The sequence below is a fragment of the Excalfactoria chinensis genome, chromosome 6, assembly GCF_039878825.1.
Source record: "Excalfactoria chinensis isolate bCotChi1 chromosome 6, bCotChi1.hap2, whole genome shotgun sequence".
Taxonomy (NCBI): domain Eukaryota; kingdom Metazoa; phylum Chordata; class Aves; order Galliformes; family Phasianidae; genus Excalfactoria; species Excalfactoria chinensis.
The window spans coordinates 10,261,292-10,500,376 of record NC_092830.1 but is presented as its reverse complement, the minus strand read 5'-3'; the positions used below and the strand labels follow the sequence as shown (position 1 = coordinate 10,500,376).

The window sequence follows — 239,085 nt, the reverse complement described above, 5'->3', positions numbered from 1 at the left end:
AATGAATCCTGCTAGAATATGTCCATACAGATCTTTGAGAAAGGATACAGCTTAAGAAAGCAACATATTTTAACAGTTTCATGGGCAGGAGTTAGGCTAATCAATGTGATAGACTAAGATCTGATCAGTCTTGAATACTGTATATTCATAAAGACAGGAAATAGATGTTGTTGCATAACCCGTTACTACCAACAAGATGCATTTTGAGAACAGAATAATCTGAATGTCTTCTAACTAAATTAAGAGTACTTAGATAATAAAATAAACTTTTAATTCATGCTGTTTTTGAACACATTTCTCTGTATATGAATTCACCGGTCCCTGTAAGTATGCCTGGAATTATTCGGTCTGCAGATCTAGGTAATGCCTAAATTTACTGTGCGCTGCTGTAGCTTAAATAGATGTGTTTTTCTTCTCCCTTGCAGATTTTCTGTACCATGCTTTGAACAAGAATAGTGCCCCTGCATGTATTTAATCAACAGCATGTGTTTAGCAACAAGTTCTATGGACAATCATAGTGTCAGTTTGCACAGTCCAGTTTGCACAGTCCAGTTTGCACAGTCCAGTTTGCACAGTCCAGTTTGCACAGTCCAGTTTGCACAGTCCAGTTTGCACAGTCCAGTTTGCACAGTCCAGTTTGCACAGTCCAGTTTGCACAGTCCAGTTTGCACAGTCCAGTTTGCACAGTCCAGTTTGCACAGTCCAGTTTGCACAGTCCAGTTTGCACAGTCCAGTTTGCACAGTCCAGTTTGCACAGTCCAGTTTGCACAGTCCAGTTTGCACAGTCCAGTTTGCACAGTCCAGTTTGCACAGTCCAGTTTGCACAGTCCAGTTTGCACAGTCCAGTTTGCACAGTCCAGTTTGCACAGTCCAGTTTGCACAGTCCAGTTTGCACAGTCCAGTTTGCACAGTCCAGTTTGCACAGTCCAGTTTGCACAGTCCAGTTTGCACAGTCCAGTTTGCACAGTCCAGTTTGCACAGTCCAGTTTGCACAGTCCAGTTTGCACAGTCCAGTTTGCACAGTCCAGTTTGCACAGTCCAGTTTGCACAGTCCAGTTTGCACAGTCCAGTTTGCACAGTCCAGTTTGCACAGTCCAGTTGGCACAGTCCAGTTGGCACAGTCCAGTTGGCACAGTCCAGTTGGCACAGTCCAGTTGGCACAGTCCAGTTGGCACAGTCCAGTTGGCACAGTCCAGTTGGCACAGTCCAGTTGGCACAGTCCCTGTATTTTGCTATGTGTTTTAATAAAAAGCATCTCTTTATATGTTCATTGTATGTGGGTTTCACATATTGCTAGTTGGTTTTTATATCCTCTTGGGAGGACTTACATAGGTTGATTGAAAAACTTACATTTTGCAGTTTGCAGACAAGAAGTCAGGATCGTGACGGTAACTGGGCATAAAGGATACTGATGTATCAACACAAGATTGTTTCCAAAGCTTTTTACTATAACAATCAATAGAGTTTATCTCGTTGCTACAATGAAAGCGAATGTAGCTAAAAGCAGAATGAAAGGCGTTCGGCTTTCCGTTACCTGGCTGCTGAGAGTCGTTCCTGCCACTGGGGGGCGGGGGTGAAGCCGAGCTCTGTGGCTCCAGGGGTGTCGTCCACCCGCCTGTAATCAGGTCCTGGGTGCGTGAGCGTTTGTGCTTTGCTGGCAGCCTGCGTGGGGTGACCGCCCCGTTAGCGGGCTGCGTTTCTGGGTGCCCCGGACTGGTGGGAGAAGGAGCCTCCCTCGGCCGTAGGGACGGGGGCTGCTCTGTAAGCCAGGGAGAAGCTGCCCCGGGGTCCCAGGCCCTTTGCAACGGAGGCGTTGGCTGGGGGTCCCCTGTAAGCAGGGAAGCTGTCTTTTGGCCGCTGCTTTTTGTGTGCCCGGCACCATTTGCCCGGTCTGCCCGCCTCTGCGATCCCCCGCAGCACCGGCTGGAAGTCCGCAGTGAGTCAGTGAGGTGAGAAAAGCCGCTCAAAGCGGGTTTTGCCGGGGTGAATTGGGTTGAGGGACGCAATGAGGGGGGAATGCAAGGCCTTCCTTGGCTGGGTGGTTGCGTGACCCGTTCGTTTTTTGACGTCGGGTTTCCCTTTTTTTTCTGTTGTTGGGACTTGCCCCTCCGCGGGTCTGACGGTGTCGCCGCTGATGGTTCGGGAGCTGCTGCGGAAGAAAGAAGAAGCGGCGCGGAGGACCTGGCCGGCAGGAGCGAGCACGAAGCGATTGCTGTCGATTATCGGTCTCCTTGACTTACCTTTTGTTCTTGGAAGCCTCGGTTCAAGTAAGTGTTCTGCTCTTTTTAGCTCCTTATTGCCACCATATACCTTTGAGAATAGAATTTATTTTCATGTTTTCTTCCAGTGACAGTTGCTTTTAATCTCTGGCGTGCACTGAGTTTTAGTTTTAAATGATGTTTCTGGTTCTTTGAAACATCTTTCCTACTGTTTGAATTGTCAGCTACCCATTAGTTTCTTTTCCGCACCCGTAAGGAAAATCCTTTTATTGGAGCTGTGGGTTATGCTGGTCTGTTTTTCAGTTCGTAGTCATGACTGATATGGCACAGCTCTTCCCTTAATCTCTCCCACGTCCTCTGTCAGGCAGGGTCTGCTTTAGATTTTCAGTGAAGTAAGTTGCCTCACTTCCAGCTACCCTTTTACTGAGCTTTTCTTCCGTTGCAGTTTGTCAGCACTGTCTGCCAAAGCTAGATATTTATTTGAATTTATGGGATGAATTGGGTACTCGGGGGTAATTATATTTGCCTGGTTCCCCATCTACTGTTTGTGTCGTTTTCTCTTCTGATGCTTTATCCTTCCTTTCTTTGAATGTGATTTTATTGGACTTTATGCATTAACGTGGCCCTGATCAGTGGGCCTGTGTGTTTGCGTGACTGTTTCAGAAATGAGTCCCGTTGTCTGACTCAGTTCTCCCTGGCGTGTCGAGTCACCGGAAGGCTTGCTTTGTAGGGCCCGGGACAGTATTTTGGGCAGTAGCCACGTGCACGGGGTCTTTTTCCAGCGATCCAGTGGTTGTAAGCATGTGGTGTTTAGGTGGCCAACGGCTATAATCTTTTCACACATCTCATAGCTCGTTTAATGCTAGGAGTTGGACTATTTCTTTCTCCACCCAATTTTGTGTGACATTGCACCTCCTTTGTCTTATCTTACAAGCTCTCCTTGTTAAACGTTCAGGCTTTTTAAGGCGTTTTTTCTTTTGGCTTATAGGTGACAACAGTTACAGGCACTTGTTGTTTGGTTGAATTGTGAGACTTACAGTGACTGGAGTGACCGCAAGGCTAGTTGTGAGCTTTGTGGCAATGTCTGCGCCCTTTAGGAGGGTTGCAGTACCCACAGGTCCATCACATGGCTTGAAGCAACCGCGAGGCCTGTCATAGGGAGCGGAGCAGCTGCAGGACTTGTCGCAAGGCTTGGAGCAGCAACAGGGCTTGTCACAGGAGCCAGAGCAACCCCAGGGCTGTAAATGCTGCAACCTGGCTGTTCTTCAACGTTGGGTAATCCTGCTTTGTTTTCAGTTTTTGGAACTGCGATTAAATTCACAGCTGCAGAAATCTAGATAGCAGTACTCAGTGCTTGTGTCTGTTGCCTAATGTACTCAATATTTTTAGAAAGAAGGAGGAAAAAAAAAAAAAAGAAAAAGAAAAAAAAAGAAAAAAGGTTGCCAAATACATAAAAAAAGAAATCAAGTTCCAAACTAGGGATGTCAGATGGGCCCTAGTTAGTTTCCATTTATCTCATGTATTTATGGAACAGATACATCTTCTAAATGAAGCTTATTAAGCAGTCTTTCAGTGTTGTTGTACTTGACATGTATCGTCTCAAACGCTTTATAGACAGTGCTTGTCAAAAGCCAGAAAGAACTTTCTCTTACATCCTCCTGTCCCTCTGATAAAAGATGAGGGAAGAGGGAAAAAAGTGTGCAGTTCCTTGTGTGTCTGAGGTATGTTGCACCGGGAGTTGGGAAGGCAAAGTCCTTGCTGATGTCCTCCTGTATATGTTTACAAAGCCATAATGGATCATTAAATTAGAGCTAGTGATAGGTTTTTAATTCCAGGTGGGAATGGTTTTGTTCATTTAATCGGATGTTATGTATATCAGAGATCAGGGATCTCTGGTATTTTTTGGGGAATCTTAATAATTGCCACAGCACTGAGGCTTCTCTTCAGCATGTAGCAGTATGGGCTTTCTGTTTTGCCTTTTTTGTTTTGTTTTGTTTTGTTTGTTTTTTAGTTTTAAAGTATTAGGTTTTCTATTTGTTCAGCACATAGACAAGATTAATGTTGTCATTTTTCTGTTCATGTGGAAATTATGACCTGGAAGTGACCAAAACCTCACGCAGATGACAAATTCCCTGCAGTTACAAAGTAACCACATGAACTGATTTGGTGTTGTGATTTAGATTCAGTCATTATCTATCTCCATCTGCTTTAGTATTTTTAATCCTTTTAAACACTTGGCCTAGGTTATTCCGTGCAATAAATAAATAAATAAATAAATATTCCAAAAACCCATCAGGTTTATGCTGATAACCACTTTGTTTTACTATTGTTCTCAGTTAGTTCCATCAGATGTACTCTTCTGCAGTTCTGAACTTTAGAACTGAAATGCTAAAACTAAGCAAAAGTCGTAGAGCAGTTTGAAAAGCTGTGAACTTCTCTAAGACCTCTTAGATGCCATCTGTTAAAGGGCAGTTATTCTGCCTGGCTATTCTTACTGGTTCTTATCATTTAGGAATCTATTTCTACTTTTGCTATGACCAAGTCCGCTTATCTTATCCATCCTATGTGTTTTCACGCAGGAAAGTCCGCGATAGTTCTTCAAACAGCACCTTTTGAAAGGTTTTGCCTGCTCCACCCAGTGTTCCGAAACACAGTTTTCTGTGTAGTAAAAGTCACCGTTCATTCCTCCATAGCAATGAATCCATCTCAGTCCTGAGGTATGTCTATTTCAGCACGTAAGTTAATTTTTATTAACACAGGATCTAAAACAGAGTATTAGTCTGGTAAGGAACTGCCATTATATTCTATGTATGTATGCATAGTCTGTAAAGCATTATATTCTAGTATGTGAAGTCCACCGTTTTTCTTTCCTTAGCAATTTTCTTTCCTCTTGTGCTTTTTCTGCTTTTATAAGCAGGGTACTATTTTTCTGAAGAACTTGACAGCAGGCGTTATTCAGCGCTCATGGAGAGCCTTCAGTTAACAGGCTTTAGCAGGGGGGTTGGAGCTTGATGGTCCTCAAGGTCCCATCCAACCCAAACTATCCTACGATTCAGTGTTATTATCTTATTATCAGATCATACTTTTCCTTACTGGCTTTTGGAGTTATTTATTTACATGTCAAATTATGTCTCCAATACAGACAGTAACAGTGAAATAACTCAGTGATGACTGTGTGGTAGAGCTATATTTTAAGGAAATAGTTTTGTTTACCTTATGTAGTACTAAAGTCTTGAATTTAGTAGTCAGATAATTATATTTGAACGTAATACAGCAGACGATTTTGCAGCCTGATTTGCCATCTCTTCCAAGGAAAAAGCACATACTGGGAAGCGAGGGTTGTGAATTCAGCTTGTTTCAGAATAATCTGTTTTTTCAGCATTGCTAACTAGCGTTTTATAATGTGTACCAATCATCAGAAATCCACTTAATACAAGATTATTTCTGGCTCCTTAATGTCCTTCTGTTTTTTGTTGTTGTTGTTGTTGTTGTTGTTTTGTTTGGTTGGTTGTTTTTGTTTTTTTGTGGGTTTTTTTGTTTGTTTGTTTTGTTTTGTTTTTGTTTTGTTTTGTTTTTTCATCTCTCTTATCATGATGCAGTGGAAGTGTCTGCTAAATCAGCTGTCTCGAGCATGTTTACCCTCCCCGTCAAACTCACGATGTCACTCAGATGTCCAAATAATCCACTCTAGACCGTGATTTTCAAGGAGGAAGACACTTGCCAAAGATTGCAGTAGTACTCACCCCTATGCTTTAGTGTTTTAATAGTGCATTCCTATTTAATCTTAATACATTCAGTCAGTAGCTTTTCTTTTCTCATCATTTCAGTAGTTTTTTTCTTCTCCTTTTTCCTATAGGATATATTTTTTCCCACTTGGTGAGTTGATGCCAGTGGAAACATTGTTGGAGTTCAAACGGAAGAGATTGTTTGGCTAAAATCTATCAGTACATTGTAAGTAATCCTGCATCACAAATACATTTGATTATGGTTAGGAGAAATAGCAGCAAAATAGTTGAGTTTTATCAGTGTTGAAAAATGTGTACACTTGTCTATTCTTGGTGCTATTTCAGAGAGAAGTCTTTCTTTAATGTCAGTTTATTTTTATGTGCTTTGACCCATAAGCCAGCTTCTCTGATATTTGAGGTGCGACTGCGCATGATTGTGATGGATGTAAAAACACGGTATGGCCGATGTCAGAAGATATTTCCAGAGGACCTCGAGCAGGACCCCCTATCTCAAGCCCCCCAGGGTCACATCCGGGCTGCTTTTGAAGATCTCCTTGTTAGGGAACTACACCCTGTGACAGTGTTCTGACACCCATGCATTAAAGAAGGGTTTCCTGATGTTAAGGGGAAACTGCCTGCATTGCAGCTCATGCCCCTTGCCTCTTGTCCTGTGCTATGTGCTATTAGTGTTACTTCTCTGCGTGACTAGTTAGAGGGACATGCTTATGAGAATACTTAATTTCACTCTCCATTCCTTTTTTCTTTTTATCTTTGACTGAACTGGAATATAGAGGTAATCACTTGGAAGCAGAGCTGCAGCGAAACCACAGGGATAAATTTGACTGATTCTGCTTTCTGAAGTTGTTTTCACATACTGTAACTTAAGAGCTCTGAAGAGGTAACTGTGCTTAATCTTAGGGGCTGCTTTATGCTCGCTAGGGTTTACGTGACTGATATGCAGCGCTGGCAGATGAGCAGGGTGGTACAAGGAATCTGAAAAGGAGGAGAAGCCGACGGTTTGCACCCTACTCAGGACAGGATGAGGTGGTGCGTTTGCGAATTCAGGCTGCTAGTTAAACTCCGGGAAAAACCAAGCTACAGATGAGGAACAACATGAAGGTGATGACAGGCTTGCTGGGTTAGGTTTGTCTCAGGGCTGTGCACCTACCCGGGCTCCTTCCCTCTTTATTTTTATGGACAGAATTGAAAGTCTGCACACCGATGAATTCTTTTCTTTGGAAATGATCTGCTTTCCCTCCGCTTTTAATCTGTTTGAGCAAGTTTCTTCTTTTAAGAGGTAGAGAAGGCATTCCGTGAGTCTGCATCAAAAAGGCAAAGTTTAAAGGCAGACTCCTCCTGAGAAGAAGCCTGACAGCGCTTCACTCACGTAGGCGGGAATCCTATTATTGAAGACTGAAAAATGCGAATGGGCCTCGGAGAAGCGAACTGAGCAAACACAGCATTTTATAAAGAGAGAGAAGGGAAAAGCTGAGAAGCCCTAAGCCCATATTAAATTTGCCAAACAAACTGCAGGACAGACTACAATGCAGTATAAATAACAAGTATAGTTTTCCTAGTGTCACGCATTCTGGTTGGCTTTTGAATATTTCTGATGTTACAGTTTATGGATAAATAAAATAATTTGTACAGCAATAAAATGAAAGAGTATTTGTGACTAAAACTGGATTATAACTCTGTCAGATTTTCCCCACTTAGCACATCTCTGCCAGACACAGTGCTCTATGCAGAAGATCACCATTTGCTTTTGAGTGCTAATGTACATATGTGACTTTAAATCTCATTTTTACTTGTGTTCACTTGAGGTATTTGAACAAAGGACACAAATTAAAAGCAGATCTGTAACACAAGAGATTATTTGTAGAATCATGCAGAATTCTGAACGGCTCTCTGTGTAACAAAAAGCATGCCTTACCCTATTTGTATTCATCTTTCTAACCCTCAGCTTCATGCGGTTTCATTGCATTATTTGTCTCCTTTCTCAGCATCAAGTAATAAACACTAAGCTGTTTAAAGCTGCTTTTACTGAATGTGTTGCTTTCTTAAGTGATAAAGATTTGGTCAGACAGCTTTTATTCACAAATAAATGTGCTTTTTTTTTTTTTTTTTTTTTTTTTTTTTTTTTTTTTTTTTTTTAATCCTTAATCTTTTTGTTTTGGTTATGTGATATCCCTTTCTGCTATTTGTGGTGACTCAGCACATGTCATTTGCATCACGCTCAAAGTGCAATCTGTCACTGGAAAATGGGCTCTCAGTTTGTGAGGCTGGCAAAAACGGTGGCCTAAAAAGGCCTCGCAACCCTTTGATAATGTTACAATAGGTGTTCCACAAAGAGATTTACTTTTTGTTCTGTGCTCCAGCGTGTCCAATTATTATAATGGAAAAAGACTTCCCTAAGCATGCTGAGAAAAGCATACTCATCTCTAGTATCAGCTTCACAAGGCACAGCTTGAAATGTTTGTTTGTTTGTTTGTTTCCATTTAAGACTGTATAATAATATGTATAACTGCATAATATAATACACTTTTTTTTTTTTTTTTTTTTTTTTTTTTTTCTTTTTTTCCCCGTGTGTTACAAGGTTCATTTTCTCTATCAGATGATCACAAATGACAACTGACATCCTTTGGTATTTATGGAAAAAGAAGTCATATAAATGAAAGTGTGAAGAAGGGCTGTACAGTCCCATCGTTCCTATGTGCGCTATGGGTAAATGAGCTGAGTATCCAAACAACCTGACAGAAGGGCTTTGGTAACTGGAAGTCAAACGTTTCCTTCTCAATGCTTGAACTGATTTTACATCTGCAACGTCAACCAAAAATCAGAGCTCACCGGTGGTTCTCGAGAGTCTTTTTTATGTGATTTTGAGTGAAACTCTTAAGGAAGTTCCTGGCCTTCGCTTGCGGACCTGATAATTAATATATTGAAGTCTTGTTTCCTGATTTCTTCCTGTACATCTGCTACAAAATGACTATACATAGAGATGTAAGGACATATTAAAATTGGAACTCTGATTTCACAATGATTTTTCACTTAGAATATTTTGAAATAAAGGTATCTTAGTCCTCATTTTCTCGGTAATGAATGTGTAATGTGTTGCCAGTCTTCTCGGAGGTACTTCCAGCAGAAAAAGGCATCTGGCAATTAGAAAAGCATATCAGATAACAGCAGTTGTTGTAAATACCTAGAACCTAAGCAAGTTTTTCATCTGGCAGGTTTCCATGCAGGTCGGCTGTCGTCCTTTCATTCATCTTAATATTAGGGCTTCTGCCTGTTAAGTGTCCGCTTAGGTACCGATAGCTGCAAAAGGCTGGACACTTCCTGTCAGAGAGCCGCTGGGGGACACACACTTATCTTACAGCATCAGAGCCTTTGGATAGTTTCTACATTTCCTGGGCACTATCTTTGATAGGTATTTGAGGGCAATAGGAATTCCCAGCTCTGCCTATTAAGAGTCAGAGTGCAATTGAAAATTAGAAAGATGAAAGATGACTTTGTGTCCTGCGACAGGGCATTACGATGGACCTGAAGTTTCATTTAGAGTCTGGTTTCGAGCAGAAACCCTTGAGGAGATAATGAATTCTATTATTAAATGCAAACATGTTTCACATGGGCTCAAATGCACCCTGCTACGGGCGAGCATCCAGATTTTGCAGTTGAACGTGGCAGGGTCTGAAACAGCGCCCTTCATTTGAGATCTCTATCATCCTCAAGGAAAAAAAAAAAAACAAAAAAAAAAACAAAAAAAAAAACCAAACAAACAAACAAACAAAAAAAACCCCACACAATAAATGTTAATTAAATAGTTAAATTAAAAAAATAAAGAGTTAATAAATAAATAGTTAATTAAATAAATAGTTAAATAAATGTTAACTGAATTAATAACTTTTCTATACCAGGTGAAGTCTGTAATATTTTTTTTCCAACTTCTTTTAGCACACGTTCAGTGAAAGCAACATGTTTCACACAAGACAGTTCAACTGGAAAGCGAATATATTATATTGGCACATGAGAGTCATTATGGAAACTATTTACAGTAGACTGAAAGTGATAATGTTGCTGTTAGTGTTCTCTTTAGAAGTTTACAGTTCAAGACATTGAAGATAATTTCACACAAATTCCATTTTAAGAATAGTTTTTAATGCTAAAAATACTGAGTCATTATGTATGATCATCCTGCGAGAGTAAACCAAAATCAAAATCTAACATGACTTTCAGGCGTATGTAAGGAGCTCTTTAAAGAAGGGGTAACTCTGGAGTCAGTCTGGGATCTTCTGTACTGCTGAACAGCTCCAATTGTCATTAAATTCTTCTTTGAGGCCTTTCGAGTTAATATTAATGTCCTGCTTTACACAGTATATTGCTAAAAAAAAAAAAAAAAAAAAAAAAAAAAAAAAAAAAAAAAAAAAAACAAAATAACTCATCTCATTTTAAATGGAAGAGACAGGAATCACACCAATATTTCACAAAGAACTTTCGCAACATTAATTGAAAATGAAAGAACCAGAGTTGAAGCACGTGCAAACGGAGTCTCAGTTCCCCAAGAGCGCTTCGTTTCTCTGCAATAAATCTCTTCTGGCTCTGCTTTGTGCAGTAAAATCCTCTGTGGAAATTCTGATGTCGGTTGTGCGTTTTCTTATGAATGTTAAAAATCATTTTGAAATATTGGCTCAGCGTCCATTTCTTTGACAGAGCGGCTCGGGTGGCAACAGAGCTTAAGAATCACGCCGTCGGAACACCTCCGCTACAGGCAGGGCCGCCACCCGCTCGGCGGAGCCGCCCGGAGCCCCGTCCGACCGGGTGCGGAACGCCTCCGGACGCGGGGCCGTCACGGCTCCTCCGCGCGTCCCGCGCCAGCGCCTCGCCGCCCCGAGTAAGACATTCCTGCCTCCTAAGATGTCACCTAAATGTCCACTGTGTTAGTTTATAGCCGTTCTGCCTTATCATGTCTCTTTCAGGCTGTAACAGAGATGACAAGTCACAGCTGGAAGCGATGACGGAGCACGTGGCGAGAAGGGGCCGGGCCGACCCGGGAGAGCTCAGGTGCGGGCGCCGCAGCGTAAGGGGCGGAGCCGGGATCCACCCCTTCGCAGCCCTCATTTAAGACTCGGCGGCGGAGGTGAGAGCATCTTGCCCGAGTTCTGTGAGTAGTAGAGAGATCTTTAGAAGGTGAGGCGTTTTTCTTTTCTTTGGTGCTGCTTCTGCGGCAGTTGCTGCGTTCGGGCTTGTCTTAGGTTGCCGCAGCCTAGCGCTTTGCCACCCTCCTGTTATTGCTGTATTTCACGTCAGTACAACAGTATCACACAGACCGCATAACAGGTCAGCGTCTGTCCTGTTTATGAGCTCGCTTCGTGTGCTAGTAGGCTGTAATGAGGCCTTTGTCCCTTGTGATAAACAGACCCAAATCCCTCAATGTTTCTCGTTGGAAGAAGTATTGTAGCCCTTTGCTCCCTTTGTGGCCTTCCCCCGGAGCCACTCCAGCAGTATTTCTCCCCCCGAGGCCCGGGCGCGGGACTCCAGCCGGGGCCCTTCGGGGCAGAGCGGAGGGGGACCGTCACCTCCCTCTTCCCGACGCCCTTTCTCTTCTGTCGCGGCCCAAGATGCCGCCGGCCTTCTGGGCCGCAAGGGGGTGCCGTTGTGCTCACGTTCAGCTTTTAGTCCGCTAGAACCCTGACCCAAGCGGGACTCCGGGCTTCTTTGAACCTCGTAGTGTTCACGTGGGCTTGCTTCTCATATTTGTCTAGATCACTTTGGATGATATCCCTCCCTTCTATTGTATCAGCAGCACCACCGAGCTCGGTGCCATCAGTGATCATGTCTAGGGTGCGCGCGATTTCTATATTTGCGTCATCGGGTACGAGGTTGAAGAGCACTGCTCCATAGAGCGGGCCTTAGGGGATGCTATTCGTCCCCGTGGGGTAAAGAAAACTGAGACTTGTGTGAGCAGAGTATGTACTGCAGGGTTAATGATTTGAGATGCAAAGAAAGGATGATTTCATCTTTTGTTGTTGTTGTTGCTGTTGTTGTTGTTGATAGTGGTGTTGTGTGTTTGGTTTTTTTCCCCTGGTAAAATAATTGGAATACTTGGAGTATTGGCATTGCAAACAAGATGGGTTGGAAACCTGTGAGCTTTTGAACATATGACTGTGAGGTTTCTTTGAATTAAACAATTGCCCCTTCTGGGAATTGAGCAAATTCTGCCAGTGGCTTCTCTCTGAGAAATGTCAGATTTGATCTTCTACCTCAGCACAAGTAGTGGAGATGAGGGTTCAGCAAGTCAGACAGCGACTTGAGTCATGAGCTTTCTTGTTTGATCATCTCACTTGATCAGAGTTCCATTTAAAACAGAACAGTAGAAAAGCCTGTCAGTCAGACAGTCTCCGCAGTTTTCTTTCCTCATGTGCTGAGCTCAGTCAGAGTCCTTGGAGTTCTGGGGAGCTTTCGCTAAGCTCTTGCCAAGCTTTTGCTAAGGTGGCGAAGTTTGGGGGATCCCATCTTTCGGGAAAGGCTTTGAGAAGGATAAGCGGTTCAGCCTGACTTATCCGAGGCTAGTGTGTCTAGGTACTGGAGTATACCAGTATATATATATAATATATATAATATATAAAATATACGTATATACACACACATATATATATAGTATGCATATATATAGATTGTATCTTAAGCAGTAAGATTTGCAAGACTGTCAGGGAACTTCAGAATCCACGTCCGAATCACTGGATCCGGCATCTGGGCGAGGAGACCGGGTCTGTCTCGGGAGCACAGGCGGAGGGAGCACAGGCGGAGGGGCAGAACCAGGTTCTGCCCCTCTCAGACCTCACTCGAGGGCCTTTTGCCAGCGAGGAAGGATCTCTCACTCGAGATCCCTGCTTTGTGGAATTTTTCAGTGAGCCTAGATCTTCAGAGACAGGTAAGCCTTGTTCTTTTTGTTACGTGATCTCACGGCAGTGGTTCCGGTGCTGTTACAAAGATAATAGCTGTAGCCTTTCCTTTGTAGCCTTAATATTTCTATTTATATGGCTGGATTTTGACGTGTGAAGTAATTAAGAACTTAGAAACTGCTGAGAAGGGTTATATCAGAGAAAGGAATTTAAATGATCTCCTACTGTCATTGTAGGTTTGATTTCTCTTTAATTGGGAAAAAAATCCCCTTACTTTGACATTTATTGCACGGTTTTGAGGGCAGGGATTTATCTTGTCAGCTTGAAAAGTCAAATTGATGCAGAAGGGCTATTACTGTAGATGAGTTTTCCCCACGTGAGCGTAGATCCTAGAGAATGTGGGAGCTCCCACACGGCGTGACAAGGGAGGGCGTTTTTCAGTCTAGGGGATCAAGAGAGGGGCGTGTTTGGCTGTTTGAGTCTTCATAGCTACAGAACTTACTTTCTGATCAGCCCTTCTGGGTATTGGTGGTAGAACACACTAATACTGATTCTATGCAGACAATATGTTTAGTGGAATGTCTTGGATTTTAGCAGTTGAAAGTCTTTGATGCTGCGTGGGAGGCAATCTGTACTTGTTAGCTATATCTGTATTACTGATTCTGACCTGTTTGCCATTTTGCATGAAGGGGATAGGGTCATTAACTGCAACGATTTAAGCAATTCTGATTCAGTAATTAATTGCTATAAGTTTGCCTTTTTTTTTTTTTTTCGTTTCTAACATCAGCTCGCTCCACTGAGCGCACGCATAACAAAAGAGAGGTGTCTGTGCAGTGTTCTAGTTCTGTATTATCTGAGCATGTAAGGAAGATGCTTGTCGGGCAGGGGGATGCAGAAAGTCAGTCTTATCTCAGCAGACAGCCCTTCCTCCTTGTACCTCTTATATATAATAAAAATAAAAGCTAAGCACTGACTCAGACCCCCTACAAAGGAGACTGCAAGCGTTTGTTAGGATAAATGACGAGAGGAGAGGCTGGCAAAGCACGTGCAGTTTGGCAAGAGCAATTCTGCTCTTTATTTGTATATATATATAAATACTTTTTTTTTTTTTTTTTTTTTTTTTTTTCCTGATTTGGAATCAGTATCCCAAGAGGTGTTCAAGGAAAGGGTAGGTAACGCACCAAGTTTCATACTTTATTAGTGTGGCTGTGACTGGTTATCTGTTAGCTGGTTTAGATCTTACATAGACAGCGAGGGTGCAGGAGACTGACCTGTTATAACCCCCTTGCCGAAGCATTTGGACCGGACTCTCAGCAATAGCCGGGGCAGTCAACAGACTGACAGTGAGCAGCAAGGAGCAATAGGGTGTTTTCTTTTTGTATTTACTAGAAAAATCAGACTTGTAATTGTGATGAGCTTGTTGTTTCTTATAAGCATTTATTAGCGCAGTTAAAGAGACTTCAAGCATTCCTCAGGAAAACGATCCATCATTATGCTTGTTGTGATGATCATTTGCCTTTTAACGTGTTCTTGAACTATTAATTAGAAATATCTACTAACGTAGTGCTGTGCTGTTCATATCAATAGGAAAGCAGAATAATTTTTAAGTGAGCTCTGCAAACAGTCATGAATTATCTAACAACTGTTGCACTTCAATGGTAGCAGAAACAGATCATTTATTAAACATGTAGCATTTATTAAACATAATTGCAGACTACAGCAGAAAAGATTCAATCTGTTTACTTTTATTATACAGAGGCAGAAGGGAATGCAGTTTCTTTTATTTCAGTCAGAACAATGTGATACAATACCACCCCACCCTTTTGTATTAGAGTTAAGTCTCAGTTCGGGACCAAGGCTCACAGAAAATCACCAAGTTTCAAGGCAAAGGCTTTCAAAGAGAAGCAGCAGCTAGAGAGTTTCCTAGGGAAAAACCAAGTAAATTGTCAGCAAACTTAACTGTAACACAGAAAGAAGTGTTTTCTCAAGAGCTCAAGGCTTTACTGAATTAAAGGAATACTTCTATCCATATGCTCAACTGCAGCAATAAGACCACTGGTATCATACTCTGCAGTTTTACTTGTCGCATAAAGCATATCTGATATGTTATAGTTCTGCATTAGCTTCATTTGAATTTAAGTGTCAATTTCTGTTTCTACAGGCTACAAAACACAGCAAGTGGGCTTGCTTACAAGGGATCATCTTTGTCACCTTTTACCTTAATCATGATAAACAGCCTAACACCCCCACCAAAGGAACAAGGCTCAAGTCCAGAAGTAGCCAGCACATCTTTTATTGAGGTAAGTGACATTTTACAGTGGAGTTTATCTTTGTTTTATTCAGAGACAGACAGGCATCCTCTGTACAAAGTGTTGAGCATGGCTTCTCTTTCCCTCCATTGCATAAGACATCCCACTCACTTCTGACAACACACAGCACTCACTCTGAGAGACACAACAGCTTTATTGAAAACCATTTTGAGCCTTTATTTTATTTGTCTTCAAACAAGACAGACATCATAACCTGCTTCTCACGTCACAGAAGCGAGCTTAGAGATATGCCAGTGGTACACGCTGAAATGAGAACAGAGTTATATCCTGATGCTGCCCTCTACAGCTGGGCTTAAGTAATAAATAATAAAGTAGTAATAAATAAAGTATTAATTATTACTTTAATTATTATTAATTTACTTTAATTATTATTAAAGTAGTAATACAAAGTAGAAGATTTCTCTTACAAAGCAAGTCCTAGTTCATATTTTATTTTTGAAATTTAAGTTGTCTGCCTACAGATTGCAATCAGCACACATTTAGGGAGGCACACTTACTTAGAAATACTAAGTTAAACCTCAGTAATGCAAAAAGAGTTTATTTAATGTTATACAAATGTAGAAAAGCAGTGGAGTCAGCCTTTGACTTGGCACAAGAAGAACCATCAGGACCATCTTCTTTATTCTTCTGCTTAACTGACTTGCTTTCCTAGAAGAGAACACAAAACACTTAGAGAGCAAAGTGGCAACTTAACTCCTTCTCAGGTATCTCAAACTATTTCAATCAATACTATAAAACACCCACAGCATACCAGATACATACACAGCAGGCACACTTACCCTCCAGCCACTTATCCAAACCCTTTTAGAGGGCAACTCCCTCTGCTTCTCAATTGCTATTTAGTGACTACACAGAGAAAAGCTATTTAATCATTCTGGTTTGCCCAAACACTTCAATTCATTTTTCTTCTTTTGCAGGACATAGAGCCCAGCTCCTCCAAGCCTCTTCCTTTACAGCCCAGGAGCCCTACCACAAAACCACCATCACCACATGGGAAACAGTCAAGCACACAGGGAAGACAACATCAGCAGAAGCCGCCCCCCACTCAGGGAAAGCCCCTATAGGAAGAAGGGGCCTTCCCTCACACCCCCACTCAGGGGAAGCCCCTTCTATAGGGGCTTCCCCCCACACCCCCACTCAGGGGGCCCCTATGCCAGGTGGGGCCCCCTCCTCACCCCCACTCAGGGGGCCCCTATACCAGGTGGGGCCCCCCTCACACCCCCACTCAGGGGGGGCCTCCACAGGTCCCCCCACCGGCAAAAAGACCGACATGAACCCACCGTCCCGCCCAAAAATAAAAAAAATATATCTCTTTAGAGATAGTGCAAAACCCGGTGTCTAGCCCCATGACAAAGGGGGAACTCTGGCTACTCACTCCAAGAGTGAGTAGCCAGAGTTTCCCCCTTACATTCCAAATCATGCAAGACAAAAGCAAAGTTCAAAACAACACTTAACAGCCAAGAAAAAAAAGACTCAAATACCTACCAAAAAGCTAAAGTCCTTACAAACAAACACAAAAAAACCAACAGCCAAGTACTAACAAAGCATCTAACTTCTCAAAAAAGAAGTTTAAACTACCAAAGAACAAAACTCTGAAAAAAAAACACCAGCCAAAAACTAAGACAACTAAACAAGCCAAGACCTAACAAACACACCTCAAACATCCAACTCCAACCAAATTTAAACAAAAGAAGAAAACACTGCATGTTCAAACACTAACTCCGCAAAAAAACAGCCTAAACTAAAAGACAACTCAACACCACAAAATACTAAACAAGCCAACTCCTAACAGACCAATCACAGAAAAAGAAACTCAAGCAACTACACTTGCCCCACAAAAAAAGCCAAGTCCTAACAAACACACTAACATCTAACTCTTCAACAACATTTAACCAACAACCAAAGCAAACTCTGCATGCTCAAACAACACACTGAATCTGCAAAAAAACACCAAACTCAACACTACAGAAACAAACCGAGTCCTGACACACCACAACCGCGACTACTCTACGAGGAAAATTCAACGACCGCTGACAAAAGCCGAAAACTCTGCACGCTCACCGACACGAAGATTTTCCCTCAAAAAACAGCAGCCAAAACTCAGAAAACTCGGTGCCGCAAAAAACAGAAACCAGCCAAGTCCTAACAAGACACAAACAACCAACTACTCACCGAGAAACATTAACTGACCTTCAACAAAACCAACTGCTGACCGAGGCAAATGCAACAAAGAAGCCACCGCATGCGCTAACCTGACGGTGCCAACAATAACACGATCGAGCTAACCCCCGACGGCTCCGTCCCCTAATGAAGCACAAACAACACTACATACTCTAGCCTCCGAACCACACAAAAAACATACATACACCAAAAACTGCACAAGTTGCCGATGCTACACGCCTCAACCGAGCTTCCCTGCCTTCCGGACATCAGGCTCCGCGCTAACAGAAACAGCACAAAAGAACACAACGCCAACCTATGCGAGCCCCTAAACCTGATCCAAACGAGCCGTCTGACTCGCCCCCTGCCACCGTGCCGATTCCAACTCCCTGCGGCAACATGAACAAACATTCCACCATAACCACTAACTATGGCCAAACGGCAACAGAAAAACAACCCCCTCACCGCAGTGCTAACCTCCAACAGACCGTCTGCTGAACCCCAAAAAACAGCCCGCTAGACACTCTAGCACGACCTTTCTCCTGCCTTTGCCCGCCAGCCACGGCATCGACAGACGAACCAGCTGCACTAGAACCTGACAAAACTAAACAGCTCTAAGACATAGCACCTCACACTACAAAACCCTTACAGGACCAACACACCAATATTTCTCAACCCTCTCTCCATTAACCCTAATCCTCTAACAACTCGCACGACTGAAACCGCTCCACCTTCCTCCAAAAAAAGAGTAGAAAAAACACAGCCCCTACCTGGTGACGCCGTATCCTCATCCCGACGGGCTTCCGGGTGGCCGACCTTCTCGTCTGACGGCTCGCTCCCCTCCGTCCTCCCTGTCGAAGCCGATGCTCCGCTACAGAACGCGATGTGAAAAAAATCCTGCTGTTCGGCTCCCTTGCCGATGTGAACAGAAAATATTGCTGTTCATCTCCCTTGCCGATGTGAAAGAAAATCCTGCTGTTCATCTCCTTGCCGATGTGAAAGAAAATCCTGCTGTTCATCTCCCTTGCTTCCGTGGCTTTGTGATGGTTATTCCATTGCGAATGCTGCGGGCCCAACTTAAGTATCCCGGGACCACACGACTCCACAACCTGTCTGGAGAGTGAAAACCTGTAGTTCTGCCGGCCGTCCTTCTCACGTTTCCCAAAAGCTGCGCCGATCGTCTTTACCCTGCAGTCCTCCAGTCCCTTGCAAAAATAAAATGATTCATTGAGTAAAAAACTACCTGCAAATCACTCACCCCAGCTCCCTTTGTTCAGGTTACTCCCGTCACTTACTCGCAATTGAAGACGAGCTCCGGAGGCCTCGCGCTCCTCCCGGTCTCCTGTCACCTGCACAAAAATTTTAGTCTTAGACTCGCTGACCGAACCTCCTGCAAAGCTACATTTCACTTTCCTGACAACTAGCAGGGACGTACAAACCTACAGCTAGAACAAACGACTGAAGTTGAGAAGCTCCTTTTGGATGCGTGCACGCCCATTTCCACGCTTCTCGGTCCCGGCCTGCGACGGACGCCCCCGGCAATGAAACCCACATGGACCGGCCGCTCGAGCCCCGCTCCTCGGCGCTCCCCTCGTTTCCGCGTCCCTCGAGGAACTCTCGCCACAACACCGACTCCGCCGCCTCGTCCCCGGAACGTATTCCTGTAAAATCTGTGAGCCCTCCACGGCAGCGTTCCTGTCCAGCCGTGTCTCCGTGTGGAGAATGAGACGACTCTCCTGAAACTACACAGAAAAGAAAAGGAGAGAACACACGATCCCGTCCCCCTCGCCGAAAGCGGGACGGACCGAAGCGCCCGAAAACGCCGGCCGAATGGGCGAAGACGCCCCGGGGTCCCTCTCCGCCCGGGCCCGTCCGGCGGCAGTACCGCGCCGGCCAATCCGAAACGCCGGGTCGGAATCCGACCGCCGCGCCTAACTGAAGGCGAGGAAATAGAAGCGGTCGAACGGCGGACCTGCGAGATTACTACAAAAACAAAACAAAAAAGACATACCTGTTAGCCTCTAAAGGCTCAAGGCTTCCACCGCCTCAGCAATTCCGGCATAAAGGAGTCTCCGCCGCGACCCTCGGTCGATCTGCGAAAAAGATTCCGTTTAAGCGGCTCTCGCCGTCGCTTCTTACTCCCGGCGGCACCGAGGCCGCAGGAACACGGCCCCGTCCCGCTCGCTCCGGCTCGACAAAAAGGAAGGATGCGAGAAAGCCGCTGAAAAACTCGGGGTGGACCGAGAACGCGGCGGGGCTGCGCTGCGACTCGGAAAACCGAGCGGCGGCTCCCTCCGAAAACGTGACGGCGGCCGGACCGCGACGCCGCGCCGGCTCCCAGAAGCACAGCAGGGACCCCGCGTCTGCCCCGAACGGAGCGCGGCGAAAGCCCGGCGGTCTCCCACCGGGGAAGCCGGACGTCTCCGCGGCTCCGGTTCTAATAGAACGACTCACCGGTCAGGGCCGATCCTCGACGCGAAAGGTCCGGCAGCAGCCTGAAACGAAACAACAAAAAACATCACAACCAAGCCCAAAAACACGCGTAAAAAAACAGCCCCACCTACCGCCTTTCGGCCTCACCGACGCGACGACCGGACGAAGAAACGCCACCCGCTCCGGCTCCTCGTAATGCTGATTCCGGTCTGATCCCTCGTGGCCACCGGCGGCCTCAGGCGGAGCTTAAGAGGCGTCAGCGCGGTTCCGCCCCCGGGCTGCCGACGAACCGCAGCCGCTCCCGGGCCGCCGCAGCTGCGCCGGAGCGGTCGCGGCCCCGCCTGACGCTCGCCGCCTCGTTAGCGCAGCTGGGGCTCGTTACGGTCGGCCCGGGGACGTGACAGTTTGACACGTGAACCCGAGATCTGAATTAGGGGCTGAGATGACGTTTCTGTAAATGACAGCTTAGTACGCGCTTCCCCTTCTCGCCTCTTTGATGGATTCATAAATCAATTAAATAATTGTGTCAAACTGGAACGGATCGCTTTGCGTCTCACGAGACACCCTTCCTAAGAACGTCCCCGGCATTAACGGTCTCCAGAGTCCCCTGCTGTCCGCTTTCTGTCTCTGCCACGCTTTCTCTTGGCCCTCATCCAAAGAAAAAAAAAAGGAGGAAAAAAAAAAAAAAAACAACTACAAAAACCAAACCAACAACAACAACAAAAAACAACCAAAGAACAAAACCAAAAAAGATTGTTAAATATGTAACAACTTTGTACCTGACTGAAGAAGAAAAACTAAAGGTGGAGGTGGAAATATGGGAGCAGGGATGTGGCAAACACCCGCAGGGGTTAATGATGTGCCTGACAGAATAGCTGGTGAAGGACATTTGCAGCACAGCTTTATGAACGGCTCTGTACGGTGCTGCTTGGGGTTACGTTGATGTGACGCATACATGGGTAGGAACGCTTTCGAAAAGAGTTCGGTCATCTCCAAGGTACTGTGTAAAGACTTCAGTGATCAAACTCGCTTTGCTTAGCAGTCTTGGTCTTAATTGGAAATCTGGATGTTTTGGGGACAGCGGGAGGAAACCTTTGCCTGCTGGTTTTCTGGCAAAGCCATCCAGTTAATGTAGTTGTGAACTACAGCGATCGGGTACTGGCACATACAACTCCTTGGCTTGTAAATGTATGAATACATCTCTCGCTTTCCGGACCGACTGCCTGCAAATGGGTGCGTGTGCTCAAAGCGAACGCGTCCTGGGGGAGGCCCAAAGCGGACTTCCCTCCAGATGTTCCATCACTGTTTCTGGCTGCCATTTAGCATTTTCTGTACAGCCTGATAGTGACAGGACAAAGCAGAATAGCTTTAAATTACAAGGGGAGAGATTTAGGTCGGTTATTAAGAGGCAGGGATTTTTTACTCAGGTTGGTGAGGCACTGGCACGGGATGCCCGGAGAAGTCGTGATGGCCCCATCTCCGGAGGCATTCGAGCCTGGGTTGGATGGGGGGTGACTGAGGGGGTGGCAGCCCTGCCCGTGACAGAGATCGCTCCTGCTGCTCCCCTCCCTCTCAAAATCTTGTCACAGAAACCCAATACAGATACCAATGTCTGTTACTAAAGGAGGGGGAAAAAAACCCACACCTATTCTTGTCTGGATTTCCTTCAAAAAATAACAAAATAGTGCGACTTTGATGTGATACTAGAAAGAAAGAGTGCAGTTTAATACGGGTTGAGAACATGAATAACAAGGTAGATGGGAGGTTTAGATCTCAGAAGCCTCGAGAAGTGATCGCTAGCTGTGAGAATACTTTCCCTGGGTCACAGGCTGTAAATCTGTGCTATTCCTAATTCATGAATGATGAAATGGTTTTTTTTTTTTCTGCTCAGAATCAACGCACAACGTTCAGACTCTGATTGCAGTTGGAGTCTGCAGGTCACCGGAGGGAATCCTGATACTAAGATACACTTGGGAAGGTAGAAGAAAAGAAGCAAAACCAACAACACCTCCCACATATAGAAACAAACAAACTAACTAAAAAACAAAGAACAAGGAAGAGAGAAAAGGAAAAAAAAAACTCTTGCTGTGAAGCTGTCATGTATTCCAGTGAGAAAGTGTACGAGCAAATTAGTTCCCTCAGCTTCTTCCAGTCACGAGATTAGAACCTCATTTCTCGTAACTGAGATCTTGTGAATAGAAATGAATTCCAGCCTCTGCCCTTTATCCTCTACAAAGAAGGCTGTGAAACTGTTTTATCCTGTTCAACTCATCAAAGGTTCGGTGAGAATATTTGACTAAATCTGCCAACAAACCCAGTTCTGTAATAAAATATCAATCTGGATACATTGCAACAAGGGATCGGCAGCCTTCAAAGGAAAATCATTAGGCTGCCTGATGAAAAGTCAAACGCTTCTGGTGAGAGAAACCAAAACTCTGACTGTAACCGAGAACAAACCAGGTTTTCTCATCACTGTAATTGTTCATGTTAACCAGCAGACAAATTTGGGTAAGACAAAGTATTGCTGCCAGCTTTACTGCAAGGAAAATAGATATTTTTCCTAACAGATGGATAATACAAAGTTCATCTCCATCTGAATATTTTAATGTGTGGGAAATTGGTAATCACAGCCTGAAGCTCTGATTGATCAGCTGAGGCAAGTGTCGGGTTTGTTGTGGGAGCATAGGTGAGAGTAATTCTGCTGTGCTCCTGGAAGGAGTGGAGCTTGACTCCACCTCCTCTAGACCTCATTTAAGGGCTGACCATAACTAAGGCAGCTTTCCTTGGTGAGTGCTTCCTGGTGGAGATTGCCTCAGCATTTCCCAACATAGGCATCCATATTGGTGAGTTTTTCCCTTATAAATTATCTTTTGAATATCTGTTACCATCTTTGTGTCATTCTTCCTTACAATTCACGTGTGACAAAGCACGTGAAATCACTGTGTTTTAGAAGCTCATCCGAGTGCTGATTGTCTTTCCATAGATTTCAAAAGCAACAGACTTCACAAAAATAACTCAGGGATTTTTCATCTGCTCACTGTTACTGAGCGCAGAGCCCTCTGTCCCCCTAAGCTTTATCAGCTTTGTCAGCTCCATGTGAGTATTACTTAATGGTAACCTCTGTTATTTTAATGCTGACTGAGGTACAAATGTCCATTCGGGTAACCGAGTGATGAAGGGGAGTCTTTGTTTTGTCAGTTCGCCATGCTTTGCTTTTGTTATGCACCGTGATTTAAATGTAAGGTGGACAAAAGTGAATCAGATTCCCTTAAAAACAGGAAAGCGTTTATGTCACATACGAACATCTTGGAAAATATCTCAAAATTAACAGAAAAAAAAAAATGCACTGGTACCCTAACCCTAATTTGGAGATGTCAGGATCTGTTGCTTTTCATTCTGAGCGATATTAAACACAAGTTTCCTGCACTCTCACCCATAGCAGAATGCATTTTAATCAAGGTAAAACATGTTTATGTTTAATGACATAATTCATTATCTCCTCAAGATTCTTTGCTAGAATTCAGAATCCAAATGAAGCTTTGGGTCCCTCATATTGCTCTGTCATAGGCCACAATGTCATCTCTCACCATCACAGTTTTCAGTTACATCAGAACTTCTAATACGATGAGTTGGAAATTCATATTGCCCTGGAATAACTATTAAAAGATAGTTCCCGGGAAAAGGGGAAGCTTTCCAAACTCTCCAGTGTTGTGGGATATACATCCCCGTGTGACTCTCCATTCCCAGCTTCCAGGCTCGTGTGGCAATAAAGTACATAAGTGGCCGCTTAACAGGCAGAAGCCTAATACTAAAATAAGGGAATGGGCAGCAGCTGACCGGCATGGAAGAGTGCGAGATGAATATCTTCATTACTTTCTAGGTCTGCGCTGGGCGGTTGTTGTCTGATACACTTTTCAAATTGAGGCTGGCAGTATGTTAAGATATTATCCCTAAGGAAATGAGAAGGAATAGGATACCTTTATTTCAAAAAATGAAAATTAAGCGAAGAATCAGAAGCCCAATTTTAAGATGTCCTTACACCACAACGTATGGTCATTTTGTAATGTATGTATACACACAGGAAGAAACAAGAAATCAAACATTCACTGTATTAATTATCTGGTGTGTGAATGAATGCCAGCAATTCATCTTACAATTTTGCTTAAAGCCACATAAAAGGGACCATTGAGAATTATCAGCAAGATTGCATTTCTGGCTGACATGCTGACATCACAGTCACAAAATAAGTTCACATGCTGCGCACGAAACATCTGATTTCCAGTTACTAAAGCCCTCCTGTTGTGCTGTGAGGATATTTAGCTTATTATCTGTAGCGCACACAGGAACGCCGGGACAGTTCAGCCCTTATTACTTTTATTAACATTCCTTTAATTCTATACATAGCAAAAATGCCAGTCATCATTTGCAACCATCTGATAGAGGAAATTAACTTTGTAATATAATGAAAACAATCTATATAATGCATAATATAATTGCATTTTCAATGTGAAAATATGCTTCCAAGCATATTGAAGCCATTATTAGAGATGAGCAGGCATTTCTGAGCATGCCTAACATCTCTTTCCATTATATTAGTTTTATGGTTCACAGTAGAATGCAAACAGAAATCCTCACTGTGGAGCATCCATCGTAACATTTTGAAAGGGCTCTGATGCCTTTTTAGACCACGGCTTTTGCCAACCAAACAAATTCAGAGCCCACTTCTCAGTTACGGATTGCGCTTCCAGCGTGATGAAAATGACAAGTGTGGAGTCACTTGAAATGACAGAAAGGAATATCACAGCAAAAAGTGGAAAGAAATGCTTAGAGATCTTATACTGCTTAACAAAATAAAATCTTAATTCATATAAGAAAGCAGAATGTTCTGTCATAGCACCTTTAAACAGCTTAGTATTGATTACTGGATGGTGAGACAGGAGAAAAATCATTCAAAGAAAGCATACAAGACAGAGGATCCAGAAGAAAAGAATAAGGGATGTTTCATATTACAGAGAATCATTTAGAAGTTGGTGTGATTCTGCAAAGATTCCCGTATGCTATTCAGCTGCTTGCAGTCAGGTTATTCCGTCAAATCCCACAGATGAACACAAGTAAATAACTGGATTCAAAGTCATGCATGCACATCGGCACTCCAGAGCAAACTATGATCTTCTACGCAGAGCACCGCGTCCAGCAGAGATGCACTGAGACAGGGAACAACTGAAAGAATTAATCTTCAGTTTTAATCAAAAATTATCTTTCACTTTAACAATGTACAAATTAAGTTGTTTATCCATAAACTTAACATGCAAAACAATAGAAGCCCAATCAGAATACATGACACTAGGAAATTATTAATTTATACTATACTGTGGTCTGTTCAGAAATTCACTCAGATTAAAAGCAGAGGGAAACAAGCTCAGTCTCAAGGAAAAAAAGACATCAGCACGCAGACTTTCTGATTTACATGCATAACAGTAAAATTAAAAATTAAAAATCTTGTTGAGCGTGGAGTGGATGGAAAGACTTCAACCAGTCTTCCTAATGAAAGATCATTTTATAAGCAGAAAAAAAAATGCATTTAGAAGTGAATTAGCAGTTCTACTTGTGTATTAAACTGTCCTTTTCTGATCCCCTTCTTTTCAGCATCTCTTTAAAAGAGTATTAAATGGTTTCATCGCTGCTTGGGAGGTGTTGAGATGAACCAAGCGTTTCCACTTGTGCAAAACTCAGGATCCCACAAAAATGTCACCAGCGTGTTGCTGTAGGTCAGCCGTGCCGACCAGTGCTGAGTTTTCTTATCCGGAATCCAAGTGAAACAGGCTCAAATACCTGTCTGAAGTAGGCTGATTTTGGGTGGCACTTTTTCTTCATTTAGATGAGAATTTATGTATTGGATGAAGGAAAGGTTACCAGAGAAAGTCATTTGAAAACATCCATTTTTACAAGTTGAAAACAAAGAAGAGAAAGGAAGGAAATGTTTTTAGTGGAACATTCTTCAGCAATGGTCCTTTGTGGAAACATTTCCAACAATCTGCAGTCTAAAGTTCGCTGTCTAAACCTCACGTTACAAGACCAAGATTCTGCTGGCTTTGGGTGCATCTCTGAAGCCACGTAAAGCCTACAGACACAGCGTCACGGTGAGAGGGACAACTGCTGAACTTCATTTCCCTCTTACTTACACCGGTGAAATTCAGGAACTACTTTTTGGCAGAAAATGTTACCACATCTTTAATTACATTTGCACAATTCATACAGTAATCACATTTCCCACATATATACATTATAAAAAACAATGTGAACTTCTTTCCCCTCTTCCCCCCCCCCCAAAAAAAAAAAAAAAAAGGATAATTAGACCCTGGAAGCAGATGGTCAGCCAAATATCTTTCAACTGACTGGAAAGTTTATTACTGCCTTCAAGAATCTGGAGTTAAGTTCAGAAACAGCAGGAGCTGTGGGACAGAGTACGTAGGATTTCAAGGATTAAAGGTTATTGTGAAGCACATGAGGGACACAAATATTATTCCTCTGAGCTGTGGATAGACAACCTCTATTAACTGGTACAAAAATGATTGTGAAATTTGTGCATCCCTTCCAAAACACCTTCTTCAAAATGCTGGAACAATCAAAACCTAAGAGCAATAATGCTGACAAATGCACACCTTTGTCTCATCCACCTGGCAGCATATCTAAAACGCACACTGATTCTCATTCGTACAGCCTATTCTCTTCAGCATCTTAAAACATCATTCTTCTGTTTATCATGTTTTCCCTTTTCAGCAAAGTTCAGAGTCCTTAGAAGGACTGTGAAGATCAGTTGCCTTGATTTTATTCCTGGTGACAGTCATCTATTTTACTGCTTCTTTAATACTATGCAATTTAAAAGAACTGTGGAATGAACGCTCTCTCTCAGAACAGGATACATTTTGCTATTTTTACTCTTCTGAAAACACGGGTATGGGATATTTCTGAAAAACAACTTACTTAGCCCCTACAAAAAAAATACTAAACAAATACATTTTACAAAAGCCAGTCCACTGTGAACTTTGTTCTCAGTTTCTAACCATACAAGTAATATATATATATATATATATACACATACATATGTGATATATATATATATGTGATATCTACTTATGTGTGTTTATGTGTAACAATGCATAAAATATGACATTAATGGAAAGGCCCCTAAGCTACCAGAAAGAAAATGTGTCCCATGATGTTGGAAATCACTGGAGGCTTCCCCAGTTCTGCATAGATATGTTAGAGTGCTTCACTTGAGACATTTTAATTCTGTCATCTTTATTCTTATAGGCAAATTGAGATGTACTGTGTACATGCATATCACTCTAAGGCCAAGTGGAAGACAGGTGAACTGGACTACATATCACGTTTCACAATGAAGTTTTGTATTTTATGAAATAGGCTGAATATTGTTCTACCATTTTCTCAGCCTCCAGCAGGAAGTTACTTCTTCAGTGAAAACACTACTTTCAGGATTTTACTCCAACAACAGCATCAAAAAAAGAAAGAAGGAATACAACATTATTGTGGGTCATCAAATATATGGACTTAATTTGCTAAATCTTTCCTTTGATTATCCCCATTCTCACTCAGTTTCACATTAAACTTCCCTTGTGACAATTAACTTCGCATTTGTTTCACTAAAAGAAAAAAGTTAGGGACCTAAAGTTGAAGCAGCATCACCTGTTAGTCTACCAAGGCTGAAATTCCCTTACACATCAGCTGACCTCCAGTAAAGTCTCATCGCTTAATCAAGAAACAGACAGAATAGATTCCTGTGCTTCCCCACTGCATTTTAAAATACAAGACACCTATGAACAACTCCAGCTACATAACAAGCGATATCTGGACGGTTCTGCATTTTGGCCTCAAACCACAGCTTTGCAGGAACCCTTTCTGCTTCTGTGAACATTTCACCAGAATACACTCTGTCAATGTGCCTTTTTACATCATCCTCACCACAGAGCTGTTTGAAGAACTTTAAAAGAATACCTCCAACTTCAATACACCAGAGAAATACATACATACATTACATTGCATGCTAACACCCTTTCATTACCACTGACCTCACAGCCACTTCAGCATCAAAAATATGCTTCATGAAATACTCAGGTAAAAATAATATCAGTACAGCCTCCTTAAAAATACAGGCGAGTCCTCCTAACTTTAGCCTCATCCATTTAACAGAAAGCAGAGTTAAACACTTCAGCCGGGACAAGCAAAGGGAAGCTTGTCAATTCTCCGCTCCAGCAATTATGTCACAGCAAACTGTGGACAGCAGTATAGGCTGCTTAGCAGTCCTTTGGTAGAAAGAACACCTAAACGTATCGGTTTCCTTGGAGATGTCCTGGTGGCTCGGTTGTGAGAAATCCTACAAGTAGACAAAGTACCAGCTTGGTTCTCAAAAACTGTCCTCTCCATATTTTATTCTTATCCTCTCAAAAGCTCGGATGACCTTGCTAAAACTACACAACAATACAAAAGCTGTGAATTAAATGGGTGGAATGAAGCTACCGCCTGTACATCTTACAGCGTCAAGAGTCCTGACCTGATCTTTCATCTTTTACACACAGTTTGCTGCCATCAGCAATTCACACGTTCTCCAACTCTTTGCATGGAAAGATGGCTCTCTTTTAAGAGATCATTCCAGCGTGTAAAAATGGGCAAATTCTAGTACACAGTAATGGGATTCCCTCAAAGCTTCCTGAAAAACTTTCTTCAACCACTGCATTGGGTCAAGCTTCCCATGGTAGAGCTGCATCAGTCAAAGTTCGCATCTTGGTACACTTCTGACTTACCTTCTATTTTATTTTAAAAGTTCAGATCACTCGACCACAGCTGTGACAACAACATTAACCGCCTCCTGATATAATAGTGGTAGTATTTACGTACCTACAGCTGGAGACACACTGAAGATTTCACGGTGGATTTGAGATCAGTAAAACATTCAAGTCCCTTTCTTGTTTTAAAGCTAAGAAGATACATCCATGGGATTCATTTCTTCCACTGAACTCAGTGACGCTGAATGACCTAAAGCTTTAAAAAGGAAAATGGTGTAAAAATCAAATACTGGATGATAATAAATAATACACATAAAAGCATAAAACAACATCATATCTTCTCTTGGCCAGCCAAAACATTAATTTTCTGCCTTGATACTCACTGCAGAGGGTAGCTCAGGCTCACCCACTTCTTCTCTTTCTTCTCAGGACTACTGCCGTATCCTCAGAGATTTACATAAACTCTTCTCAGTTCTCTGTTTCCGATTTTAAATCATCAGAGAAGGTGGTTGGTGCTGAGAGGACGCCTAAAGGAGAAACTAAACAGAAACCCAACTTTCCACACATTTGAGTACCTCATCTCTATTTAAAGAGTACAAGCAATCGTTAAGGGATAAAACACATCTCATTCTTTTGCCCAAATGTCCTTTCAGATAACTAATACCGGAAATATTTTCTATAGTTTTAAAAAGCCTCCAAAAATAGTGAAGCATTTTTTCCCTCTCAAAAAACAAGGTTTCTAGTGAGCACTTTGTGCTGTGAATTCCCCTTCTGCATCAACCAAACACAAGAATGAAAGAATCTACTGGAGGGAAAGAATATACGGAGACTACTCTCCCACCACCTGCCCTGCCATAGAGACAGCTGTCAAAACACCTTCACTGAAGTATTCCATTGCACAGACAAAACATTTTTTAATGTTCGTTTGAGAACAGAATGGGAGAGATCAGAGAGGTTCTGCTGCTGCTCCAGCCCATGCAACACATCCTGCAGCTACTCCAATCCCTGCAACAGGCCCTGCAATTGCTTCAGTGCTTGTGATGAACCTGTGGGTACTGTAACCCTTCTAAAGGCTCCTGCAGCTGCCATGAGCCTCACAACTAGCCCTGTGGTCACTCCAATTCCTATAATAAGTCCAGCAATTCAACCAAAGAACTAATCAGTGCCCTTAACTGTTGACCCCTATAAGCAAGATGAAAAAGATGTCTATAAAAGCCAAAACATTTAACAAGGAGAGAAGCCCCTTAGTCAAGATTAAGGTTGAGCAAAGCCATTACTAAAATGTGAGGGGAAGAAAGACAAAGAAGCTCTCTGACTCCTAACATTAAGTAAACTTTGAGATGTGCAAAAGGATTACAGCTGCTGGCCAACCAAGCACCATGTGCTTCCAGTGGTGGAAGCAACCACCAGGTGGCTGGAAACAGACCCCATGCTCATTTGCAACTGCCCAAATTACTGTCCAGGGCCCTGAAAATCAAGCCTTCTGGTGACATGGCAACCCAGAAAGAACTGAGTCAGACTACAGGACTCAGTCCTGAAACAATCTTAGTATCACCTGGGCAAAAGAACACAGCACTGAGTTCCTATATCACATCCCCTACAATACACTGCATCTGGAAAAATCAGATTATACATTGGAATCATGGAATCACCACAGCTGGATCACCCAGTCCAGCCATCCACACATCACCAATAGCTCTCAATAAACAGTCTACCTCAACACAACGTCAAATCATTCATTGAACACCTCCAGGGTCTGTGACTCCAGCACCTCCCTGGGCAGCCCATACCACTACCTGACCGCTCCTTCAGAGAAATAATATTTCCTAACGTCCAGCCTGAACGCTACCGATGCTTGGGGACTGGCTGAGCATCAGTCAGTGGTGGCTGGGCAATTGTGTGGTTAACAGTTGCTACTCATAAATAAATGAGTGTACGTACCATAGCCATAATCGAGTTTTCCCTTTCTTTTTTGTACATTAGTAAATTCTTTTTATCTTTAATTCAATATTTCTACCTGTTCCTCCTCTCATCCCAGTCTCAACTGTTACCCCGTGGGAAGCAGGGGAGGAAGCCAAAAACTGCATAGGACTAAACCACCTGCAAAATTAAACCACAGCACTTCAGAAAAACAAAATCACCAGCCATGTTGATTAGGGCCATGTAAGTGCAGAATGTGCAGTAAGACTGCACTGAAAGAAAGAGAAGGGATAAAGCATCAGCAGAAAGAGCAGCATTAACCGCTGAAAAACTGCAAAGGAAGAAGTCAGAAAAGTGTTCCTAAAAGAAAGGCAACTTAATTGGCTGAAAAACAAAACCACAGCCTGCTTGACAAAGGACATGGGCAGAATAAGGGAAGAGCTGTGCCATATCAGTCACCACTACAACCCAAAGAAAGGACACTAAAATCAGCAGCTCAGATAAAAGGATCTTCCATATAGGTGAAGGAAAGAAACAAATGGCATGAAAGTAAACCACCCAGTAAGTAAAAGCTTCGTGCTAACAGAGGTGTAATTCAAAAGAAAAATTCTAAGGAGGACAGAGATAAAAGCCAGATATCATTGTAAAAAAAAAACAACAAAAAACAAACAAAAAAACCAACATAAACATTTATTCTCAGAGCAGAAAGATAACAATAAGGAGCAAGCAAGAGTAATTCATACATTTCAACAGAGGTACTAAAAGGGAAAAGCAAACTGAATGAGAATGAGAGTTAACAGAATCAATTTCTTCCCAGTTCCTGCCTGGCAGGTCCTCCACACCGCTTCTTCTTTCTTCTGCAGCAGCTCCTGAAACATCAGCGGGGACACCATTAGACCTGCAGAGCGGCAAGCCCCCCTCCCGGAGGAAAAGGGAATCTTGACATCGCAAAGGAACTCGGCACGCAGCCACCCAGCCAAGGAAGGCCTTGCACACACCCCCTCCCGATTCACCCTGGCAAAAGCTGCTTTGAGCAGCTTTTCTCACCTCACAGACTCAGGATGGACTTCAAGCCGGCTCTGCAGAGGATTACAGACTTGGCAAGTATCATTTTTATCTGGAAATTGAAAAAACAGCAGCCAAGTGTCAGCTTCCCTGATTACAGGAAACCCCCTTGCACTGTTTTTATTAGAAAGACAACAACTGGCGTTTTCCCAGACAAAGAGCCACCGTACCACATTGGCTCATTTGAACTGTGACTGTGTCTTATTTGACAAGGAGAGGCCTCACGTTCCTCTCCTTATCTGTTTGATTTGAGATTAAGATTTCCATCAATCTTCTTCAATCTTCTCATTGCAATATGCTGGCATGAAGTTACAAGGGAGATTTCTCACTTGTAACACCTATTACCACGGCTTGTCCTGAAGTGGAATACAAAATGTGACATTCAATTTTATTTTTTTCTCTGAGCATCCACTGTTTCTCTCCTAAAGTGCTTTAAAAAATAATAATAATAATAAAATAAAATATGTTCTTAAACAGGGATCTCTATTTTTGTGCTTCTCCCTTTTTAATCATCTGTGCACCACTTGTCTCTCCCGCCATTCCCACCACTTTATTAATGAGAAGAAAAAAAAAAAACAAACAAACCCACAAAGCTGTATGGCTCGACACTGTGATTGCACTTGCTATTGTTTTATTATTGCTTATTTCCTTTCATTCTGTCCTTTGCTACTTTCTTCCTCGTTGTAGCAATGGTACAAAATACGGCTATGGTAGGAGACACAGTGATGATTACAGAGTATATGCTGCTCCCACCAATGGGCTATGCCCGTTGCACGCCCCTTCTATGCATCAGAAGCACAAATAACTGAGCTGTGAGGAGAAGGTTCCTTTTAGGCAATTATCTTTCACCTGGGATGTAACCCAGGCAGATGGATTGCCCTGGAGAAAGGAACCCAGGACCTGAGGGAACAGGCTGTGGTACAAACGGTGTATCGCACCAGCGTCCAACCTGTCTTGGCTGAATTGAATGAAGACAAATTCTCGTGGGCCACCGTTTTACCCCAGGTTAGCCAGAGCATTTGTCAGGAACTGAGTAGTAAGATGAGCAATGCAGTAGAATCATCATCTCAGAAACCCAAGTGGCAGCAGAATATCCAGTTTGTATTCACTCAAGAATCATCAGGCTCAGTCATCATTAGGAGGGTTTAAGTTTTACTGACCCTTCTAATAGTTCCAGTCTAGACTGTATTTGGTAACAAACTGACTGGTATCTTTGATATACGATAGATGTTATTATCTGCTATCAAAATATATTTTTTCTGTCGATTGTTACTGTAAAAACTTTCAAAACATCTGTAGGTCAAGATTTTCAGAAGTACCTCAGCATCTTAAAAGCCTGAGTTCTTCTTAGGCACTTAGAAATAATCTTAGCTTTTATACAAAGAAAGAAAACACATTATCACCCCCAGAAAATGGACACAATGAAAAACAGCTCCCATTTTAGAGCACATATCAACCCTCCTTGATTTCAGTTATCAGCTTAGCAGAGGATGACTCAAAATTTTGGATGTGTTTCTAAGTGATTCAAAGACTTAAACATCTTCCCTGCCTTACTATGAAGAATCATAGGAACTGGTACATACTCTGGATCCCGTATCAGATGATACCCAGTACAGTCACTTTCATCCTTCATTTCTGCAGATATTATCTGACACCATCATCTACTAGAGAAGTTACGTCTTGTCTGAAAGGTGTTGTGAACTGAGGTGTAATCTGTCAGAAAGCTGTGCTCTTTTAGTAGAGACTCCACCAACAAGTGGATGGGCAACTCTGTTTTCACTGGTAGCTCACTCATTTCTGAAAGGAAACAAGGAACAATATTTTCCAGTAATTTTTAACATCCTCAATGAATCACTAAGTGGATGCAATCAAAAATATAGTGAATCTCTACACCAAATGCAGGACATTGTCTCTAGCACATACAACTAAAACTAAACAGCTGTGCAATCGAAACAACTAATCCTGCTTGCTGGAGCACACTCGTCCCTTGGGAAGAAAGAAAAGAAACAGCAGATGACCATATGAAGTGTTGCACAACTAAGAGATGCTCTGGTACTGGAAGGAGAAGTGAGATTTCAAAAAATCATCTTCTTACTGTTTTATTCGTTTTTCAGAACTATCAATTACATTAATGGGTAAACACTGAGTCTTCTACAGCGCGGGTGTAAAAACATGATATGGGCACTGCCCCTAGAGCTTCCCACAGTTACACTGCATTCTGCACATTTGAATACTCTAATATAAAAAATTAATACTTAAATATTTTTAATAAAGGAATAAAACATGTAATTCACTAAACATCAAGAAGTCAGCCAAGTGAACCCTTGCCTTGACATCAGGAGTCAAGAGAAATTCCTGATCAAAGGCAACAAGAAAAGGATAGAGTATGCAAACACCTTCACCCCGAATGGAAAGGCTGGCAAATACAGATGTGTTCTAAGGCTGATAGGAAGTTACCTGTTAAATATCCCACTCTGTGTATCAGCCTTTTCAGTAAGCTTACAAACAGGCAATATAATAGCTATTCATATTGTGCTCATGTCTCAATTAACAGAAATAAAAAAAGAAAAAAGTAACCCAAAAAGCAACATAGGTGTTGCTAATAAATAAGTAGTATGACAATTCAAAAAGGAGAGGCTAGGACTGGTGCAGTAAAGCCTACTCATCTAGACTGTGCTCTGCCTGCCAAGATAATTCAGTTAGTAGGAGATGGGGAACATGGCCTTTCTGAAAATAAAACAAAACAAAACACAGTAATAAATACAAAAACAGATTCAGACAAAAAAGAAGGGTTACATGTATGATTGAAATCAGTTGGTCTTATCACTATGGAGGAGCTAAATCTGTTTATATGCCAGACTGCTCTGTATGCAGAGAAGGCATGAACTTCCTTGCTATCAGCCTAACATTTCTCAAGATTAAAGAATCTTATGAAGGGGTAGAACTCTTGCAGCACTGACAACTTCAAATGAAGACATAGAAATATGAAACAAATTTTTGATCTGGTGCTCTTTACCTTGCTCTATAGGACATTTACCTCAGCTTCTACTATAAAGTCACAGTAATTATGGAGCAGGTTAGAAAAAAATAAACTTTTCCTTAACTCTCTGGCAGCCAATACCCAATGCATCTGCTTGAAGTTTCTCACATTTCTCTAGTTCACAAAGCACGTAATTGAAAATTCAACAGGTAAATCAAGTATTTAGTCAACAAACTGTTGGACACTCACTTTTCAAGCTGCTCATCTTCCCTACAGCTCAGAACATCAAGGCTATGATTCATTTATTTACACCGAAAAACACTGAATATTCCTTTTGCAGACTCATCCTCGTACTTGTGCATAATCAGCAGGTATTTTTGTAAGCTGAATCACAACAGGCAAGGCAATATTTTGAGAGACTGGAATCCTCATTAAACTAGGATGAGGTAATATGCAACTAGAAATAATATTAACCCAAACTTCAACCGAATTAATTTTTTATTAGCAGCAGATGGAAGAAATAAAGATAACCAGAAATTACCTAGAGCCATTCTCCCACTCTGATGACAAATTAAAATATCCAAGTTGTGTTTTTGGAGTTCAGAATACTTCAGCATTGTCACAGCTTCTCAATTTTCAAAATCCTATGCTCCTTACATCCATCCAGTTATCTTTTATAGCACACAGTACTAATTTGAAGAAGTACAGAGTCAACTAAAAACAAAAAAACAACGAACCACAATGAGAATTAATGCTATCAAAAGTCATTGAAATTTGAATCAACACTTGGAGCACACAGAACTCAAACTCTATTAGATATCTGTGTATTAAATAGGGTTTGTCATCAACTATGCTTGCCCTATGAACTAGTTTTGAGGTTGCAAAGCTCCAATGAATTCCTTTTTCTGCGTTCTTCACAATAGCCACTCATAAATGACTTGGCATGTTTTTCCTCATCTACTTAAAGCCTTGATGACTGAAGATTGCATAGAAAGTTATCCAACTGAAAACATTCACAGCTTGAGGCAAGAATGTATATACATAACAGCTAAATGCCATTTTGTGTTTGTGGCATAAATTCTAAAGGATGCTTGCAACAGACAGCATTTTACTAGAACAAGATCACTGTGCATAAAGAAATAAGGAACCGGAGCTCACTTTTTCTCTTCCCTGTTTACTGCTGTTGAGATCATTTCCAGAGGTCAGACTTGCAAAGTAAAAAGCTGAGTGGAAAAAGGATTCAGTACCTCAGCCTTTCCTCTGTTCTGTGTCACAAGGTCCCCACCTCAATTAGTAACAGTCACATTTCACCTGGCCTTTAGGTCCCAGATTCTTCCCTGACAGGGACACCCACTCTGACAGCTGCTGAACAACTAGCATGAGCTGTGACAAAGTGCTGCTGAATAAGGGCCAAGCCGCACTAAAAGCTGCAGGCACCCTGGCAATGGTAGCTAACCAAACTGGTAGAAGCTCCTAGAGATTCCTTTGGCCCAAACCCTTTTGGTTCCCCCTTACCTTGATCTTATCTAGCATAAAGATCAAAAAATTATACAGACTTCCCTGATAATTTATGCAAAGCTTACCTGTTTACAGAATATATGTTCTGTATGCCCCATTTAAAATTATATATGTATATGTATATAAGGCCCCTTGCCTTAAGCAAACTGTTTTTCTTCCTTTAAACAGAGTGCACCTCCATAGCACTGAGCATGATTTCAAAAGTGATAATTATTAAAAAAAACAAATCCGTGGGAATCTGTGGTACCAAAGCCACGTACAGATCTGTATAAACAACCCGAGGCTGGAAAGTACTGGTAGGTGTTTCCTAAATGGTAGCATGTAATCCTATCCCCTAAGAGACAGCAAATTGTGCAGAAACACCTCCAGATTTGATGCTTACTAAGGCGTGAACTAATCAAGGTGAATGATGTTATCCAACTTAAGATGAAGGACGCTGTGCATTTCTAAAGCAAAACATATGGCTGTTCTTATACTGTTCTAAAGACAATATCATGTGAATACATCAGCATCTTTAATGCTCATTTAACACCACCCTCCTTTCGTTTTATCTCCAGATCACAGAACTGAACAGTTTTTCCATTAACACCAATTCCCAAAAAACAATATATTAAAAAAATAATATATCACAGAATCACCAACTGTTAATGCCTTCACTGCTAAGGGGCATTACAAACCAAAGTAAAACACAGGGCTGGCAAAATCACGGTACTCCACAGAGAGTGGAGCAGAATCCACTTGTGCAGCATGAAATTCAAAAGCCTTTTGTCAGGCTGGAACATTGTGCACTGGCTGGCACCTGTTTGGAAAGATACTAAAATGAAACTCTTTGGTAAACACTGTCAGGATACAAAGTGACAGTCAGTTGGATGAACAGGAGAATATAGGAAAACACCCGGAAGTAACAGACTCAGGGCAGCGCAGCTGGGTTTGGATTAGGCACAGAAAGAAAGTGCAGATAATATTTATACCTACATTTAATATTCAAATTAATTTGCATGGAAACACTTCGTTAAGGTGAGCTGTCATAAGTGATTTCATTTCCATTTATATTCCATCCTGTATTTGAAGTATGTTTCAAGAGGTACTGCACTATGTTTCAATACTTTAATCACTGTCCTGTCCAATTCAACAATATACACAATTTCACTACTCTTGTTAGAGGCATGGTCCAGAGAAAACAGCAGAGGAGAAGAACAGCATTTCTATTTCAGCTGCTGAAGTACCCAATAACTTTGGGTGTCACCTAAATCTTCACACAAAATCATTCCAGGCATACTTACAAGGATCAGTAAGTAGTCCTATTGCTAATATGGGGCAAGTACTCCAAAGATTATATACAGAGGAATGTATTCTAATACAGCATGCATGAAAAGTTGATTTTAATACTCTTTCAGTACAGTTCTTTACGTTTAGAAGAAATACACATTACTCTGTTCTTAAAGCGGTTCGTGTTGGTACCAGCAGGTTATCCAACAAGGTCTGTTTTCACTCTGCATGAATACACAATACTCAGGGGTGTTCTTGTCTTTAACTGCCACATAGATTAGCTTAACTTCAGCCCACAGAAATCTTAGAACATGTTACTACTGTAACCTGTAACCTAGTTCTTAAAGGTTTGTTTGGCCATATTCTAGTAGTATTCATTGCCTACTTACCACAGAGATACTCCCCATGAAGGACATGCCCCAGCCTTATTTCCTCTTCAAAACAGAGAAACCAATCTTGGAGCTGTATTACCAGTACTTCGCTCCAATGACCCTTACCTGAGCTTAGATAAAAGAGATTCATGGGAGAAAACAAACAAACAAACAAACAACCAAACAGGAGAAGACTGTACTATACTAACCCCTTTTCACCTACAGTTTTATACTCGAGAACAGAGCTGTTTTCTCCTTCTCGTGTCTCTCTAGCACTTTTTCTGTTTGTTTCTTGCTCTCCTCTAGATATCTGAACTCTGGAAAAGTAGAAAAATAGAACCAACAGAACATGGCTGTTACTCTGGAGAATGATTATCTATGCTGATTACACCATAAGAAATAACATAGGGAAGACAAATGTGCCAGTGCCCCCACCACCCTTATTTTAAAAAAACACCTTTCTCCTATAGCCAATCTATATCTCCCTTCTGAACTATTTCCCCTTCTCCTATCACAGAAGACACTGCTAAAGAGTCCATATCCCTTATTTGTCATCACCCCACTTTAGATACTGAAAGGCTGCTATCAGATCACCTTGGAGCTTTCTCTTCCCCAGGCTTAACAGCCCCAACTCTGTCAGCCTGTCCTTGTTGTAGAAATGTTCCATTCCTTGGATTTTTTCTGTGGCCCTTCTCTGGATGTGCTTCAACAGGTTCGTACCTCTCCTGTACAGAGGATTCCACATCTGGATGCAGAACTCCAAGTGAGATCTCACAAGTGAAGAGCAGAGGGGCAGGACCACCTCCCTCACCCTGCTGATCGTGCTTCTTTTGATGCAGTCCTGGATGCAGTTGGCTTTCTGGGCTGTAAGAGCACATCGCTGGCTCACATTCAACTTGCTGTGCAGCAGAACCCCAAATCCTTTTCCTCAGGGCTGTGCACAATCCTTTTCTCCCCAGGCATGTAATGACAGCAAAAATAGGCATGACCATAGTGCAAAACTTGGCACTTGACTTGGTTGAACCTCAAGAAGTTCACCCAGTCCCACTGCTCAAGCCAATATATGACCTGAAATAGAGTTGTTGGGTTACTCTCCTTTTAAGAGGTTTTCAGTAAAAACAAAATATCTCAGCTTGTGCTCCTTCTAAGACCTCTTAAATCACCGGCAAGAAGAACAGACATTTCAAAACCACTATTATCTGCTGTGCAACACAAGTATATCTTCAGGTGAATCTTCAGGGAATTATTAAGTCTGCAGCTAGAGATAGTATATATACCCATAAGCATATCAAAGATCAACTTAGAAAAATGATATAATTCTTTTCTATCTCTTCCTTGTCCCTTTTCTGTAAACTATCTGGCTTGCAAGACTCAACAAGTAATGAAGGTAACGTAATCAGGCTTCTCATATTCTGCAGTGAGCTTTCACATTGGAATCAATGCAGAATAAAGAGTCTGTCTAGAGACAGTTCATAGCTTCTAGCAGTGAAGATTCCACATACCTGGTGGGAAAAACTTGCTGATGTTTTCCTAACACTTGGAGTCTAAAGTCACATAAGAGTTGCATTTCCTTCGTTCTTACAACTAAATGAACAACAGAAAATAGATGACAAACTGAATTGCATAGCTATCACCCCTGATAGGATGATCACAGGTTGAGACAGAAGGTCAGTTTTACCCAATTGTTCCCAAGACCTTGCATCCAGTTCAATCTTTGATATTTTTAAGAAACAACAACATTCTAATGATTATTGAACTAATGATTAGTTTCAGAGCTCCAGCAATGTCTTTTGGTCAATATCTATTCTCAACTGTACAAGTGTCTTTTTGTTGTAGCTGTTTAGTTTTTGTTTTTCAGTTCTGCTAAGCATTACTGTTAAAATCTTAAAATGCAACATCTATTATTATTATTTTTATTCCAACGTTAACTGATTCACCCCAAGAGGTGCTCTTCTAGTTTAATTTCTTCCTAAAGGAATCCAATTCCAGTTATACTAACCAAAGCACAATATCTAGCATAAATTAAGTAATATGCCTGTTATTTTCTATCCAGCAAGAAATGTATTTAAGGTTTACCCATACAAGGAAGCTTCACACAATTTCTACAGATGTTAATTCTGTCACATAACTCTTAGCATTCATGCAACTTAAAAAATAGTTTACAGCAGCAACAAACAATACAATAAGAAATGTCACTGATTTCTATTATTTATCAGATAAGTCTAAAGGACTTTATGAAATAATCACAGTGATTGAATAAAGTATCTATATGCATCAGCATGACAGTGACTCATCTGCTGCATTTCAAGAGCATTGCGGGGCACCGAGCTGCATTTCAAGAAGTAATACTGCCCAGGAATTCTTTGGCAGGCCACTAAGTTTAAACAACCTGTACCAAACCAATATTCTCTCTTAACACCACTGCTTTAAGGGCATTCCTCTCTGAGAAGATCTGAATGATTCTTAGGATGAAAGGTGCTGTAAGGATATATTCAGCACACTATGTGGACTCAAAATATAGATACTGTGTCTTTAAAGTCATTTGTATGCTGACCTCAGGGCATATTGAGATAAATTACTTCTATTTCAAGACTAATTTGCAAAGAAAAAAGCTGCACAATACACAGAATGAGCAAATTACCTATAATGAATATCAGGTCCAAGTCTCCAAGTAAAAATCCCCCTTGTTTAACAATCGTGTAGGTCCATAACTACCACAGCACATGTGAAGGCAACATAGAGGAAATGCCAAAATTCCATCATGCCCCAAACAGCATACAGTCCTATCAAAACACAGAAAGACAAAACCTTCACTGTATAGAGATCATTTGTACTACTACGTGGTCCTCTGCTTAGCATTCAAAGTCACATTTGTCAAGACAAATGCTACATGGTCCAGCACATCTCAGTCTTACGCATTTGAATAGTGGCAGTTTCAGCACAGCTTCAGCAAGCAGTGGTGTCAGTCACTGACAGGCATCCACTACAAACCAGTTCTCAACCAGTATAATAATTCATAATGACATGAACTGGTTGGTAAGGACTGCAATGCAGAGAAGTCTTCTAAGCTTCAGCACTAGTACTTCAACAGGAAGCAGATATTGTTAAGCAGCCCTATGTCAGGCTTAGTATAGACAGATTTACTTCAAGCTGATAATGATTGATTACAAGTATAGGAGTCTGCTTAAGATTATTCAAGTGCATGAAGACTTTATTAACAGAGGCACGTGGAAACGTGATGTAAATTATTGGATACATAGGATACTTCTATTGCAAAAACCAAAATGATCTCAATTTGGTCTCAAACTTTAAACATACCCAGGGAGAAAGCCTTACACCTTCACACATGTCACTGTCTTACCTGATGCCTGCAGTCACAGAATCATAGGCATTGGAAGGGACCTCTTAGAGTTCATAGAGTCCAAACCCCTTGCCAAAGCAGGCTTCCTACAGCAGGCCACACAGGCACACCTCCAGAGGAGACACCACAGTCTCTCTGGTTAGCCCGTTCCAGTGCTCCATCACCCTCCATCTTTCACTTACTGGCACAGAACTTCCTGTGCTCCAGTTAACAGCCATTTCCCCATCTCCTGTTCCCACAGACCACTCAAAAGAGACTGGCCACGTCCCTTTGTCTCCTACAATTAAGATATTTATAAACATTAATCAGATGCCCTCTCAGTCATCTTTTGTCAAGGGTGAACAGACTCACTCACAAGGGAGGTGAACTTCTACCTTCACTTCTACCTTCATCCAGACTCTTTCCAGGAGACCCCTGTCTGTTTTGTACTGGGAAACCCAGATCTGGATGCAGTACTCCAGGTGAGGCCCCCAGGGCAGAGTAGAGGGGAAGGATCACCTCTCAACTGGCTGGCCCTGCTCCTTTTAATGTACCGCAGGATTCCATTGGCACTCTTGGCCACAAAGACATACTGCTGGCTCGTGGCCAGCCTTTCATCCACCAGGACCCCTAGTTCCTTCTGCACACAGCTCCTCTCCAGCAGGTCATGCAGCAACCAGTACCAATACTTGAAACTGTTTCTTCCCAGGTGCAAGACTCCACGCTTGCTTCTGTTAAACCTCATCTGGTTTCTCGCTGCCCAGCCCTCCAGCCTGTCCAGGTCTTCCTGAACAGCATCACAGCCATCAGGTGTGTCAGCCACTCCTCCCAGCTTTGTATCATTGCTATTCTTGTGAGAGTGGACACTAACTCCTCATCAAGGTCATCAATGAAGATATTGAACAAGAACAGAGCCATCTCTGACCCCCGGGAGAACACTGCTAGTTACAAGCCTCCAGCTGGACTCCGCGCCACTGATCACAGAATGGCCCAGGTTGGAAGGGACCTCAGGGATCATGAAGCCCCAACCCTCCTGCCTTGCAGGGACACCAAACTTCCACAAATACTAGATCAGGTTGCCCAGGGCCCCATCCAACCTGGCCTTCAACTTCTCCAGGGACAGGGCATCCACAAACTCCCTGGGCAGCCTGTTCCAGTACCTCACCACTCTTCTAGTAAATAACTTCCCCCAAACACCCAACCTAAATCTTCCCTCTTTCAACTTAAAACCATTTTCCCTTGTCCTAATATTATCTGCCCTTTCAAAGAGCTTACTCCCCTTCTGATTATTGGTACCCTTCAGGTACTGAAAGGCTGCAATGAGGTCACCCCACAGTCTTCTTTTCTTCAAGCTGAACAAGCCCAGCTCCCTCAGCCTGTTTTCATAGGGGAGGTGCTCCAGCCCCTGATCATCTTCGTGGCCCATCTTCGATCACCAGCCTCTGAGCTCAGCCACTTATCAGCCCACCTCACTGTCCACTCATCTATCCCACACTTTCACAGCTTCATTATCAAGATGACATGGGAGACTGTACCAAAAGCCTTGCTGTGTTCAACATAGACAATACCCACTGCTCTCCCCCATCTACCAAGCCAGAGAAACCATCATAGAAGTCTATGAGGTCAGTTGAGCTTGACTTCCCCGTGGTGAATCCATGCTGACTATTCCTGATAACCTTCTCTTCCAATCACTTGGAGACGCATCCTGAACAAGCTGTTCTGTCACATTCCCAGAAACAGAGGTACAACCGATTGGCCTCTGGTTCCCCAGATCCTCCTTATTGCCCTTCCTGTAGTGACACTGGCCATTCTTCAGTCTTCAGGCTTTTCTTCTGTTCTCCAAGACCTGTCAAAGATGACAGAGAGCACCTTCAGCAAACATCTGTCAGCTCCCTCAGCACACATGGACATACCTGCACCCATGACAGCCCTCTCCTCCCTCAGCACCCAAGGGGAACTCCAGATATCAGAGCTCCCCAAAGTCAACATTACGGACTGCACCTTCCACTACCCCCCCTCCTCTAGGATGTCCACCCAGGTGCCCACATGAGCCCAGAGAGCCTGCATCTCCTTGGTCTGGCTTGCTGCCTCAGATTAGCTGCTGTAACTGATGCCCACCATGGTAATTATAAGGGGCAGCAGCACCCCAAAGTTCTCAAAAGAGGAGAGAGGAGAGGACCCTCCCTGCTCCCTGACAAGTGCCAGAGCATCCATCTAACAAGCATTTCCTATTCGCAAGTTGTGCTCACACTGCACCTGCATTGCTGTGCTCCTAAAGGGGAGCTGCTTTTATACAGAAAGGAGGTTGGCTGCCATCACTCCCAGCTCCACTCACACCACAGCAGCACAAGCACAGCTCCTGCCTGATCAGAGGACGAAAGGTGGGGGGGGAGGGGGGTGGGAGGGAATTTGTCTGGGGGCTGCCACACTGACCAAATGTCACAGTTCTGGGGGTAGGTTCTGTTTACCTCTCTGCCATGATCCCTTGTTGCAGTCTATCCATGTGGGTATGTAAGGTCCTCACTAATACAGCCATTACCTTGCTGTTACTTTTGGGGCAACCCTCAAAGTTTCACAGTTCATGTGTAGATTGCCAGACAGAAGCAACACATCTTTAAAAAAAAGCTATGAAAAGGAAAGGCACAAGGAGATGGAAACACTTACATAAACAATAGCTGCTGTTCATCTCCTTCCAGTATTTACAGACTGCAATAAACTCCAAACAATTACTACTTGCTTTTATTATTATTTTGGAGCCTTTTGTGTTGTTTTTGTTCCAGACACATGGTCAGTTGCTTTGTTTCCCCCTATTAAACCACAGCCTACAGACTCCAGAAACACTGTATTCTAACAGTCGCAGGACTTCAGCTTGGGCCCTTAAACTAGACTAAAAAAAAAAAAGTTTGTATATGCTGTCCTGCAAATTATAGGTGGGTAGATGTCCAGGAGAAAGTTATCAGGGTTACAGGGATAAGGAGAAGAAATAAGTCAAGAAGTGCTTGTAGATTGAGAATGGGAGTTCTATAATACAGAATACTGCACTGTCTTTAAAATAAATAAATTCGAAGAACTGTTCCTTTCAACAGTACAATTGTATTAAGGATTATACCTTTTCAACCAGATTTTATTATATGGAGTCAAGAAGCATTTGCTGCTCTATACAAACAAGTAGTTCAAAATAGCTATACTCATATCCAAACCACAACACCACACACCAACTCAAACATACACCCACACAATATACACCTTCTATCGCCCCCTCAAACAAAACCACACTAACACCAGCACAACAAAACACCACATGAAACAAAAACCTACCTGGAGACTCTGCAGCTCCTGACCCAGGGAGGAGACTTCACTCCACAGTGCTGCATCACACCAGATGAAACATGCTCCACTCCTGCAGGCATCACCTCTCCCAACTCCATTCCTCCTGCACACCCTCAGCCTGAACAAGAAAACCCACATACCATCACCCTCAAACAAAATGAATGGGCCTCTGACACCAAGGGACAGCATGCACCAGCCAAGAACACAACACAATTCACCTCCCTCCACAGAGGCTCTGCAGTCACACCAGATGCCTGCTCTGTCCTTGAAACTGCTGGAAGAGCTCCTCAGATCGCTTCTGAAGGGCCACCAGGGTGCACAGGCTGACCTTCTCACCCTTTCTGAACACTGCAGGGACTCGGGCTGTCCTTTGGTCCTCAGACACCCTTCCTGTAGAAAAGAACAGAAAGAACAGGATAGGGAGCTCTTCAGTTCTCACTTCTGCCAGTTCCTTCAGCACACACAGGCATGTCCAATTAGGGTCTGGGAATATGCAGGCCTCCTTTTTGCCTAAATCACCGTTGACCAGCTCCACCACGCTTGAGACAAACTCCTCCTTCCTCAAAGCCTCTCTCGTCTCACGCCCCCAAGGAGCAGTCACAGCAGCCACCAGAGGGCGTTGGGCACCTCCGCCTGCTTACATCCCGTTTCACCAGCTGGTCCCACGCAGCAGGCCCACGCACTCCCTCATCTCTACTTTGCCTTTGGCAAACTTGACAACTTCTGTTAAGTTTCCATTAACTTCTGTAACCAAAACCCCCGGTGATGTTACCCACCTTTACTGCCTCTTGAGCCTCACCCGCCGGCTCTCCTAGGTCTTCCTTCATCCGGAGGCACGGCACGGGGAGTTCTGGTTCTCTCCACGGTCCCTTACCCTGAAAACAACACAGCCATCCCAAACGCGTTCCGGTCGGGCAAGCTGTCCCGCCGCGTCTCCGGGGTGGGAACGACATCGCGCTTCTGAACTTACAAAAAAGGGGCGGCGAGTGGAATAGGTGGTCCCACCCTGCTCGCTCCCACCGCTGGAAAGCGGAAGGGGCCGAAGAACCCGAAAAACCCTTCTCCGGTGGTTCGGCCGCGGCCCCCAGCTTATCTAGCTGCTCTCAGATGCTCACCGCTCCCACCGTCTCGCTGGTTCGGGCTGACGACAGGCTCCGCTGCAGCCTTCGCTCAGCCTGAAACAGAACAAAACTTGCTTCAGCAGCCCTTTGCTTTGCTTCCTATTCCCAGCAGCACCGATAACGGAGGAATATGGCCCCACTCCGTTCGCTTCTACCGGAGAGATCGGGAGGACCTGACGGCGCCGCTAAAAAGCCCTGAGGGGCTGAGAGCGCCCCGGGGCTGCGCTGGGACTCGGGGAACAGAGCGGCAGCACCCTCCGAAAACGCGACGGCAGCGGGACGGCGATGTTACCCCGCCTCCGAGAAGCCGGAGGAGCCCGGCGAGAGCCCCGCGTCGGCCCCGAACGGAGCGCGGAGGGAGCCCGGCGTCCTCCCGCTGCGGGCGGACGGCACCGAACGGCTCCCGGGAGCTCGCCGCCTCCACGGTCCCGGCACTACCTGATCGGCTCACCGGTCCGGGCTGATCTGCATCGGGAGACGTCTCACTGCAACCTGAAACAAAACAGCACAACACGCAGAGAACGTGACATAGAATCCCAAGGTCCCGTATTAAAAGCAGCCCCCCGCGGTACTTACCAGCCCCAGCTGCACTACGACCGGACACAGCAGCAGAACCCGCTCCGGCTCCCTCGACTGATGAATCCCAGAAGCTCCTCTCGTGGCTCCCGACGGCTTCTGGAGGAGCTCAAGAGGCGTAGGGGGCGGAACATCCCCGGGCTGCCGACGAGCAGCAGCTGCGCCCGGGTGGCCGCGGCCCCGCGGCACCTGACAGTCGTGGCCTCGTTAGCGCCGGCCGAGGGCCCTGACAGCTGAATCATCCTTCCAAAGAGCGACCCCAGCCTTAACGGTTTCCAGCGGCCCCTGCTGTGTGCTGTTTCTGCTTCCACTTCCCTCTCCCTTTGTTCAAAAACAAAACAAAACAAAACAAACAAAAAAACAAAAACAAAAACAAACAAACAACAACAACAATAACAAAAGTTTGTTACACATGTACAATAATTGTACCTGATGGAGAAAACATGACTGAAGGCAGCAGTGAAAACATGGGAGCAATGATGTGACTGATTCCCCAGTGGGTTAATGATGCACTCGAAAAAATTGCTGACGTGAAATCTGAAGCATAGCTATACAAATGGTTCTGTATGGTGTTGCTTGGGATTACGCTCACATGTCACTTAAGGTAGAAATGCTTTTGGTGAGATTTCAGTTATCTCCAGATATGAACACAGGTACTCTGTAAAGACTTCAGTGATGAAAATTCACTTTACATAGCAGTTTTGTTCTTAATTTTAAATCCTGACAGTTGTACTACACTCATTTACATTTCTTATGATGGTAGAACTGTGAATGTTTGTATCGCATGCTGTTATGGATATATCGGTCACAGACATCAGTGGCATCAGACAGAAAAAGAAGGGAGATCTGAAAATGCAGAGTGAGGTGAGAGGTCCTTCTGAGGGTGTGCAATAAGTTGCAGCGTTCTCCGGGAGAAGAAGCGGTTTGGTGATGGCTCCTCTCACAGCCAAGCAAAATCCTTACATTTACTTAAACGCTGTAAGGGAAGTTTTCTGGGAGACAAGGAGAGTCATATCGCACAGCTTATAACTATTAGTGTGAGCTGTTGCTACTTTCTGTTTCTTTGAGTGAGCACTTCACCGGACTCTCTGAAAATGCCTGACGTCTCTTATCTGATCACCTGATGAGTTCAAGATAGGAGGAACTGAGCTTTGAGTTACTATCAGCTTTATGCAAAGGATGAGCTGAAGAATCTCTCTGACTCTGCAGGTGGAATGAGAACGCCTTGCAGGATATGTGGCTGTTAAATACTCTTAAGAGCTATAGCCCAAAACCTCCTTTAAACTTGGCCCAGGTGGCCAAGAAGGCCAATGGAATCCTGGCTTGGATCAGGAACGGTGTGGTGAGCAGGACTAAGAAAGTAATCCCACGCTTGCACTCAGAATTGGTGAGACCTCACCTAGAGTAATGTGTTCGGTTTTGACACCTCAAAGGACGGGCATTTTAAACCTAAATTTGATCGTGCTAGCGGTCGTTCTGTGTTTCATTCATTTGAAGAGGTAATATTTCTACAGTACAGAGCTGCTTTAAGTGAGCTCTGTGGACTGGATCCCTGGTTGTCGCATGTCACTGACATTTTGCAGGTTGAAATGTTCCAACCTAAGGGTGGTATTTGGTGAAAAAATGAGTTACATCTCAAGTGATCAGCCCCACAGTTAGGTTGGATGGGAATGTGAAGTGTTTAAATCTGCTTTGAAGAGCAGTTCATTGGGCTGTGTAAATATTTGGTCTTTTCAAAGGCTGGAGACTAAGTCACAGGGAACTCAAATTTCTTGTTTCTGTGCATTAAGCCAGTAGTTGACCTGCTTCAAAATTCAAACCTCTTCATCCCAAATGTATATACTGCTGACTATTCTGCTCTTTCATAATGCAATGCAAGGCAGAAGAGTCGTATTGTAGATTTCTGTTTGGAACATAAGTTGCCTAAAATAGCAATCATAAATTTTAAAAAAACCTTGTCCTTCAGTTCTCTCAGAACTTGACTAGTGGGATCATTGCAAAACAGTGATAGAGAGGCAATAAATATCGATACCTATTTGGCTTCTCATACTTGAGACATTCAGATGCATCTTAGCAAGGCAGATGCTGGAAGCCCATTTGAAATTAATATTTCTCTAAACAAAAGACTTCAAATGCGTTGTTTATTCCTCACCAGTTTTGTGCGTGGTCCCAAAGAGAGTGTACTTTAATGAGTGTCTGTCAATTTTTTGCTTTTACAAACGAAGTAATACTGATGGACTGCATCTGCTCTGTTACTTTCATTCTACCCGACCGACTGAATATTTGGCATTGCTTTCATGCCTCGCAGCTGTTTGCTCAGGATAGAGAAGTCTTTTGGCATTTGGCAGAGTGGCATTTGAGAGTAAGGAACTAGGCCTTTTGAGAAAGATCCAGTTTTGTCTTTACCAGGGACACATCAGTTTCTGTTGTCACTGTGAGGCACTAATATTTCAGGTTCTGGGGGGCTGTGGGTTTGTTTGCATGCAGCTTAATGTTGGTATTTACTCCAGAGTTCATGAAAGCATTTATTGTACCCACTGTAGATGGTTTATGGGCTCCTCTGGCTCAGTTCCGTGACTAATGAGGCAGGGGTCCCACGGATCCACACCCCGGGAGAAGGGAAAAAAGAGAAAGGGTAGGGAGATGGGTCTAAAAACAAAACAGCAGCAACAGCCTGAGGAGCATAACTTATTTACTAAATACAAAATATCACAATGCAAGATAACACAATACAGAGTCACAATGCAGAGAATTGTAGAGGCCAGAAGGAACCACTAGAGATCATCAAGTTCAGCCCCCCTGCAGAGCAGATCTGATACAGAAGGCGATACAATACAACATAATTGGAATTGAAGCCAATAAATCAAATAAAATGAGAGTGTCCAAAACCAAAGGCCTTACATGGCTAGGAAGCACGCTCAGCAGAGATGAGCGGAAGGGAAAAAGGGGATGTCTGTGCACAATTTTATCTTTAACCTCTCAATGGAAAACAGAAACAGAACAGTGAACAGTCCTCTGGGATGTGTAGTCCTCCTTCTCTTCTGAGACAGGTGTGCCAGGAAGTATTGATGATCCACGGATCTGGAGCATTTAACGCCTTAACTCCCAGAATGTTGTCCATCACATTTAAATTCACACGTGTTAGACATGCTATCACAATGAGTTTAGAAATGCATATAACATAAAATTACTGAAACAAGCTGAAGTTCACTTAACTGGTATATTTTTTATTCATCAAGCTCAGGACTTATGTTTGCCAGGTTGTTGTGCCTGATCAGTTCCCAGATAAGATGTTTTAACTGTTCAACTCTGCACTGGACTCACTTGCTCAAGTATTTACTAAGATGTAGGGGAAAAAAAATGAGAAGCTTTGCAGCGAGACAGCTTAGCATTTCATTAAGATCTGCAGATCTAATACCACAGATAGTATAAACCATATAAAACAGCTTATTTCTACTGCCCCATAGACAACAGCAGCGTTAGAGCAAAATATAAGAGCTAATTAAAAGTTTTTGCTGAATTATCTTACTGTAGCAGGTAGGAAAAAAGAAAGAAAGAAAAAGTAAAGAACAAACCAAGCCTATTAGCTTTGAACACTGTATCTGCAACAGAAATATATCCACTATCTCAACCTTAACTTTAAATTACAGTACTTTCAAGCTCATAATCTGCTTTAGGATCAGCATTGTCACAACAGAACACATTGAATTAGATAACAGAGTAAATCAGAAGCACAGCGTCAGAAACAATGATTGACCTGCGTCTCTGGGGTTTCGGTTCATTAAACCTGGGCAAACTCAATCTGCTATCCCACGTGCAAGAGTTCCTGTGCAGAAGATCAGGAGCAGGGAAATTATTTCCTCAGGTTTTGAGAACATGAACCTGTGAAAACATGCCTTGAAGTTCCTTTTAACTGTATCTGCTAGTAAAGTTTAATAGGTTATCAAAACCAAACTAATTGAAGGTGTAATACAAAACTACTATGCGTGTAAGTAGCAAAGCAATTGTTTTCTCTGCTGTGATTATGAAAAGTGGAAAAGCATCCAGCCTGATCCTGCTCAGCAGGATGCAGACATTATTTGCTGACTCAAAATTCCTATACTTCTGCTACCTTTATGCTGTGCTTAGATTACCACAGCCATCAGCATTCTTGCCAATATTTAAGTAACTGAGTTATTGTCACAGATCAGTGCTGCATGCTAGTATGCCGCAAGCAGCAATCCTACCTTCAGCTCCTCAGTATTCCTTCCCTATCATTACAAAATGCTCTCCTTGGACTCTTTTAACTCCATCACACGTATTATATAGCCCATTTCTTAGACATTAGCAGCTGCCAGCAGTTTTCCCCACATGGTTTTCCAATAGGTCTCCCATGACAATGACTTTCAGAAGCTGGCCTACTCATTCAGAACCTTCAGACTGCTTAACATGTCCCAATAGTTCTGAACTATGTGATTTCACTGGCCTTAGGGGAACTATACTGTAAAAAAAAATAGCATAATTAGCATATAATGAAATCATAGTATACATTGTGTATAACAACAGCATTATAGCATGTAGCATTTTCATTGGTACTTTGTTCTCCAGAACTATTCAAGTAATAGCGTTCTCAAGCAATACGTTATTAATACAAACATAAAACACAAACCTTCTATGCTACCAAGGGAATTAAAACAGAATGAAACTAAACACAGCACTTACAGCTTCTAAGAACAAACAAAAAAACCTCAGTGCAAATAGTTTGGCAATTCCCAGAAATATAATCCACCAAAAACTAGAAACCAGGGAACAGATTTGCGGTCTTGTGATTTCAAAGAAACAGAAATGTTACAGTACAAGAGGCTTTGAAAAGATTCTAGGGAGCATCACTTATGTCCAGCTCCTTTTCAAGCTTGCAGTCGGTACTTGATGTTTTCAGAACTGAAGCAATATAGGCCTGTAGTAAAGAAGGAGCTTAAATATTAGTGTTTTTTAGCAACAGCATTTCTGAAGACCAAGCAGTGGATGTGAGCACAGAGAGGCTGTGGGTGCTGCATTTCAGCAGTGGTGACAGCGGGTCACATCTACTGGTGCAGATTTGTAGGCGTATGGCATGCAGGCTCTTGTTCGTAGCTGGTGAAAATTCATAGCTTCTGGTGGTGATTGCGCTGAAAAAGAGTGCTTTGTAGCTGACAATTTTCTGTCTCAAACAGTGTTATTGTGTTCTTTGTATCCGTTGTAATTTCCACTGAGATAAATGGGAGTGACCTGTGTATATATAAGGATCATGTAGCAGTGTCTAGAACTATTATTTTGCTATGAATGGAAAAGCTGCAGAAGGGTGAGCTGAGGACACAACTCCCAACTTCAATTAAATTATTAATGAGTTGATACCAAAGAAGGAAGTAATTCTTCTCTTTTCCACTACAGTTTTTTTTTCTTCCTCTCAGTTAATATGAGAACCATACTGAGGACCACACAGGGACAGCAGCAGCCCTTCAACTGCAAATAACCATATCCTATTTTGAAGAGTTTCTTTCCTTTTCCAGAGTGCCTGCAGAAATGCCAAGCTTCCCAAAAGAGACAGCTTTGTAACAATACCAAAAAAAACCTGCTGTGCTCTTCTGCACGTAAAGACTTGATATTTTTTCTTTTATCTTCATAAAGAAGGAAAATTTCATAGGCCTGGTTTTGCTACATATATTAGAAGCAAATTTTTACAAGGACTGACACTGACATGGATCTAGACTTAGATTTCATCTGCCTGTGCTCTCTCTGGTTAGAAGCCACAGCAACATTGCTACCAAATCCGTATAAGGAATAAGCAACAAGGGGAAAAAAGAAGTCAGCAGTGCTGCTGCTGGTTACTCACTGCACACATATCCAGACAGAAATTTTCTTTTAGCCTACAAACCCGCCTGCAACTGCAAATTTGCTAGAAGTATTTTTATTCTACAGCTTACAAGAATAGAAGAATGTTTTCTCTATAACACACAAATGACTCGGCAGCCAAAAAGAAAGGAACACAGAGCTCACTGATTATCTAGAACATACCAGCTTGCTGTTCCGTCAGCAGCAGCTTTCATGAGTTGCTCAACTTCTTACACAGTCTGTGCCTATTGATTGCAAAAGATAATGATGCACATACAGCTTGTGTGCATTGTTCTATAGTCCATTTAATATTAATCTCAAACACAGTTTTATCTTTCTCTTCCCCCTACAACCCAGCCACCATTCTGTTTAAGCATAGAAAGAGTTATGGAATATAATTACAAAATATAATTACAAAATTGCAAAACCATGACATATGATTAGCAAAATAGCTAAGAATTTGCTTAGATGAAACTTCAAAGACATGAAAGGAAGAGCTGAAAGAAAAGTAAAGCAGCCAAGGAAATACTTTGTTCATCCATCCATAATTCCTTGCAATTAAGTGGCAGTTTGCTTGCTATACTTTCCTCGTGAAAATATGCAAAAGGGAAACATTTTTAGAAGCATTCTATAGCTTTGAGTTACAGTGTGCTGCATATAACCAAACTCAGCTGACTGTTTAGTATTGCGGCATAGCCCTCTTGTATAGAATGGTCAAAAAGATCAGGTAGCTCCAAGCATCACGAGTTGGATTTGATCTCCTTCCAACTTAGGATATTCTGTGACTCTGTGAAAGCCATCCGCATAATCCTGTGATTTGAAAAAATAAACATAAAAAAGCATTTAAAAGCTAACAACTTAAATCATATAAAAGAAAGTTCTAAAATCATAGTTTCTTCCCTTGTTCCTCTGATCTTTGGCACAACTTTTTGAAGATCCTAAAACTATCACTGCGGGTTCCTTTTTCTTTTATTCCCCATTTTTATTTTAGTTATCTGTTTATTTTTGTAATAGTACTAGATCTCTTAATTCCAGCGCATAATGATGGGAAAAAAATAATACACAAAAATCCTAAAGAATCTAGGATATCATTCGTTCTCCTCTACTTGTACCCCCAATACTTAACTTCCGTAGCTCAGCTCTGTCACAGTTCATCCTGGCTTGGCCTGGTTCCATGACGAAGAGGCAAATCCATGAGCTCCCAAAACAAGGATGCTGGCAGAGGGCTCTCCGAAAGCAATTGAAACCTGAGCTCCTAACTCTGCTTTTGTGTGCAGCCAGCCACACCAGCAACTCCCAGGCGAAGCTCCAGTCACGTACTGGAAGCAATGCTGCCTCGTGCTGCAGCAGCCTCTCAACAAGTATTTCCCTGGTCTCCTACAGTTTACAAAAAACATGCATTACTGAGCAGCACCCTTTAACACAGTCATCCCACAGCACAGTCTTGCCACTTGTGAGAACAGTGTAAGGCATACAGTATTAAGGACTCTATCCAGTAAGGAAAGGTATGCTCATCTGAGGCCCCATGGGAACAGAACTACACCAAATTTAAGGGGCTGGAAGGTGAAAATTCAAAGGTCGGAAAAAAGGTTGTTGACAGAACCTTGGCTTCAAGTGTCTAAATTTCCATATCTGTGCAAGTCAACTCACACGGGCAAAGCCAAACTGCAGTAATGTTTGTTTAAATTAAAAGAAGGCCTCAGAAATGACTAGAAATGCATCTAGCAAAAAAGCACATAAGGAGATGATGTGTTTGTTCTTACCATAACTTTCTGAAACGTCCATTTTTCTCTAACATTCCTACAGCTAGTCACTACTTTTTTCCTTTTTCTCTCACCTTTTTCCATACATCTTTTCCATTTTTTTCTCCAAGAAAATGAAGATCTATCAGTGAATCCGGTCAACTCAAACTGAATTTTTCTAGCCTCGACCCCTGGGAAATGGGAGAAGCACATATCTGAGCCAAACATTTCATCTGGTTTTTTTTATATTTTAAGCTCAGCTGCATTTGTGTCTGATCATCAGTATTCCACATCATCACATCCTTGTAAGCACATTTCACCCCTTTTCTTTTTCATAGCAAAATAAAAAGGCACCCAGTATTTAGTTTGATAGCTCTGGAAACTATTTAACAGCAATGCTGACTCATGAATACACATTCCTATTTTCACTTGATGCAAAGAAATTAAATACCACAGAGACTGCTCTACAGCAAAAATCCAAATAAGCTGGGAGAGAGTGAAACTGCACTAGGCCATAACACACTGATACACTTACAAGATTCAGCCAAGCTTTTCTTCTTTCAACCGTGATAAGTGCTGGCATATTCTTCTGGCAAACTGATGTTAAGTACTTCAGCATGTCTGCATACTTGCTAGGGTAGACGAAAAACTCATTACAGAAGAAAACAGAGGTCTAAGAATTCAGGGCGGATGGGAGGGAGCCACTGCAATCAGAAAACAGTTATTAAATTGAGTGCTGCATAGCAGAAAGCCCAACTTCCCTATGAAAACTACAGAAAAATGAGAAACAGGACCTTTTTTCTTCTTTCCTAACAGCAGATATTTTAATGTTTTTATTTTACATTTCTTGCCTGCTTCTCTGAAAACATCTCCCTTTCCCAACCCTAACATAATATAAACTGAAAAGCCACAAAGAGTTTTAAAGAAATGTCAGTGGCTATAATAATAGCATATAATAATAACAAGACAAGTAAAAGAGTGAAATGTTTTGATGCTTGCATATCACAAGTCTTTCAATAGGAATACTTCTAATGTCCCAAGGCAGGAGTTTCCTATCAAAGACTTCACTCCGGTTGTTTTCTCAGAGCATCCCGATCATCAGCCTATATGGAACAAATCAAGTTGCTCATGTTCACCAAAGAAAATGATCACAAAAGCAATAACAGACTTTATAAATGGTCTTGCAGAGTTTAAGAAGGCTTCGTGAACATAAAATCAAAAAGGGTTGCGTTTCACAGCGGTTTGGAGGTGAGTTCGTACCCTTCCTTCATGCTTCTCTGACATTGGTAATTATCTGAGGAAGGAACAGGATGGTCTGCTGACATGTTATAAAAATAGAAATTTAATACTTTTAAGATAGATGCTCAGGACATGTTAGAGGGTTATGTTCAATTCAAATACAGCTCAGGAGCCAAGGGAGAACAATGCTGACACCAAGTGGAAGAGAACGTTGCTGCAAACTTGGGATGGATCTCAGAGCCACAAGTCTTCCACTGAGGTGTAAAAAACGTCAGATGAAGGCCACATAGATCCTCTGAAGGTAGAACTTAGTGTTATCCTAACATGTACACTAGATTAATTATGACTCTCTCCCCTCTGTTGTAGCTGGCCTTAATAAGTAACACAACCACCTGCCACTCTAAACACATCAGACACTTCTCCCCTTTGTGAACTGCAAATAACACTCCTCAATTTGTAATCAACATACGGCCTGCGAGTCTGGCTGTGGTAGGAGCTTTCAAGCTGCTCTGCTCACAGCAAAACTGAAAACAGGCATTCACAGACTGAGAAGTAACAAAAGTGAGTCTCCACTACTGCTTAGTTTGTTTCTGTACAGCGTATCGCCTCACAGTGTTTTTCCAATCTGGTAAAGGCATCTGTCATCAATCAATTTTAGAAAGATCTTTCCCACTCACATTTTTTATGCCATCACTGAATGGCTGATGGTGATCAGCGTCGTCAGCTTGTGCAATCACTTGAGCACTATTTCTGAATTACTCATTTCATTAAAGAATCGTAGGACATCAATTTAACCAGGTTCCCTCTTCATGTTCAAGTCACTTTGTGAAGTAAAACACAGCTGAGAGCGTGCTTCAAAGCTTACAGAGTACGCCTCCTGCCTCCCCTATTCTTTCCAAGCACAACTTTCATCAGCCAAAGGAAAATACAAGTAACATTGTCCAGATGTCACAGGGAGCAGGGAGGTAGTGGCAAAATCCACAGATTCATAGGAAGGATTTAAGTGTGACAGCATTCATACAGTAAGGCAGGAGAAAGTCCCAACAATGCTGGAGCAAACATTAAATGTGTCACATTGACTGGATCAGTGGATCTCATCATTTGCTAAAAACAGATCAGGCATATTTGTCATTTCAGAGTTACAGACCTCCAGCATAAAGGCAGGCCTGCTGAAGACCTCAGACACAGCTCAGAAATAACATCACACATCACCAGACCACATCCCTTGTGCTCTTCACCCATCAATGGAAAGGCTTTGCTGTTGAAAACCTAGAATGAGTAATGAATATTCCAGCCACCTCCAGTTTGATAGGCTTTTAAAGTCACAACTGCCTAATACGGTGCTCTTTATCAAATCCTTATGTCTGCAGTCAGTAAATTATTCTTCTCTGTTTATCCAGAAGAAGAAGAAAAAAAATACATTTTCACAATATATTACCCATAATCTTTGTGGAGATCCAAGTCCAGCTCTGATTCTCAATGTGCGGCATTTTTAATCCAGTCTTCTGGTTTGGACGGCTCCCAAACACAAACTTAAAACTTAATGTTTAATGAGCCCATGATTTTACAGAATTTACAAAGGTCAGGAAAAATACTTTTTTGTGTGTGTGTGGAATGGGAAGTAATACAAAGAAACCTTTCCATAACATAACAGCAAAGCCTACAGAAGCACTGACAAATCTCTTGGCAGTTCAAGTGCTACACGCAGGACTCGTTATGCTCACGTCTAAACTCAACTAAAAGTTATCTTTGCTTTGCTATGCAAAGATATGTGAAAGAAAACAATCCGGATCTGTACCAGTTTAAAGTTAGGAAATTATGCTAAACCCACAAATATGAATCAGGACTATGAGAGTCTATCCATGAAAAATTACACTGACTGGACCCTTTAGTCTAACCTGGAAGCCTGAGTTTCATATATCATAAGATCACATTTGCTTCATTTTTGAAAGGTTTCAACTAATTTCAAAAGCATTATCATGAGATTAGCAAAGGAAAACATCATTTAAATTGCTGCTTAAATTGAGGACAGTCCATTCATCAGACTGCAAATCCTTTTTCATGGCAACTTCAAATGAAAGTGAAGCACCAATTTTTTCTTTCTTTCTTTTTTAAACAAATTGGTTGATGTGGAAACACTCCCCTCTTTGAAGAATGCTGAAAACCTGACACTAACAAAACTCCCTAAGCCACAAAGAGCCATCTCAATAAAACCATAATTCAAATAGATGAAGTCTCCATAAAATATTTAGGTGCAGTAGGCCGACCAACTCAAACCACACTGTACAGTTTCAGAAATCCATTCTGAGGTGTCTGCGGTCTTTCTGAAGGGCTGCAATAGTGTTTAGCTCCCCTCTCCCAGCCACTGGCTCTGCAATCCCTTTAGGGCTCCACTATTGCAGAGAATAACTACAGAGTCTCTGCAGCCTTTCTGATAAAAAGAGAAGCATACATAAAGGGCATGGGAAGAAGAGAAAACAAGAAATGAGAGTTATTTCCTCAGGGCATTAGCTTTTCTTCTGACTGAAGGACGGGATGCAGTGGTATGCACACACCCCAAAAGTTGTGCTTCTGTTTGCTTAATTCAGGAAGGATTTATCTATCATGCTTCAGTACAGAGATATGAAAAAGCACTCTAGAACTTGATAAAAAATAAAATAAAATAAAAGTCCAGTCATTTCTTAATCCAGAACATAAGATTTGGAAACAATGATGACAAAGAGCATGACAAATCACTACTGGAAAAGTTTGATTTATAATTCAATTAGCTTCTATGGTGTAATCTTCTACAAAAAGCACACCCCAACAACAATAAAAAGATCCCTCATATTAAATAGCTGAAAATGCAAACACCAGTGTAATTGCTTCAAGTTGCTTCAAGAGAAACAGCCAATAAAAGCAAGTTTCATTTCCAGGAAGCAACAAGGGATCTGAGCCACATTTGCCATTTCACTTTTTGCTTGCTTTGCTGGAACTGGTTCATGCACACTGAATATGTTTACTTTGTAGACCTAACTTTGATGTTTCTCGTTTAGTGGACTTTCAGCAATTGTTATATTATGAAAGATGGAGGGTACCTATCCAATATGCTGGATTTCCTGCCAGAAATTACAAAAACAAGATCAACCACAGAATTCTGAATTCCCTCCTCACCACAGATGGGATTTCTTTCATAAGCTTACCTCAGAGCAGGAGTGTGCCTCACGGCTATGCTTCGTCTGGGCTTTTATTAAAGAACTTGAAAGGATTTTTCCAGAAAAATTCTTTCCCACATCACCACAAGCCCAGACAGACTGTGACATTTTGCAGAAATACAGGGAGTGAAGTTCCTTCTAAAACAAAGTCATTGAAATAGAATGCCAAGTCTCTTGGCTTTTCCAATGCCTTTCCAATTTCCTCTTGCTACTGTAAGAACACATAGTTACTGTGAGCAGAAGCAGATACAGATGGATGGTCTTGCACACTCATTTGAGTACGTGTTTCAGGGATTCTCAAAGCAGAGTTGACATAGGAGAGTATAGTGGAAGGTAGAAGTGTGTGCTTCGATGCTGTCTGCATGAATTGACTAGGATTTTAGATCTGGAATCATTTCATAAACATCCTTGCACTTGTGTCTTCTGTTCTCTGTACTTACGATTATACAGAATTTTTCAGGTTTTTTTTGTTTTTAAATACGGAGAGGTTTTCCAAGAACGACAGTCTCAGTATTCTCCTTGCAGAACATGCTCTGCATATGAATCATGACTTAGCATTATAGAAGTCTGCTGATTTTTCCTTAACACAGGCAATTAAGAAAGAAGCCAAAAAGAAAGGAATCAAAAACATGAGAGTCATGAGCTTCAATTACATACAATTTAAATCTATTCAATAATACTCTACATGATCTGTTACCCTTCCAGTCATCTAGGAGTGACCTGCAAGGATGCGTGGTAACTTCATGATGTAGTCTGAGACCGCGGGCCTTACTACTACATGCCCCTCAAGTCATTTCCTAATAAAAACCAATTTCTAATTAAGTGGTAATGATACATAACATCACAAACTGAAAACAAAACTTACATTGACCCTCTCCCTAAAGCAACATTAGTCTATCAAGGTTCTTCCACCAGGAGATTTTTGATCAATGAGGCTAACAAGAAATCCAAGCGCTAGCATTCTTTCAAAGAAGAACATGTCACCCAAAGAGAATCTGAGACAAATTCAGCAACATATGGAAAGATGAAATGGCTTTCACCCTCCCGTATTTGCTCCCCTGAATCACCAACATACAGCAACACAATATAAAGAGTTTCAGTAGAGAAAAAAATCAGTGGCTTTAATCTAACGAAGTTCTACACTGAGATATTTAACATGGAAGAAGTTGGAACTCTATTCTTGTCTCTGTTCTTATACAATTACATCAGCATTTTTTTTTCAAAAATCAGAATTTTAACTTCTGGTTCTCCTCTAGCTTATGCTTATGCTGAATACTTATAGTACCGGCAAGTAGCTGTGATCAGTACTTAAACTACATATAAAGTAATTTATTTCCACTTGTAGCTTACAACTCAGTGAAGCACTTCTGATTCCTTGCTGAATCAGTTGATGTAACTTTCTTACCTGGAGGCCATCTGCTTGTCTTGCTGAGAAACAAGGGTTCACATCGACAAAAAGCATCTCATAATGCTGAAGCAAATACAGCAGGAGGCCATTGTAAAGTCTTTGTTCTTCACAAGCCAATGGACTGACAGGAATCCTAAGGGCAGAACAGATAGATAAAGTTTCAGAGCTCTGAGATCAGGGTCTAATGATAAGTCATGAACGGAGCACCCCTAATGCCCCGAACAATTCAGAGTGCAGCCTGTTAGACAGTTGGATATAACAAGTGTTCCAGCCCCGTTCCTAATACATGATTGCTGGGACAGGAGTCATCTTCATCTGGTGGGGGTCACGATACCGCAAAACTCACAGTGATGGAGTCTCAGTGTGCTACAGCTACTCACATCACATCAAATCTTTGACGCAGCAGAACAAGATAGCTAGAGCCTGACAGTTTCTCAGCTGTGAAGTTCATAATATCAAGGATGAAGAGGACAAAAAAAGAAGCCACAAAAATCTGCCACTACTCAAAGGTACAAGGGCTGAAAGAGCTGTTTTGCTGTTTCAGCTTCTGAAGGTGAATTTTGATGACATAAATATTAAAAGAACAGTCTGTGTGTGTGTGGGGGGAATAATAAAAATTCTAAGATAGTGTTTCAATAGAATAATTTGTGATTTCATAGACCTTGGTTACATGAAGCAGAATTTCCAGGTGCTCCCAATAACAGATTGTCCATAATGGGATTTTTTGTTATTATTAAACAAGCAGTAGTTAAACTTGTTCTATCCATGCAAGTAAACTAAATTGGAATCATTTAATTTAAATCTGGGGATTCATTATGTGACATTGTAATCTCATTCCCTTAAGGGACTGCGTATTCCCATAGTGAGCTATCTGGAGGCTTGAGGAACATTACATATAAATTTGTTGCCCGATCCAGCTTCCCTGTTTATGCTGCAGCAACTCAATTCTACACAGCATGATATTAATATTTAAACAAGAAATTCATAAACTAAGGAGACTAAGGAAGAGAAATACACACACCATTCTTCCGCTTGCCAAATTAGTACCTTTGCTATTCATTTGCAATTTTGAAGTACAAATATATGCACAGGGTCCAGTTCAAGCAGTTTCATTCACATATAATTTTTGTAAATATACAGTTGTTTCTGTAAGAGCTTGGGCTCCTTTTAAAGGAGAATGTATTAAGCAGAGTTATAGGCAGATATAACTTAGATGTACTGGACAAACCACCTCGATCATCACTTCTTCCTTCAGGGCTGGCTAACAATTCTCCCTCTTGGATTCCTCTTTTTCTCAAAACTTGTCCATTTCTCACATGACAAAGCAAAGCAAAAAGAAAAATCTTTTTAAGGCTGATTAGCAGAGCACACAGGAACCCCAACCAAACTCTTTTCTCCATTAGCATGGAATACTCCACAAGCCGTCCAAAGACAAACAGCTCTCTCCATATTTAGTGGGGCTCACGTTCACATAGTACTTCTGAGTGCTCCATTCTCAAGTCAGCATCAGACAAACCAAAGCTATACTCAGAATGTGATGCTACAGCTGACTCCAAATATCAGACATCTGCAGATATTCACAGGTGGCAACACATGAGGATTCCAAATATAGAAAGAACATTTTTAGCTTTCTCTGCAGCCACATTCCACATTCAGTTTCAATTAGTTCTGCAAAACAAGCACTTCCTGCCACTTCAGACACTTCTGCTTCTAGCAGAAACCAATCATCAGGCTGACAATAGAGAAGCTGCGTTCACACCACACTGGCCAGGAATACGTTCTTAGGAAGGGCATAGCTACTGAAGTACATTCTGCACTTCACCTCAAAAACTCTTTTGTAGTACAAATCCAACAACAAAAAAACCCAAAACACTAAAAATAAGAAATAGAACTTGATCATCAGGAATCAACTAGTGTTTTCCTTGAGAAAACCTAAGCCTTTTAAAGTTGCTTTGCCACAAAGCACAAACTAGAAAATTCATACACGCTTTGCCTTGGTTTTGTTCAGGAGACCTGCCAAGGTTCCTTGCTGGCAGAAGCTTATTTGTAAGACTTGCTGTAAATTTACAGAAAGAATGAGTCAAAGTGAGTAGATGCAAACAGATAGTTGGCTAGCACCCTTATGCACGCATCCAAGAACTGCTAACTGCAGTTAGCAGAAATCTCTTTACCAAGACAAGGCATAGCAAAGTGCACACAAAAAATCTAAGTAACACAGGTCAAATCTCTGATAAAAGAAAAGCAGCGTTCTCTCGGCACTTGTGCAGGCAAACAGGGCGTGAAGCAGCTCACAAGAAGCATGAATAGCAATAGAAGTGAATAGTTCAGAGGATGAGCAGTAAGAATTCTCCAGTGGGTCCCAGCAAAGAAAATCTAGGGAGTAACCAGCATAACTCTTGACCTATGAGCTATGTTTTTGGCTCCCTCACCTACAAGGAGGTGAGGACATGACAGCAGCATCACGCAGATATTAACACTGAAATTTCAAAAAGCAAGAAACACGTGCCAGGGTAAAAATCTAAGAGAACAGTGCCACAGGAAAAGGAGATCAAAGCTGGTTTATGAAGACTAAAGTAAAATCAGAGCATTTTACTCAATTATAGTTTTTTTCTGATATATACCTACTTTTTTATTGACACTTTTGGTCCTATCACACAGAACAGGCACAAGAAGTGTATGTGCCACTAATATAGTAGCAGAACAATTCCAGTATGAAGATATTTTCAGTCAAATATTCAAAATATGCAGGGTTAAGGTAAGGGGTTGCAACAGATTAAAAACAGAGAAGTGACATTTAATACCCAGTTTTCATATGGTGACATTTTTTAGCCTTTAAAATTAAAGGTAATAAGTTCTCTGTGATCCTGTAACTAGACTTCCAATGTAACACCTGTGCTAAAGCATATAATTTCTATGTCGAGATTAACGTACTTAATAACTGTTCAGTATACACAGTTTAGTTTAGTAAGGAATAATTAGCAACACGTTTTATGTTCCAATTTTGTGTCCCAATGTCCACAGCTACTCCACGGTCCAACTGCGGAAATACCAAACTCTGACACCTTAGCAAAGCATATGGGATCTGCTGAGTCCTGACCTGAAACACTGATTGAGTACTTGGGCAAAGGACTCAGGCCACCCTGAGAGCACAGATGAAAATAATTCAGCTGCATGGCTGGAATGGGTGGATCCTGACTGCACCTCTCTTAGACTTCATATAAGGTCTGACTGCCAGTGGGGAAGGGTTTGTTCCTGAAGATCCCTCCTTGGTGGAGCTTTCCCCCTGCGGATCTGGAATCTTCTGATATGGGTAAGCAATTGTTTTCCCCTCCCTTATAGCACCTTTCTATCTTACCCGTCCCCCCATCATACCGATCTGCCCAATTGCTACAGTAATCTATGAATGTGAAAGGTCTCAACAATAAAATTGTCAATATATTGAGACAGATAATAATCATAGATTGAATTTATGCTTGAACATCAACAGAATAAAAATTAAAGCAGAATGGTTTAATAAACAACCCAAAGTGAAAGCAGGAAGACATAACTGTACCAGAAATGCAGAGTACCAGTATGCGTGAAGAACAGTGAACACATGAAACCAATTAATGTTACAAATGTAGTTAGCGTTACATGCAGAAAGTTATTTCCAACAATAGCATGGGGTATACGTTTCTGTAGATTAGATTTAAAATCGTATTTTCTACAACTATCTGAAGCAGAACTCTACTCAAACTATGGCAAGGAGTACTCAATGTGTCTTACTTTCCTGTTAATCCTGGGTGCCAAATGTTTAACAATGTTGCAGCTAATTGTGTAAAGTCTTGCTCTGAGAGACATAATGGAAATGCATGGCTTTATTCCCCATACCATGCTTGACTACCTAGAAATTCATCTTGTACAGGGAAACGCAGCAGTTTATTCTGAATCTTGGAGGCCTCGGGCCACTCAGTGGGAAGCAGTCCAGCAATCTTACTGAAAGAAAACGCCAGTTGCAAGGCTCTACTCCCCACCCAATTACCAGAAAGGTGATTTTTTCATAATTCTAGAAGGCAGCTCTCAAGGACAGCAGCAGTTACACACTTCACAAAAAAGAAAATGACCTACTGGTTTCCCTCTCCCAGAGCTGGTGAGATCAGAATGACTATAAAAAGCATTCACATTCATTGGGCAGATATACTTCTATTTACGGTAGCTGTGCTGTCTTGACAAATCACTCTGGCAGGGAAGCTTGAAGCTGATCATTTCTAAGGCTTCTCACACAGATCACTGCCACAAACGTTTAGTTTAGCACTAAGTGAACGCTAAAAAAAAACAAAAACCCAAACAAATGGGCATGCTTGGAACTGGCTTGAGAAACTCCCAGAATAGACTAGGATGCTTAAAAACTGGAGGGGCTCATCACTTAAAAAGGGAACCTGCTTAGTTCTTCTGCAGAGATACAGAAAACAGTGGGCATACATTCAAAGAATTTGGGAAGAGAGTAATAAGGCATTATTACGTGTACGTGCACATAAGCTCAATGGGATGGTAAAGGTGCCTTAAGACACAAGTGTGACAGTCAGTGCAGTCCTTGTTGAGTTAGCGTGGGGGTGAGGTCTGGATTTTTGATGAAGGTTTTTGAGCATCAACCTTTTTTTACCTACTGTAAGTATCGTGCAACTAACCCAGACACTGGGAGCAAAACTCATTTGCCTACACTTATTAACTACTTTCAGTACACAGGTCTTAAGGGGTTTTGCTGTACAACTGCTTTGTTCCACAGTTGAATATCCTCCATGGTGAAGCCTGCTTTCATAAGAGTGAATGCTATAAGCCTTGTCACAGTACACTCTGCTAGATAAGTCTATCCAGCTGTTTTTTTTGTAAGTTCCTTTTATTAACATCACCTGCAAGGGCTATAAACTGTTACACAGTTTATAAGCTCACAGAGCAGAGAAACAGACATTGACCCACTGAAACAAAGGTGTACAAACTTTGAGACAAGTATAAACACTTCATCACTTTCCTGCATCAATGTGAAGGATAGGATGATGTGCTGATATTTCTGTTTCTCTGGAAAACCCAGTACTGTCAGACCATTCCAGGCCGCTGCTTCTCACCATCTTGACTGGCCTGACATATGCTCTCCTACCTTTCTTTTTTAGCATCCAGTTAAGTGTCTGGCCTCTACTATTCCAAATGCAGCTTCAGCACCTACTGCTTGCATTTTAGTGGCACCAATATATCCAAAACTCTCTCTGCAAAGGATACAATGAATTACTTTTGCATCTTGGAGAGGCTCCCTTTGCTGATGTTACACTAGCCCATAATATTCTGTGTAGACATTTAACTTTCAAAATGCTGCACTTCCTATTGGAGATACTGTTACTACAAAAAGCTTCATTTTCTAGTGTGATCACGTAGCACTGTTTAAAATGGGTGAATAGACACAGAGTACTTACTTGAAAAGAGCAGGTCCAAACACAATGGCCAAATTTTCCAGAGTCATGCAATTCACTGCACTGTATGTTGCTACCTTTAACAGGAAGGCAGACAGGAACTGGAGAAGGTTTTGATGTGCTTTGGGAAGGCAGCTAATTAACTGTCTCAGATTCTTTATGCATTCTGTTGTGTCAATTCTGTGCTCTGTATTTAAAAATAAAGAGGTTATTACACAGATATTCCTGGTAACAACAATCTCACCAGAGACACTGAAATATATTCTTTACTCTTAGTATGTATTCCAAATGACACATTTCTACACTAAGTTTTGATAACTATTTTCATAGATTTTCCAGATTACAAGTTTTATAAGCGCTCTTCATGCTATTTTTCCTGCTAGGGCAGAAGAAGCCAGTACTTGCTGCTTTTTTTTTTTGTAGAGCTGGTAACAGGCAGTAATAATGTATATGAACACTTAAGGCTACCTTTAAGGACATTATAAGATTATTGGCCTTGATTTTCCCCAGAGATCTTATACATTTGCCTCTCATTAAGAGGTGTAAGGAACTGTACCCCTTCAGCCCCAAATCATCTCAGTTTCCTGACTAATTCATAGCTCTCCATCTCAAAACATTTTTGCTCTATAAAAACACAACTGCAGTTACACAAGAGATGCTCAGAAAAACTAAGTTGTGGATGCTTAGCGTTTCCTTGATTCTCATTCTTCAAAGGAGTGTTACAAGGCAAAAATCATCTCTGTTTGATCAGCAATTCAGAATTAGTGTGATAAAGTCTCCTGGTATTAGAACTGAAATGGCGATGCTGCTCAGTAACTGGCAGCTGATGCTCAAATTTGCCACAGATCTCCAGGATGCATCTGTGTAGCTTCAATATTGTGAACAGCAAATCACATCCTTTAGGGCAATTCTAACCCTAGAAAATACATTCCATAAAGATTAAGACCAATGTTGCCCAACACATTAATGAAAAGGGGTTGGAATGGAGGAGGAGAAAAGAACGAACAGCAAGATTATTCAGGCTAGCCAAAGCAAGGTGACTGCAAGAATCTGCAGAAACCAAAAGGTCTTTCAGCACAGTCTTTTGGAGTTGATGAAAGTGATTTTGTGTACTTCTTTTTGTCATCATTTTTAGTTGGATTCTTGTTTGTTTTCTTTTTTATAAGCGTTTACATAACTTGGAATTCAGCAGATGAAGTTTGAACAAGAGCAACGTGCAGTAAAACACACTTATTTGTACAGAAATGCTTGAATTAGTTATCACTGGGAAGCACTTGTTGTAATTGCCTGAAAGCATTAGCTATCATCCATGGTAGAGTTGTATTTGATTGTACACTATTAAGAACTATCAACGTGAAAAGGGAACTAGACAGTACTGCTGTAAGCAACTCCTTCTGGCTTTGCAATTGAAATACTTCACACCATTCCGTGCCACTTGCTGCTGCTAGACAGTAAGAAAACTGGTAAAAAGTACTAAATCAGAACGTGGAATAAAAAGGCTGCTGCGCAAGGAAACGTGAAATAAAGAAGATTTAGCTTTGGAAAGAGAGATGCGAGGCAGTAGAAATATAAATGTAATACTATGGTGATTAGATTCAAAAATGGCATCTCAGCAAGTAGTAATGCACTGAGCATTTCAGAGAAGGAAGTTTAGAAGTGACCACTCTGTACCTTGGAAAGTTTTTATCATGCCAGTACAGATGTTGTCTGGAAGAACAGCCACTGGCAGCTCATTTAGAAACAGTTTCAGAAGGCTGGCCACAGAATCAACATCTCCATGATTAATGAGGTCTACATTTTCTCCCTGATTGTACTTCTGCTTCAGCTCCTTGATTTTATTCACTGAGCCACTGATTCGAAATATACCAACACGCTGCAGACCTGCTCAAGAAGAAATATGAAGCAGTATACAATAGTTGTATATCATTATATTTTTGAACATATACAATTACACGCACACACACACACACACGTATATATATAGGATGGCTGCATGGTATAGCTCCTCTGAACAAACGTGAAGGTATCAATAAAATACCCCCTCTATATTTTAATATTACCAGACCTTTGTCAAAACTGTAACACAAGTGCATGTTTTTTTGTTATGCAGTGACACAGTATTTCCCAGGGTCAGAACTGGCATGCTTCATGAAGAGGTGAGGTACAGACACTTTCTGGGGTGTGACTACTGACTCTTCCAGGTACTAGCCAGGCATGATACCACTTGAAAGCAGCCAAAGAGAAGGGAGAGGCAGGGTGATGGTGGTTACCATCATAGAGCCTCAGTGTCTCTGGTGGCCCACATGCCAGAATTTTTGTTGCATAGCCATGGCACCCAAGGACTAGAATACACCAGAGAGTTTTCATGATATTCCATGAAATTATCACAAGACTCAGGTGTTCTTTCAGACCAAAATAAGTGACCATTGTATTAGTGAAATAAAATGAATTTTAGACATTGCTCTCATCACTGAATTTGTCAAAATTCTCTTCCTGTGTTGTCTACTAACTAGATACTGTACAATTCAGTGAATACTGTACAGTTCTGTGATTGGTCTCAAATGGCAAAACAAAGAAAGAGCAACAAAAAGAAAGAAATGAATGGATGCTTCTCAGAGTGAAGCATGCTAAATAATAGTTTTATTTATTTTGTAATGTTGCTGAAAGCAGAAGGGGCTTGGACTGAAAAAGATGATCTAGATAGGGAAATCACAACAGGAGATCAAGAGGTTCTTGGTAGAAGCATAGACTGGAGTGTAGTGCAGGCAGAAGAATGTGCCTTTCCCAGTGCAGAGCAAAGAAAGAAATCGCAGGACTGACATAAAGGTACACTGATTGGTAAGTTGCTGCAAATAACAGTACTTTTCAATTCCCATTTTACTACCATGCTGATATGAAAGATTTAATTACTGTGTCTTCTTATGCTGGCATTTATTTTCAGTGTTATTTTAGCCACAGTTGCATTATTGTTCTGCATAAGTCTGGGAAAGCAGAGAAGTAACAGTTGGCCTGCCCATTTAACTTGAAGGAAACGAATGGTTGGACTGGATGATCTTTTAGGTCTTTTCGAACCTTGGTGTTTCTGTGATTCTATGAAATGTCTGGATTCTTGAACTGTTATGTGTTCAAGGTCTTCTACTTCATTGGTCATATATATTTCTTAAACAGTAGTGGTGTTGAATCCAAAGGGCTCATCTACCTCAGGCTCATCTGCCTCAGGGTCATCCAGAAAATGTAAGTTGTTAGTTGTACTCCCTGGAACAGGAGGTTGTTGCTTTGCTGGAACATATGTCATTAACAGATGTGCATGTTTCATTCAACGTCATTGTTTACTGATGGACCATGTAACCATATGAGTGCAAGTACCATATAATGCTGTTGTGCCATATAACCCATTGACTGCAATTGAAGGCTTTTCAAGGTTTTTCACAGAGCCTTACTTCACTGTAAAATTACATTTTAGGAAGGAAACCCAACACTAATCTATTAGTTTGGTCTTTTCTAAATTAAGTCATTCCCAGAATGTTGTGTTCTTTGTCAGACTTAGCTACAGATAACTCATTACTGTACAAAGAAAAGCGTTGGCTTTCTTCTGTACATACCATTTTGCCATTGCTTTTTCTTCTGCAGCATTCTAGTGCCACTTGATGCTTCTGCGATCAGCTGGAACTAGAAATTGTTTCTTATTGTAACACTGCATAGGGACTGACACCTCACTTTTGTATCTGTTCATTTAATTATCTTATGTGAATGGACAGGCTCTCCTTTTTGGTAATTATAGCTATATTTTCTTCCATACTTCTTGAGATAATTGCAAGTCTGGCCTCCCAGATATTTATATCCCCTTCCACATTACTGTCAAGTGCATTTACTGAGGGGAGTACAGTGAGCAGTAAGCCATTCAGCTTTGCTGGGAGGCAGAAGATTGTGATGGTGGAGCCTTTGAATATGAAGTTAGAGTGCAAGTTAAAGCTAAGGATTAAGGGAATATTTCTTATAATTGCTTTCCAGAGTGAAATCGCAGTGTAAAAGAAAAAAGAAAATAATGCCTCATAGTGATGCCTGTTAGTCCTTGGAGTTAGTTTAGACAGTGCACCGGCATAGATGAAGGGACTGCGGACATACCGTTCATCGTGGCTCAGGGCAAGAAAGATTAGACTGTGTGACTTAGGTCTTTCTGTCACTGTTTTCCTTGGTGTTACAGCAGTTAACAGATTCTAAGCTTGTTCTTTTGTTTATATTTTTCAAGAGACCTTTCTGTGAAGCTTTTTCTCTTCCATGACTTTGTTGAGATGCTCTCAACTGATTTCATTTATACTAACACCAATTAAACTCCTAGTTAGACACAGCTAGACTTCACACTCTAATTATTTATGGGCTACTCCCAGTCTCCTCAATGGATAGAACAATTGATTTAAGTGATCCAATAACAATCCATCACTACCTTGGGGGCATATAATTGCTCATAAATACAGTAATTTGTGTCTCATCTTTGTTTTCATAGTCCTAAATGTCTTATAAACTTAGCTAATACAGCTTTAGTGCTTGTAAATAGTAACATGTGAGGAAATAAATAGATCTTCCACACAATAAATCAAATAATGGCATTCATAGTCCAGTATAAGTTCTGAATCCATTAAAAAAAAGGGGGGGAAAGACAGGCCAATTTAGAAATAAAAAATAATGAGCACCACAACCAAGAAATCAGAATTTCTCTCATAGAAGAGAGAAAAAAGATGGAAAACTTTGTAAAGGACAAAATTTATACTGCCACTGACCTGCAGATGGTTTATGGTGTTGTCTTACTGCAACTCCCTCAGGAGGTATATTTTTTCATTTTCTCATTGCAATGCTTGGAACAGCCACAGGATCCATAGCAGAACAACCACAGGGCTCATCATGAGGGCTAGAGAGCCATCAGGGTCTCTCATAATGCTTGGAGCAGCTGCAGAGCCTTTTGCGGGAACTGGAGCTGCTACAGGACCTACTGATGAAGGGTCCTACTGATGTCTTTTGCATTGCCACCAGATCCAGAGGTACTTTTCTTCTCCTTGACGGTGCTTATTAGTGTTAAACAATACTTGGTAGGCACATGTCAAGCCCCAGCATGCTGCAGTGATTTGTGTTGCCATCATTGTCTTTTTTACTGAATATGTAACCATATACAATAATGTTTTAGAGTAAATGAGTTGTTTTGTTTTTTTTACTACAAATCTTTCACAAAAGCTGAAATGCAGAGGTGAATTTAGCATGGGTTCGTACTTGATAAGTGCAAGGTAAAATAAATGTTGCTTCGTTAGCTTAAGTACTTCAAAGTTGAAGAAGGCTGAAAGTGGTTTCTAGACAAACTGTTCAGAGGAACTTGATGTTGAATTGTCCTGAATACTATGTAGCATCTTCAGATACAGTGTATCCAAGTTTTGAGTGGTGTTTGTTAGTTTTCATAGCATTCCTGTTCATGAATCATTTGTGCTTACATACACCGATTTCATAAAACAACCTGAGTTTCCTGACCAAACATCCACAGAGTCTCTGAATTCATCAGTCTGATAAACTTTCTTATTTGTATCTACTAGAGAATACTTCACTAGATAATACCTAATAGGAAACTGCTGGAAGGGAAAGGAACACAAACATTGTATAACTGTAGGGTAATTACAGCAAGCAGCAGAAGTGGTCTCTGTACTAAAACCTTCACTATTCCCTCAGAATTATCTATTTGTGACATATTGGAACTGGGCTTAAAAATCCATGTTCTTAGGATTTAGCATGGATTGCACATGCAGGATGAAAATAACGTTGGCATTTTTCTGGTACTTCTGTATCCAGCTGATGCCAAGCAGTGCAAATCTGTGGAACATGAAAACAAAACACTTGGAAGTGGGGATTTAATTAATGTTGCTTCTGTATAGACCAATGTTTAGTTGTTTTTTTCTAATTCAGTTGAGTTCTTCTGTGCCTAATCTGCATGGCTATGATTTATTCTCAGTTTTGAATAATGTAATAAAGTCTGTGTTTCATTTGAAGGGGTAGAGGACCATTGAAGAACACATCTGATGTAATTAATGCAGCAAAAATGATTTCAGAGTCAGGATCAAGGATGGACGTCCTAGCACGGCTGATTGCCAATCAGGTAGGTTATTTATGTAGCAATGCATTAACCTTTGTCACAACTTAACCTGTGCACAGAAGTTCCAACACCTGTGAAGATCACCTACAGAAATACAGAACTAATAGTTAGGACATTTTTAGACCTGATTTTCCTTTTTTTTTCCCCTCCCAATTTCTGGAAATGATGGATATATCGATCATGTCTTGTGTAGGTGGATTCTCTTCCTCATACTATTTAAATACCTGTCTATATATATTTAGGTACATATGCAAATGTATATGCACATATACCTATTTATTATATACCTGTATATTTAAGAGTCTGTTAAAATTCTGCTTTACAATGTGAGTTCAACATTGTAGTTCCTCCTTTGCTTTCTCGGTTAAATCACTCAGAAAAACAATGAAGCAAATCACCTTAGATGTGGAAACTCACCAGCACCATAGTTTTTCCAAGCAGTGTTACCAGTTGCAAGGTCTCAGCTCAGTGCTTAGGTTACTTTTCTTCTTTGTCTTCAAATTACTTGTTTTACAGCACATTATATGTATTTTCTAGAATGTTTGCTTTCAGCTGTATCTAAGTTCTCTTTCAGACATCTTTTCCCTCCTAGTATAGGCCTCTTCTTTGGTATTTTTATGTCTAATTGCTTTCAATTTAAATACTCTTCTTGACAGATAGAAAACTGCCATCTGCATACCTTATGTCTGGAGGTAATTTCTTACCATTGAAAAAAAAAAAAATTATCATCATAAAATGCTTTACAGCTATGGGTTTCTTTATTTCCAAAAGCTTCTCCTGGCTAAATAAGCTAAATAACAGAAAACTAAAATAAATGAATAAATAAATCAAACCCAAACCCACTCCTCCAGCCAAAAATCAAAGCAGGATCCATGTAAATGTGCAGGTATGGTTAGCACAACAGCACTGTAGCTTAGTACATTCATTCAAGAAACTCATGTAGGTAAGGTCAACAGGGCCTTACAAAACCAGGCCAGAGAAGAACAATCCAGTGAAATTTTAGTCAGCAAGTATTAAAGCCATTTACTTTCCTAGCCTTTTTGGTCCAGAGTAGCAGGGTATATTTGCTGTTTTCCACATCCTCATGTACTTTCTCTCTACCCCTCGCTTTTGATTTTCACCTGCTTAATATTTATGAAGCAGCAACAGTCTGTGTGGGGTTTTTTCTTTCATGCCTCTCTCAGATGGTGATGCCATAGAATTTTGGTAACTGGTCTATACAGTTGTGATTTGTGGAGAAAGAAGCGAGGTAGAACACCCCTGTTTCTGATCTTGATAAGTGTTCTTCCAGCACGTCTCTTTTCAAATGAACTGGATCCTTCATCATTTTCTTTCATCAATTAAAAATTAAAATTGAAAACTGTAATCATTACTGATATAGTGCAGAGAAAAGTGTCATAACCTTTTACTCCATTTTGAATAAAAATTGAGTCTTTCTTAGAGAACTGTTCATTCCCTTATGTTTTCTTTCTGTATTTTTACAGTAACTCCAGACTAGAAATGTGAACAAATCGGTGAGGGCAAATTGGACATAAATTGTTAGTGCTGATAACCAGTGTGCTGATAATGCAGATAAGCATTAGTGCTGATAACCAGTGTGTTTCCTAAGTTGCTGGGAAATATGACTCCATTTTAGTTAACTCTTTTACTAAATTCACTCAGTTTCTATTTGTCCTAAGAGCCTGCACAAAGTTGATAAGCCTTGATTCACCTTTCTCATCTGACATGTACCTAAAACACACTAGTCAGTTTATATGTAATTTCTTCTCATAAGCATTTGAAGCAAATAAGCTTCTAATAAGTATAACAGATAGTGTATGTGCATATATATATATATATAACAGATTAGTGGAAAACATGCTTCAAAGACATAGGACTGAGTCAGATGTCTTCATCAGTAAGTTCAATAACACTGCAGTGAATATAACTACAATCACAGCTAGATAGGCATCTGACTTAGTAAAAAGGGGAATCTCGCTCTTACTCCTACCCTCAGATGAATAATATGATCCTATCATTCCTCTGGTGACTAGAAATCTTTTAATCTTTATTCCCAAGCAAAACCACCCTTTGCCGTACAAAGTATTTTTCTCAGTGTGTTTTTCTTTAGTCTGCATGGTATTTGTAAAGACTAATAGTTGTTATTTTAACATGTTTCTTCTGCTTTGCTCTCTTTAAGAATTTTTTCATTCTGTTAACCACCTAATTGCTGTTCAATGAATTTGGTTCAAACTGAAGGAACCTTCAAGAATTTGGTGTCCAGTCTGGAACATGAATTTTGATAAGGTTTTGTGAACGCTCTTCTCAGTGGCATAAACCAGTTATTTCAGTAAATATTTCACACGTTCTCTTTCAGTAAAAAGTAAATTATATGTGTAACTTAGAATTGCATGTAAAAATGGATTTCTATTATTTACTTCAAAAGAGAAAACCGATGGCTGTACATCATACCGTCAGGTATGTGTTTTAAGGTAAAAGTCCATGCATTCTTTATGTATGTGATTTTCTTCACCACTTCTTCTGCTATTGAGCTTACCCTGCATCACTTCAATTATTCATTATCATTTCTAATATTGTCATTTAGTTGGGCCACATGAGTTTCATCTTCACAGTCAACTCAGGACTCAGATATTACTCTCGACTATGTCTTTGCTGTTATCAGGACCACAGTAACATATGATGAGCATTTTCAGTATTTGAAGAGACATGTGAGGGGAAAAAAGCAAAAATTCCTCTTTTTCCTCTATCTAGATGGAAACCTGAGAAAAAACCTGAAAAAGCCATCACTGTGTAATGAGGAATCGTTGTATCTTCGATATGACATGACATAAAACATTTCCAAATGAATGACTTTTGTTCATTCTCCTTGTAATGTCAGAGAATCAAAATTGAGAACTGTGGAATTACATATCGTGTAAAGCTTTTGTGTGAGAAAAAGCACACAACACCAAAGAACTGAAACTCTATTTGCAGTATTCTATGATCACTCACAACAGCATCTCTGTTATGTTGTGCTTCTATTCTAATTTTTGTAACATTTCCATGTACTGGAAAGAAAGGGTTTCTATGTGCTAGAATCAGCAGGATTCAGTCCATATTCACAGCACTTAAAGATGACTTGGAGTTAACAACTGCAAACATAGCCACACTGCATCAACTTAGGCAATCACAAGTGTATTGCTGATAAATTTAAGTAAGATTATTTCAAATTCATTGTCAAATTTGTACCTGAAATCCCAAAAAACATTAAGGTAGTGCGTCTTGTTTTTAGTGGCATGTGGTGTAGATTAAGGTCTTTACTACAAAATTCTTCAATAAGTGTTTCAGCAGATGCTGGTCAGGAGATGCTGGTCCATTATGATCCATTATGATCCTGGTAAAATAGGCACTTGGACTGTGAGGTAAAAATGCTGTTCATCAGAGTAAGGAAGTAATAGTGAAAGCAACTGTATGTCCCCTTCATCTCGTAGGAACCCAATGTGGTGCAGCATCAAATGGGCCTTCTACCTAAGCACAGCATTCTGGAGAGACCCTGTCCATTCAGTAGATATTCTCATAGATATATAGATATAATAACGATATCTATAGATATAGTGTGTGTATATATATACACATACATACACACACACACACACACATATATATAATATGAATACTTATATATATGTTATATAAATATAATATATATAATATATATATTATATATAATATAAATATAGAAATATTTATAAATTATATATATATGTGTGTGTATATATATATATATAGTTTATTATATATATGTTATGTGGGCCAACATAAGATGAAGGCATTTCCTTTGGAGCAGCACTTGTATATCAAAAAGAAGCCCTCAGAATTTGCCAGGAATTCTACCTAAGAACTTGTTTCTCTGTGCTAGGCTTTGAAAAGGTAACCCTTTGAAAAGGTAACCATCGATGGGCTGTGGAATGATTAATCTCAGTATTTTTAAATTATTTTCAGTTGCAGCTGAAAGTTTTCTCACTAGTAAGCACATGTTGCTTGTACCAGATGTTTATGAGGATTCCTTATGGAATATCCTATTCACAGAGTACAATTCTTTCTAACATATTTTTCTGGTTGATTGGGATACGCTGTAAGGTATGAGACTTTAATGTTCTTCATTGTACTTTTATCTTACCTAAGCTAACATAAAATGTTACCTTTATTCCTAGAAATGCCTTATATCTCATAAAGTTTTGCGGGTAAAGTACATAAAAATGGGCACAGTGTGTCAGACCAAAGGTTTCTTTAGGTCAATAGTGAACATACACAGGACTCAGTAAGATGACAGCATGTATTTCATGATACTTCCTTACCTTCGCCAGGTTAAGTAAAGCTTTGCTTTAATAAAGCTGCATTTCAGTAAAGCTGTGTCTATCCTGCAGGTTTATGAAATTTATTTATGCCTTTTTCCAGCAGTGCCTTACACTTGCTTTTCTAAATGCTGCTGAGCCCTAGACCAGTGTTTTGATAGAACTGGTTTAACCTCAAGGTCTCAGGGGAGGTTATGTTTTCCCTATCTTTGGAGCATACCATCTTCAGCATTTCTTAAGTGTTATGCATTTCTTCCTTAAGTGTTTGCAAGGAAGACAGTAAATGTGATGAACTTGCAAATGTTATATAATAGTATTATGTAAGAAATTAAAATAGCGTTGTCTCTGAGTTTCTATAATTGATGCTGTCACAACTTGAAGTTGATGAGATGCTGTATTAGCAGCCTGTCTGTCTATCTGCTGAGGTATTCCAGTGGGGAAAAGTAAATCACAGAGAAATGGAAAAGCAAGCACCTTATTCTAGGAAATAGACTTCTAGTGTAGTTGTGATGCTCAAGGAGTTAATGCTGCACTTGGACAGAAGGGCAGATATTTTTTTTAAGCATTAGTTTAACAAGTAAGCAAGTGTTCAAGTTTTCTCAGCAGTCATTGAGATCTGAATACTGGTAACACTTCAAAAATGGTGCATGTTGAGAGGATGTTGAGAAACGCCGTTCTGTTTTTCTTTTAAACTACGCTGAAATACAGAGAGCACTTCAGTAATGGATCTACCTGAACACAAGGGGAGGACTAATGTTTCATTCATATTAACAATTTTTCAGATTCATTTGCTACATTCTTTGCTGCCTCTTCTGAAAGTCCAAAACATAAACCTTTTAGTTTACTACTGCAGAGCCATGAAGAATACAGAATCATCACACTTGAAATAAACACATCCCATTTTAAACAACTATTAGGTTTCTTCAGTAAAGCCAGTTGTTTACATGTAAAGTATTTCTTAAATTAAGTACAATTATCGCTTTTTCAGGCTTTTAACCCATTATAGATTTATTTAAATCAGTACTTCCCCTCTAAGTATTGTGGGAGCTCACAGAAGTGAAGGTGGAAAGATGTTATTTTTTAAGTATTGAAATAAGTGAATTAGCCACAAGCTGTTCTTATTTTCCTGTTCCCACTGAAACAGCACATCTGACAGAAAATGGATAAAACCTTGTTTTTTTTTTTTAAAAAGCAGATCGATATTAGGAGATAAAGCGTAACTTTTATAAATGTTAACATTCTTCTTGCATTTGTGCTTACATTTGCCATTTAACTATTACTTCTAGATACCTTAGAAAGAAAGCCTCTTAGGAATTGAATGAAGAGCAGTCATTCTGTACATTAAATAACTTGGTTAGCAGTGTTGCTGAAGCAGGCCCTGCAGTGTAAAAGAAAAACTAAGTACAAGGACGTTGGTCTGAGTGATTTGAATGCTCCTCAGTTAAGTACTTAATATGATGTCTGAGATGAAATGTATGTGCTTTACTATTCTTTTCTTAATTCTCAGTGTCCAGACCAGTCATGTAAACAGGATTTGTTGGCTTACCTAGAACAGATCAAGCTGTACTCCCATCAGCTCAAAATCTGCAGTCAAGTTAGAGCAGAAATCCAGAACCTAGGTGGAGAGCTCATCATGTCTGCTGTAAGTAGAAAAATGTAATGAATTACAGTCAATACACAATAAAATATCTTCAGTTTAAATTGTCCTTTCCTGTGCTTGTGATGTGTTCTAGTACAGGCCTGAATTTCTTTTATTCTCTTTTTTTTCCCCTTCTTTTTTTTTGTCACTTACTTTAGGAAGAGACTAAGAAAGTGAAGCATGAATTGCAATCACTTGTGAATCTGTTTTTCTTTATAGAGTCTTAAAAAGGTATTAATTTATTGCTGTTATTCTGGATTAATTAGTTTTTAAGAAACAATAGTCTTTTAATGTATATAAAGTATGCACAACTGTAAGGATGTATGCACAACAACTGGCACTCATAGTTGTACTTCCAGTTGAGAACAAAGCACTGAAGGCCAATCTTTAAAGTCCATACGAGGGCTTGCTTCGTAGTTTGATCATGAATTAGCTGCTTGCATTGGAAAAAATAGATTAAAAAGTCATTTGTGTATGGAAGTACAGAAGCTGTCCGTGTGTGTCTGTCCATCTCTCTCATGCAGAAAAAGATCTGGGAGCCTATACGTAAGTACGATGCTGTAGAAAATCTGCAGATGGAACATCTGTGCTCTATCTACAGATCATCTGTTGGACAGCTGCATTTCAGCTTTCTGTCTAGTTTTTTATTGGCATATGCAACACTGCAGAATCTTGAGATTCTCTTCACATAAAAACAGTAGCATAGGTTTTATTATTTTTTTTAATGGAGTCTGAAATGTAGCTGAGTAGAACTGTATTCTTCCCAGTATTGATCTTCTCTCATCTGGTTATGTTATTAAAAAGCAACAACCAGAAAGGGAGATGTCAGGCATGATTAAGCAAAAAGAGGACATGCTCTTGCAGATTAAAAAGAAAACAACAAAACATATCATTGTCTATCAAGTACTGAAACGATGACTCTTGAAATATATGTATATGAAACTATATCCTTCTGCATGATGAAGATCTGGCACAGGAAAACTGCTAACATAGTAATGTTCAGAACTCGACTTCTGTGACAAAAACCAGGATGATATGCAAATGAAGAAGTATACTGTAATCCACAAACACAGCTCTCAGTTGTTCATTCTCTACTGAGAATGAAAACTTCTTTTACCTGTTTTTTATCAGTGCCCTATCACCTTGTTCTTGTCTGTAACTCCTGTGATAATGTCCTTTGGAGTGTGTCTCATCAGAGATTAATACCCTCCCCTTGCTGTGGGCTGAAGGGGCTGACTGTCCTGGGGAAGTTAGAATGCTTGGGGCTGTCCTGCTGATAGTCCTCCTAACTGCCCTCCTCGTTCAGGCCATAAAAACTTACTATACCTTACTGCTTTCAGTTCTGTGGACAGCAGCCTCTCCAGTACATTCACACCTGACAGCGGCTCAGTAGATGGTCAAAGTCCTGCTTGCAAGGAGTATGTACAGAGAAACTGAAGAGCTGTTCATTCAGTTCTGCTTTTTTATCCATTAAACATTCCTGGGTTGTGTTTAGTCTTTCATACTCACATAAAATACTGAGTTTTTTTAATGAATCAATCGGTGCCAGTTTGTATACTCCACAAGTGAAGATGGTAAGGATTCTCTTAAGTTTTCACAAGGTGTGATTAAGCAGGAAATAAATATACTTTCTGTTAATTAAATTCAAATTTATGTCTCTTCAGGCACAAAATAATGGGGTAACATTTGTGGTACACAGATGGACAGTAATTGCATTTGTATAAATAATCTGATACTTTTTTTAACAAGCACTGCACATCGACAGGCCCAGCATGCTGAGAGTAAGCTTGTTTCAACAGTGAGTTAAAAAAAAAATAAGAATTGTATCACACCATTAACTTACGTGAGCATCTCCCTCTGTGACTCCTGACAAGCACATAAGTGTTTTTTGTGTTACTTACAGTCAGTCTCTTCTTGTGTTTCATCTTCAAATGTTGTGTTTGGCAAGAGGAAGTCTCTTTTGACCCTAAAATTAAAAAAAACAACAAATCTCAGAGGTGCATTATCACACAATTTGCTAAGTAGCAAAGAAAGAATTTCTCGTGTTAGCCAGCCATACCTGTACATTGAAGGCTGCTTCGCTGATTTTTCTGCAAATGCCTCCTTTATCTTTGAATTTTATTCTTGTCCTCTCAAAAACCAGACTTAAACACTTACATTAGTCTATTTCTGTGTCAAATGCAGATGCTTTAATGTTTCTGACTTCTTGCTTAAAAGTTCAATTTAATTTAAATGTGTCTCCCTCACTGAGTTACCATGCTAGTTACATCAGAAATTACATGCAAGATATTTCTATGAACATTTCAGATTTGATGGTAATAATGCAACGAGTTAGAAGCATATGCTAGCATGTTGCAAAGTGGAAGGTATCCTTGGACAACTATGCGCCAGGAAAGTCACATCCATTAAGGCTCCAGGTCTGTGGCAGATGGCAGGTTGCTCAATGCCTTTGTTACAGTTGGAGGTTTTCCGTTGCTGCAAGAGAGAAGCTATACAGCAAGAGCTGCTTCTTTGGCAGAGGAAGAGATGAGTAGCAATGCATTGCAGTTGCTCTTAGGTCTTTTGTGTGGCTTGTTTCTTTCTCCTAAAAATAAAGAAGTGAAGATGGGCAGAATGCCTCCCTGCGAGAGTTAAGAATGGGCACAGAGGGCTCAGCAGCAAGTTGGCAGTCTCCTGAGATACTGGCTAGTGAAATAGCGCACTTCATTTATTGTGGGTGGGCAGTTTGCTCCACTGACTATGGTAGTGCTGTCCTGCGTGTACTGCTGAGTGACCTTTGCTAAGTCCAAGGCTGTGTTCTGACAAAGCAGCTCCTTGGTGAGCCAGTTTGTTTCTCTTTGCTATTACTTTTTTCCACATCATGGGGAACTGATACTTGTTTGTTTGACAAACTCATGGTGGAGAGCTACTTGCAGTACCTTAGCCCACGCATAATATCATCACAGCATTTGGAATCTAACAATAATAAACCACTGCTTTACTAAATCTCTACTTTAAACACGAGGAGATGGAACATTGTTTAAAATTTTACTTCACTGAGGGCTGCCCAAAAAGTCTAATTTTTTTTTTTTTTTTTTTTTTTAAATGACACTACATCCTCCACTGCGTGTGCTTTATATATACTTGTAACTAAGTGTGTACATGGCCTTTGGAGGAATGGAAGGGGATACGGTTTTCAATTATCTAGGGACAGCTCTGTTACTGTTGCTATCTAAAAATGCACCCAACTAACTAGAAGCGTGGGGTTTTTTTGTTGTTTTTTGTTGTTTTTTTTACAAAGTAAGGATGTAGCAGTACTTTACATATTGCTAATGTATGCCACAGAACAGGTAGCTTTTTTAAATATCACAACTGGCAAAATCAAGGGATTCAGCTGACTGCCCCCAAGCATATGTTCTGTTACAGCCTTTCAGTCTTCCACTACTTACGTAAGTAAGTTGTTTATCATGTACCTTGTACACAGGATCTGGTCTAATTATGGGACTTGAGTCCAGCTTGAAGCAAATTCAAGTAATAACAGTGGTTTTCTTGATTGGAGTCAATTTCCCTGCCTGAAAAATGGGTAAAAAGCAGAACAAACTCCAGATATACTTGAGGGAATGTTAATGATAGACAGATAGACACAGATAACCAATGGAATAACCACATTTTTTTAAAGAAATTTCAGCTCACAGATAAATATACAGCCCTGGTTTAGCCACCCACCCACACCATGAAGCAGATTTCCTCAACCGAGTTGCACAAATCTGGATGAAATCTTTGCTGTTCCAAGGGGACAGCACAGTAAAGGAAAGGTGACCAGAAAAGAGGCTTATTAAGGCAGAGAAAACCATTCTCAGTAAAGGGAAAGAAAATTCACAATGGAAAGTCTTTGGATTATTTTATATTAATATATCATGTATGAGGTCTTGAGTCCACGATAGGTTTGTATGTCATCTAGCAGCTACATGAAGAAAAATGGTAATTAATCAAGTACGTCCAACCTTTAACTTTTACCTGTGCTTTCTCAAATACCCATCTTATTTCTGTGCAACTGTTACACCAAGATCTTATTGTTTCTAGTAAGAAAAATGAAATTATTACTATTTCGTGTGTAGAAAAGCCAAGAATGTAAATATCCTCAGTTCAGAAAACAAGGTAACTGCTGTTAAACCCGGAACCTGACAAAGGGAAATTCCAGTCTTCAGTGGTCGGGGTTTAATTCTTAACAGAGTACTTATTCTGATTGAGGTATTTACATTTAGACTGATTATCCTGCTGCTTTTAAGAGATGGTATCCTGCAATTCAATCACATTAACAGTGATTAAATCACTTGATTTTATTTTTTTTTAACAGCAGCATTACTGAAAACCTTAAAAAATACGCAGAAAAGCCTCATAAATAAAAAGGATGAAAAATTAAAAGCACAGCATAAGCATTCTTACCTTACATGCTTAGCAAGTCATCTTTCTGCAATAAAATGCAGACTTTGTGCTCTTAGAAGAAGTCAAATCAAGTCTGTTATTCTTTGATTAGTATTACTGTAACAAAAACTTTGCTTCTCAGTGTGTATTCATACATTTAAACCCAGCAGTTTTAATGCAGATACATTTTTAATAGCTGACCTTGTTTCCAAGATATTTTTATATTCAGAAATCCAACACTGAGTAAGTTGTATGTTTGATACTCAATTCTAAGTTATCATTTTCAACTGTGTTAAAAATGGAAGTCTAGATGAACTGTAAACGGGACTTGGGAGATTGCGAGCAGCCTTTTGTAAATCTGTGCTCAAAATCTAAAACTTAAATTCAAAAATATATATATATTTATATACCTATATCTATCTATTTATTTATATGTATTTGTATATATTTATATATATATATCTGTATATATATGTATTTGTATATGCATAGTTTAGAGGAGATCAATAAGTTGTATCCCTACCTGACATACACGCATGTTATGAAGAAATGTTTTGTATTGTTTTCCCCTGGCTGCCACTTCCTTATGTCAGTGAGACAGGATCTGCAAATCTACACAGGGAATACGAGAAGAGTGACTTATTTAGATGCTTTAAGAAGAAAGAAATTCTGTATTTATGTAATTAACTGCAACAACACATGACAAGGCAAGCATCACTTTCTTAGTAAACAGAAGATACATACAAGAAAAATTTTGTATAAATTCTCAGTCATCAGTCTCTTTTGCACTATCAAACAATGAAAATAATTAAGTGTATTTGTTATTACAATACACTTCTTAATGGATTACTACTACTCCCAAGACATTATTATAGAAAACGCGTGTAAACATTTTTTAAAGAGAAGCTTCAAAATTAAGTTTTTTTTTCCTCAACTCCACTATTTCTGGCTTTGTTACTTAATGGAGAGTTTGCCTAGATGAATTCTGGCTATTGGGTGTGCTTGTATGCCATGCCACTATTGTGGGAAAAGGGGGCAAAACTTGGGAACAGTTGGGCAAGGACTTCCGTATATTTATATATGAGTTACTAGTTGAAGAATCATTCCATATTTTCATTGTCACTGGACAGTGTTCATAGGAGAGATGGCATATTTGGATGAGAGAGGGTATGATAGAGGGTATCGTTTCAGAAACTCCTGTTATGACTGACACAGTCTAATCTCCAAAATACAGGAAGTACAGAAAAAGAGAAAGTGGGAGTCAGGCAAAAGAGCCTTTGTTTTTGCAATGAATTCTTATATACCACTTCCTATGGACTGAAGAATTTACAGCGACAAGTCCCTAAATAAAATGAACTTAACTTAAATGCTCAATGAGTTTTGTTTTTTTTTTAATCAGTCTTTCATTTATGCCAAGTTTCATTTCATCCATCTTCTTAGATAGGCGACCTTGAAGAACCTACTGAATATTTATTTGAGATAAAAGTATCCAAGTGAAGATAATCCTCAACTACATCAGGTTTATAAAAGAACAATGGATTTACACCGAACTCTATTATATTAATGTCACTCAGCTATGAAAACAGCTGCTCTCTAAAGAGGAAAAAAAAAAGATACCACCTGATTGTTATCATCTGTAGCTCCAGGAACGGCTCCTATAAAAGCTTCTCTGAAATTCTTAGTATGGTTAAGAAATAACTGTATGTTTTTGCTTCACAGTGTCAGCATAAGACCAGCATAAGATTCATCCAGAAAACTTATGGGGAACAGGTAGATGGATCTAAGATGGATTCTAAGACAGTGCAAATAAATAAATAAATAACATGGATACTGATGGCATTAAGTGAGCAGTTTTTTCCTGTATTTCACTGCCTATCCAGAGACACCAAGAGCATCATAAATGGAGATTTGTGCCCATGCTGATGTACCACAAACTCCATCCCAGCCACACATGCTACAGGAAGTGCAGCAAAAAACCAAATGCAAACATCCTTATTGGTATTCAATTTATTATTATTATTTTTTTAACCATGTTGCTGCATCAGACCTGATTTTCCTAGTTTTATTTTGCGTATCTGCTTCTACAAGCCTACATGCATCCCAGGATAGGCAGCCTGGTTCCTTAAAATCTACAAATGATGGTCCCCAAATACACGTCTTATTGGTTTAAACTGCTGTCATGCAAAGATTACACAACCATTATAAACTGGGAATTCTTTCTAAAAAACACATTTGCTGTAGCAAGGAATGAACTTTCAAGGCCATGCCAAATTTTACATGTTTTCATGGATTATATACATTTGGTCCTCCAAATTTTAACCACCCATGAAACATCAAACAGGGCATTGGCTTTTTTCCTAGCACTTCTGGAGGAATGTTCAGTATTAACTGAAGATCTTTCAGTTCATATTTAATTCCAAAAATGCAAATCCCATCATTTCCTATCTATCTATTACTGTTTTTTGCCTTACATACATTCCTGTGTTTAAAGTGTTACAAAAGCAACAAGTATACAGACAGTAATGCATTCTCCTCACCTCATCAATTCATTCACAAATTCATTTGACCTGGCTTATGGGAGGCCACCATTGCTAACACATCAGCATTATATACACAAGTGCAAATTTTGCTAAACATGCTGTGTGCATTGTACATGAAGTATTTCTGTCTATACCTTTACACATACAAATGCATGTTCAAGAAATAGAAAGCACAACATCTCTCCTTTGAGAGGTGCAAATTGATACAAATTTTACCTGATTTTTTTAATTGGTGCTCTTCCTTGCTTTGACAAGAACATCAGAGGTGGATATTGGTGGTATGGAAGTACAAAGTTGAACCTTCTCAGCAGTATTCCCTTGCATTTTGTTGCCAAGTGGCATATGGCAGCAGAGGGGCAGCCTGACACAATGGCATCTGCAGTGAAGGAGCATCATTAAATTCCTGCATGGGGAAGAAATAGTGCCCATTAATATTCGTTCACACTGAAAGTTTATAGAGACCAACCAGGGGATGCAAGCACAGTGTGGCAGTGGGTCCTGTCTTCCAGCAGTGGTGATGACAGCAGTGTGAAAGACAAGCTGCATTCTAAACAGCCACGTACAGCTGTCAGACATCACAAAATGCAGAGTGACTTGATCAGCTCATCTGCTCCAATCAGCTACTGGTGGTGACTATGTTGAGAAGCAGCGTTTTGTACCTGAGAATCTGCTCTATCAAATAGCTTTATTGTGCTATTTGCATTTGTTGTAGTTTCCCTGGAAATTACTAAGAGGCATTACCTTAGGACCAACCTCTATATTTACAACACATATAAGCAATAAATGTTAATAACTGAGATTTAAATAAATAATTACTAGCTATTTCTAAAGGACTTTCTTCAAGCTATTCAGAATGGAGATGCCTTCACAACTGACATTGTCAGCCTTATAATAAAATACAGCACGGTGTATTTGAATAAAAAACTACTAGCCAAGATGTTTTTTTATACCATATATATGTTCCTCTAGCATTTCCTGGGAACACTATCAAAACACAAACAGTACTGTAAAGCAAAGGGGGAACACAGCATTCATTACAAACAAATTGTGAGCAAATGTGAGCCCTGTGCTTAATGTGAACTATGGCATCATTTAGCCATGATCCACACATGTCAAAAAACAAACAAAAAACCCCAACACCTTCCCAAAGAAAAGAATCAAAACATAGCCTACTTTCTTCCTGTTTGAGTACAACAGATGTGTGTATACCTTCTCAGTGCTCAAGGGTGGCATGCAGTGGCCTAACATCAGACAATGCTGTAAGAAAAAAGACCAAACAATCCTCTGCAGCTGGATTTTGAGACCAGGAGACATAGTCCGACACCCTGCACACATCAGTTCCTCTCCCTCTGTGATATTAGCCCTATTCTGGAAGGATGTCCCTGAGCCTTATCAGTCTGTATTCAAGAAACTTGCAAAATGAGAAGGCGACCTCATTTTCAAATGTTTTAAGTAACAATGATGGCCAATTATACAATCAATTTTTTTTGCCAGTGTTGGCCTATATAAAATCCTTGCTCTTACTTTTAGCTTTTATCAAGACACAGCCTGCAACTTAGGCTCTTCCCAGTATAGCAGTAATTCTTCTGCATACAGCCTGCTAGATATCACCATCTAAAGTGTGTCAGACCAGAACTGTGCCTCTGACTGTTGTGGTTTAACCCAGCAGGGGGCTGAGCACCGCACAGTCATTTGCTCATTTCCCCCTATTCCCAGTGGGATAGGGGAAAGAATAAAAAAAAACCAAAGTAGAACTCACAGGTTGAGATATTTACCAAGATAGAGAAAAAGAAAATAATTATGACTAGAGATATATAAACATATATAGCAAATGATGCACAAGTAATTGTTTACCAGCCCTGACTGATGCTTAACTACTACCCCAAGCACTGAGAGAGATGAACTCCCACCTCCTTCCAAACCTCTTCTGCTTGATGTTCTATGGTACAGAATATCCCTTTGGCCGGTTTAAGTCAGCTGTCCACATTCTGTTCCCTCCTAGCTCCTTCTGCCCATCACTGAGAATGACCTTGGCTCTGTACAGCACTGCTTAGCAGCAGCTATAAACATCAGTGTGTTATCAGCATTGTTTTTCCCCTAGAACCAAAACACAGCATCTTACCAGACACTCTGAAGAAAACAATTCCATCCATCTCAAATTAAAACATGAGAGTTTGAGAATCACTGTGTCAGAATAAAATGCCTTTACTCAGCACATGCCACAGGTCTGTGTTGGCCTTTCACACAACTGTACTGTGCAACACAGATAAATCTGTCTCTGTCCAAGCTGCCAAAGCCACTGGGTGTAAGGAGAGAACTAAGAAAGTAAAGTGGCCCCAGCACTGTCTGCTTTCAGTCCCTACACACCATGCAAGCCTTAGGTGAGAAGGGAACAGTATACTCAGGTTTTGTATTCCACTACAGAGCAGCACAGCAAAGATAACAGTAGTTAAAACTGCATTTTTTTTTCTCCCCACTCAAGTCAGCCAATTTTCAGTTGGAATCAATATATACTACTTTCTATTTCCAGAAATATCTATAGAAAATACCTTTACTTTAACACTTGCTTGGCTGCGTAGCATGCTGTTAAATACAGTACCATGTGACACAGAGGTTTGTTTTGCATTCTGCCTCTCAAGGTTCTCATTCCTGAAGGGGAAAAAAAAAAAAAAAAAAAAAAAAAAAGAAAGAAAGAAAAAAACCCAAGGCCACACAGTCACTGCAGTTTGTGTACAACAGCACACACTTATTAGCTTTAAAAATTCTAGCCATTGAGACTATATTCAGCAGCTACTAATTCAGCCACTTCACAGTATCCCTGCAATGCTCAGAAGCACGTGAGAAAGCCTGGAATGTGAAGGGAGCAGCTGGAGAATTTGCCTATTGCTGATGCTAAGAAAATAACGGGTAACATTTTTATAGCTCTTCTTTGAGGTGGTTTTATTACCAGTCAGTAGTAATCGCAGTGATGCCCTGCAGACAAGAATCATGAGTTCACACTTAAAGGCAAGCAACATACATCTCAATAAGCCATTATACTTCACCAGCACAGATTCCTGTGTGTCACTTTAATACTGACCAGTGGAACATGAATATAACCATCAAGCACACCAAGAGAAAGCAAACAAATTACGCTTTCCTATTTTAGTCTTAGGTTTTAATCATTGTTTAATCCTGAGCATATCATGATTAAAAGCGGACTGCTTGCCAAGACTAATGTTTCTGTTTCTTATTACAGTTGGATAGTGTCACCTCACTAATTCAGGCTGCCAAAAATTTAATGAACGCTGTGGTACAGACAGTGAAGATGTCCTACATTGCATCCACAAAGATTATCAAGATTCAGAGTCCTACTGGCCCACGACATCCTGTTGTGATGTGGAGGATGAAAGCTCCAGAGAAGAAGCCTCTAATTAAAAGAGAGAAGCCAGAAGAAATCTATGCTGCTGTCAGAAAAGGTTCCGCAAAGAAGAGAATCCATCCTGTCCAAGTCATGAGTGAATTCAAAGGCAGGGAAATAGTCTAATATTCTGTCTGTCACTTTTTATGTTCCTTTCTTCAAATTCTGATGATTTTTCACTTTTCCCCCTACTTACTCAATAACTGTACATTAGCGTTTTGCTTTTCTACAAATCTGTAAGTTCACATTTGCTTAAATCACTTGAAAATGATGTTGGATTATTTAACTGCACGCAGATGAAAAGTACTCATTTTGCAGTGTCAAACCATCGTGCCTTCTTACTGGCAGGTTTCAACAGGGCATTTCTGAGCGATACGCCATGGCACTGTGTCACAGCTGGTGAAAAGCAGAACGCAGGGTGCCAAACTGTGCCCCAAGTCCTTCTGCATTTATTAGTCAGGTATTGCTTCACCACTAATACTCAACTGCATGTAGTTTAGGACATAGAGAATTTTTAAGTGCTGTGTTTGTTGGGATACTTAATCAGGATCATTACACTATGACTGAAACAGCCAGACTGATGCTAGTTGAGGGTCTGGGCCTTTAGCTTTAATCTAGATTGAAAGATCTGAAGATCAACCCCCTCCAAGGCCTATCAAAATAGGGGTGGATACGAAAGCTTGAAAAATTTTGATGAAACAGTGTTATAGCAACAGGGATTTAAGAATGTAATAAAAAAGCAATGATTGCAACACAGCAATAATAGCTCTTTAAAAGGATTTAATTAATTAATTAATGTCTCCTAGTGAATTCACAAGCCCTTTCTAGTCATTCACAAGCCCTACTGCATCACACTGATAACCTATTCTAATAACAATAGAAGCTTTTCTAATCACAGCACAAAAGAACAAGTATGGATTATATGATTATACTGATATTAGTGTGTAAAAAAAGTACACATACATCTCGAATCTGAACAATGTAATGACTGCTTATGACAGTTTAGTCTCAAATGCAGGACTGTTCTGTCTAGCAGCTTGTTAAATCACTACATTATGTTTCAACATATGTAACAAAGTGCTATTAGTCAGTGATTACCACCAGGCCTTGGTACAGTACCTCTGGAAAGAACGTTTTTACTAGATCTGTTTCAATCCTGAATCCACTTGGATTGATTTTTTAAAAGAAGCAAGCTTGTCTTACCTGCCCTGTTTGTTTTCCCAGACTTCACTCCTTACTTGTCTTTGCTTTGCAAGTAGATCCTTTTTTGCTACGACTTCTATATTAGCTCAGGTGAAAGGGCTCCCTCAAATGCCAGAGCATTCAGGTTGACAAATGTCAACCATTCAGGACAGTACAGCAGTATAATTTTTAGATTGTTGATAAATAAATCCCAACAAAACCTGCACTGATCATTCATTATAGATTTTACACATCAGGATTCCACTTTCACCAAAATGACATTTTGTCAAATGGAACAAAATTAAGGAAGGATTTGGAAAAAATATACTTATTTTCCAACACAGATCACCTCCAGTACAGTTGCATTAAGATCTTAGTCACATATATAGGTTTTTGTTAGTCCCCTAAGAACATGGAGTGGGAAGCAGCTAACAGTTAAGCACAGCAGGTAGAGGCAATATATAGCCAGTTGTTCCATCTACTTTCAGTAGGTCTGCTAGCAGACTAGTAAGACCTGAGATAAAGATTCTGTGTGGTATATTGTACAGAAGAGTATACATTTCTTAAAGCCAGTATCTCCAAGTATTATCTCAGGTTCTTGCCAACCCCCTAAGTCTACGTGATCCTCCAGCAATGCTGAGGTTCAAAAGGCAACAAGTGAGGTAACAAGTTCTGTTCCGTTAGGAGTGTTACTCTTAAAGAATCCTCATGTCTGTGGAATTCCTTCGGTATCAGTCACACATCTGATGTTTGCAACAAATGTCTTGTTTTCACATTATTAATAAAAAGCATGCACACCACTGAGGAGGCTTGTCTTTCAGTACTGTGGGTTTCATTTGGATATGTGTCTCCTTACTAGTCTGGCTGTAACAAATACCCTGGTAAAAAGCCTGTCAAGGCTTTCTCATTCCAATAAGCAGGGAGTACCTGCTTGTCCAGCACACTGTGTGTGCTCTTATTAGCCTGCTTTAGATTAGAACTTTTCTTAGCATTCTTATCACTAAAGCACAGTTTATTGCTTAATGCAGTGTACTTTACTGCAATAGCGGTCACTGTTCTCATAGCCTGGCCATTCTCAATAAGCAATTAAATCTCAGCTTCTGATACCATTCCTATTACATGGAACTTCATTAACAGAGGAAAAAAAAGAAAACAAAACAAAAAACAGCCCACCTCTCAGAAAGAACAAAGAAATCAAAAGCCCCAGCTGCCTTCCAAGAAGAGTCATAAGAATGATGGGTTAGTTATATCAGGACTTCAACTTCTTGGCTTAAGTTCAAACACAATAGAAAAGTAACAAGGTAAAGTTTATTCCTAGCTAAGGTGGTAGAGGGAGAAGAAACAAGTCCTGGAGTTGTACAATGTTCATTGTATTAGCTCACTACCTCCCTCAGCAGACCTGCAAAGCAAGGAACCACCACTGCTCTGCCACTGTTGATAATGCTGATGGGTGATGAGCTGCTGAAAACATTTTACTCAGTTTGTCCCAATTGCTCTGTTTTCACCTGGAGTTGGCAGCCATTCCTGCTAAGTAACACAAGCCTCTAGTTCCTCAGCTCCTCAGAAAAATGGAAGAACTTGCATCTCTGTCCACCCCTACAGCCTTGTCCTTCCGTAGAAAAAACAAACACTAAACTCTTCTGAAGCTACTAATTGACTTTGGTTTTGGAAGGGAAAAATGGGGGGGAAGTGGGAGACGTGATAACCCGCTTCCATGGTTTGCTGCACTTAGGCCATTAACCTGGAATAACAAGGGAAGATCTATGGCTGCATCTTCAGCAAAGATGACAAAGCATGGTGACATCACACAGGTCTAGTGTTCCAGATGGTTTCAAAAGGTTTTGGATCTTTTGAAGGCAGATTGAGTTACTGTGAAGGACAGATCTGGTTTTCTTTTGTTGTCTCAAAGCTTGCTTCGTGAGGTTTTTCTGATGATAAGACTCTGACTGGCGACTGCTAGCTATCTAGGAGGGTGAATGGTGGTTACTATTGTGCCATCTCTGCTTATGATTGCAAAGATAAGCAGAGACAGGACAAGCAGTCTTTTTCAGGGGTGCTGCTTGAAGGAGCTGACCACTGCAGAAGGCGATAATGCTTGTGTCTGGTAAACAGAGGCACCACCAACCCCTGCTGGCTTATCTGTGGGCCAGGAATGTCACAAAAGCTGGTTTAAAACCATTTTACAAAGAGTGTTTGCCTTCAGAAGATGCTTGTTTAGACATTCAGTGTTTGTTCGAGATATCCTCAAACTTCAAAGAAGAAGAAAAACAACCCCACCGAAATGGGGGATAAAAGGCCCTCGCTAAACTGGGGATTTTTGGAGACGATCTTGGAGACGATCTCTGGAGATGAACTTCGGAGACATCTCCCAAAGACACCTTTGACGGAGAATTCCCTGAGGGAAAAACCTCTTCGGAAGGCCGGCTTGCTGCAGTGCTTCCTGACTTTCTCCCATCCCCCGCGGTGATCAGACGAGTTCCTGAAATCTACGGACTTACGGTGTACCTCGCTGGACCCACGGTGGTGACTATCTCTCTTGCTCTCTACAGACTCCTTGCTTATTTTTCCTACTTTTCCTATCGCCCACCTTCCCTTCCCCATTTCCCTAAAACGTCTAGGACTTTAATAAACTGATTGGACCAACATTTGAACCGTTGCTTCTTAATCTCACGCCGGGTATACACATATCAAAGAACCTTGCCTCCCTCCTACAAATTGGAGCGAGACAGTTACTTTCTGTAAATCTGCATTTAAGCATTCATGAAAAACAGCCTTGTACAGCAGGTTTAAATGGACTCTTATTAGCTTCAGTTTTGAAGAAAACATTTCCAAGTTTTCACCAGTAACAGACAGTAAAATTCTATGTGGCCGTACCTGTTATTTGTGCCTCCAACTAATTCTTATCCCTTATGTACCATTCTTGGTTACACTTGGGGGATGTTTAGCCTGTATATTTTTCTCACTAAGTACATAAATAAAAGCCCACTCCCTTTGGTTAGAAAGCATTAGCTGCATACGGATTGTTTGCTGTGCACTGAAAGTGCCACTGCTGTAATGACAAATAACCACCTTTCAATTAATAAACCTTAGTTTATAAGAAAAATTCCTAAAATAAAAAAGAAACAAAATGTATCCAAAGCAGAAATGGCTTAACAGTGATGGCAAACTAAACAGAAATAATGCTTCTAAACCCATCGACCATCAGCAAAAGGAAAAAAAAGCAGAAGGGCTTACTTTTGACTCCAGCATACAAGACTTGTTTAAGATATAAGTCAGCACTGCAAGATATGGATCTAGCAATTTTAAGTAGCTCTTTACAGGTAGGCAGCGTACTTTCTACTTCCTGATGTTTAAAATAGCTGCTTTTTAGCAGGCTGGAGACTAGAGATGTCTGGTCATGCAGGATCATGTTTCCTCTGGACTATCCATCTTCTATGAGTCGGGCTATTTTAGAGCTATTGGCTTTGTATTGGACTTCTCAATTATTTTTATACAAGACAGAAAATGATTTAAAAGCAGCTGAAAATAGTCATGCAGCTCATTAGCTAGCTATGGGGCAGATTGTGCCTTCTGGCACTTAGCACTTCCACAGAAGCAGGGGGACAGGACATTAAGGGAGCTGGTGTGAACCACTCCAGCCAGCCTGCTGGTAGGCATTTTGTCTGCTTAGTTACTGAGTTCCATACTGGGTAGAAACATGACAGGAAATAATTGCTCCCACAGTCTGAAAACATGAACAGAGCACCAAGGCCTGTTTGCCCAACTATACAGCATGGCTGATGTTAAAGGAGACAGAGAGAAAACTAATTTTTATTTTTAAAGCTTCTTTGGTCAAGAAAACCATCTTTCAAAGAAAGGACTTCTCCAAGAAAGCAGAATATTCCTGGAGTTAAGGCCTTACAAAGATCAAGGAGATAACAGCAAAAAACTACGGAGCTGTAACTACATCATCATAAAACAAGAAGGGGAAAGGTGTATCCACAGCTTACTGCATTTCGTTCTTTGCAGGAATGGACTTGCTTGGACTACCACCTTGTAGTACTATCTGATACATCATCATCACAACCAGTGGCCTCTGTGTGCTGCAGAGGATCCACAATTCATCTGAAGTTCAAGAATTTGATTAGGATTGGGTCCTCTATGGCTCCCCAGGGAGACTTAGCATGTTTATTTCTAAGGCTGGCCAGAGCAAGGTAAGGAATCACTGAATCCCCCTTTCACAGCTTCCTCGCATTATCTGCAGGCAGCAACCAAGTAACCCACCTGCCTTTTCTGATCCACCCTTTGATTTCCATATATCATACTTTCTACAATCTTTATATTTGTGTTCTCCCTTCAGCATTAGCTTCCTGTCTTATGTCCTACACTTTCCGCCTTCAAGCAAAAAGACAGTATAAAAGTTTTCAACACCCTCACCCCACTTCCCAAGGTCTTGTTTCACCTTATCTTGTTCTCAAAACATTACCACAAGTACAACAAAATGAACAAATTAACCTGGGTATGTGACGAGCTCAGCAGCCAGGATAGATCAGCACAGCTACTCTGAATCCAGTGGTAAAATATCCCCTCGACAGCAGTTACTGCCATCCTTCCTCTATAGCAGCTCTCTAAAAATGTTATCCCCCACCATGGCTGGCTAAGCCTGATAAGTCACCTTCAGGTTTGCTTTTGTGTAGGTAGAAAGCATGCCACCAGTAAAGAGATATGCTCCCCAAAAGAAAATACGTCTTCCTTGCCCTTTCCTCCTGGTGCATTTCAAATAACTTGTCTTTATTTAGGTGTGTTGAAGCCAACAGTAAAATACCACAATACAAAATATTAAGGTTATTAATTCAGCAATCCAAAGGGTGAAGAGCTTATTGGTAGTATGAGCTATTGAGTCTCGTGGGTGGTGATGGCACATCCTTGAGCACTCTATTATCACAACGCCTGAGCTGAAGACTCCATTAATTTTCTGCATTATCAAAAGCTAAGGACCAAAGCTGACAGCCAATAACACATAAGTCCAGTGTAAGCAAAATGCATGTACAAATAAGCCTTCTCAACACTTAAAATATAAAAGCAGAATAGGACAGTTCAGAAAATACGTGGTAAAAGAAAGAATACAAAGAAAACTGTTCCCAAGTAAAAGAGCCCTTACAGTACTGCTTTTCAGAAACACATTCAGCTCCCAAGCATCCCCGTACTTATCTTTTCTCAAAGTGAATTCGGATGTCTCAAGCGTGCTAAAATTACATTTTGATTTTTCAAGGTATGAAAGGAGAGAAGAGCCACTCTTCCTATATTTTTGCCCAAGGTATCCATTGGACAGAATGCCTCCCCCACCAGTAACTTATGCAGTAAGAAATAGGTGTCACTCCAGGAAGAGACTTCAGTGAATTAATTTTGTTTGTTCTACTTCTCAGATAGAACACTATCCTTTCTTTCTTAACAAAAGCATGTTCAGCCTCATCTCACATGAACTAATGAGTTATTTTTTATCTTGTTTTTAAACAAGCCCTTTTTTCTGGGCCAATCCTACTTCCTTTTCCAGAAACTTGGTGCATTACTATTGCATTCTCTTTTTCCTTAACTGAGGTATCATCTCAGAATCATACTCTGGCACAGAAACAGCAGTGAAGTGCTTACATCTTGTTACTATGTGTATCAGACTTAACCAAAACTTGAGCATACAATATGCTACTTAAACAATGGGCACAGACTTACTCGAACCAGGCATAATGCCAAGCTATTTGATAACATATGCAAGACTTCTCACTTGTTTTCTGGTTTGTTATTTTCGACAGATTTATGTACTTAGTTCATATAGTAATGAAAAATAGAACTACTCACTTCAGATGTTGTATACCATATACTATGCAAATGTGGACAAAACACTGAGTGTGTGTAAGGGGAAACATTGGCTGAAATACTTTTGGTTTAAACACAGTAATGTAAACTTTAGTACAGCCACTGAATTAACACCGGCTGTTATTTGGTCAGACTACAGTAATGCTTTACCTTCTGACCCTTACTGCTAGAACAACCTCAATACATTCCAGCATGGTGGGTGTAAACAGTGACTTATACTATAAAGAATTCTCATGGAACTGCCAACATTGCAACCAGTATAGCTAAAAACATGCTTAAATGATCTCTTCAGTGGATCTGGTACTCAGACTGTAGGTATGTGCTTTGCAAAAGCAACGCCATACTGCTGGCGTGTTTAGGTAACAACTCCATTATCACCAAAATACAAACACTTAAAGAAACATTTCTTACCCAAAATCTACATAGATTGTTACAGAAGGTATAAATGTGAAAACACAGTAGCTTCTGCCTGACATTTTATTCCTTGCAAACTCTCACCATATTTTACCCTTCAGGAAAGCTCCACTCCTTCCCATATGGAGCGCATGCATGCCACAAATGCCATGAAGAAATACAGCAAAAACAAATGCAACAAAGCTACACACATCCTCCACAAACTATCTGCCCCTAATCTGACTGTCCTAACACTTAGCTGATTTGTGCCATAGCCTGACATGAAAGTAACTCCGCCTGCTTTCATCAAACTAGAACTGTTAGCATTTACAGCCAGTGTGATTAGAAGCACAGGAAGGTACAGCATTAGTGAGGTACATCCTTTCCATATTCAGCTTCGTCCTTCCTTTTGAAGAAATCACACTGACAAAATCTATCAGCTGTAGCTCATGGTGAAAGTACAGCAATTGCATCAAGCCAGTTGGAAAGTAAACTGGAGCCTAAAATCTTGATTAAAAATTGAGCACTGAATACATCTGCCCATAGACCTTCCGAAAACTGACCAGGGTATTTGTGTTTGATAAAGTAAAACAAATAAACAGTAAAAAAGCACTTCAGCTTTTGGAGTAACAATGATCTCTATTTTCACCAAACTCTTCGTCTAGTTGCAAGAAGAAGCCAAAATTATTTCAAGTGAGTGAGATCACTTTGCCCTGCCTCCTAATCCCACATGTCTTTCCTCACAAAATAACACGTTCTCAAGGCTGGTTAAAGGAATGTAGCACGTACAAATACACCAGCATTTCTAACATTTCAGCAAGTGTATCCACCTGAGAAATCTCACCTGAAACAGTTACTGTAAATTAAACCCATCTTCTCGGCTAAAAATAGTACTCACTGCGTAGGCAACCCTATAATTCAAATGAAATTCAGGACTCAGAACTATTGTGTACTCATCCCTCTTGACCTAGCCTCTACTGTATTCTATTTTGCTGAAGCTATTTTTTAGCTAGTATGTAAGACACTGCCTGCTACTGGGTACTACTAGATAGAGGTTGCATAAGGTAATGCTTTCAACTGTGACCTAAACTAAGGTTTCATTTTTTGTAAATGTAGTAAAAAACCAGACTATGTTACAGTATCCTGGAGATGGGGATCTAACAAACCCAAGCTTTAAGTGACCAGCCTCATCTTCCCCTCAAGTACTTCCAATAATGCCAATAATTCCTCAGCCAGGCCCACTGTCACAGTCACTGCTTTGTTCACAACAGTCTCTGAAGTTCCAGTGCTGGTCACACACTGCCTCCTCTCAGGTTCTTCCTTGTCCCTGGAGATAGGTCTTTTTCCCTCTTGATGTCCACACAATCCTACCCTACTCACATCTTCCTGCTCCTCTAACCTAGCAGATGGTAACGGATATAAAACCACGATGCTCTTCACAGCCACCATGCTACCTCCTCCCACCCCAAATTATTATTTTTCTCTTATTGACTGTAATTACCTACTGTAATGTGCAAAGATTCTGATGTCTGAAAGGAAATAAAGGAGGAACTAATAGTAAAATACTAAACAATTAACATAGCACGTACAGAAAAGGCTTCAAAAAACACAAAACTGCACACAGCACAGCTTACACTTGTGAAATCAACAAACTTACTGCACTGCCTAGAGGCTTTTCCCCTTCATTTCACCAAAACTAGTGCAATTTCTCAACAGCAATACTATTTCCCGCTTTAGAAAAAGGTTACTTTCCTTTCTTAAAACTCCCATCTTTAAGCTTGTTTGATCTATAAACAGATGGAAAACCATATGTCATAGAACAAAATTAGAATTTCAGGGGGAAAAAAAAGAAGAGAGGGAGCAGGGGCGTGTTTCTCCTTTACATTTTACATTAGACTCCTGAAGTCACTGCACTGCAATTCCTTGTTGCATAAGCTTGTTATTGCGCACCCCAAAGTAACTTCGTCACACAGGAACAGAATAATTGAATGGGAATTGGACAGCTGCAAACACTTCATTGCAGGAAACTAACATACAGACTACAACAAGGACTCATACTAAAGGCACGGCAACAAAACAAAGTTGGATTTTCTGTACTCTGTTTTATAGCTGAAACAATTTTGTTTCATAATTTCCGGGGCCATCCAAGCAGCATATCATGTCCTGCTTCCTGAGCAGTATGGTAGGACTGCATCAGTCAAACAGAGAAACTGATGAGGAACAGCCAGATTGAAAGTATATGACATCAGTAAAAGCTCCTGCAAACATTCAATTATTGTGTTCTGGTAGCAATTACATTAGTTCAGCATGAATTTCTACTACATCCTAAAAACTACTTCTTGTCTGTAGAAGTCTTTAGCATGTAAGAATTTATGTGCACTGACTATATGATCTTCCATAATTTGGTTATATTTTATTGAAGAAAACTGAAACATGTGAAGACTCAAATAAATTAATTATTAAACCCACGTGAGCATTCTTCTTCCAATTATTGGCCATACTGAGAGTGTATTTTGTAATAGAATTGGATATAATGAAATTTGCAAAATGAGGAACTGAAATGAACTTAAAGAATTGATTTTGCTTCCAACAATGCATTTTCTCTTGACATTGTTCATATTTTCCTCACTGTCTCTAGCGGATCGCTAAGTGCCAAATCAAACGGCACCAGGCATGAGCAAAGAGATTGATTTTTATGCTAGTGAGGCAGTGGTAGCAAAACTGCCATTTTTATTCACCCTGTTCTATATAATACAGTTAGAAGAAGATTATACTTGAATGAGTGGTGCTGACTGGCCAGAAGCGGTGTTCTCAGGGGTCAGTACTATGGTCCATCCTGTTTAATATCTTTATGGATCTAGATGATGGCACTGAGTACACCCTCAGCAGATGACTCCAAACAGGAAGTGTCCATCTGCCTGGAGCGTAGAAAGGCTCTATAGAGGGATCTGGACAGGCTGGAACACTGGGCTGAGGACAACAGGTTGAAGTTCAACAAGACCGAGTGTTGGGCCCTGAACTTTGACTAAAACATCATGCATTGCTACAAGCTTGGGGCAGAATGGCTGAAAGACTGTGGAAGTAAAGGACCTGGGTATGTTGGTCGCTGCTTGTGCCCAGCAATGTGCCCAGGCAGTCAAGGTGGCCAATGGCATCCTGGCTTTTAGCACAAACAGTGCAGCCAGCAGGAGCAGAAGGTGATCATCTCCCTGTACTCAGCTCTGATGAGGCCAGATCTAGAGGACTGCATTCAGTTTTGGGCTCCTCACTACAAGAAAGACATTGAGTGTGTCCAGAGAAAGGCAACTAAGCTGGTGAGGGGTGTGGAGCACAAGTCTTAGGAGGAGTAGTTTAATATGGAGAAGAGAAAGCTCAGGGGAGACTTTGTAGCTTTCTACTACTACCTGAAAGGAGGCTGTAGCAAGGTGGGCATCGGTCTCTTCTGCATAACTAGCAATAGGATGAGAAGGTACGGCCTCAAGCTGTACTAGGGAGGATCAGATTGGATATTGGAAAAAATCTCCGAAAGAGTGGTCAGGTGCTGAAATGGGCTGCCCAGGGAGGTGGATGGTGAAGTCACTATCCCTGATGCGTTGAAGAAAAGTTTAGAAGTTCTAGTAAGGACACTAATTGAACTAGATAATCTTGGAGATCATTTCCAACCTTGGTGAGCATATCTGTGTTCTGTCCACATGCATATCTTTTCATGTTAATACAGATAGATGAAGAATAAATATGTCTATGGCAGATTTTATGCATAATTTTTACTGTACGCTCATTTCAGACATTTCACTCTGTAGTACGGCTTTGCACTGTAGCCCTTTATTTTATGTCCAGAATAGAGTAGGTAACTTGAGAATCTTTTCTCAGTATGACTGAAGGAAAGTCACTTGGCCTGAGTAGCATTATAAAGTAACACTAATGATATAGTTATAAAATGAATGTAATTAACTTCTGTAAAAGCAATTCAAATCAAATGTCTTCCATAAACATTGAAACTATAGTAGTGAAGGCATGCACATTCTTCTGCAGTATGAAGTGCAGAAATAAGTACATGATTTATCTAATTTAATCTACAAATACCCACAGCTATGTGTCACTAGGCAATGGCTGTGAGTGTAACAGACTGCTCTGTCATCATAAACATAAGCACGTTAGGCCAGACAACACCTTAAAGAATCACGCAGACACCAGGACTATGCCTGCACACAGAGGACACACAGCAACACCAAAGGCATTCATGCTGTTCCAATTCTAGGCATTTAAATTAGCAGACCATGCAAAATAACCAGGTCTACACTTGAAATTTAAACTCCTCCTGTATGAACAATTAAGAACACACTTCAAATTGTATTGGGGCATTGCTCCCACATCTTTCTACTGATTTCTAGCTAGCAGAGATACCAAATTGGAAAGGTCTTCACTCCTTGTATTCAGCACACATGATGCTGAGAATTGCTGCTGACTGACAGGCTTGGCCTCTATCTTGCCCTACCATTGTCCTTGTCTGCATCTGGTGCCCTGCCTGCAACAGGGTACAGCTGGACAAATGGTGCAGAAGACTGTGCTATGCTTGATCTGAATGCAAGCTGGTCCAAATCCACTTAATGCCGAGCGTGAAGCAAAAACTGATCATAGCAAACTGAAAATCTGTTACTAGAACTAGCACACCTTAGGTAATTGAAAGAATGCTCCTGACACTTTGAACCTATTAATTTACTCAAACTCTAAGGAGAAAGAAGTCGCTACAGAAAATAATTACAAGATTACTGTCACAGACAAATTATTTTTTGAAAGCTGAGGGGAAAAAAAGTCCCTTGTTTTTCATTAGCATTTATGTTCCAAAAAAGATGCTTGCACTGTAAACAACAAAAAGTTAGCTGAAAGTTCTCGTGAGGGTGCTCTGCTATTCAGTTAGACACAGAAATCTAAGTACTGAAACAGAAATCCCAGAGGTCAGAACAGCAGTTAGACCTACATTTATCTAAGAAGAAAGGAAAGGGAGAAAGGAATGGTTCAACTTCTGTGTTTTCCTCTCTTTGACTGACCTCGAGGTGATTAAGGAGCTGTTTTTCCTTTATGAGTGAAAGGAAAATTAAAAAACTGCATCACCTATAGAGTCAGTAAGCAGAGGAGCTGAATGGCACTGTATGGACTGTACAAAGTAGATAATGCTTCATCTGCAGGGACAATACTTGTCACTGGCCTTTGTCTGTATTGTGCTGCTGCTTTTTTTAATTAAGTGTGACAGAGCCATTTTCTTCTCCCAGTCACTCCCCAAACTGCAATGAGCTTCTGCCTGGGCTGTCTCCATTTGTACAGCTATGATGCCACACTGTCTGTACTGCTCTCTCGTCCATTTTAATGTATTAAGCCATCTGCCAAAAACAGAACACGAATAATAATCCATCTCTAATATGAGTGTAGCGTTCTCCCATGCCATTTCCACTCACTTGATTAGCTTTCCTTCAATTACAGTTCAGGATAGTAAAAAAGGCTGTTTTTCCTTTCCTACTTTCTGCCAATACAAACACATTACAAAATTCTGTCTAATCTAGGTGTAGCCTGTTTTATTTACTTCAGCCAGTAAGACACATGAAAGGCTGTGTCACCTACAGAAAAGCAAAGTGGGACATATTTTTCTTAACTGGAAGTTACAAGTAGCTGTATAACCTTCACTGGAGGTACAGGGCTCCTGTACTAAGTGCACCTTGCAAGTTCATATTCCAGGGCCTGACTATTGCCTGTTATTCCCACCTAAACTACAGGAAGAGCTGAACAATGCTCACCAGGAGAAATACATTGAATGACTGAGTCGGTTTACAGTACAGTTACAGAAAGGAACCCAGGAAAGACAATTCCATGCAAACATCACCAGCCATCTGGTATTTCACCGTGTTTTAATAATAAACAATCCCTAATCTGCCTATACAGGTTTAGGACCTACAGGTGCTACTAATAGCACCTATAAGGAAATGCCAGAGGTGACACTTTCAGGCACTGAGCAGAAATTCCAGCCCAAGGGACTGGGTACTTCTGGCAAGAAGATTTTGCAAGCCGCTGTCCTGGAATTTCCTTGCAAGTGAAGACATCTGTTCAGAAACCACAGTAATTATACACTTTTGGCCATTTTCTCCATTTTCAGCTTTTCCTAAACCATCTGGCATACAATATCCAGGACCAGTATCTGACGTGATTTTATTTTACTATCTCAAGTATCTCAAACATTTCTCTGATCTTCCTTGAAGATTCATAAGCCTTGCTGAAAAATCTGATTCCTCTTCACTCTATTGTCCTCTTGACAGTGGAAAGAGAATGAATTACACCTTAATTCACGGAATAGCTCTTTGGACTCTCAGAGCACCTTACAGGTATCTTAGTATGAGCAAGAACCTCTGAAGACATTTCTGTTATAAATTCTACTGAAAATCTGTTTTCTGCTGTCCTAACTCCTTCTACACATTTTCACATACTCTGCTCCTTGTATGTCAGGACTGTCTAGAGTGAATATGAGACATACATAGGCTTCTTCACAGTAAAGAAAACTTAATTTTCTGCTTCAGAAAACAGAACTATTGGTTCAAAAGGTCATCAAACGCTAATCTCCTCTATAGGGAGAAAATACTGGAAGATAGTCTTGTAAAGGAAAAGTCTCATATAGATCTGAATTTTTGGTGACATGTATGAGAAGATGGAGAAAATACAGAAGACAGATATGTAACTCTGTAGAAGGACTAGTGCTGTTGGGTGTTTTTTGTTGTTGTTGTTTTTTGTAAATACTTATGTATTTACTCTGTCCTGCCTTGATGCAGTAGTTGCAGCTGAGAATCCTTCCCTGACACTGCAAGACTGACTGTGAGAAATATTTAATATGGCTACTTATATATGTTGAAGTGAAAGTGAAAGACATTGTATTCCATTATCAACAGTCGAAGCTATTTAGCATCCAGACTAACAACATAATAAAACCACAGTATTTCATCAGAATTGTACACACACAGTATTGGCCATTATTCTGGCTTCCTGATAAAAGATCCCAATTAAATATTTTGCTCGTACTAAAACTGTTGCTTAATTGCTCAGAAATCAAGTTACATTAACACTACCATTAGCTTCTGTAAATTGGCACAAACACCATCAACAGATGAAGCATCCTTTAAATTAAATGCTTGTTTTTGTTTCCCCTACCAGTGCACAGGAAATGGGTACATCCATTTTAAAAGACAGTAAATATTTTTTTTACCACCACAGGAGGGATTCATTGTAATGCAGGGTATGCACTGTAGTTATTTTTAGGCAAATGCATGTGAAAGAAATTAGACGGAACATGTAAATGTTAATTATACTGAGGGTTGTTCTTCTGCTTTTTGTTGTTGTTTCTTTCTTATTCTATTCTTTTAATTATTATTTTTAAATCTTAAATAACCTCTTCAGAGGGAAAACTAAAATTTATTCTCAAAACTGGTTGCTTGAGACTTTTTCCTGCAGGGATACCATAACACTTCAATGTTCTCTTCCATGTTTATAGAACATCAAGACACTGTGAAAGAGCTAAAGGTGAACTTGCAAGGAGACAGGTATGATTACAATCTGCCTCCTGCTGTTCTATCAAAGACACATAATGTGTTTATAAAATAGGAAATTATTTGTTTTTATCAGTCTGACAATGTGATCTAGATTGAACTTTCAACAAAATAATGACAAAAGACATTCAGACCATATGGGAGCCTTCCAACAAACTGGTTTTGTATAATATAGTTACAGTAATGCCTCCTATTTTATTTTACTGGCCTGGAACATCAGAGGGGGATGTTGGAGGTATGACAGTGGAGATGCCAGTATTTAGCTACATTTTTTTATGTGACAGATGGCAGTAGAGAAGCTTTCGAACAAAATGTCAGACATAGAAGTGTGTATGAAAGGTATGGAAATGAATTCCTCCACATGAAAAAACGGCACCCATTGACAATGCTTGCTAAATATCTATGGAGACCAAACAGCGGATGTAAGCACAGGGTGGGACAGGTGGTGCATTTCAGCAATGGCAATATGAAAGAGAAGCCATGTACTGGAAAGCTATGCACAACTGTCATGCTGCAAAATGAAGAGCATCTCAACCAGCTCACCTGCACAAATCAGCAAACAGTGGTGACTATGTTGAGAAGTTGTATTTTGGAGCTGAGAATTTGCTCTATCAAACATTGGAATTGTGCTCACTGGACTCAATGTCATATTGATGAAAATAAATAGGAGGCATTACTTTTAGAGGAAGCTACATACATCTGCTGGATTCCACATGTTAATTGTTCTAAGTAATTTAACTTTGGTCTCCTTGTCACACAAAATTAGTGTAAGCAAACAGTACAATGAGTATATGTAATATCACCTGACACACTTCGAAACATGAAAAAAAAACACAAAAAAACAGAAAGCCAGAACATTGTTTTTCTTCTTCACTAAGTATGCCCTCACTGCAAGAACTGGCTTCCTTATTTTCTACATAAGTATGTAGCATCTAATTCCATACAATTCTTTTACAACCAATTTAAAATTTTCTAGGTATTTTACTGCTGAAGGATAAGGCCAAAAATGTATTTTGTAAGTTAACACAGATTTCAGAACAGCTCCTAGTAACGTGCTAATATTCCTAATTAATGTACTGTAATGCCCAAGTCCCTAGTGAACCAATAATGCAAGATACAATCAAAGTGCGATTAAAACAGGGAAGAGAAACCACATTAGAAATGTTCTTGTCTGGAATTCAGCGGAAAAGGAGCAGATTAGATCTCTACTGAGGCAGGGATTCAACATGTTAGCTTGCACAAGTCAAGACATGAGAGAACATAACTGCTTCAAAGATCAGGACTTAGGCAACAAGACACTCGACATGCACAGGCTGAAGCTCTGCTTCAGTGAAGGATTAATCTTAGCTTCTCAGTTTCTGCACCAAACCTCTTTCCTATCCACCCTGAAAACTACCCAGGGATCAGGCCAGAGCTCGGGATGGGGTTATACCACTTATTTCATAACTTCAGGCATCAGTATTAACTGTGAATAGTTATATTTATGCCATCATTGCTGATTCTGACTAGTTTTTGTATTCCTTCTGATGTCTTAGTTTGAGATATTACTATATAACTGAGTCTTAAGCTCAAGCTTTGCAGGAGGCTGACATTAAATGGTTTAAGCTATGCTGGTCAGCAGAAAGCACTGAAATCAGGGCTCTGGGATTCATATGTAGCCATATTTACTGGGATAGTAGTTTTGCAAGACATAAAGCAAACCGAATAGATTTTCCAAAACCACAACAAAAATAACCAATAAGCACTGATTACTTTTTAAAATCACTTCTTATAAATGTGTTTCAGCACCCAAAACTGAACAGAACAATATACCTCATAAGATGCTTCGCCCTCTTCAATAAGCAAACCACCAGTTCCCAGCTGTAATTCATTCACATAGCTTACTCTATAAACAACTCTATTTTCATCAGTTTTACCAGACAATATGACAGGCTATGCAAAAACCTGAGAGCAGTCTTGGAAATAAAGAGTTGAAAGTTATCCTACGAGTTCTTATAGGAGCTGGTCACATATGTAAGGAAATACAGACATTTTGGAAGTGGATTAAGTTCACGTCACGTACAATGGAAAAGACAGTACTCAGAATCAGAAATGAAACTGGATTATCCAGAAATACTTGTGGGTTGGGTTGTTTTTTTTTTTTCCTATGAAGAGGATGATCAAGCTGCAGTTGTAAGCATCCTACAAATTGAGACAAACTGATCTCTTCTTTTGAAAGAAGTGATCACAGACAAAAGCTGCTACTCCAAACATCAGTTTTCACATAAAAACGTTCTTCACATAAAAACGTGCTTTGTGAAATATGTCATTTTCACGCTTAATTTATTTCTGGTTTGGACAGTTTCTGAGAATACTTTCTTATAAACATGGCTGCTGGTTCATCAATAGTCTGCTCTGGTGAAACATTTTCTACTTAAGCATTGCTTTATTATTTGAAACAAAACCCACTTAAGCAGATATACTGGTCTGTGGAGTCAATATTTTCAACAAGAATAGGCTAAAAAGGATTTCACTTCACCACCACCCATTTCTATTGCAATGCCATTTTCTAATAAGTACAAGTAGTTTATAGCTAAAACCAAAATCATTTGAGAGAATTAGTCACAAGAGATAGCAGCAAGAACACAGAAGCATACGTTGGCAAAAAGCTAACTAGTTCATTAAAATCCAAAACGCGTTCAGAAACCTTTGAAATATTTCATGCATTGCTGAATGCACCTAATACATCGTGACATTAAAGCTAAAAAAAAAAGGTCATTCAAAAGGGAAAGAGCAGAAATACCCAGAATGGTAAAACAAAAAGAGGTACGTGCCGGTCTTAAAATCAGTGCATTTCAAGCTGCATTTCTTTGGTTTTTCATGGTTTGTTTGTAATCATAAAATACTCTTGAAGCAGAAATCAGTGAACGCTCTTCACTACAAACTGATCTAACTTTAGCCAGTTAGGTAAGTCTCTGTTTATAAACATTTTTTCTGTGAATCTTGACGAAAGGACTAGTGCCTGCATCAGAAAACTGAGCTTAACAGACTAACAATTTGCGTTATGTTATGTGCTTATCATCTTCAGACCACCCCTACCAATTTATTTATGTCTTCAGAAGTCTTTCAAAAGTGTCTTTTTTCCTTCTACTACGTTTACTTGATCATGCTAAGCTGGTTTAACATGCATGGTTAAATTCATTTTCATGCAGAAATTAATCTTAGAACATTTAATCTGGTACAGGCAACAGGGTGGTCTTGCTACATCACCTGCACAACCTTTGGGAGCTTTGCTGTATATAAACACTGCAAAACTTTGTTGGTGAGATTTGTACCATTGTCCATGATACACAGGAAAACTCACTAAAAAATATAAGGTGTCATTTAGATTTCTCCTATGCAATACAGGGGAACTAAGATGAGATTAGATGAACGATCACTGGGACGACATGAAAAACTGAGAGCCTGCCTTATAAGACATACAGAAGGATAATAAACTATAATATAAATAATCATGATGGGGCTTAGCCCCGAGGAGATGGAACAGCCATTTACATTGATGGACCACCCATTTCTTATAGGGAACATTTTGTTCATTCATCCTATGAGCACATGAAAGGCTGAATCAATCAAGCCTAAGCAGAGCTGTATTATTGATCAAACCTTGCTTATGTGCAGAACTCAGCCTGAAGAAATCTGCATGCTTAATGAAGTCTTGCCATAATCCTCCCTAAACAATATTAAAGCCTTATTCTCCTTATTTTTTTAATTGAGTTGTACATGTGAAATAATCACAAATGCAGCCTGATGCTCCCCTTGTAACAAATTGTACAACTCTAGGCATCTACTTGAGCTGGAATTCTACTACTTCAAATCCAAACAGGGAAGCGTCCTGCAAGATTCATTAACAGCTATGTGATCACTGAATTATTGCTGGAGGGAAAAAAATGTGACTAATTGTTCTGCAAGACTTCAGATGACTTCCTCTCTCCAAGCTACCTCAGTCCGAAATTAAGTGAGCAGCTATTCTACCATTACACCCTATTTCCCATAATGCTATAACATTTCTGCAAATTATTAGGTGAGCAGATACCTAAAATACAGTAATGGATTTGTTTTCTCTGTGACAGCAAAGCCGTGTAATCTAAGGACACTTACTATGTCCTGACTCAGCAAAGCTTGTCTTCAAAGTAGCATTAATTTTAGTAGCATTGCAAGTGTGAAACATTTTATAAATGAATTAAAAAAGACTCATTTCTCAACTAGTTTGTGGAAGGTATCTAAATTGCCTGTCTCTGACCAAAAGGAACCGAGCTTGGTATTTCTTTCAGTTTGGTATTTCTGTGAGTTATGCATTTCAGCAGCAGTACATACACAGTCATTTCCTATAATTACTTCATCTGAAACTGATACTAATCCAATTGAAGTCAATGGAATTATTTCCATTGACTCCTGCTGACATTCATCTTTAAAAACCAGAGATGGACTTTTTCTGTAGCACTGCATGAACAGATTCAAAGAGTAAAATAATCTGCTTTCAGTATGCATTATATTAACAATTTGGCTATGGCTTTGCTCAATGGATTAAAAGCAAATCACTAAACTGCCATAAGACCTAAGAGTACTATGTCATGAAGAACCCAAAACAGGATGCAATTTAAGAGACTTCTTCCCCCATAACATTTAGCAAGACTTTTTCTAAGCTCAGGCATTCACATACAACCAGCGTGGCTCCTACAGATAACTGGCGGGGGTGGGGAGGAGGTCATCCTGAGAGGGTAACAAAGAAAGGGCAAGAATTACTGGTAGGACAGTGTGTTAAAAGTTAACAGAACTAGTGGGTGTCAATCAAGTGTTCATTTTGGAAGAAAACATTACAGTCTTGCAACAAAACACAGAAAACAAATGAGCGTATGGGGAATTAAGATCAGAGCTGTGGATATTGGGAACAGCCCTAGTGTCTGATAGCAGATGAGAAAGCCTGGCTTCTCACATCCCAGGAACTTGTTCCCAAAAGGGCTGTTAAGTACAGAGAAAGAGGAACGATGGGTAATAACACATCTGATGGAGAAGACATAAGACAAAATGAAGATCATCTCCTTCCTACACTTACAGAACTCACTGCTCTATCAACCTTACTGGCGAAAGTTACTTAAAATGCAAATGCCTTCCTCCCAACTTTCCCAGCTCAGAAGATTCAAATAAAGATTCATCCAGTCCCAGAGCTGAAAAATGAGCCCATCAGATAAAAGAGCTGCATGTGCACAGTCATGAACAATCACTGTGAAAGAAAACATCACTGTACAGAATAATTTTTCACAGAAGGTTTTGTTGCTTTGTATAAAAGAGTAATATGTTAGTAATGTGGGGCAAGAAAAGGTTATCCTAAAGAAAGCATTATTTTCTTAATTACTCAGATTCTGCAAGGAAAAGATGTAAGAGATGGAAAACAAAAGAAAATCCATATCATCAGAAGAACAGAGATGTCCCTGGACTTCTAAAGCACTCTGCTAGAATCCAGAGAGACAGAGGCAAGGAGGAGGCAGATAAAGTCATATCCACAGTCCTGAAGTGAGAGGCCTTTTATCACCACTTTCTGCATAAAACAACGATGAGAGAAAGCTGAAATGCTCCTACACCCAGGATAAAAATGTACACTGTCTGGATTTTTCACATAATCTGACTTGCAAATTGCCCAGAAAAAAATACAAGCTGGATATTCAATTCCTAAGTTAAATCCAACAAAATGGGTATCTGGGATTGGTTCGTTTTTCTCATTTGCATTCAGTTCTACTGCCATAATGAAGTGGAAGAGATAAAGCAATAATGCAAGGAACAAAAATTGTTTTCTGCAGCAATTCTGCAGAGTATTTTCTTTTCTATTCCCTCCTGAAATAACATAACGCGTGTGACATACGTAGAATCCTTGTAGGAGCACTTTGGTCTGAATAAATTTGGCTTTTGTAAGAAGGGTAACATCAACACCAATGAAAAGTAGCAGGACCTACTAAAACATCTCCACGGACAAAGACTGTACCCCAAAAAAACAAATGTTCACAACTACAAAGTAAAAATTTTGTCTTTTAGAAAATTACACACTATTTTCTGATTGTTGTGAAGGACAGGATGGTACAAATAAGCAAACAGCCTGACTGAATTCTTTATACCCCTACCTACATTGGCAAATAATTCCTGGTTTGTGGACTGCATGTCAGCCATTCATTATTCAGAAGCATCTGGGGTTCAAATATCAGCCTTTTCTAAACATTTCCAAGCTCAAGAATCACACAATCTGTTTCTGGACTTTCATTTGCAGGGTAACATCTCTGCATCAGATTCCTTGTATGAATAATTGTGCTTATTAATTAAAATTCTTTGATAATAATTTTGTTTGAATGTTTGCTAAACTTATGCTTCCACAGACATCCATTGGTACTGACCAAACACTGATCCAAAACATTTAAGAAGAGCTATTGCAGAAACAAGTCAGTGAAGTGAAAAGCAATACCATAGTGCAGTTCAAGTGAATATTCATGGGAAAATCTTAGCAGGATTGGCTATTTCATTTAAAGCCTCGATCCTGCAAGATTAAAGGTAATGGGATCTTTGTCATTGACTTTCAATGAACAATGGAATGAGCCCCAAGGTAGCACCTATCAGAAAGGGCAGCTGCTTAAAAATTTTATAGCACTTCTACTTGAGAGCAATAAGAACAAAGCACAAGTTACATACATAGACATACAGAGATGCAGATGTACGTGTATGCACTCATAGCTTTAATTTTCTCAGACTTCTGTAGTTTCTGCTATCTATAAATTCAACCATTTGTTTAGGAAGCACACCTAGAATTCTGAACTAGTAAACTGTCAACATCAAGAAGTGCTGTTTTGGTGCTAGTGATGCCCAAGACACAAAGAGCACAATAACACTATTTGATAGAGCAAATTCTCAGCCATAAAACTCTGTTTATCAACACAGTCACCATCATTAGCTATATATTTTCCCCGTCCATTAAAAGAGCATACATGCCATGCTCACATGGAGGTGACCCAATGCTGACACATACAACCCATTGCTTCACCATGCTCACATCCGTTGGTTGGTCACCCTCAGTGTTCAATAGGAATCAGTTAATGTCAATAGGTGTCATTTTTTATTTTTTACACAGAGGAACTCAGTTCCACATCTTTGCTTCATACACACCTCCATGTCAGACACCATCTGTCAGACTGCCCCTTTTCTGCCATCTGTCACATGGCAACCAAACATAATGGAATACTGGCAGGAAGATTCAACCCCTATTGCCATACCACCAACATCTACCTGTGATGCCACAGGCCAACATAATAAAATCAGAGGTCATACTTTTGGAGCAGTCCTCATACATTCCTACTTCGTCAGTGTCATCAGGAAGGCAACTCACTTTGCGCTTGTGCAAGAGAGCAGCATGTGGTATTAAGATTTATGCAGTGAAACTTGTAACAGCCTAATTCAAGCAGTATTTGTGTAAGTAGGTAGATGAGGAAAGAATGCAGAAAAGTAAGTCACTGTAAAACCTCCAGCCCCTCTACAAAACTGATTTTTCTGAGATTGGTTTTACTGTGACAGAACATGAATTAAGTGCAAGGTGCCTCATAGCAAAGAGGCTACTTAGTTCTGGGAGGGCTACAGAGTTAAACTGAGCTGAAATGCACAGAATGAGGCATTTCAGACACCATTCTCAGCACATGTGACCATCAGTTCACCTAACACAGTGCTAAAAATATATCAGTGTACAACTGTGACACATCAAGAGTGGAAAAATATTGGCTGTAGTTTATTTGGATACTATTCAGTATAATTTAGGTTTTGTAACAGCACAAGTCAATTTAACAAGGTCAGCAGATTTGGAAAATGACCTTGAAGATGACATAAACCAGTCCTTCAACTTTCAGGACTGTGTTAGTCTCATTCTTCCTCAGATTTAACTGATAAACGTACCCTTACATTTAGTGCTTTCCTAAGAAGGTACAGAAAAAAACGTATTAACCTTTGAACACTGGTGGTTTCTTAACAGAGTATAATATCTCCTCTAAAAAGTTACGTCCACTGTTTTATAAAAAGGATCTTGAAATATTAAGACATTTGTCATCATCCACTACTGTATTGACAAGGTAAGTCTGGAACAGAGGAAGATGTCGCCCAATAAATCCTGATGAAGTTTGTAATTCTTGAATAACTGCTACTGCCTATGCACCAAATCATATTAAAACTGCTAGAATTATTTCAGAGACTAATCTGTAATGTCTAAACTAATTGTTATACTTTCATTGATACTTTAAGGCTTTAGTTACTGTAAAGTAGAATGGCAGCAGTAAATACTCAGTGAGTTAACTCATCACTCCCACTGGACTGACTCATCCTAAAAAGTAACCAGGTAAGATTTTATGTTTTCTGCTTTATAATTGAAAAAAAGTAATCAAGGATGGTCTTTGTCAGCAGTAAGAACATTTTAAGCATTGTCCTCTAAAGTTATTAACCTCTATTTCTATCCTTTTCCAGCTTCCTAGCTAACATTTCCACATGATGGGTCAACCAGTCTTCCACATTCTGTTTTAAAGGCGTCAACGTGTATGTCACACAGTTTTTCTTAAGTTTCAGGTTTATAGTGCTTAACCTTATCTCAGTGTCTTCTCCAATTCTAATCAGGGACCTCCCTCCCTCATGCAGTCTTTGCCCCAAAAAGCATATGGTTTCATGATGCTACCACAGATAAAGTCTTAAAGAGAACAGTGAAAGATATACCTGCATTTTGCAAAATATCTGCTGATCACATCTCAGCTGGGAGTTCCTCAGTACCAGGGAGTCTTCTGACACGCACGGAGGAAAAAAGCTCTACAGTTATTCTACAGATACAACTTCAGGCAAAGCTGGGAAGCAGATCTGAGAAAAATAAGAACAAAATGGTGAAGAATTCACTAAGGCAGGTAAAAGTACAAATACGTATGTATGCGTACATACCAAATAAGATACAGATTCCCATTTCTAGAAAATGACAAGGCTTCTGAGCAGGGTGACATGGTCTGCTCAGAACAAGAACTAATCTGACAGCGACATATTCTGTATAAGAACATAATTTGTACATTCCATGCCTGCACAACAATAATTTACAGTAAGAGTTATATATCGAGATTTTGTGATCATGATCAAGATAGGGAATTGCAACAGCAACCTCTGCTAGGACAGTCCAAACACAGCATCCATTATCAAACCAGTAGGAACTCATTATAAATAAAATTGGAAATACCTTCTGAGTTTTAACATTAAAAAAACAACAACAAAAACAACAACAACAAAAACACCACCATTAAAAGTGGTGGTGCAAAAGCTAAAGTTACTAAAAGCAACTGATCCAAAGATGGAAAAAATAATTCATTACATACATCAATAAATAATTAAAATCAGAAATTATAACAGAAAGAAAAAATATACTGTGTCATACTTCAGACTGCTTTACAGTGGTTGGGGATTTCACCAGTTCTTATTTCATAACATATTTTGAAATTCATTTTATGTTCTTTATAATGAATTTTTAAATGAGCAATACTTTTTCCATAATTTAGCCCACAGACATCTGAATCACAGACTTCCACTAATATATTTGCATATAAACAGTTCTCTTAAAATTCATCTGCTTTAATTACTTCTTTCTTACCTGAAGTCACAAAGTTCCATATGGGATCTATAAATTTTTCTACTGCCCGAGGCCATGTTAAGGGGCACAGGTACATGTTCTTGCTCTGCCCAAGAGATTCAGCTGTGGAATGGGTATGGAAAAAGCTGCAAGAGAAAAACAGGAGTTAGCATTAGTATCTGCAGAAAATGAAGAAAAAAATGGACGTAAAAAATAGCACATATGTGTTGTCAGGAAAGGACAGAAATAGGTAAGAAAAAGGAGAAACCAGAGTTTTGGAATAATTAAGTTTCAAGTAAAGGCTGTTTTCTCCAAAGTCACGGGACGATAACATCTAATAGCATTTGCAATTGCAGACAAAGCCACTGGGGTACAAAGAAACATGGACCCCAGAGCTGAGTGGGCATTCAGCAAAACAGTTCGGCACCTTAATCTGTTATCCCACCAGAGTGATCCTGGTGTTCATGCTGAAAGCATCTCACTTCCCAGTGCCGGTGTAGCTGCCATGAATACTATGAAAGGAGGCTGAAAATTTGCAGCAGTGTTTAGCTGCAGAAACACAAACACACACAGTGTTGCAGTTTGAGCTGTGACACAGAAGCTTCACAGATGATTGGAAAGATGATTCCACAGACTGAAAAAGCATCATTTGGGGATTACAAGCAACAATCTGAAATATCTTACCGAATATCAGGCAACAAGTCAAAATTGCAATGAGTTTCTCTCTTAGCCATCAAGCAAAAATTACACCAGAATTATATCACCTTGATGTATGGGGCACAAGCTCGTTTGTGCTCCGCCACATTACTTGCTCTTTAAGTGAAGAAAACTGATTATAAATATCAATACATTGACTTATTAAAAAAAGTTTTTAATTTAGCCAGTAATCAAAAAAGAAGTATCCAACAGTACAGTAATTTTATTTACACATTTAACACATAATGTATTTACATGTTGTAACAACATTCTGCCTTCTGCAACTTTGTCCAGTACAGGGGAAGAGCTTTTTATGCTTTTTTTCATTAACCTTTTTCTACACGATTGTTTCATTCCTTTTACTAGAGTGGCACTAGACTGTCATAATTCTAATATATTCATAGTTTAGATCATTTAAGCTGAATTTATCATATAATGTGAACTTAAAAAAAGTCATGGACCGTATGACAAATCTTCAAATAATAATAGTATTCTGGCCTAAACCACACACTCCTACAGACTGAAAAAGCATATTACTGTAAGCTCTACTCATCCTCACACACATTATTTACTCTCTGATCGGTAAACAAAGATATCTTTTGAATCAATGATTGTCTCATTATTTTCAGAGGTTTATATCAGCATAAACAACTTTTTCAGAACATTGCCAATACTTCAGAATATTTTAAAGTATCCATCTATATGACTGGAGCTATGTGCTGTAAATCAAGACAATGTGAATTCAACAAGGCAGCTTGTATGAACCTCATTTTCCTTATTAATAATTCCATTAAAAAGCTTGGTTCAGCTTCCATTACTGTCAGTGAAATAACATATGAAATGTCTGTGACTTCTATATTTAGTCTCTTTGATTTAGTCTCAAGTTTCCAATCACCGATGTTATGACAGCATTCTGATCTATACCCACTGCCATGCAAAACCGAAGAAAAATTGTTTTCTCGCAGCACTGTATGTATACAACAGTATCTTACAAAACCAGTGATGATTGGACAAAGCTACTCAGAACACAGACAAATGCTGGAGCACAGAACAAAAAATAGAGAGCTAATTATAATGACCTCATACAAATCAAAAGCTTTCTTTCAAGAACACTAAAGCTGAAGCATCAGAGGTCCAAGAGGAAGACAATGAGCATTGCTTGGGAATTGGAGATTTTCATAAGAACAAAAATTAAGTAGACTGAAGTTCACATTGATGATTAACTAATTTAGGATATGCCAGGAGAACCCAAGACAATAAAGTATATAGGGAGGGTAGATCAAGTGTGCTCTCATGATATAAAGAAGAACATGCTGTTAATGAAATCACAAATGCTACATTTAAGTACATTAAAAATTAATTTACAGGGTATTTTAATACAACATAAAATTATCCAGAACAATTCATCACCGGAGAAGAGTTAAGAAATTAATTTGACTAAGACTGGATTATACATTCCAGTGATTGCACTCACATTCATAAAACTTGTGTGATTTTAAGATTGAAGCAGAAGTCAGACGCTGCTTAACACAAATGGGGATTTTTTTGCCTTCCAAGCTATTCACTGCTCAGAGAGAACTAAGACCTAGAACAGTCCCTTTGACAGGGAAAACTCCGGAAAACTGGCCAGCTTACTGTGCTGCAAACATTACTCTGTGGCAAGAGTGTTGTAGTAATTGTCCATGTCTGCTTGGAGTCCACATCAAATCCCAAGCAGTTAGAGTTGGCTTAGCTGCTATTTCATGAAGAACAGTGAAAACAACAATTAAGTACCAACTAAACACAACAGTTAAAACTAACTTTGGTGATGTCAAAAGTCAGCTCTGCTTGGCTGATGCATGGTAACTTAGTAACGGAGTGTTCAGAGACAAATTCAGGAAGTATTTATGTCAGCGGAATGGCTCTATAAAATTGCAAGAGCTGTGAAGGGAAAATTACCTGATTGAGGTCTAAGTAAAGTCTGAGACATATGTTGTGGGCAATGGATTTGCCTGCTCCATGCAGTCTGAGAAGGATTAACTCTTATCCACTGCAAATAAGAGCATAAATACTGACAAAAACATGACCCTGAAATTTCTAGGTTCCATTTGTAGGTGACTGGTCACAGCTCAAAGGCCTTTTCCTTTGCTTTTTCAAGCTCTTCAGTAGCTCTAGCAGGCTTTAAGAGGGACCTTCCTAGAATCAGTGAAGAGTCAGTTTGCAGTGTTAATCAAGCCTTTATGAGTAGTTGCTTGTTACAGCAAGAAAATTCCAATATGCTGTCTTGACCCTGGTTTTTGCCCTCCTGATAGAAGTAAAAGACAGAATGTTTACTACTGCTATTGCTCCAGGATCAGATCCTTCCTGTTTTTTTAAGGTAAAGCTAACATGACAGAAGCAGCAGCTAATACCAGCTGGTAAATCCACGTTCAGACTTTAAGTCAAGAAACTCCAGAGAACAGTCCTACAAGCCCTGGTATGTAGGCCTCTACAGAAGAATAACGTAATATCAGCCCCAGGCAGATAACACATGAGGAAACTTTGATATCAATCATGAAATAAATATATTTCCCTTGGCAAAACTGGGAGATACCTATGTCAGAACAGATATAATATCAAAATGATAGCATTCCCAATGGATTTTTGAAGGTAAAAAATGTACAGTGCTACTGCTCAACAGATGGAGACGACGTACACAAAGGTTAGAAGCAGCTTCTTCAGACTGAACCTCGATTTTCTCAAATGCCTCTCAAAGTTCAGCTGAAAGGCATCCAAGTCAAGTGGAAATGCCTGGCTTTAGCAAGGCGAAGTTTTGATCCTTCTAATCTTACAGATTTTATAAAACCAGTATCAGGACAAAGGCACCTTATTCCAGCCACTCCGGCTCACAGCTGTAATCTGGCCAAGAGTAGAACACAGTCCGGATTATTGAATTCTGTGACTCCAGTGACTCTCACAAAGTCTTAGCCTACTAATATTGGCTACAGTATTCAAGGAATGAAAAGTAAAACTAACTGTAAGGACTTTTGAAATAAAAGTTGTACTCATGTATTTCTTTTCCTCACTCAATATTGTGAATAGAAATGTTAAATAGGAATGTGAAGACCTTTTTCTTCAAATCGTGATTGCCATAAGCAATGGAAACCATCTTCAGTCTACACTGATTTCTTCTATCTCACAGGAAACAGAACAAAGTCAAGATCACTGGGGCATAGCACAAAATATTTATGTCTTACAACCTAGACAATCTAGAAATGCAGAAAACAAAATGGCTGTCATCTCACAGGAATCTGAAAACATGAAAGATGCCCTTTCCAGAACAATCAGTCAGAAGAATCATGTTTCATCTTTATCTGTTCCACAACAAACCTGAGTACTTTTTGTTTCATAAAGTATTTATTTAAACTAAATGACTTTCTCTGTAATCTTCTGCATTTTGCTAACCCTGAGTAACCCACAAACTTCCTCGTTTGATTTTACTTTTCCCAGACCAGACAACAATGTCACTGACGGCACTGTTTATGACACGGAATGTCAACTTTATTGATACCTGTTTTTATCTTTCTCCAGCAGAATGCACCCTTTTGGAAACAGGTCTGTCTTCTTTCTCTCTCTGCATGAAACTAGTCACTGTCACAGTTTTTCTACAGGCACTTCTGAGTCAGCATTCCTAAATCTTTACTAGTTCACTTTGAGGCACTTGATTTCACCTGACCTTTTCCCCAGGATCCCATCACAGTACGGAATTATTGCGGCCCCAAATCAGCAAACAGCAAAGCATTATTTATCCCTCAGAAAGATATAGATCAAATGAAATTAAAACAAAAAATATTGTAGAGGAAGACGGGGGCATGGAAATACCACTCAATCTTTCCCTGGTGGTTTCAGCCCATTCAACATACAAGCCTATTAGTCTGATCTCAAAGGTCTGCAGAGCTTTTACACAAGTTGTGATGGAAACTTGATTGAAGGATTTTAGGGAAAAAAAATAAATTTTCACATGAAATACACAGCTAAATAGTGCAATGTTAACCTTGTATTTTGCTTTGGCATCAAAATAGCAATAGGGCTGCAATAGATACAAGTTACTCTGGTAGGCTCCAGGGAGACCTCAGAGTGGCCTTTCAGTTTCTAAAGGGAGACTGTAAGAAAGAAAGGGACAGACTGTCCCCTTACTGTCAGCAAGTGCTTCCATGGCTTTTTTGAACTTGGACTTAGTTATTACCAGTAAATGTGTGTATCTCACCTGGGAATATTAGTCTTGCCATAAGAAAAGACAGTGCCATCTAACAGCCTCCTCACTGCTTTTGCTAAATAGGGAATTTTGTGTCCTGTGCCCATTGCTCTCCAGCCACTGCTTGCTCTTGCCGTGCACTTCCAGTATGCAGCCTTTTCTGAGGTAATGCTTTCCAGGCAGGTCATACAAACATACTGAATTCAATACTAACAAAAGTAAGACACCTACTCTTCTCTCCACAATACAGATTCTACTTTATTTTGGAAGTTTGTGTTGTTTCAAAGTAGTTCTATTCTGTGTTAATTTTAAATTTGAAAAAGCATCTCATGCTCAAGGACCTTGAAGCACTGAACTTCTGCCAGAACAATGACAAACTTCTCACTTGTGGTGTTGCCCAAAAAGTATTATTTTTCTGCCCAGTCAAGTATGCTCTTAGGGCAAACATCTGAATATCTTAAGTAAATCTAAAACTCTAATGCAAAACATGCAACGTACCAAAGAAAGACTGGCTTCTTCTCCATTTTAATTAAAGCATTTATTTACTGTGCTCAGAGGTTGAGACTTTGCCTTATTACACTGGCGAGAATAAATCCTCCTTGTTCTGTAATTTGTAATGGAATGCATTCAGTAATCAATAGGGGCCAATATTTAGTTTTCTGAATTAACTCTAATAATGCAGCTGGTTTAAGCAATATATCTATAATTTCATTTAATGTTCATATAAATTTCCTCTATTTTATTGATGGATTTGAACTTCAATTCTACATTTTATAACAGTCATATCAGCACATACACTTTTTCCTTGTTCTATTTGCTGTTCTTGTTAAATATGGAGCTTTATGAATCTGAGATCAAAAGACTTAGTCCTCTTGCCTATTGAAATATTTCTGAGAGTTAATGTTAATAATAGAAAAGAGACCAAAGAGTTTGAAATTAGGCCAACACTCTCATATTTCTGAACTGACTTTATCTGTAGTTGTTACTCAATTTAGCATGTTTCCTTCTCTTTCAAACTACTGTGCGATATAAATCTGGGAGTTTTTAGAATGTTATAAAGCAAAACTCAGCAATAAGTTGTGAGTTAACAGCAAAGGGTGAAAGTGGTGGGAGTCCTCAAAAGAAGCTACGGTAAACAAACTCTTCAGGACCTCAGATTCTATTTCAATATCCATCCTTTCCATCTACACAAGTGAACCAAAGCTTTCTTTTGTCCTAAATTAGACACAAGATATACTGCTTTTTAAATGGTTGCTAGAGAATGCAAATTATGTTTACACAGAAGTGAAAAAAGAGGTTACTTTGCATCTCTCTGCTGCTCTCCGCTTTTCTGTTTGGGGAATGAAAAATCATAAACAGTTTGATTCACTTCAGAAATTCAACAGCTATAGGTAATTTTAACCTTGTTATGAGAAGAGGAAAGCAACATCTGCTTCACGCTTCACCTGTGCAAGCATTATACTACAAGTAGTAAAAGTTGCCTAAGTTTCATTAGCTACTCTATCTCATGTACACACTCATTTCAAACAGACCCTAGTGAGCCAAAAATAGGAACACATAATGGAAATTGTTGCAAAATAATTTCAGAAAATCAAACCAGCAGAACTTCTTAAAGAAGCTCTCAATCATATCAAATAATTGCCACACAGAGAAAATAAGCAACTTTTTGTATCGAGTTTTCCTCAGGACATAAGTAAAAGATGCCTGTCAACTGTATCACAAATAATTAAAAAATATCTTGTCCACTTCACTGGACAGGACAAAGAACAGAAATATCCCAGCCTTACAGGAAAAGTGGGACTGAAGTATGCTAACCAGAACAGTACAGTCTGTAAGCAAAACAAATATTTTCCAATTAATTGCTCTGTGAGCTTTGCCCAAGATAAAGAACTTGAGAGCTACTGAAATAGTTGGAAACTGCCACAGATCCTTTCTGTACTACCCTACTTGTTCTATGACCTCTTCACTAGTCATGAAGACCTTTGGAACTGTTCGAAAGATCATTCTCAAATAGATGATAAAGTCTAAATCCCACATTACAACCTTTGATTTGATGAAAAAAAAGAGACCATCCCAACCCAGTGAAATTTTATGTCAGGCAAAAATTCTCTATAAACTCAAAATTAGGGTGTATGTCTTCCCTCTGCTTATTCTGTAGTAGAATATTTCCATTTATATGTTGCATTCTGCTTAATAAATCAGGGCAATTTAAATCTACAGTACAATATAATCTCCCTGTATCAATGTGCATACCAAAAAATAGGATTTTAGTTATGGGTTGTACATATAGTTTTAGGGGTCTAAGCTATTGTTACATTTATTAGCAGCTTTAACTTCAAGATAAAGAGGTGTAAGCAATTGCAAGGCCCTGTGTAAGCATGAGGAAATTCTTAGCAGGCAGATGAGATCAGCATTCAGATTTTACATTAAATCTTTCAAAACATTTTTCTGCAGCTTGTGTAGATCTCGTCTTATATCTTTCACTAACACAGTCATTTGATGGTTGAGATTGCACGTGTATTGTTCATTACTGCTGTTGATAACTGTAAATGAAGACAATAAGAGCAGGCCCTGGGTTCACAGTCTTCCTTATCTGCATGAAAAAGCATCATTTGATAACCCTACCGTTAGAAGTTCCTCCCTTGCAGTTTAATCCCATATAAGTACTGAAAAGCAAAAATCTCATAAACCTGTCAGTTCATTATCAAAGCACTGATGAAATACAGTAAATGTAGAAAAAAGTACATCTGAGCTGAAATATTTGGCTTATATACATATACGTTTACATCCTACCACTTTTAACATTTCCAGGTGTTCTTTATCCTGCCAAGACACATTATAAGACTTCAAACCAGGATAACAGTCATCTGAAAAGGATTCAGATCCTGAATAATAATTCTTTCAAATGTATTCAGCTGAGTTCCTTCACCAGATATCTAGTCAACAAACAGAATGTTTAAGACATTCTTGTCTGGAAAGCTGTCTTTCATTCCAAAGGGCTCATGCCCTCTCAGAAACAATTTCTTGAAAAATAATTCTCAATATGTGGGATTAATCATAGCCCAAAGTTTGCTTCTGACATATGATTAGCTATTTCTACCTGACTTAAAGGACACAGGGAAAAGCATTTCAGTATTTCTGCTCTTAACTTGAGCATTGTGCCTAAAGATCTTCAGTGCGGAGAAAGAAGTAAATCATTTATAACACATTAAAAAAAAAAAGGAAGAAAAAAAAAAAAAAGTAAAAGTGAGGATTTGTATGCAATGCTTTGATTTGTTTCACTTAAGAGTCAAGAATCAAATTTCCCTGAATTTTCCATCTCTGAAGAATGTACTAATTTATACAACGTACCAGTTGCTATGACAAGGTTTCTCAAATCATAAACACAAATTACAATGCACGTCATGCGTGATATGCATCTCTAACAATTTTACTTGATGAAAACTATCTTCATGCCTTTTAGCAATGAAGCATGTTAATGAGTTCCCCCAAAAGATTAGTGAGAAGCCTAATAGACCAAAAAACTATTTAAACAATCATTTTACACTATTTCAGCGAAGAACTGCATCTATGTGATCCTTCCCTTAATAACCCAGGAACAAACACATCCTCAAATACAACTAGGGAATTTTAACAAATGTATCAATTTATATTTCTACAAAGAATTTTAATAGGAGGGGAATTTTCCTTAAAAAATATGTATATTTAAAAAATATGTATATGTATATTTCACTTGGTTCTACTTAGCAGTAAATGCTCCTAGCCCTGCTTTGCCAGAAGTCCTTTCATCAGCCATTAAAATGTACAGACAGAAAAGATATCATTACCCTACAAAAAAATCATTCACCTGCTCCATGTGAGAAAGGAAGCTGGTTGCAAGGACACTGTTCTGTCTGCCCAGACTCCTGACCTGCAGAACTGCATGAAGCCACTCACACTCCTTTGCTTCTGGTTTTAGCCTAGGGAACTCCTTAATAACGAGCTGTGCTTTCTAAGGTCAGTTTCTGTGTTCAGTAACTTTTCTTCTCATGCCCGGACAAACAAAGAAAAAACACAACCACAAAAAAACATTAAGTTAAATGAGATTTCTAAACCCGAACTTAGTGCATAAACTATTTCTGTTCTCCCTCCCAGGAACTTCATCTGCTTTTTCTAATAACCGAATTGCTTTCTTATGAATACGCTATTCACCATAAGAGTTCTTCTGCCCTTGTCTTTACTGCTGTCAAACTATTTCAGTCTTCACACTTCCTTTCCTCTGTAATAATCTTTCAAGTGCTTCGGTATGCTTGTGTTCTGCTTTAGAGATCAAATTACAAATTAGTTTTATCATACAAAATGAGCTACTGCCGCAAACCCAACATTATGTTTCCTTCCCCAGTTAATTTCTAATTCTTTAGTCCTGTAACTTCCCTAAACTATTATCTTGAATTGGCATAGTTGGCAAAAAAAAAAACAACAACAACAAAAAACCAAACAAACAACAACAACAACAAAAAAAAAAAAACAACTAAAAAACCACAGATTTTGTTACTGCACGATTTCCAATATACAAGCTTTGCTACATTCAATTTAACACAGTTTGCTTGAGCAAAGTCACACCAGCACTTTCATATGTTTCTTACATCAGTGGGTGTGATCAAATAGAAAATACAAATCACTGCATTGTTGAGTCTTAACTATAAAGAGACTAATAGGCCATTTTCTATTAAGTTTCCCCATGTGCAGTAGGGCTATTTGCCCACAATCAGATCTGAAAGATATTGCAGAGTTTAGATTACGCTGAAGGATTTTTCTTGCTGACTCACTTGTATTTTGCTTCTAGATGAAAATAATCTAGAAGGAGCTCGTATCCAAGGAGTACTTTATGATCAGCCTTAAAACTATTCAGTGAAGAAGCCCTTGCAACCCTCCTGCTGTGTGCTGCTTCTGGAGGTCACTACAGAGTTTAAGAGCCTTACCACCGAGGGGAATTGCAGTGGTGTTTTGTCATCACTGCAACCCATTCATGCAATTTTGGATGTGATTACTGTCACAGAAATATGAAAGGGAAGATTTCCAGTCTATCCTGACAAAATAATAACTAACAAAGAGGTAAAAAAAAATCAAAGAGAAACCACTATTTCTACATGTAGCAGAGGAGATAAGAAAAAAAGTGTCTATAGATATTATGCTAAAGTGTCATCTAAAACCTGGGAAAATTTAAGGACATGGGCTACAGTGCAACTTTCAGACAGGTCTCAAGGCACGGCGTTGCAGTAAATCTCCCTTTCAAAGGCAATGATGGCAGCTTGCCCACTACTGGCAGTTTTTTTCACACTGTTGTTTAAGGATTTATTTCCTCTGTTTTGCAAGACTTCATGTATTTGTACAAATACTTCCTTTGTTGAACTTTACGGCAGTCCTGTTAACCCATTTCTCCCCCAGAATGATGGCACATCCACTCCTCCCAGTGTTTCACTATCTGCAAGCTTGTCAATGGGTCACTGTCTTACCACCGATGTCATTTATGAAGATATATTATAGTATTGATCCCAGTATCTGGAGTCATACAAAACTATTGTGACGCACTATATGAAGTCACAAAATTAAAAAGAACGCTACCTTCAGGACAGCATTTCAGAGAGGCACTTATAACTCATTAAACAGTAAATGACTAAGGAAAAAAGTTACTTCCAGATCTAGGCTCTGGGCAACTTGATTTGGTGCCTCATTTAGTGGCTAGCAAACCTGCCCAAGGCAGGTGTTGGAAAGAGATGATTTTTAAGATCCCTTCCAACCCAAGACATTCCATGAGTCATACTGAAAAGTGACCATTCAGCTAACAATCTATTACTAAAAAAGGGAATGTGAACCAGTCTTCTTCCTTAACTGGAACACTGGTTCATTCTGGAACGTTTACACCAGACACAAATTAGTTGTACATTCTTTCCTCAACACCACTTGACAGATTTTCTCAAGGTATGCACTAAGACTTAGGGTCTAAAGGTAACTGATATCCCACAGTAGTTTAAAAGGTAAAATAGTCCTTCATATAAGATCAATTCCTTTCCAGCTATGTAGCCCTGCCTGCAAAATATCACAAAGTCACTCAGACAGCAGCCGTATGAAAACAATGTTTTGTTATTTAGATTGTTGCATGAGGAAAGGCTGAGAGGATGATGCCACTGAAGAAAATGGTGCTGCTCTTAAAATCTAGTCCAGAAAAGTGAGTTAAATTGACACTGATTTTTCTTACATTTCCCTTGCTCCCTTCAATCAAATTATGGCAGAAACATCTGTCAGATTAAAGGATGAAAAGAGAATCTGATATTATTCAACTATTAGTAAAAACTGACCTCTGCTATAACGGACATGCATACATGAATAATGTCACAGAAACATAAGCAGAGACCACAGAAATACTCTGAGCATTACTATAATCTAAATATGAAGAGGAATTAATAATATGAGCAAATTCTTCTGAGTTTTTTTTCAGATTTTATGCCTCTGGAAACATGGTCTGCAAAGAACCAATAAAGGCAGCCTTTTCAAGCAAAGATGTGAGCAGAGATCATGTTTATGTCACAGAGTGATGTAAATAATTATGTTTGGCAGTTAAAATTGTGCTGAACGTGCCCAAACTAAATTGATTCTTGTATGATCTGACATTTCCTGCCTTTTGTGAGACCAAATAAAATATATTTATGAATCAGACAGATGTATTCAATGTTTCAGTCCTGTCTCTCTGTAACTAGATATTTCATATTATAATACATATTTTGTTCAGGGGGTTACCATTCATGTTACACTCCAAAGGAGCAGAAGAATGGCCATTTAAAGTGTACTGGTGGCAACAGAATAGTCATCTTATTAAGCACAATTTGAACAGTACTGACTTTTGATAAAACTGGATCAAAATTGGTAGTAAAAACACTGCATCTTGTTTCTGTTCCTTATGGAAAAGTCTTGACCAAAGAGATTCCACGTATTGTTTCAATGAGACCAAATCATCAACATTAATAGCTGCCAGGTTAATCAAGTTATTTTGTCATGCAATATCATTTTACCATTTACCACTCATTAATTAGAAGTTTGAATGGCTCTGTTTAATTTTAAGCTCTCTGTAGGCTGTTAGAACACTAAAAGGATTAGGTTCTGAAGCAACAATTAGATCTTGATTTCACCAATGCTATTCTCTCTAAAAGAAAAATAAAAAAAACAATGCCTCTGTTCACTTGCAGAGATCTCCAATGAGATCTAACGTGGATTCTTTATCTAATAGATGAGAAACTTACATATAGAATGCAACATAGAATGGAAATTATCCTCTAGCTTTCCTGGTACTATCAGATTTGATTACAGAAACAGTAACTATTTCTCTTTTTTCCCCTCATGCAACTTGTACCAGTAAAATAATACAGTAAAATAATGAAAATGAAGAAACCTGTTGAACTATAGGTTTATCTGATATGAACTGATGTTGATTCAATTACCAAAGTTCATAGGAAATATTTTTGCATATTGCCTAGCAATTACTGAAGTTCATGGAAAAGAAATAAAAAAAAAAAGACTGAATGCAGGCTAAACTAATGATACTGTGTAACATGATTGTGACAACAAGCAGCAGTTGTCCTGTTACACAAACAAATATTGACTCAGGCTACTGATGCAGCTGTGACTCTGGCTGATATACCCAGCAAACAGGAGCTTTGCACAAAGGGTTAGCAGATGAAGTTCAAAGATGTCTTATGGGTATATGTCAGCTTGGGAAACAGGAAGGACCTAAAATGATGTTGACTCCTTTATATTCTAGAGGAACTGATGAGTATTCTTGCAGCCTTCCAATACAGAGGAAATACTTGCAAGCATTAGTTCATTTATCAGATCTGGATTGAAAGTCAGATGGTCTTAGAAAGCTTCAATCAACTTTCTGGCAACATGTGAACTGCTTTGGTACAGTTCACTTGAGTACACAGCATTAGTTATGCATTTGTCTTGGTCGTCAAGTTGTTGTTCATTTTATTTCTATGGCCACACTGTATAACTTTTAGAAACTTCTGAATATCTCAGACAAATACTAATTTAGAAGAATTATAATACACAAAGATTTCAAAAGAAATTAAACTTTTCATAGGTCATGTTTATTTTCTATTTACAGGAGAATATTCATTAAATGCTTGTGTTCATTAATCCTCTCTTTAATACTGGACCAGCTTTAATTTAGTTTCCTTTTGTTTTTCTCCCTTTAAAGATTGTTGTTTACGGGTTTGTTTAATGTAGCTTTCTTTACTATTCCACTAAATCCCTGAAAGCTGCAGTCTTGATAATGAGTACTATGTGGATATTAATAGCAACTGATATCAAAGCCAGTAGGTCAAATGAATGCTTACTTAAGATAGCACTGTTTGTCACCAAGACAAAATGCCTTGTTAATATTATGCATAAAAATAAATTGATTTCAATTTTCTGGCATCTGTTTCAGTTCTCATCACTTATTAGTGACTCACATTCATGGCTCTAAGGGAAAGTTGCTGAGAAAAAGATTTGCTTCATCTCCAGCTAAAGGTGGGCAGCTGGTGAAATTTTCTGAAGGGCAGTGGTTGTTAAAAAAAAAATACAAACTGATAAGACAAATCTAGGAAAGGCTCTGGAAACCTATATGACATGGGAATCATACAGTTTAAAGAATCTCATATTCTAAAACATACATTATAAAGAACCAGTGCTATTCAAAATGCCTAGAAATACTCACTAATTTTCCCTCGAATCCACAAAACTGCAGTAGATGGTGTCCTGGTGAACTTGCTGCAATGGCAGCATTTCAGTGACAGATTTGGCACCAAGCAAAGAAACCATTCCACACAGACCTGCAACATCCAAGCTTCATTTGAGCAACTGTGCTCTGCCAGAACCATCCTGAATGAGCTGATGCTGAGATGAAATATTCTGAGACACAAAATGATCAGGCTGTATTTTCAAGTAATGTAAAAACTGACAACTGTATGAGACGGATGATGGAGAGAATATCACATAAGGTAAAACAGATGACGTACAAAGTACAAATGCCAGCTATGCTGATAGTTGAAACAAAATCTACAGTCATAGCCCAACCGGATTCTTTCTAGAGGTTTTTTATGTGTTATTAGCAGTACTCTTAAATAAATATCTTTCCATCTAATACTAAATAATGAAAACACACAGCTAAATCTACACAAGCAGGATATGTGGAAGACAAATCACACTAGAACAACATTGACAAAATAATTGTTAGTTTCAGGCTAAAAGGCAGACACAGTCGATCAGCAAGTACTCATTCTGCCATGGAAGTCAGATGCCAGAAGTACAGAAAGAAAAAACATGAAAAAAAATCGCCTAGATGATAACCTGATAAAGCATTATTTACAACAGACAAACAGTACAGAAATAAATGGCAAAGTTCAGAGGCAATACATAGAATCATAAAACAGCCTGGGTTGAAAGGGACCACAATGATCATCTTGTTTCATCTCCCCTGCGATGTGCAGGGTCACCAACCACCAGACCAGGCTGCCCAGAGCCACATCCACAGCCTGGCCTTGAATGCCTCCAGGAATGGGGCATCCACAACTTCTCCAGGCAACCTGTTTCAGCACGTCACCACCCTCTGACTGAAGTTACAGATAAAGTAACTATGGTGACCCCAACTACACATGAAAAGAATCTGAATAAATTATTAATGTTTGGACCTTTGTACACTGTGAGTAGGCAATATGTATGTTGCCTCCAATATACCTTTAAGTTTTCCCCTGGACTTGGAAACAGATTGCTCTCTTTAATAACACCACACACAAATCTGAAGTTAGAAGAATAAACCAAAGAGAATGGCAAAGTCTACAACAAATGATGGAAAGAAAGGGGTAGTTCTAAGTGAGTAAAGTAATAAATAGTAAATGGATTTTTTTTTCCAGAAGCAAATTACTTTTGTATTTTCAGGTTTCAACTGATGTTAAGATGTACAGAGACTGTAAAAGTTAAAATGATTTAGAGAATAAATACATACAGAATGTACAGAAATGAGAACACAATTGGTTATTGAGGTATGCTTTATAAAGACTGCTGTGAAGTCATCGCTTTCCCATTAAGAGAGTACTGTGAAATTCAAAGCGAGACTTGCACTTAAGACTGTATTAAACTACTTGTTCCAAAGGCACACATAGAGCAGCCAGGTATGGTTTGCTCAGGGGAGTTACTAGCTGTGCTTTCCATGCAGTGAGCCAGAAATAACAGACCTAAGGGATAAGAATAGGAGAGGACTTAAAAACATCCTTCCTGTAAAAGGATGAATAGGATCACCGGCAGCTGAAAAGACACCTGATGGTTCCAGCAGTGTCCTGGGTAAATTGTGTAGTTAGAGATCAAACAAAACTCAGTTAACCAGTGCTTGGTAAGAAGAACCCTAATGTTTGATGTGTTCCAGAACAGAAAGCACTACTGAGAGAAGGAGTAAATGTTCTTATTTACATACAACTCCTCCTTTTTTTAAAGTATTCCTGTACCTCTTACACTCTTACTTTGTAGTAAAACCACTGCTTTTATTGTCTACTGCTTCTTCAGAAATTTTACGCAAGACAAAATTGCATCAATAGATCTAATACATTTTAGAGCCAGAAATTATGTTTTTCCAGATGCAACTGAAATCTGTATCTCTGATGATTTAATTATTGATATATCAGTGATAAATGAATACGACCATTTTTTTAAATTGTCATTTAAAATAAAAACAGATACCCAGGCAGGGGCAAAGTTGATCCATTCCATCAGTCATTATCCACACAAATGTAAGAAAAAAGAATTACAGGAACAGACCTGAGATTAGACCAGATCACACCATTCCAATACACAATACTTTTACAGTTTCATCAGCAGTTTACACAATTCAGTATCTTATTAAAGTCAGCTATTTGAAAGCTGTTGATTCCCTGGTTCAGCAATTCAGAGAATCCTGAGAGTACAGTTTTGTAACAGTGTCTGCTGTGTGAAGGGTACACAGTTGTTTACCAAACCAAACCTCAAGTAATGGAAAAGCTTTTTATTTTTCAAAACCTGATTTTGTCTCTTAAATTATTGCTTTTTCAAGCAGAAATATCACTGTAAATTTCTTTTTTTTCTTTTTAGTCTGACACCTCCTTCTATATACAAAAGTTTATGACTTCTTTCTCTGCTATGCTGTTTCCCATGGTGTAAAACACCTAGGAAGAGGGAAGAGCTACACAGTATTTTTCTCCTATTGTATCCAAAGTTTTGAACATAATCATTGGTTCAATAAATAATTGGGAATTACTGTCATAATTCCTATGAAAGAAATCACTGAAGAGATTTCTCTCTGAAGACTGCTGAATTTCTACACAAAATGCCAGACTTGCCAAGAGCTCGTGAAAGCAGGGGAGATGCAGGTATGCATGTTGCACAAATGAAGCAGATACTCTCTAGAAACAATAATTCCCAGGACTGATACCAGGGAGCATGGAAGAACGTATGAAGCAAAGGAGTGGAACTGAATTCTTTCAGTGCAGAAAAAAATGGCACCTATTTGCATTAAATGATGCTTGCTGAATGTTTATGGTGACTAAACAGTGGATATGAGCACAGAGAGGCAGTGGGTGGTGTGCCTCAGCAGTGATGACAGCAACAGTGGTTTGCCTCCTTCGGTGCAGATTTTGATGAGTGTGGTATGCAGTTCTTGTTCATGGCTGGTGAAAATGCATCACTAATGGTGATTACTATGTTGAAAAATAGTGTTCTGTATGTGAAAATTTACTCTATCAAATAGTGTTATTGTGCTATTTGTATCTGTTGCAATTTCCATGGAAATAACGAGGAGGTATTATTTTCAGAGCGACCTGCATAATACCTATGTGTATTAACATCCATGTCAGACCTGAAATCCTCCCCATCCTATTAAAAACAGATCTTAGCAAGCCTTCAAACCTTAACTCTAAAGCTAGTCTGTAATAAACACAACAGAATTTAACATGGATCTATGAAGGAAAAACCTCACCCAGACTCTTCAGTTTTGCAAATTTTTATCCTCAAAATCATACTGATTGAATCAAACTAACATTCTAGGTTAAAAGCACTGTCTTTGTGTGCATTTTCCTGCAAAAATGTCTCTCTTGAAAAGAGAACAAGAAAAGCTACTTCAAAAACAGCATCAAGAAAAAAAAAAAAAAAGCAGTAGATGGTCTGGAGTCAACGTACCCATCCGTATGTAATTTGAATGATTTTATTGACAGAACTTTCTGCATCCCTCTCACTAAACTATCAACTTAATTATCTTATGTCCTTCCCAGGTTTCTTATTTCTCGGATTAAGTGAACCTTAGACACCCTGTATCTGTAAGCAACTTCAAGGAATGCAGAAGAAAGAAAACACTTGTGACATTGAATATACTCGTAATTCACAAAAACAGTTGCCTAGACAATAATTAAAAGTTAAAGCAGTGATTTGCAATGACTATCAGAGGAGATTTGTTTAAAATAAATCTTTGCAATCAATGCGCAAAAGAGTCCCTTAGAAGCAATAGCTTAGGTTGGTAATACAAACAAATGCTCTAGGCTGCAACAGGCATTAATTTAGGACCAAACTCCACCATGCTTATTCATACCAGTTATTGCACTTTCTGGTAGGTCCCACTGAAACACCTGAGTCTCTGCAACATAAAGTGTCTGCACCTCCCTGGAAATCAGGCTGATGATGCTACAATTAAAACTCGCCTCCTTTGCAGCAATTTAATTGCAACTAAGCAACTGTAACTGATAAGATGTAACTAAGAATTTGGAGCCTTAACAAAAGCAAGAAAAACTGCCTCTAAAGCTCTAAGAAATATTTGTGAAAAGCCGTCAAATATTTGTTTCTGATAAATGATCCGTTCCATGATGCCATCTCTCTTCTAAGCTCTTGTCATTTCCTGCTCTTCTGCACTGTATTTGATAACTTCACAGTTTCCTCCATACTCGACATTCTATGTTCAATGAGCCTTTAGTTCACAGTTCTTACATTTACGTAGAAAAAAAAAAACAAAAATACACAACTGCAGTTGGTAATGGCTCACCCTCTGAATAAATAACTGCTTCTTCTACTAAGAATAGACTTTTTAATTCAGGAGCCAGTGGGTGTCACTTTGCTAACAGTCACACCGATGCCGATCACATTCAAAGAGCGTAAAGAAGAAAATTTGTCTCAATACTTATATAATTGTGACTAGTCTGAGAAAAGTATAAACCCTAAAAATAAAACTTTCCATTTGGTTATTCTATTGTGAACGAAGCCAAAAGCAACAGAAAAAAAGAAACTAACAAAAAACAAACCAAGACAAACAAACAAAAAAACTAGCAAGGAACGTAAGATACTCCAAGCTGTTAGCACATTTCTAACTGGTGAAGTTAACTCACATTGTGTGGTGGGAGCAGAATTTCTCCATGCGAACATGACCTTTCTTTTTCCCCAGGTCTCAGAAAGATGAAAACACAGGATTGCCTACAGAAAATGTTCTGACTTACTGTCAGTGACTAAGAATACCAAGTAGCCTTGATGTATGCTATTCAGTATAATCAGTGTTCTGGCAAAGAGTAGTGTAATTTTCAAAACCTGTTCTAGTTGGCATCTTAGGAAAAAAAATACTCACCTGTCCAGATGTCTGACCTGAAAATAACCAATCTTAATACAAGCTTTCAAAAATATTGTTATTGATGTACATATGGGTCAGAAAATTGAAGGCAAATGGGAACCCAAGAAAGATTGCTACAAATTCTGTCACTGCATTCACGTTCCAGCAAAGGAAGAATCCCAGTATCTCAAAATAGATGACTTAAAGTGACTTGAAGGCATTTTAACATAGGTAAAACAGAGTGTGTATAACCTTAACAGAATTTCCAGGATAAGAAATTATTTCATTATCTTCCATCATAGCTTCTCACAATCATGAAAAATTAAACTTGACCATGACATTTACAAGTCCCAAGTGCATTTTCATTGCTCCTTACATGCATAAAGGTCACAGAGGAGCATTAAGTGAGGGTAATTATCAGGACATAAACACCGCTCTGCTGGAATACAGTTTATGAAGGAATACATTTATTAAGAAATACACTTAGAGATTATAAATTGATGACTACAAGATTAGACACTGCGGTGTTTTTTTTTATAAAACGCTTGCTGAAGATATGTCACAAACCACTGACTGGGTGCAGATTGTGTGAACAGCTGCATGTCTCATGGTAGAAGATAATGATATATATGAAAGAACATTAATTTAATATTAAGCTGATATAACTTGACTTCCTGATGTTCAACACAGTATTTTTAGTCTAAGGAATACCTCTGCTTAGTTACTGAAGCAGTAAAGCTTCCATCTCTACTTAAGCACTCCAACTTCAGCAGTATGATGTTGTGTTCCTTTCAGCTTTGGCTCTTAAGTTACGCTAGCAGTCCAAACTGTAACAGCAAGCACTTAACACTGAAATAGTAGAAAATCGATAGATGAACTAAGTTATTTGAGGCGCTACTAGAAGCACCATGCTTCTACAGAAGACAACAGTTATAATCTCACAAAGATTACACTATCACACAGCCAGCAAAGCAATGATCCAGATCTTTAGATGGCAGTATGGAAAGATACAACTTTACGAGCAGAGGTCTCAAAGTTGAAAGAATGTCACCTTCTGAACCTAGAAGAGATGCAGCTACAAAGGGAAAAAAAAATAAAATAAAAAAAATAAAAAAAAATCAGGCTCACCCCACTGCCATGTTTACTTCATATTTGAGCCAACACACACAATGATGCGAAGGCTTTTTCCCACTCCAATTAGCCTTTTGGAAAAGACATGATTAGGATTGGTTCACAACTGAGAATGATGAATCTGGATCTTGATTACTTACTTAGCTCACAGTCACCCTGTGCTGGTGACAAACTGCCACAGTTCTGTCTGTGCTGCCGAAAGCTCTCAGCAAGGAAAATCAGTAGCAGAGATACCACAATCTTTCCCACAGTAGCAGGAAGGAAGCTTTCCTGTCATTCCACCGTAGCCCTGCTACGTCTGCTCTGATTTGGGTTTGAGAATCACAAGCATATTTGGTGCAGTCTTTTCCTGAGGCATCTTTTTGCCAAACCTTCCCAAACATCAAACAAATAACACGTTAATTAGACTTCAATCCCGCCTTGGCTGAATTCAAAATTATACTATTCAAATGCATGTTTTAGAAATATAAGAAAGGCAAAGATACTGTGTGAATACTTCATTACCTTTCTAAACTTGCCAAGATTGTCGTTTGGGTTACACTGAAAAAAAGAAAGCAGTTAACTTTGAACAACAGACTTCAGTAACAACCTATATGTTAGCCGTCACTTAAATTTTCTCTTCCTACAGCCAAGCTCTTTAGCCAAGACTTATGCAGCATACCACCTCATTTATTTATTTTTTAAAGTAGCATGCTATTACTCTCTAACTCAATTTATCAGTGAGCTGTCTGTCATTCTGTTAAGGATCAGCATCTCCTCCTCCCAGAACTGTACCCAAATCCAAGTATTGCGTCTTCCTAGGAGTCCCCATCTCCCAGGTACCTCTCAAGCCACTGAAGCATCCAGTTCTCCTGCTACCAGTACTTCTGGGTTAAAATCAGTGATTTCATTCCCTTAAAACTTTGTTCAAGTGGCTGTGAATTCCCAAAGAAACAGGTTGCCTCATAGACTTTGTCAAACTACCCAAAATTTCTTTCCCTGGACTTCTGTTTATGTCCTTCTCCTGCTAAAAATCTTGCTCTCCCTGAAGAACAAACTCACCTGCCCTTGGCCAAGACTGGAGACATCCCTTTCAACCCAAGCCATTCCATGATTCTTTTCCTTCAGTAGCTACTTTTCTCTCTTGCACAGATTCACTGTATGAGCCCTGAACTTCCATCTTTTCCATCAGCAGAAACAGCTGAAGCAGATGTAACTCTCATCAGCCAATTCCCCTGAAGATTACATGTAGCCCTATAGCCACATGTAAAAAACGCTTCACTGTTAATTCAACAGAGAACATGGCTTCTCCTTTAGGTGAAATCTGATGAGGTTAATGCTGAATCTAATACGAACAGAAACTATAGCTGAAATACCCTGGACAAAACTCACATGTGGAAAGGAATCCTGACACATCCCTAATCTGTTAATTACAATTCTAATTAGCGGCTTTAGCAACTTCTGTTTCATTGCTGTTGCATGTTTCAGAGAGACCACTGGGAGCAAGAAATCTGCAGTTGGAAAGGGATGCTGGGGCAGTCGATTGTTCCACTAATTCACACAGATCATATGGGGAAGAAATTAAACACAGTCTGGCACTTTGTTCACTTTGCATGCCATACTGTAGAACCCCCTCCAAAATTACTAAGGATGTGCTCCAGAGAAGAAGTCCTAGCAATGCGTTCGCACCACCAGCTGTCATATATACTGTAATATATTTACCACTTGGCTATTTTGGTGGTGGTGGTGGGTTGTTTTGTTGTTTTTTTTTGTTTGTTTGTTTTTTTTTTTTTTTTTTTTTTTTGCTTGGATGGGATGTTTTTTATTTATTTACTAAATATGATACCATAATCCAGGTTTACAGAACCCTTCCAGCTCCAGTACATCTCAACATTCACTTCCAAAAGCAGTAATCTCTGGGAAGGGCAATGAAAGAAATTTCCCTCAACCCAGAAAAGCCTCATATCTACCTTAATTACCTACTACAACAGCAATAGGTTAAGAACATTCAGAATTGTAGGGTGTCACCCACAAACCTTGCACAGTTGATTTTGCATTTGTAACATCAATATTCAGCCTAAGAATCACAGTCTACCCCACTTACACCAGCATCTCCTTTTAGCCCTTCCTTCAGACTGACAGAACAATAGTTCAGAGCAAAACAATTCACAGTAAATACAGGTATTCAGGAAGGTAAAAAAAAAAAAAAATCAAATTGTACTGTAAAAACTGGTAATAAAAAAACAAGAGGCATTAAATACAGATTTTCTTACTACAACGGACATGTGAATTAGCCTAACATAATATTTCATCTTCAAGACTGTTTCTTATCAGAGAAGTAACCTAAAGCCTATGGAAGCCTTGAGAAAAATGAATCTGAACATCTACCATATGGAAGGGTTCTGAAATTGTATTCCTGACTGACAGAGCTGTGAAAGAAAACAGGCGTAAGCGTAACACAACCTTGTCTTTCTGCTGAACAACAAAAGCTGTCTTTGTGCTTGCTGGCAACCATTTTTTCATCTGTGTTCATTTAAGGTCACACTGAGATGCCCCTACTCAAAATGAGACAGGTGTTATTCTCAAGAACAGTAATGTGGCAGGTAAGACAAAATTATTTCACCCTGGTAAATGATTTTAATTTTCAAAGCCCAAGATGTACAAGATGTACTTTGTACCTTCAAATTCAGAGGGGTAATGCTGAGTCCATTCACCAGCTCGACAGATTCCAGAGGAAAGGTAGGTAGACATGTGTACAATAAACGTAAGAAGCTTTGCAGTTTTACAGCAAATGAGGTCTCAACCCAGAGGGAGTTAAATGACTCAGGTGCAGATACAAAATGAGTGGTCAGCAGACATACAGATCTTGATTGCTGCCTGGCTCGGCCCATTTTGTTCCCTTGTAATTTCCCCGGAGCACACTGGCAGAGATCTGTTATTCAGTAAAGCCCTCTATTTCTGCAGTTAATTTTCTTTCATTTCCCCTTTGCCTTAAATGAGAAAGTGGCATCCAACCCTACATGGCAGAAACACATATATGTCGCTCTTAAGTTCAGTCACGGACATGAATATTTGGAAATAAAAGCAGGAAATAGTTGAAATGTTGTAATGCTGAAGTCGAAGGTGCAATAAAAAGAAAGAGGGACTGAACCAGCTGTGATCTCATTGTGACTAGCACAACTGTTAGTTAAACCTTCTGCTTGTTAGTCCTGGTTGAACCTTCATAAGTGACAATCCCTCTTGCTCCTGTTGTAGTCTGGCAGAATGAACAAGCAAAGATGATAGGAACTCAGCATGCTAATGAAAGGACCAGATGTTTTGAGTAAATTTCTGCTAGCCTGAAATAATTCCTTCTGCAGCTATGGATATGCACTTTGATGTTTGGCCAGTCCCTACGAGTTTGATTTCAGTAACATTTTTCATGAATAATGAGAACATCCTCAGGATTTACTTTCTGACTTTTTTCCTCCCTTTTAAATGAGAAAGAACACTTCTTTCTCCAAATAAAATTAGCCTGGTATAATGCTTCCTGTTAGTAATCCTATGACACACCCCACCTGAACTGAAGGGGAAGTTTAGAAAAGTTTCAGTTGAGCTGAAGTACAAAACTAAGACAAAACATATTTTTCCATTAAAATAATCTGATTTCCACAATCAAATTTTGTCAACCAAAATCACTGTGATACAGAGGAAAACTCAGAAGCATGATAGACTAGACACCTGACCTCATACCATCTCTCATAGCAGTGAAATGCTTTTAATGAAGCTGCAAGTTTTTTTAGGATAAATCTGTTATCTCAACTCCCTACAGATTCAATCTGCCATGAAAATGCTTTAGCATCAAGATGCAAGACCTGATGGTGGTTGCTGCCTTCCTGTGGGGATCTCCACTGCCCCAGCCCCTCACACACCTCAGCCTACTACTCAGAGAAGTAGTGACATCTGCAGGCAAGAGTCAGCTCCCTCACTGCACTCTCCTGATTCCCTCCAATCAACTGCAGAAGTTGTCACTCTGCTTCAAAAACATTGGAATTTAGCAAAGCCTTATCAGGAGGCTTACTTAATTGCTGCTTCTAGGATTCTCCTGCCAGAGGGATCTTTGTTGTTTTCAGGTAGTCAGCCCCTAGAGGAAGTGCAGCTCCAGTCCTGAATAGGTAAAAACTAGGTATCAGTTATTTTTCACAGCATACTGGCACTGAACCGCATGGCAAATTAGAGAAATGCTGAAGGCAAATCATTTGCGAATTGACAGGAAAATTATGTAGCACCTCCACAGAAAAGCAGCTTCTATTTTCAGCAGTGGCTGGAAGGCCATGCCTTTTAAGACCTCTTTAATAACAATCAGATTTTTCCACACTGCCACAAGGAAGCTCTGCTTGAAACTGGACACAGAAAGTCCATGGACTAACCACTCTGGTAGCAGTACAGGTGGGGTCATCCTTCATCCCTAGGGTGGCAGGGAAAGATGCAGAGAGGATCATAAAACCCATCTGATAAATACATGGCTGAAAGCCATTGCAGGAATTTTGGCTTTTTCAACCCTGAGGCAGTGTACTCAGCACCTGGCCTGATGGCTATGGATGGGTCTCACCTGTCTCAAAGGGGAAAGGATTTTACTAGCCCACAAGCTGGCAGGGCTCCTTGAGAGAGCTTTGAAGTAGGTATGAAGGGAGAAGGGGATAAAACAAAGGCTCGCTAGAGATGAGCCATGGGGGATAATGCTGGGGTTAGGGTGGTGAGGACAATGGCTCAGCTGAAGTGCATCTACACCAATGCACAAAGCATGAGCAACAAGTAGGAGAAACAGGAAGCCACTGTGTGGCAGGCAAGCTATGATTCCGTTGCCATTACTGAAACATGGTGGGATGAATCCCACAACTGGAGTGCTGCAACAGAGCAGCTTTCCGTTGTACTCCAAGCCAAACTGATGTGAACTAAGAACCCTAAACATATTAACAACCTACTGCAGACATCTCATGTAGAACTGCATGCTACAAGTTAGGCTTGGCCTTCTGATGAACTGAACTGCAAACTACAAACCATGGCTTAGCTGAGGGTTTTCCTGGAAAGAACATGCATTTAACTGAGCTGAGTGAAGATAAGTAAATTAAAAACAAACTAAGCAGTCCAAAACCATTAAAATATGCAACCTCAACCAGCAGGTGTGACCAGACTTTTTTAATTTATATTTTAAGCCAAGCTACAACATAACATGCACCTTGCACAGATTTGTGACTTGGGTTCACTTATGCTTTCCAGTTCACTACATGGTTTCTATGGCAAGCATCTCTTGCTTTGAACAGCCCATCACTAACACCCCCCACTTTTTATTTCAAAGAGAGACAGAATAAAAAGGCCTATCAGTTCAACCCAGACCCAGGTTTGTTAGGGCCAGAATTAGGTGAGCTCTGCTACAATGCCCATATTACTAAACACTACTGATCATAAACATAGCAATGGTTATTGATATAACTTGGGTTCTGGGCTTGCAGACGTGTTAAATATATTTAAGTATTTATGTGCAGTGAAAGACAGAATAGAAAGAAAAATAAAGCCAGTGGTAGAAGAGAAAGCTAGCTAGTGTGTCTTGCTTTCCCAACCTTGCAAGACTTACTAGGGTAAGAAAGTGTTATTGAGAATATGTGCATTAGATAAATATGAGGACAAAGTACAGGAACAGAGAAGAAATAATTCTAAAGACAAACAAGGTTTAAATTATCATGTATGCATCAAGACTGCTGGAGAGAATAAAATTTCAGCTATTCCACCATTGGAGTCTTGGGGCACATTTTCTACACACTTACAGGTGTGCAGAAAAAAAATCCAGATTGCATTGTACTGTCATGATGGAGCAGAGAACTGTAATTAATGAGAGGTTAGTATTTTCCAATCCCCTTTTCTTATTGTCTCCGATGATGAAAGAATTTATTTATCCTGTATACACAAAGATTTCTGTGACTACAAAGGACATGAACGTGAAGGACCTCACAACAAAGCAAAGATGATGGCAACCTCCATGTCCACCACCATAGTCAGTAGTCAGAATATCAAACAAACACAATCTCCAAAGCTAATCCTTTGCTGCATCAACAGCAATATAATACAATTTCAAAAACTTATTAAAATTGCCTAGATGGTAGAATATTTCGAACTAGAGACTTGGCCTCAATAACCTTTCAGCTAATTTGAAATGGCAAAGGAATGAAAGCAAAGTATCAGTATGAAGATTTCCCTTTAGCATCCTGAGTATTTGTTAAACACCAGCATACTAATTATCTGCATGGTTAAGACTTCTTACATTCTGGGTGTCCCTGCGTCAAATTAGAACTGGAAAGGAGGTAGTGAGATCTGGAACATATTTTTTTGCTAATACACAGCATTTGAGTTTCACTTGGTGTTACATCCTGCATTATTTGTTTTGTTTAAGCTAAAGCATGATTTTCCTGATGAAATTACTATAGCTTCCAATAAATGAGATTTTAGAATGTTTATATATATATATATATATAAACATATTTTTATACTGAAAATTTTTTGTGCAAGGGCATACTTTGATATGTAATCCTAAAAAGCAGCTTATTCAGAACCACTTGCCTTATACTTCCATTCATCTAGCTAACAAGTGATAAATTGAATATTTCTATTTTCAGGATGTTTGGCAGACAGAGGGTTAGTTAAAACAATATTCAAAAAGTAAAATCCTGAATAAAGATAATATCTAAAAATCAGGCAGCACAACAAATATTCACAGACTTGAGAGCATTTCCTGGGACAGCTTTTAGTCCCTGAACAGTGGCATATTTTTCACATTTTTATGACTGCAAACATTTTGCCATTGAAATTTTATTGCTTCACTTGTGAGCGGTAAAGATTTATAGTTGGTCCCAGAAGTATGACTAACACGAGGGTATTTTTCTCAAAGTCACTGAGAAGTCGTAGATTAGAAAAACATTTGCAGTGACCATTTTTGTGATTTTAGCCTTTGCTAAGATGTTGAATAGAATTTGTCTTCATAATTAGCCCTTTAGTTGCAATAAATTAGAATCTTTTGTGTTGAATGATAAACTCCATCCAGCTGAGAAACAGTAAAAGAGATGTATAATAATTAAACATAACACTCTATTTCTTCAAAGAAATTAGTCTTTTACTTTGTACCTGTCATTTATTTAAGAGGCCTCACCTTCAGTACCAATACTATGATTTCCATGGAGAACATTAGTAACACTACACACTTCAAAATACCAGCCACTCCCTCGCACTCTGGCATTCCAAAAAATGTCCCTTAACCCAGAATGACCGAAACCCTGGTGCAGCTGCTTTTCAACCCCAGAGAAGCTTTAATTCACAATAGGATTTCTAACTGGAGTGCTGTGGGGACTTCTTCAGCTCTGGCTCATGACAGTGCATGGGAGCTGGGTTTACCACATGCCTCACCATCCCATGAAGTTTAAAAATCCTATCTGCCATCCCTAAGGGAAGCTTCTTACCTGGCAAGTGATATTCTGGAGATGACCATGGGACAGCCATACCAACTTCTCTTGGAGCGCTGTGATCTAAAGATAAGAGACAAGGGTCATAAATACATCATTTAATAAGGAGACAAGCTCTGCAGCCTTTGCCTTATTAGCCACCTGGAGCTGTCAAGCTGCTGCAAGGCAAAATTTTGAATATAAATGAATGCTGCATGTGATTGTCCCAGATTCATCATCGTTTCTCTTCAACTTCCATTTACCTCCTCTCCAACTTGACAAGAACAAAAGACAAAACCTAAATATGGGGGAAAATGAAAAGATTTCGGCTGCTCATAGTTTCCACAACACCAGAGCTCTAATGCTACCAACACCTGAGATAACAACACCTCAGGGAAATCCCCCTTGGTAATGCAGCCACTGTTATTTCAGGTAATACAGATAATATTTAGGTATTAAAAAACTGCTAGGTGCTCTGAGCAACTGGTGGTGAAAGAATAACTTCTTTTCTCTCAATTTGATGTGATTCTTACAGAAGAGTGATATTTTATACTGTCATTATTTTTACTGCTGATTCTTTCCAATAAATGTCCAAGATTAGGAACAAGGCCAAGAGCCAAATTTCACATGCTAAGGGTTAGGAAAAACTCAGTAACATTTGATTTTCCTCATCACTGCTTCTTTTGTATCCCAATAATCCATTTTTGGGACAGATTCTAATTTCAGGCGCAGTGTGGGCATCCCATGGTACTTAAGTAAAATCTGTTACTGTGCAACATGCATGACAGTCAAGTCTGGCCCTTCTATTGTACATGGAACATTTGCATCAAGTTATTTCCATGGCTTTTGATAATGACTACACTTTCTTATATATATATATATACATATATAATTTATTTATTTATTTTTGCCTAATTTTTATTTATTTTTGCCTAAATTGCTTTTCATTCCACAGATGGCAATTACAAAAAGCCCTACCATATTGAACTTCCAAAAATAAACTTGTCTAAGGTTACATACAAATGCACCACAAAACAGAGCACTATCACAGTCCCTATTCTGAAGACTTGGGCCCTGCCTTCCTTGCTGTCCCAGCAATGAAGGGAACTAGTGATGTCAGAATCTAGGTCAGACCCAAGAGCAGAGGACCTGTGACACTTTTCCTTAACTCCACAAAGCCTGCTGTCATGCCAGCTCTTGGCTTGCACAGAGCAGAGCCACCGGGATGAGGCCAGTTAGTAAAAACAACCTGGGTTTGCTCTTGACCAGTGCTGTTTCTTTAAATATCTTCAAAGCAACTTTTAGCATCTTCACAAAGACAAAATCAATTGTTTGCCAAAGTCTTCTCTTAAAGAAATTGATTATCTCAATTTGTCCCAAACTCCAATTGCTTTGTTTTCAAAGGGCCAATCTAACCTCTGTATGGTATGTACATGGTTTTTTATTAAATCCAGAGGCAAAGCACCATGTCCTCTTATTTTATATCACCAGCACTTCCCTTAGTCACAGTTTTACTTTAATGTAGTCCCCCAGTCAAAACAATATTTTGCTCATAGCTAAGGAATCCCTAGAAATACACCATTTCCTTTTTTTCTTTCCATGCACCTAAGATAAATGTAACTTCCTGTTTTATTTAATGGCATTCAGTTTCAAAATGTTAAGTGCTGGATAAATGTAGGTTGTTTTGTCTCACTTGGATGTTCACAGCACTTTCATTTTGACTTTTCTCCTACTACTAACTAGAATGTCATCCTACACTGCCTTTAAGATCTACGCCTATATTTATGTAATGGTTTCTAGTGTTTCAGATCCAGCTCCAAGATCTATTTATTTCATCTTTTATTTTAAATTCTTCTTTTGGTTGTTTCTCTGAGGAGTCAGTTTTGGCTTCTTGGTTTACTTATGAGTGGTCATTATATTCTTTTGTTTATTTGTTGCATTTTATACAAAATTTCTCTGAAAGCTAAAATACATATTATTATTATTATTACAAGGGTATTAGTAACCTGGTGCTTGTATTCTTGCTTTTCAATTCAGTTGTCTGACTCACGTAATACTTATCTGAGAAAAATATATATTTTAAAAGCTGACTTCGAAAGCTGCACTGGTATAAATCTGCAGAACTTCCTTGCAAGCAGCAGCACTCTGACAGTCTCTTAAATCTACAGCAGGTCACGATTTGGCCTAAAGGTATTAACCCTTCTACTTGCCTTTAGCACACAGCTCATTAAAAAGAAAAAAAAAAAAAGATGAAGTCTTTCCTAGACACTTTATTCTCCCAAATAACCACCAGAAAATTAAAATTTCCTTCTTTGTTTCTGGCTGCTGCTATAATGATTCTTTTCTTTCCTAGCAGCACTAAGAATGCCTCATTTACCCTTATCTGGCCACAGGTAAAGACACTCACCACAAGCTTGTTGTCCTGCAGCATTTCTGTTCTACTTACTCAACATCCCTTTGCACCTTTAAACCATCTCCACCCCCACTGGAGGCTACCAGCTTCTGATATTCTACTGCTGTTCTCATCAAGTGCAACAAGAGTCTTCAAATCTCTAAGCCAACTACGTTTGTTTCAATAAATCAGGAGATAATAACACTTGGTCTAATTTACATCAATGAAATCCTACATTTTAAGTGCACAGTACACAAAACAGCAAACAGCAATTCACTATTTGTTTGCCATTACCCCTTCAACTTCTTTCCACACATCACAATAGCTTTAATGCTGCTGGAACACTAACAGCTTTGTTTGCCATCCTGTCCTCTCAAACTGTTCAACATCAAAGCTATCTCAACAGCTGCTTTGATTCCTGTACACCTAAGCCACTTTGCTCTCAGCACTTTATTAAGCTAACAATAATTAAGAGTAGTTTGATTTTCAAGTAAACATAAAATTCAACACAACAAACTTGAACTGAAAGAGCCATCAAACTATATCAACCCATCTCAAAGAAAACCATCAATATATGAAAGAAGTTCCAGTAAGGCAGGCAGTCCTATTTTGCAAATGAGTACCAAAATATTTCTTCCAATGGCTGTGTTATGTATCAGCGTGAGTTAACCATAAGATAGTGCTCGTAGTTTGAATGGCATCTATTCTACTAGCTAGGTTTTCCATGCATCCAGGTGGCAGTTCTCAGTTCGCATAACCTGGGGAGAATTTAAATTGGAGGCCTTTGAAGACATACCTACGCATGGTAGCAGTAGCCCAAGGCTGTACAGAGAAAGGTGCACATCATAACATTATCATGAAGAACATTTTAAAAGAGACTGTAAACACTCATGAGTAGGGGCCATGTTTTACTTTGCTCCTACATGAACAGTGAGGAACAACAGAATTTTGGTAGTGCCTTGACTCTCCAGTTGCGCATCATTAGATGCTGTCACAACACTGTTTTAAACAAATGTCTTCATGAAGTGTGAAGACCTCCCATCTAGATGAAAATTCTGTGGGTTTTTTTGTTTGTTTGTTTTTATTTCTATCTGGATAGAAAAACAATTCAAATGGTAATAAAGATTACAGAAAGGAGGAGAAGTGAAAAAAGCAAAAAGGCAAAGAGGGGTAGCAGATGTAACTCTCTGTTGAATCTGAAATAAAAAAATAAATGCTTGCTAGACATATTGGTAGTATCAGAAGCACAGGAAGATCAGATGCTGACACCCATATTTGAGCTGATAACTACCTGCATATTTAAGCCAAAATCACACTGTCCTCAGGAACATCCAGCCTTCCTGTAACCACTGAAAAGATGTTTCTGTACAAATTATTGCAAGTTAAAAGGCCATCAACCCATTTCTTCAATAGTTCCTATTTCAATCAGCTATTATAAGTGAGATAACATTAATATTAATTTTCTTAATGACTGATAAATTAAATGATTTCTTGTTAAATGACGTGCTATTATTTCAGCAACATTGTTACTGATTACACCTCCACAACTTCCTTTATCAATGCAGCAGCAAGGGTCTGACTGGTAGGATGCTTCTGAAGTTATTCATATCATGGGCAGTTCTAGTAAGATTCCTCACTAGGTTTTTACAACTGCAGTAGTTCCTAGTATGATTCTGTCATCACACATTTATGAGTTCAGTTTCACAGTACAGGCACTATCCTAATTCTTCCATAAGAATGTGGGCTGCGCATGCAGCTTGCTGTTTATCTGAAAGCGAAGTGCACAGTTTTACTGCACAACATAGTTTAAACAAGGTCAGGGTGTCAGCTTTCTACAGGATGCTGTGGTGAAATGGACTGTAAAATGCTCCTGCTATGTCAGAGAGGGAAGAAAAGAATATTCTAATAACCACACTCAACAGAAGGTAGAACCAGAATTTTAAACACATGATGAGGATTGTATTTCTCCCTTGGAATTCAGCATAACTGTTACTTAATACATGAGGAAGATCAATTACTAAAGCTTTATTTTCCTGTACAGAGTAAATAGTTTCAGGGTTTCTTCCTTAAGTCTCAAGATTATTTCTAGCTACTCAATGTCCAAATGGGAAGATATGTACCGAAAAAACCCACTCATCATCTCAATAGCTGCACTATGAACCACCTGTCCATACTAAGCCATCTATTTACAAGTTCTAGCCTCAATGGCAATGGATTGATACCAAGGAACTGAAGCTACAGTTGACTGAAGTAGTTAAAATATATTATAATTATATATGCTCATATTAAAATAAGCATATGACAATAAAAGAGTCAGAACAAATTAGAGAAGCTCCGCTTTCTCTTGCCATCTACACCACCAACTATTCCAGCTACATTCGAGGCTGCACATACACCATTCATATTTCATGCTACACGCACTGGTAGAGTTTGTTTTTTTTCCAGTTATTGCTGTAACACATTAATGTTTTTTACTAATGTCGTGATACTACTGGTCTTCATCAAAGCAAAGGACTATTCAAAACAGCACAGTATCTCTGACAATCATTAGCTTAATATAAAAACATAGCAAGCCTTCACTGTGAGTTCCCTAGCAAATCTTCAAACTACCAGAACCAGATACTCAATATTTAAATTTTACAGCCTCTTCTAAAACTTACACCAATGGACCCACCTTTATAATACTGTGTTGAAACCAGTCAATTTTATTTATTTATTTTTTAACTGATAATCTTCTGCAGCAGCATTCCACAACTTATGAAAGTTGGGAAAAAAGACTGCTTCTTTCTAGCTTTTAGTCTATTTCCAAATACTCTCCCCTTATGGAAGAAACATTTAATATCCCCTTCCTACTTCACTGAATGTTTCCTACTCATTATTTTACAGATTCCCTTCTTTGCATCCTTTCAGTTATCTTTTCTCCAGCACAAAGACTTCTTGTCTCCTTTATCACTCATGGTCCAAACAGTTTGAAAAATGTGGCAAGCCTTGTTCATCTCCTTGTGTAGTTTTTCAACGTTCTGCTTTAACTTTTCTGCATGGTTTGCAACGGCAGCAGAATTCCATCTAACAATTAAGATGTGGACACCAAGCAAACTGACCCATTATCAGAATTGCCTAAAATAGCTTAGAAGTGATAACAACCTGTTCTGCACCCTACATGTTACATGTACATCAACACTGGGTTACATATACACAAGGTAGATAGAAAAAAAGAACCCTACTTCATTAGTCACCTTACAGAAAACACAACTGTAACGTTAAAAATAATCTGCAGTTCACCTCAGAAACATTACAGGTTGCAAACATTTTTCCATAGAGTGCGATTAAGTTCAGTGCAATGAATATTTACCTATATTGTCAACTGAGAACTGGTGGGATGCTTGTATAGGGAATAATTTATTTCCTTGAAAGCCTGTAAATAAATCCTCCCTCAGAATCAGCTTTCCTTTATTATTTCCCTTCAGTCCCAATAAATACCCTTTAAAACCTCTCACAACAGGAGAGGCCACAATGCAGAATTTAAATGGTAGTCACAGCTTCTAGGAACTCTCCAAGCAATAACTTCTTTTTTTTTTTTTTTTTTTTTTTTTTTGCAAGGAATGAACACTATACAAAAGTACTGAAAAACGTGAGAAAAATATCCTCGAGCTCTCTTGAAAAACAAAGTGTTTTCTACTTAAAAAAAGCAAACAAACTACATGCAGCCTTATAAGAAAGGAAAGGAGGAAAAAAAATAGCAACCTGAAGGGGTAAAACACAGAAGGCACAACAATGCTCCAATTAATCAGGTATAGGCAACAATAAAAGATGGAAATGCTATCTAAAATGCCCTCGTGGTCAATAAGAACCAGTTTCCAGACACAGATAAGAGAGCTGGGATATTAACTGTGCCAACAGTGCCCTGCTTGCTATGCCAACAGAATAACAAAAATGGAAATAATGTCTGATTGAACTGCTCATGACTTTCCATGAGATATCAACTGTACTAACTGCAAAAATTCCAATGGATTCTCTGAAACTTTGCTTTGTAACTAGCTGGTGTTTTATTTTTTCATCATTTTAGAGCTGCAATGTGGGGATGGAAGTAGAATTTACAGCCTTGCTTTATTCTAGTTTGTGTTTCAGAGACTGTGGTACTGGGGTACAATGCAGGGTATTGAAATCAAATCAATGAAAGCCTCATGAAATAATTGACAATGTTTGACTTTAAATTACGTAAATGCTGAAAAAAAATATCTGAATTTGGACTTTTTAGCTTCAGAATACATTTTGAATATAATATTTCAGAATGTTGCTCCAAAAGTAACGTTTCCTGTTTTATTTTGTCACACCACTATGTTAGAGTTGCCTGTTGAAGGTATGGCAGTAGAGGATGAACCTTGCCACCAGTATCTCACTAAATACAGTTGCCATGTGACAGATGGTAGCAGAAGGGCAGTCTAACAAATGGTGTCTGACAAAAAAGTGTGTAGCAAGAGCGTGTTATTGAATTCCTCCATCCAGAAAAATTTGCACCCACCCACATTCATTGATTCACTGCTGAACTGTTTGGCTGGAATTAGCTGGATGGTCACACTCAGATCTGTGGTTAGCATCTCAGTATCCAAAAGGTGACCAGAAACAAGCGGCATTTCTCAAGGACTGCTGAAGGGACTGGTGCTATTTAACATCTTTGTGGGCAATCTGGATAGTGGGATTGAGTGCACCCTCAGCAAGCTTGCAGACAACACCAGGCTGAGCAGTGCAGTTGACACACTAGAGAAAGTGGATGGCATTCAGAGGGACCTAAACAGTCTTGAGGGGTGGGCCCATACCAACCTCACTAAGCTCAATAAGGCCAAGTGCAAGGTCCTGCAACTGGGTTGGGCAATCCCAAGCACAAATAGAGGCTGGGTAGAGAACTGCTTAAAAGGAGCCCAGAGAAGATTATTTGGGGATGTCAGCTGATGAAAGATTCACCAAGAGATGGCAATGTACACTTGCAGCCCAGGAAGCCAACTGTATCCTGGGCTGCATCAAGAGAAACATGACCAGCAGGTCAAGGGAGGCAATTCTGCCCCTGTACTCTGCTCTTGTGAAACCCCACCTGGAGTACTGCGTCCAGTTCTGGGGCCCCCAACACAAGTAGGACATGGAGCTGTGGGCCTAAAGAGCAGCCCCGAAGATGACCAGAGGGGTGCTGAACTAGATCTTAAAGGTTGCTTCCAACCCAAACCATTCTATAATTCTATGACTGTACTCATGGAGACCAAACCAGTAGACATGAGCACAGAAAGGTCGGACGTAGTGTGTTTTAAGCAATGGCAACAGAACTGTGAATGAGAAGTCATGTTCTGGACAGCCACATGTGACTGTCACATCACAAAATGAAGACTACCTTAATCAGCTGGAACACTTGAATCAGCAGATTACAAACAGCAAACTGTATAAAGAGCTGAATGTTGGCTTAAATGCACTGGAAATGATGATGGCAATACTGGTGTATCATGGAGTTTGTACCAGGAAGGCACCTATGAATGCTCAAATGGCAACAGAAAGAGTCCTGCATGCAAGTTAGTCTGGACCTACTGAACAAGCTTGAGGCTGAAGATGACAGTTTCTCGGATCTCATAATTACTGGTGATGAGACTTGGTGCTACCACTGCAAGCCAGATTCAAATCAGTATGTCCATGGAGGGGCAACGTGTGAATTCCTGATCAAAGAAGAAGCTCAAGACACAGCCCTAGGTAGGCAAAGTGACGTGCACTGTCTTCTAGACAGGACAGGGGGTGATCCTACTGGATTTCCTGTAACTTGGACAAGCTACCAACTCTGATCATTGCACTGCAGCACTAAGCTGAAGGCTCAAACTTCCAGAATCAGGTCAGAGAAGACAATCTTTCTCTTGCAACATGATAAGGCCAGGCCCCATCCCTATTTGAAGATCATACTAATCTTGACTGGGCTATCCCACTACACTCACCATACAGTCTGGATTTGGTGCCTTTTGACTTCCATCTGATCAGGCTGATGAAAGATGAACTGCATAGGCAACATTTTCCCAAAAACAACTCTGTCATAGCGGCTGTGAAACAGTGGGTCACCTGTGCTGGTAAACATTGGATAAGCATGGCATGCAGACTCTTGCTTATCACTGGCAAAAATGCATAGCTAATGGTGATGACTACAATGAAAAGTATTATTTTTTAGCTGAGATTTTCCTCTGTCAAATAGTGTTACTGTGCTCTTTTTATCTGTTGTGGTTTCCATGTAAATAAACAGGAGGCATTACTTTTGGAGTGACTTGCATATTAGTCTATAGAGTAATCCAACACGGAAGGTAGACTTTATTGAGCTGGGCTGTAGATGGGTCAACAGCCAGAGCTCTATAACACGCTGAAGGTCCACATTCCTGTATCATAAGTGGTGCTCCCAGGTGTTCTTTGGAATTACAGGACAACAGTCCTAAAACAACAAAGCAGCAGTTGCTCTGATACTAGTTGCCAGGGCTATGAAAGCCAATAAGTAATTTCTTCTAAAATATACAGAATCCCAGGCAGCATGCCGTTACCAGTGCTACTATAAAGCAATACAATATATGCATTTATCCAGCTATCAGCCAAGTGAGATGGCAGATCATGACACATTTTTTACCATTAAAATGCTGGGAAGCTACTTAAATATCAATGCACTCATTATGAAAACATCTTTTTGGCATTTGCTTCCAATTATGGCTTCTGCTTTAGCATGACCAGTTTTCTTCGCTGTATTCAAATGTGATGGCTATCTGAATGACTGAACACGATTATGGAAATGCTGGCTCACATCTCCCAAAATGGGTATTTGTGAAGAGGCTGTCAATTGGAAATATTTATAAATCTATCAGGAGATAAAGCACATTTTAAAAGGACATCTGTGTACAAGATGCAGTCAAAATAAACAGTACTATCATGCAGGCTCATTGGATGATGCAGAAGAGGTGCAGTTGGCAAGCGTTATGTTGCTTTAACAGTATATGGTTCAGTTGTATAATGCCACTGCCAGTCCAAACTGTATCATTATATGATTCTATGAAATATGAACTTATTAAAATAGACATTAATTTCTTTTCAGAAACCAAAAAGCTAAACCCAAGACCTATTATCAAAGAATTTTTGCAGTATGAAAACAAAAGCTTTCTTGGCACAGACACAATAGAAATCATAATCACGTCTATCATCCAAATGGTTTCTTTTAAAAATGAATTTCATAAATTTTGAAACAGTTGTGCAGAATTTAACTTCACAGAACTATTAACACAAAATAAAGCATTAACACCTACTACTCTGGCTTTTTTTAAGCTATTTGCTGGTTTTATTCTAATTGCTGCACTTTAATTTTATTTTGAGGGAATCATCCTCATTAAACAGGTGTATTACAAATATTTCATTGCAAAAGGACAGAAGGCTTCCTAATATATTTTAGGCAGCACTCACCACTGATAATCACTGGAATCATTTAAATTGCAATGCCAGCTAATTTACACATGCTAAATCAAACACTGTAACTAGAGGTTCTGTAGCAGTGAAAGTTTATTTGCCTGGAGTTTTCTCTCTGATGCACTCCAGTACATGGGGTAGAGATATCCTATCTGATTCTCAGCAGCACAAAGAATATCTCCTCTTCTTCTATTGTAAAACTGTAAGACAACACCAAATTCCCTCCCAAATCTATCTGTCTATATACAATATTAGACATTGTTACCTGGCAAAAATACTTGAAATCTGAATCTAAAGCTTTCAAGATTTGTGACTATCAGGAAAGAGAGACAATGAAATCAAATAACCAAAATTCTAAACCCATTTCTGCAATACTGAAAAATGCAACTGTTTTTTTTATCAGTTTAAACAAAGAATCTTGGAATTTACAACTGCGTAGTTCATGCAGTCAAAAGCACAGCTAAAAGCTAGGTCTATTAGACCATGTTTCAGAGTTATGCTAATTTTGTACACAAAAGGTTAATACTTTTCATTATTTCTCCTAAGACAAGAATTCTACATTCACCATTTGGTTGGTAAATGATAAAGTCTATGAGATTACATTTTTCTCATAAAGCCTAAATAATTCAAGAGAATTAGAAAACCAAACTGATTTGTATAGACAGCCAAAGAATGAGACTTGGAGTATTTGAGGCCAACAAAAGTATTACTTCCAGATGCTCAACTATCATATACTATTTTAGAAATGCACATAAAACTGAATGTGCATTAATGGCTCAGTGTTTGAAAGAGTAAAAATTAAAATCATTGGCTTTTTCATAGAAAAAGTCCTTCCTAGTCCTTGGCAGATCAGTAGAAATTAGAAAGGACAACGGTAAAAAACACAGACCATGTTCGCAATAACTAACTAGTAGCAAATTAAAATGTGAAACCTGTCTGCACTTGTTTCAGCTACCAACAAAAGAGAGGCACTAGCGCTGAATTACATTTTGTGCAAATCATGCAGTTTTCTTTTTAAACACAAGATGATTCTGAATTAACCACACTAGATGTTTTTGGCTGACTGGGGATCAAGTTGCCCTCTTTTTAATGACAGTGTGACAGAGTAAGAGAGGTAGGTGTTCAAGCTACAACACTGAAACAGGTGTGCCCACAAGATGCGCTCCCCTACATGTTTCTATGAACAACCCACTTAGGCAAACAAGAGGGCACTGAGGTGGTAATCACAGTGATCCCAAGCTGAAGTTTATGCTAATAAACTAAACAAGCTATGTTATACTGGATTTCCTTACTTCTCATCAGGACCAATGTAGAGAAGTGACTTCTTCCATCTGATTGCTGCACAATTCTTATGGACAATGCCTTTGGCACTCTATGGAATGAATACCTCTTCCATAATATTTTTCCTTCAAGTAGAGCAACCCCTAACGTACTGAATCGCGACTAACAACAACTGTTCAGTACATCTAACCCCTGTTCCCTCACCTCACATGGTTTTATCCAGAACCACACAGGTTCTGCCACCAAGAGAGTTTCAGAATTAAATTATTCAGCCCCACAGCATGGGGAAAGGCACTGGAGCGTCTTACTCCAGGTGTCTTTTTAGCTAAGAGTGACACTACCCAGAATGACTATCGAAGGCAAGACTTCACCAAACTTCACCATGTTTTCAGGGAGTTTTGCCTGGGATTCTTTCACCCAGGATCTGCAATGAGAATTAGCGATATTTTGTGGAAACTCAGTCTACAGGATTCATGGTTTTAGGCTGCAAATCAGCTGACTGAGGTACTCTGCTACCATGGTCAACCTGAGTTACAATAAGGAAACAATGGGCAGCTAATTAACTATCACGAACGGGATGCATTGAGAAAGGCAGCCCACCTAACTGGGAAACTGAAAAATCAGAAGGAGCACGGAATAGATTGTGCTGAATAACACATACAACCATTAGCAGCTCCCTGGGGTGGATGTGTCACGGCACTGTGACATGAAGCATGATGTAGTGACATGTCAACACAATGAAAAACCTTCCTTGAATTAAACACAAGCTTAGAAGCCCCTGTCTCATAGAAAGAGAGTCATGAACCCAAGCTAGAAATGATCACCAAGAGAAATCTTACTCCCAGGAGGTAAATATACCATTAGGGTCATGAACCTTAGCTGCAAGTTTCTGGCTATGGTGTTTGGTAATTTACCTCCCAGGAACACAGCCAGGTTTCTGACTCAGGGCAAGAGCACGCAAATGTATTTCATAATGGTACACTCAAAACTGCACACAGAACAAGGCAGAAAGACAAGTCTTGATGTGCAGCTGAGTAAGTGATTTAAAGAAAAGAGGATACAAGATTTATCAGAAAAGGTGGCAATTGTAAATACAGAGCTACCCCCCTGGGACCAACAGGTATCATCTGGACATAAAAGGAACGAGTCTGCTAACATTCAACACGTGACCAGAAAAAAAAAACCAAAAATGGAAAGTAAAACAACACTGATGGATGAAGAAAAGCTCTTCTCTGAGGGAAGAGAACTAAGAAATAAAGTGTATAGTGGAAGTTAGAAATAATGAAAAAGTAAATGGTTATGAACAGCAACTTCTACATTAAGAGTACAGAGTAGTGAAAACAAAGTTTATGTGGGTTTTTTACACTTTTGGTGGGAAACTGACTCTGAATGTGACAAGACCAGCTACACATTTAACTGGTAATATCAAATATGGACACAGTAATCATGGAGGAACTCTAGTGGAAAGAAAGCACTCAGAAAAGGACAGTATAATAACAAAGGTCAAGGCATATGTGAAAAATGGATTAAAGTTCAAAGGAGTATCGTGTTAAAGAGCAGTTTGAAACTAATTAGCAGAGCACTCTAGACAGGTCAGTAAGGTGTGGTCCTAGGGAAGTGACATTCTGGGCAAAAAAAGAAAAAGAAGAAATACATTACTAGCACTATATTACCAACTAGGCAACAACAGTGGTGACAGTAACTGCAACACAAGAAGGGAGAAAGGAGATAAGTCACAGAAAGAATAGAAAACTTTCACATCCAGATGAAGGATCCAGAGAAGACAGTGAACGCTATTAAGTAATAATATATGTGTAGCAAACTAAAACAATAGCATATGAAGAGCAATTTTTAAAAGGGATTAATAAAACGAGAGAAAGAATTTAGGGTCAATAAATGATGAAGCTATTAAGGAAGTGCCTAGAGAAGATAAAGACAGAGCAAAGAAACAAACAAAAAAAAGCAATTTCTTGCATGCGTTTTTGGTAGAGAAGACTAGAAAGATTCCAATGCTGGAATCCAGCTCTATGCTGGTGAATGAGAGACCCTATCTCAAATCAAAATTCATTATAGAAGATACTGGAAAAGGCTTTCCAGGAGCAAATAAGCGTTAACAATTACAGGTCAGTGAGATAGGCATATTGGTGGAAACCATTTTTAAGAACAGAATGAGTAGACGAAAAGAAAAATGGATTTATTGGCAAAGAGAGAAACAAATTTTATCAAGGCAGTTGTATCTAATTACCTAGCAAAATATTTTCCAAAGACACCATCATTGTGTCTAGCGACAACAGAAATCCAGATAATACTTATAAATACAAAGGCATTCAACAGATCCTTAGCCAAAACATCTGAAAGAAAGAGGTGACAGAACACAAATAGAGAAAGAACTGCTGGAAACTAGTGAAGAGAAATATGTTTTCCTAGCAGAAGTAGGTGAACAAGGTGACAGGTAAGATTTAATAGGCAAAACAGATCAGCAGGGGAAAAGAGAGAGAGAGAGGTGACACAGTTTGCTTTAATCATCTTCAGGGTCACAGACAGACTGACCTCTGTACAGAGCCATCCAATGCCCCGTTTAGTAGGGCACATTGTCAAGAGTAAAGAAATATATCCATACAGACAGCATCCCCCTTTCATCTCCAAAGGCAACCTATGTACATATGCTTGAATTTATGTTTCATTAAAAAAATAATATAATAAAATAATGATAATAAAAGATTTAAATAATCAATGACCAATGATTATATATATATATATATATATATATACACAGTCACAGGGAAATATATTTTTAAGCCACAAAGATTGGTTTAGTACCTTCTGTTCAAAAGATCTGGTTTGATGAAACTGAAATATTAAAGGAATTGATTTCATGTTTTAGTTCAACTAATATCTTAATTTTATCATGTGCATTTTAATTAAAATGACAAAGGTCACCTCTCCAACCACAAGAAGATGCTCAGTATTTAAGCCTTAGTGACCTTTCAGATCATCCACAGCTAATATTTACACAAGACTTCGAAAAATCTAGCCTAGGAGGAGAAATCCAAACCTTTTTGATTTTTCTTACTCTGCTTACCTATCCCTTCTCCATTCTAATTAGCATTTCCTTCATTATCAAACCTGTTCTTCATTTATCCCCAGATCTCAGATACCCTCACAGATGCTGTGTTGAGACTTATCTATCTTCAGTCCTCTGACAGTGCTCAGAACAAAAGTTGAGTAGGTGCAGGAGAAGGTTGAGGACATAGATGCTGCCAAATTTGATAGCCTTTTCTGCCCACACGTTGCAGTCAGGCTGAGCCAAATAGCAGAGGATTGGCTGGTGTCAGTCCACAGGTTATCCTCTGCCATAAAACTAACATTTAGAACTGGCAGCACTGAAACAAATGAGGTTTTATTTCCTTCTATCCTTGAAATGGCAAAATTCAATTAAAACTCTATTGCTGAAAAGTCTCAAGATTTCACTTCTGAAGAAAACAGAAAAAAAAAAAAAAAAATGATTGATATCAGGTCAAATGTAGTGCACCCTAAAAGGAGAGCGGTGCATCCTAGTTATATCTCCATAAAACCAGTAACTGCTCCTTTGTTCTCCTGCAGACCAGTAGTACACTAGCTCAAGAAGGCATCCCACTGAGCAGCAAAATACCAAACAGAATATTTGCCTGTCTCCCCTGACTTCCTCCCTCAACTCCCTTCTTCAGCCTGACTCTCCTCACAAAGCCCTGCACAGGAAGACAATGAACAACAGTACTGATCACACTCTGGCTAAAATAGGTTTACAGACACAAATCTGCCTCCAACTAGAGACTGAAAGAACTAGTAGCAGACCTCCAGTTCAACAGCTGAGGACTAATTGAGCATATGCCTAAAAGAAGACCTATGACTATGAGACAAGGGGGCCCAAGAGCCTCCTTTGATCCCTCCTGCACAGCAGTGGGCTGCTCGATGTTATCCCCCCTTGAGCAGTGATGCCTGCACAGGCATCCTTACACCTTGATGTCTTGATGCTTTGCTGATATAGATACTCGATAAGCAACTAGTGGTTTGGTTCATATTTTGTTAGCCTCACTAAGATCACACCTTTGATTATAAGCTTCATTAACCTCACTAAGGTTATATCTTAGATCTACTGTGTACACACAATCCCTTAGACACTAAACCACTGACCAAGACTGGGACAAAGAGGATTCAGCTGCACCTAGGCTCCTTATCGCCACAGTTAAAGGAGTTTAGAAAGCAAGAGAATCCACTCTGAACCTCATGACTCAATGGGAGGACCCCCTGTATGTGCATGTTTAACCCAGTCCTCTATGCAGTAAATAATCGAGCGTATCCAGCTACCTCAAACCTTGCTAAACGTCTGCCTTAGTTACAATTTAAGCTTTGTTAAACCACTATACTGTATCCACATTATGTCAGCAAATATATTCTGGCTTCTCTCCCACCAGTTCAACAGAGTGCAGTTCTTTTCCACCCATGACACTAAGCCCAGAAAATATTGAGGAACAATAAATTTATCCACTCTGTCCATAACAAGGGTGCTGGAAGTAGATGACCTTTAAGGTACCTTCCAACCCAAGCTATTCCATAGCTCTAAAACAAATCGCATTATATATATTACATACACTAAATTCAGAGAGGTTTTCCTTCAGTTCTGTCAGCGCAAATCAACTCTATATCCAACAGAAACTACTACGAAGTTAAAAGAAAAAACAAAGATCAACAAGAAATTTTATAGTAATATAAAGGAAATCTCTAGTACACAAAACTAAAAGAAATCAATTTGAAGTACACATTTTTTCCAGTGAAAACTTAAAGGCTATAAATACTTTGCATTAGCAAAACAGATGCAGCACTTACATTTTTAAAATAGCATAAAGCCATGCATTTGTTCCTTCTTCCTATTCATCTGACACTTGTCTTTACTGTGCATTAAACATGTGATAAATATTATTTTAATGTGACAGTGGCTGAAAAGATGCCTAGGGATCCTATATCAATGTGCTTCATAAAATAAAAAATAAGAAGCACTGTTAGAAAAGATACAAAGATTAACACAGTAGTCCAAGCTACACCATTTCTTTCAGATGTTAACACAGCAAACTTCATGATGAAAATCACTACAACAAAGTAATTAATTAATCCTAGATGCTATAGAAAGATTCTAACTAATTTCAGTGGCGCTGTTAGTAGGCGTTAACTATAATGTCAATTTGTGTCCAGTTGTATTATTTGAGTAACAAATAAAGTCAGAAAAATGCCTACAAGATATTTCCTGGGTATGTAAATCAATACTTCTCACTGCTAGAAAGCTAGCAGTACATTGGCAGTAAACCAGCAAATTCAAGGCATCCCAAATCCCCAATGGTATGGGGGAAGTTGCTTTGTTTTCACATGCTATTCTAACAACTAAGTTATATATTTACAACTTTCATGGGAATTATTGATGGGCACAGGGAAGATAACACATGCCTGTATGTATCTACCAGGAAGAAATAAAGAATTCTCCAGTTTTGGTAGATGGCAATGAGGAAGTGCAGAGGCAGTAGATGTAGCCATGGAAAGAGAGGAACCAGGCCTTTACTCACTTAATGGACTGCAACAACTGGCTATCTGAAACTGAGGGTGATTAGTGAGAATCATGGTTCAGCTCTAAGGACATTTGGTACATGTGATATGAAGAAGCCGTACTCATGTCATCAACTTTTTAGAAGCTCAAACTCAGCACCACTTTTTTGTCAATGCTGATTTTACAACTGTTTCAGTTTTCAAATTAGGAAATATGAAGTATTTCTGTGACATCCCCTTTAAATACTGAAGAGTTTTGAATCAAGTTTGTCTTCCTGTGAGACCTCATCAGACTTCTAAAAGCCTGCATAATTCACAGCTTGCCGCAGCTTTAATTCAAATGCAACTTTTACATAGTGTAAACTCTCCAATCAGACAAAACCATTCAAAACATTCTCATAGTTATATCAGCACAAGATGACAGCACTACCATTCAACTAATTCCCACACCCTTGGAGACTGCTCCTTCTGCTCTATTAGTTTACACAGCCACACAATATACCTTCTTCAATAGATTCTTTTAATAGGTACCTGAAATATCACTTCTCTAGCTACCCATCAATTCTTGAGAAGCCTGACTGCTATAATCCCTTGAACTATGTTTTATCATGGGGAAACAAGCCTTTTCATGCAATATAACATCTGCAGCATTAAGCTTAACATTAAGCTTGTCTTAAGCTGACAGCAATAGACTTGTGAGGACAAACACTTCTCACTACCATATTGTACCTCATTTCATCAAAAGCTTTTAAGATGACTGGAGAGCACAAATGCAATTAAACTATTTACATAAACTTTTAATCTGAGCCCCTATTGTGGGACATTAAGTTCATCTCTTAAGCTGAATCTAGAGCATCTGTACAAGGCATGTGTGCTTTCAAAGAGTTCAGAGAACAAACTGCCACCTTGTTTTGCAACTATTATATACATGTGATACATGTTATCTCACTGAAAACATCAAAGATACCTATGTTAACTGTTAAGGTTGAGGCTTCTATTTCCCCTTTTCTTTTTTCCTCTATTTTTTTCCTTTTCTTTTCCTATTTTTTTTTTTCCTAATAAAGAGGAGGCAGTACTTTGTACTTTGGAGAAAGCAATTTCAAGATACTTCCTAGTCCCTGCAGTCTGAGTGAGCTTAATTCACACAACTATCCAATGTGTTCACCACTACTGGCGTTAACAAAGAAAAATGTATCACTGAAGCTAGAAATGTCACTTGGGAGCTCTCTGCTGTGAAAGTTTCAGTCTAGTAAAACTGAAATGCTGATCTCAGAGGCCCTAAAAGAAATAGAGATACACTCCAGAGAATGTTGTGACTTAATAACGTTTCTGACAGGTTTGATGAGATTATCTGAAATACCAGAATTTTCATCAAATATTTCTCTGTTGCTAATCATACCTTATTGGATGAATATTACTAAAGATTAGGAATTTCTCTAAAGCATTAGCAAGACATAACAATAACTGAGACAGCAATGCAGAGTTTATCTAAGATGAAAATATTAAGTGCGAGGAAATACACTGTCACATTATGCTATAAAAGAAGTGGAAAAGCACAATCAATCCATAGATATTTAAAAACCAGTAAGTACCAGAAGTAATCACTAACACATATATGAAGAACAAGGAACAAGAATGATTTCTTCCCATGCTTACTTGCTACTTGCCCCCCCTAATTATTCAGCATACATGGAGGTTTGCCAATCTGCACATACAGTGTAAATCTCATTCTTTTAGCTGAAATAAAAGCAGCAACAAGCACAGCAGTAGTACATACAGCTTTTCTTACAGTTCAAAGAAGTACAGAAGGTATGATAACTGATATCCTTCCTATAAATCTGAATTGCATTTAAGGAAGAGATAGGTTAGAACTCTATCATAGATTACTGAAGATAAACAGAAAATAGGGAGGTAGTTAGATTCTAAAATACAAACATGTTAGTGTTCTGAAAGGTTGCAAAAAACATATACACCTAAGTAGAAAACAGGTCAATACATTAATAAATCAATTCTTACAGCATCATAAATAAGAAGAGGCATATGGGCAAAGTAGGTGTGCTTATATTTAAGCAATAAGAGAAGGAATTTATAGCTACGCAAATCAAAGCACAGCACAACTGTATTACAGCATCACAGATAACACCACAAGCAGTTCCCACGCAGAAATAATTTCATTACCCAGAATTCTTAGCATCCATAATTTCCACTTTGCAGGCAGAAAGAACAGAGAAATGATTTATCTGTTATGTTATGAGCCAGGAACCGATTACACTGAACTCACTTTCCTAACACCATTTAATATACATCCACCTGAGCTAACAGCCTTGCAGGGTCAGGATGCAGCAGAGCTGAACTTGAAAGGACTGCACTATTTCTTGATAGAAAGTAAATGATGTATTCTCCTCTATTGCCTTTGCAGGTCATGTCTGGAAAATGAGCGTGTGTTCACAAGCAGAGGATCAGGCACACAGATACCACCATACTGTTGCAGAGCAATTTCAACCACCTTTTCAGTTTTCAGCTTTTTCCAGAATTATTTAGTCCACTTCAACACAGGCCTTGTACTGTGTGTAACAAAGTATTACAAGGGATTACAAAGGCAGTACATGGTGGAACCTTAGATTCTCTGAGAGAAGAAGCAATGCTACAGCTATCTGGATAGTTTTCACTTTGCTAACCTTGTGAATGTTTGATAGGACAGCTTATGGATTTACTATGTTACCCTTCTCTGCTGTTTCTAATACTTACAGTTACATGACTATGCCCATATAGTCTGCACAATCTTTAAAACCTATTTAAAGCAGACACAATTCATCATTAAGTGCTTCACACTTTGAGCCTAGTATTTAGACAACATTCAACACTTTTTCTTTGCTTTAATTAATTTCCCTTGCTCTCACTTACCAGCGCTGTGTTTCACCACATATGTGAAAGATGAAGTTCTAGAATAGAACAGTTCAGTCTGAAGGAACCTTGCGAAGCCATCCAGTCCAACTGCCTGAGCACTTCAGAGCTAACTGAAAGTTAAAGTGTGTTACCAAGGGCAGTAGCTAAATCCCTTCTCAGCACAGACAAGTTTGGCGCAGCAACCACCCTTGTAGGAAGCCTCTTCCAGTGTTTGACCACCCTCACAGCAAAATGAGTTTGCTTAAAGCCCAGTCTGACCCTACCCCGACACAGCTGAGATAAGGAATACAAAAGTCTTGATCATGCTAGAGAAACATGCTTGATCAAGTTGGGCACAAATAGTTGCTACTGTTTTAAAAGGTATTGTCATTCACATGCAGTGAATTAGGTTTAGAATATGTGTCTAAGTGCTGCAGAAAGCAGTTTCAGCAAAGCTCCTTACAAATTAATTTGGAGCCTAAAATAGGTGGCTGTATGCTAAGTGGTAGATGTGGCAGCTGGTACATCTTAAGGTTCACTGTAGGATCTCTCGGGGTAAATAGTTTATTTGTCTCACAAAACTTCACTAAGACATTTTATTTTTTTTTAATTCATAATTCATCATCCTGTCACCCAGGAAAATATGCTGACATTAAGTGGTGTTTAGATAACATTCAACAATTTAGTGCTCCATTGGCAAACTCGTCCTTTTACATGCATGAAAAACAGAAAAAAACAACCATCTTGCTTAATCTCCGACTTTCCAGCACAAAATGTTGGATGAATACTCTAAGTATAGGGAAGGCAAACTGAAAAGGACCAAACAACTACTAGACAAACTCTAATCATATAAATAAGACTAATTATACAGAAGGAAAATCTTTTCAATTGAGTAAAATTACTGAGATGTTAAAACATTCCTCCTATTCAATGAAGAAAAACCTTCATACCATGCAAATAAACAACTGCATGGATACCAATGATCTAATCAAGCTGATTTTTCTATAAATAACTCCCTTTCCCTGTCAAAGAAGAGAAAATGTTAATTCCGTTTCTGTATATTCGAGACCCACACAGATGCTGTTACAGCTTGGGCCTATGCCTTGTAATGAAGTACACAGGAGAAGAATAAGAGAGAAATTGCAAACTGAAACTGTACTCCAGGTGTAGTTTGTTAAGCAGCAAGAAGAGGCAGCAAATAAGATTGGTAGGCTACATTTAAAGCCATAGTTGCTGCACAGAACTAAGTATATCAGCAAGGCTGGGAGTAAATGTGTACTCCAAATTACTTCTAGCAAAGGTCCCAAAACAAGAGTTTATGTTCCTTTATATGGAGGATGTGTCACAGACATGATTCAGGTCCTCCACACTCCAACAGCTGACCATCCTCCATAAATAATTCCCCACAGCACATCATCACCAAGCAGCAGGCTTCTTACACTGTCAGATTTTTCTGTTCACCTACTCACAGTGTACATAAAAAAAGACTGTTCCTTGTGATAATTTGTTTGGCTGTGGGACCCTACCTGCATTAGTTCAAAATAGCTACTGGGTAATCAGGGTGAAATTTGACTGGTAAGAATATTATTCCAATGGTACATTTAGATATTACAAATTCCATAAGGAAATGCCTGCTAATATTATTTGAAATCTCATTCTCATAATATTTGCACTGTAAGTGAAAAACCTCTCCTGCATTCCTATCTGTTATGTAGCTTCCATTATAATAAGCTAGAAATGCTGATCAGTAAGGCAGTCGGGTGTAATTTATGAGATCTGAATGCTTATTAAATTCTAGCATTTGTATTTAAGAAGAAGAGAGAAGTCCACACCCACAAAAGAAAATCTTAACACTGGGAACATAGTAGCCTTGAGAATCCCAACTCCTATCTACACATTTTAAGGCTTATCTTTTTTTTCCCCAAAAAACTGGCAGCTACCAAAGTGCTATAAAACAGTGTAAACCACACTAGATTTCTAGATAGCCATTTCTGTCAGCCACTGGAGTTACTGAGAGCTGTCACTGACTTGCGACACAGTTGCTGCCACAGCTGGAGGGTAGGCAGAGGTGCACTGGAAGTCAGTCTGCACAGCATGGAAAACAGAATGAGGTTTCACAAAGTAAGATACATGCATAACATAATCACTGGTAACAGAAAAAGTTGTTTTCACCAGGTTGTCAAATGAGTAGAGCATACAATACATTCACCTCCCAAACTTCCTAAATTTTGGCAGCCTACCACCCCAACCACTCATACCAAATGCTCCTATGGACTCAATACTTCATAAGAAAGAATGAAATAGGCAACAACTGAAACACGTGCTGTCAGTAATGCTACATCCTTGCTTACAGTTTAAGTAAAACACCAGATAGATACCATAGGATGTGGCAAACCTTGAAAATTGCCCTGAAAATGGACAGCTATTCCTAGACAGCTAATAAGATGAATGCACGCATAAAGCAACATTACTGGCAGCACAAGAGTCTCTTGAGAGCAAGAATCACTGTGGAAGTACACATTTTTTTGGTGACCACTGTGGAGAGCTCCTGCTCTCTGTGTTACCTTCTGACCACAACTGGTGCAACAGGAGGGAAAGCAGAAGTAAATTTATCTGCTCTGGTTCCTCCTGTTATATTTTTCCTTCCTCAAACAAGCACAGGACAAAAATTAGAACCCTCATATCAGGCTTCACTGAAATCTTGGAAACTAACAACAGAAAAAAAGGAATTGCTTGTAGACATACAATATTTTTGGATATGAGGAAAACTTCTTTACAGAAAGGGCTGTTAAAGCACTGGAATAAGCTCCCCAGGGAGGCGGTTGAGTCACCATCCCTAGATGTGTTTAAAAACTGTTTGGATGTGGTGCTCAGGGACCCTCAGAATGAGAGTAGTATGGTTACGTTGTGGTTGAACTGGTTGATCTTTAACGTCTTTTCCAACCTCAGCAATTCTATGATTCTAGATTAAGAACAAAAAAGCAGTGTTTCATTTTTCTTGAGCATGAAACATGTCAATGAGATGCACTGAGGCAGCCCTTCACTGACACAGCATGAACAGCAATATTAGAACAGTGTAGATATCCCTCTACTGCCTGCACATGGTTAATCACCACAGACTCCTTCACTCTGTACTGAGTCTGACAGAAATCACTGCCTTAGACAGATCCAGATTCCCGGGGAAAGCCATGTGGAATCAGTGTGAGCAAATGTGACCAAAGAGTTATTTCTGTCTCAGCAGGAACTCATCTGATTGCTTATGGGGCTGAAAAGATTAATGATATGGGGTTATCCAGCACCGAAGAGTCAAGGCTAATTCAAAAGATTTTCCACTTGACATAGCAGTGCTTTTTCAATCTACTTTCTCCAAGCAATAATTCTAAACTATAAAATGAACCACTTTAGAGCTCCTAACAGGTGAAAAACATGCAATATATTGCAGAAGTCAAAATACTTATCCAGTATAAACTTATGTTGAGATTGTGTGTGAATTTTGTTGGCTTTTTTTTTTTGTTTGTTTGAAGACTTTGCTTCAAACCATGGAATTTCTCTTAGCAAATCAGTGCCTCATTTAACCTTCCCGCTGCATCATCATGCTTGACTTGGTGACATTGTTCTACAGTTCACAAATGAATTTAAAACCGCTTCAGACATTGGTTAGAGCACTGTGGGTGACACCAAACATTTTTACCACTGTACTGCATGTCAGACCAGACTGTAGCGTTATGTTGTAGGTACACTGATACAGCATGGTAATATTGGAAGCACAGGGTGCTTTCAGCACCTCTTGCAGCGTTGTCTTGACACATGGAAGAGATGGTTGCTTTCAAATTACAGACACGTCTACTTATTATGTACAAAGCCTTGAACCTGGCTGTACGCTAGATCACAGAGCGGACAGAAACAGCTTTGCTAAAGCATGCTGACAATTTACCAGGGATATTGCAGAGATGACTAATGATTACCTCCAACTTGTTGATGCTTCCTTAGCCACACAATTAGCTCACCCAGCTGCTTCTATAGAAAACGACAGGATTTTGCTGGGCACTAGCAAGTAGCTGGCAGAACGTCTGGTCTATTATGTACTGTTCTTGAGTAGTTTAATTTATGGGGCTATTTTAGGTCAGTGCCACTTAGAGACACAAAGGAAACTGTCAGCAGCTTTTACCTGTGCTTTTGTAAAAATCGGTTTTCACTTATGAGATTTGTCTTGTATTGGTTATAATGATATTCCCTCCCACCCTCTCATCCCAGCATCCATCTACTACTTTTTTATTATGATAAATATCACATATTCCTAGGTTTGAGGTGACTGATTTTTTAACTAGATTGCAACCAGCATAAAGTACGTTCCTACATGCAAGTTTCTGCTGGCACATCTGAAGGCCCATATTTTAACTGAAATTTAAATTCCACTTTGATGACTAGGAAATGTAAAGACCACAGGGAAGCATACAATACATCATGTCCAAAAAGAAAAAAAGAAACCTGAAAATACTGGCACAATCATAAGCTTCCACAGATGGAGTTTAATGGAAACTTCTTAAAAGGTTAACTGTCACCCCAGACCATATATAACATAAATGAAAAAAGATGTTCATGTAGCCAACACCTGATACGTTTACAACAAGTAAACGGCTACACCCCTAACTCAGTAAAACACCATTTCAAGGGTTTTATTTTTTTCTTGAAATGGAAATCTGAAAAAAAAATTTTAAAAAGCCATAGTCCACAGAACCAGCTGGTCTAATAGCTAATAGGACACCAGTGCTGAACATGAGAGGATGGCACAGTAGAAATTCCTCTCCTTTCCACAAGAGAATTCTGTAGCCCCTAGGGTGAGCCAGCAGATACATGCTTTAAACTGCACATATGAAAACCTATAATCGTAGAATCACTGAAGTTCGAAAAGACCCTTAAGGGTCATCCAGTCCAACTCCCCACTGTTAACAGGGGCACCTACAGCTATAGATCAGGTTGCTTGTAGCCCAATCCAGCCTGACCTTGAATGTGTTCAGTGAAGGGGCATCCACCACATCTCTGGGCAAGCTGTGCCAGCACCTAACCACTCCTACTGAGAAACTTCCTTCCTTATAAACAATTTTTAGCTCCCCTCTTTCAGTTTAAAACCATTTTCCCTTGTCCTGTCAGAACAGAACCCACTAAAAAAAACTGTCCCCTTCCTTTTTACAGCCTCCACTGAAGACACTGTAAGGCCACTCCTCATTCTCCCCAGAGACTTCTCTTCTCCAGGATGAACATCCCCAGCTCTCAGCCTGTCCTCCTAGGGGAAATGTTCCATCCCTTGGGTGATTTTTCTGGTCCTCTTCTGGATGTGCTCCAACAGGTTCACATCTCTCCTGTACTGAGAACTCCACACCTGGACTCAGTATTCCAGGCAAGGTCTTACAGCACAGAGCAAAAGGGCAGAATCATATCCCTTACCCTGCTGACCATGCTGTTTTTGATGTAGCCCAGGATACAGTTGGTTTTCTGATCTATATATGGCTGGGTTTCTTGGCTCACATCCATTTGTACCCCCAAGTCCCTTTGATAGGGCTGCACTCTATCCCAACATTACCTCAGCTTTTACCAATAGTGGGGGCTGCCATGACCCAGGTACAAGACCTTGCACTTAAGATTTGTTCAACATCATGAATTTTTCCTCGTTCCACTTCTCAAGCCTCTCTAGGTTACTGAATGGCATCCAACCCTTCAGGCACACAGACCACACCACACAGTTTGGTGTCATCCACAAACATGCTGAGGATGCACTTGATCCTACCATTAATGTCACTAATGAAGATGTTAAAGAGCTCTGGTCCCAGTACCCCAATATGAGGGACACCACTTGTCACTGATCTCCATCCAGACACTGAGCCATTACATGACTTTTTGTTTAGCAGCATAGATGAATACTGTACAATACTGTAGAACAAGCTTCTAAAACCCGAATCTAGTTATGTCACACTGCTGATATCAAAAAGAGAATGCCACTCAGAAGACAGAACACCATGCTAATAAGCTTCACGCAAAGAAGGGAAAAAAAAATAAAAAGGTTCTAGGCAATTTTTGCAAGAGGTATTTAGAGAATAATTCTGAGCAGCGGCGATGATCAGAGACAGTTACATTCCATCTCTGATTAGTATCAATGTAGAAAAGAAATACTAATCCAGTAAGCAATTTTATACAAATACTTATTTACTTATTTGTACCTGTTGCTTTTAGTTCCAGTTATCTGAAGATGGAGCATAAACAGGTTCCTTCCTAACACTGCCTGCAAACAATGTTGTGCCCCAAAGAAGAGATGAATGCATGAATGCATTAAATGAAATTGGTTTCCTTTCATTTCTACAGTCATTATGTCCTTGTGTTCCCTTCATAACATTGCAGACACACAGACTTTTTTTTTTAATCTCGAAAAACTTGCTAACACACTGATAATGAAGCACACCATCAACCTGGTATTCCTACATAAAATGAAGATTCAGGGCTCTTTTGCAATGAAAGAAAGAAAAATGTTAGCAGTATGCTAGGACTGTATTCCCAAACTGTCACTTTTAACACTTTCTTGTCAATGTTTACCAGCTACATCAGTACCAAGCATTTCATTGCACATGTATATATTCTTGCAAGGTAACCAAGAAGGCAAATCACCACAGAATTTATCCTGGCTACAGTCCTCAGGAATAAAGATGACAAAAGTGATGTGCTAATAGTCCTTTCAGCATTCTTCATTCCTCAGAAGTGAATTCCTCACAAGCTGAATCCCACCACATAAAGCATCTTATGCTAATGTTAGTCTGTCTTGTGCAGTCCAGCAAAGAGGGAGAGGAATTAATCTCTGTATCCAAATTACTGGGTCAGGTACTTCAGGCAGAAAATGGCCACTCAGTGCCCAGACTGCTATGAATATCCCCAGCACTAATATGATTGAAATGAGAATGGTGTAAAAAAGAAAACTGTTCTATGCTATACAGCATAGAACTGAATAAATACCAGCCATCTGTTTGTACTGAAGATTTCCTACCAGTTTAGAGACAGCTACTCGCTGGCAATATGTTCAACAATTTGGGATGCTCCATAAGTGTTCTGTCTTTTATTCTTTATGATTTCACTGAAAAGAGCCAAGTAGTGCCATTTCTACTTTTGGAAGAAGCAAAGGGTGCTGGGATGCTTATGCCAACAATGAAACTTTTTAGGATGCTGTAAAAGCTTTGTTTTTTTTCCAATGTGAGCAACAGGTAAGGTTCACTGGGGGGTTTACGTATGGTCCCTATGAGCTCTAACTCAACTCTTTTGTCACAGAACAACAGCATTTCATCTAGCACAGCATTTGTGAATCTTTTTTAGTTGATCTAAAATTGTTTTAATTTTCTCAGAGTCTTCCAAGTCTTGTGGTTCTTGATCTTTTGCTAAGGAACAATGTTGAAATGAGAAGAGAAAGAAACTCTGTGCATTCTCTAGTCAACACAGTATAGCACCAATGCCTTGTGAGAATGCATATTTGTAAATTATACTAATAACTTGCTGAAGTTTGGCTTGAGTTCTATTTAGACTACAAGAAATGCTGTACTTCTGTTTCAAAATATTGTTACGTATTTTGCATGGAACTCCTACAGTCACCGGGTCTAAAACCTCACTGCTCCAGATCTGTACAGCACTTAGAAGAGCAATTTCCTCAGTCATCTAAACAGTAATAAAAACATAATCATCCCTGTTCTAATACTGGATATGCTAGTGCTACTCACAAGATGAACTTCCATACTGACTTGGTCGATTGCTTTCCCCCACCCTCCTCCCCTTTTCCCCATTTAATCCAAGAGAGAATAAAACCACCCGGATTTCAGGCCAACCTGAATACTGTGATCAAAGATGGTGGAGGAGAGAGTAAAGTTACAGTTTTCATCCTTCACTGAAGGTGAAGAGAAAATGCTGACTTCAACTTAACAGCTGCAATTCATCCAACTGCTACAATTTCTTCTTGTGTATCTATTTCTGAGGTGGAAATGAGTTGTTAAAAAGGTCAGTGAAAGCATCAGTTTATCACTAGGGAAAAAAAAAAAAATAGAGTAAGAATTCATAGTGAAGACTACCAGTTTTCATCTCTGATGTTGCTTTAAAGAGATTCTTTTCTTTGCCCTATAGACAAGAAGTAACAAATTTTCCAGAATATCCAAGATCCCACTCTTTCATGCAGCTTGTGAAACCATACTTGACTGGATTGGTATTGTAAATGTTGCTGTCACATTATTTGGTCAGAGGTTCTTTGGGGAGTTATACTTCCTGTTGTCCCTACTGCAAGCTCCAGTAGAGATGCCTGCTGCAATGGCTCAGGGAACAGAAAACTCTCATTTCAGTCACTGTTTTCTGACATTTCCCCTTAGCTCAGATCTTCCTCATTTTGTACTTATACCCTTTCAGCATTCCTCTCAACTTTACTTCCAGAAGTCACAATCTCTGAACCTTCTATCTTATTTGCAAAATAAACTTTTACATCATTAAAAGGTAAGCGCTATCCTGAAAGAAACTTCTATTTAATTACATTGGTCCACAACAACAGAAGCAGATGTTGGTGATCTGGCAGTAGGGGTTGAGCCTTCTCACCAATATGCCATTATATTTTGTTGCTACATGACAGATGGAGCAGAGGGGCAGTCTGACACAGTGGCATTTAATGTAGAAATATATATGAAGCAAAGGAGTAGAACTGAACTCCTCCACAAAGAAAAAGACACTGACATTCAGTGATGCTTACTGAATATTTGTGGAAACCAAACAATGAACACAAATAGAGTGAAAGTTGGACTGCAAGGGCAACATTTTCATAGTACCAACATTATCATAGCAGCTGTGAAGCCATGGCTCACCTCCACTGGTGCACATTTTTAGGAGCACAGCACACAGGCCTCTTGTTCATTGCTGTTGAAAACACACTACTAATGACAGTGAATACTTCAAAAAATTTGTTTTGTAGCTTATACCTTGCACTATCAAATAGTGTTGCTGTAACCTTTGATGCAGTTTCCATGGAAATAAGTAGGAAGAATTACATTCAGAGTAACCTACATCTTGCAATAAAATGGTAAATATTAAAATAACTGTGCCTTTTACTAATGTTGAGATGCAGCACGTGCTAACAAACACACACAAGCAGTACCAAAAAGCCTTGTGGCTGAATTTACTTCAATAACCACAGTGAAGAGATTTGACTCTTCTAAAAACAAAAACAAAACAAAAGAACACGAAAAATGTGTGGAAATGAGAACACCTTCAAATTTCTTTTAAGAGAAAGGTGTTATTAATGTTACACTAACACCTTGATTAGTTGTCCTTATTCAAAACAACAAAAAAAAGTTTTATGGATGATTACTACTAAACACAAGCCAATATCAAATAGGAATAAAGATCTTAATGTACTCAGAAGGTATATATGGCAGTGGATGTGTACTCAATGTTTTATGATTTCTAAGTCTTAAATCTGTTAAATTATAGAATTTGGTATTGCACTTCTCCAATTAACTGGAACACTGCTGTGACTTCACTGAATTAAGGCTTCAGGAAGAAAAGTTCCTGTTTGGGAGCATTAAACCACAGGCGGCACTGGAATATTCTCATTTTTAACAAACTATAAAAAGCTGATCACAGCCCATGTCCACAGTAACAGCTCTTGTGGCTGGTTTGTTTTCAAATAGGTGCAGAAGTTTCCTTATCATCCATTTTCAATTACATCTACAGGTCTCTGATTTAACCTTTGTATTATCACTTGAGCATACAAAACCCAGAAAACGTTGGCTACTTAAGTTGCTCAACCAACCAGAAATATTATTTTTGTTGGTTTTATTTTGGTTTATAGTGAGCTGTTTTTGTGGGGAGTTTTTTTGGTTGCCTTTTTTGGTGGTTTTTTATTTTGCCAATGTTTACTAACCCCCAGAATAAATAAATAAGGACCACAGAGAGAGTATGCTAAAATGTTAAACATACAGTAAAATATAAATTCTGCACAATATTTTCCTATACTTCCAATTTGTACCTGGCATACCTAGCAGACTAGACTATTTACTGCTCATTTCACTGTCTGTATCATGCCAAACCACTACATCTAATGTATACTACCCTTTGAATTAACTATGACAAGTGAACTAAGTTCCATTCTCTGTTCCTATCCCAGATTCCACCACATTCCAATTCTCAGTTGCATGCTCAAGTTTCTCTATGTTTTTCCTGAGTCTTTTCCATAGGTTATATGTTGGTGCCAAGTTTCCATAGAGATTAGAAATAAAATCTATACTGATATGGAGGGAACTGCTGCACAAGGATTCCCTGAAAATAAGCTTTGTGGACCAAGAGAGTCCAGAATCATCTCACTGTGCAGGCAAACACAGGCCAACAAAGTCTTTCAGACTCCATCCCATGCCTCACTTCTAGTCCTCAGCTGCTCTGGAGAGCTGTCTGTTCATATACATGGGATAGTGATGCTACCACCTTCCATAAATGAAGGAAAAATAGAAACATGAATGCATTAAAGCATAGAAGTAGTATTCAGTGGTTCAATGTCCAGGTGGTAACCAGTGACAAGCAGTGTTCCTTGGGGGGGCTGTACCACGACCAGCACTAATTGATGTTGACATAGTGGAATTCAGGGCACTTTCAGCAAGCTTACTGATGACATCTGAGTGGTGCAGGCAACACACTGGAGGAAAGGAACATTATCCAGAGAGATCCTGACAGGATTCAGAGCCACCTCTGAATACAGCTCTTTGAGTGTAATGTATTTCCAGTGTTATTTTTTTAAATCTGAAAATGTAAAATGCCCAGCATAAAGACATGGACCTCCTGGTGCACGTTCACAGGAGTCCATGATGATGACTAGAGGGTAGCAGCACCTCTCCTGACAGGCTGAGAGAACCAGACTTGTTAAGACTGGAGAAGATAGTGGTAATAGGACAACAGGTAATGACTATAAAATGAGAGCTATCATAGATATTAGAAGTAAATTCTTTACTCAGAACGTGATGAGGCTGCCCAGAGAAGCTGTAGGTGCCTTGTCTCTAGATGTATTCAAGACAAGGTTGGATGGGGCTCTGTGCAAACTGATCTAGAATGGAAGGTGACCTTATCCATGTCAGGGAGGCTGGAACTGGATGGTCTTCCAACCCAAACTATCTGATGATTCTGGGATTCTACAAAAAAAAAAAAAAAAACAAAAAAAAAAAAAAACAAAACAAAAAAAAAAAAAAAAACATGCAGAGGCTTAAGCATTTCACTATTTCACTTCACGGAATATTTTCAAGTTCCAGGCTGACACAGGGAGATGCAGTGTTAAATAATGGCATGAAAAAGCCCTTGGACAAGAGTGCATTGTCCTCACAACAAATCAAATATCCATGTAGACAGATGCTGAAGAGAAGGTGAAGTGTAAGAGTCCTAGTCATCATATGGGTCATTTTCCCTGTCAAATCAAGTACACTTCCAGATTCTCAATCCAAGAGTACTCACTAGAAAGCATAGAAGCTTGTTTGTTTATAAAGCATAACTTTCTACTGCAAACAACCCTACTTCTTACAGAAAGCTCAGATTCATTCCTGCATTAAGACTTACAAAGGAAAACATTGCCTCCATTAAGCTTTTGGGTAGTTCCCTTTTCAGACAATTTGCCTGTTAATTAAACTGCCAGGCTATGTTTCTCTGTGTAGCACAAAGGCCCTTCAAAAACTGACTTCACTCCTTCTTGTAATCATCAGAAATATACACAAAGAGGCTGCAAATCAAATCACAGTCTGAACATCTAAAGAGCGGTATGTCTACAAGGAGGCAGAAATGCTACAATTCCTAATGACACTGGAATGAAATGGATCAAAAGGAAGCCATTTAAACTTAATTTACATAAAAGGTGGAACTGAACAGAGGGGAAATACTACAAAGGAGCACGTGGGAAAGCAAATGGACAACCTCAGCACTGCAAGCTTTGCATAACATTATAATAACAGAAAATTAGGAAAGCAATTGTTTTTTTCACACTCATGCATGGAACATGAGTAAACCTTGTGTATATATACACACATTTATGAGTACACAGGCTCCAAGAGAAAAAAGAGCACGTTAGACACAAGTGAGCAAAGAAGCTATCATTTCTGTAAGATGATTAAATGAAAAACAATGTGGGGGAAAAAAAACAACACTAGAGACTCTCTTTGAGACACTCTGCTTTCTCTAATCTCAAAGCTGAGTTATAAAAATACACAACTAGCTGTGGCAGCACTGATGTTTTAGCAGTCCATCTCAACACCAAGATTATCATTTTATCATTATAAAAAAAAAAAAAAATTTAGAGTAAAAATACCTCAAGGTCCAACCTTTATTGTTCAGTGTCTTCCTAACAAAACAGTGAGCACTGCACAGAATTATGAAGTGAAGAAATGTACTTTGGTCTCAGCAGGGGGAAAGATTTATAGGAACTTAAGGTCAGATTCTTACCTCAAGTCAAATAAATTTACAGTATCTCAAAGATGTTCAGGTGTAACCAGAAGAGCATATAGTACAGATACACAATACACAATACTCCTGCAGCCTTGCTGAGTGATGTTATCAGTCATGAACTTAAGCCTGATAATCAAGTGAAAATCTCCTTTGCTTCAGTGACAGTTATGCACAGTGAGGCTAAAGAATGACTGCTAGTTTTGGAACAGATCTTTACACTTACTAAATATTCTAAATAGCCTGGATAGTAGACATGGAAGCAAGATGAGTTATATATATACATATATATATATATATATAAAGATATATATAATCTTCTGCCAATCCAGCTACCAAATCTTTATCTTTGCTCCCACAACCATAGAAGATCATTAAGATCATCTAGTTCCAACCCCCTTCTGTAGGGCAGGGCCACCTCCCTCTAGACCAGCTTGCACATACAAAGACCTGTTCCACCACAGAAGCTAGAAGTGTGGGAGCAACCATAAATATACTGAATGCAGTAAAGAAAAACCCAGACCTGAAGTAATACACTGAAGTGTATTACTAGTTATTTATTAACACCTGTGTTAATAACACATTAGAGACAGACATCTTCACTTAAACTGTACAGCTGCATGCTATCTGTTCTGTTGTGGATTTCAGTAATTGTGATCAATCTTATTACAAATTAGCTATGGTACTATTCCCATTAACAACTGGCTACATTTAGGAGAGGGCTGCAGAGCTCAAACCTTCTTCCTTGGCAAGGAAATATCAAAAATAGTACTTCCAGCTCCAAAATATCCCAAGCACTAAGAAGCATAAAAAAAGCTTCTATCACTTAAAGATGAAATAAGCATAACAAAGCATAATAACCAAAAACAATCATAAATAAAGATCACTAATGTCAACTGCAACAATGGCTGTCAGTAGATCTGTGCTTCCAGAAAGCAGCAGGATGGCACATCTCTCCTCCCTGCAGCTATACAGCCTCTTCTGTACTCAGAATTTAAAACATGCTTCTGACCATGGGGTACCATAGCATGCACAATTTAAACCTATATGTAATAATGTAAAAACACAACAACAGCCTATTGACCAATGGCTGTTGGAAAATTACAGCCTAACGAGTACTATAAGCCCAGGAACATAGCAAATCTTTCACAAGTACATGCAGTTTCCCCCCTCTCCAGGAGACGTGCTTAAAAAACTACAGGCAAAATGTAGTCTTACTGTTCCTATTGATCCTCAAACACAGAAGTCTGCATATATAGGAAGTTTGAATAGATTATTACAGTACTTCACCTCAAAAATAAATTAACTGCTCTGCACCCTTGGTTTTCTGTCTCCAAGGTTACCAGTTGTGTTTTTTATGAATGCTCGTGTTTACTTCTTGCATTTCATTCTTGTTTTCTTGTTTTGCATATATAAAAAGAGAGAAACTGGAAAAATATGCATTACAGATAGTTGCCATTTATAAATGGGGACAGAAGGTTATGTGCTAGAGACAAATTTGCCAAGTACTTTCCTTCTCAGCACAATCTGTGACAAAAGCTCAGAAATCTACATGGCACGTAACAGCTGATGCTCATGACTAATTAAAGCCCTGGATCACAAAGCCCTGCCAATGCCAGCTTTTCCATACAGAACCTGGAGGAACAAAAGGTTGCAAGAAATACTTGGGGAAAGCAAAAAGGTGGGAAGATTCTTTCAATTAGAAAAATATTAAATGCACAAATAAAGCAGTGCCACAAGGTTTGGCATGAAGTGAGAGGCAGGGTAGCCTAATCATTTTTCTAGGTCCTTGGGGCTCTGTCCATCTTTGTGAGAAATGAACTTGCAAGAAAGACTTCAGTCTCATAACTGAAACTACTTGGGGCCATCACACAGCTGTTTCTCTATGAATTCATAGCATGAGGAAAAAGTTAGAATCTGCACTGATAGTACCTTAAGCTTTTCAAACTGTGTTATCATCCCTCTGGCTTGGAGAAAAAAAAAAACACAATATACATTTAAAAAGCATTAAGAGCCACAGAAATCTTTTGCAGTAATAGCTTCTGTGTCTCTGGACTAGACAGACAACCAAGCATGCACTCTGCCCATGTTTAGGGTCAGTGATACAACTAAAGAGGTTTGCAATTCCATGGATTTCAACTGCAAGGTTTTAGGGTTGTTTTTCTTTTGTTCTTCATTTGCTGCTTTGAAATAGCTCCTGAAGGTCTAGCCACTTGGCACAACAAATAATGACAGGTTTATAAACTTCAAGATACACCCAGCCACTTAAGACAGCATCCTATAGGACAACATGAGCTTTTGAAACAGTAAATGCTGGGTTCAAAGGTGGTTTAAAAAAAAAAAAAAAAAAAAAAAAAAAGCAAAAACAAACAAAAAATAATTCTTCTGTCCACATTAATAATTTGTCAGTCAAATTTATCTAGCAGAGCAACTGAATGAACATAAGGCTATGATTGTTCTCCACATTTCCTGAAAAACAGAAGAAGTAACTAAAGAGTAATTTCTCATTAAACACAACTTGATTTACCCTTCTATCTCCTCAAGTATTTTCAACTTGTGACTTAAAATCTCCAAGGAGCCATAAAGTAAACATTTAAATAACCCAACAAAAAACAGTGCACACACACTACTCAGCTACGTGCCACCACAGGCAGGGTCCCCCAATTCTTGGGAGCCTGGATGTGTTTCCTACTGAACTGAATCCATAGGAGAGCTGGTGCTGGCACACGCCAGGACTCCAGATGAATTGTGTCCTAGGGATAAGGCAGAGTCCTAAGGAGGAGGGAAAGCCAGCCAAGGAACAGCTTGACCCTATTCATGACTAAGCTGTTATACCCTATAGTGGCAGTGTCTCAGCTCCTTAACTGATCTTGTGAAAGAAAGAGGGTGTAACCAAGCTGAACATTCATATTGATTACAATCCTCACTCTGACGCTTACCACACAGATGTTGCAGAATTTTTCCTTTCCCTACTGCAGAATAATTTTCAGTATCCAATACCATAAATAACAAACTTTGTAATTTATCTATTATACCAAGCACCAGAAAAAAGCTTTGCAGAAAGGAAAGCAGAAATCTGGTATAGCTATTCAGAAAGAAAAATGACAAAGATGGATAATTTAGGGAAAAAGATGAATAAGGAATTCCATTTCTCTGCAAGTACATAGAAGTCTCTGGATATAGTACCTTTCTTACTCCACGCAAACATTAATCCTTCAGGAATATGCAGAAAACATTATAATCACTATATACAGAAAACAGATATACAACAATAGCACTAAGGTTTCATCTTCATCTAGTCCATTCAAGTTGATCCAATATATATAAGCTAAGTGGTTTATTTTTTTCCCCCCTCAAAGTCTTTTTTTTTTTTATTCCTGTCATGTACAGTAGCTATTGCAGATACTTGTTACCATAGTAATAAACCAGACTGTGGAAATATAAGCAAGAAGCTGTAAAACATTCCTGTAACTAAAAAAGAAAACTCAGTTAGCTATTTTTTGCTGAATATCTATCAAGTTTTATGTTTTCTTTTTCTGTGTGTGTGATTTAAGTTACGTTATTCACAAGAATATCTGTAAAACAAAAGACTTTCCAAATCAACATATATCTAACCAAATGTAATTGCATGATCATTTTTGGAATAGTTGAGGCTGTCTCAGAAATTCAACAGAGCATGTACGTAACTCAAAGCATGTCCAACTGGCTTCGATTAATTTAAGTATGCTGGAGAAACACACATACTCACGCACTTCACTGACTAGAAATGAGGAGTAACTTTGATATCAAAGAAAGGCATGAACATGTTTTCTTTTCAGTATGGTGAAAAAAGATCTAACATTTTAAGTTTAGTGTACAAAGCTTTTTGCTTCTTTTTTTTTTTTAAATTACTTTGTGCTTCTATGTTGAATATCAAAAGTTACCTGTTTATCCTGGAATGCATCTTAATTTCTCTTGAAATTGTGTCCACAGTAACTGTGTTTTGTGCTAAGCTTCACAGTTTTTTTTCTGCTATTTGTGGTCTTAGATGCTATAGTATAGTTACCTAGGGCTAGTAAATTACTCAGCAATACCTAAAGGGAACATGACTGCAACCAAGCATAACAGACACCCTGTAAAATAACTTCACTTGATATGGATCTGGCATGACAAAAATTTCAATTAATGAAATTTCAATGAAGAACAGAAAAAGATCAAATATCCAACTGTAATCCCCGAAAGCTATCTAATGTCTTACACATTGATTTTATCACAGCTTGGCAACCATGCATGCTTTGTGATTCTAAGATATTCACAAAATATTTGTCACTGAGAGATCATAAAACAGGACTAGGATGGTCTACATCATTCTAGAGAGCAGAGTTATCACAAACCTTTGATAAAACTCTTTATCATGGAAATATATATAAGATGTTCAAACATCTTAAAAAATAAGTAACTACAGTTTTGTCTGACTGATCCCCAAGGTTCAAAAAAAGCTATGCACTAAGCTGGTTCGGATTCAGAATTTCTTCTCACCCACACTATGGGTTTCAGCTTTAACCATAACTGTCCCCTCACAGATTTCTCCTCCAAGAGAGAACTCAATAACCCATGGCTGATTTTCAAGAATCCACAATTTCACTGCAATTGTGTATTTCTATGCTAGACTTTACCAAAAGCTGACAAAGAAAAGCCCTAATATACCATACAGCATAGTAGAATCTGTATTTTATGCTGTTGGCATGTTTAGACCTCAGCAAGACTCATCCCTTTTCTTACATTTACACACATCCTGAATAAATGTCACGTAGAATGCAGTTTCTATTTCTCATCAATTGGATTCACTTAACACTTCTCTATTTGAACTACATATGGTTAAGAAAAATGAAACGAACAGGATAGGTTACTTGTCTATTTTTTTTCCAGTACCCATGACCTTCTTCCAATATTATACACACACATACGTCTCCAAATAACCTTTGCTCAACTATACATGGAAGTATACTCTGAAAAAACAGTATAGACACAGCTGTTCATTCACTTGTTGAAAACCTATTTCTGATGCAAAAAACAGATCCAAGAGAACAAAGAATCCCAAAAAGTAAAATCCCTCCCTACATAAAGTAATGTTACTTCATCACAAGGTTCTTCTTACATAACCAGACACACTCATTGTGCTTTGTGATGATTCTCTCAGAAATGTGACTTTAGCAAAGCAGGTTCACACATGAGTTGACTACTTCTGTAACTGGCTGATCTTTGAATAACTTTAATACCTTATGTGGTGGAAGGAAAAGCCTTTAAATGGGGATTATTGGGGGTGCTGGAAATAACAGAATCTTGCCTTTTTATCTGACAGGAGCACTACTAACATCTCTTTGCTACTGCCCACGTGAAAGGGGACAGTAAATAGACAGACACATCTAACAGGTGTCCTTGCAAAGTATTGCATATGGCAATCAACAGGATTTTAAAATAACTTGAGAGCGATCTGAAGTCCTTCAATATTTCCCACATTTTCAGTTACAAAAATGTGATATAAGCTTAATTTTCTTCTCTAATGTTTAAATCTACTTTTCCTAACATTTATGACTGAGTGAAAAATGTTACAAAATGGAAAACACGCTATTTTTGTTAAAAATTCGGCATTGGTTTGTATAAATTTATAGTTTAAATAAAAATCAGGAAATTGTTGGAAGCAACCACAGACTTCTGGGCCACAATAACTATGCATAATAAATTTATGGAATCAAGTTACATTGTTTCTAAAAAATCATGTTCATTTATGTTCAAAGGGAGTGTGAGAACTAAAAAAAAAAATCAAGCAATTTTAAAAGTGAGGAATTGAAGGCAACACAGACACTTTATGATAGCTACAGACAAACTATAACAAAAGATTTCTGTTCCATTTCAAACAGCCAGCCAAGAATAAAACCAGTGGTCTGAAACATCTTTAGAGGCAAAGCATTTAACATATTTGACTACAATTTGAGTCTTCTGATTCCATTACCACCATTTACAGTTTTATCATTATCTGAAGGGCCGCCTACAGGGTTAGGACAGCATTTTTATGCTGAAGGCTGACTAAGACTTCAGGGATTCTGGCTCTCAGTAGCAATGGAGTCTCCTGCTGTGTTAGCTTTGTGCTCACATAGACAACCAGTGGTCCTTATTTCAGTTTTCTTCTGCCTTCACAAAGATCACGTAAAAACTTGTGATTACTAGGTCACGTTTGGGGTTTGTGCATTGTTTTTATTTTTTAATTTATTACATAGACTTAACAGAAGAACATAATTACTTTGTCTAATGTTTCAGATTTTTTAATTCAAATTCTGGAGCTATTTTACATATATGAAGTGTACTTTCTTCTGACTTGAAATATTTCTTGAATCAGTTACAAGAAAAACAGCAACAAAGCATCATGGATCAATTTGCCTTATAGGTCATCAATCAGCAAAAAGTTTAAGAAAATACTTAAGAACTTTTAAGAATGCACTTAACCTTTACTTAAAGGCAACAACAAAAACCTATTTATTACTGCATCAAGATTTGTGAATTTAAACCAGTCCTTTAAAGTCTGATCCAAAGAATTTGATGCCAACTTTTCACTAATATCTTTCAGCAGATTTCCCAGATATTGAGCCTAATTGTTGAAGATGTGCAAAGTCAGCATCTCTGATCTTATTTTTTCCTGATTAATTTTGTATTTGCTACAAAGAAAACTAACAATACAAATTAGTTTCACGTGTGATCAAACAGCATAAGAAGTTAATGATAAACATAGACATACTTATTTCAAAAAGTAAAGCTAGCCTAGATAGTACTGAGAGTGGGGTCAGTCTATAATGTAATCTTCTTTCACTTGAAATTGCCTTGTTGGAATACTGCATCAAGAAACTACAAACAAGATAAAAAGACAAAGGGGTAGATAGCTACAGGGTTTCTAGAAAACCACAGAACAGAGAAAGGAACTGTATTGGGACTGTTTTGATCCAAGAAAGACATGAAATGCAGCAAGATCTGCTGAGAAACAGGATGTCGTGAAAGGTTCGCTACTGTGCCTCACTTCTGCATATTATCGTATTATATTTTAGAAAAAAGAAAAAAAAAAAAAAAAGGATGTGAATATTTGAGTACTGTACAGAAAATAACCATTAACCGAGTTATATGAACTTTTATAATTTAAACACAATCTCAAATTAGTAAAATTTTTCCTGCACCCTGACTGACAGATTTTTATCAAGTATATGAATCATTTTTTATTACTTTCAAAAAAACCCCTATGAGCTATTTGGGAAAAGACCAAGGAAATGATCTTGCTGCAATACAAAATTCCAACTATCTTATCATTAGATTAAATCAGTCTCTTCCTCTCCCTTTTTGCTACTTGAAGTTCCTATTTTGACACGTTATATATCTGTGTTATTGAACCAGTTGCAATAACTAATGAGAATTACATAAGGGAAAACCAAAGCTTCTCCAAGGTTGAATGTAACTTACCTGATGGGCAGAAAACAGGCAGACACAAGCTAATCATGCAATTATTAAAGCCATCACCAACAGTCACAGACTGCACTGTCCAATAAAAAAAGAAGTCTGTAAAGCTATTGATTACTTCTGGGACTGAAGACTCTCAGTGGTGCTGTTCACTGTAAAAATATTTTGCCTAGGGCTAAATATCCACTGAACTGTTTAAGATGGTAAGAAATTCCCTACTTGCTCAGATCCATGGTACATTTAGATTTCAGATTTCATCAAAATATTAGCAGCTAATGAACACATTTGTCTTTCTACATTGATTCAGATATGCCTACTTACTTCTTACAAGTGAGTTATTTCATCAGTCATCTTCTAAAAGAATTATTCCCATTTGGAGTCTCTTATAGGAAAAAAAAAAAAAAAAAAAACGAAAAAAAAAAGAAAAAAAAAAAAAACATGAAACCCTTCAGGAAAGAGTTCAAACTCTAAGATAATTCAGGAAAGCTAATGCAGAACTTGTACTTTCAAGGGAGCAAGATGTTATCATCAAAAGCAATGAAGGACTGCTCTAACCATCAGCTACAGAGGAAGACGACTATTCAAAATCCACACGAACACCTAATGAAATAATAATTTCCTACTGACAACGATTCTGAATCTGGTCTTTAATATACAAGTTTGCTGAAGTAGTGAGAAAACTGAGATCTTGCCACATAAATTCAGGCTTCGGAGCCAACAGCATTTAATACTGGGAACAGACAAACAGGTCAACTTAGCATAACGTAAATACCAACAAGATGTCAATTCCTAATAATATTAGGGTTCATCAATTTTGGAGTTGCCAATACAGAGTAGCCTTAATATTTTTAGAACATGTGCAGAATTGCAGAACTCAGGCAGATAAACAGATGATTTTGGGCCCTCTGTGGCAGTGAAAGCCTGGCTGTCATCCATCAGTAACAGTGCAGCAATTTATTTCTATCTATGGTACCTAAGCAACTACCCATGCTTTTCTCAATTGCCATTTAGTGGGATCACATCCTCCTCTCGAGAAACCAACACTCCCAGGTGGCAGTGAGGGCTGCCTTCCTGACTCACTACCTTAGGCTCAGGCTAGCTCTGTAAATACCAGCTGGTTTTGGCATCCACCGTGGAATCTTTCAATTTACATTTAGTCCACACAAAAATTAACACTGAGATCATGACTTGCTAAGCATGGTGCAGCAATGCTACAGAATATACTGTTAAATATTCGTGTACACCTCAGGGCGAAAGACACTTTTAATGACTCCTGTAAACACATTCCCTACTCACAGATGTGTGCTAAAATGCATCATAATTCCTTGCATTAATTTGCTCTTCCCTACTAAAGCTACATTTCCAATAACCTTTGTAACACTTCACCTCACACACTTGAATGAGCTCTGTATTTTTACTCATAGAAATACAACTATGAGAAAACATCACACCTTTAAATACTATGCTGTTTTGTTGTTGCTTTTTGTAACTTTAGAATGATAACTTAGTAAAGATCTAAATAAACTAGTGAAAGTGATAATTAGTCTTAACTGCTCTGAAAATATTTTTACTTTCTTGCATGTTCTCTTTGTTCAGGCTTAAGTTACACTGTCACATGTGATTTACCACTGACAACCTTCTCTACACCTAGAGTGATAGAAGAGTCATCTCTGAAGTAATCTTCAAGCCCTCAAAATGGCCAACCAACTCCATTTACATCCTTCCAGAGAGGATTCAAAGCAAAATCTAAGCCTAGAAACTTGTTGGGCTTATTGATAGAAAACCAAATCCCCTCTTCATCTTCTCTCTTCTCACTCCACAACCTCAGATTTTCTTTGCAATGTTTATTTTTCAACCTTCAATCAAGGACATATAATGCTACTGCCATTTTCCAAACTCTTGACAGAAGTTTAACAAGGTTTATCGGGGTAATAAGGCCAGTTCAATGTAAACACCACCAAAAGGCAAGAAATAATGCTTGGCTTTGATATAGTTACTCTAATAATAACTTGGCAAAGAACTCCATTTCATGCCTTCCAGATGGCATTTTCATGGTCAGAAAAACAGCTACAGTCTGTCCAGTGGCAGATGCCTTTCTTATACAAAGACATACATGGCAAGAAACAAACACTCCCGATCCAGAAAACTTCCCAGTGTAAGTACATTTCAGTTCCATTGCTGCCAGTATCTGCTATTAGAACTTCTGAGCTCACAGACTGTTCTGAGGTCTGTGCTTACTGTAAATCACACTGTCTGATACAGTCTTTCATACTGCCTGGAGGGCCACTTTTCCTTTCCTAAAGTCTTTTCAAGTTTTCTCTTTAGCAATCTCAGCTGGGGATTCTAGATGTTACTGTAACATCGATAAAGAATAATAATGATGTTTATAAAAGCAATGAGGCTTTTAAATGAAATGCACCACATCAATGCAATCTATTATGAGAAATTAGGTCTTTTCTATGGGAAAATTTCTAAGCTTTCGCTTTGAAAGTCTGAAAAATGATGCAGCTACTGCAGTTGGAATGTGACTTCCTTATCACACAAGCATCCCATTATTTACAAATGTTGATAACCAAATGATGATTGGAAAATCATTTCTCATAACTAAGATCTTTAATCCATTTGTCATTTGAATAGAAAACAGAATTAATTTTGGAATACTGATGATAATCCCTGAAGCGGGCATAAATAGCAAAGAAATAATTCTTAAGAAAACAGAATTAAGAGAAGGCAGAAAAATTCTTACTAAAATATGCAGTTAAATATTTTATGCAACATCATCACAGCTGTACATGGCATACAACTCCAAAACAATTGAATCTAAGTAACAAAAGAGGTTGTAACATCACACAGCTGTGAATTTTTGTAATGCAGGTCTTTTTTTTTTCCCAAACATCCCGCGGCTGATTAGATAAACAAACTAATATTTATTTAGTCCTCTTTGAAGTTCAGTGAAAGCACCATGTGCAGAAATTTAACCCGCCTTTCATCCCTGTTTCCTGCAGAACACCAATACCCACCAAGAGCTGACCTAGATGAGAATCACTGCGCACAGCTCTAACCAAGGGTTTTGTAATCTCAGTCTCCTGTAACATTTTCATGAGAAACAACACCCAGGGAAAGGGACTGGTGTACAGAAGTGACCACTAAAACACTGACCCATGAGTGATTTCCTATACTGACTAGGAAGCAGTATGACTGGACATTTATGACTCTTTTTAAAAGTACGCTAGGACTACTGAAACAGCTGTACTTAAGGATTTATTTTTTTTCCCCTATATACTCATAATTGACATTTAAATACTCTACCTTTTATTCTATTTGAGTCTGATTATCCACACTATAATTTGAGCTATATAGAATGTAATGGACAAAAGCTCTTCGTTTTCTGAATTGTAAGCTAGTAAATAAAACATGCCGCAGGAAAATGTGAAATATTATCTTCTAATTTCAATTAAAAATACAGTAATAATCAGAAATTTTATTGGGAATAAACTCTATTTCCTGTTATATTCCTATCACACAAAATGTTCATTACATTACCTTTGGGAGAAGTAAACAAGCGGCATTACAAACGCATGCTTTAGGAATTTCAAAACAGTACATCTCAGTGTAGTTTAAAATGCAAAACAAAGTAAGCTTAGGAAAAAAAAAAAAACAACAACAACAACAAAAAAAACCAGCAAGCTCTTTTCCTCTTACTAATATTCTTAGGTATGACAAAAACTGGGAAATATTTTCTCTTTGCAAAAGAATAGATTTTAAAAGTACCATATATTTTAAGTACTGTTTTCAAGATGGAAACAGATGGAGAACAAATAGAATAGATTTTTAGTAATATTTTTATGGAGACAAGCCTTCTTTCTTTTCTTTTTTCTTTTGAATGAATGGGCGATTGACAGAATTGGATACTTGAGTTCTGATATTAGTCAAAACAAGGTTCAAGTCATCAGATTTAAATAGCAAAGACAACAAAATTACGGACCTTGAAAGTCTATAAATATATTTAAATCAATCAGCTGCTCCATAGGCAGCCAACAGTAGGAATTTAGGTTGTGCATAATGGACCCTTTTCAAAATCCACTAATATCAACTGAATGACTCCTACTGACAGAAGTGCTCAAATCAGCACTCAATCATGCTACTTCACTCTGGTTAAGAAGTAATGATAAAGTAGCCCAACTGAGAGAAAGCCGTAACAACCAAAAATTCAATTTTGAGTAAAATCCAAAATATTTAGGCACCAAACAAAAAGGCATAGTAAAAAATCAGTGCTAATATTTGCAACCTCATTGAATGCATCAAAATAAATCCTGTCCATTCAATTAAGGAATATATACAATGTTTCTATCAAACAAGATGACTTTGCATGAAGAGGTAAAGGACTGAGTTAAGTCCCATGAAAAAAATAAGCACTTTTTTTTTCCTCTTTTCAATCAAACGCAATGAAATTAATATGGTTAATATTGACCAATTCCTATAAATATTTTAATCTCCAGATTGTGTCCTCAGCACACCACCACCAGCACAGATGCTTTGTCATTCACCCGGCCCAGACCAGCCCCCTAGGCAGCAGGCAGACACCACACACCCAGCACAAGGCCAACCTCTGCATGCCCAGCCTCAGCACTTTAGAGGTACAACCCCCATTCTATGGAAGAGCTGCCATTCCTAACATTACATACTGATTTTCTCACAGCATGTTGAAAGCCTAGTTCTGTACCTTTACAGCTGATAACGCAAAAGTTGAGCAGAACCAGCAAATCAATGGTGAGTCTCTGATAACACAGAAATCTACAAATATCCTTATTACAGCCTAAATTTAAGGTTCTCATTGTCAGACTGGAGGAGTGCACCAAACTGAAGGGGCACAGAACATCTGCAAAGAACATCCCAGGTTTCTCATTGCCACCAGGTAGGCAGATCATTCAGCATAGACACCAAGAGCACATATACATCCTGCAACAGCTGTACAGTCAAGAAGCACCCACTTACCTTTGCCTTTTTACGGATAAGACAGTAACTTAAGTACAAAGCAATAGGTCAGACAGAGAGACAAAGAAGTACATAACGGATCACAGTGAAATCCACTGAGGCCTCTGCACCAGCCAAGTAACTTCTCTCTAGATTTGAGTACACATCATGCTGGAGGAGCACTGTCACAAATGACATATAGAAAAAACAGAGGTAAGTTTTAGAGTCGATTTTTGGAACTCTACCTGGTTGCACTGGTATTAGCAATGTTGGCAAAAATACAAAGACATTCTGAAACACTACTAAGTGGGAGGACAAGATGTCATGATAAGCAGTTAAGCACTAGGCATAACACCTGTAGTGGATAAGATATGACAGAAGGTGTCATGGCAGACTGTGAAAGACCAAATAACAGAGTGGGGCAATTCAGAAAAGGAATTAAGTGGAGAGACTGGAAAAAAAAATTGACAAGCTGCAGTTAAGGATATTTGTCTTGGTATCAGACATGATGACAATCTAGTCAGGAGTCTTACAGAGACCTAAGAAGGCTATCTTTTAAGTACTACGTTGAAGTAACCAAAATATTTATATTCTTAGAGAGGAAATTACCATTTGTTGTAAAATTGAGCAGAGTTCTCCCAGCTGTCTTTCTTATTAGAAGTTTCTCCACCATAAAACAAGTCTACAGCTGTTTCTCTACTCACCAAGTAGCAGATATTTCGTGCTGAGAGACTGTTAACTGCTAAGCACAAATATTGTTATTATGCACTCTGAAGTACACAGCAGTCTCACATTTTAGTTCCTACCAAGTTAGCAGCAGAAAGAAAGAGTACATCTGGGAGATCATCTGTGGGACTGGTGCTGACACCAGACTGCCAGACACCCAGCACCACCCTGTAGTGGGATTGCATGCTTATAAATTCACTGACGTTGTCACTTATTATATCACCTATACAGTCCCTTAGTGAAATTCCTGTATAACACACTTGAACAGCATCAGGCACAGTATATTAATAGCATTACTTTTACCTATTTCCTGCTTGTTATGACTGATTTTGACAAGGAAAAGCTCTGAATTCCATCCACTCACTGGCAGCAGAATTCAGCAGAACCACATTAATTATAATGCATTTCACCTTTTGCAGATAGAAGTGAGATCTTTGTGCAACAGCTGGAAATGAGGCAAGATTCTGCTGCAGGGCTCAGACCACGCTACTATTCCCTGCTTCTTGGCAGCTTTTAGGAACTACAGCACAAAACATGATCCTGGATGATGACTGCTCACAACCATCTGCTCGTAACTAACTTCTTCAGTAACAGGGGTGGAAGTGGCAGAGTTGAAAAGTAAGCTGAGGTGCCTTTCTTGCCAGCTCTTCACCTTTCATACACCCTGACTTGGCTTTGCTGTCCCTATTTCCTACGCCCTTGTCAGTCAAGGCACTTTTTTCCTTAGTTCCTCTTTGCTGCTGCTAGAAAGCAACCCCGTTAGAGATGTAGAGAACATCCTGTGCTGTGACCCAAGGGCAGCTGGCAGAACCACCTCAGGCAACTTCCAAATAACTGATTTTTCCCTCCCAGAGCTGTTCTCCTGTAACTCAGGTAGTTTAAGCACAGACATTTCCTTCCGGCCCTTAACAGAGACCTGCAGCTGATCTTACTTTTTACATTTTGTTTCATTCACATCCGCTCGGTTGCAATAAGCCCCAAACCCTCCCCTCAGGTCATCTACAGTTTTTCACTTCTGAATTTTTCACAGGAAGACTCAGAAACTGTAACTGCATAACAAAAGTATGATGGGAATCTTTGTAAGGACCTGTGCTGGTTACATTAGGATTTGAGCTATTTCTCATGAACACAAAAGTGAAAAGATGTATATCAATCTGCTCTGGTGTGGGAACAAGAGCAGAAATACATTAAATCTAGAGCCAATGCAACCTTATTTCAACTACGTAATTCTAACATGCTTCTACATGGGTACTGTACATTTGTGCACAGGTCTCTCTGAAAGTAATGCCCCCTATTTAACTCTATGGAACCTACAACAGATACAAAAAGCACAATAACACTATTTGACTGAGGAAATTCTCAGCTACAAAACACTGTCTTTCAACATAATCACCACCATCAGCTATGCATTTTTGCCAGCAATGAAGAAAAGCCTGCATGCCGCACTCTTAAGAAACTGCATGGCCACTCAGAACATAGCTTATCTTTTATGCTGCTGTTGCTGCTGCTGAAATGCACCACCCACCACCTGCTCAAATCCACTCTTCAGTCTCCATAAACATTCAACAAGTGTTGATGAATGCCAGCATTGTTTCTGCAAAGATAAATTCAATGACGAACCTTTGCTTCATCTGCACTTCCATGTCAGATTCCATTGTGTCAGACTTGCCGCTCTGCTGCCATCTGTCACAAAGCAAGAAAATGCAAGGGAATATTGGTGGGAAAGTTCAACCCCTACTGCTGTACCACCAACATTTGCCTCTGATGTCAGTTGACAAAAAGAAAACCAAATAGGAGGCACTGCATTTGGAGAAGCCTTCCTATGTAGTTATATATAATACGGAGCCTTGCTTTATTTCTGTTTTTTTCTTGCTTAATACTTTTCTATGGCAAAACAAAACAAACAAACGAAACAAACAAAAAATCCAATCACTCACAGTTCATAAAAATGTCCCTAAGATAAAAGTTACTTTTTCAACAGTTTGTCCACTGTGATTTACAGCTGCTTTATGACCTGCTCTTCTAGAATCCTTCCTGCCTTCATGAAAATGAAGCCATGTGATTCAGCCCCATTACACTTCTCTTTGACCTTCAATTTACCTGCTATGTTGGGACACAATTTGCAGTTCTGATAGATATAAATGGAGTTCAGAAAGAAAAAGATGGAGTTTTTAACAAAAACTGCTAAGCTAATTTTTGCCTGCAGCGACTGTCATAAATCTACTGTAGGCAAGGCTTAACTCCTTCACCTGCAAAACTAAGCAAGAAAAGAATTGTTTTGCAAAGCTGCATTCAATAAAAATGAATTGTGGTTTTCAGTTTCTCAGAAACTGAATCTATGAAAATTAATCCCTGCAATTGCAAACAAAATATGCATGACTTTTAATATAGATATGCCCAATGTAACATGCTTATGCCCAACTTCTTTTTAACATTTATATCCAACAAAGAGTAATCTAAAATGGAAAGTAACCACCAAATTAATCATTTATTCACTATAATGAAAATGATATTTTTAGTAATAAGCAAAAATAATTAGAAATTTTCGTTTTCATCCCACATCTAATCATACAAAGACATAGCCTTTTTTCTAAACCTCACTGACCCCTAAAATCTGTTGTTCTGTTCTTCTTTCAGCTAATATGGAATAGGACAAAATTATCACCCATACTAAAAATCATATCAGCAGGTCCTTTTATCACATTATCGATCATCTTGCTTTTAGAGAGAAGCCCAGTTTCCATTCTTAGCTCAAACAGTAAGCGGGGAATTATACACAAGTTATCTATTTAGAGGTACTGTCAGGCTTTACCCTTAGAGAAGACTGAGAACTGACTTGCACAGGCTTGACTGTGGCCATAAACAGCACAATGGACTCTGTGGCTTTGATAAGCAGCTGATATTTCAGTGATGTTCCAGTTTAGTAAGGGAACACTTCTAAAGCACATTTTCTTCAAATCTGAAATTCTGAGAAAGCAACCAGGCTGTTAGATGAGGTGTGGCTGATGGAACTTCAGGCACCCTGAAAGGAAGTCACTGCATCCTTATTAAGTCTTCATCATGGTACACAAAACAGACAGGATTTTACAAAGTTTCTCCTCACATCTTGGAGAAGTGAAGTAGTTTCAGAAGAATAAGAATCTGACTGCAGATTTTCAACCCTGGACCCACTTAATTGCCTCCATCATCCAAAGGAGAAAAAAAATGACAGCAACAACGATTTGATCTGAACTAACAGCTTCGCAGCTGATCTTGTACATATATACTTTTGTTAATACAACAAGAGTGGGTATTTACTCTTAGCAAGTTTGCAGATGACACGAAGCTGAGTAGTGCAGTTGATACAATAGAAGCAAGGGATGTTATCCAAAAGGACATGTAATTTTGGCTCATGAGAATCAAATGACATTCAGAAAAACCAAGTGCATGGAGTTGCACTGGGGCCAGGGCAGTCCCAGACTGGGAGAACAATTTCTTGAAAGTAGCCTTGTAGAAAAAGACTTAGGGGTCCTGATAGATGAGAAACTTGAAACATGAGTCAGTAGTGTGTGACTACAGCCCAGAACGCCAAAGTAGCCGCCTAGACTCCATTAGCAGCGGGGTGGCCAACAGAGTGAGGGAGGGGATTGTCTCCCATGTCCTTGTGAGAACATCTGGAGTACTGTATCCACAGATCTGGGGTTCCCAGTAGAGGAGGGATGTGGATCTGTTGGAGTGGGTTCAGAGGAGGGCCATGAAGATGATCATAGGTCTGGAACACCTCTCCTACGAGGACAGCATGAAGGAGCTTAGCTTGTCTGAGAAGAGAAGGCTCTTGAGAAAACCTCATTGTGGCCTTCCAGTATTTAAAGGGAGACCATAAAATTCTTGATTTCCATCCCGTTTATGTGATTAGATAGTTATAGAAAAGGAACAAGAGAGAATGGTTTTAAAGTAACAGAGAGGAAACTTAGATCAGATTTCAGAGAAAGTTTTTCATGGAGAATGTGGCAAGGTGCAGAAACAGGCTGCCCAGAGGTTGTGGATGACACATTCCTGGTGCTCAAGACATAGAAAAAGCCTCATGGCTTTTCCGTTTGTTTGTTTTTTGTAAGTCTTAGACAATTTCAAGTTAAAGCTTTGTATTTGTTTTTATCTTCTGGGAGGATGGAATGATTCTATTAGCACATTTTAAACCAAAAGACAAACTCTTCTTCTTGAGACCCCAAGGCAACCTGGGATGAGGATACCAGCCTTTATTCCCCTCCTACATTATTCTTTCCAAGTGGGAAGCAATTTTAAAAACTCGAGCAGTGTGGTTTTCCTCAAGGAGAAGTACATTGTGTAATCAATGATAAATCAGATGCTGATGCAGCTTCTTTGATCTTAAGGATCAAGCAGACAAAAACCACGCTTGCCTGAAGCATCGCTGCACTGGAAAGACAGCACAGTACTACTTTGCGTAACACTTACTGTGTGATGACATACACACCAAGATAGGCAGATTCTGTTAGACATTACCCACACATCAGTGGTCTACCTTTGATTTGCCCAGCCTCTGAAAGCAAATAAACTCAGCTTCATTAGTTTTCTTGGCATTGAGATGCTTTGTCAGGGAAGGAAACTTCTGGTACGCAAACACAAAATCCCAGAAAAACATAAACCCACTGTCTGAAGAACGGGAACAAAATACATCTTATCAGGGTTTGCAGATTGAGTGGATTGTAAGATATTGATCTCTAGCTTTATTTTATTTAATTTCTTTGTCTACTTCCAAGCCACGCAGTTAGTATGATTTTCAGTTCGGCTGGTTAACATGAACTGCAAATAGTGAATGCAGAAATATTTTGATCTATTCTACTTCCAATCAAATTTTCATAATATAAATGAAGTCTGTACAAACAATTTGCATCTACAGCTAGCTTTGGTGCCCAAAGGCCAGATGTACTGAAATAAGAAACTTACTGAATTCTATTAATATCAAATGAAAGATACTTGTTAACCTTCATGTGGTTTCACCAGCACCCGAAACAAGTGTTTTTACATGAACTGGGCAATGGTTCCCTTTTTCATCTAATCCGTATCAAGCTTCTCATAAACTGCATCTTTTTTAAAAAAATAAGACAAGGCTGAAGGATCTAACCATTTATCTGGAACATTTAAACCTCACTTAGCCACCTATACCTTCAAAATCACCCTATTCAGTGATTGGAGGTAGCGTCAAATATTAGCCACTGAAGAGATGTCACTGAAGTCAATTTCTATCTAGCTACCAAATTCAGGATTCTGCACAAATAGCTTGTAGGCATTTCTCTTCTTTTATTGAAACAAATCTGTACTGACATCTAAGGAAAGCCTACCATCTGCTGGGAGCCAGTGAATCCTTATTATTCCTTACCTGAGATGAACGGGTATTTAAAGGTCATTTTTTCCTGAATGTTCTTCAGGTTCTTTTCATTAGATCGCAAAGCAAAGCCCATGTCAGCAAGAAGATTAAGAACAGTGAAGTGAATATTCTTAATATAAGCAGAATAATTTAACCTAGAATATGATAAAAGAGACTGTCACCATAAAAAAAATAAAAAAAAAAAAAAAATCTGTAAAACGAGTCTCAAAAGTGTGAAAAAAATGAAGAATGAAGTAACTAAGTACAACTGTCACATTTTTATCCACTGTGGAGAAACAAATCATTTAGCTTAGGCTTCAGTCCTCCGAATGAACCACAAAACACCCACACCCAAGAGAACAATGTAAATGATTATTCTCACAGATATTCTTGAGTTGGGTTGGTTTTTTGTTAACGAACAATCTCTCCCTTTAACTAAGTTTTGACTGCTCTGGCTTAGGCTGTGCCAGTTAAGAAAGCTTCCATAGCACCAGCTTTAGCATACGATCAAGCTGTTATAATATTTATTATTCCAGTCTTTGTTTCTTTGTTCTGAATATCCTGTTTCCCTCAGTAATGAAGTTTCATCTGTTTTCAGCTGCTCTTAAGAGGGTGTCATTATTACTGTCTAATATAAACTGTAATCTAGTCTGTCATCAACAAGAAATATTTAAATATTATTTAAAATGCTAATCATACACCATGAACATCTTCCAGATTACACCAAGGTACACAGCACATGTGTATGTGTCGGTGACACAGACTATCATATAAGCTTTATTTTCTTGCAATAGCAGGGACAAAGAAGTACATTTTTCTTAGTAGTAAGCAATAAATCCTCAGGGAGGTGGGAGGACTGTAAGAGTTGTCTTACATTTGGGAAGCAACAAGACAGAGAACCTTCCCTATAGGTTGCATTAACTAACTGTATCAGTGTGTTTTTGTAAAGGGTTTGTTCCCTTCCAAGGTCACTATTGAAAGCTAAAATGTAAAGTACATTTTTAGGGATTTAAGGGATTTTGGGCTGCTGAGAACTTCCTTTAGAAATTACGCACTCTGGCCAATGTGAAAAAAATGCATAGAAAATTCTTCCTACGCCTGCAAAGTACTTAACCTATTTCTCATGTTCTGCAAATGGAGGCAATGTTTCCTAAATATTCCCTCAATCTGAAAAAATCAAACTTCATTCTTTGTATGAAAATTTCACTAATACGCATGAGCAAAGAAAGTTAATGCTAATTAATCTACACTTGAAGTACTCTGTTATCAAAACACACTTTTAATTCATTTTGAGATGCAGTTTCTGCCTTAATACATTTATTGACATATGTTCTGTGAAGAGACAAATTCAACAACAGGGATGCTCAGATAGTTTTAGCTGGGAGTAATCACTGAATTATGATGTTCAGAACTGTATTTGTTTTGTCTTATCTGTTAGTCTCAGTGGTTTGTAATTCTCTCTAGCACTTTGTTTAACATGTAGGTTGAAAAAAATAAATAAATAAAAATCAATCTTTCTTCTGCACATAAGTGCTTGCAGAGATGTACATCTCCACCATATTCCGGTGACACAATAAGTAGTGTTTCCTATTGCAGCTGAACTACACCAGAACAGCTATTAGGCATATCAGCCAGCACAGCTGAGCTTTATTATCAAGTGAGAATCTGACCTACCCTGACACACTTCAGCATTCTATATTCAGACAGCGTTGTAGTGCGATGTAAATCACTGCCAGCTTATTTTCATAAAAATACTTCTTAATTTTCATTGTGATTATGCAAGCTACACCACAAACATAAGTGAGAGAACACTCCATTCTCATGACCCATTCTGAACACACTACAGTTGATTTTCACAAGGCTCTGATGAGGTTCTACTGAAGGGAAGGAGTTTGCTTTTTCCAGCAATGACATACCAGAAATAAGTGAAATCAGATTATACGAAAGGATAAAGGAACCCTATGGATTTTTACAAGTTTCCTTTTTCTGCAAAACTGATGATGTTATACAAGTTAAACTTCTCAGTAAAACAAGAGCTTTTAACACCCTCTCTTCAAGACATGCATATCATATCACACAATAACTGAGACTGCTCTAAGGCATAAAGCATGCCATGCCATACTCATCCACCTCTGAGTAGTTTCCTAGGAACTGTCTGAAGAAGAACTGCAACAAGAGCGAACTTACAGCAGAGCAAACTTGTGCTTCACCAGGGACAGGCATTCAGGTCTTACTGGAAAACAGATCAGTATAGTTTCACATATTAGTTTTATTTCCCTGACCTACAACTTATTACAGGTACTTTAAATCAAAAGTATTTAATTTTCAGATATTTTGTTTACTATACAGCAATTATTTCTGATAATGCAGACTTACTGAAACAAAAGGGAACACATTTTCATAGACTGAACTCTAAATAATGAAACCTCTCCCCCTTCCTTCTGCTAAGCAGGGATCTATTTCATTTTCTAAGCAGACTGCTGCACTCAAAACATTTCAAATGAGGCAAGAAAAATGTTTGTGCCATCCTAAAGTCCTCCAAACCCTGCTGGGCAGCTGGCTGTACTGGCCATAGATCACACTACCAGGTGCTGACCATGCTCTGCCAGCTTCTACAGTTGTCTCTAGTCCTGCCATGTGTTGCCTTAGAGTGAATCCTCATTCGATTTCCTGCCTAATTGCTCAATTCAGCATTCATTTGCTAATGGTGCCTCTTTTGCCAGTCTACCATGTGTTTTTTCATCATTTTGCTTCACTGCTAGAACCAGTTGAATAAACAACAATCCATAATTCGGTCACATTCCCACATCAAAAACACCAAGTTTGGTCCTCCGTCATACATAAAAATCCTAATTGTTTGCAAATATTTCTGTTACAAATTGGTAGAAATACACTGACTCTGAATTTTCTGCAAGTTCAAAGAAATTGAAAATCACTATTAAAAATATACTGGTCATTATCTGCTACTCATTTGAAATATTCCATTCTGTTTAACCCAGAAGAGTGCAGATAGGTACAAAAAAAAAAACATTAGGGCAAGTGTACAAATGCAAACAGTGCCATTTGAAATCGCTTTTCAAATGACTGCTAAATACAGATAAGTATCCAATCTTCTCCCACATATTCTTTAAGAATGTCTTTAATTATCACTGTTAAATGCTCTCCAGGGTTTCTGTCCACACCAAATATGCAACAGTGGGCACTGAAAGTTGAATTTGAAGCTTCTTTGATTTCAAATGTAAATGCACACTTTTATTGAGAAAGAGATGCTCAATTCAACAGGTTTGAGCCTTTAAACTTGAAATTATATAATTCACAAAAGGAATCTAGTAAATACTGAAAAGCAGCGTCCTTTGCAGAGTAATGTTCTCCAGCTAATATGCTGAGATCTAGCAGCTCCAGGATGAATCAGAAGAATAAAATAATCACTATTTTCTAGAAACCAAAACTTGATGCCACAGATGGAAGCAATCTACAACTGAGACTGCAAACCTAACCTTCCTGCATTCCACATCCTGAAAACTGGCTGAAGAGCCACACCCTAAGGGCTGTGCACAGGAAAGTCACTAGAGGAGTATGGCAGCGTGTGGTATTGGGACCAATACAGTTCAATATCTTCACTAATGCCCTGGATGATGGATCAAAATACTAAGTCAGCAAGCCTGCAGATGCTAAAGAAATGCACGGAAATGCTGATGTACCAGTTGGTTGTGCTGCCATGCAGACACCTGAGCAAAAATAGAAAAACAGGGCAACAAACATCATGAAGTTAAAACTGAAAGACCAAGCCCTGCACTTGGGGAGCAGTAACCCCAAACACTGGAACATGTGGGAGTTTGAAATGCCAGAAAGCAATTTCATAGAAACATGGGCATACTGGAAATAGTCCAAGAAAGGGCCATGTGGGTGATTAAGGATTTGAAACACTGATAGTATGTAAGCAGGAAGTAAGAGATGGTATTTTCCAGTCTTGAGAAGAGGCTCCACAGGGATGCTATACATGTATATAAATAAATACCTGATGGGGAGAGAAAGAAGATGGATTCACTTCAGAGGCACGTAACAAAAGATCAAGAAGGACTTTCCATTTAGATTTTCATCTAAACATAGGAAAAAGCTGTTTAATTACAAGGTTGATTGAACACGAGAACAGGTTGCCCAGAGAGAGCTGTAGAGTCTCTAAGACATATACAAAACAAAACCAGCCCTGTGTACAGCTGACACTGATTTGAGCAGAGCGGATGGACCGGATCTCCAGAAGTCATTTTCCAACCTCAATGATTCTGTGAAAAACAGCACAGCCAGGTGGTCTGTTCAGCTTTGTCCACTCAGAGAATGACTGGAAAAAGACAGACCTGAATACACCAAAAGCAAAGTGATGTACAAAACAACATTTGTTCTGGCTGACGTAGCATGTCTGGCATAGCTACATCACTGTCTGACAGTACAAATACCAGACAAACCTTCCTCTGCTTCTGGCTGTTCTGACAAAAGCAGAAAAGTTTCCATCTCGCTTAAAACACAACAACGAACTGAAAATCCTCACTTCTGAATAAGGAAGGCAGTAAAACTAGGAGATGCCAATTCAGTATTTTATCTTTATCAAAATTTTCCATTACATTTGAGTGAAATCCCCAAACAGGAAATTTCAAAACAATTGCATTTTTTGTTGCCAGTACTTCAGGCATCTTAAACTGTAGAAATTTAGCCTCTAGCACAAAATGTTCCAGTGTGCCTTCATATTTATTTCACAATATTTGAAGTCTGATACCACATTTCAACTTTTACAGCTAGAAAAAGTGTAAAATCTGTTTTTTGCGAATCATACCAAGTCTTTGGCTTCTCCTTAATTCTTTGAACACCTGCTTATTTAAAATTAATACACCCACCTCCCTACAGTACTGCTACAAGTTAGCTCCAGAGAAGCAGGTGGATTGGTACCTCATAATGCTAATGCACTAACAAAACGGTAACTTGCAGCCCTAACAGGGGTGCTGCAGGAGGGAAGTGATTTAAACACGGTTTGGAAATCTATCAAATATTAAAACTTTTTAAAATTAGAAGTACAATCACAGTAAATTACATCAAACGTTCAAACAGTCTCACAGAGACAAGTGGTTAAAATTATTTTGTCAACTTAGATGAAAATTCCAAATGTCTTCAGATTCAGATTATCCAGTAGATCAGCTAGAAGCTTGCCAGAAGAGTTAGGAGACAGAAAGAGTAAACCAAGGAGCATAGAAAGAAATCACTAAAATGTCTGAAGATTTTTTCCTTAAAACTTGTATGAAATTTACAATTTAAAATGCATGTTAGATTGTTTTTTGGTTTGGGGTGTTTGTTTGTTTTAATACAGAGGTTTTCAAGTACCAGCATGCTCTTCCATGTGATATTAAAATAGCAAAATCTCAAGGTTCTTACTCGTATTTACACATTTCACCAAAAAACATACTGAGAGCAGCAGATGTTCCTAAGTACAGTGAATTTTCCAAAAGGAAAAGTCTGCTTGATGGCAGTGGTAGGGTTAAAATGAGAAAGCAATTACCACTTTTTGGAGAAATCAGTACACATGTGGCATGTCATTATATGACTATTCTGGGAGATTTCTCTAAAACATCAATCACATAAATTGGGACCATTCCACAACCATCGTTATTGTCCTAAATCCCACTGGTAGTTTTCAAAATTATTTTGTCATCTTGCTTATTTTGCTCGCATGTACAGAACTACAGAAATACATAAAACTAATTATATACAAAAATATTCTTAAATATTACACCACCTGAAAGCAACTTAAAACAGCCAAACTAGATGTAAGCATGGTATAAAATTCTTACTCAGAACTATGGAAAAGACTGAATTTCAGCTAATACAGTTGGACTGAATCTCAAATAAAAAATTAAAAAAAAAAAAAAAAGTAAAATATTCGACTAAGGGTCAGAAAATCACACAGAGCAGAAAATACTTCTTACCTACAACAGTTAATTCTGGAACACTGGGAGCAGGTAGCAGCAATGGCAGGTGCAAGGCAGGGACCATCTCATGCTGAAGCTCACTCTCTGCCCAATGCTTCATTTCTCTACATCTTTCTAGACACATCTCTCATCCTAGGCATTAATTCTACTTCAACACAACAGTTTTCTATTCCCTGGAAAAGGAAAAATGAAACAAAATGTTTAGAAACAGACCTCAGTGTAATGAACCTATAAACATGCGCTCATCCTGTTAAGGACTTGTATGTTCTCCTTTTAATTACAAAATTGCAAAATCATGACAATCCATAAGGACCCCCAAGTTCTTCTCTTCAGGGTTGCTCCCAATGAGTTCTTTTCGTATCTGGGATTGTCCAGACTCAAGTGCAACACCTTGCACTTGGCCTTGTTAAACCTCATTAGATTTTCACACGCCCACTTTTTGAGTTTGTCCAGGTCCCTCTGGATGGTGTGCTTCCCTTCTGTTGTGTCAACTGCACCACTCAGCTTGGTCTCATCAGCAAACTTGCTGAGGGTACCACTCGATCCCAATGTCTTTGTCATTAATAAAGACACTGAAGAGCACTGGTCCCAAGACAGACCCCTGGGGGAAACCACTGATGACTACCTTATATCTGGAAATAGAGCCATTGAAAATAACCCACTGGTTATGACCATTCCACTAACTCTTTATCCACCAGACAGTCCAGGCTTCAAATCTGTATCTCTCCAATTTAGAGATAAGGATGTAGTGCAGGACAATGTCAAATGACCTTGCACAAATCCAGGTAGATGACATCAGTTTCCCTTCCTTCGTTAATCGGTGCTCCATCATAGAAAGTCATCAGATTGGCCAGGCACAATCTGCCTTTGGCAACGCCACTCTGGCTGTCTCAGATAACCTCCTCATCTTGCACATGCCCTAACATCTCTTCCAGAAGGATCTGCTCCATGATCTTTCCAGCCAAAGAACTGAAGCTGTCCAGCCTGTAATTCCCCGGGTCTTCCTTCCTCCCTTTCTTGAATACAAGAGCTATGTTTCTGTTTTCCCAGTCCCCAGGGCTTTGCCTGATGGTCACAATTTTTCAAATATGATGGAGGGCAGCTTGGCAACCACATCAGCTACTTCCTTCAGAACCCTGGTATGCAAGTTTACCAGCCCCACAGACTTGTAACCATTCCGTTTCATAAAGTGGTCTTGGACTGTGAGGGATTCTGCCAACCTGAACCCTGCTTAGAAGTTCAGAGGCACAAGAAGCCTGGCTAGCCCTGAAAATTGAGGCAAACGATTGGTTTGGGTGAAGCAGGCAATATTTAACAAAACAGACATCTTTACAGAAACTCATAGGAATCAGTTAAATTAACATCTATCTTTAAATTAACACTGGCCAGCATTTGAATGAATTACTAGCTTATCACTAAAATAGGTAGGCCTACCTGCATGTGGAGATTTACTCCAACAGGTAAATGTAAATTACAGAACTGTTTAAGTATCTGACAATTGGTGGAATCTTGGGGTGTATGTAATGATATATTTGGAGGAAACAAGTAGTCATAACCATATGTGATGACTGACTACAGCGTGGGAAAGCATTCAACACAAATTTAGATAGGTTTTCAGAGATCAATGGGGTTATGCAGCATCACAAACTGGAGGCTTGCTGGATGAAAACAGCATGTTCTAAGATCATATGTTTGATCCAGAGAGGACTCTGAAGTAGCGTTTCAGTGACTGTTTTATACCCTACTCATTTCTAGCTATTTTTGTGAAAAGAGGCACTGCTCATCCACAGGTGGTGGATTTCCACATATTGTCAGTGCTCCATTAATTGGTGGTATGGCCAAACTGAGCTTAAACAGCATAGCCCAGAATGACATAGCACTGCCAAAGTACAGAGCACTAACAAGACTGGGTAGAGAGTGCCCTTGGTAAAGAGCAAATATGATTTATCCAAAAATGTTTGGAAACTATGTACTATTTCTGTATGTTTACATCAGATTTTCCATCAGCATCAGTGTGTCCTCACCCATGCATGCAACATCTCTATAAACTCAGAGGACAATCTGACACAGCACCAGTGCACATGTAGCTCCTAAAATTCTCATGGAATCAGTGCTAAGCTATACCTAAAAAGCAACCGTGGACTCCATTTAATATAGCATGCATGTTAAACTAATCAGGTATAGTTTTTTCATGCTTCCAGTACCTGGAATGAGACACTGGCTAGCTCTGCAAATATTTACTTAATCCTAACAGGCTTATAATATAAGCACAGGCTGCAATACATGCAAAGTCAATCACTTTTATATGCTAGACAGGCAGAGTACAAGGTAGCAGTTTCTCTATGGCAGTGCATCTGACCTGCCACATACCACTTGCCTAGTCCAGTTATGTGACTTCTGCACCTGTATCATGGAAAGTTCAAAGCCCAGGTGTCTGCCCATGGATAACTCAATGCTTATTACTCTGTAAGAACACAGCAGATTACCTTGATGAATATATGGAGAATTCTATGTCAACCCACATAAAACACCATATGGCAATTTCCTGTAACATCAGTTCTACTCAGAACATAATTGTACTGTCACTCCTGCACACAGTAAAGCAGTGTCAAGTTCTAGCAAAGAAATATTATCTCTCCAAGGGCTGTTGTCTTCCTTCCATTAACAGTGATTTTAGCAAGGAAAAATTAGAAATACTTCTGTAAATTACATTGAGGAGTTAATTTCTTAAGTGCAAACAGGCATGTACTACAAGCCAACAATGACACAAACATAAGAAATGTTAAAATAAATAAATAAATAAATCAGAACACTCCCTCCATCCAGCCTTTGAAAAATTAGATTTTAGTAATTTACAAGTCCTGCTTAATTTTCAGAAACTGTCCCAGCACAAAATTATAGCAAGGACTCTGCCTACCCAGTGAAGCATAGATGAATCAGGACATGGAGCTGTTAGAACAGGTCCAGAGGAGAATCATGAAGATTATCAGAGGGCTAGAGCACCTCTCCTATGAGGATGGACTTAGAGAGCTGGGGCTCATCAGCCTAGAAAAGAGAAGGCTCTGGGGAGACTTGATAGTGACTGAAGGGGGCCTAGAGGAAAGCTGGGGACGGACATTTGAGAAGAGCATGTGGCGACAGGATGAGGGCAAATGGTTTTAAACTGGAAGAGGGCAGATTTAGACTAGAAATTAGGGAAGAAATTCTTTCCTGTGAGGGTGGTGAGACATTGGAACAGGTTGCCCGGAATGGCTGTGGATGCCTCCTCCCTGGAAGCATTCAAGGTCTGCATGGGGCTTTGAACAACTTGGTCTAGAGTAGAGTGTCCCTGCCTATAGCAGGGCAGTTGGAACTAGGTGATCTTAAAAGGTCCCTTCCCACCTAAGCCATTCTATGATTCTATAATAAACAGAAAATAAATTGGATGTCCCGAATAAGAGAATTGAGATAACTGAGGCTAATTCAATCAGAGCACTGGTTTGATACACTCAGAGAGCACTAGAATTGATCCTAGAATGCAACAACCTGCATAAATACCATTTCATTGCTTTGGTTCGTTTCCAGATGGCTAGTATTGGTTCTATGCTAGAAATCCATTTGCAATGAAGTAGGCAAGTCAGCAAGAACAGCCTAACTGGCCTGGAAAACACTGACATCTATTTTCTCTCCCCAGATGACATCAGCTTGTAAAATACACCCTGCTGAATGTTCATAAACCCACGTTTTTAGCCAGCTTTCATGAGCCCTGAAAGACACACTTTAAGCAAGAAAATTTTAGTAGGACTTTTACTGTCTACATACCCATTATCATCACCTTTATTAGTTTTTTTCTAGATAACAGCTTATTGCCACTGGCAAGAAGGCAACCCAGTTCACATTGCTATGCTACTTTATAGCTACCTGTTGGAGGAACACAAAGTTTACTCTGAAACTGCACTATAACTCTTTCAGCAGAAAATTGATACTGTGGGTGGGGGACCTTTTTCATGACAATTTATTAAGTTATCTATATAAAGTTTATTTTAGACTAAAAGCTTGTCTTTTTTTGCTATTGTAATTGTACATCAATGTTCATCACAAACACAAAAATCAATAAGTGCTCTGATTAGAGTATTATTTCTGTAAATCACAGTACATCACAGAAATAGGGGCTATTAATCTTTAAAGTCATTTCAATGTCAGTATTATGTTTAAAAACTGATCTAACAAAAGTTACAGTAAAAGTTATGGTAATAGTATCAATCAGCTAGGGAAAATAAGTAATGGAAACCAACATCTGGAATATCTTGAAAGTCATAATTATTATACAATCTTATTTGCCATAGGAGATTTAAAATGAACTGTTTCTATAAAAGCTTTATTAAAAATTAAGAAAACAGTGGCAAGCTTTCATTGCTGCAGTATTCTCTAAAAATGAAAATAAGTCAACGATAACAGTGATATTTGGTACCTTCATTTTCTGAAAGTACTATAATTAAGGACTACACTTCATTGTAGAATTAATGCTAAAATATTTGTGAGCTTTTTATTCAAATATTCTGTGACACTCCTGTAAAATCACACAGCCAACCACTGCTATAATATTTTGGTACCCAGTCTCCTTTTTTCTCTCCATCCTACATCCATTCCCCTTACCCAGTTCAAAGACAAGGCAAGCTGTGTGGTTAGGATTCATGCAAACAACACCCCTGCAGGATTTTTACTTCTGATTCCCTAACTCTGAGTTCCTCTAGCTTGCATGGTCCCTTCCCTGACTGCTCATGTTTGGTTACACCATTCTGAATCCAATGTAAATAAAATAATTCCTGCCCTACTGGTCACCCCTTTCAAGTACAAGCATTTAACAAACTTCCAATGTACAGAGAGTAATTCCAATGCAATACTGTAATCTTTGCAGAGAATCTTCAGTGCTAAGTACTGTTACGTTAGAGGCACTGAACTGAACACTGAAAACAGCAACAGATGTGATTAAGCAACCTTTAGGCCTGCCTTTATTTCCCTTTATGGCAGCCTGGTCATGTATTGAATGCGGAAGTTGGCAGCCCTGCCTGCAGTGGGGGCACTGGAGCTTGATGATCCTCAAGGTCCCTTCCAATCCGAGCCATTCTATGATATAAGTATCTCAAGATTATAAAATGGCCTCATTGTAGCCCTCTCGTCAAACTGTCTTAACTCCAACCACTTCAATTAACTGTAAAACTGAAGGAAGAGTAATGTTATATTCGGGGAAGACACTGAAAAAAAATGGAGCCAAGGAGTTGTCATTTTGTTCAGAAACCCCAAAGAACAGCAAAAGGCACAATACTGTTTTCAGCAGTCAAAAGCCAATGTTGATTTTTCAAAATTTGTTCATTAGATACCCTCTGTAGCACTAAAATATTTTTTCAAATGTTTTTACACTACACTAACCAGCAACTCAAAGATAACTCAGATACAGTAACTTATTTACCAACCTTCTCGAAGTCCAAACACTTAAAAAGTCTGTAGATGGCTAGAAAGAACTCCAGCCTTTCTCATGGGGGATACATGATACATAAGTATCTTTAGCAGCAGACTGTGTCAGTTACTATGAAAATATGCTTACATTTCCCATGTAAATCATTATCAGAGAGGTTCTATTCTTCCATATCACAAGTGGCAATCTCAAAACTTATGTACTCCTGAATTGGACTCTCTTTGGGATTTAAAATACACTACAGTTCTATAAATGAAATGCAAACTTTGAAGACGCTAAAACAGATAATATACTAAGGGAAGACAGTCAACAGAAAGATTTTCAAGAGTCAGATTGTGAGTCACGAAGAAACATTTACAAGTTGAGTTCTCTTTCCAACCCTTTGCCCAAAAGAATTCTTTCAAGTGCTGGGAAATCATACTACCATAACCATGAGTTTATGCCAACTACAGCATTTGTAATGACCACCCAGGAGAACACTTTCAAATGCATGATGTGTAAAATAGCATGTTGAGTGAAACATCAAAATATTTAGTGGAATAAATTCAAGTCTTCCACAAAGTTGTAGGGTACCCTTAATCACAGCATATATAATAACATGCCAAGCAAAGGTAGTCTTTTGCATCATGGTGTGAACCATGCACTCATTCACATCATGCATAACTAATGGTAGTTTTACTTAAATGAAAACATAAAGCTTTAGGAAAAAATAAAAATAAAAAAAATAATAAAAAATTACCAACTAAATTTTGTTGCTTTGCAAGTACACAGAGGCAGAAGTATGGCTTTGATTTCCCTACAGTCACCATTCAAGCATTTGGTCAAAAAGGTACCACCACGCTGTTATGAAAACCCTTTACTACTGACAACACAGTGTGCCTTTCAGAAACAAAGTCCCAATCCACTCTGTCACTTAAGCTTGTTCTGAAGAACTCCAGTGAATTAAGTATATTGTTTTTTTATTTACATAATTAAGTTAATTACTGATTTTTCTCAAAGAAGTGTACTGGGCTAAGTCTGGATGTGGCAGTCCCCACAGACTCAACATTTTTAGCACACCAGCTGATCCATTCTAAAGAACAATCCACTGCCTATAAAGTAAGTTTCTAAATATGGTAAATTACTGTGTGGCCCAACAAAATGATTTTTTGTTTTCTTTACAGCTGGCCTGAGTCAAGCAGTATTCTGAAAAGAAAATAAAGCAGCGGCACAGTGCCTGTTGCAAGGGACCAGGGAAAGTGCATTCACCACACAGATATGTCTCATATACAACCATTTTAATCTTGCCTAGTGAACCAGCTTTGTACCAGAAAAGCCTTCAAATTTTGATTTGCTAGCATGTATTGATTTTCACTATCAAGATTGCTCTTAGTCAACAGAGAAGTAATTACTTTAAAGATTGTTCCAGTAATTACTCAAGTAGCCAACCAAGAGGGAAGTAATTACTAAATTAATTCTACCATCACCAAAGAAATGAAGAACATACACAGGTTGGAACAAAGAACACAAAACATTTCTATAAGTCATATGCTTAAATTTCAAATATTTAAAAGTGCTTTAAGTTCAGTCAATTCTATCTAGAAAAAAAACAGTCTAGACAAAGTAATACTAACTTCAGAAAAATTTACACACAGCTTTCAGTGTGCCCAGATTATTTGCATTGCCAATGTGTTAAAAATATCCTTTCCTTCCATATTTCCTTTTTGGGTGTGATCACTTTGATCTCTTAACTTTATTGAATACAAGTTGGCCTGAAAGAAAGAATCAAAACCAAAATCAATTCACAGTGGTGTTCCACATGAAACTAATGTAACAACTCACAATACTTTAAAGTTTGGGTGTTTTCAATACTTTAAGGTTTCAGTGTTTTACTGCCCAAGTAACATTAGTAGTCTTTAAACAAGAAGTGTAGCTATTTTAGGTGAAGCTGATACATTTCAAGACACTCAGTAACTGAATGTGAACCACACTGAGTTTCTGAAAGACTGTATTAGTGAAACAAACATAAGGCTGATCTATCTATCAGCATACCGTTTTCTTCACCTCATGAAGAAGGCCACAAAGCTCTGTGGAGCTGTCTGGGGACCAGCCACTGCTCAGGGATTGCTGGGCATCAGTAGGCAGCTGGTGAGACATTGTACTGCATGAGTTGTTGGATATATAGAGATATACCTATATATACACATATCATATTATGCATTTTCATTTCCATTTCATTTTCTGTCTTAGTCAACACTTTTTATCTCAACGTACAAGTTCTACTTCATTTCCAGTTCTCTCCCTCATCCCACTTCGGGGGATGAGTGAACGTCTGTGTGGTGCTGTGCTACTTGCCATGCTAAACCACAACCTTGTTCGAAGATTTATTTTTTCAAATTAAAAAAAAATAAAATAAAAAAATCCTTAAGGAGCCTATGTTGATTTAAAACATAGCTTCACCATCTGCAGAGTCTTAAATCCTTTCTTCATTATAACATACCTGTAGATAAAATACTTCAAAACCAAACATCTGCTTTCTTCCAAGCACATCTATCAAGAAAACCAGAGTTGTATTTTTAGGGATTATATCTTTATATCTAATTGCCTAGTTCGTGCACCCACAACATTTGCTTTTGACTGGGCTTTCATAGAGCAATCTAACACCAGAAATGTTAGCCTCTGCAAAATGTAAATCAGTCCTTGAGCATGTCAGAAAATCTTGTAGATATAATGGTGTATGATTAACAGCAAAGAACTTCATCCGCTTCTAAGGAATACATGATGAGGGGGAAAGAAGGGGAATATTGGTAAAAACTTGGTAGAGGACTCTTGCAGATCATTTCTGTGTCCTCTTTGAATTCATTTCATTGACCACTAAAATTCTAAAGCCCAGGATTATTATAGCCTGGAAGTTTCAAAAAGCTCCAACCAGACTGGAGCTCTACTAAAAGGCAGCATGGGCTCTCTAACAAGATATGATGAGAAATCACATGCTAGGACAGGGAAATCTGATACTGGCTCTTGTCCATACAAAGGAAAACTAAGAAAGAACAAATAGTAATTGCAGTTTGGGTAACCTGTGAAAATCAACCAACAAAGCCTTTCTGCCTTCATCGATTCAAGGTCACAGCAGACATAAAGTAATGAGGTCTCTTCCTCTTTAGAGCATTCCATAATTTCTTTGTGAACACAAGACAATCCTCTTCACCTCTCTTCCCTTGCATCTACCATTTAATATAATTAAAACAAGGAACACCGACTTTTCATTTTTCATCTTATTTGCTCCTTTTTGTAACTTGCTATGCACTGTTTCTATTTGTTTGGGTGAAATTATTTTCCTTCGATGCTTGCTTTTAAGGGGACTGATTACTAACCATAGCCCTTTAGGAATCACTTCAGGATTTCTCCACACCTACTTGGAAAGGGAAAAGGGATAAGTAAATTTACCCAAGGGTACCTCTATTAATGTCTAGCACAAAGCTGACAGAATGACAGAAAAATAAATAAATAAATAAATAAAAATCATCAGGAATACAGAGAAATACTATTCAGAGCACTGCTCTGAATGACAGAAGTCTTTTTAAAGATCTCCCTTTCCTCCTCTTGACTTTCCTCTTTATTTTTAAAATATTAAATTAAACATAGCAACCTCATCAGAGCAACCTGTAGTGATCAGCTGCCCTTCTTACTGTCAGGTCTTTGACAAATTTCTCTGCTGCTGAGAAATGTTTTTCAAGCAGCAACCTGGTCACCTGGCTAAGATTTTCACCTGCACCAAAAATCACTGCCTGATTGATCTCCTTTGTGATGTACTCAAGGGCATTGGCATGCAAGTCTGAAAAGCTTTGAAGGCATTAGGGTCTGTGAAGAGAGAATGCTGACTAAAGGCATAGTTCTACTTTGCAACTAGCTGCAAATTGTTGTCTTCTCCCTAGCAATATCTTGAAAAGAAAGAAAAGCCACTAAAGGTAGTGTTCCATCTAACCTTTAGGTGGTGATTTCAATCTCTGGTTATATATCCAAATCAATCAATCAACAGAGATTACAGAAATGATAAGCAACTATAAACAGGCTCCTTATCATTGTTAGCCTCTGTCACATAGTAACAGTACAAAAGAAATAACACATCTTCTTGAGAGGCTGTACAACTACAATGCAAATTATGACTTTCTATGCAGGAAGGTCCGTCAGAGGAATCTGGACAGGCTAGATCAGTGGTCTGAAGCTAATGGGATGAAGTTCAACAAGATCAAATGCTGGGTCCTGAACTTTGGTCACAGCAACCCCAGGCAATGCTACAGACTTGGGACAGAGTGTCTAGAAGACTGTGTAGAAGAAATGAACCTGGTATACTGGTCAATGCTCAGCTAAACGTGAGCCAGCAGTGTGCCCACGTAGCCAACAGTGCTAATGGCACCAAGGCTCATATCAGATATAGTTGCCAGAAGAAGAAGGAAGGTGATCGTCCCTGTGTACTCAGCTCTGGTGAGGCTGCACCTCAAGTACTGCACTGTGTTTTGGGCTCCTCACTACCAGAAAGACATTAAGAACCCAGAAACTGTCCAGACAAGGGCAACAAACCTGGTGAGGGATCTGGAGCACACGTCTTAAGAGGAACAGCTGAGGGAACACAAACTGTTCGGTCTTGAGAAGAGGAGGCTCAGGGAGACCTTACTGCCTTCTACAAGTACCTGAAAGGATGTTGTGGTGAGGTGGCAGCTGGTCTCTTCTCTCAGGTAGCAGTGACAGAGCAAGTATGTATTGGCATGTATTTGAGATCTGCTTGAGAACATTTGGATGGCCAGATTTTGTCCAAAGTGAGTAAAACACAGCTCTGTCTCTCCCTGAACAAGGCTGTTCTACTAGTACTTTAACATGTCTGAAATCATGATCTGCTTTCCTGTCATTCCACTGGCAAAAGCTCTATTAGGTTATGTAACAACAAATACAAACACTATTGCACAAGTGTCACTGTTATTCCCCAACAAATAAAGCTTTTCAACATTAACAAGGAGATTTCTATGTTACATGTAGATATAACCATTATTCTTGAAGGCAGTCATCTATTTTTATCTTTTGTTTTCTACTATAGCAATTTTAGACTATCTGGCATTTCAGCAACCCTATCAGTTCACAGAAGTGCCTGATTCATTAATGTGTTCATCTCAATCTTAAAATTCTAGGGCAATTAAATAGGAATCGGTGTTTCTCCAGAGAGGCTTCTCCATCTAAAAATAAAATAGAAGTTAGACAGTGACTGGCATTATTTATTACAACAGTTCTACTGGAATGATAATACAGCAGCTTTCACATGCAAATATACGTACATTTAAATGATTTAGTAAGGATTAAAGTAAGGCGCTTAATACATTTCTTTGCTTGTGCTCAATCTTTTCATTCACTTAAGAATCTTATTAAAAATGCCTCTCAAAGTAATTCTTCTGGACTGTGAAAAAATGTCAGTAAACCACAAGGAGAATATTTTTGTCTGAAAGAAGAGATGCTACATAGGAAAAAAAAAAAATAGCAAGCCAAAAATATTTCAGTAGCTCCTTACAAGTCAGGATTCAACAATACACTTACACCATCTAAAGAGGTAACAAATAGGTATGTTTAAAAATATACGTGTCACTGAAATACTAAAACATTCAACAGGAAATAGGATCATAGCTGTAAGATTTATCATGTTAAGGTTCACCTCAGATTTTAATAACTACACCTTGCAGCACCCTTAAAACAAAGATCCAGTAAAACAGGCAAGATCCAACTCCGGCTTGTCTTTGCAAATGCAATAATAATTGTTCCTTTCCAGGATCAAACAAAAATAAGATCATGTACAAAAACTTACATTTCTGTTTTCAATGCAGTATTTTCTCACAGTCACAAGTTTATGCTGTTTAGTAACAGCAGCACAAAGCTGCACAGTAAATCTGAATTGCAGATGTTTCACTCTGTTGCAATGTGGAAAAGAAAAAAACATTCCAATGAAGACCAACCAGCTCTGCATGAAACTGTTAACTGAGGAGTGGTTCCTCAAAATCCCACTGTGCTGTTTAATAGTCAGGGCTGCTTATCTGCTGCATTAGCACATTTACTTCAGAAACATGAAGCTGATATGATCCACTATAACAAACAGAGAATATGCAAAAATATTAGTGCTATACAATAGATATATTAGCCTCACCCCTTCACTATTTCTCTCTGTTCACTTTTACAAAAAAAAATTTATAGGTTAGAATTCCCTCTTCTTGCTGTGAGTATCTTCTGCAGATCTTGAAACCTGTTACAATTAAACATTAGGTTCTTGAAGGCACAATAGTCAGTATCCTAACTACATAGATTACTTCCAAAGTAATGTCTCCTATTTACTTCCATGAAAACAGATACAAAAAGCATAACAGCACTATTTGACATAGGAAGTTCACTACAAAACACTATTTCTCACCAAAGTCATCACTATACATTTTCACCTGTGATCAACAAGAGCCTACATGCTGCAACCATAAACATCTGCAAAACAGCAGCAGTGACTACACATTTCACAGCTGCTGCGATGGCAATGTTGCTGAAGCACACCAGCCACTACCTCACTGTGCCAATATCCACGGTTTGGTCTCCATAAGTATTCACCAAGTGTCTATTCATGTCAATGGGCGCCATTTTTTCTACACGGAGTAGTTCAATTTTACAATTTTGCTTCATACACACATGTATGTCAGACACCATTTTGTCAGAGTGCCCCTTTGCTGCCACCTGTTGCATTGCAAAAAAACAAAAGTAATTGAACATCAGTGGGAAAGTTCAACCTCTACCACAACCTTCACTAGTATGCATAATCAATTATAGTTTCCATGGAAATAAATAGGAGCCATTACTTTTGGAGTGGCCTCTGTGTACATGGCCCAAGACATACCTGTTCACTCAGTGCAACTCAGGTGAACCAAAAGGTCAGAAGCCTGTGGGCTAGGTGATCCAAATGCAATGTATGTTTGAAACCCCAGAACAAAGAGTTGAAACACACTTCACAAAGGTCTGAACTGCAAGAAAATTTTCTTTCAGAAATCTCTCTAACTATACTATTACCAGCAGATTACAGAGATTTTATTTATGGTTTGCATTAAAACAGAGCATCACGATTTTGCTGCTCTGCTGACAATCAAGAGACATGCTCTAAATTGATTCCAAGTGTTTATCAATACCAAGTCATGTAGAACAGCATGTTCGCATGCCTCTATAGTCATAAGCTATTGTTCTTTCTGATTATTCAGAGTATATCATTTCACATCCATCCGTCCATCAAAATTAACAACCTCATGCAGAGATGTGGGCAAGTGAAAGCATGGCTGGAAGGCTGCTCAGAAACAAAAGATCTGGGGAAGCAATTGTCCCCCTGTACTCTGCACTGATGAGTCTGCACTCAAACACTGTGTTCAGTTCAAGCCCCTCAAAACAAGAATGGTTGCTAGAATGCAGTCAAAGAAAAGTAATGAAACAGAGTGAAGGGACAAGACCTGTGAGAAACAGCCGAGGAAACTGAGGTTGTTTAGTCTAGAGAAAAAGCTGAATGAAGACCTCATCAGTCCCTACAGCTACCTGTAATAAGGTTGCAGCAAGGAGATGTTGGTCTCTTTTCTCAGGTGACGATTGATAAGATAGAAGTAATTGGTCTCAAGATGTGCCGGGGGGCTTAGATTATCAGGAAGAATCTCTTCATGGAGAGGGCAGTTTAGGCATTAGCATACATTTCCCAGGGAAGTTATGGAGTCACTATCCCAGGAGCTATTTATGGATGGATGTGGCATTAAGGGACACAGTTTTGTAATGGGACTGGCAAATCAGATGGGCAGTTGGACATGGTGACGTCAGAGCTCTTCCCCAGTCTAGATAATTCTATGATTCTACTATTTGTCCAAAAATGAAAACATAGTGTAGCAGAAGTAAGAAAAAAAAAGTCAGGATTTTGGACGTCAGTATTTAAATAAGAGCCAATTTCATTTATTTTAAGAGCGCCTTATTTGGGTGCTATGAAATTTAAATAAGCTCAACAGGTTTTTAAGAGCACAGGTGAAGACTTTATGCACCTTAAATAATAATTTTCAGTGGGTGTAACTGAGTTGTATCAGTTATAGTCATAGACACCATCGTCTATACCTACAAAGACTCTACTTTTACAGCCATGTTCAGTATTATTTTCCCCTTCTTTCAGAGAAACTTCCTAGTATGAAAAGCTGATGATATCCAATTAATTTTGAAAAATAAATGCAGCCTATTAGAATCATACATGACGACAGCCTGTCAGAAAATAAAGACACCAAGGTATTGCGTGATGATGCAATGACTTGACAGAAAAACAAATGTTTTCATGCATCTCAATTTATCTGCTTTAGCCTGAAGGACAAAAAGAGGATTTGGGGATCCCCTGTTACCCTTTTCTGGAGGCACAGATTTTGCAAAAGCCCTTCGCCCCACTAGTCATGGAACTGGGCTGAACCAGCCTGTAAACCATTGACAGTCCTGATACAAATAGTTGATATAACTTACAGGATCCTTATGTCATGTTGCTGGGGGGAGGAAGTCAACCATTTCTGTAACAGTCCACTTAAAAGAGGAGCTTCACTTCCCCCACACATAATAGAAAGCTGCCTGACCAAGGTATGCAGAAGAGCTGAGATTGAAGGCTGAGTGTTGCATTGCCTGCATGTAAGGGATGTCGTCAAATGCATGGAATTGGAAAAATAGGTAAGTAACAAAATCCAGTTCATAATGATGTGCATTAAATTCAAAACCTGTTTTCACCTTTTCTCAAAGGAGGACAGTAGTTGCTTAGTACTCATGTACCACACAAGCAATATTAAAGTAAGTAATAAGTGTGTTTGCTGTTTTGGTTTTTTTTGTTGTTGTTGTTGCTTTTTTCTTCCAAATAATCTGTTTTAAATATGAAAAACTATTAAATATGAAGCGTTTCTAATCTGGAATATAGTGCAGTCAATATTCACTCTGAGTTGTTAGGATTTCTTATTCTTTTTACTGTAGCTTGATCATAAAACCTAAAACACAATTATTTAGACAAGATGTCAGTTCTGACATGACAGAGAAAGTTATTCTATATGCCAAGTGCTAACATACCCACGGAGCTAAGGAGTAAGCAACAGCAGAGCTTGAGGCAGCACAGTTAGGCTGGCACCTTGGTGTGCAAATACAGACAATCTTCACACTACATCTCAGTGGTCTTAGCAACTAGTGTCAGCACAGCGCTAGCCAGAGAAATCCTGCATGCCAGCTCTCTGCTCAGCCTAGATTCAGCCAGTTCATCACCTCATGTTCACATTTAATTATGTTTACCCAGACCAACTCTTCAAATAAATGCCTCTCCCAAATACAAAACCTATACCTCTACCAGCAGTGTCCTCAGCATGGGATTTGTGTACATTCACTCTTTTCCTGCAGAATTTCCTGAATTATTCTTCAAGTACAACTACTTGTAGAATGCATCTGAAATGTGCTCACAGTGAATCTCCTAATCTTCCCCTAACAAAACTGAGCTTTGAAGAGGATTCCCTTTCCCTACTGAGGTAATGATACAACATTCCCACTCTATTTACATAGAACAGACTTCCTGAGCTGTCTTTAACTTTATTTTCCAGAATGGCAATTAAAAAGGCGAGAAATTATAATACAAAGTTTTGAATCCCTATACTATTACATGTTCGCATTTTAAAGAAAAAATAATCAGTAACCAAGAATAAAAAAAAAAAAACCAAAAGCATATTCCAGCTTGAGGGACACCATGTTTTTATACCATATGAACCTTGAGAAGGCAAAGTTAACACTTAAGTGGAAAGCTGAAGAGCATGCCAGAATTTCTCTCTTTCTAGCTACAGTCCATCCTCAACCTAATCAACTTTTTTTATTAGTTTATCAAAAATAGCTAATCCTTGACAAAATGCATCTTTTCCAAGACTAATTTTAAAACAAAAATTGCCAGAAAATAGGCCACCAACTCTACATAATTAAATAGACCTTTCCACTAGAAAAGATGAAAGTGTTGCAAGTTCTTAAATATTTCACATTTTGTACTTGAATTAACTTAGAAATTTAATTTCCTTTTTCCTATTTCCTTTTGGCTACAAACATGAATATATAAGTAATCAAATGCTTTATTGCATAAGTTCTGCCTGTTTTCTTTTCCAGAAAAGGAAAAAAAAAAAAACATTATTTTGAACAACTGTTTATGTTAGAAAAACAGGTAAAATTCATAGGTCTTTTTCAGACCAAATCATTTCTTTCAACATGAAAACTCTTCTGAACAACCTATTCCACAAGCAATCTTGTCCATACTTTCTACCATTTAGTCCAAATCCAAGTATTGACTTATAAACTGAAATCCATTCTGGTTTTTAATTCTAGTAAATAAACACAGAAGTCACAGAACTGTTTGAGTTGGAAGAGACCTCTAGAGATTACCTTGTCCAATCCTCCTGCAAAAACAGGATCCCTACAGCAGGTAGCACAAGTAGGTGTGCAGGCAGGTCTTGAATACCTGCACAGTAGACCCAAAAGCCTCCTCAGGCAGCCTGTTCCAGTGCTCTGCCATCTGATAGTGAAGAAGCTATTCCTTGTATGAAACCTTCTGTGTTCTAGTTTCTACCTGTTGTCCCTTGTTCTATTGTTGCTTGCTACCAACAATAGTCCACTCTCACCAATTTGACTCCTGCACTTTAAATGTTTAAAAACAGTTACAAAATCCCCTCTCAGCCTTCTCCAAGCTGAACAGTCCCGTGTCTCTCAGCCTTTCCTCATACAGCAGATACTCTACATAAAGCAAGTAAATAAGCACTTCCAAATACACTTGGGGAGTATTTCAGAGGAAGTTCAGAATGTCTAAAGATCTTTTCTGCTATTCAAAACAACAGTAACAGGAGGAACCCCCCCCACACACACACCCCCAAGGCTGTGATTCATCTCATTTTGGTCAAATACACAGCCCTCAGAAAATGCCTTCATTGATGAGGATTAGTTCAAAACTGATAATTAGCTCACACCTGAAGATAGATCTGAGACTACTAGAAAGCTCAAGAAATTCATGTAGGCACTCTGAAAATTTGTAAAGAAGTCTCAGCAACACAAAAATCATTGAGTTAGTCTTGAATATTCTATTGTACTGCAAAAGCATTTATAGGGAATTGATTATATTAGCTTTGTAACGCTTCCTGAAGTGAGGTTATAAATACAATATTGTTAAAAGTACTAATAAACCTAGCACAGCACTAGCTCTGAAATTTATTACTGGTAAATTTTTTATAGCTTGCGTAAATTACTTTACTTTCAGTATATACAACATTCCCTGCAAGAGGAAGCTGATTAATTAAGACAACATTCAATACCGATGTGTAAGCAGTTAGGAACTTTTCCAACCAAAGAACTGAGTTAACCATATGGGATTTTCTAATTGGAAACAGACAGCAATATCTTTTCTGTTGGGTTAGGGGTTCTTTCTTTTGCGTATTTGATCAATAAAGTTTCTCCTTAAAGCAAAAAGCTATTTCAAAGCTAAATTCCACTTCAATACTTGAAATATGAAAGAAGGCTTGGCAGGAACTTCAGCAAAGTAGAAAAAAATATCTTCAAAATAAGATTTTTAAAACATTTATGGACTAGAATATATGCAATTTCTATCACAAATGCCCAATATTAACATTCTGGGGCAGCTAACTGGCTGAGTAACTGAACTGCTTCTACAATAAACCAGAAGTGTCACCTCAACCCTAAGAAATAATGAGGGACTCATCTGCCTATAGGTAGACTGCATCTACCTATACCATAAGCAACCACCACCCAAGCAACTTCCTACATCTGTTAACAGCCAGAAGCTTCTAGTACTGCCAGCTGAAACTTGATGATCAGTACTACATAGCAAAGTTTGAGAACTTATGCTTCAGAACTATAATTTAGCTATGTTAAGCAACTCTGCCTGTTTCCATATAAAAATATACTCTAGAAAATACCATGTTAAACATCACTTGAAAGATAGAAAGGTAGTATATAATTAAAGCTTAACAGACACTGAAATGTTTCTTTGCAAGAGTCTGAATAATCTGCATCATATGTGACAACAAGTTTTATTTCTGAACTTGAAAATTACATGGGTTTCATCTGAGAGGAGCCATGAAGCGTTAGAACAGGCTGCCGAGGGAAGCAGTCGCTGTCCCTGGAGGCGTTTAAGGATGTGTAGATGTGGTGCTTAGGGGTGTGGTTTAGTAGCAGTGTGAGGTTAACAATTGGGCTTGATGAATTTTAGAGGACTTGCAATTTAAGTGATCCGGTAGCATATAACTTAACCTTAATGGTTAATTCAGGAAGCTTGGAATAGGTTGAGGGCACAGAGAATCTTCTTGTGCCAGAGGTTTGGTCTGGGTATTAGGGAAAGCTTCTCAGGAAGAGTGGTGAGGTATTGGAACAGGATGCCTAGGGAGCATCCTGGAGGTGCTCAAGAAATGCTTAGATGTGGCACTGAGGGACATGAATTAGTGGGCATGGTGGGGTTGGGTTGATGGTTGGACTAGATGATCTTAGAGGTCTTTTCCAGCCTTAATGCTTCAGTTCAGTTCAGTTCAGTTCAGTTCTGAGAGAAGTGGGACCAGTTACTTTCTCTGCTGAATAACAGTGAACTGTTATGTCTTGGATATGAAAAGCATTAATAAGCAGTGAGTTACATGGCTATGTCTTCACCAGCCCAGCACAGTTTACAGAAGCTTTTTTGACAGAACTAAAACATGGATGCCACGCCACAGGGCTACACATATAACTATGCACTTTTCTCTCTCCACTAGCATTAGGGTTCAGCTGAGAAGAGTCTAACAGACAGGTTCCTAGGAACAAAGCTTATTGATGTCCTCTGACAAAATGATGGCTCTCTTCCATCCTGCCAGAGGAAAAAGCTTTAAGTGATTACATTATAAATAAGCTATTTCCTTTAGAAACAACTTAAATGAGAAATCTAACAGCTGTTCTGTTTGCTGCTCCACTCCAAGGATCAATGAACACTGGATGTGTCAGTTAGTAAGACACAATCCATCAAGAACAAGCGAGAGGATGCTACTGAAGACTGCAGCTTTTATGTTGTGTTTATAACACTGGCCACATCTGCTATACCAAAATATAATATTTAATTCAAATGGCCTAGAAATGTACACAAAAATATTTTCAATGACAATGATTAGAATGAATAAATGTAAACAGTAATTTCTTAAGGGCCAACTATATCATGAAAAGCAAAATACATCAATATATAAAACGTATAAAACTCCAGCTCCAGAGGAAGGTGAGCAGTAACCCTTTTTGCAGTGATTATATGCATACACACCAATGTACATACCCATATATGTACACACACGCCTGATAACACTGCATGACTGTCAAACATTCCTTGCAGTTTTCACCAGAAACACTCTAGAGAGACCCTAATCCAGTTCATTTCAAAGTTTTGGAAACATGTTTATTCATTATATGATTAGTCTGAGCACTCAGAAAAGTGCAAGACCCATAAACCAGCATCTTGAAAGTACAACTGTCAACATACATGCTGTTTGTCCTTTGTGAAGTCAACTGTATGCTTCTGCAATCATTAAAAGATGCAAGTGAGAAGTCATTGACAGCTGCTTCTGTTGAAACCCCTTGTGAATGATATTTTTATTTTATAGTTTAAAATGTCAGCTGAGAACCCTGAGAAGGGAATGAGAGATCTTCCTACAATGCGAGATTAACATTGAAATGTTTAACCACTCCATCACATCATTAGGGGAAATAATTAGGCACTTCACACAGACACTGCAAGCTAAATTACAAAAGGCAGTTTATGAACTACTTTTAACATATTTTTCTTGAATGAAAAGAATGTACCAGCAGACAGACAGTAATCACATTTAATTTCCATCCTCAAGAAAAGTTTCAAAGGACTGAAGTAAGGCTTCATTAGGGGCCTACTCCATTTTCAAGAAAGGATTTATCACTGCTTAATCCAGTAAAAATCCATTAAATTTCACAGACAAATGGTGTTCTGGAAAGGCCAGAGGTTTCAACCAGTCACCATAATTTACTGCTTTGGAAGTAGATTATTTTTCAGCTACACAAATTTGTTCTGAAGTCAAGGACTGTTCACAGAAAGATAAAATCTAACAGAGCAAGGAATGAACAGAGAGAACAGAGATCACCACATTAAAAAACTTAGTGTAGAAGTTGTACTGAAGAAGATCAAGTCAAAATTTTGACATTCCTGACTGTAGCATGAGATGGTATGTGATCTTGATAAATACACTGGGTCTATATCGAAGACAACAGTCTCCTTTTCCCATGCTTGAACTTTAAATACATCTGATTTGCAAGTCCTGTGTGTCAAACTAGGAATGAAACATCCTGATCAGAATACCACAGATAAGAAAGTCACAGAATATTCAACAGCACAATCTGGCAGTGTTTTTTTCATATATGTACACCAAAAGAGTTGGACAAATGTTTACATACATTATAGTGAAGCAGCACACTTCAGAAATGAATTTTACAGATCCAATTCTAAATAAAGATTTCTTTTTTGGGGAATTGGTAGCACTTACAACTTACCTGCCCTCAAGAACAAAGGGAATACATTAGAACAAACTGAAGCTTGCAACATTCAAATATTTTTCTTAGTATTTGTAAACAGTAGAAAGAGAACCACAATTTCCCTTCCTAGATACTCATCTGGTTACCTGGTAATCCTTCTCTTTTTTATTTTTAATTGTGCGCACCAAAATCTTTTATCTTAGCTTCTAATAATGTAGTAGAGTCACAATTCTATATTGCCACACAACAAGCACCATAAAAAAAAAATCAAGCTGTTTATACAAAGTCATTCATTTTTATCCCTAAAATCATATTTTGCTGTCATCTGAAAAAATTTCTGTGTGACATTAAAGATAACGCAATATCACAGTAATAAGGAAATTACTTTTCTTCTTAATGCCTCATTACTGACATTGCTAGTATTGTATTTGTGCATCTGATACAAGAGGTATCTCAAGGGTAGTTTTAGGAATGTAAATGATAAAGACTTCTGCCCTCATTCACATAAACAGAAGCACACACATTTTAGTATTTATAAGCCACTGAAAGTATTCCCACATGCTATCATATTTGATTGCCTTGTGATAAATGCTAATTTTACAAACGTCCAGATCATTTCACTGATTTTACAAATATCCAGATCATTTCATTATCAACACCAGGTCAAGGTCAATGAAAGGTGGATGATGTAACTCATATTTCATTAAATGCATTAAATGCTTCCTCTATTTAATACTTCCTAAAATAATAAGGGAAATACATACTTGGAAGCTACACTGTAGTAGAAGCACTGCAGTAATAGGAAGATTGATATTTAATCTTTATTTTCATACCACACTTTCCTGGTTTAAGAATAAGATCTGATTTTCCTACTCTGTATGCTACGTATCATCTTATCACAAAAACTTAAGGAATGGAAAGAATTAGAAACTCTCACTTTGCTCTGCTCATTTCATGTCCTATGCCACTGAATGCTCAAAGACAACAGACACTTCACTGTAACAGCACAGCTGTGTCTGCATGGTAACACTGCGCAGACACTGTGCTGTGCAATGCTCTGGCAATGTAAAGATGACAACACTTATCCATCCCCTATACACCACCTTATGGCTCCTAGCTGATCTCTCACAAAGCAGCCTGATTTGGAACTCCATGAACAACAATAAAAATACTTCCTGATTAACAAAAAAAAAAAAAAAAAAAAAAAAAAAAAAAAAAAAAAATCACTGAATAAAGATTAAAAAGATAAAAGATCTGTGTAGCATTTGGACAGATCAGTATAGTAGGAAATGTGTTACAGCAATGTTACAACAGAGGCATGATGACAGAAGACCAGCACAATAGAAAGGTACTATAAAGGAAGGGAAGATTGCTCACCCATATCAGAAGATTCCAGATTCACAGCTTCTCTTCAAGAGTTTTGGGGTTTGTTATGCTTTGTTTTGGGGCTAGAATGGGGCCAATTAAGCCCTAAACCAAGTTCAAGTCACAACGGCCTGAATTCTTTGAAATAGTGAATTCACAAGTTTGAGTTTTTAACTGTAGCATAGAATCTGGACAGTTCTTAAACCTGTCTTTGCATTACTTTTTCTGCTCCTGTATCATTAGGTCATTAAGTGACAAACATCTAAGAAGGCACAATCCTTCCACATCCAAAAAGGCACACGAGACCAGAGCAGAAGAACTATGATCAGTATTTCTTTTTATAACATACAAAGTATTTTATTATTTAGAGCCTTTAGTCTGTATAGCTAAAGTAAAAAAAAAAAAAAAATAAAAAAATAAAAAAATACGTGGGGCTGCCTAAGAATTAGTACTGCAGTTTAAAGAGGTGTTTTATTATTATTGTTTTGTCAAGTATTCAGAAGCACAGTATTATTATAGTGCTGGTGTTTTTCATTCAGTCTGTAAGGCAGACATTCACAGAAATATTGTCATATTTCCTTTATTCTGAAAAAGGTAGGAAAGTAATATTAGGTAGCTACAGTGAGGACATGAGAAATATCTTCAAAATTAGGCATGCCAAAAATACTTGTTCCACTTTAATGTGTTTGCTTGCCTTTTTTACCTGACCAGCAAGACCCCGTCATGAGTTACAGGGGTATTTTTAGATCCTTTGAACCTTAAACACCACACAATAACAACAAACATTTCCATACACTTTAAACAAATTGCTTAATTTTGTCCTTTTTTTGATATACATTACTATTGTCTGCCTCCCCATCCCTTAGATGAACATACAGGAACTCAGAGAAGTCAAGCTCCTAACGTATTCCATACTTCAAAAGCTGTTCTTCAACACATTTAAGTCGTATGCATTTTACTTCTAGAAAATCTATTTATAATCGCCTCCAAATGTTGTTTGATGCACTTGAAATATAAACCTTGTAAAGGCAGGAGAAAAGTCTTTCATATAAAAGGAGGGAAAAGGACTATTTTCATGATTCTATGACTGGGAAAACACACTAATGCTGTATGGTGCATGAACTGTGTTCTCACTATGCTTCTGAAGATCTATTCCTTGAAAAAAACACAATACAAGACATCGTGCATGCTGGATACATAACACTCTAACCAGACATCAACTTCAATACTTGTTATAACCATCCTTTTCACATCTTCCTTGCACTAAGTACTTATGACTGCATACAAAGACTATGCAGTAGGACCACCTATTATAAACCTTTATCCTGAGGTCAAGCTACCATCCCTCAGAAGGTGCAGAGCAACACATGGTTACACAGTGAGCTACAGCTAAAGCCCAGGGAAACTGGGAATTTTTAGAATGAGACTTGTGTTAGAAGATAACTGATCTGCTTCCTTGTACAAAAAGAGGCAGCATCAGCTTTACAATGTTATGGATTTCCCTCAACAAAGCTATAAACACCTCCATGAAACACATTCTGTCAAACCGGCTTCCTCTGAAGTAATCACTATTCTGAAAACACTGCACTGGGATCCACCAGTGTGAAACCGCAGAGTGGTACTGAAGTGCATTTTATGCCTGAGTGTTGATGTACATTATGGAACCATCTGGCTGTCTTTGGAGAGCATGAAAAGAAATAGGTTAAGTGATTGGACAGAAGCATCAATGCAATATGCTGGAATGTTTTGCAGCTAGAAGCATTTGGTAACGTAACTATTTGATATTCAAGAGATGGAGCTTGCATACAGAAGGAATGCAGATGAACAAATGAATCAAGCTGTTAGCTTTGAATTTGTTTCCCTTTAAGGTAGAACAGCACCAAATCTCTCCAACAGCAAATACAAATGTTTATCCTAAGCTATGATATTTTATATTGAAATTCCTTATATTTACAAGCATTTTAACAATTATATTCTATTGAAGCCATGCAACTCCAGTTCATTTCTAGCAATAATTAAATCATATGGCTATGTGCCACCACAGGTCTGCACTCAGAAATAGATGTCTAAGAATCTAGAATGCTCAATTCTCTCGACTGTTTGCAACTTAAAACAATTTTTTAAATTAGTTTAACTTGATGACTTTGCATTTAATTTTTGTTGTTGTTCACATGCAACTCCATTGCAGCTACAATATTGGCTCTTACTGCAAACTGTAAATTTTGGTCACCCAAAACACCACAGAAAGCTGGTTCACAAAATCATGCATAAGGGAGAAGATGGAAGCCTTATCAGAACAGCTTGAAAACCCTTTTCTCTATGCACCAATGATACTAAAATGACTTCTAATATACTTGCAGTACATTTTCATTGGACTATTCAAAGCATTTTAAAATCCTGAATAAAAACGAATTTCTATCTTCCAATCCTCTATAAACCATCATTTTCATCAGTTGAGAATTACTCACTGCGATTGTTGGCTAATTATTTGAGTATTGATCAACTTAGACGGTTACCAGAAGCAAAACGATTTTCTCAGAAATACTAATGTTAAAGTCTTTGTTGAAGGTAGTAAACTCAAAGGTTTATAATGTAACAAACACAGGGGACGCACTCACTTTTTAATCTTGAAGCTCCCTCCCTACCTCTTACCCAGGACTTTTCAAAACAAAACGAGCAAACAAAAAACCCCATGAAGATGAGAACACATCAACAACAAAACCAGCTGTGATATGAAACAACATGAAGAGCTATGTCCTGATGTTTTTTACTGTTTATAAAACCTTCCTGCAATTTTTCTATTGAAAACCTTTGCAAACATTTAAGATAGAGTACTCTGCAAGACATAATACATTGTTAGGATGTGAAAAGGAAATAATGTTTTTGAAGGATTATAACACACTACCACTACATTTTAATTTCTCATCATCATGTTTGTAATTTTCCACACATGGCTTCTTTAACATTAAACATTGCTACGACAGTTTATCTCAATTGAATGAATAAGTTTGTCTGTTGAGATACCTAGTAAACTCCTCTTTTTTTTGAGCAAAAGTATTATTATAATTCTTCTAAAGCCATCCTCAATGATGAACATTCGGCTCAGGCTCAAGTTAACCCCAGAGTCTTTCTTGAAGCATTACAGCAGATAGAATTAGCGACTGCAGTTATCCTTCCTCTTAAACATGCCTGAAGATGAGCAGATACAAAACTTTTACCCATGCTTTCTGTGTTCACGTGCACAGTTTCCACAGCAACAATTCCCTTACCCATCAGAGAAAATTGGGTAGGAAGAAATATTACATGTGTGGGTGGAGTAATAGATTTAAACTAGATTATTTTCTGACCTCCAAGTAACTACCTTAGGACTAGGCTCATCTTTGCTGCCACAAAGGTATAATTTTCCAAAACTCTGGACTACCAGACTCCATGTGCTTTTACTCAGTAGATTCAGCTAAATCTTCTCCCTCCTTTCATATAACATCCTGCAATCAGGCAACTTTGTCAAAAATCTACATAACATTTTTTGTAGCATGAGCAAAGCATTCTCACCTACACATAGATTGATTTATTTTTTTTTCTTTTTCCTCCCCAAGGTAAAGTATTGACTGCAGTTGTCTCTTTTCCTCAGGATGCCACAGAAATGTCAGAAGACCACAGAGACTGTCACAAGCCTGTCAAGTTGCTGTGTGGCCTTTTCTCACACTGGCATTACCAACATTGCTCAAATATTTCCTCGACAGCAGCTCACACTGAACTACACAATTTCCTCTATCCTATATTGCACCTCACTGCCAAATAATAAAACAAATATTCATGCTGTAAACTACGTGAGTGCCAAAATTTCTTGATCATGAAAATAGCTCCATGTGTATTTTGAGATCTTCTACTGAGCAGGGCATACAATAAAAGCATGTGCTTGCAGGGAGTAAGTTGCAAAAAGGATGGTGTGTTGTAAACAACACGGTAACTGAAACATAAATGTGTGTTTATTTTGAGCTTGAAGAGGGTAGATTTAGTTTGGATAAAAGGAAAAAGTCTTATACAGTGAGAGTGGTGAAGCACTGTAACAGGATTTCCAAAGACGTGGTTGATGCCCTGTCCTTGGAAACTTTCAAGGTGAGGCTGGATCAGGCCCTGGGCAACCTGATCTAGCTGTGGTGTGCCCGTTCATTGCAGGGGAGTTGGACCAGATGACCTTTGAAGGTCCCTTCTGACTCTAAGGATTATATGATTCTATGATTTATTGACAGGAGTATAAGCGCTCAGTGCTATAGTATTACCCAAAGGTAACCGTACTGTGTGAGAGAAATAAGCCTCAAACATTCACATGACAAATACACTAAGACATCTCCAATAACCTGTGTCCTGGTCAATTTTAATATTGAACATGTCAAGGACCACTACCACTACCAAATTAATTCTCTATAGAAACTGGAATCTTAGAGGAAAAAGAGACGTTCAGCTAATAAAAATTCTACAAACAAGCAACAGAAGTATCACAGTCACAATTCTTTTTCAACTTGGACCAAGCAGAGGATGAGCTTTTATTTCTCCTGTATGAATCATCTATATATGTACATCATAAAGGTAGCAGGTAATAGCTGGCATGTGCTTCCTGACTCAATGGTCATTTTACCACATTGCTCATTGTCCTAAACAAGTATTACACACTGTGAGAGGTGGCTGGTAAACCATTATTTTACCCATATAATATCAGACCTGTAGATACCGGAGAAAAATAAAATCATTCCTGCCGATACTATTAATGATCAATGGAAAGGGGCATCAGAGGACAGTTGTGAGAAAGCAAAATGTAGGCTACTGTTCCAGAAGAAGGAAATCCCCAAAACATCCAAGCCAGTTCCTAACTACACTGTCCTTGCAGTGTTGTTCACAATAAAGCAAACTATTCAGGTGTGGATTTCTGTGTATCTCCACTGATCAATTTAAACACTGTTGACAGTTGAAAAGTAGTGCTTTGCATGCAGCAAGACCACTTGTCCTTAACCACTCAGGGCTTAACGCAAGCATTCTGAACTGGTTGTTTTCCCACTTCAGTGACCAAGAATCCTTTTTATTTGTTTCCCTAAACATTTGCAGTATGTTCCTGTAATCAGAAAGTAAGGGATATCACAAAAGAGGAGGAAAATGATACCAACTACTAATCAAAAGGTAAAGCTGGAGCTGTGGGTAAAAATAAAGCTTCCTGTTTCATTTTTAAACTTTTTGATATAATTGAAAAAAATCCTTTTTCAGATGAGAAATATTCAATTTATATTGTTGATTCTTAAAACAACCGCACTCGAATTGGCATTTACACTCAAGTGACTCATTGATACTTAGCTACACAATGACATTATCATTTCCAGTGCTGTTTTCAAATACCCACAAAAAGGTTCTGTTTGCTTAGATATGAATAGGACGGCAAATATATGAAGACACATCCAAATCGTAACAAGGATAATTTAATCCTGGGGAGCTCTGAAGAGAACAAGCCTGGAGGCTGCAAATCCTGGTTTAAGGCTGCAGAATGTATTTTCCCTGTGTGCTAGTAGCTTCCTTCTGCTGGAAGAAACACTATGAACTGCTAAAACAATATCTGAATCCAGTTTTTAGATCTGATTCCACAAACCATCAAGAGTCCTGATCACAGCCTGCACTGACTGAAGCCTGCAAGTTACCCCAATGCAAAGCAATGATCTGCCCCTTCCAACTGTGACCGATGGACATCCTTGCTACATGCAGTCAGAAAAGAGAAAGGAGTCAGGAGACTCCCAAAAGATAAACAGGGGCACTCACTGAGTGTGCATTTTCAGAGGTATGCAACTGTCTCTTCAGGAAATTTTTCTTCTTTCTATGATGACTAGTAAGAGCATGCCAAACCCTCTTCATTTCAATTGATGTGGTGGTTCTCAACTAAAATATTTTAAGATGGTACAGGTGTGTTTGCTGAGCTTCATTTGCTAGCAGGAGAGCTGCCACAACAAGCCTGAGGACTGCAAAGACAGGAAACAAACACACCATGACATGGAGGTGAACTACTCACTGTTTTAGTGTCAGTTATATCAGCCATATGTAAATAAATCCAAAGGTCACATCACTAAGCTGTACAAGAGAATATATTTAATAAGCTGTACTAGAGATTATGTTGTGTGTATTAAGGGAGTGTTCTATTAATCCAAAGCAGTAACAGCATTAATTTGGAAAGTCTCTGTGCTTCCAAACGATAATGGTCATTATGTTTCCAATTCAGTCTGCCCCATTTTAATTAAATTATCTCTTGGTAAATATCCTAAAACCTCCATTATTTGATGGTGTTTCGTTTTTAGCTTTCAGCTTCTCAGACTCACTCATGAAAGATTGAAAGGTAAGCTTGGAAAACAGTGCCGTCTAATGCTAAAGAGATGAAAAATTGGAGGTTGAAACATTACAAGTTACTACAGTAAAGTCTACACCATTTTTCCACAAAATACCACAATATAAGGAAACAGCTTAAATAAAGTTTAAAATACATCTGTCAAATGACACAGACTTGGAAAATCACATTACTAGTTCAAAAACATTTTATAGAGGTAAAAGCATCTAGTTTCCATGACCAAGAAATGCTTGTACTTGAACAGAAAATTCCCATGCTACTAGAATACCTTCCTGTTGTTAGAGAGCACTAAGGAAGAACATCAAGATCTTTTCCCAATTAGATGTATTCCAAACCAGTAAATAAAAGATGACAATTAAGATAACTTGCAAATCATCACACTGAATGGTTCTAAAGAAGATATAAAATAATGTTCCCATATACCACTATTTACAAAGAAGACAATCTACAATAAAAGCATGAAGATAATTTCATAGTTATTCTCTGTCAGGTTTTCAGAGTATGTGCTTCAAGTATTCTTTTGCCAAGCAATGAGTAGAATGAGCAAGATCCTAGCCAATATGGAAAGAAAGAGAAGAAACATGTATTTACTAGGAGAACTCTGAACATCAATCAGCCTCACACTGTCTGAAGTGCTTTTTTAATAGCCTCTTGAAATTTCTTCTTACAAAGCAATGATGTATGGACAGTTTGTTTTCCACCATCTATAGAATGATTTATGTATTATGAAATCATACTGAATGAAGGTATATATGGATCTACAGCAAGTGATGCCCTTCCCTCACTGCCAACCCGTCAATGAAGGGTTGATTCTGGGTCAACCCCTTCTGGTCACTCACGTTCACTACATGCACCTCTGATCTTCCCTTGGTTGGCTCTGCCTTCCCCCCCAGGTGCTCAATCACTGGTTCAGGCTGTGACTTAGCATTTCTGCTACAAGAGGAAGAGCTTTCCTCCAAGTATTTCACATACCAAAATCCAGATGAAAGTATTACAGAAATTCAGTGAATTGGATTAATGTAATTAAATTAACTTGGTAAAGTATTAATTCAAATTACACGGACAATGAAACACTTGTATGAAATTTCAGCAATTGAACTTTTATCTCATTCCATTTCAGACAGTGAGTAATAGCTAGCAAAAAAACAAGCACTTCATAAATATGATTTGCCATCGAAACAAAACAAGTGTGAGAAAGAAACAAACAGCAGACATGGTTAAATAGTGGCAAAAAAACTGCAAAGATGTTCTTCAGAAAGCAAGCGTTTCACCACAGAAAATAGGAAGGATTGTTAAGTTCTGGAAGGCTACATAAAGGAGCACAAGCCAAATACAAAGGACACAAAAACTTCTAGGAACAACTTGCAAGACTCATAAAAACTAATAATATATGTAGAAGTCATTACTCTTCAATTTATAAAGGGAATGCTCAGAGAATATTATTGCACAAAAAAACTACTTTTTTTTTCTTTTTTAAAACAATAGAGCAACTTCTGGTAAGACTCCCTGACTGAATCTTCTAAAAATAAGTTGTGTATCAGGAGATTTTTCACTAGTGTAGCTGGATGACACTATAAGTAAAAAAAAGCAACAAAAAACTACATACACTAAAGAAGTCAACACACTTAGGTGATACATTCATCCGTCAGCTCCAGAAGAAATCAACAGTGAAAGTGCTGTGCAGCTACCTGTGTTATGTAACCTCTTGCTTAGAAGTGCCTGACCACAAGGAGTCTAAAAAAGGTCACACAGCTGATACCATTTTTGAAGAACAAGTTCCAGGAAAGGGAAGAATAGAATATCTGCTATCAGTAATCAAGTGATAGAAAGTGATACGATCTGTAAGTAGTCGAAAATATCATCAAGGTAATTTGTGAATAAATATGCATATGATATACAGGGAAAGGGTCAGCATGGCTATTGTAAAGGGAAGTCACTCCTTAAATAACATACAGAATTTCTCTGTCTTCTTCACATGATGTTACAAGAAAATAAGAAGCCACAAGAGAAAGGAAAAATAGAAGTATTTACACAGCTAAATAATGCCTGTTTGCCTTGATGGATAAAAAAAATGTCTACCTTTGACTTGGCAGAACTCACCCAGTTTTTACCTTGCAAGATAACGAAATGATCACAGGACAGGGAACTTCAGCAAATAATGTCACCGTAGATAAATTCTCCACAGAAGAGAGGGAAGAGGGAAACCTTTCGTTTCTCTTAAGTATTGTGTTGGAATGACTTGACAAATTAATAACGGTGTTAATCAAAGTCTGTTTATTATCCAAACAGCAAATAACACTAGACATAATGTCTGGTTTAGTTCATGTGCAATATTACCTGAGATGAAATGGTTTTAATAGGTCTGCAGCAAAGGCAGTTTTATACTGCTCACTGCCTGCACAACATGGTCTTAACTATACATACTCCACAATGTAAAATATACATAAAGTTCTCTTTAGCAGAAAATGTACACATATCTGCCCTTCTCTATATAAAACAAAGACGAGCATATCATATTCTAGGAGCACATGAAAGTTCAAAATGGATTACCTGATGCATCATGTTCCATTTATGAATCACTCAAGTAAGACTGTTTTGATAACATACATCAGAATTGATAGGCTCCCAGATGAGGCAGATAATAGGCTGATATAATGTATTCCATGGATTTAGTAGAAAAAGCACTTTGTTCTTTTAAAATGAATATACCTGGCCATATTCTATGGTCAACTCATCCATGCTGACATCAGAATTTATAAAACCACATACCCCACATCACCACAGTGACAGGAAGAGATAAGGAACAAATTCAGCACATACATAACTAGATTGCTTACTTTCCTTGTACCTTTCCATGACTTGGTCTAGCCCTTATGAATAGCATCAATCCTCATTGTTCAGTAATGGTATGATTGTTCTATCTCAATGTGCATACAATAACACACACACAGTGCTTTCCCAAACTTATCAAACCACTTGAAAAAAGTACCAAGAAATGAAAATATTATACTGGAAAATGAACCAAAATACATCATAAGGTCTGTTAACAATTTGCCTCTCTAGCCGTTCCTCTGTAGTTTATTCTGAAAATTTAAACTCCAGAAATTAGGAAGAAGGGGCAAGGTGGAAGAGAATGGAATTTCAGCCTCTGCTCTGTTGTTTTCCCACTTAAAGGGAATCAAACCCTTGAATTTTACTGCAGTGTAATTTTATTTCAAGAGAATTTCTCACTCTGGTAAATATTCAAATAAAAAGTGCTTTGCCTAAGTGTAATTCATATCACTCTCTACAGTCAAAAGCAAGACTGCTCATCAGAACACACAGCTCTGTAAATTACTTGAGCACCACAATTCAGCTCTAACAACGTCATGTGATGTGGTCACTTCAGGATATTCATTCACTTGTATTGAATGAGGCCTTTGCTGAGCCATTTGAGAGTCTCCTCTGAGAGATCACAATGCTTGTTTCGGCCAGAGATGACTGTCCCACACCAGCTCCAGATTCAGAGTAAATTTTTGTTTTTATGTGCATCACATTATCATCCCCGATGGCTTTTAAGCATCAAAAAGATGCTTCACATTTTTATAAGAGAAACCCCCAACTACACTGCTAATACCATTAGCATGACAAAGTAAAATCAAATGCAGAATAAAAGTGAGAGGCAGAAGAGATTAGGATCGTTACCCCAATCTCCCACTGCCCCTCAGCAGTAACTCATGTAGTCCCAAAGACAGCTCTCCTCCAGTTTCAATGGATAGGATGCAGATGTTTGACTTGTACATCTGGTCTCAGAGCAGAGAAGCTGAAGCAGTATCTGCAGCTGAGAAATGTGCACCTTTCCTCAATACCACAGAGCTACAGATCTGCCATTATCACATCAGCCTCCATGAGTGCAGATGAAGGGATTTGGCTAGGCAGCCTCCACCCCTTTATGTCACAGTAGTCCCTATCTCTGACTATTTCTCAAAGCCATCATGTTCATTTTGACAATTACACGAACAAAAGCAGCACTAAAATCCTTTAGGAATCACATTTTACTTCACAGTGAATTTGCTCATCCTGCTTGCAAGCAGGTGGCTCTGAGCAGCCAGTTGAGGCACAAATACTGACACACCCCAAACCAGGGAGCATTAAAGAGATTCTTCTCTTTTATTTAACGTGTCAAAATTATGTTAAACAAGGTTAACACATGACTGACTTCCAAATGCAGAAGTACATTGTTCATCACTATCTGGTGCAATTATTAGCGAAAGCTTAAAAACAGTCATTGTCAGCTAGTCGTGGAGAAGCTAACCACACAGAAATTGATGCCTTACTGATTTCATGCCCACAGTACGCTGCTTTCTCAGAGGCTAGCTCTATCTTCAGTCTTGACAAGATTACTTTGTCCTAAAGAACTGTAATGAAAAGTAGTTCTTATACTGTTTCTTTGTGATCAGAAGCAGTGAGAGAGCAGTGCAGTTGAAACAGAAAACCACACCTTTTACTTTCAGTCTACACAGAAAAGTACTTATGACTATGTAGTACACCAGACATCTAAGGAGGAGGAACAAAAAAGCAGTAAGAATAGGCAGATGACAGTATACAACCCTGGGATTACAGTGCCTGCTCTTTTACTGCAGTAAAACCAGCTCCATATCATCTTTTTCTCTTTCATTTCAAGTGAACTGAACAGAGAATAATACACTGCAGAAATGCACAGGGAGTCGCAGAAAGCCCCATAATAGCAGACACTAATACTAAACTAACACCGAACTGCTTTACTTTTTCATATTAATTACAACCACTAATCCAGAATCCTGTTATCCAGGCTGTACTCTGAGTGTTTACCATCTCTCCTGTTCTAAGCTCACCACTTTCTTGTGGTCTTTTTGCCCTTCTCTGTAAAGAAATTTCTACTGCATTTAATAAGCCTCGTATCCTCAACCAAGGCAGTCATCACTTTATGCAAATTTTCACAGCAAATGATTTCTAGGATCAACATGCGATCTTAATATAACTACGGAGCAGAAAACAAAATGTAAGAAAATAAAATGTATTCTTGGTAGTTTTACAGACTGCAGAAGCAATCAGGTTACAGCAGTGATGATTCAGTTCCAGTCAAAAGCAGTAAATTCAGCTTAGTGGTAAAAGTTTAAATCTGGTCTCAAACTTTTCATGCTTTCAGTCTCACATTTGTGTCTCAGAATTTAAGGCTTGATAGGTGTCATACAGAAATACAGTCCGCCTTATGTGATCGTATTTCTCATTAAAAGATTAGTTAGAATCCATATATGGGAGTTGAACTGTGAATTATATTTGTTTCATGACAGCAGATCAATAAATAACTTTAAATAAAACTTTGGATTTTATGTTAATGCTCTTTCCACCACAATCCCAAGAGAATATACCACTCATTTTGGGCATGACAACTACCAGCATCAGTTCCTTTTTCAAAAGAAGCACTTATTTCTCCAATGCATTGCAATCAAAATTCATCAGACAGACTGTTAGCTATTTTAAGATAAGAACTGCACTCAGCCACAGTTTTATCTTGTAGTTTTTCTCTTTTTTTAGATTCCTTATAGATCTCCATGCTCTAGCAGAGCTCCTTACATCTCTTTACTGAAAGACCATTCACAGTTACTGTTCTCCACCACTGTCATCTACAGAATAAACTCACCACATTGCAATTCTTTCCTACTTTTGAAATGACACAGGGTAACACAGAATCATAGAATGCCCTGGGTTGGAAGGGATCTCAAGGACCACCAAGCTCCAACCCCCCTGCCACATGCAGGGCTGCCAGCCTCCACATTTAACAGTAGACCAGGCTGTCCACAGCCCCATCCAGTCTGACCTTGAACACCTCCAGAAATGGGGCATTCACAACCTCTTTGGGTGACACAGGGTACTGCTATCATTCACCTGGCACATACACAAGTTTATGTGAACTTTCACAAGCAATGGAAGATAACTAACAAGCTAACAGTAGGAACATTTCACCAGCCTTCTATTTCATCACAGTAAGAACAAACTTCTACTCAGTTTAATTGTCTAGTTACGCAGACTGGGATGCCATCCTTGCCATTTTCAGGGCATGTTCTACAAGAAACCATTATTTACTCAATAGAACCCCACATTCAGGTACTCTCAGAAGCAATGGGTTAAGCTATCCCGAAGAAGCACAGGCAGGAGACAGGGGGTGCCGAGCAGCAGGTAACAACACTGAAACATTCTTTCAGTAAGAACAGCTGGCAATAAGACATACCTTAGATATATCCTTCTGCTATCAGTTGTTCCATAAGTGCAGCTGGTTCCACTGCTTCAGGAACTCCAGTGAGAAGAGGCAAAAATGAATCTACATTTCTGGCAAATGCAGATAGCACATTCTTGGCATCTGAAGTCCTCTTAAACAATGAGCTTGCATAGCTGCTTTTGGGAATTAGGAATGTGGGGGAGTGTAGCTTATGGTGGCCAATCTAGAGTTAAATGCAGACTGGAAATATTGCCTCATTCCGTATTAATTTTCCCCTCAATTCCCCTTATTTAGATCTCTGAATTTGAAATGAAAAAATAGCAGACACTTTTTGGAATTTGAGAAGTCAAGCCCAATTTTACAGCCAACTCATGGATACTGTATGGGACTGTGACAACTCAGAAAGAAAGACCCTGATATAATACTAGCTTGAGACACACTATCCTCTTCATTGCAATACTGTCACCACCTAGAGTGATTTACTGCACCTCAAGATCTTCTTCCAAAACACTGTTAGCCTTAGGCTAAAATCACATTTGTTGTCTCTTCTGCTTTTGCTACATACAACCCCACACAGCTAAGCTAGCTAATTAAGGTTAAGGAAACGTAACAAAGTCAAACCCTGCTGTTATTCTGGAAATACCCACTACAGAAGTCATTCCCTACATTTCTTTAGAAGATACAGCCTGCTTCACTTCAGGGACATAAAGAGCCCCCATGTCAGACAGATACGAAGAAATAGACCTGAAAGATGATGTCAGGAAATTTTCTCTGGGTCAAGGTGGTGCTCAATAGATGAGCATGGCTCAAAAAATGTTTCATCAATGGAACAACTTAAAATAACAGAGATTCGTTCAGCATCCTTGAATGGGATTCAAGCAATCCCGTTGCAGATTTTCAGTTTTACTGAAGGATTGCTAACCAATTGCATGGCTGGTTTGTACAGTGATTCTAACAGCAACAGCACCAAAAATGTTACCATTTGTGCAGTATGTCTTACAAAGGATGTGTAAGAGGAAAGGCAGGCAAAGTCTTCTGTAGAATTTCTTTCACTTGACCAACTGCTATGCCTGCAAAAGCCAGACATACGTCTCGAGTAGACCATCTCCTAAAGAAAGGAAGATTTTTTTAAAAAACCTAGCAGGAATATTAGTTAGAAACATTGAAAATTTAAGTCTGATAACATAGAATATTTCTTTAAAAAAAAAAAATAAAACCAAAACCTGAGCCAATTCAGATATAGCAAACAACCAGCTTACCTTGGTCAATGCAAAACGTAAGAAGAAAAACTTGTTCTCAATACTGAACACATTACTTTCCTTTTCACCCGGGAAATTCAGTATAAGCAAAACGCTTTCAAAATTCTGCATAAAAAATTGTCCCTGCAAATCATCGTGGCTACAGCTAACAGGCACCCAATTCTAATTTGGCAAAAACAGAATTTACATTTTCTTCACAAAGAGAAATGTACCCATATCTTATTTTACCACTACAACATTAATGGTTAGTGAGTTGTACCTCCAGTTCTTTCTTTTTCTTCTCATCTACGTAAACTATAAGCAACCTATGGCACTTTGAAACAAATTAATGTCATTTTACAAAGGAATCAGTGAGTTTTATACACTGAGAAATCCACACACCGAACGTTAGTATCCACTACTTTATGTGAGGATACCTTAACAAAGCAAATTAAGGTATACTTGGATTTTCATTCCATTCTGTAATGATGAGGAAGACTCCTCTTAAAACAGTTTGGATGCAATAGATATCTATCAATATCTTTCTATTCAATCTTCTATCACTTTAATGATATTGCAGAGTCAGATGAAGTTAACGGCATTAACCAATTCAGGCAGCAAATTTATTAAGACTTCTCAGACTTGCAAACCAAAGAAAACCTTTGTGGAAGTCGAACTGCTGCATCTCTCTGCCAAGGTGCACTGATCTCCAGCGTGTGCTTCTCCTTGCATGCCATGGTATAGAGAGACATGCAACATGGCAGCCACAGTTCTGCAGAGACTTCTCTGGCTACACACCACAATATGATGCAAAGCATCACTGCCTCTGTGTCATGGGTATAACCACAAATCCACCAATCTGGACACCATGACACACAGAACAAATGCTGTAAGCATACTGCTTTTGGCTGATTTATATTTTTGTATATTTTAGCAAGAGAGAGTTGAGCTGCTCAGAGAGACAACAGAACAGAAGAGTGAATTCAGAAGGTCAAAACGAGCAGAAATCTTACAAGACTAACTGAGAAGTTGCACCATCTGATCAGTCTCCATAATGACAGCTTTTAACAGAGACATTTCCAATGAATTTTCAAGTCTAACTTTCATTACCAAATCTTTACAATCCAGAATGATCTGCAATAAGGTGAGTTCTCACTTCAACCTCCACTTTTTTTCCCTGGTGGGCACTGCAATGAAATGCATTCTGATTGCCCTAGTAATAAGGTACATATTTGACTTCAAACTATAACAGGCAATAATTTTTTTTGCTGTTGTTACTTTTAGTAACACAAATCAGGCCAGCTGGAAATGTTATTTCTACCCTGGAGTGTCTTGCGCTACATTTTAAATTGTAAAAGGAAATAAGTAATTCTAGCCTTTATGATAACACAATTCATAGTGACTTCTGGTATTATTTGTCTGGGAATTGCTGAACATTGCAGACTAACATAAACTTCTATGAGCATCTTGAGGAAAACATGCATTTAAAAGTTTATTTAGGCAAGGTAGAAGATTACATCGAGAAAAAGATATTAGCATATGCTAAGGAGAATAGAGCCAGATCTCCACCATGGCTTTGTTTTCTCAGGTTTACATGAAAGGCTAACTGTAAAATGCCAAATTGCAAATGAATGCAGTTTTAATCTTTGTATTCCTATCAGGTCCAATACACTGGAATATGCGCCACATCAAAGTGAATGCAGACATTCCTTCATCACCATGGGTTCCATTTGGTAGGTCCTTAGCAACACACCTCTTACTGCTGTTTGAAAATATTTATCAGAAAATTCTTACAAGTATTCAACCTTATTGATCCATTCTCAGAAATTTCTTAACCTGAGCTTCCTGAACTAGTTACATGATCAAGCTGGAAATAAATGAGTTAGAGAAAACATCTTGGTCACAGTGCTTAAATGTAAGTGTGCAGTGACCAATTTTCCAGCACTGAACATGAAAAAGTGTACCACCACAGTGCTCAAAAGTAATGGAAACACCACCGCAGCATGATACAGCACTTCCACAGGAGCATTTTCAGTTGGGTCTGTTACACCACACCATCTACAAACATACTGGAGATTTCACTGTCATTACAAAACCATGAGAACACTCCAACAAAATGCTTACGAATACAAAACCTCAAGTTTTCATACACCAGAAGCAAAAGTAATCTCCCACCCTGAACATTCTCCATTCCAAAATCCCACTTCTTCCTGTGTGAAAACTGCATTTAACTTAGCCCAGAGCAGAGCTTACATGCTGATGCCCCAGGATTTGAGCACAAAGACAGAGAAATTTGCCAGAATTTTTCCAGAACTTTCAGGAATTTATCAGTGAAAGTGACGAATGGGAATTTACAACTAAAGTGTGTTGTGGGTATCTAACTCTTATAACAGTATCAAATTTGTTGGTAAGAGTTTCTGTATGTTATACACAAACTTAGCCTGAATCTGAACTTGTATCACAAAGTTGCAATTTGGCAAACATATATTTCAGAATACCTAACTGCTCAATATGTAAAGACAGTTCTTCCTGAGCAACAAGACTGACAGCTTGAATGACAACTTCAACTACTATTTATTAAAAAATTATAAATAAAGTTCAACAATATTCAGCCTGAGGGGAAAAAAAAAAACTTCAAGTGAAAAGGAATATGCGTTACGAGGACTTAGGACTTTTACGTCTTCATTCAGTATTAGTTCATTTTAGTTACTGTAATAGATGCTATAAATATAGGATAAGCAACTACAGGGAAATCTGGCAAGCCTGAAGGAATAATGCATTATTCCTGTATTTTACACAATGTTTTTTCATTCTAAATAGTCTCTGTAACGCCAGCAGTCTCATTCCAATTTAAGTGAGAAGTCTTCTCTCACCTCCACACTTTCTGTTTGCAGGAGTTACCAAACATAGTTCACTTCCACACAGATTTGGAAATAACCACCCCCACCACTCTAATCTAGTGAACAGTTTCTAAAGGAGACAAATTCCCTTCCTGTCATTACAGTTCAAAAACATTCTGTAAATGGTATCAGAGAAGGGAATATTTCACAGGTAGAAAGAGTTCAGTTCAAATGTTTTTTTGATAATACATTAGATTTCTAACAGGTTCTAATACTCTTTTAATCCCACCATAAAGACAGATAAGTTAAAAAGCATAATTTGAATAAATATCCTTAAAGAAATGAAATATATCTTTAGTTGCATCTCATAATAGAAGTTACACAAATTGCCCTTTCTCCATTAACTCTTCTATTCCTCACTTATATTTTCCAAAGAGTGTAAATAATGTGACGGCAGCACAGACAGACTGTTAGAAGTCTCTCTTCCAACTCAGTTTGCAGAAAGCAACTGAGTAAGAGTTCATCTTGTAGGAACTGGTATCCAGGGCATATGAAGGAATTGCATCAATAAACCTTCTTCACACAAAAAGCACTGTCCTAGTAGTTCTGCAGAAATGGTAGGGAACTGGTGTGTAATAGACTATGTCCTCCAATGGATATGTAAGAGCAGTGGAACACTGCACTGTAGAATCTTAAATGTATCCTTGTATTCAGTTTGAACATTATAACTTCAAACATTAAACACTTAAAAGTTAGACTTCCAACTTTGTATGATCCTATCTCCACAGAAATATGAATCACTGCCATCTTACAAGAGTTAAGCTGACTGCTTGACTGAAAATGACATTATTTTTCATAAAACCTCCCTCCTCATCCAAACATACTATTCCAGTTTGCTACTACTAAGTCCACTTCTAAGAAAACCATGTCTTCATCCACAGAATAAATCATTAATTCAAGATAGATGCACTATCTTTTACCTCACACAAAGTTTGGAATAAGCAATTCTCACGTTTTGTATACAAACACTTTTGCAAGATTTTAAGCATCAATGGAAACATCTGAGTAAAGAACAAATGCGCTAGGTGTGCTTTGTCACTATTCAAAGAGAAGTGGAAAAACAGCCTGAACCCTAAGGTGCTTGTAGTTTATACACAAAGAGTACAGGTTAAAATACCACACAGCAGGCAGATAAGGTGGGAGATCTATATCTGTGTTATTAAAAAAAAAAAAAATCATACAGATTGTAATAATTAATTGCTTCTTAACAATTCTCACCAGAAGACTAAAAAAGCCCCTATTTTGAAAGAGCATCACAAATTTTAATAGCTCTCGCTGAGCAGAAGACTAAACATGTAAATTCCAAAAATTTTACTCCCATGTGTTTAACAGCCACATTCCTGTCAGACATTGGATAATGAACAAGCTAACAGATTAGTTGGGGAGAATAATTCTATGCAGTGCATTAAGCGGGGAAGAAGCAAACATCTCTGTGTGGGAGGTGGACAAGCTCAAATTATTACTGTGACAAATATAATATGCAAGACTAAGATTTAAAGAAAAGGAGATGGCAGAAAGGATGGTGCAAGCCCGGTCAGCAAGAAGCGTGGAAACAGTAACCTCTCATCACTTCGTTCTGTCTCTCTGTAGTTGAATTTCTTAATTTATTCTAACCCGACACTTTCTCAACTTCAGTCTTCGAGAAGCAATCAAGTCTATGGCTCAGGATGGGGATCAAACTGATTGTTAGAGCTAAATGGTGGTTTGTCAGACTGCCAGAATGACTCCTTAAAAGACATATATTATTACAATTTTAGCAAGTCCATTAATGTCACAGTCTAAAGCAAGTACAACGGGCATTAATTTTCCTGTGTCATTCTAGCTATATGCACTCCCAGGATAAGCGATAAGCTACCACTGCAACTGTTCTATTTTACTTTTTTTCATCTTACAAATCTTCCTCCCACACATACACACAAATTGTGCTGGTTCTCCATGTTTTGCAGTAATACACAGAAGCCTCAACTGAGATTAGGGCCCCAGCACACTGCGTGTAAACAGCATGATACAATCCTTGCTTCAAGCAGCTCAGAGGTTAAAGAGCCAAGAGAAGCATCTGATAGGAGGAATAATGGAGAAAGCTGGTGATTAAGTTACTTGCCCAAGGTCACAGAGCAGACTAGGAACAGAGGCTCCTCTCTTCTTCCCTTCCTGATCGGCCACATGTCCTCTCACCTTTGGCTGAACTTTTATCTCTATCTCTTCTCAGTCAGTTATGAATAATTCATGGTAATGAATTATTAGCTCTAAGGTGAAAATTGCTGTTCACATGTAATAGCATTAAGCAGATAAGAAAACTTATGGTATCATATTAAAAATACTAAAAAGCATGCAAGATGAAAAACGAAATGGATCCTACTAGGATTTCTTTCTCCAAATACATCTGGAATATTCTTAAGTTTTAATGACAACGGTGTAATTTATTTTGTCTCTCTTGCCCACTGCATGCTCTATGGATTTTTGTAATTCATAACACAAGACGAGAATAAACTCTGTTTTCAGATTAGCTGTAACATCTCCTTTGTCCCAAAGCTATTTTGAATCTGTAGATTTTACTGCAAACAAATAGAAGATGTATTGGCATAGCAGAGAATTGTGAAGTCACACTGCTAACCGATGAATTTAGCATTTCTTCAGCACTTTCACATACAAGACTGAATTACTCACTCATCAAAAATTTTTGAAGACTGAAAGATTCTAAATGAGTAAGTGATTAGAAAGAAAGAAAGAAAGAAAGAAAGAAAGAAAGAAAGAAAGAAAGAAAGAAAGAAAGAAAGAAAGAAAGAAAGAAAGAAAGAAAGAAAGAAAGAAAGAAAGAAAGAAAGAAAGAAAGAAAGAAAGAAAGAAAGAAAGAAAGAAAGAAAGAACCTGTTGTCTTGACATAAACTAGCCTAAATTACCACACTGAATGAAGTCCAGTGGCCTGATTTCTGGAAGCAATTGATACTGCTGCTATTGACCCAAACCACATTTGTAAATTGACATTTTTAGCTAAGGTTGTCTGCCGCTCAATTGCCTTAAATCAGTTCGTCAAAGAGTGCTCTCTGGCTACCTCCTATTAATTACATTATAACATCCAGCTGTAAATAACATACTTTAAGCCCTTAATAGGAACAACAAACACTCTTTCAACTCCCAGTGTGAAATCTGTGCTTTTCTTAGTTAAAGGAATACAGCACATACACTGCATAGGACACTGCTATAAGCTTTTAAACCCACCCATTAAAAAAGGAGAATGTGTAATAATTACTACAGAAATTAGAAAGGTACATAAAGTAGGGCAAACAAATCAGTATCAATAGGAGATTTCTTTCAGTAGTTCAAATTGCTGGTGCACATCTCTCCAGCAGAACTGTACTCTTTGAACTAAAGAGAAAAGGGGCCTGTTCAACCTAGTCACCAGTGGCCAGCTTTCAGCTCCCCTCAAAGGCAGTACATATGGTCTGAATAAAGCAGGTAATATACAACTAACCTTTGTCAATCCCTTTGCACATGAATTACATGACCTAAGTACTCTTTGGTACATCTTAGAATATTCCATTTCAAGTATTTTCCAGTGGCGTACTATACATCATAACATTTGGATGCAGCATAAAATTACTGACTAGTAAAGAACAAACAGATAAATGGCTACAGAAAGTGCATAAAAGAGCTCCAACAGAACCTAAAATGCAGGGAGCATACTGTACATCAGGGACACCTCTCAGTGACAATTTTGAATGTGGAGGGCTCTTTGCAATTCCCTAACCTAGCCAAGACTCATCCATCAACTTTAGGACTCCAGAAGTGATGAAAGAACAGATGAACAGAAAATATAGCACAAGGTTACCCTGTTTAGCATAGCAGATGAGACAGCACAACTCAATCAGGCTCTTATTAAGTATTGTGAGCTGGACATTAAATTCATTACTTCCCGTGTCTAAATTCTAATTACTCTTCCCAAGTGATCTTACTTGCAACAAAGTCACTGCCTAAAAGCAAAAATAAACACAAAACCAAACAGGGCCACTAAATCACAGTCTTTAAAGGTGAATGGTGACTTCACTGGGCAACATGTTCTAAGCTTGCTTCCATCTGCATGCAGAGATAAACACAAGGGCTTCTAGAGATCCCTTATATCTTTCCATTGTTCTACCTAGGCTCTGAGAAGCTTACCCTGCCCTCATGAAGGATCACTTAAATCTTCTCTTGAACAGAAAAGAAATGGGAAAGGATTTTAAAGGCAGAAAGATTGTACTGCTTAATCAGGCTTAAATAGAATGAATTTTAGAGTAAGAAATAGAAATAGCTTTTTTTAACTTAAAAAAAAAAAAAAAAACAAAAAAAAATTATATCAGTAGGAAAAATCCTGCTATCTCTTCAGAAAATGGTAGAAACTGTCCCCATTGCAAGCAAACACATCTGACCAAGATGTTAGTATTAACAGCACTGAAGAGAAGGCAATCTTACACTGGAGGGAGCAGAGAAATATGAGGTTAATTAATGCTAATACATACTGCAGTTTTGCAGTTTAAAAAAGTCCATGAAGAGTTAATTACTGAATCTTACTTTAAAAGCCCCTCACATACTACAGTTTTCACCTAATTCAAAACATTTTTATTTTTGCAATAGTTTTCCTTGCTTCCTTGTCTCACTGTCTCCTGAAATCCAATCACAGAGCAGTAAATAAGTCCACAGTCATTACAAAGACAGGATGAAACATGGTCTAGCAATAAAATCAAAATGTAGAATCATTAAAATAATACAATTATTTCAGCTGTACAAAACTATATACAACTGAACAGCTACAACACAACCTCACATGCCTCATGTTAACACATCAGAAATTAGACAATAAAGAACAGGTGCTACATGCGGCTTTTAATCTCTAGGCAAACAAAGTAGGGTAAAAACCTCCCCTTAAGATGCAATTCAGTGTTATGTGCTATACTGCAGCTTCTCCCTCAGCATTTTTAGCACAGTGCTACAACAGGATGTGTGGCATGATGAACAGGAGCCCTTTGCTGCAAGCTATTTTTCAGTCTTCAGCGATGTTTAACAGAAATATCCTAAGTGAAACAGATCCTCTCCAGCCAGAGGGAGAGATTTCAAAATAGAGGCATTAGCATGAGTAGTCGAATGTTTCAGAAAAATTCAGAAAATAAATGTCTTCCATGTGTTGCAAAGGGAAAGGGGGGGGGGGGGGGG

General features: G+C 38.8%; 3 protein-coding genes and 2 long non-coding RNA genes across 16 annotated transcripts; 3 read left to right on the top strand and 2 right to left on the bottom strand.

Annotated features, from left to right (window-relative positions):
• Nucleotides 1-2,014: 2,014 nt before the first annotated feature.
• On the top strand, nt 2,015-8,627 carry LOC140254148 (uncharacterized). Its single transcript, XR_011904073.1, has 6 exons — nt 2,015-2,267; nt 3,208-3,494; nt 4,799-4,936; nt 5,819-5,951; nt 6,076-6,170; nt 8,541-8,627. It is a non-coding gene; the product is annotated as an uncharacterized lncRNA (long non-coding RNA).
• A 2,404-nt stretch (nt 8,628-11,031) lies between these two features.
• Nucleotides 11,032-16,292, top strand: LOC140254113 (uncharacterized). Of its 2 annotated transcripts, XR_011904068.1 has the most exons (4): nt 11,082-11,128; nt 13,986-14,011; nt 15,005-15,143; nt 16,091-16,292. It is a non-coding gene; the product is annotated as an uncharacterized lncRNA (long non-coding RNA). The 2 variants fall into 2 exon arrangements; XR_011904067.1 differs by lacking the exon at nt 13,986-14,011 and having other exon boundaries at nt 11,032-11,128.
• LOC140254112 (uncharacterized) lies at nt 15,138-20,407 on the bottom strand. Of its 5 annotated transcripts, none has more exons than XR_011904066.1 (7): nt 19,898-19,974; nt 19,788-19,828; nt 19,345-19,426; nt 18,773-19,075; nt 18,629-18,682; nt 18,104-18,538; nt 15,138-15,821 (listed from the first exon to the last, which is right to left on the bottom strand). XR_011904066.1 is itself a non-coding variant. In XM_072340391.1 (7 exons), the coding sequence occupies exons 4-7, from the start codon at nt 18,885-18,887 to the stop codon at nt 15,711-15,713; spliced, it is 711 nt and encodes a 236-aa protein (XP_072196492.1). In that variant the 5' UTR covers nt 18,888-19,075; nt 19,345-19,426; nt 19,788-19,828; nt 19,914-20,407; the 3' UTR covers nt 15,206-15,710. The 5 variants fall into 5 exon arrangements, 2 of the variants coding, with proteins under 2 accessions (XP_072196492.1, XP_072196493.1); XM_072340391.1 differs by having other exon boundaries at nt 15,206-15,821; nt 18,777-19,075; nt 19,914-20,407; XM_072340392.1 differs by having other exon boundaries at nt 15,206-15,821; nt 18,777-19,075; nt 19,898-19,963.
• A 10,841-nt stretch (nt 20,408-31,248) lies between these two features.
• Nucleotides 31,249-223,074, bottom strand: LOC140253727 (protein FAM13A-like). 7 transcript variants are annotated; one of them, XM_072339484.1, is made up of 30 exons: nt 222,946-223,074; nt 195,744-195,919; nt 139,175-139,240; nt 112,063-112,187; nt 111,153-111,290; nt 84,198-84,384; nt 81,965-82,053; nt 80,490-80,588; nt 79,097-79,621; nt 78,364-79,003; nt 76,945-77,038; nt 66,606-66,815; nt 64,938-65,121; nt 59,491-59,626; nt 58,074-58,665; nt 54,188-54,356; nt 46,061-46,381; nt 45,640-45,976; nt 45,334-45,538; nt 45,140-45,238; nt 44,582-44,753; nt 44,352-44,481; nt 40,335-42,879; nt 38,414-38,761; nt 37,903-38,010; nt 37,712-37,824; nt 35,077-35,249; nt 33,139-33,352; nt 31,538-31,607; nt 31,249-31,359 (listed from the first exon to the last, which is right to left on the bottom strand). In XM_072339484.1, exons 24-27 carry the CDS (start codon nt 38,683-38,685, stop codon nt 35,203-35,205), a joined length of 540 nt encoding a protein of 179 aa, XP_072195585.1. In that variant the 5' UTR covers nt 38,686-38,761; nt 40,335-42,879; nt 44,352-44,481; nt 44,582-44,753; nt 45,140-45,238; nt 45,334-45,538; nt 45,640-45,976; nt 46,061-46,381; nt 54,188-54,356; nt 58,074-58,665; nt 59,491-59,626; nt 64,938-65,121; nt 66,606-66,815; nt 76,945-77,038; nt 78,364-79,003; nt 79,097-79,621; nt 80,490-80,588; nt 81,965-82,053; nt 84,198-84,384; nt 111,153-111,290; nt 112,063-112,187; nt 139,175-139,240; nt 195,744-195,919; nt 222,946-223,074; the 3' UTR covers nt 31,249-31,359; nt 31,538-31,607; nt 33,139-33,352; nt 35,077-35,202. The 7 variants fall into 7 exon arrangements, 5 of the variants coding, with proteins under 5 accessions (XP_072195585.1, XP_072195586.1, XP_072195587.1 ...); XM_072339485.1 differs by lacking the exons at nt 31,249-31,359; nt 31,538-31,607; nt 33,139-33,352; ... (10 more) ...; nt 46,061-46,381; nt 79,097-79,621 and adding exons at nt 52,742-53,287; nt 53,748-53,843 and having other exon boundaries at nt 222,946-223,066; XR_011903965.1 differs by lacking the exons at nt 31,249-31,359; nt 31,538-31,607; nt 33,139-33,352; ... (10 more) ...; nt 46,061-46,381; nt 79,097-79,621 and adding an exon at nt 53,269-53,287.
• LOC140253728 (catenin alpha-3-like) lies at nt 70,967-87,655 on the top strand. The gene is made up of 3 exons (XM_072339490.1): nt 70,967-71,067; nt 76,906-77,040; nt 87,220-87,655. Exons 1-3 carry the CDS (start codon nt 71,011-71,013, stop codon nt 87,505-87,507), a joined length of 480 nt encoding a protein of 159 aa, XP_072195591.1. The 5' UTR covers nt 70,967-71,010; the 3' UTR covers nt 87,508-87,655.
• Nucleotides 223,075-239,085: the final 16,011 nt, after the last annotated feature.

Bases quoted from the DNA above. Each gene is read 5' to 3' on its own strand.
- LOC140253728 (XM_072339490.1), top strand. From the start codon at position 71,011: ATGATTTCAGAGTCAGGATCAAGGATGGACGTCCTAGCACGGCTGATT. The intron at 71,068-76,905 runs GTAGGTTATTTA...CTTAATTCTCAG, and splicing joins CACGGCTGATTGCCAATCAG to TGTCCAGACCAGTCATGTAA. The intron at 77,041-87,219 runs GTAAGTAGAAAA...TTCTTATTACAG, and splicing joins GAGAGCTCATCATGTCTGCT to TTGGATAGTGTCACCTCACT.
- LOC140253727 (XM_072339484.1), bottom strand. From the start codon at position 38,685: ATGGTCATGCCTATTTTTGCTGTCATTACATGCCTGGGGAGAAAAGGA. The intron at 37,825-37,902 runs GTTAGTATAGTA...CTTTTATCTAAG, and splicing joins AAAACTGTAGGTGAAAAGGG to CTCAGGTAAGGGTCATTGGA. The intron at 35,250-37,711 runs GTAAGTAGGCAA...TTTTGTTTTTAG, and splicing joins TCATGGGGAGTATCTCTGTG to TTGACTCTGTACTTCTTCAA.
- LOC140254112 (XM_072340391.1), bottom strand. From the start codon at position 18,887: ATGTGGGTTTCATTGCCGGGGGCGTCCGTCGCAGGCCGGGACCGAGAA. The intron at 18,683-18,776 runs GTAGGTTTGTAC...ATTTTTGTGCAG, and splicing joins TTCAGTCGTTTGTTCTAGCT to GTGACAGGAGACCGGGAGGA. The intron at 15,822-18,103 runs GTAGGGGCTGTG...GTTCTCTTCTAG, and splicing joins TGAGGATACGGCGTCACCAG to GAAAGCAAGTCAGTTAAGCA.